This window comes from Castor canadensis, chromosome 1 (genome assembly GCF_047511655.1).
Source record: "Castor canadensis chromosome 1, mCasCan1.hap1v2, whole genome shotgun sequence".
Lineage (NCBI taxonomy): Eukaryota > Metazoa > Chordata > Mammalia > Rodentia > Castoridae > Castor > Castor canadensis.
The window spans coordinates 62,482,511-62,727,403 of NC_133386.1; the positions used below are offsets into that span (position 1 = coordinate 62,482,511).

A 244,893-nucleotide genomic window follows, 5' to 3' on the forward strand; every position below is an offset into this window, starting at 1 on the left:
AATAGTTACATGTATTTTTTTAAACCATAGACATTATTTGCAAAGGCCAAGTCTTAAAGATAAATCTGAGAAACCATAAAATGTTTATTATGTATGTGCTTTTATAAACTTGTTCCTGTAACAAAAAAAAGTCTTCTTTCTTGAAGACATGTTACAGCTGTAGCTTTATCTTAGTGTAAAAATCATATAACTGTGTCAGTGTAAATAAAACCATGCCGTTCATAATTCCACTGAATTGCCTTGTGCAACCATGAGAGCCATCTCGTATGGCTGTGTTAATTGCATCTGGAATAAAGGCATGCAGCCCAGGGGTGCAGAGGTACTTTGAAATCCAGCCCTTCTCTGTTGCAATCCTTCCATCACTGTGAATGGAAAGTGGTGCCTTTTCTAATGGCCCCACTAAATGGGGGAATTTATGTAAATTGTGAGCTCAGAGGGGGAACCTCTTTTTAACAAACACAATGACACTGAATGCTAGAAATGGTCCAAAGGATCTTTCTAAAAATTCAGAATAATCACCCAGAGTAGGAATTAAATATTCAAGTTGTTTTCATTATTTCAATATTCATATACAGAATAGTTCTGACAAATATAGGTAAAAGAGAATATTAATTTTGCTTAAGTAAGTAAGCAATAATTGACTTCATTTGTTAAATGAATTCCACCTTCCACCACTGGATTTCCATGTGATCTATATCATCCAAATAATTAGCTAACAAACAAACGAATACTGCTCTACATACATATAAAAATCATTCCTTCGGGAAAATCAGGTATAATATTTTCCCATCCTCCTTAAGGACAGCTGGATTTTCATTTCTATCTCTGAGCCGTGAAAAACTGATCATTTTGTATATAGAGCAAAGCAATATCTTAATATTGTAGCAAAACAAGGTTGTACAGAGAATTTTCAGTCAATTGTAACTGGCTGTACATTTAGCTTAGGATACCAGATAAAAGTATCATAAATATAACGCCACCACTCTCATCTTGCCTCCAGTAACCATAACAATAACTTCTAAAATCTTTTCTTCCTGATGCATCCATAAACAATTAAAATCTCTTTGTTAAACTCTAATTGCTCTTCCTACACAGCTGTGTCACTGCACAGCTCAAGAAAGAGGGCCCAACTGTTAAGACAGTTATTAATAAAATAATGCCATAACAAACTAAAAGGGCTTGGGGAGTTCAAGAAAAGCAGGTCGCCCCCACATCCTTTCAGAAAACCAAACCATAGACCATATCTTAAATGCATAGTTTCTCTCTGTCCTTTTCTCTTAAATATAAATTCATGGTGGGAGGCATGAGACTGTAGAGGTTAAGAACACAGTTTCTTGAGCTACATTGTATGAACTTGAACTGCAGTTCTTCACTGACAAAACTGTGTGAATGGAGCATATTGCTCAATGCCTCGGTGCCTCAGGATATTCATCTGTAAAACGGGGCTTGTAATGCTTGTAACGTTGTGAGGACTGCATGGCTCCACAGCTATAAAGAGCTTAGAAAAGTGCCTTGCATATATTAAATGCTCAAAATATTTAGACAAATGTATTATTTATTGTTCCACACTTTCCCCTTACCAGTTTTGTTTGTTCTGTTTTTCAACTTTTTAACTCATACCTGTGACCTAATCACAACCTCAGTGACTAGCAATGAAAAGCAGCTCTCATGGCTATACAAACTGCCCATCAGGCCTTCAATGACACCATGGCTAACACAAAGGAAAAGATCATTTCTGGGAAATAGTGCTGGAGATAGTCACTGAACGACTCAAGTCAGTTCCAAACCTTAGAGTTTTTCACCCTTCAAAGTGACACAATATAGGATGACAACATTCCCATTCCTTTCTATCTGAGAAACTCCAAAAGCTGTTTGTCCCAGAAATATCTTGACATGATGGAGGTTTTCAGCTTCAGGAAATGAAATGTTCTACTGTAGAGGATTGAGATAACCACAAATTTGACATGAAATCACTTCACAGAGTATAGAAGAGAAATACTCTTGAAGAAGAAAAGCTAAGATGAAATAAACCTCTATATGTTTTAATACACATGTGGTCTCTATGTATATGCCCACACACACACACAATCATACAACTTATTTTGGGAATCCAGTGAGCAACAATATGGTTTCCACACTGAATCAATTAAGCTACATTAGCTTCTAGTAACTGAATATCTGACCAACAGTGGATTAACAATGAACACATTTTATTTTTTCACAAAAAGGATGTATGTAGAAGGCTTACTCCTTTCTCACCTACTGCCATCCTCAGCAGTTTGGCATTTTCTTCTTCAGAATTGTCAAAAGATGACTACCTCAGCTCCAGATCAAAAATTCACAGAGCATATTCCAAAGAAGAGAAGTGAATGAATGGAGCCACTCCTATCATTTCTCTACCTTTTCCAGAAGCATCCCTACTCCAATCCAGCAGACTTGACCTCATACTTTCTTGGCAAGAACTACCTCACAGACTGGTGTAATGGCTCAAATGATAGTGGCTTGCTTAGCAAGCATGAAGCTCTGAGTTCAAGCCCCAGTGCCACAAAAAAAAAAAAAACTATCTCACATGACCAGTCCTAGTTGCAAGAAAATGAGACAGTATCCAGTATTCCCAGCCTTTATGGTGAAGGAGGAAAAAGAATGGCTACTGAGCAGGCAATAACAGCATCTGCCACACCTGTTTATAAAGTCCCTCCCCTGATTATCCATCTGGAAAACTCTTAATCATCCTTTAAGAAACAATGCATCTGTCACTTCTATGGCAAACCAACCCTGACCCGGCCCTAGGCAGTGTTGAGTGTTCATTCCTTGGTAATTTGACAGCACTGTGTGTGTGTGCATAGATGCACCCATTTCGCATTGATTGTCATTGATATCTGTTTCCTGCTACAGAGTAAACTCTGGAATGGAAGGCATATATCTTAATTACTATATCCCAAATGTCTATTGAAAAATTAGACCAAATTATTTAAACTATGATGATGTAAGCATTCCTAAATGATCACAAATCTTTTGTGTTATACTAGACAGCATATAAAAATCACCAAATAATTCCCTAAAGGAAATTAAATGTAAGGAAAAATGTTTGTGCTGATAATCGCTCAGGTAACCAGAATCACTCTTTTTCATTCATATTTTGTCTGGAATAGCAGACCAAAAAAAAGGAGCACCCAGCTTTCATCCATCCTGGCTCTATGCCAGGATCAGGGATTTTTCAGAACTTCCAAATGTGGACAGCATATTCCTCATTGTGCCTAGGTCCATAATACAAGCTTCTGCTCCTGACTCCTTGAAGGAAACACTTCCAGAGTCCTAAAAATAATGATCAACACAGCAGCACAAAGAGTCCAGGGTTCCTTCCAGGTCTAGGGCTGGTAATATACAAGGTAAGTCTAGAATATCTTGTCCTACCAGATAGCACAGAAGCTCTCAAAGACTGCTAGAGTTGCATTAAAGAACGTAAGATGGTACTCTGAATGACTCACTGGCCAGAGGTGAAATGTATTCGCCACCACCAAGGGCAATACTTGCAATGAATTAAAACATACCAAATGTGTTTAGAATTACCAATCTCTAATGACACTTTAAATTGGTCATCTTTAGATGATCTAGGACATCATTTCATTATATAAATGTGACTGGAAAAGAATGAAGCATTTATCCTATCTTTTTTGCATGTGTGTAGAACCAGGGATCGAACTCAGGACCTTGTCCATGCTCGGCAAGCACTCTACCACTGAGTTACAACCCCCAGCATACCCTATCTTTTTTATACTAACCTTATTATTGATTACCAAATAGTAAATGAGGGGAAGTTTCTCTTTGTAGAAGAATTGCAGTTAGTCAATTTAAATAAGAACTGATAGAATGCTAATATCACCACTCTGAAATTCTAATGAAATAATGACCTAGGCATTATCAGCACCTGTTAACATTACAAAAAGAAAGATAACCACACAGCATATGCACTCTAATAAACAAACATCTCTATGATGTAGTCTTGTGAAAAAAAAAATGAACTTGAATCCAAGCCTCTAGATTCAACTACAAAATTTATAAGAAATACAGAGTGAGAAGGACATGCTAGTTCACACCTTGAAGACATAATCAGCAAAATATAGACTATAGGAAACTCTACAGTACAAACAGCTCAGGTTCTTCAACAAATAAATTTCAGGGATTAAAAAATAGAAAGGGAAACCTGTAGATTATAAATTACTTGACATACATTCACTAATTGCAACCTGTGGAATTAATTTGGGTTCTGATTTCAAAGAAATATTTAAAATTATATGGTATTTTTGAAAAAACCAATAGTTTAGATATTGTCTAGATTTTTTTTTATCATATTAAGGAATTGTTTAAAATGTTAGGTAGTAGGGAGTAGGAGCATGGCTCAAGTGGTAGAGCACCTGCCTAGCAAATACAAGTCCCTGAGTTCAAACACCAGTACTGCCAAAAAATAATAAATAAAATGTTAGGTCTTAATAATGGCATTTTGGGATTTTTTTATAAGTGCTCTTGTCTTTTGGAGAAAGATACTGCTATGTGTGCAGATAAGGAAATAGCATGTTTGGAATTTGCTTTAGGGTGATTTGGGAAGGAAAAGATGCTAGCGTGGATGGAGAAAGTTGGCTGTGGTTTGTGAGCCTTTGGGCTAGAAGATGGGTACAGGGGGATTTATTATAATATTCCACCTACTTTTGTGTGTGCTCGGAATTTTCTGCAATGAAGCAGTTTAAAAATGCTTTCCAAGTTTAAAATGTTAGGAAACTAGGCCAGGCATGGTGGTATACACTTGTAATCCTAAAGCAGGAGGATCAAGAATTTGAGGAAGCTTGGACTACATAGAAAGTTTAAGACCAGAGTGAGCTGCATAGTAAGACCCTGTAAACTAAAAAAACCTCAAAAATAAAAATAACTAGCTGCCCTGGCTCATTAAGATAGTATAAATGAGACAAGATTAGACAAAACCAGGTGTTATATGGAATTTGACCAAGAGTCTGTCAAAAAAGACTGTCAAAAAGTCTATCAGGAAAAGACTACTTTTTAGAGCTGGGTAAAAATGAGCTTAAGGGCTGCCATGACAAAATACCCAGGACTGGATAACTTCACAGAAATTTATTCCCCATAGTTCTGGAGGATAAAAGTCCAAGACCAAAACATCAGTGAGTTTAGCCTCTCAAGGCCTCTCTCTTTGAACACAGTGGTCATACTCTACTCTGTCCTCACGTGGACTTTCTGTATATACAGGCATCCACCCCCAGTGTCTCTCCTTGTACCATTCTCCCTTCTTATGAGGACTTCAGTCAGATTGGATTAGGGTTCATCCCCTCTAGGATTCGTAATGACCTCGTTTTAACTCAATCGCCTATTTACCAGTGTATTTTGAAGTACTTGGGGTTAGGGCTTCAACACAAAAATAGGGAGAGTGGACACAACTCAACCAAAACAGCCGTCATACTTAGCAATCCCACCCCACAACCTACATCCTGGGAATTATCTGACCTTCCGCTACAAACCTAGATTTAATTCAAAAAAACAAGCAAGCAAACAAACAAACAAACAAAAAACCCTCAGGAATTGGGTTAAGGTTCTTGGGGCACTTCATTTCAATTTACTCCCAATAGATTCTAAGCCTCAAAAAAAATTAAACCAGGTCTAAAAGATATTCTGCCTGGAAGACAAGAATTTTATGTGGAAATGAATTGGGGTGTGCACTTTCCCATCCAAACCCAATGAAGCTGTCATAGCATAAATAATCCACGTCTTTCTGAGTTTGCTTGAGGCACCTCATCCCATACAGAGAGTGGATGTGTGCAGAGAAAACATGTCTTTGCCTGCATACAAAACTGTGGAGTCAATACGAACCCCTCCGTGCACCATCTGCACTGACAGGGAGAGACAGAGGACACTTCCTGCCATGCTCAGCAACAGAGCTTACCTTCCAGTGTCCAAGAACTCCTCCAAATGGCCCCCACACATGTACTCTCTACCTGGACGTCCTGCCAACCTCTGTTCAAGGGTTCAATCAGAACAAGCAGGACATTCTGTTCGCAGGTGGTTTGGTTTGTCCCCTTCCAAGTTTTCTAGGCACCTAAACAAATCACAGCACTCTTTCACTCCCTCTCTTATCTATCGGTCTGCCAATGAGACACAAAATTGTGGTTGTTTAATTGCCCATTGTTTTGCTACCTTAAATGAGGCTGTATTTCCAGGGACTCCTCTGTCTCTACCATTTATGAGAACTTACTTTACTCTAGGATCTCTTCTGATCAAATAATTTGCCTAAGCTGGCATCATCGTGGGTTCAAATCCAGACAAGAGAAGCCTGTCAGACCTACATTGTTCTTTACCTTTTCACAGCAGCAACAATTTTGGAAGATTTTTTTTCCTACACTAATTGGTAGATTTCTCCTTATTGACACAAAGGAGTCCTTTGTCCTTGGTTCATCAGGCTGACATAACAAACCAAACTTCCCACAGCCATAATCCCCAATCATTCTGTGTTCCTGAGTTCTCCCAAACCCCTAGACCAAAACAATCCCACCAATTAATACACTCGAAAAGTCAAAATGCACGGCCACTTGAAAGGGGCTACAGCAGAGGGTCTTACAGACAAAGCCATGGGAAGAAGGAGAAGACCTGAAGATTGCAGTATTGCAATCCAGTGGCATTGACAGGAGAAGATGAGGGACTTTGCAAGTGAGGACTGAGGTGGTGAGCCTGGGAACCCTCCGTGGTGATGCCCAGACAGCAGAAGGTATCTATGTCCCCAGCTTTCACAACCATACTCTGCTATAGAGAACTTGTCACCTTGTGCTGTTCAGACTGTGAGCCATGAATCTTGGAAATAAGAAATCTAGACTTTGTAAGGAAGAGCAAAGGAAGCTGTGGGAAACCCTTATCGCCCTTCCTCCTGGATGGATATAGCAGAAGCATGGGAAGAACATGCATTTTGGAAACCTAGCTTCTGATCAAGAGTTTTCTACCTGTTTTCTTCATAGCTTTGGGCAAATTACTCAACTTCCCTGAACATATTCTTATGTGTGAAATAGGGACAATTCCATCAAAAGGTGATTTAGGAGATTAAGTGATATGCTGCTTATAAATGCCTGCCACGTGATATGGCTCAGTAAATGCTTTCCCTTCCAGAAAAACTCCTGATAGCCAAGACAAACAGGGAACTATTGGCTAAAACATTTCTTTCATCATCTAGTAACAAGAAGCATAACAATATCTCAAAAGAAAGTTTTCCTCAGTACCAAAACAATGAAGAAAAGTAATTAGATAAAAATATAGTAAATTGGATCTAAATAAGAAACATTGCATTTAGTTCTCCCTTCTACCATGTACAATGGGAGATTTTCAATAATTATGCCATCAAAATCTCAGTGACTGGGCAGAGTGCAGCCATTTGTCTCTTGCAGATTTCTTTAGGTCTTAAGCATCCACACCATGAGGGTAGTATAACACACAAGAGCTAAGCTATAGCCCAGCTGTCCAATCCCTTGCAGTAAGATCCTAAGTGATTCCTATACCCATTCATATGGTAATTATATAGGATCCCGATAATGATCAGCCATAGTTCTGAATCATAGATGCCCAGCCTCACCCAGATCAAGTAAATTGAAATATCTGGGTACAGGGCCTCAGTCCATTTTAAGAATCTGTAGATAATTCTGATTCGCTGCTTGACTTGAGAACCTGTGGTCTGTAGTACCAGTAGAAAGGTGGTTGTAGAGGTTCCTGGAAGACTCTAACACAGGAGGTGCAAGGAAATGGGCTATAAAAATGGATCCAAGTTCATGGCAGAAGTCTTAGAAGAACTTGAGCAAAAGGAGCAATTTATTGAGAAGTTAATTGATCTACAAAATTACCTTTTTAATTTAATAAGAGTGACATCTCCAGTAAGCCTCTTTTTAGTAATAAAACAAAAAACAATTTAGCTAGTAGAAATATAGAAACAACCTAAATGCCTTTCAACAGAGTAATGGATAAATGTTGATGTTTTCACATAGTGAATATTATATAGCAGATAAAAGTGAATTAATCATATCTGCATATATTAAGGTGGTTAGATCTTAAAGCCATAATGTTGAGTTAAAAAAATACCCCCAGTAAAAAAAAAAAAAGTTTTGTCAGGCACCAAAGGTTCATGCCAGTAGTCTTAGCTCTTGGGAGGCTGATATCAGAAGGATAGAGGTTCGAGGCCAGGCTGGGCAAATAGTTCTCAGGAACATATCTCCAAAATAACCAAAGCAAAATGGACTAGAGGTGTGGCTCAAGAGTTAGAGAGTCTGCTTTGGAAGCATAAAGCCCTGAGTTCAAATGCCACTCCTACCTCCTCCAAAAAAAATTGTTTTGGCATTCTGGGGATCAAAAGTAAAATTTAAATGGAAGGACTAGGAATGTAATTCAGTGGCAGAGCACTCACCTAGCATGCACAAGACTCTGGGTTTGAGTTCCATCACTGCAAAGAAAAATTAAACATAAAACAATATCATGTATTATTTTAGATATATAATATCTATAGCAAAAGTATAAAAATATAGGCCAGACAAGTCTACATTTAAAAAAATCAAGTCTAGAATGGATTAAGAAAATGTGGTATCTATACACAATGGAATTTTATGCAGCCATGAAGAAGAACGAAATGTTATCATTCGCTGGTACATGGATGGAATTGAAGAACATCATTCTGAGTGAGGTTAGCCTGGCCCAAAAGACCAAAAATCGTATGTTCTCCCTCATATGTGGACATTAGATCAAGGGCAAACACAACAATGGGATCGGACTTTGAGCATATGACAAAAGCAAGAGCACACAAAGGAGGGGTGAAGATAGGCAAGACACCTAAAAAATTAGCTAGCATTTGTTGCCCTCAACGCAGAGAAACTAAAGCAGATACCTTAAAGCAACTGAGGCCAATAGGAAAAGGGGACCAGGAACTAGAGAAAAGGTTAGCTCAAAAAGAATTAACCTAGAAGGTAACACACACGCACAGGAAATCAATGTGAGTCAATGCCCTGTATAGCTATCCTTATCTCAGCCAGCAAAACCCCTTGTTCCTTCCTATTATTGCTTATACTCTCTCTACAACAAAATTAGAGATAAGGGCAAAATAGTTTCTGCTGGGTATTGAGAGGGTGGGGGGGGAGGGAGGGGACAGAGTGGGTGGTAAGGGAGGGGGTGGGGGCAGGGGGGAGAAATGACCCAAACCTTGTACGCACATATGAATAATAAAAGAAAAATAAATAAAAAATAAAAAAATCAAGTCTGCATTTTAAAAATAGTTATTTTAGGGGCTCTGAGGTAGAAGGAAAAATATGATAGATTTTAATGCATAAACTTTAACTGGATCCTTGTTCAAGGAAAAATATAGCCATAAAAAGCATTCTTAGAATCATCAATCTGTATGCACCCAATGTCAACGCACCCAATTTCATCAAACATACCCTGAAAGACCTAAAAGCATATATAAACGCCAACACAGTGGTTGTGGGAGACTTTAACACTCCATTAGCATCAATAGATAGGTCATCCAAACAAAAACTCAATAAAGAAATCCAAGATCTAAAATATGCAATAGATCAAGTGGACCTAGTAGATGTCTACAGAACATTTCATCCAACCTCTACACAATATACATTCTTCTCAGCAGCCCATGGAACCTTCTCCAAAATAGATCATATCCTAGGGCACAAAGCAAGCCTCAGCAAATATAAGAAAATAGAAATAATACCATGCATACTATCTGACCACAATGCAGTAAAAGTAGAACTCAACAACAAAAGTAAAGACAAAAAACATGCAAACAGCTGGAAACTAAATAACTCATTACTTAATGAAGAATGGATCATCGATGCAATAAAAGAGGAAATTAAAATGTTCCTGGAAGTCAATGAAAATGAAAACACAACCTACCGGAACCTATGGGACACAGCTAAGGCAGTCTTGAGAGGAAAGTTTATAGCCATGAGTGCATATATTAAAAAGATTGAAAGATCCCAAATCAATGACCTAATGATACATCTCAAACTCCTAGAAAAACAAGAACAAGCAAATCCCAAAACAAATAGAAGGAGAGAAATAATAAAAATAAGAGCTGAAATCAACGAAATAGAAACCAAAAAAACCATACAAAGAATTAATGAAACAAAAAGTTGGTTCTTTGAAAAAATAAACAAGATCGATAGACCCCTGGCAAACCTGACTAAAATGAGGAGAGAAAAAACCCAAATTAGTAGAATCAGGAATGCAAAAGGGGAGATAACAACAATCACCATGGAAGTCCAGGAAATCATCAAAGACTACTTTGAGAACCTATATTCAAATAAATTTGAAAATCTAAAAGAAATGGACAGATTTCTAGATACATATGATCATCCAAAACTGAACCAAGAGGAAATTAATCACCTGAATAGACCTATAACACAGAATGAAATTGAAGTAGCAATCAAGAGTCTCCCCAAAAAGAAAAGTCCAGGACCTGATGGATTCTCTGCTGAATTCTATCAGACCTTTAAAGAAGAACTGATACCAACCCTCCTTAAACTGTTCCATGAAATAGAAAGGGAAGGAAAACTGCCAAACACATTTTATGAAGCCAGTATTACACTTATCCCCAAACCAGGCAAAGACACCTCCAAAAAGGAGAACTATAGGCCAATCTCCCTAATGAACATTGATGCAAAAATCCTCAACAAAATAATGGCAAATCGAATTCAGCAACACATCAAAAAGATTATTCACCACGACCAGGTAGGCTTCATCCCAGGGATGCAGGGGTGGTTCAACATACGAAAATCAATAAACGTAATAAACCACATTAACAGAAGCAAAGACAAAAACCACTTGATTATCTCAATAGATGCATAAAAAGCCTTTGATAAGATCCAACATCATTTCATGATAAAAGCTCTAAGAAAACTAGGAATAGAAGGAAAGTTTCTCAACATTATAAAAGCTATATATGACAAACCTACAGCCAGCATTATACTTAACAGAGAAAAATTAAAACCATTCCCTCTAAAATCAGGAACCAGACAAGGATGCCCACTATCTCCACTCCTATTCAACATAGTACTGGAATTCCTAGCCAGAGCAATTAGGCAAGAAGAAGGAATAAAAGGAATACAAATAGGTAAAGAAACTGTCAAAATATCCCTATTTGCAGACGACATGATCCTATACCTTAAAGACCCAAAAAACTCTACTCAGAAGCTTCTAGACATCATCAATAGCTATAGCAAGGTAGCAGGATATAAAATCAACATAGAAAAATCATTAGCATTTCTATACACTAACAATGAGCAAACGGAAAAAGAATGTATGAAAACAATTCCATTTACAATAGCCTCAAACAAAATCAAATACCTAGGTGTAAACCTAACAAAAGATGTGAAAGACCTCTACAAGGAAAACTATACACTTCTGAAGAAAGAGATTGAGGAAGACTATAGAAAGTGGAGAGATCTCCCATGCTCATGGATTGGTAGAATCAACATAGTAAAAATGTCGATACTCCCCAAAGTAATCTACATGTTTAATGCAATTCCCATCAAAATTCCAATGACATTCATTAAAGAGATTGAAAAATCTACTGTGAAATTTATATGGAAACACAAGAGGCCACGAATAGCCAAGGCAATACTCAGCCAAAAGAACAATGCAGGAGGTATCACAATACCTGACTTCAAACTATATTACAAAGCAATAACAATAAAAACAGCATGGTACTGGCACAAAAACAGACATGAAGACCAGTGGAACAGAATAGAGGATCCAGATATGAAGCCACACAACTATGAGCAACTTATCTTTGACAAAGGAGCTAAAAATATACGATGGAGAAATAGCAGCCTCTTCAACAAAAACTGCTGGGAAAACTGGTTAGCAGTCTGCAAAAAACTGAAACTAGATCCATGTATATCACCCTATACCAAGATTAACTCAAAATGGATCAAGGATCTTAATATCAGACCCCAAACTCTTAAGTTGATACAAGAAAGAGTGGGAAATACTCTGGAGTTAGTAGGTATAGGTAAGAACTTTCTCAATGAAACCCCAGCAGCACAGCAACTAAGAGATAGCATAGATAAATGGGACCTCATAAAACTAAAAAGCTTCTGTTCATCAAAAGAAATGGTCTCTAAACTGAAGAGAACACCCACAGAGTGGGAGAAAATATTTGCCAATTATACATCAGACAAAGGACTGATAACCAGAATATACAGGGAACTTAAAAAACTAAATTCTCCCAAAACTAATGAACCAATAAAGAAATGGGCAAGTGAACTAAACAGAACTTTCTCAAAAGAAGAAATTCAAATGGCCAGAAAACACATGAAAAAATGCTCACCATCTCTAGCAATAAAGAAAATGCAAATTAAAACCACGCTAAGATTCCACCTCACCCCTGTTAGAATAGCCATCATCAGCAACACCGCCAACAACAGGTGTTGGCGAGGATGCGGGGAAAAAGGAACCCTCTTACACTGTTGGTGGGAATGTAAACTAGTACAACCACTCTGGAAAAAAATTTGGAGGCTACTTAAAAAGCTGGACATCGATCTACCATTTGATCCAGTAATACCACTCTTGGGGATATACCCAAAAGACTGTTACTCCAGAGGCACCTGCACATCCATGTTTATTGCGGCACTATTCACAATAGCCAAGTTATGGAAACAGCCAAGATGCCCCAGCACAGACGAATGGATTAAGAAAATGTGGTATCTATACACAATGGAATTCTATGCAGCCATGAAGAAGAACGAAATGTTATCATTCGCTGGTAAATGGATGGAATTGGAGAACATCATTCTGAGTGAGGTTAGCCTGGCCCAAAAGACCAAAAATCGTATGTTCTCCCTCATATGTGGACATTAGATCAAGGGCAAACACAACAAGTGGATTGGACTATGAGCACATGATAAACGTGAGAGCACACAAGGGAGGGGTGAGGATAGGTAAGACACCTAAAAAACTAGCTAGCATTTGTTGCCCTTAATGCAGAGAAACTAAAGCAGATACCTTAAAAGCAACTGAGGCCAATAGGAAAAGGGGAACAGGTACTAGAGAAAAGGTTAGATCAAAAAGAATTAACCTAGAAGGTAACACCCATGCACAGGAAATCAATGTGAGTCAATGCCCTGTATAGCTATCCTTATCTCAACCAGCAAAACCCCTTGTTCCTTCCTATTATTGCTTATACTCTCTCTACAACAAAATTAGAGATAAGGGCAAAATAGTTTCTGCTGGGTATTGAGGGGGGGGAGCGGGAGGGGGTGGAGTGGGAGGTAAGGGAGGGGGTGGGGGCAGGGGGGAGAAATGAACCAAGCCTTGTATGCACATATGAATAATAAAAGAAAAAAAATAATAAATAAATAAATAAACAAAAAAAAAAGCATTCTTAGGACAACTGGAGAAATTTTTTAATGGACTGAATACTTGATAATTTCATCAAAGTTATTCTTAATTTTTAGAGACAATAGTGTTATGATTTGTGTAGGAATAATCCTTATTCTTAGGAGATGTATAATAAAGATAATGATGTTTACACACTCACACACAGACGCCAGGGCTTTGGTTAACTGAAAAGGTAGAGGAGTCCCTAGGCAGCAGCCCCTCCGATAACTACAGCAATGGTTGTTTCTAGTCACGCAGATGAAGGTTGATGCTTCAGGGCCCCAGTAAAGGAGCAAGGGCCAGAGTCCCCAGGCCTGTTTCTCTGGCCTTGGCCCACGCATGGATGATTCCTACTACCTGCAGGACCAATCTGTCCTCTCAGCACACTTTGCTTTCTGCCATTATAGCTCCAATTAACACACAGAGAGAAATTCTCTGTTTATCTCTCTCCCCTCAGCCCATGACCTTTGTAAGGACAGAGATCATGTCTGTCTTTCTGATATGGTCCTGCCAGCACTTAACACAATGCCTGCCACATAGTAAGACCTTAATAAATATGTGTTTAACTAATCTATTATGGCCATCCTCCAAGAGGAAAACTCTCCACCTCTTCTTCTTGGCTATTCAGCCATGTCACAAGACACAACAGACCCCATAAACATTCCCCCTGAGAGTTCTTTTCTGATTAACAGCATTTGCTACACTGCTATGTACAACACAGTCACAGCTGAAGCTGCCACAACTTCTGTGCTTGTCAAAGGTTGCTTTAAAAAGTGTTTATTTGGGGTTGGTGATGTGGTTCCAGTGATAGAGTGCCTGTCTAGAAAGTACAAGGCCTTGAGATCAAACACCAATACCGCCTCCAAAAAAAGTGTTTATTTACACCTATCTGAAGGAGCATAGAGGGGGGAGTGCATTCAAGTACAACATATTTGATACATTTTAAAAACTTCTGTAAATGCCACAGTGTACCCCCACCCAGCACAACAATTTAAAAAAAGAAAAAAATATTTACATGGATTGATTTGATCAACCTGTATATTTTTTATGTTCCCACTCACCCTAAAACATTAATATCTGGATTTACCATCTTCACAGAGATAGTAATGCCATATTAATCACCATCTCCTATTCACTTACAAACGTAAATAAATTAGATTCAGGAATTCTTCACTTTGTTGGTCAGTTACAGACTCAGTAAGGAAAAATCTCTCTTGTGTACAATGCTTGGTGCTGGTTGTCCTTACTGTTAAGTTGTCATAGATGTGGTTATGCTGTACGGGGCCACAAATTAAGTACATGCAGGTTATTCAAAATGTTTCCTAAAATACTCACAGGTGGGTAGTCAAGGGAATTCTCATTCCCTTTCACAGTAGTGGCTAAGAGGATGTCCTGAAAGATCAGCCAGCCTGATAGAGAAGGCATTACCAGAAAAGAAAGGGTGGCATGAGAAGACATCTGTAAGAAGATACAAATGAAATAAGACAAAAATGAAATTTTTCCTAAAATGTGAAAGTGACATTTCATAAGTAAATATTTTCCTATGAAATATAGGATAAAAGACACAGAAAAGAAACAAGAGAAAGAAGCAGTAAAATGTGCAGACAAGAAACACGGGGCAGGGGAAGATAAATCAATAGGTGCAGGAGGTTGACAAGGCAAACCATTTCTGCCTAACTCAAACCTCCCTTCCTCACACAATCAACATTTCAGTAGAATTTCTATTAGCTGAATTACATAACAACCTGTGAGAGAAATTTGCCACATAATGTAGTCCTTCTGTTACTATAATTTCCAATGAAGCATCACTCAGTAATCTATCTTTTGTGTTGACACAAATCTTCATCAATTCACTTTGTTGAAAATATAGAACACCTGCAGTGGAACACTCTTTTCTCTGAATTCATAACTAAAATATCAAAATTATTTTCCCAGAAATCCTGAGATTTCTTAAAAACATAGTTTGGTTATTTGGTATAAAAAAACTAACAGTGTTTAACTCATTTCTTAAATGATTAAATTACAAACAAATTCTTTTAAAGTTAGAAAAATGCAATGCTTTTCATTTAAAAATATAAATACTGTCCAATTAACATAAATACAGGGTCCAACCTATGATTTCAGCAAAGTAGTTTTCCAGTATATTTGCTAGCCCCATGCTCTGAAAAAGGTTTATATTTTTTATTTTAAAATTATGTTCTGCCTTTCTTAGAAAAATAACTTTTAAAGTGTACAAATTACTGTCATCCCTAGAGAATCACAAGAAAACATTTTTTTAATTTTAAAAATTAAAACTACAGCAGCAGTAACCTCCCACTCCCACCCCAAAAAAAAATAATAATCATTGTTCAGGAAGTTTCTTCTATGGCAACCTGTGGCCTACCCACGAACCTTAATTAGTTTGAGAGATCATGATATAGAGCCTCTTCAAACTGGACAGGAGTGGTAGGTCTCTGTGGAAAAATAGAGCAAGCTTTTGTAGCAGGTAATTTAAGGAGCAGCAACAGGCTAATATGTAGACAAGAGATGGTGTAGCATGTGGTGTGGTTCTCAGCGGAGCAGCAGGCCTCTAATGAGGCCCAGTAGTGGATAGCAGCTGGTAAACTTGGGGCTCAAAATAGGAGGCTCTAAGGGCCTTTATTTGTTAACAAAAGACTGCAAATTGCTCAAAGGCCTGAGTAGGCAATGAGAACATGTTCATATGGTGAGCCGGTATATCAATTTTCAAAACAAATATTACAATATATGAATTTACATTGCAATGAGAATTAGAACAGTCCTATGATTGTCGACATTTTGGTAAGAATAGGTACAAAAATTGGCTATTAAATTTTGTATAAGAAAATCACCACCTGCTTTTCTGTCCATTCGGGAACACCCAGACTAAAACGCATGCAGTGTGTGTTATAGCTATTTGTGTAATCATACCACATACTGTCTGTAAACCCAGACCACTGGCAGTTAAAGAGTAGCGTTTTGTAGATGGTACAAAATTAAAAGAATTTATGCATGAAAAATATTACCTTCTCTCTGTCCAAGAGTAAGCTAATAATGTAACAAATCATATTGCGTGTGCTCTTTTACATGAAAGAATAGACCTTCTTGCACCCTTACAGATTCAAAAATAAAGAAAGACCCAGTCTTTTTTTTTTTTATTGTTTTTACATTTACTCACATGTGTATACATTGTTTGGGCCACCTCTCCCCCTTCTTTCCATGTAGAACCTGTTCTGCCCTCTTGTTCTCTGATTTTGTTGAAGAGAAAATATAAAAGATAATAAAAAAGACATAGCATTTTTGCTATGAAACGTTTGCTATAAAGCATTTGAGATAGATAGCTATACAGATAGATTCCTAGCATTGCTTCCATGCACATGTGTTTTGGAACCCACTTTGGTTCATCTCTATCAGACCTCTTCTCTACTTCCTGGTCCCCTTCCCATAGTGGCCTCTGCCAGTTTAAGATTACTTTATTCACTCCTCTAGAGTGAGCACATCAACCACGTTCAAGTTTTAGGTTTCCTTCCCTTTCCCTATTCCTCCTATGTATGGTCTCCTCTTTGTGTGTGACCCATGTCCAATAATATTACTACATTCATTTTAGGGAAAGACCCAGTTTTAAAAAGACTTTGTCCATTCTCTTCTAATAATCTAAGCCACTCATTTAATTTTAGGGAAACCCCTTAGCATTTCCTGACACAGATCATAATTTCAAGGCTTTATTATTTTGTTAACATTTTTGGACCTTCATGATTATAACTCCATGACATATAATTTGAAGATATTTCTGACTCACATTTTTTGCTAACCTCCTCATATATAATTCTTCACCAAGTTTCTCCAGTTCTTCATCTGAAACATGCCTCCATTCTGTAGTCATACTCTAAATCAACCCCCACCATCCCAGCTCTGGGTCAGTGCTCAAATGACAGCTCCAGAAAATCAGGGGCTTGTGGAGTAGCTCAAGTGGTAGAGCATCTGCCTAGCAAGCATGAGGCCCTGAGTTCAAGCCCCAGTGCTGCAAAAAAATAAATAAATAAATAACCCCACCCTTCAGCCCTCAACTGCCTCACAATTTGTGCTCTCTACTATGTCACTCTTTCACCAGTGGTCTGTCTAATGCAGACGCCTTCCACCAACTGTCCTGGAGTTCACACATGTCTAAACTTTCCATCTCAAAGTAGTTGCTATAATTTCGGTTTTGAAATTTCCCCCAAGGCCCATGTGTTAACTAGCACAGCCTGTGGTACCATTGGGTGGTGGTAGAACCTTTGAAGGTGGGGCCTAGTGGAAGGAAGGTAGGTCACTGGGGGCGTGCCCTAGGAAGAGGATTTTATGACCCTGGCCCTTTCTCTCTCTCTGTCTTTTGCTTCACACATACTCCCACCATGAGGTACTATGCTGCCACAGGCCCAAAGCAACAGACCCAAGTAACCATGCACTGAAGCCTCCAAATCTATAAGCCAAATAAACCTTCTTCCTTTTAAGTTGATTATCTTAAGTATTTTGTTACAACAACAGAAAGCTGACAGGCAACATGACCAAGCCACCCTCTGCTTCATTGTGGACCATGTCACCCCTGCTTCTCACATCAGGCCTGATTCAATGGAATATCTCTACTCATGCCATCTCCCACACAACTGTTTTCTAACTATTGCACATGTGCCTTGATACTCAAATTAGGCTATAGTTAGGAAGTTAATTTTCTGCTGACACTCAAGTAATTTGAGAAACATGTATTAAAAGCACTGAGTGCATAAAGTACATTATTAATTCCTGACCATTCAGACATGCACATTTGAAATACAAATTAAAATCCACATCCCAAATTAGATACAATATTTAAGATCTCTTCCTGTTCGGGATGATTCATGCTACAGCCTCTTTCTATTAGAAAAGATAATTACATGAACCCAACAATAACAAATGGTTTTACTTCACCCAGCACATGCATATTTTCTCACCCTTCCTCTCTCTCCTCTCTCTCTCTCTCTCTCTCTCTCTCTCTCTCTGTCCTCTTCAATTCTGTAATTCATTAAACCTTATTTATTGTTCACAATATTGTAAGTAACAGCCTCACTGGAAAGTGTCTCATCATTCATGGATGAATAGGGTAAGAATTTGATCAACAGAAAATGTGAGCGATAATTAGCCTAGGGGAAAAGGGCAAGGACATGTAGCTTCACCTTTTCCTGTTCCCACCATGTACTCCCTATCCAGCCAGAGACTGCCTTCATGCCAGTTAAGTCTGGGTGTCTATGACATACCATGAGGAAGACTCCTGAGGCAAGCACAGCTTATCTGTGTAAACAGTATTTACAGAAAGCTCATCTTCCCAACCAATGATTTTTTTTGTTTGTTTTTAATTCATCGTTGTTACTAAAGACACAAATTTTTGTTTATAATGGTAGTAAACTGACAATCTTGGGCTCTGAAAGTAGATTCTTACTTGATTTGTCTCAGCAAATGCTTGCAAAAGTGAGCAAATGAACCCAGAGCCCATCCCACCACCATTCCCTCTTCCCTTCAAAGCTTCTTCAAATCCTGACGAGCTGAGCCCATCAAAAGTCCCCAGTGTATGATGCTCGTTCAATTACAAAGTCCATTCAACTTAATTATGGATCATAATGAAAATACCTGCCTCAGGCTGGAGGAGTAGTCTGGTCAGAGGTGAGAGAATAGGAGCTCCTAGGCAGGGGCCAAGTGGAGCACCAGGCAGCCAGGGTTGGTGGCCTTAGGGATCAGTCAGTTGTCACAAGCTGCAGTTGGTGAGCTTCTGGCAAAATTACCTAACCTCCAAGCTGCCATACTGCAACTCCCCTACTGACAGATGGAGCCCTTGGCTAAAATATTCCCAGGCTTTTGATGAAAAGAGTTTCATCTTTCACAAAGTTGATTTTTTTGGTTTCTTATTGGCAAATTACTTTAACCTATAAAGTGATCATTTCTTTTTTTTTTTTTTTTTGCAGTTCTGGGGTTTGAACTCAGGGTCTTAACCTTGAGCAACTTCACCATCTCTTTTGTATGATGGGTTTTTTCAAGATAGGGTCTCGAGAACTATTTGCCCAGGCTGGCTTTGAACCGCGATCCTCTTGATCTCTGCCTCCTGAGTAGCTAGGGTTACAGGCGTCAGCCACCAGAGCCCTGCTAAAATGATCGTTTCTAAGATAGGTTCTGCTCAGCAAGGGTCTTTCATTATAGATCCAATTTTACTAGGAAATTCCAACACTAATGAGTACAATTCAGAGTTATTAACTCAGTTATTAGTTATTCCAGTGTAAGAGTCATAGTCTTTGCAGATACCTTCTTTTGCATAAGAGGTGAGAATGCACTTATATTTGAAACAACATTATTAAGCACACTTGTTCTCACATACTAGTCAAAATCTCTTCTTGTACACAACACCATTCCCATTAATCTTTCAATTTCTTCTCTACTGGTTAAGATTTCCTAAGGAGACAAGGGAACAAGACCATCAAGTTATGTTCATCAACATATGCACAGCCTACGTCAATGTCTGCCCATGAAAAGATATCAGCTGACTAAACCATTAACATGAGCAAATGACATCTTACCTTCAGCCCCAATGGCTAATGTTTGAAGATGAGACAGTGTTTTCCAGATGTTTCTCAGCTTAGTGCATAGTAAGAGTAGTCATTACCAAGAATACACTTTATCCAAATATAGAGGGAAAACTAGGAAAATTTTTAAGGGAATAGAGAACCTCACCCATACCCCCTCAGATTCCATATCACATGATATTTTTAGGTAACAGGATCGTTTTCTTCCTTGCTGCTCCTGGGTCCTGACAAAGATGCCATCCTTCAAAAAATCATCCAGTCTGAATTGAGTCTTCCTGCCTTCTTTGCCCTCAGAATCCATCTTTCAACAACATCAAAGTACCTGTAGCATACACTTCCATGCCTATATCATCTTTCCTCTACCTGGAAGATGCAACCTCAATACAATGCCCCTCTTCATCTGGTTATTTTTTACTTGTCCTTCGTGTCTCAGTTCAGGTCATTTACTCTAGGAAGCCTTCCTGACTTCCCTTGACTGGTTCCTGTACCTCCCATAGAGCACTGCACTCTTCACATTCTATTCAAATGATCTGTTTATTCACCTGTCTCCCCTTCGATTATTGGATCTGAAAGGCACTTATCATGTCATCATAATTTCCTCAGCTCTTGACCCAAAAAGAGTAGAGTAATTGCTCACAAATGTGTGATGAGTTGATCAAAACCAATAGTCCTTGCTTGAGAAGGAAGAGAGATGGAAAGACAGGGTCATATCCATGGACATTACACTCATCTGGGAAGCTGCAAGACATGAGCCACAATGACGGTGTGGTGAGCCATAGCAAGGCCAAAAAGGTTCTGACGGTCCCATGTGGGCAGAGGGAAAGGAGGGAGTGAGGGAGGAGGGACAGAGGACAATGGCCCTGACCCTCTGAACTCAATCCATCAGAAATTACCAGACCAAAAATAAAAATGAGTTCAGAGAAATTTGTGAACAACTGAGGTTAACAAGAGATTAGTATAAAACAAAATGGTCACTTAGATCATGTGATTAACTTGTCAAAAAGGACACATCTGGGCAGAGCACAGTAGTTCATGCATATAATCCCAGATACTCTGGAAGCAGAGATCAGGAAGATCATGTTCAAGACCAAAAAAGTTAGTGAGACCACTTCTCACTCAATGAGTCAGGTGCAGTAGTGTACGTAATCCTTGCTATGGGGAAGCATGGTTGAGGATTGTAGTCCCAAAATGACCCTGGGCAAAAATATGAGACACTATCTGAAAAATAAAAAATCAAAAAGGGCTGGGGCGGGGCTCAAGTGGTAGAGCACCTCTTAGCAAGTATAAGGCCCTGAGTTCAAATGCCAGTACAGCAAAAAATAAATAACTAAAAGACACATTGTTGCCAAGAAAGACTCCAGGACTGGACAATCAAATGCTGCGGTCTGAATCCTGGACTGCTTTTTGTTGGTAATAACATTTTTTTGTTTCTAACTGGATGGTTTTCCAACTGAAAACCCTGTCTTATTAAGAGAGGCAGATAGTGTTTCGTTTTTGGCTTTTCCACCACCATATTTAATCACAGCCGTGATCACATCCTTAGCTTTGCATAGAAGGGCGTGGCTCAAGACACAAGTGGTAGCACATTGCACAGTAGGTGCAAGGCCCTGAGTTCAATCCTCAATGCCACACAAGAAAAGAAAAATAAAAAATACGCAATTTATTTCCTTTTAATTTCTCTTAAGTACCCAGTACCTGAAGTTCATCATAACAAGAGAGAACATTTGCTTTATAGAATTCATTTTAAGGCCAGGCATGGTGGATCAAACCTTTAATCCTAGGTACTTGGGAAGTGGAGATCAGGAGGATCAAGGTTCCAGTCAGTCTGGGAAAAAAGTTCTTGAGACCCCCCCCCCCATCCCATTCAAGGACTAGGCACCGTGGCATGTGCCTGTCATCCCAGCTACCCAGGAAGATTAAATAGGATGATTGTGGTCCAGACCAGCCCTGGCATAAAGTGAGACCCTATCTCAAAAATAAGCAGTGGCATAAAGGGCTGACAGCATGGCTCAGGTGGCAAGGTGCCTGCCTAACAAGTGTGAGGCCCATACTCAAAGAAATTTGATTTTAGATTAAGTAATTTTTAAATGTCATAAAAAGAAACAGTGTTAGTCAAAATTCAAAAAAACAAGTATTCTTTTCCATACAAATTCCATACGTTGTTAATAAATAAAGGCAATTCATAGGCTTTAAGTGTCAAATAAATTTTGTAAATGCTGAATTAAATACAGGCTTCTTTGCTGCAGGATTTCTCAGAGCCTGTAATATGTTAATATGCATCATAACTCACTAAGACAATTGCATTTTATGCAGCATGTTAGCAGCATATTTCACTACATATTCTTTTATAAGGCATTACTTTGGGAAGCCTAGACTAAATCCTCTGAATGGTGCCTAGATATTCCTGAACCAGTTGGCCATTTCTAGTGGTCATGGTGTATATACTAACCCTTGAAACCACATGCTGCTGCCCAGCTCTCCATGCCTTTACAGTGCACAGTATGCTCTCAGCTTCCCCAAAACCCACCAAGAAGAGGTAGATGCCAACGTGGATCAGCTGCAATCATTTAACCTACATCCTTGAGCCAGAGGAATGGGAAATTAACTGGTGAAGTCAACATACTGACCTGTCAAAAATCGCCAAGAAATTTAACAAGTGCCCATTTTCTATTCACCTATCTTAGACCAGATTGAAATATCAAAGGAAAGCAAGACTACTCCCGAACTTTAAGTAGTTCATCTAGCTTTATTTCAAACTGAATTAAATAGAAATTATGGATCAAAAGTACCCCCAGGAAAACCTTTCAAAATCATGGCATATAAATTAATTTGGAAGAAAAGAAAAACCAACAGCACAGGGGAAATCACAGCAACTGCAGTGTAGCACGACTGTCAATGTCCACAGAAAGGACCTAGAGGCAAAACTGTGAGCAGCAAATCACAGTCAACTTCCTGATTTTCCAAGTCCTGCCACACACGGGTCCCTTGTAAGAAAAGCAGCCAGGGCACCTGATAATGCAGCTGCCTCACACTGCAGGGCAAGAGATCCCACCTCGCCCACCATAGCCAAATAGACTGGGAATGAAGCTAATCCCAAAAGTGGCCATTTGCGGTCAGAGACAGTAAAGAAAAAGATTGCTTCCCTTTTCTTTATCTTCTTCCTGGTAGCAAATCCTACCTTTTGGGATTTGGAAACCCATTTCCTGTGGAAATAGCTCTGACTTTGAGAGACAGCACATAAACTGAAAGAAGGTAAGTATGGATATAGCAAAAGGGAATTTACCTAGCTAATCTATTTCCCTTCAAGGTCTACAGTTGTCAGTTGCATCTGTTTGTTTCTTCTCTTTTTCCCCATCACTGGGGTTCGAACTTAGGGTCTACACTTTGAGCCACTCCACTAGCCCTTTTTGTGAAGGGTTTTTTTCAAGATGGGGTCTCACAAACTATTTGCCTGGGTTGTCTTTGAACTACAGTCCTCCTGCTTTCAGCCTACAGGTGTGAACCACCAGCACCCAGCATGTTTTTTCTGTTCTTAATATTAGTAAAATTCAGTTAGTGCTATTTTTATAACTAAATTTCCAGTTTTCTTATTCTTCCTAATAACAGGATGGTATCTTAAAAATGGATTTTTGTGGAGATACATTTAACAACTTATCCATGGTGAATGCTTTCTTGTATTACATGGTCTCTTATTTATTCTAACACACACATTTTCAAATTCAGCTTCTTAAAATTTCCAATACAACCATTGATTTTAATCTTCTCTTTTTTATCAAGCTTCAAAACAGAAAGCTGCTCTGACCATCCAACATTTGGGTGAAAAATGGGCAGCAGAAAGAAATAGAAGTCACCGGATGACCCAGAGCCATGTGCATGCTCCATTTTGCCTAAATCTTTCCTTGTCCATGAAGTGGTATTCCAATCTTGATTATTGACATAGGGGGTAAGATGGCTATAAGATCATGTCAAAGGAAGCCAAATTGAGACCACTGTAACTCCAAACATTGAATGAAATTAAATTAACCTTTATTTTCCCACATTCTAAAAAGATGTAAGCTAATGTTTATCTTTTAAGAATCTCCTCCAAATAGATTGGGGCTACTCATCTGTTTTCAAATCACATTACATTCTTATCAGGTCTTTATATAAAATCAGTCATTTCATTATTAATTCATTTCAAAAGATTACATAAAAATAGACATGATCCCCCAAAATTACAAAATATTGCCATTCTCCAGATGAGTAACAGCGCACGCTTGTCATGCCTTCTTGTCTTCTGGCCATGAACCAGTTTCTACTGCTGGATGTTGGCTCCAAGCAGCCTTTTGTTTGTTTGCATCTGCCAGAGGCAAGGCCAGAGGGCCTGGATGTATACAAGTATCTCACACTCAGAAGGAAGCCCTCAGGCCTTTGTGCCAGTAGATATGCAAAGAAGCTCAAGTAAGTGTGGGAAAATAACAACTGCAAATCCAAATTTGCCATAAGGCAAGACCTAACACAGATTTTTTTTCTGGTTTTCCACAGACAGATGGAATAACAGTATAATAGTCTTGGCCAAAGGGTATCCTGAGCTATTCTCTCTATTGTGCACATACAACTGAGAGAGTACAAACACAGAGAGGTGGTGCTTAGGAAGGAAGTGTTTCCTTAAGAGGAAAGTCCCCTAGTCTTCATTATTTCATCAAAAAAAGTGGAGGGGAAGGGATTGATGCAAAATATTCCCATGTGTCCTCCTTAAAGGCCAGTACATTTGTTTTTGAGGGTCAAACTTGCTCTACAGGTACCAGTCTTCACCATCAGTGCAAAGACAGACAGCTGGAGAAATGACAGCCACAGCTTTCCTCAAACTGAGTCTTAGCACCAGCTCAAAGCTCAAATCTTGCTCTTTGGGAAAGCAAGTGGTGTCAGCCATTGGATCTGGCCAGGCAAAAAGCAACTGAAGGAACCAACAAGAACAGTTTCAGCCATACCCCTTCTGCTGCACTGTATCTTTAGGAGACAGACTGGTCTTATCTTCCACAGAAGTGAGAACAGGAAAGGGAGAAAATTTTCCTAAATATTCTCTATTGCTGTCTCATCAGGACACTTTTTTAAAAATACTATTAAATTGTGATCATTGAACAATGGAAGGAAGAATGAATGGATATCAAGAAAGAGATCATGTTTCTTAACATGATTTACAGAGATGAAAAAGACTGGCCATGAATGAGTTCACTGTTGGAGCTAGAAAATGGCTACCATTGGGCTTTTGCCCACTTCTTTTTGCATTTTATTAATTTCCTATAGCAAAGTTTTAGTCACTTTAAGTTTATGTAATTTTTTCAGTTCCTCAAACAAAATGAGGCATCTCTATAAAATAGTACAGATGATACAATCTTCATTTTAAATTTTTTTTCTGACCTTAAGAAAATAACCAGGTGTGGTGGTGCACTCCTGTTATCCCAATACTTGAGAGGCTGAGGCCAGACTAAGCAAGAGCCTGTTTCAAAAAAAAAAAAAAAGCAAGAAACAGGAAATGTAACTGGATTACCCTTGCATACCCTTTCAGAGAGGTTTTTAAAGGAATTCATGGAGTTTTTATAAAATTCTAATTTTTTTAGGAATATGATCTTGAGTCAAATTTTGTGGTATGAAAGAAACTAAAAATCACTCCATTCCTATCCACTGAGAAGATCAGTCCAAAACCAAACATCCCTAAGAAAATCTCCCAGCTCTTGCTCTCTCATGTTACTAATGTGCTGAGATGATGTCTGTTCTCAGCACAGGTTCACTTTCAAATAGGAAAGCCTCCTACCTGCTTTCCTTTTCACCACCCTAACTCTATATGCATGTACACACTGTGAAAGTAACATGTGCATGTTTCCAGTAGTAATACTCAAGTGCAAATGATTCATTTTAAAGCCTTTAAATATTTTTTTCAAACTGGTTCTATTTATGTCAATCAATTGAAAAAAGGTTTCTATAATTTAATGTTGTAATACTTAGTCATTTCTTTGGGCCAAGAACCAAAATAACATGGTTTTGTACAAGATGAGACAAGATTTCCAATTAATCTAAAAGTAATATTTTAGAAAGAGGTACATAATACTTCAGTGAAATGACGTGATTGGTTGCACCTTACATTGAAAGTAATGAAATATTAGGCTGTGACAATTTTAAGTATACCAACTTAATGAAAAAACAACATACTTCAGTCTGTTAAAATGTTTGTTAGGAATCATCAGAAATCCTATCAAAACACATTAAACAAAATGAAAAATGTTACCATTTATAGTCACCAGTACAATAAACATACTGTGCCCTACAGAGTGCTAAGAACCAATTATACAGAAGTGCATAGGACACAATCCCAGCTCTCTGTGTTTAACAGTGACACATAGACAAACTCGCATTAGCAATTGGCACTCTTCATCCAAAACTAAAAGCTGGAAGAAGATTGGAATTTAGTCTCCCTAACAAGTGCCCTATTCATTAATATTCAACTTTATACTTTAAATTTCATATTCCAGAGGTTCTATCATTAATATTTGCATTCTAAGAACTATTAGAATTTTAGTAAATGATAACACTTGTTAGCTATCAGCAATGATTCAAAATTTATAATCCACTTAACTTCTTAATGTACTACCTATATTTTCTCATTAAAAAAATTGAAAAGTATTCATGTTTTCATTACAATTGACTTTCCTTATTCCTATTATACTGAAAGCATCTACACCTGAGTATCATTCTCACCATTTTCTCATATTTTATAAGGAAGAAAGGACTAAGAAGTGGTCAGTCTAGTAGCTCCCTGGCACAACAATAAGTCCTCTTGGACCTGAGGGAAGCTCAGGGGAAACAGTAATAGATTTGCCACTTAGCCACACAGTATCACAAAAGTAGTAATTACCCAGGAACCTGCTGCTTCCTTTCTCTCCTGTTTTCCCTTTCACACTCTCCCTGTAGTATCAGCTACAAAATGGACTAGCCTCACATCAAATCCAGCAGAACTGAAACACGTTATATGTTTAAGAAAAAGAAAAGAGCCTGAGGGGAAGTGGTTCTATTATTGTTATAGTAAATATAAAAATAGAAATAAGTACATATTTTAATTATTCTCTTACAGCATACTATTGTCATACTATTAGTATGTAGTATGTGTTTCCCTATGCTGGCAGTGGACATGTGACTTTTAAAAAATCCAGAATGGTGCTCCCATTGTCACAAACCTGGGAAAGGGGTTTCTGAATAGGGTTCTGGTATCATTCCTCTTTCCAGAAAATGATAGCCCTGATTCTTAACAACGAATACTAATATTTATAGACAGATTTATAGATATGAATGCATAAGCACCTAATCAGATACATACTGTAATTATTCCCATTAACACATGGGACAAGCTAAGTATGGCAGGAGCACCTCCTCCTGGAGGACAAGAGGGTGGGGGAATGAGACCTGAAGATAAATCAGAAGCATAGGATGGGCAAATGGCACCCAGAAAGAGGGACAGCACTGCAAGGACAGACAGGCCTGGCTCTAAGAAGGTATGTATGGCTGAAGCAGACAACAGCGCTGGAAGCAGAGACTAAAGTTGAAAAAAGTCACAAAGAGCTTCATCAACCCGGCTGGCAAGCTTCAGCTTGCTGCTTTAGGTGCCATCTTGCCATTGCAAACAGATGAGATCTGCAGTTCAGAAAGATCATTCTGATGGCAGTATAAGGATAGATTTGAGTGGAAGCAGCTTAAAAACAAATACTTGAGTGTGTGTTTTCATTGTATATATTTAAAGTATCCAACATGTGTTTGTATACATAGTGAAATGATTACTACAGTCCAATTTACATATCCATCCCTAATTACTGTATGTGGGTGTGTGGATGTGGTAAGAGCACCTAAAATCTACTTTCTTAGTAAATTTTCAATATACATTAGTAGAGGAATCATTATAGTCCTCATTCTGGACACTACATCTCTAGTTTTAGTTATTGTCAGTCCAAGACAGAAATTTTGAGGGCTTCATTAAAACAGTGGCTGGGCAGACTAAGAAAAGACACTTAAGGAGATAGAAATTAAAGACATTCTATGTAATTTTTCTACTTCTAATGTAATAGTTATGTTTCAAATATGTTAACAAAGCACTTTTACATATATTATGTCATTCATTCCTTATAATCCAGTGAAATAAGTAGGACAAGTATCATTACATGTGTTCTGTGAGTGAGGAAACTGAGGCTCCAGAGTAAAGTGACTTGCCCAAGGTCTCACACCAGCAGATGGCACAGCTGAGAATGAAATTCCAGCCGTGTTGTTCTAAGGTCCCAAAATGTAAAACGAAACAGCCTAATGAGAAGGAACAAAGGGAAACAGAAAAACACACAGAGTTAGTCACGGAAATTATTTAAAACAAGGAGAAAGTATGTGTTTTTTTTGGAGTGGAATGTAAATAGCCCACTGAAATTCCAGCCCTGAGGAGTGTGGGACAGCACTTTGACCAACTGGCTACTTGCTGAGCTTCAGGAAGCTTCCTTGAGAGTTACTGCTGGGGGCTGGGAAATGGGGGAAGGGGAACCACACAGGACTAGGAACCCTCACTACTAAACTGTCTTATAATTTCCTCAGACCCCTGACTTTACAGTAAATGTGGGGGAAAAAAGTTCAATATATGTTATTGTCTTTGCAAAGTTATTCACCTTACTCAAAGTCTTTAGCATATCTATAAAACAGTTTGCCCACAAATAAACAGGATGGATTAAACACAAAGACTCATTTCACCTTTGAAATACAACATTTAATATACTCAGATAGTCATCCAATTCATATTCCTTTATGCATTATTTTTGTCTTAAATGTCAAATAAAGACACAAAATGTGTATTTTCAATTATAATTAATTGAGGCATTTTGTGTTGATTTTCAGCCTTTATGATTTATTTCCCTCTTTTAATCCTGAAAAGAATTCGTCCCACTTGGTTATAAATTTACTCAACAACTGGAGAGAAAGAATTACTTTACTTGTCCCCATGGATTTTTGTGTCCTACCCAGCAAGCACAGTGTTTGTAAGACACAGGTAATAACTATTTGACTTAACTAAATTTACTCTTCTGAATATTCTTTTCTAACATATTCTTGTCCATAGTAACCATTATTCAGGCAAAACTATGGTCCTGATGGTAAATATCAATCATATGTTTTCATTTTCACATTTATTGTAAAGAGTCACAAAGAAAACAATATATGGTTCCTTTGTCAAGAGAAAAGAAAGAAAAACTTCTAGGATAATAGCAAAATTACCAGAACTCTTAAAGAAGCAGAAGGGGCTGGCATAAAGCAGAGAACTCAAAAAAAAATTGCTAGATGATTGTAAATTAAAAGATTAAGAAGTCAATATTAAGGGCACCAAGATCACTTCTATATGGAAACTCCTCATTAGTTTTAGGACCTTTCCAGAGACATATCTTTAGTATTTGGAATTTTCATTTCTATGTCAGAGGGATAAAAAAAAAAGCTTTTCGTCTTCAAAGCATTAACCTAACCGAGTTTTCTCTTTTTCAAAGCATTAACCTAACCGAGTTTTCTCTTGCATTTTGCTATAAAATTGACTCTTCTCTAGCTTACATATAAATTATTAGAGTACAAGTATGTACATTGTTTAACACAGAGGCTATTTACATATAACTAGCTTTCCCTTCTGCCTGTAAAAATCTAATAAAACTACATAATGTTGTTACCCAAAATGTATTATTCTTTAAAGAAGTAGTCTAAACTGAAATGGGTATTTTAAGAACCATTAGTATTCTTTGAGCCATTAGCAAATGTCCCTGAAAGAAATGGCCTCCAGCTAAAAAAAAAAAAGCAAAAATTGGAAAATGCTGCTACTCTACCCTTCATCTTAGTACGTCATATTTCAGCTAAGAACAGTGGTTAACTCAGCGTTTCCTAAAAGTATTTGACCACTTTTTCCACATAACTTGTCACCTCATCAGTTTGGACTGCTCTAACACAGTGCCTGCCATAGCTGGGTGGCTTATAAACACCAGAAACCTATTCTTTCACAGTTCTGAAGGATGAAGTTTGAAATCAGATTCTGGTGAAGGCCCTTTCCTAGATTGCAGACTGCAGACTTCTCATTGGTAGGAAGAAAATGAGAGAGCTCTCTGAGGTCCCTTTTGAAAGGGTGCAAATCCCATTCATGAGGCCTCCCTCATCATGACATAAAGAGGTTAGAATATGGGGGAAACACAAACATCCAGTCCATTACATCTTTTAACATCCTAAGGAACCTTGGACAATTCAAGCTAAACTAATTTTCTCTCCCTCTAGTAAATGATAAAGGCCATTCAGATCACTCAAATTAAGTTCGCATACACAATTCAAGTCAGTGGCCATGTACAAATGATTTGAGCTACCAAGATCAGGAAAAGGAATATAGAGCCAACTCAAATCCTATGCACCAGGCCTAAGCATTCAGGGAAGTTGATTTAGGTAATAATCAGGCCAATGAAAACACCATGTCTAATTCTGAGAGGTAGAAGGAGATCTACACCTCAGGTGAGACTTGTAAAAAGAGAAATATACACACTTGATACCTCAGTTGACTCTTCCAGCATACAAGACACCATTAATTAGGTCAGGATACAAAGGAAACCTCCAGATATAAAGGACAAGTAGTATCTACAGGACAAGACAAAGAACAACAGGGTTCTTGTCACCAGGTTAAGATTTAGGACTGAATTACAATCATTCTCATCAGAAAACATAATCAAAACTGAGTAGGAGAGAAATTTACCTAAGAGTCAACATTGCTAGTCTAAAGTTGTGATCTCACCAAGTTTCTAGTGAGGTAGCAGAAGTTGACTCTGGAAGTAGCAATGAAAATCAGCAAAATAGTCACTGAACCCCAAATTCCAGAGAGCATCTCCATTCTAAACTGTACAAGATGACAGGGCTGACATTGTTGACATACATTCCTTGTCTCTGAAAGAATTGGCTCAGGTGGTGAAGACACAGTATAAAAGTGAGAGGCATTAATAGTTCCAAATCTGAGCATATTAAAAGGCAGAGTAAGGGAAAATAAAATAGAGACTAACATTTTGATTGCTATCTATTTCATAGAAAAAAATGTAGGGAGAAGGATGCTATAATTCAACAGCAATGTTGAAAGATTGGCAACCATGGCTTCTTTTTTTTTTTTTTTTTTTTTTTTTTGTCTTTTCCCTCTAAACCATTCCTATTCTTCTGTCTCTCTGGTCCCCATTCTGCTCATAAAAGACTATGAAAGTGAGAACTGAAAACAAAACTTTTGCCAAAACTGTTCACACAAGGAAACAGACCATCTCAAAAGCATCCTGGAATGTACTGTTCTAACCGAAAACTCTGTGAAATCACTGTCACATCATGCTTATCAGGTCACCTGGCTCCACTGTCCTTTCATTTAATTTAGGAGTCATCTATTCCCTGCTTACTATATCCCTAACACTGTAAAAGGAACAACAGGAGAACCAAAGTAAATGGATGGCTCCAGAAACCTTAAATGAAGAGGCAAGAAAGTCTGAAAGTCAACATATAGAAACCATAGAAGCTACAGTAGAAGTCCATTTATCTTCTGCTTGTGCATCTAGCTTTGTGAAATCATTGACGTTTTCCTTATGCACTCAGTCAGATGACAACTATGGGAGAAATAAGGAAAGGAAATAACCAGTTTAGGCTGGAACAATAGGAAAGAGCTTCAGGAAAGGTTGGGTTTGAGTAAAGCCTTGAAGGAAAAGGAGAAGACAATCCAGGAGTAGGAAACTGAAGGAGGACTGCATGTGCAAGGGACATTGGAGATACTGGGGAGGGGTTGTTTTCTTGGTGGTACTGGGGCTTGAACTCAGGGCCTTGCACTTAATAGGCAGGCACTCTACCACTAGAACCACTCCACCAGTCCTTTTGTACTGGTTATTTTGTGTTATTTTATGCTAGGCCAGACTGGATCACTATCCTCCTATTTATACTTCTCACATAGCTGGAATGACAGGTATGTGCCACCATACCCAGTTATTGATTGACATGGGGTCTTAGGAACTTTTTGCCAGGCTGACCTTAAACTGTGACCCTCACAATCTCAGTCTGACAACTAGCTAGGATTACAGGCTTGAGCCACCATGCCCAGGCTCTGGTTATGGTTTTTTGTAGGGGGAATTATGGAGATGACAAGGGATAAAACCAAAGCAAGGAGAACTATACATGGAAGAATTGGAAGATGTAAATTGTGATGTTGCAAAAGTCATAAGCTTTTAAGAATAAACTTACGGACCCACTGAATCAGAGGACTTTAGGGTTATAAAGTCTTCAGAAATGATCTAATACAATTTTTGACTCAATGGAATAATGCTTATGCATGGTCATATGGCCTCTGCCAGAAAATTTCCAATGAAAGAACAAAAATCCACCATCTCTCAAGAGAGAATTCTAATTATTAACAATGGCATGTCTTATTTGTAAAAATAGCTTTGTTCTCTTTCTGACCTATGTAGATATTTAAAGATGTTAAAATATGTCACTCTTTCCCACCAGTCAGGCTGTAAGTGCCCAGAATAAACTATTGCTTATGTCATTGCTATTCAAAATATATTAGAAAGGAGGGTGACTATCAGTTCCAAGGTGACCCTCCCTCAGAACTCCAGATCCACCACAGTCCAAAAGGCCCCTAGAAATTCAGTCTATTCAAAGGGCTGACAGAGCAGGTCAAGTGTAAAGCGCCTGCCTAGCAAGCATGAGGCCCTGAGTTCAAACCCCAGTTCCACCAAAAAATATATAAATAAATAAAACAAAAACAGCATTATACTGAAAAGAAGCCAGCTTATTCAAACTCTTTGGTGAAGTAAAAAAAAAATTTCATATCTGACTCTCTCCTGGTTTCGCTAAATGAGACTGGGTTTAGTGTCAAAATTACAACATTAGTGTTTTCCCAAAATGGATCCTAACCTCCAAAAGTGAAAGATGAAAGTAGGTTTTAGCCAAACTATATCCAATTATAGCATTCATGGACCATGTAATCTCTCCCTGCTGGTGAGAGAACACGATTCTCTTAAGGAATTTGCTGGTGCCTCTGAAACATGCCAGTGTTTAGCAGCATATTGTTTCCATTATACTTCATGCCACAGCTAAAAAGAAAAAAAAAGCAAATTTCAATTGTAATGATAAAGATAGGGCTCTTTTATGCTTTATCTCTTATCAAAAACATGGAAAATTCATTCTTCACAGTGTATTTCAAGCTTCCTACTTAACAAATTGTTCCACAAAGAATATAAATTACTGACTGTTGGTGATAGAAATCAAATATTTCTCTCTGCTCCCTTCATATCATCTGAAGCAGGATTTTGCCATCTCAGCACTGTTGATACTTGGGTTCAAATCATTCTTTGTTGTGAAAGATTGTCCTCTATAGTGTAGGATTTATAGCAGCATCCTCAACCCCAACCTATTAGACTCCAGTAGCACCTTCCCTCTCCAGTCATGAAATTGAAACTGTCACCAGATCTGGGGTCTATCACGTCCCTGGAGAGTCCACATAGTCCCTAGTTGGGAACCAAATGTAAAGGACAGGCTCTTAAAGCCTACTCTGGGCTCTGCATTCCAGGCACATTTTTTAAAGTGATGGTGGCTGCCCTTCTGGCTTCCATCCGCATAAAATCTGCTGTTCATTCCAGTCTCTTCAGAGGAAAGTGTGAACACCCTGTTTCTTGACAAATGACTTTGATTATTAGATTGTACCACAATGTGCATCAAAGTACAAGGATAGAGCTTTAGCTCTGCTGTCAAGACAACCGATGCCTCTTCAAGCAAAAGGAAAATCAAAGACTTGTAGGATGCCAGTTGAGTAGGAACCTTAAGCCAAAGGCAAGCGCTGTGGCCACGACTGAGCACCTGGCACTTCCCCATCAGAGCTGAATACTCAAGAAAATTGAGACTTCAAATGAGCTTCCACCTAACAAGCTATAATTTTGTCTCATTGAGGGGAGAGTAGAGGATGAGTTGGGGAAGAAACCAGGGGAGAATTCAACATGACAGTCCTTTTGGTAATTCAGCGAGGAGTTCAAGACAATCTTCAGAATGCTGCAAGACAAAAGCATCATTATCTGTAATTACTGCTTACCAGTAGCACGGATTGATAACAAGCTTCCTCCGCCAATCTTACCCCGCCATTATGAGAAGAGGCGATTAAGCTAATTAACAAATCAACTTTTCTGTGCAACATTGGGTTCAATAGCAGAAAATAATGAGAAAAGGAGAGTTTATTTGAAGGGATGAAATGAAACAGAAATCTGATGCTAACAACAATATGGATAGGGAGCTCAAATAACTGACAAATGTATACATTTTAACATTAGAAAATCTGATTACACATCAGGAAATATGAGGCTATTTGATCAAAGCTACAATTTAAATGAAAAGTGCCTTATTTGATCATGAAAAGCATCTACAATCACAGCAATCATACACAACCTGGTATATGTGACAAAAAGAAATATAAAATCATACCTCACCTATGGAGAAGTTGGATGGTTGGTAACCTCAGTCATCTTGGTCATGTACACGAACTCCAAAGGAATCACAAAAAAAAAAAAAATCTTTTCATCCACAAAGTCACTTCACACTATAGGAAAAGAAAAAAGAACAACACTCACACCACTACTATTTTGTTCTCCTCTCAATTCTGACTCTCTAAGTGGGGACAGGCACTTCCCACTTCAGCTACCCAACTCCAGCCTGATGCACCACAAGTGCTCAGCGGGCATGTGTCGTATAGCAGTGTTGATCAGTGTAGTGGCCATAACTTTATGTGGTGACTGAGCACTTTAAAGGTGGGCACTGAGAATAAAGAACTGAATTTTTAATTAAAATTTCATTAATTTTAATTTAAAAACTAATACTCAATTCACTTACCGAGAAACAAATATGTTTGGAACAACTTGTATATGTGAATCCACTTGTTCAACTATAAGTTTCATAGAATCTAAATAAAGAAAAATCATATAATACAAAATTTGCATTTAAATACAGATGTGCTAACTAAAATAAGATACACATCAGATTTCAATGACTTGGTATGAAAAAAGAATGTAAAATATATCATTCATTTTTGTGTATTGATTACTTATAGAAATGATAGCATTTTGATTTAATGCATCATTAAAGATAATTTACCTTTTTGTTTTTGCTTTGTTTAATATGGCTACTAGAAACTTTTTAATTTTATATTTGGCTATAAGATAGTGCTGGTCTACAGGCTGAAGGAATGATATGCAAAATGCAGCAGCGTATCAGAAGCAACAAGAGAAAACTGACAGTAGTTACAAGTGACATCTTCAAGTGGGAGCCAAAGAAAAAAATCAACACTCAAGCCTGTAATCTCAGCTAGTTAGGAAGCTGAAATAGGATAATCCCATGGTTCAAGACATGCTGGGCAAAAGAATTAATGGAACCCTATCACAAAGTGGTGGGTCATGGTGGTGCACAGCTGCAAACCGAGCTACGAGGCAGATGTGGATAGGTGGATTGTGGGCCAAGGCTGACCTAGAGAAAAAGCACAAGACCCTATCTGAAAAATAACCAAAGAAAAAGACTCAGATGGTAGAGTGCTTGCCTAGCAGACATAAGGCCCTGAGTTCAAAACCCCAGTACTGCCGGGTGCTAATGGCTTACACCTATAATCCTAGCTCCTCAAGAGGCAGAGATCATCAGGAAGATCATGATCCACAGTCAGCCTGGGGAAACAAATAGTTTATGAGACCCTATCTCAAAAAAAAACCTACCACATATATGGTTGATGGACTTCATATACTTGTAATGAAATATGGGGGAAAAAAAAAAACCTCATGTAATTGCGTTAAGTGAGGCAGGAAGGGGGTTGAGGGAGAGAAATGATGGGAGTGATCTAACCAATGTACAATATCAGCCTATTCAGAATTGTCACTATGAATCCATCCCCCGTATAACAAATATATCCTAATAAAATTTTATAATCAAAAAATGGAAAAAATCCCATCATAAAAGCTAATGGAGTGGTTCCAGATGTAGGCCCTGAGTTCAAACCCCAGTACAGCAAAAAAAAAAAAGAAAGAAAAAAAAAAAGTACTGCCTCTTTCCCCACAAAAAATGTCAGCAAAGCACAATGATCTGGACTCACTTAAAGTATGAGTAGATACTCTTACCTATTTCAGAGGTGCCTGAAAGTACCAGTTATTTATGCATTATAACTCTTTAAAGATATTTATACATATGTACATACATATATAGCACAGTATGTTTTGAAGTACCTAAATTGGGCTAACCAACATATACCTTACCTCACACTCTTATCAATTTTTGTGATGAGAACATTTAAAATCCACTCTTGAAGTATTCTTTTTTAGCAATTTTCAAGAACACAATATATTACTATTAACTATAATCACTAATAAGGTTTAAATAGGAAATGTCCCTTAATAAGCTTGTGTGTTGAACACATATTTGGTCCCCACCAGTAACATTATTTTGGGAAATGTTGGAAACTAGAAGGTGAGACCTGGTTGGAGGAAGTTAGGTGTGACTTTCTGAAGGTTATACTTAATCCTGGGTCCCTTCCTCTTTCTCTGCTTCCTGTCCACCATGAGGTAAGCATCCTCTGGAGTGTGCTCCTGCCACTATGATATTCTGCCTCAACTCAGGCCCAGAATCAAAAGGACCAAGGACTATAGACTGAAACTTCTGAAACTGTGAGCCTAAATAAACCCTTCCTCTCCTTAAGTTGTTTCTATTGGTATTTTATCACAGCTATGAAAAAACTCACTGGCGCAGAATTTTGTTACTGGGAGGGCACTGCTGTGACTAAACCTGACCATATGGTTCTTCAGCTTTTGAAACACATTTGCAGAAAGAATTTGAAAAAATTTGGAGAAAGTGTCCATTAAGCTGACCTTAATGGGTGATTCTGATGGAGACTGAGAAGACCAAAATGCCCAGATGAAATGTGGACAGCAAAGACTGTGTTCATGAGGCTTCCAATGGAAACAAGAACTGTATTGGGAATTGAATGAGAGATCATTTGTCTTTCTCTTTCTGACAAAGAACTTATCTATATTTTGTCTGTGTCCTGAGACTTTCTGGGAGGGTCAGTTTAAAAGTGATGGACTAATTAATCTGGTGGGGAAATTTCAAGGCAGTCCAGCATTCAGGCTGTGGCATGGTTATTGCTAGCCACGTTAGCCAGGTTTACAGTGGGAATTGGGAGTAAAATACTTGAAAAACTTGCAGTTTGGTCAGAAAAGTCAATGTAAAGTTGAAACAAAGGAAAGCATGGTTTCTGAAGAGATTAACCTCATTATAAAGTCCAATACTTTGCACCAGAACAGTGGAAAAGATCCTTGAGCACATCTTAGGAACTGGCCATACCCTACCCATCAGAGACTCAAGAGTATAAAGGAGTAAACTCACTTGAAGATATTCCCTTGGGAAGAGAGCACCCCTGGTTTACCCTCTCCAGGTCACTCTGTTTGCACAGGGTCACCTAGGAAGCTGTTTTCCCAGGATTCATTTCACCATGCTCTGAAGCTGAGGCATTCACAGACCAATGGGGCTATGATCCATCAGGGCCCAACTATAGCTCAAACTCCCAGAAGATGGACTTTGGTGACATCCATGTAATGCTGGTTTTACATGTGTGCAAAATGCAATTGTTACAGGGTCATGGGATAGCAGATATCTATTTAAGTTACTTCTTTCATTTCCTTCACATTTACACCCAGTAGTAGGACTGTAGTTGCGGATTATATGATAGCTCTATTTTTTAACTTTTGAGAATCATCTATATTTTTTTTCATAATGGTTGTGCTAATTTGCATTTCCACCAGCAGTGTATGAGAGCTTCTTTTCCTTGAACATCCTTGCTAGCACTTGTTATCTTTCATCTTTTTTTAACAATAGCCATTCTAAAAGATATGATTTTAATTTGCATTTCTCTAATGATTAGTGATTTTTTTTCTTTTTTTTGTATATCTTTTGGCTATTTGTATGTCTTCTTTTGAGATAATATATCTCAAAACATATGTAGCTCAAACATGAAGAAAGACATGGTGGTAGATCTTGTCTTTTTTTTATATTTAACAATAAATTCCATTTATCCAAATATTTCACAAATGTATAACAACATATTTAATTCCCATAAGCCATATGAGATAGATATCATCTCTGCTTTTACTAACTGGTCAGGGTTACACACATGTACTACAGTTTTCTAATATCCCTGTCAAAATTATATGTGATTGACATATATATGTGATTGACTGAAGTGCTTCTTTCTTCTGTCCTTGAATAGTGTTCTCTTCAGCGGAGCCCATAGCCTGAAGTGTTTTAGAGGGATAAAAGTTCTACCAAGCCGGGCATCAGTGGCTCACACCTGAATCTTACCTACTTGGGAAGCTGAGATTGGAAGGATTCAGGTTGGAGGCCAGCCCAGATAAACAGTTCATGAGATCCCATCTCCAAAATAACCACAGTCAAATGGACTAGAGGTGTGGGTCGCACAGTAGAGCACCTGCTTTGCAAGCACAAAGCTGTAGGTTCAGATCCCAGTCCCTTCAAAAAAACTATATGTTCTACCCAATGTCATTGAGCAAACTTCCATCACATTCTCAAACATCAGTCAGTAAAATCTTGCAATTTGGGTAGTCCATGAGAAGACTGGGATATAAAGTCTGTTAATTCCTGACTAAGAGTTGCTCTGATGGACTAGAGGTTTGCCTCAAATGGTAAAGTACCTGCCTAGCAAGTGAGAAGCCCTGAGTTCAAACTCAGGACCACCAAAAAAAAAAAAAAGAGCTGCTATGATTTTTTAAATTCTCCATGATTTCCATGATTCTTCAACATAATAAATAATGCCCTAGTAAAGCCTTAACAATAACACATGAAATCATAAACACAACCAGATGATATACTTAAAAGAAAGACAAATACTGTCTATTTTAAGTAAGAAAAAAGTTACCTTTAAACTCAGTGGCTTCGTTCACTACAATAACTCATTTCACCAATGAAAGGCAAGAATTAAGATGTGATAGGACACCTAAAAAGCTGAGAGGTTGCTTGAGAATGTGAAAGAGTGACAATTAAGAAGAGTAAATAAGTAAGCAAATAATCTGAATGAAGAAAATCAAGGGATTGGAAAGCAAAATGACACACAAATATCAAAAGGTTTACTTACATCCCATGAGAAACACAGGGGATATAAAACTTAGCAGCTTTAGGAGGCATTTGTTTACAGGAGTGGTAGCATGCATTGTAGAAAATGGGGTTCCTTAATAGCACAGAATACTTAGGGCACTTGTGCTGAACTGTTTAGGTTCTCCCTTTTCTATTTATTACCCTATTTTGGGATCTTTGGTGATTATTTGTTTCCTTTTCTAAACAGAAACAAATTAGAAGACTCAAAGCCCAAGCATTATATTTTCAAGACATGGAAAATCAAACAGGTAGCATTATGATTCTTTGATTTTTATTAAAAAATCACCCTATTTGATAATATGAGGGTGAGAAGTAGCTGTTACAAAGGTGGACTGAAGAATAACCAGCATTGCATAGATCGTGAACACTGTTCTGACCTTTTCTTTTTGAGTACCTGGGAAAACATTATCATGTAGACATTTAATTTTCTTCTGATGGCTTCAGAATTACTTCTGGGGAACAGAGTTCTTATCAGGAAGAAGGAGTTAAGTTTCTCTTTAATTTCATTAAGCTTCTACAGTGCAGGCTGACTTTCCCTGAATTTCTTTAGTGACTTTTATTTGCTATATTTTTCCAAACAGAAGTCACAAAGGAAACAAGACTTGGTGGCCTGCCCTTTCTGGATACTCTGACAAAAGGCTTGGCTGTCATCACAAGGATTTATCCAACTCATTTTGCAAGGCACCTTACCTTACAATTTAGTGCAGGGTTCCTGACCAGAGTAACTAAGAAACAATAGCCCGAGACCTACAAACACTGTGTCTGGAGCAAATTCTGGTATGCCCAACAGCACAGTGTCCTGTTACCAGGCCCTTTGATAGAAAAGGCTAGAATCTGGAGGATTTAGGGAAATTTTAATATAAAGGAATTTTAGGCCTTTAACTGAAGTTTTCCTATGTTTATATGGTATCTTTCTCTATGTTCTTTTTCTTATGTAACTTTTTATAGATTTCTTTATGCTTTAATAACTTAGGGAAAAACATATCTCTTTAATACTATATTATTTTTCCAAATCTGTTGTATTTAAGTTCTAAGAACAAGTTATTTAAGAGTCATGATAGACACTACAATTCCAAACAACCCTAACCAAAAATAATCCACATGTAGAGATGTGTTCACATTTGATTTATTTTTTAGTGCTTATAAATATTCTAACTCCTTTTCATCTTTGTTTCTTGTAGATAAGATTTTGAACCTTCAAAAAGAATATACTTTTTTGCATTCATTTGAACATCTTTTCTGGTTTAGAACTTGCCTCAAGGGAAAACCTTGAAAGAAAATTAAAACTTCTTTTTTATAGCCCAAAGCAATTTATTAATATTTTAAAGCTTTTCAATACAGTTGCATTCACAAATTGGATTTCCACTGTTTGATATAAAACAATTGTTTTATTCCCACTTCAAGTGCTCCACTGTTTTCAAGCTTGTTAATTAAATGTTTTATTTTTTAAAATACTGTACAAGTTTCTCAAAACTTCATCTGCACCTGCTCCATTAATGAAAAGATGTCCTTGGAACAACTCCAGTTTATTAAGTGGAAAGCCATTTATTTCACACGAGAATTCAGTCTTTTACCTGTAAGCTTTAACATGACTTAGTGTGTATTGTATTCCTTCACCTTTTATGTGCTGTCAATTAATACAAGCATTTTTAGTGCATACAGAGGAAAAAAGATATGTTGTTTGGAATGTCACTTCCATTGCCTGATGCTCCTATGTGTGTGATGCACTGACATCTCTGTAAAGCTATTTGGTGGTTTTCCCTTTTAGCCTGGCCCTCTTGGTCTTGCCCCAACACCCTTTTTCCCAATGAGATTGTGTAGTGCGATCTGATGAGATACAGGAATGGTGTGGAGTACGTCAAATTAGCAAACTCCATCTACCACAGAAAAGAAATGAAGGACACATGGGATCTTCTCATTCCCCATTGCTTCTTACTTTTTTGCTTTTAGTTATTTTTCAGATAGGATCTCACACTTTTTGCCTAGGCTCAACCTCAGACTATGATCCTCCTATTTCTCCCTCCTGTGTAGCTTGGATTTACAGGTGTGCACCCACACTCCACTTGTTTATTGAGATAGGGTCTCACTGACTTTTTTCTTTTGTCCTGGACTTGAATTGAAGCATGACCCTACCTCCTACATAGTTGGGATTACAGGCATGACGCACCACAGCTGGCCCCTCACTAATTCTTGACAGAAGTCTTTGAAGTTGGTGACGTGATACTCAACTAAAGATAAGCCTTCAGCAAATAAGTTCTGGCCACAGATCAATTTAAGGTTTCTGTCACAATTATAATACCCATTTACTCCTACTCTGCAAAGAAAGCTTCTAGATGTTGCTAAAAGAACTGCTGTCTGTTTTTTTACCAAAAAAAAAAAATGTTCTTCTCTTGTGATTAGAAGAATGAAGGTTTTTTAAAAAATATTGTTTCAAAGACTTGTTGGACTGAATTATATTGAACTCAAGATGTGAATATCAGGGGAAAAAAAATCTCTTTAGTCATCAAGCTGTGAAATAAACCAAGAAAACTCATTTTGGAAGATAAATACATTGTTAAATACTTAACTTTAAAAATATGCTGATATTCATTAGGAAACATAAAAATTGTAAGAGTATGAAAATATCTATGTCCATCACTTCCTTTTATCTTCTTGATGTCATGAGCAACTGGCTTCATTTTACAACTGGCTTATGAGTTTTTGGGTTTGTTTTTGTTTTCTTCTATGATTTTCTAATCCAGATGTCTGGACCCCAAGTGGACTTCTGAATATGTATTCATTTACTCTACCTTCATATAATCTAAAGACAATTGGGTCTTTTTATTCTGTCTCACAGACAGATGAATCTTTTTAGTTAAAAAGAGGGAATCTTAAAATTAATGGAGAAAACTGGATATGGTCTACCTAAGCTATAAATAATAATGTAGAATTCAAGGTAATACAAGGTGGGTCCCTGTATGAAGAACACACTGCCCAAAGACAGAGGTTTTGAGGGGTTTTATACCACCCCCATCTCTACTCTCCCCCAGCTGCCTCTGGAGCCCTCTCCCCTCTCATTAAGGGCAGGAGTAGAGCGGATGTTTTGTGAATTAGTGACTCTTCTCACTTTGTGAAACTAGAATAAAGTGAGGACCCAGGATAATTTATCCTACAGTCTTAATTCCACCACATTGCCCATGGACTGCTACTCCAGAGACAGCATGAGGGGTAGAGATGTATGAAAGGAATTTTTAAAGTTCATTTAAAGAAGTACCCTTTTTCCTTTCAGCGAAGGAAGTGTTTTGGCATGAGCAACCAGCCCTAGTTTGCCTATAATAAATGATATTTGCCTCTCTAATGGCCCAGCATGGCCCACTTGGATTACTTCCAAGATGTAAAATAAGGCATGGTATGGTTATTAAGTTGGTCATGATGGCTGAGTTCCTCAGCTGCTCCTCCCCAGCTTTCCTTATTTCAGTGAGCCCAAAATTCCAAAGTTAACATTCATTCATCTCTTTCCTTTACTTCTAACATGAATCCACTGGCAAGTGTTTAAGATTCTGTCTCCAAAACACAGGCCAGTACCCCAACGCAGGCTACAACCTCCATTACTAACACTAGCATCCAACTCACCGTCATATCCCCTTGAAATGCTACAGACATTGCCCACAGTCTTTCTGATTCCATTCTTGCCTCACAGCAGTGCTTTCTCCACCCAGCAGTCAATACAATCTTTTTCCACCTTCCCTGCCCTGCCTAAAACTTTCTGATGGCTTCCCACCACATTCAGAGCAAAAGTGAGGAGAGGGTGGGGGAGGGGAACAGGAGGGAGAAGCGACCCAAACAATGTATGCACATGTAAATAAATGAATAATAAAATAAAATAAAAAAGTCATTGCCCTTGCTCTGACTTATAGCACCCTAATGTTCCTCATCCCTGCCTACCTCAAGTGCCACAGCTCACCCCACATTCCCCCTCATCATCCTGGTCTTTCTCTGTCTTGGAAGCACCATTGCTGCCATAAAGCATTGGCGCTAGATTTGCCCTTTGCCTCAAAGATCTCCCCTCAATCCCAATGCCTGGCTCCTCTGGTCATTCAGACCAAATGTCTCTCCTTTAAAAATGCCTCTGACAATCTGGTATACAGAAGCTTCCTACCTCTTCTTCCATGTTGTTAAATTCTGCCTGCATAACACTTAGCAGGCAAGAATTTTGCTCATCTACTTATTGTTTCCTGTTTTTCTTTTGCCAGTAGAATGTTGGCTCCATGACGGCACAGAGTTTGTTCACTACCACACCCACCAACTCCTAAAAAGGCACCTGGCACAAAATAGACACTCAAATGTTCATTGAATGAATGCAATACAGGTTGGAAACAAATACAAATTTATGGACTACTAATTTTCTCATCAGTTTTTCTCAAGTAAAGTGGAAAATAATAACATTATCCAACTCACAGGGTTATGGTGATTATGATAAGAATCGAAGTAGTTAATAAAACTAAAGGAGAATGATGGATGGGGCAAATTCAATTATGATATATTGCAAGAACTTCTGTAAATGTCACAGTGTACCTCCAGCACAATATTTTTTTAAAAAGTAGTTAGTATATAAAAGGGGCATAAAGTAGAGCTGGGCATGGTAGTGCACACCTATAATTCCAGCTATGTAGTAGGCAAAAATGGGAGGATCTTGATCCAAAGCTGGCCCAGGCACAAGTTAGTGAGACCCTATCTCCAAAAAAAAGAGGGCTTGGTGATACACATCTGTAATCCCAGCTAGGTGAGAGACAGAGGTAGGAGGATCTCAGTTTGAAGCCAGCCTCAAAAAAATGTGAGACCCTATCCGAAAAATAAATTAAGACTGGTGCAGTAGCTTAAGTGGTAGAGCACCTGCTCAGCAAGCACGAGCCCTGACTTCAAACTGCCAAAATAAATTTTTTAATTAATTAATTAACAAAATAAAACAAAAAGGGCTGGCTCAAGTGGCAGAGCACTTCATTAGCAAGCACAAGGCCCTGAGTTTGATCCCCAGCACCACAAAAATAAATAATAAAAGATATATATTCATTACTTACCATTTTCCTGTTACTATGGATAATACTGAAGATATAGAAAACAGCATATCATTTCAGTCCTAGAGCTGACATTTTAGTAAAGATGACAGATTCAAAACCAAATGTTTAGCGTGTGTTACTAACACTATGTTATAGGTGTGTACAAAATGCACTGAGAACAATTACAATGCAGGAAAAATTTAGAAGTCTTGACCTGGACTTTTCTTCCACACTGAGAAAATAAAAAGAAGAAGCAACAGCCAGGCATCAGCAGTCCATGCCTCAGTCCCTCTATATCCTCTCAGCCCCAGTCATCTTTCTACCTATAAACCCAATTCCACTCCATCTCCAGTGACCAGATGGACGTTTGTGACTCCATGGCAACATGATATATCCAAAGTCTCAACAAACCAAATAGAGCTAAAGTTCCTCCATCTACTACTTTCCTAGTCATTTCGTGCTGGCTTGAGTGCATGCACCCCTATCATGGCTCCCAAAGCAATGTCTGCACAAGCAGGCTAGATTTCTGGGCTCCATCTGTCCTGCCATCCCACATAGTCAGAGCAAATGAAAACTTACTCAGTGAAAACTTCATCGTACTCAACATCATCACCAAATTGAAAACTCACTCCTTCTTCTACAGCACTTGGTATTTCTGAAATCCGTATTTACCTCCCAAACTGTCCTCCTTATCAGCCTCACAGACAGTCTTTCTAATTGCACTCTTGCCTCATTCCATAATACTTTCTCTATCCAGCAGCCAAAGTGACCTCTTGGTCACTTTGTGAGACCCTATGGTCACTTAGTGCCACATATTCATAGCACTAAGGACTGCACAGAATCTGCCATTAACCAGGCACCCAATAAAAGTGTCATGAAGTAGTGAATGAACAAATGAACGAAAGAACCCACACATGAATGAAAGACTTTATAACACGTGCATGTGATTTTCATTATTACAGATAATGCTATACATATGCAAGGATATTGTATTCTCTGTATTATCTCACGTCAATAATATTTCAGGTGAAATATTAGAAAAGATTTCAACTTAATAAAGCTACTATGATATGTGATATCTGAACATACTAAATATGAAAATAAATTGTTAGCTATCTAACTACAGACAGATAATAAATCTATGAAAGGAGACAAAGCTAAAAGTTATTTTTAGTTAAGAGGAGCATTATTATTGTTGCTCTTGCAATGTATAGATGGTAGACATATAACCACCTGATCCCTTCACTAAATGGAAAAGAAAGCCCTGTTTTATTCTGTTCTTTTCAATTTCCTGCCTTTCTTTATACAGGAAGAAATAACCAACAAAGCCAAAGTTAATGGGGAAAAACATGCATGTTTATACATTATGTGTTATTAGCTACCAGTGAGAGGAGTTGCAAGTAATTAGAAATTGTTGGCTTAAAGCAGCTTTTTTTCTTTTTTCTTTTCTTTTTTTTTTTTTAATCTAAAGCCACTTCTCTCTGTATTGGCGGATCTCCACTGGTTTGCCCGAATTCTGTTCGCTTGCATTGGGTCTGACAGGGGAAGAACACTGCCAGCTGGTTTCCAGAGCAATAGGCCTCCTGGTCTGAGGAAGGCCCATGAGATGAGTCATAAAACAGCTGCCTCTATCTCCCCAACCAGCCAGAAATAAGCTGAGCAAAACAAAACCTTGAATTAAAAAACCTCGACTTTTCATGCAAGGACAAAAGGCAGTTATTAGGCATACCAGGAAGGTTCTTTTATAGCTGGCAATTACATATAAATTGGGGACATATAATAAGAAAAAAATCATTTTCCTCTTCATTTACTTAAAAATGTGATTTCTGCAGTCATTATATAATTATTGGTATTTTTCAGTAACATTATTAGGAATAAATGGGCTACTATTTCTGGAATTATCATAAAGATTAAAATACTGAAACTTCCTTATTAGAAGTTGAGTAAGTTGGTTGAGTAAGTGGAAAGAGAAAATGGTCCTTTTTTCTAAAACAGCAATATGAATGGCAAAAGGGGTCAACCTGTCATTTTTCACCTTTGAAAAAGTTATCCCTGCTACTTTCCTCATAATCTTATAAGCCCTCCATCTTGCTTGAATTCATTCTTTGAATTTCTTGTTCTTTATTGCTGCTGATCTGTCTGTAATGAAAACTCTGTTAGGATTTGGAATCCCACCATTTCATGCTTTGAGCTAACATGCTAGTGAAGAAAAAAGTAGAAACTGATTCCTGTATTTCTTTTCTAGCAAGCTGGAGAGCTCCTGTAGAGTCATTGTTTTAGTCATTTTTGCATTATTATAATGAAATACCTAAAGTAATTAGCTTAGAAAGAAAAAATAGCTATTTTGGAGCATCCTTCTGGGGAGGTTTCATTCCAAGAACAGGTGGTCCCATTGCTTTGGGCCTCTGGTGACCAGAGTACATCATAATGGAAGAGATGACAGTACAAAGTGCTTACATCTCACAAACCAGGAAGCAGAAAGAGAGGATGGAACAGGTCCTGCAATTCTTTTTAGAGGCATGTCCCCAGTGACCTAAGGACCTCCCATAAGGCCCCACCTTATAAAGGTTCACAGCACCTCCCAACAGCACCACCCTGGGTACCAAGTCTTTAATACCTGGACCTTGGGGAACATTCATCCAAACCACAGCAGTCATCCTCAACAAATCATAAAGCATGTAGCTTGTTTTCCCACATCTTTTCAACATTTTCTTCCCCTGCCTTCTATTCCCTCAGCAGTCTTCATTCTTGGAGATCCCCACATAAAAACCTAAACCAAGTCCCCATCACACATTATCTTTTCCCTCACCCAAGTGAATACTCCCAAGTTCATTCCCCACTACACATTGCAGCTACACATTCTAGTCTCCACTATACTTGGAAACAAATTGCTGTTGTTGTGTTCATTAATGTATTGGTCTTTGCCCCTCCCATCTGCTCTACCAGATAACACCATGCCTCAATCTGGTTATAATTCACAACTTTCCCCAAAGCCCTAAAAGGAGAATGTCAGTGTTGGGGGTGTCAGACATCACAGTTCAAAAAAAGGAAAATATTTTTGTGGCCAGCTTTTCAGTTCTTCTCAAATCATATCACACAGGCATCAAAACTATGCCAAGGCAAAAAAGTCAATATTTAATTGTCATTACCTCAAAAGTTTAGAGCAGAGGAAGGGAGAAATCTCCCTCTAAAACTCTCAGGCCATTTCTCAAAGCAGAGTAAGAATTAGAGCAGCCAAGTTCCAGACGTGCCAAGAACTTAGCCAGAACCCATTCCTAGGCTGAATATGAGCGAACTGGGTAATGCAACTAGCTATAGAGATGTGAGCTTTAAAAGATAGGATGAAAAATAACAAATACAGAAGGAATAGTAAATTATAGAAAGCCATTATTGTGTACCCCTAATGAAAGAATGAGTCTAAGCAAGTTTCATCAGTAATGCCAAAACCATTCATTGGAGAGTCAATCATCACTAAAATTGGGGAAAGTACACATCACATACCTCCTGAGGTGGTACGTAAGAAGACTGTAGCTCCACCCGTGAAATATTCTTGCCCTTCCACAAAACTAAAACCTTAATCTAATCAATCATGTAGTTGTGACTACCTGTTTACAGGGATATAGGAATGTGCTCAACAACACAGCGGAGAGACAATTAGGCAAAATCAGAATGTGGAAATTCTAAAGGACGGTTACCTAGTTTCTTCAACAAAAAAAAGGAGGGTGGAAAAGAACATTTATAAATGTAAAAAAATTTTAGAAACATGGACCACCACCATGAGTGAACCTTTGTTAGGCCCTGAAAAAATACTCTTTTTTTAAAAAAAGAGTATTTTTAAGATAACTGGGAAATTTTAAAGATGGACTAGGAATGAGATATTAAAAAATAACTGCCAATTTTGTCAGGTTGAAACCATTAGTGGGTAAACTGATACAAGGCTTGAATTTTACTCTAAAATACTTAAGCAAAAGCAAATGAAATAATATTAGTAAAGCATTAATGGGGTCTTTTCTTCTTGGGGAAATTTTTGAAACTCATATCAAATTTTTTTTTGCTTGGTTTCTTTGTTTTGCTTGTGATTTGGTTTGAGTTTTTTTCTTTATTCATTCATTTTTTACAAAGATTACAGGATAGTCTTGATAACTTTATTGGTTAGTTACATCCCTCACTGCAAATTTTTTAAGGCCTGACTTAATACAAAAGATCCAGCTAATTAAAAGAGACAGTTCTGTACACTAACATAGTGAAGGTAAATCAGCAACGCAGTGAGGTGTTTAGGAGCTGGCAGCACCGTGCAGGAGTGGGAGGGTTGTGTGAAATCATGAGACCTTCCACAACTGGCTTGACAAAGACAACGTTCCAAAGTTCTTCACCCTAAGCACAGACCTGCTGGCTGGTTTCCCACTCCTCGCTGCCAGCTGGCTCCAAGGGTCTAAGAGCCTGTGCCCCCGGCTCCCAGGAGCAGAGGGCAGGAAAAAAGAGGCAGCTCCACTTGCAGATGGAGCTGGCTCTCTCTGAGCCAGCTGCCTCCTCCTCCCAGGGCTCCACGCTGAGAGGCCCAGAGGGCTGAAGGATGAACACACCCAGCCCATCAGCCTGGGATCCAGCCACTCTCCACCCCACAGTAAACAAACCCACTGGACTGGGCGGTTTTATCAAGTTATTTCATTTTTGGGGTAAATTGGGAAATTTTGTCTGTGGCATTAGATGCTGTTAGGGAATTGTTCATATTGTTTGATGGTATATTATGAAGCTATGGTTATTGAGAAAAATGTCCTTATACACACTAAAATATGAAGAGGTAATTGGTCATGATAACTGTAATGTACTGTAAAATACTACAGCTAAGGAAGAAAAACGTTGACAATCACTAAATAACGGTAATAGAACTAGACCTGCTAAAGTAAAAAAGAAAAAGGAAAATATCACGTACATGAGAATATGCATGGACCTAAGCACGACTACTGCCAATGTTTTGAATGTTATTTTCCAGTCTTTATTTCCACATATCCTTAAGTAACTACAACCGTAATAGATAATTACTTTTATTTGGTTCTCTTGCTTAAAATTTTCAGTTCCCCACTGTTCTATCTTTGTCATTATTTTTAATATTACTTCACAATATGCCATAATATTGATACTACCTAAAAAAAAAAACCTAGCTTAATTTGGGGTGCTTAAAATGTTTCTCTCCTCCTTGTTTTTTGTTTGTTTGTTTGACTTATGATTTAATACTGTAGTGAAAAATGATGGACATATAGCTTTATGTTTTTGTTGCTGTAGAGTAAATCCTCAGAAATATGAGAACTGAGCATATATCTGTGTCTAAATGTGTGTATAAATATGTGTGTATGTATATACAGTATATGTGTATATACATTCATACATATATGCTGATATATATATAAAAAAATTGACATTGCTGAAAAAATGATATATTGGTATAAGCAAAATGTACTTGCATCAATTTCTGAACATTACTAGCATTTTCTCAAAAACTTTTATTTAATTTTTTTGAGATGGGGGGGTCTCACACTGTTGCCCAAGCTGGTCTCAAACTCTGGGCTCAAGTAATCCTGCTGCCTCAGTCTCTCTATGAGCTGAGAATACAGGTGTATACCACTGTACCTGGCTCTAAATTTTATATGTAAGAAAGTTTTAACATGTGTATCTTTGATTTCTGTGAGGAAAAAAAATGTTTGCACATCTTCATTTACTAGCAACTTAGTTAATTCTTATCATTTTGTATTTATACATTGAAATCAGGAAGCTTTCTCATAAATTTTAATGAGCTACTTGCATATTGCTATTACTGTCTATTACAAATATTTTCCTTAGGTTGTAACCATTATCTTTATTTTAGTTTTTTGTGGGAGAATAACATAAGTTTTTGTTGCTGACATATTCAAATGTATTGGGTTTTTTCTCTTTTTTTAATTTTATATTTCCCCACAAAATAGAACATCTGTAAGATTATCATGACCTAAAGTGTGTCTGTCAACAGCAATCAACACGGTGCAACACTTCCAAAAATGTGACACTGTTCTATCATTTATGTGCTAGGCTCTGTGCTCTTTCTCACATTCTCCCATGCTGTCACAAAATGTTATCAATGTTGCCTCTCATCAATGTTATACTCTAACCTCTCCTCTACATCCCCATTACACTATCCCTCATCCTCTGTCACCTGTGTTACAGAATGAAATTCTCCAAACTGATCTTCCTGCCTTCAAATTAGTCCCCTTACTATGCCAAACTTTCTGTCACTAGGTGCCAGTTTAAACCTCCCAGAAGCCCCTCCTTTTGTGATTCCCTGTGTAACAACCCAGACTCTCAAAAAACAATTCACTAATATGCTTCCAATGCTTACCTTTCCTAAACACTTTGCAAACATTACTTCAATTAATCCTCACAAGAGCTCTCTAAGGCTGAAGGCATGGCTTAAGTGATAGAGCTCCTGCCTAGCAAGTGCAAAGCCCTGAGTTCAAATCTCACTAGCAAAAAAAAACAGACTCATTTAAATACAATGCCATTTTAGAGATGTGTAAACTGAAGTATATAGAGGTTATGTATATAGAAGTTTTCACCATGTTCTCGCAGCCTCGAAGATCAAGAGCCAGAATGCAAACTTGACTCTGCTTAAATCCAAAACCCACATATCCTCTGCATATGCCTCTGCATCATATTTCCTTATAGTTGGTTGCTTATCTCTGAGCAACACTGCCGGCCACTGCCCCCAAACAGCACTGCACTGCCTAGAACTCCTGACAAACATTCTTCTCCAATTAATCACTTTGTCCACGCTGTCTCTTGGAAGTATCCTCCTATTTTCCTTCAACCTTGAACTAGATGATTCTTATTTATCTTTTAATAGTCTGTTCAGGTGTCATGTCCTCTGCGAAGCTTTTCTTTATGTGACTCCTCCCCAACCCTCACCTTCTTCTCTCTCCAACAGGATGGAATGCTTCCTCTGTACATCTCTCTGCCACTATACCCACACCTGGTGTTACCATTTCCACTTCTGTGTTTGGCTCTCCACTAGAGCAGAGCATCTTAAGACAGTCCTATTCATCCTCATATCCCCAGTCAGTGCAGTGCCTGCAGGTTGTAAGCTCTCATTGCTTCATCATGGTTCAGAAAAGTGAAAAATTTTAGCGTATCAATCAATTCTCAAGTATTTGTTGAATACTATGTCTAAAGTACTATAAGTAAATAAGTAGTCCATGCCCAATATGTGAACTTGACAAAAATATGACTGAGTATCACAAATCACCTGCTGTGGAAGCTCATTAGGAGCAAAAGACCACTTTGGACTGGGACATTCAGAGAAAGCTACAGAGAAGAGGGGAAATTTTATATGGATGCTGAAAGATGAATAGTACTCAGAAAGCAAAGCTGCATATCAATCTAAGTCAACTATTTGAGCAAATATTTAGGCTGGAAACTAGAATTAGCAGTAAATGGCCAAAATCTGAAGTTGATCTTCTTCCTCTTGATACTGAACTCTGTCTGATCAGCTGGTTCCTAACCTAGGAACAAGATGCTAAATTAAGTTTTTTCCTGGGAATTTAATCTTTTGGTGATAAGCTCTTCACCTTAACTCTCAGACCATCCCCTAGGACAGAAAATCATGAAAATGTTTCTACATAAATTAAAAACTTAGAGATTGTTAGTTCATGAGATTCTGTATAATGGTAAAATGTCAGAAACATGTGCGGCCCTGTGTAATGTATTCAATAATTGTCTTAAGGTCATAGAGGTCTTCCTGCAAAATACATGCCATTCTGTTTACATCAAACACAGAAAACTCATTTACAACTGAATGTCATTTTCATCTTTGTTCCATGGCCAAGTACATCTCATTTGCATTCGTTTGTTTCCCTACTGGAGTGCTTGTAGCTACTCTAACAGCTGGTGTGAGTTGTGCTCAGTACCTGCTACTTACATAGGCCCACACTCTAGTCGTTCAATTACAGGTCTAAATCATAATCTCAATAATGATTTTACATGTACTTTTAAATGGTACACATCATAGGGAAATCAAATTTTGATGAGAGTGTTCATAAGAAAAAACTTTAAAAGTTCAAATGTATGATGTACATGCAAACATATTTTTTCTTCGTATTAGCCTAATATTAAAACTTCCATGCTGCTTGGCCTGGAGAAGTACAATTCTATAACTAAGCTCTCCCAAACATCTTTTGCCAAATTCTAAAGAAAACAAAAGAATGGAGTAGAGCCCTACTGCAGAGTATGGTCAAAAGCTAAAGTGGTTGAATCTTCCAAGTATGGAGGGAAGGACTGAGTAAAACCATTAGCCAATCATCCATCTGCTAGAGGCCGCTTCGGTTCTGACACTTTCCTAGCCAGCTCAGTGTCCTCCATGGTTTCCTCCCCACTGTAATCAAAGCAATAACACCTTCTTAAACATGTCTGGCCCTTCCTACAAAATCACTTTGTGCAAGTTATTCATTGAAACATTCAGAACAACCTTAATGTCCACCAACAGAATGGGGTAAATAATCTGTGTACATCTACACAATAGGATAGTATTCACCAGTAGAAGGGAAAAAAGAATGAGGAAGATGTCTTTAAATGTTATGGAAAGAACGCCAGGATGCAGTATTTTTTGTAAGCAAGATATTTAACAGGAGATATTAAGTTTTTATCATAAGGAGGAAATAAGAATATATCCATTCTTGCCAGGCACCTGTGGCTTATGCCTGTAATCCTAGCTACTCAGGAGGAGGCAGAGATCAGGAGGATCGTGGTTCAAAGCCAACTTGGGCGAATAGTTCTCGAGACCCTATCTTGAAAAATATCCATCACAAAAAAAGTGGGGGAAGGCTTATGGAGTTGCTCAAGGTGTAGGCCCTGAGTTCAAGCCCCAATACTGCAAAAAAGGAGAAAAGAATATATCCATTCTTGTTTGTTTATACTTCAAAGGGAAAGTTTAGGAGTATATAAGAAATGGTAATAAATAACTACAAAGTACAGATCTAGATTTTGCTGGTTCTGAAACTCATGGAATTTGGAGGGGTCCACTTTAAGAAGTAAAACACAATATAAAGTACAGGTCTTAGAATGGTCTGGAATTTCACAATACAGGTAGCTGAGGTGGTAATCTTGGGTTGACAGGGAAATACAGAGATGTGGGAATAAGACCCCTAAATATGCATTTACTTATTGTTTTGACATTTGAACATGAAGCTGTCACCTATATGAAATGCAAATTTAACTTTTAAGAAAATACCTAACTCCAGGCTCCAGTTGTTTTAGGTCTTACCCTTCTCCCTTTTATCTATTCCCTCCCAATCTTGTTCTATATGGTCCCATTCTGCTGCCTGTATCCATAAGGGTTCTGCCTTAGCCTGGCACCTGCCAGGTGATGGTGTGCCTGGCATCCTATTTTAATGTTGACCCTGGATTTCTGTCTTTGTGACCACCCTCAACACTGTCATCAGCAGAGCAACTTCAAGCCAACCAGTCCCACCTCCACATCTGCCCTTCCCAGACTCCCACAAATCCAGCTTGCTACTTATGAAAAGTTTGAAAGTTAATGGACCCACACCACAAGTGAGCTCCAATCCCACAGGATGCTAGGAGACTTAAGAACTTTTTAAGATCCTAACTTGGGTGATTCTCTTGCAGTGCACAGAAGTCCTGAAAAAAATCTCAACAGAATCAAACCATCATGATTTCTTCCTAGGGTCCCCAATCTTCAGGTAGAACATTCTAGACCCACTCCTATTTACACATTAGTGTCTAAAAAGATCAAGCCAGGTTAGACTGGACTGAACTCTACCATATAGGGGCATGCCAGAATCCAAATGATTTCTAGTATGTAATAAGCCAAAGATGGGTTCTACATTAACTCTGCTTCCAGCTGAAAAAGTCTAGGAACCCACTGATCTTTCAGTTTACCTCATCATCATCCTGAAAAACAACTTATTGGAAATACAAAGTATTCAAACTGAATTTTTGGACACCTCATTCATCAGATAACAGTGTTTTAAAAAACACAAAGTATGTTAAGAGTGAAGCTGTGGAGTCAGTAGGATAAGAATGAATCTTGGGACTATTTCTAGCTAGCTGAGAAACCTAAGCCTCATTTCCCTTATCAGTTAAATTGATTGTTACAACGACTAAATGAGATAGTGAAGATTTAATGAAATAAAGGATATTAAGAAAACCTTAAGTGAGAATATTTTTTCTCATTTTTATAAGAATATTGGCCAACATAAAAATCATGGTGTCCCAAGGGCTGGGAATGTAGCTCAGTGGCTAAGTGTTTGCCTAGCATTCACAAGGCCCTAGGTTTAATCCCCAGAAACACACACACACACACACACACACACACACCAAAAAAAACCCACGATGTCCCAACTATCAATTCAAGACAGCAATACACAAATAGATTTTGGAAACAACTGTAGTTAATGTACAAATACCTAGAAATGGCAAAGCCAGTAACTTGAGATCAAATTTCAACATGTTAACTTTCAATAATTCAGACGCATATACTCCATAATGTATTTTCTTCTCTCCACATTTTCTTGGTTGCTAAGGCATTTCTTTCTCCTGCTTTCTGAAAATCACAAACTAATGAAATGTGACAGCCCACATTGACTCATTTCTAATTGGATTGACTTTTAGCATACCTGAAAGCATTTTATTGCTCACAGATACATTCTACCTATGGTCCAATGCCCTCAAATGAACTTGAATCTGACCTGGTCATGTCCACATTTTCCTTAAGGTGATAATTCAAGAATCAACTGCTCAGTGTCAACTATAGAATTTTATCTCTCTGCCTTTTTTTCAGGGAATTACAAAAAAATTAAAGAAATATTTGACGTTCACTATGTTCTTCTGTAAAGTCATTGGTTATTGCATCTCTTTTCACTGTATTTCCTGCCAGATAAGACATTTACACCTAAGGCTTTCTAGTCAAATCACTGGATTTGAATGTCTCCCATTCAAGTACAGCTTGCATGGAACACTAGATTTTAAATAATTTTCTACTTCAAGTAACTACCAGGAAAATTATTCTAGTGCCAATAGTAAAAATATTTGCAGTATTTGCAGTCGTTTCCTACAATATAAAATTATGCAGAGGCATATGGATAGGAAAAAAGTTGAGAATACTCATTATATTTAGATATCTAACATATTTTATTTTTAATAGGTTTTTCACTCGACATGACAACATATCTCTTAATCTGTTTAACTCAAATCACCCACATTTGTTTTTTATGCTATAGCTTTTACATTCTTTAATGAACTTGTCCTTTAGTTTTCAGCTGCTATTTACACGAGATGTTAACATTTAAATAATTAAAACATATTGTACTTGAAATAAAAATCAGTGTCCTCACCGGGGCTACGCGTACTCATATAGTCTACCCAATCTTGGTCCCTCTTGAAGGACCTTCCGATGGTTTCCAAGTCAAAGGCATTAACAAGTTGTCTGTCTACAACGTTTTCACCTAATTTGAATTAAACTATAGTCGGAGATGACAGAAGCTCTCCTTTCATCTTTTGTAGGAAGGTCACCCAGCCCAGAGCGAGCATCACACTCCTTCTGGAACTAAACACGTTGGCCCTGCCGTCTGTTGGGTCCTCTCCTTCACAGCTCACACCTGGGTGGCCAAGCGTCACGTCTGACCTCTGCAACAGCGCCTCTGCCCTCTTCCCTTTGGGAAGCCGGCAGATGGCGAGGGCTCACGGTGCTGGTGCGCAGCTCCCCGCCACAGCGGGACCAGGAACTGAACAAGGACTAGTTCGGGCTGTCACTCCCGCCTGTGCGGGAGGGGTGGGGATTCCTGAACTGGACTCCTAGACTCCCTGAAACTCCCACACCTTTGCCCCAACCCAAACTGGGAAACCTGTTCCCATGGAGAGCGAAACTGAGCGTCAGGAGCGCAGAAAGCTGCTGGCGCGCTCACAGCGTCCGCCCCGACGCCGCTGCACCTGCTCTATCCGCAGCCACTCGCAGAGCTCCAGCCAGGCAGCGCCTTCCCAACACCTTCGCGCGCTGCAGCCCGCCACCAATAGCGGCCCTGGCTCCGAGGGAGGAGACCATAGGAGCCCCCGGAGTAAAGGGCTGAGACGACCACAGCCCTCTTGGCTTTGGAACGCCCCACCCCCACTTCCACTGCTCTTCTAGCTCTGATGACCTGCGGTCCTAACCACTTGCCTTTCCCGGAGAACAGACAGTAACTTCACTTTCCCCAGAGTAGTAAAGCCTTGCGGGCTTGCGCTTCCTGCTTGGTTCCTGGCTCTCTGCTAGGCTCAGGAAGGGAGGTGCATGTGTCTCACCTCTACTGAATGTTTCTGTTTAAGCTCAACCCTCACTGGCCCAGCCAAGCGTTTCAGAAACCGGTGAAACAAACGAAAAAGCCTTCTTGCTTCCGCGTAATTCACAGCAATAAACCACTGGATCTGGTGTCTGGGCACAAAATGGAAAGATAATCTGATAAGAGGTCTGAAGAAGTTTCTCCTTAAGTTTGGAAGGTCATTAACTTACTGATGTTGCTGGAGCTAGAAGTGAACCGAGAGGAGAGTGTCTCCTGATAAAAAGATGCTTATGCTATAAAAGGGGATCAACCCCCCAACTCCTCAGTTTTGTGGTTTTGGAATGAAAGTGTAAGGGTTGCTAAAGTTACATTGTTTGATAGATGTGATTACTATCAACTCATTTAACGTTCACATCTGCCTTTGCTTTTTTGCATTGTTTTATAAATGAGGAAATTGTGGCAATAGAGAAACTCGGGATATCAAACCAGGAAGTGCAAGAGGCAAGACTAAAACTCAGATGTGTCTGATTTATTTTGGTTAGCAAAACATTTTAATGCCCAAATTAACTAGGTCCAAAGAATCTAGAATCTTTCGCTTCTAAAAGACCTGAATTTTCATATCTTATGTTTTAATCTTTAGATACAAAATTTTCTGTTAGAATCTTGGAAATGTCCTGTGGCTTTAGCATTACCCTCAAAGGTAGTTGTGGTCACTGGGATAAGAGTGATTAGGTGGAAAGAATGGAGAGAAAGGGATAGCAGACAGAAGGAAGTAATTTGAGAAATGTTAATTCAACTGAGCCACTTAGAATAAGTAATATTCTTGTTCCTGATTGTGTACCACTGATTTGACATTGAAATAAATAATTGCATTAACCATCTATGTTAGTATGCACATACATGAGCAAATATAGAAGTTATCTGAGGCAACCTGTGGAGAATAGCAAGCAACCTGTAATGAGGAGCCTTTCAAATCTATGTTCAATTTTCATTTTTATATTAGAACCTATTCTAATAACTTCTAGCAGACATCAAGTTACAAATGGAGAAGGCTGGAGGCATGACTCAAGTAGTAGAGTGCCTGCCTGGCAAGGGTGAAGTCCTGAGTGTTCAAACCCCAGCACCACCAAAAAAAAAGGAGAAACAGAAGGTCAGAATATTGTTTGTTTCATTAAATCTTTATCGATTCTCAATGTATTTCTTTTGACTAAACTATTTTAATTAATTAAATTATTTGTGGGCTATTTTCACACAAAACAAGAGTTACAGGAGTTAATACTGAACTAGAAACTGGGGTTGTAATACCCAAAGTGTGTCTGATTTATTTCGGTGAGCAAAATAGTCCAATGCCCAAATTATATCTTAATGCCCAATATAAAATATTGAACATAGATTTAAAAGGCTCTTGATATTTTACAGCTGATAGAACTTTTCCCGTGCTTCAAATTTGAGCAGGCTTTTTCATTTTCCTGAGAACTTACATGACATAATTTCAAAAGTTTCCCAATACTCTACTACAAGGGTGGAATTGTTTCCAAGCAATAAATTTATAGAGAACAGGACCATGATCCTAAGCAGGTGGTAAGAAGGTCTGAACTCTTGGAACCCAGATTTAGCAAGCAAACACTTGGGTTCACTTCCAGTCCTGTGTGGCAAAACCATCCCTGAACCTGGTGGGTTAAGTCCATACTCCCACAGTATAGAGAGGAAAGAACTGCACGTAGCATAAGGCTTACACAGAGTAAGTCCTCAATAAATGGTAGTATCTTTATCACCACGTTTCTATGTGTAATCCACACATTTTCCCCCTTTAGGCTGTCTCTTATAAAGTAAAACATTTTCTGGCCAGCTAACACTAAAAACCTGTAATTCCAATGATATATCTCATTGCAAAAATCTTTTTGAAGGTCACCATCAAATAGAAATCACAGCCCTCCCCCACCATGCCTCCTGTTGTGATGTGCCAGAAAAAGTTCCTGCCAACCACCTGTGACTGAAGCAGTGTTCGCAACAGAGAGACAGCAGTGGAGATTTCCAAAGCATTCAGGATTCAGAAAATAAAGGGCATATTTAACTGAGTTCAATCATCAGCATCATACCTAGACCTTCTGGTGACCTACCAGAATCTTTGAGCCAACCTCTGAGAAAATTGCTACAGAACTGTGCTCTTAAGAGTACCTACCCTTAGCTAAGGGCCTAATTCTCCACTTCTCCAGAGTGTGTATGGGGAGGAGTAGGGTGTCTTCCTATTTTAACCCAATAATTATACTCTTTATAATGTCCATTTTAGCTTTTTTTTTTTTAACATGGCAGTACTGGGACTTGAACTCCCAGCCTCAGGCTTGCTAGTGTGAGATTGGCACTCTGCGACTTAAGCCACTCCACCAGACCTAGTCATTGCTGTTAACTTTGTTATTCTAATTATGGGCCTCCCAGTAGCCTTGAAATATATGTTTCCTCCTCCGAAAAAATGGGACCAATAATGACAGCACAAGATTGTTGGAAGAAGTACATGGAGGAAAAAAACTGATGCACCTCCAACAAAATAGACGATCTTTTACTGTTTAGTGAATACTAAAATGTATAGATCATAAAAGGCACTGAATGAATTTCCTTTTTTGTCCTCAAGGTAAGTTTTGTCAACATGCAAGGAATAGTGCTTCTACAGTTCCATAATTCTTTTTGACAAGGGAATATATGTGTTTGGGGTTTCCTTGAAGGTTCTTAGCTCATTTCAGTAAACATGAAAACACTTAGTATGATTAACAATGGTTTTAGAAACCAGCTGTTTTTGCCTGCTATCTGGGCACCTGTGAAATGACCATACCAAAAACTGTATATTTTCCTGATGGAATATGATTAACATTAATTCTGTGAATAATCAAAGGATCCAAGTGTCCTGTGACTTATTGTGCAGTCTCCTTGAGAGATGTTTTCAAATCAAACTATTTCTTTAAACAGTCTTCTGAAAATACCAAGTGAACAGACTCTCATTTGTATCTTTATTTTTCTTAAAGATTGCACAAGCTGGAACCAAGACCAAAATACTGTACCCACTGTACATCATTCGTTATAAAACAACATACACACTGGTACTCTACCAAATAGGACATTTTCTTTAAAATTATATATTGCGTGCTCTTAGATTCATGCTTTAGATATTTTACATTTATCATTAGTCTCTCATAAATAATTGCAAAGTGACCAATTTGTACACCAGCTACCACCGTGTATTCAATGCGGCAAGTAGTCGTCTTTGACGTGAAAACAGATGAAATGGAAACAAGTATATTGATGTCACATCTACTGCTGTGACTTTTGCCTATGCAGTGAAATGCTAAGGTAAAATTCACACAAAACGTTTCAAAAGGCACAATTTCCCCCACACAAAAAAAAGAATTTTTAAAAATACGTGGCAGCTACAATCGTGATCTCGAACTCCAAGAGCAGACCGCCTGTGGTATGGCAAAGGGAAGGCAGAGAGGGGAGCTATCCGAGGAGTCTAGAGGCCTGGGGGCAAAGAGTCCCACCACCCGCAGGCTGCTCTGAGCCTTTGCTGAGTTTCAGCACTGGCACTGGGACTTCTCACTGTTCCAAATCCGACACCTTCCCCCAAACAATTTTGTCTACTAGATCCCTTTTCTCAACATTACAATTTCATTCTCGCCCACAACAGAGCCCCACCCCCTCTCGGTCCACGTCCCCGCCCCTTCCCCGGAAGACTCGTTAGGTGTCGTGCTCGCCATTGCCCCCGGCCTCGGGGTCGCTCTGGTCGTCCGTGAAGCAGACGTCCACATCACTGTCGTCGCTTTTGGGATCCCCAGGCTCCAGAGGATAGCCGGGCTCAGCGCCCGGGCCATCGCCCGCCTTGGCGAGCAAGCTCTGGCCAGGGTGACGGGACTTGACGTGGCGCTCCAGGTCCCGGCGGCGCACGAGCACCTTGCCGCAGAACTCACACCGATAGGGCGTGTTGCCCTCGGCGTGCAGTCGGATGTGCTTGTTGAGATTGCTGGGGTCGCCAAAGGGCCGCAGGCACACTTTGCACTTGAGTGGCTTGTAGCCTGTATGCGTCCGCATGTGAATCTTGAGCCCATACTTGCGCGAATACAGCTTGCCGCAGTAGAGGCACAGGTGGCCCGTTTTGGGCTTGCCCGCGCCGCCTCCCCCGCTGCCGCCACCCCCAGCGCCACCCGCAGCCACGACAGCCGACGGCAGCGTCCCTGAATCCAGGCGGCCGCGGCCCTTCCCGGCTGCCATCTCCGACAGCTGCTGCGTGTGCATGGCGATCTCCCGGTCGATGCTGGCCAGGGAGCCCAGCTCTGCTGGGCTTAGGGCAGCCGCAGCTGCCGCCGCTGCAGCCGCGGCCGCTGCGGGCCCACTTAAGTAGGAGATGGACTCCGGATATTTGAGCAGTCCGCCAAAGTGCAGTTTGAGCGGGTAATACGCAGCCGTGGCCGGGGAGCCATAGAGCAGTTCCCCGTTGTACACGGTGAAGGCCGGCATGACTGCGGGCAGGTGGCTGCACTCGCCACCCGGATAGGCCTTGAGCCCGCCCGCGTCGAGGGGCGGCAGAGCGCAGCGCTCGAGTGGCAGCCCGGGCGCAGGGGGCAGCTGCGCGTAACGTGCGCCGGGAAACGCGGTGGCGGCGGCGGCGGCGGGCGGGGTGCGCTCCACGTGCTTGAAGGCGGACACCTCTTCCGGGTGGCCCGGGAGCAGAGGGAAACCGCGCAGGGGTCCGGAGCAAGGCAGGCCAGGCGGAGGCGGCGGTGGCGGCGTGTCTCCCGCGAGCAGGCACTTGGGGTGATGGTGGTGCGCATGGTGGTGATGGTGGTGGCCGGCGCCTCCCGCCACCGGGTTGTCGCTACTCCCGGGTCGCCCGCCTGCCCGACCCCCGCTCAGTAGCCTGCCCAAGGCGAGGCCGGTCCCCTGCTTGCCACCACCCTCTTCCCGGTAAGGGTCGCTATGTGCGGCCACCCTGGCCAAACCAGCGGGTTTGAAAGCTGAGCGCACGCCGGGGTAGAAAGCCAGGCCACCGCTACCCGCTGGGGAGCCGCCCACGATGCTGAGGAAGTGGCCATGCGCTCGTGCTGCCCCGCTCATGTCCAAGGCCCGGTCTGACTGCTCCTTGCCCTTCTTGGGCGGTCCCCACTTGCCCGGGGGTGGCGAGGTGGCCGAGGGAGCAGAGGAGGCCTCGCGCTTGATGCTCTCCCGCGCCCCGCAGGCCTGAGGGAGTTGAGGTGCCTGCGGTTGGGGCCGCAAAGTGCCTGTCTGGGCGGGGGCGGAGAGATCAGGTGCCACGGGTTTTGGGGAGAGGCCAAGGCTATCCGCCGCTGGGGCAGCGCCCGAGCGAGCCGTGTGGTCGTGGTGCAGGAAGGCGCGGCCTCCGCCGCCGCTGAGCACGCAGTGGAAACGCAGGTGTGCCTTAAGGCTGTTGGGGTATCTAAACGTCCTCCAGCAGTACCAGCAAATGTAGCGCTCTTCGCCTAGGGGGAGAAAGTGGAAAAGCGACCCGGTGAGAGAAGAACAAGGAAGACTGAAAGCAACCGCCAGTTTATACAAGGCAAAGCAGGAGTATTCCTGGGGCAGGCAAATAAGTGAGTTCGGTAGTCCCAGTGTATCAAGGACCAGTGGCAATCCCTTGTCACTGCCTCCAATCTCTAGGTCTACTGAAAGAACAGGAGGAGTGACCTGGTCCTTTCCAAGGAAGACTTCCTCTGGACCATCTGAGCAAATCTCCGTTGGAAGGACAGCGCTCAGGCAGGCTGGCCAGGAAAGAGCAGAGAGCAGCTGTTGCTTTAAATCAAGTGTTGAGGCTGTCCTATGCCTGGGCCCATCTGTTGGCGTTTGCAGAATAGGTGGCGTATGTCAAGGAGTTTGGATAAACTGAACAAAGGCCAATCTAATAGTCGTGAGCGCCTCATTACCAGGCGAGACAATATCCTGTATGTATGGGCCATATGTAATCATTCCTTTTCATAGAACAATGTCTTTTGTGTTCACTACCCACTCTCTCTACCCCCTCCCAGTCATAAACACTTTGCCTGAGGTTTTCCTGGAGCGTGACCAACTGAAGGACCACATAGGGATTATGATTTGCTATTCTTCAAAATTATTTGTATCTTTATTTCCTCTTTAACCCCATTTAATTTCATGAGAGGAAAAAAAAAATCCCATCTCCTGAATTCTAGAAAGGAATGGTGATATTCTAAGAAGGATGATGTTACATTGTCTTGTCAGTTGTTCTACCTGTAATTAACTCCTAGATAGTTGCACAAATCCAAGCTTAGCAAAGTACTTGGAGAAGATACTTTAGTGTATGTTTTATTACATAGATCTACATAAGTGAGACAGAAAGACAGAGATAGTCAGCTTTTAATAAGTTCAGGATTCTTTACCAGTACTAGCTTCCTGGTGTCAAATCCTTTTTTTGTGTGTTTTGTATTATTAGCATTCTTAAAATTTTTTGCCAGGATCTGTATGTACAAGACAGATTCTGATTTCTGTTCAAAAAGGTCATATTATTTCCCTATGAAATAATAAAAGCGTAATCTTGCAATGAGAAAGAAGTTTATTGAGCAACTAGGAAGTATCCAAAGTATATACGTCTTAAAACTTAATGGAAAAGTTAAATTCTTCCTCCATATATACAAGCAACTTAAAATTTTAAAACATTACTGCAGAAACAGCAAGGGAAAAAAATTCCATAGCTTCTTCCCTTCTGGTAAACTTTGGCTTTGCTTAAAGAAAGTAGACCCCCTAAATAACAAAGTTCAGATGAGAAGCAGTTTGCAATTTATTCCAGTAGAGGCCAAGGAAAAAAGGAGAGAGGAGTATTTGCTATGAGACCCTATTCTAATTGTTTATGAAAGACATAAACCATGGCAATATTCCTGTTACCTTGTATAGAGCATCTGTGTAAAATAAATCTTGAAAAAACGAGAGAGGGAAGTGATCCTCTGGGTTTTCTTAGTGTGTTGATTTACTAGCTTAACCTTTCTTAAATTCAGAATCTCCCTCTCAGCACCTCTTTTTAGAGAGCTTTGAGTCTGTCCCCAAATGTCTCAGTCAATGCAAAGCCAAATAAACTGTTCTTAAAATGAAGGGGTAGTAATTTCCTTGATCTTACTATGAAGTTGAAATTAGCCAGTATTGGGAAGAAGAGATGACATCCCTACTTATTTCTTCTTCTTTCCAAGATTTAAACAAAATACTGCTGGAGGCATGGCTCAGTGGTAGAGCACCCGCCTAGCAAGCTCAAAGCCCTGACTCCAAACTCCAATGCCAAAAAAAAAAAAAAAAGAGCAAAATATGTGTTTTCTGTCAATGAATTTCTTTTGCAGTTTGTTTTAACTAACACGTTCTGCAGATTCTAAGATCTAACTCATACAAAGTGTATCAAACACATTTCATAAGGGACTTTGCCTCCTTTCCGTTCATGTAACTAAAGTGGTCAAGATTTTAAACATCTCCAAGCTGAGGATGTCAGATTCAAAATAACCCATGCTGTCCGTGAAAGGAAAATGGTGGGGGGTTTTTTATCTGTACAATATGGTGTTTATAAAAATCAGTTGGCTGAAATAAAAACATAAGGGTCACCATTCAAACAAGTTGCTTTTGCACTACTTGGGAGTACCTAACAGTTCTGTACAGAAATGACTGGTCCCTAAAAGCCAATAGCCTTCCAATTTGTTCTACAGTAGCAGTTTTGAGAGTTCTCCACTATGGGGCTGTTACACTTCTCTTTTATTTAAAGAACTTGTCAATGGAATTTTGATGATGTGATTCAAGGAACAAACTACATTAGGATAATTCTTATGCATATCGTATATACAAATCTATTCACAAAATAAAAATAGAATTGATTTACAGAGGACAGTGATACTTTGAAACAAAATAATTCATTGTTCTGAAAAAAACTTCATTCTGTCTTATTCAAAAAGTGTTTCCTAATCTCCACATTTTTATTGATTTCTCTATATCTATTACTAAAAGTAGATAATTGAGCAGCAATTCAGAAGGGGGAGTGTGTTGAAATATTTCACAGCATTTTTTATGTTCTCTAAACAATAAATAGGTCATTAGGAGAAATTACAGACAAACTAATTGGCAAAGGAAAAAAAAGCCATGAATGCTTTATGTATGAAAAGGAATTCTGAAGATCTTAGCTATTTTAGCACCTCCCAGACTATTTCCACAGGAAGGCTTCTTCAGTGTTCTAGGGAAGGTTTGAAAATGTTTTTTCTCTTTAGTTGCTGCAGCTTAATTTGCATAAATCCGCTCTTGGCTTTGGAAGGGATCAAATAAATCTGAGAAGAAACTGGGAGACATCCCAGATTCAATTTAAGTAGATTTAGGAGGGGGAAATGAATACCATTTAAACGGAAAAGCCTTAGTATCTGCCAACTGACTAGCTGTAAGTACCGTAATGCTTCTAAAATTCTGTAGAAATACATTCTCCAAAACCAGTAAAGAAGAGGTGCCTTTCCACCTTGTAAAAGCATTTAAGTTTGAGCTATGCTCTCTAGAACTCATGGTGTAATTACTATAACAATATTTTAAGATTCCTTCATTGATTCTTAATTGAGTAAATAAGTGTCATTTTGGGTATACCATAGGAAAGAACGTTCTCATGAAGTTCATAAAGAGTGTTCTCCCTTGTCATTGTGAACCAAATTATTACTGTTACTGTCTTGTTTTTGAGTTTAAGTAAATGGTGTTAAGGTTTCCTCTCTGCTTATATAGGAAACATGAATTCAGTTTTACACAATTGGAGAAAATAGCCCTTCCGATTTGAAGATGCCTTCCAAGACCCTAAGAGGGCTGGATTCTCGCCCACCCACGCTGTCCTTGAGGCTTGCTCAGAGGCGGTACCTTTCTCATCGTGTGTAGGAGTTGCGGTCGTGGGGATGTCGAACCATTGAGCCAAGGAGTTGGAATACCACACAGTCAGCTCTTCCCCTGGCTGGACATCTCGCAATGCTCGGTAGAAGATCTGAACACAAGAAACAGGAAATTTCTTTGTTATTTCCTGGGCAATGGGTCAAAACGCAAGTTAGAAGAAAGGTACAAGTCCCGATTCTGACGCTGTGTGTCCCTGGGGAAACTCTTGGATCTCTCTGAATCTCATCCTTCATCCAACAGGAAAACAATACAGTAATATCTACCTTACAGGTGATTGGAACGTTTAAATGAGACCTCTAGGTAAAGCACTTTGCTCTTAACATTATTGGCCACCTTAGGGACACTTAGGTAGATAGAATTGGCAAGGGTGGAGGGAGCCCACAGTACCTGTCCTCCGGGTAAGTCTGCAATAGCTTCCAGAGTCTGTTCCTGGGGGTTCCTGGCTGCCCGGATTAACCCTATCCACTCCGGAGGGGAGCCCCCCGACTCGTCCACCAGCTCCCCTCTCACCATGCGTACCTGCAACGTAAGCAGTGGTCGTTCCTCCCGTGCCATGCAAGGCCCACAACCCAGAGGATACTCCTCCCACCCAACTTGGGAAAATAGTTGTATTCGCTTTAGAATGCTGCTAAGGGCTGTGGGGAGGAATATAGTTCCTTAGGGCCCTATCTTAGAGGAAAGTGAAGGAGCAGAGACTGGCTAGAACAACATTTCCCCTACTCCCCCCCCCCATACACACACACCTTGGCAACACAGGGCTGGATGAGGGCATCCTCCCTGAGCGCCTGGGCTCATTTTGTACCAAGACAGTCCGCACCACTGTCCCACCTCTCATACATGCGGTTCTGAGAGTATCTCGAACACCTGGATAAAGACGTTTCCTTTCGAAGTAGGTCTCAGGGGCCAGAGCGACCCTTCTCCCTTCCCCATTTCTCACGCCTCCCAGTTCCAGCTGCACCTGGGTGCAAGCGAGCCCAGCAGTGAAATTCTCCAAACAATAACAAACTGCCTGCAGAAAAATCTTGCCTGCAGCAAGCAGTCTATTTAAAGGCAATTAAATTGCGTTTAAAAAGGAAGGCGTGGCGCACAGCAAACCACTGTTGAAGAGTGGGAAGGGAGACAAGAGGGTTGATGGCACCAAGAAGGAGATGCGGTCTGGCTGGCTGGACACCAGAAATACTTCTTAGGAGAAAGCTCTAGGCAGCTGCTAAATCCAAGGTCCTTCTCCCCTATGCCTACATTTCCTGATCGCTGTTTGCAAGTCCTTGGCAGCCGGGACGCCCCCAGGTTGAGCCTTTAAGTGCCCCCCTGTAGTTAGTGATCTTGACGCCGTTTGGGAGTTACAGTTGACAGGTTTGCCCTTGGAGCCTCTTGGTTGGGACCCTGGACTCTCAAACCCCGACTGCATACTCCTCCAACCAGTGCCCAACGCGGTGGGCGTCCCTAGCTCTCAGAGCCTGCGTCATAGCCACCCTCTCTCCATTTACCCCAAACCCACAAGCAAATCCACGGAGAGAAAAATCTGGGGGTATTTCAGGAACTGAGACCCTCCCAAGAATCATTTTTTCGGAGGAAATGGGGTTAAATTATTAAAGACAAATATAAGCCTCAAATTAGCATGTAGAAAGAAAAAATTCCTCGACGCCCAGTGCCCCCCAGAGAAAGTGTACATTTGCAGAAAGAGCCAAAGAACGAGGCGAGCGGGTGGGGGGGGATGACTCCTGCACCTTCTTAAGGACACCCTAGAACACTGCGGAATCCGCGAATTACCAGAGGTGAGTCCTGTAGAGAGCCCGATGCTCTGCACCCAGCGGCTGTCCCCTCTTAACCTCATTCTTTCCCCTCAGCCCGGCCCACATCCAGCTTCAGTCAATGAGACATGCTAAGAATAATCAGAGTCCCCTTCCGCTCGGCAGAATAAGCAGGTATTATTATAAGAATAATTTAAGTACCCGTTTCTTCACTGCCCCCTCTCGACCCCTTTTTCTGGATCAGGGCAAAGGGAGGCGAATGGCAGGAGCCAGAGGTCGGAATGGCTAATACCTTTTTCTTAGGCCCGGGCTCTCTGCGATCTGACAGGTACTTGCCCAGCTTGAAGGTGCCAGGCACCGGCCCCAGGCGCAAGCCGGCGGGGATGCAGCAGTCCGCATTCACGCTGGTGGCCGGAGTTCGGGCAGTTCCGTGCATTGTTACCCTCGCCGCCAAGGCAGGCGCTCTGGTCCTTCGTAGGGCGCGAGTGACACAGCCCAAGCCGCTTGCGAGCTAGGGAGCCGAGCCCCGACGTGCGTCCTCCGCCCGCGGAGTGACGCTGGCGGGCATGCACTGCGCCTTTTCAATCAGGGCGGGCGCTTTTTGGCACCCCGAGCGCAAGGGCGCGGAGTTTGGTGAGAGAGTTGCGCTGTGAAGCAGCTGCAGAGTCCCACCCGAGAGGGTCACATGGAGTGGTTCCCTCAGCCCCCTGCATAATCGAGGCCTCTGAATGGCTAGCACACAATGGTCCAGGCGACCTTCCCATTCCTAAAAATCCAATTTGTCAAGGGCGAAGAAAAGGCGCTGGTGAATCAAAGGTCCGGCGGGACCATTAATCCTCAGCATGGGGTATTGTCCCTGAGACAGTTACGATATTTTAAGTGACAAATCCACTGTATAATTTCTCCATAAATTTTACTTCCTTTTATTGTTCGCCGACAAACCAGTTTTGGGAAATAAGTGACTACTTTAAGTCTACTTGGCTGATTCCTTTGAGCCTTGGTCTACTTCAAAGATTTTTAATTCTCTCCCCCTGGCTTTATTGTAAAGGAGATTAAACAAAGAGATGGGGACTGTTTGGAGGACTTGTTAACTTCTATTGATTTCTGGCGTGTGCCATACAGAAATTAGGCAGGTACTTGATGGGAAAACACCAGAAAATACCTACACTTTTTAAATAACGACCATATTACCATTTCAGGGGATTGGGTTCAGGCCAGTTGTCTATTTAGAACCGCCCTAATTGTTCCCTCTGCTTCATTTCGCCCCGAAATATGAAACCTCCGAAACAATTTGAGAAGGCGAGGTCAGCTATTCCCTACAGTTCCTGGGCGCACTCTGGGCCAACACTTTTCTCTGGAGAATGGGAAACAGCCACAAGCCACCGGCTTCGTAGGGGATCCCGCTCAGCGAACCAGAGTTAGGGTTGAAGAGGGAGAAGTTCCGCGGGCTGGATTATCAATCACATCTCGTCACATGCCAACCAATCGATGGACTCGACGTTTTGCTTTTAAGTTTGAAACCTGGAGAAAGTCCTTGGCCTAACTTCCCCAGAACCAACAAACTGAATTTTACTTAGTTTAAGAACAAACAAAAAGCATCCAAACCTTCAGAGAAGAGGGCTGAAGAAGGCGTTTGGGTCAACCTCTGCTTATGCCTAGTTCGTGACTAACAGGACAGGTCCTTCAAAGTTAAACCCGAGTGCTCCCCATAGCTTTTTAAGGGAAGGCTTCTATTTGCATGAGGGCATTTATTTTCATAAACTAGCAGCCAAGTAGTCGAGCTCATCCGATACTTGTGAAGTCCTGCTGCCACCCACTGCGCATGAGTGGGGCTGGTTTTCCAGTCTGTTATCAGAAGCCCAATCACTGTATAATGAAAGGGCAGGGGACCTTTTCCCCCGCCTGCTAGCAGCGCCCGCAGTGGCAGTGTCTTCTCCAAGTGGCTTTGCCCAAGTAAGGTGCAATTCTGCAACTGCGAGCAGGAGTGACTGGTTAATAAGGGCGGCAGAACGCAGGGTGGCAACATCTAATGAGGGCCCTCAAAGAAGCTCACTGAGGCTCCCCTCGTTGGAAAGCCGTGTTCACCACACTGGACAGGGTCAAGACACTCAGAATCATTAAGCCCGTGTTCTGTCACTCTAGACTCGGGAAACCTCCAGTGAATTATTTCAGAGCCTCCGTCTCCAATCTGTACAATGGGAATGTTGTGTTAAACATTTGCTTCTCTCCATTTCCGCGGTTCACCCAGTTTGTTGTGTGTGTGGAGGGGCAGAGGAACCTATTCCATCTGGAAGCTCCAAAACTCTTGGTTTGTAATAATGGGAGAATCCAGGTCAAAGGTCAAAGGTCTCAAGTATAAACGTCTCAAGCCAGGACACGCAAAGGGTCTGGATAGCCAGAGCTGCCGGAGCAGATAAGAGCAACTTGATGGGTCTGGGCGGCCACACCTATGGCCCCTCTGACCGTGCAACGCCATGTCCAGGACCCCGTTCTGAGAGAGCTGTCATTGCGCTTTCCTCTTAACCCTCCAACTGTCCCCTCTGTAGCCGAGAAGGCAGAGAGAAGAGAGAGAGAGAGAGAGAGAGAGAGAGAGAGAGAGAGAGAGAGAGAGAGAGAGAGACTTTGATCCAGCGGCCTATGAATGGCAAAAGCCCAGGGAGGGGAGGAGGACAGGAAGCCGCCCCGAAGAGTCGAGGGCAATAAATTTAAGCCATGAACATGTCCCTCTAACCTCTGGCCTGGCGACTCTGGGATGACACCCAGCTTAAATTACCAGCACTGCAAGCGGGAAGGGGCGAGCGCGGGGCCTGGATTCGGGGCTCCTCCCCAGCTCTCCTTAATGAGTGAAAAAGCGTGAACGACACGCGAACAATTTTATCAATAGGACCATGTAAAGGCCGACTGTGAGGAAAGTTATTTATTAATATAGCCAATTGTGGCTGGTTCCCAGCTCCTCAAGAAGAAAGAGACTGCGCCAGAGGCATTCACACCAGCTCGCCGAGTTTTATTCTGTCCTGTGGCTCAGAGTTGAAGTTCCCCAAGTGAAATAAATTGTCCACAAAGGAGGAAAGGAACACATTTTCTTTTATTTTTCCTTCCCTAAAAAGCAAGGGTGAAACCAATCTAATGTGCCCAGTGGAGCAAGATGGGCCGTGAAAGGCTGGGTGTTAAAAGTAAAAGCGGGCTATGCAGCAAATGGGATGGAAAATTAAATGAAATTAAATAGCTTGAACGGCCGTATTGTCCCTTATTAAAAAGACACATTAATTACATGGTCTCAGCCTTATTCAAAGACAATGTTGAGACTCAATCAAAACATTCCACTCGGCTTTTTTTTTTTTATCGACTTAAAATGGGCGTCCAGAGGCCCTGTTAAAGCGAAATCCATCCTACACCGAGGTGCGGGAAGTCGGCTTTGAGGCGGTGCTGCTCCCTGCCCGCTACAAAACCGCGTAAGCACTGCTCCCGCCCTAGTAACAAGTTGTCCCCAACGAGGATGCTGGAGAGCAGTCGCCGGCAGGAAAGGCAGACTCCCGGGAGCTGAGCCTCACCGCCGCCGAGCAGCCTTCAGATCGGTCCCTGCCCTGCGAGTTGTCGCATCCCAGCACCGGTCTAGAAATGCTGCGGGCGCCGAGCGCGTGTGACCTGACTGGGCTCTGCAAAGAAAAAGAGCTGCAAAGGTCTTTGCGGCTGAGCTGAACGGTGCCCTTCAGAGCACACTTCTCTGGGGCTACTGGTCTCCTCTGAGCGAAGGCCTTGGATTTCGGGTCCCCAGAGGGACGAGTTGGCTCCCCCTTGGGCCCTCGACCTGGGACACACCTGTGTTGGGGAGTCGCCAAACAACCTCCCACCACTGGACCACAGAGTCCCAAACCGGAGATGAAGGGCGAGGCCTCTGGGGAGGTCGAAACCTGGAGGCCCCGAATTCAGTAGCAGAGTTTGGGCTGAGGTGGCCTGGGACGCGTCCCCTGAGGGTGTCAGCGACGGCCGGGCGGGCAGGTCAGCGCAGACCAGCTGCGCTGCCCCCGAGGCGCGGGTGGGACATTAAGGCCGCGTCTGAATAGGGCGGCGGCGACGGGCTCTGGGAACGCCACCAGATGACACGCCGGCGACGGGGCCTTTTTCCCTTTAATTGCGTGGCCGGTGGATGCGCGGCGGCCGGGAGGCTCCAAACTCGAAGCCAAGGACGAAACCCAGACACCGCTGGTGGGTTTTGTGGTGGCTTTTTTTTTGTTGTTGTTGTTTTTTAAGTCTTCCATTGGAAACGACTCAATAAAAGTATTCAAAGTCCCTCTCAAGTTGCCTTTTAACCGGAGTTCCCCCAACTTATTTCTTGGTTCTTTCGGTTGACATGGTGCAAAGAAAAGTCAGCGAGCGTGTTGCTGAATTGCAATGTCTCGGGGCACCCGCACATTCACTGCCTCTCTGCCGGCCTCTGCCGAATGAGCCCGCACTCAATTCGATTTTCCTTGCTGTTGGGCACATTTAGGAGTGCCTCTATTTGTGAAGTTCATTTCTAGGCAAATGTATTCAAGAGCTGATGGGAATGAATAGGACCGTGTGTCAGCCGCCCCTAATTGGGATTAAAGCACTTAGGAGCATATGCAGAGAGTGACAGAAATTCTCAGGTTGCATTGTGTTCAGACTTCCACCCGCTTGGACACTCCTCCTCCAAGGGAGATTTATAAAGATTGCAGGGAGAAACTGAGGAAAGAAAGGCGAAAGGGAAATGCTCAGAATGGGGCTGCGGTTCAGCAAGTGGAGGTGACAGCTTCTGAGAAAAGATGCTGGGGGTAACTGAACGCGGGCGGGGAGCAGGTCTGGACTCTTCAATCAGAAAGGCGGAGAGTTAAAAGGCGAAATAAAGATGTTCTTGAGATTCCCAGAGGGGTTCCCCCTCCCCTTCTCTTTTCTTTCCCTTGAAGAGCCTGGCTTTATTTCTCTTTATCTCTGTCCCCACCCCCACCCCAAAGAACATACCCTCTCCTGAAGAAAATAATAAACACAATTTGGTACTCGAAATAGAGGGAGAAGGAAGTTCCAAAGGAACGAAAACTATCTTTTGTATGTTAAAATGCCATACTCAAATAATGAAAATATTTCCTGATGTGTGTGTTATACATGGTACCTTAAGGCACAGACAACGATAAGTATTCATACACGTCCAGATTGCACATGTAGATAAATGTACAATGTGCTTGTAAATCTCCACTTACAAGTGGCTGCTGGGCTTTTGGCTGAGTTGAGGAAGCCTTTTAAAAGCTAAAACTCAGCTTGGAGCTGAGTCTGGGACAATTGTCTAAACAGAGAGCAGTGACAGCCTCCTTCAGTCCCCAAGAAGCAGAGCAATCAAAAAGAACAGGTGAACACTGATCAAAAGATTAAGGAGAGCAGATACTTGTGAAATTACCTGGATTTCCTGGCTGGTTTCCTAGTCTGTTTAAATCCATCTGGAAACCTGGGTCCCTTGAAGGAGTGGGAGACTCTGAGAGTAAGAGGACAGGATAGGAAGGAGATTTCTCACCGTATGCTTGTTGGTATCATTTTGGATTTGGTTCAGTAAGAACATATTTCCAATTACAAGTTATTCCTCAGACTTTAAAAAAAAAAGAGGAAGAGAAGAAAAGGTAGGTGACGTGAGGATCAGGAAGGGATAGTAGCTAGTAGTTTCCATAATAAATCCCTACTCAAAGTTAGGCTCTAAGCTCACTCCAGGGATCCCACTGACCACAAAGAACCTGTAACCTGCCACCCCAGAGAAAGCTGTGGTGGGAAGCTGTGTTCTCCAGCTACAAAAGGGATTCTGCAAAGAGAGAATGACTATGTGACAGAGGAACAAGCTCCCAGTGGAGAGCCATGATGAAACATTTTCCCTCTTTCAACTCCTCAATAGACCTAAAAGCCTCCTTTCCTCCCTGGGTAGCCTGCCTGATAATGAAAGAACTCAGACATTGGTGTTTAGGAGGCACAGGATTATTCTTTAATCCAAAACTCAGTTTTGATTTTGTTTCTTTGTTGTTGTTACTACCTTTTTCTCTTTGTTCTTATTAGCATATATTGTACAAAATAAAGGGTTTAATTGTGACATTTTCATAATACATATAATGTACATAGATAATTTTCACTCTCCTTATTACTCTGTCCTGTTTAACCAGCTTGGAAGAGGGCACAGTGGGAAGAAGCTGGCCACACTGAAACCACTATGACCCCTGGGACAGCTATGTCACCACTAAGAACCAAACTCAACTCCATAACCAACCAAATAACAATTCATAAGTTACCTAGTAGAAATTTATGTACTCTCCTAATGTCCCTGCTAATTATGTGTTTGTCTGATGCAATGATGTCACTCATGCTCATGTTGTTCATGTCTATGAGCAAACGATGATATATTTAATTTCTGAAATCATCTTCGAATTTTATATATTCTTCATTTTTAAGGAGTTACATTCAAATATTCTTCCTTACATAGAAATGGTAGAAAATTTAAGAAAGGTTACAAAAGATGAGGTTTTAGCTACATTTTTTTTCTATATTCATTTATTCATATGTGCGTACATTGTTTGGGTCATTTATCCCCCCTGCCCCTGCCTCCTCTTTCTCCTCCCCCTCACTTTGCTTCCAGGCAGAACCTGTTCTGCCCTTTTCTCCAATTTTGTTGAAGAGTAGACATAAGCAAAAATAAGAAAGACAAAGCATTTTTGCCAGTTGAGATAAGGATAACTATACAGAGATTCCTAGCATTGCTTCCATGCTCATCTCTACCTGACTTCTTTACTACTTCCCAGTCACCTTCCCATATTGACCTCTGTCATTTTAAGGTTACTGTATTAGCTCCTCTGCAGTGGGAACATCAAACACTTTCAAGTTTTGGGTTTCTTACCTATCCCCATTCCCTTAGTGTGTGACCCAATTCCGACAACATTACTGCCTTTGCCCTAGATCTAAAGTCCACATATGAGGGAGAACATACGATTTTTGGTATTCTGAGGTTGGCTAACCTCGCTCAAGATGATGTTCTCCAGTTCCATCCATTTACTTGTGAATGATAAGATTTCATTTTTCTTCGTGGCTGAATAAAATTCCATTGTGTATAAATACCACATTTTCTTAACCCATTCGTCAGTAGTGGGGCATCTTGGCTTTTCCAGAACTTGGGTATTGTGAATAGCATGCAATAAACATGGGTGTGCAGGTGCCTCTTGAATAACCTGAGTCCCATTCCTTTGGGTATATCCCCAGGAGCGGGATTGTTGGATCATATGGCAGATCTACGTTTAGTTTTTTAAGAAGCCTCCATATTGTTTTCCAGAGTGGTTGCACTAGCTTCCATTCCCACCAGCAGTGTATGAGGGTTCCTTTTTCCCACATCCTCACCAACACCTGTTGGTGGTGGTGTTTTTGGTGATAGTTATTCTAACAGGGGTGAGGTGGAACCTTAGTGTGGTTTTGATTTGCATATCTTTTATGGTCAGAGATGGTGAGCATTTTTTCATGTGTTTTTTGGCCATTTGAATTTCTTTTTTTGATAAAGTTCTGTTTAGTTCAGTTGCCCATTTCTGTATTGGTTCATTGATTTTGGGGGAGTTTAGTTTTTGAACTCCCTGTATATTCTGGTTATCAGTCCTTTGTCTGATGTATAGCTGGCAAATATTTTTCTCCCACTCTGTGGGTGGTCTCTTCAGTTTAGAGATCATGTCTTTTGTTGTGCAGAAGTTTTTGAATTTTATGAAGTCCCATTTGTCCATCCTTTCTCTTAGTTGCTGAGCTGCTGGAGTTCTGTTGAAGAAGTCTTTTCCTATACCTATGCTTCCAGAGTATTTCCTGCTCTTTCCTGTACTAACTTCAGAGTTTCAGGTCTGATATTTAGGTCCTTGATCCATTTTGAGTTGATACTAGCACAGGGTGATAACCATGGATCTAGTTTCAGTTTTCTGCAGGCAGATAACCACTTTTCCCAGCAACATTTGTTGGAGAGGCTGTCTTTTCTCCATCATTTGTTTTTGACACCTTTGTCAAAAATAAGGTGAGCATAGCATATCCAGGTCCTCTATTCTGTTCCACTGGTCTTCATGTCTGTTTTTGTGCCAGTACCATGCTGTTTTTGTTGCTATTGCTTTGTAATATAGTTTGAAGTCGGGTATTGTGATACCTCCAGCATTGCTCTTTTTGCTGAGTATTGCCTTGGCTATTCGCAATCTCTTGTGTTTCCAAATGAACTTTAGGGTAGATTTTTCACTCTCTGTGATGAATGTCATTGGGATTTTGATGGGAATTGCATTAAACATGTAAATTGCTTTTGGTAGTATAGCCATTTTTACTATGTATCAACATAATTTTTTTTAAATAGCTTTGTAGAGAGACGGGTTTTTGGTTTTTGTTTGTTTATTTGTTTGTTTGTTTTTGAGGTGCTGAAGCTCAAACCCAGGGCCTTGCACATGCTAGGCAAGCATTTTACCACTAAGCTAACCCTCCAGTCCCTGAGACGTAATTCCCACGTCATACAACTCACCCATTTCAAGTACACAATTCAGTGAGGTTTGTTTTGTTTTGCTTTAGCATCTTCACAGGAATGTGCAACCATTGTCATCATCTATTTTTAGAACATTTTCATCCTGCCCACAAGAGAGCTTATACCCAATAGCAATCTCTGTCCATTTGTCCCCAACTTCCCCAGTTCTAGGCAACCACCAATGTATTTTCTGTCTCCAAAAATTTGCTAATTCTGGACTTTGATGTGTGTGTGTGTGTGTGTGTGTGTGTGTACAGTGTGTGGTATCTTGTGGCTGGATATTTCACTTAGTATAATGTTTTCAGGGTTTGTCTTAGTCTGCTTTCTATTACTATAGCAGAATATCTGAGACTGTGTAACTTACAAAGAAAATAGGTTAATTTTGGTCCCAATTCCAAAGGCTGAAAAGTTTGAGATCAATTGGCTAGTGAGGTCTTTCTTGTTGCTAGGGACTCTGCAGAATCCCAAGGGGGCACAAAGCATCAAATGGCAAGATAGAACAAGTTAGTTAGCCTGGGTCTCACTTTCTCTTCTTATAAAGTCAAGATAGAACAAGTTAGTTAGCCTGGGTCTCACTTTCTCTTCTTATAAAGTCATTAATTGCATCATGAGGGCCCTACCTCATGACTTCATCTAATCTTAAGTACCTCTCAAAGCCCTACTTCTCAAAGTCATCCCTCCAAATACCATTAATATATAACTATAGGGATTATGTTTCTAATATATGACATTTAGGGAACACATTCAAGCCACAGTAGGGTGGAGCATGTATCATCACTCCTTCTTATGGATGAACAATACTCTGCTGTGTAGACAGATCATGTTTTATTTATCCATTCATCAGTTGATGGGCCTTTGAACTGTTTCCACTTCTTGCTATTATGAAAAATACTGCTTTGAACACTTGTGTACAAGATTTTCTGTGAAATATGTTTTATTTCTTTTAAAATTTTTTATTATCATCTATTATCTTTCTTATTTTTTAAGTTTTTTACTATCATATTATTGTTGTACTGGGGGTACATTGTGACATTTACAAAAGTACTTACAATATATTGTAGTTGAATTCGCCTCCTCCATCATTCTCTTTTATCCTCCCTCCTCCTCATTCTTAGACTGGTTTCAACAAGTCTCATTTTTCCATTTTTATACATGAGTACATAATATTTCCACCACATTCACCATCCTGCATCCTTTCCTTCTATTCCCCCACCAACTTGTACCAACCCTGACAGGACCCAATTTACATTCCTATCCTCCGTTTTTGCTAGGCAGGCAGACTTATCATCTGAGCCACTCTATCAGCTCTATCCTCCATTTTTGAAAAGAAAAAAGAAAGACATTGTTGTTTAAGATATCTATACAGAAAGTTTCACTGTGACATTTCCATATATAAAAGTATTATATCCTGAATTGGGTTTTATTTATTTTGACTGTATACCTAGGAGTAGAATTGCTGGGCCATATAACAGCAATATATTTTAAGTTTGTGAAGAACTGTCAAACTGTCTTCCAAAGTGACGCTACCATTTTATATTCTCACCAGCAGTGTATGAGGGTTCCAGTTTCTCTACATCTTTACTAACACTTCTGATTATCTTTTTTTAAAATTATTATAGCCATCTTACAGAGATGAAGTGGTATTTCATTGTAGCTTTTAATTTGCATTTCTGTAATGATTAAATGACTAATGCTCAAGCATCCTTTCATCCTTGTCACTGACTTTCTTTGGAGAAATATGTATTAAGTCCTCTGTCAATGTGTTAAATGGGATACTTGGCTTTTAATTATTGAGCACACATACATTTTTATAACTTTTTAAATGCTTAACACAAGACAGGCTATTAGATTTAACAACACTATGGGGTAGATGTTATTATCTATCTTTAACAATGGAAAAAATTTCAAAGAGGTTAAGAAGCTTGCATATGGCTAAGCATTTACACCTGACCACACTGCATTCCAGAGGTTTAATTTATGTACCATATCTGCTCTTCTCTATGGAGCTCATTCCTATCACAGGATGGGTCAGAGGTTGGGAGAGTGGACTGTAGAATCAGACTACCTGAATCAAACTCTTCCTCTGAATGAGGCAGGATTAACTATATGAACTTAAGAAAGAGTAGCCTTTCAAGTCTCCAGTTTCTTCATCTATTTGTCTAAAAGATATAAGTAATAAAAAGTGCTTAGTGTGGCACTCAGGACATAGGATATACTCTGAAATGTTAATTATTAATATTTTATGATGATACTTGTGCTTACCACATACTGAAATCTATGGTAAGGAACTATATTGTAGGCTGGGAACTATACATGATAAATTGAATAGAACCACTCAGCAGTCACACAAGTCACAGACATGCATGTTAGAGCAAAAAAGAATGAGAGGAAGACTCTCTTTATTGACATATTCCATCTGGTAAATAAAGAAAAAAACTTTAGAACTCAAATGTTGTTTTGCGACCCTTAGTGAAATAATAGATCCAGACAATGATCATTGATGATGGCTACTACCACAAAAAGCAAGTCAACTATGTGCTATATGCATCTGAGTGGTGGTATAAAATATTGCCTACAAAATACTCTTGCCTAAACAAGCAGACAAGCAAACAAACAAAACTAAATCAAACCTGAATCTGATTGTTCTGATAATAGGAAAAATGACAGACGTACTTGGTAAACCAATCCAGGGGTTCAATCGTCAACAAAACAAAATTTAAAAGCAGATTGTGGGACCATCTACTGGACAAATGTCCTGCTTATTTTTAACAAATAGGTTGCAGAGGGTGGGAGAAGGAAAAGGAGAAAGAACCAAAGAGTTTAGAGAGATTTAAAGAATGTGGTGGTTTTAAAACACGTCCATGGATTCTTTAACAATTCTTGAGTATTGCCATGACTGAACAAAGATAATATGACAGAAATGAAGACAGCATATGATTTTCAAGACAAGGCCACCACAGATTCCTCCTTGATCTCTCTAGAGCACTGACTAGATATATAATGAATTAGTATCAATTTTTAAGTGGAGTAATTGTAATGTGGTTATGTCCTTATTTTTCAGAGATACACGCTGAAGTATTTACAGTTGAAATGTGATGTCTGGGATTTGACCCAAATAATTCTAAGGTGGGAAGGCAATGCAAATAGGGCTTTTATAAGGGCAAACAAGTTAAAGGAAGTTATTAGAGTAGGCCCTAATGCAATTAGACTGGTATCCTTGTAAGAAGAAGAAATGGGACACAGGCATGCTATAGGGACAATGTGGTGTGAATATGAGGATAGACATCAACAAGCTAAGGAGAGCAGCCTGGAACAGATTCTTCCCTTGCGGACCTCAGAAAAAAACAACTTTGCCAACAATTTGATTTTTTAAATTTGTTTGTTTGCTTGCTTACTTGCTTGCTTTACAGTGCTGGGGATGGAACTCAGGGCTTTAAGCATGGTAAGAAAACCCATGGTAACAAGCAGTCCATTTTGGACTTCTGACCTGCAGAATTGTGAGACAATATTTCTACTGTTTAAGCCACCCAGATTATGGTACTTTGTTACAGCAGTCCTAGCAAAGTAATATAGGGACAAACATTAGAAACTCTATAAATGGTTGAAGCAGAAAGGGATATCAGTTGGTTCTAATTCTATACAAATGCCAGAAACTGGCTTAAAGGCTACTCCACTCAGGAAAACTGACCAAATTAAACCACAGGATGGCACACTGGATACACACCAGACCCTGCATAGGACATTTACATCACAAATTGTACTGCCCACTCTAACCATGGCTCAGGAAGTTTGGTATCTTCTCTTTTGATCCCACAAAAATGGACCCAAACAGGCATTTTTCTTTTTCACATCACTTCCAAAGTCCTATATGCAAAAAGAAGCCTGGGAAAGAATGGAGTCTGAAGGTAGGACATTCCTACTTATAACTGAAAGGTCTTCATAGACTCTGGTGTCAAGAAGTGGTAAGAAAAGGAGGAGGAGGAAAAGGAGGTGTAGGAAAATCATGATATAATTTGACTACATTGCCTTAGCACTAAAGAGTCTTCTGTTAGCCTCCCCAGTACTCATTATCCCCATCTTCTAACATAACTCAGATTATGTCACGTTACTGCCAGCTACTGCTTTGTTTTCTAGAACAAAGACTGTCCCAACTTCTTTGTAGCTAGACGTGGCTGTATAAGTTCTGGTTAAGGTGATAAAAGCAGAAATGCTATGTGAGACTAAGGAGACAATTCAGCTCCATTTAGCTTTTCTTCGTGTCTGGAACGCAGACATGATGATTAGGCAGCAAAGCCAACTTGGTTTATGAAATGATGCTATACATGGAAGCCCTGGGCTAAGGATGGCTGGACAGAAAGATAGAAAGAAGTAGGCTCTCTGACAACTTAATGGAACACTACACAACAACCCTGGATTGCCCTTCTTTCAACTGACAATAAATCACGGTGTCTTTAAATCATTAACTTGGTGATGGAAGGTGAGTGGGTCTTCCAACTCATAGCTGACAGCAATTTCTATTTTTTTTTTCATTTTTCTTTTATTATTCATATGTGCATACCAGGCTTGGTTCATTTCTCCCCCCTGCCCCCACCCCCTCCCTTACCACCCACTCCACCCCCTCCCGCTCACCCCCCTCAATACCCAGCAGAAACTATTTTGCCCTTATCTATAATTTTGTTGTAGAGAGAGTATAAGCAATAATAGGAAGGAACAAGGGGTTTTGCTGGTTGAGATAAGGATAGCTATACAGGGCATTGACTCACATTGATTTCCTGTGAGTGTGTGTTACCTTCTAGGTTAATTCTTTTTGATCTAACCTTTTCTCTAGTACCTGGTACCCTTTTCCTATTGGCCTCAGTTGCTTTTAAGGTATCTGCTTTAGTTTCTCTGCGTTAAGGGCAACAAATGCTAGCTAGTTTTTTAGGTGTCTTACCTATCCTCACCCCTCCCTTGTGTGCTCTCACTTTTATCATGTGCTCAAAGTCCAAACCCCTTGTTGTGTTTGCCCTTGATCTAATGTCCACATATGAGGGAGAACATACGATTTTTGGTCTTTTGGGCCAGGCTAACCTCACTCAGAATGATGTTCTCCAATTCCATCCATTTACCAGCGAATGATAACATTTCGTTCTTCTTCATGGCTGCATAAAATTCCATTGTGTATAGATACCACATTTTCTTAATCCATTCGTCAGTGCTGGGGCATCTTGGCTGTTTCCATAACTTGGCTATTGTGAATAGTGCCGCAATAAACATGGATGTGCAGGTGCCTCTGGAGTAACAGTCTTTTGGGTATATCCCCAAGAGTGGTATTGCTGGATCAAATGGTAGATCGATGTCCAGCTTTTTAAGTAGCCTCCAAATTTTTTTCCAGAGTGGTTGTACTAGTCTACATTCCCACCAACAGTGTAAGAGGGTTCCTTTTTCCCCGCATCCTCACCAACACCTGTTGTTGGTGGTGTTGCTGATGATGGCTATTCTAACAGGGGTGAGGTGGAATCTTAGTGTGGTTTTAATTTGCATTTCCTTTATTGCTAGAGATGGTGAGCATTTTTTCATGTGTTTTCTGGCCATTTGAATTTCTTCTTTTGAGAAAGTTCTGTTTAGTTCACATGCCCATTTCTTTATTGGTTCATTAGTTTTGGGAGAATTTAGTTTTTTAAGTTTCCTGTATATTCTGGTTATCAGTCCTTTGTCTGATGTATAATTGGCAAATATTTTCTCCCACTCTGTGGGTGTTCTCTTCAGTTTAGAGACCATTTCTTTTGATGAACAGAAGCTTTTTAGTTTTATGAGGTCCCATTTATCTATGCTATCTCTTAGTTGCTGTGCTGCTGGGATTTCATTGAGAAAGTCTTACCTATACCTACTAACTCCAGAGTATTTCCTACTCTTTCTTGTATCAACTTAAGAGTTTGGGGTCTGATATTAAGATCCTTGATCCATTTTGAGTTAATCTTGGTATAGGGTGATATACATGGATCTAGTTTCAGTTTTTTGCAGACTGCTAACCAGTTTTCCCAGCAGTTTTTGTTGAAGAGGCTGCTATTTCTCCATCGTATATTTTTAGCTCCTTTGTCAAAGATAAGCTGCTCATAGTTGTGTGGCTTCATATCTGGATCCTCTATTCTGTTCCACTGGTCTTCATGTCTGTTTTTGTGCCAGTACCATGCTGTTTTTATTGTTATTGCTTTGTAATATAGTTTGAAGTCAGGTATTGTGATACCTCCTGCATTGTTCTTTTGACTGAGTATTGCCTTGGCTATTCGTGGCCTCTTGTGTTTCCATATAAATTTCACAGTAGATTTTTCAATCTCTTTAATGAATGTCATTGGAATTTTGATGGGAATTGCATTAAACATGTAGATTACTTTTGGGAGTATAGACATTTTTACTATGTTGATTCTACCAATCCATGAGCATGGGAGATCTCTCCGCTTTCTATAGTCTTCCTCAATCTCTTTCTTCAGAAGTGTATAGTTTTCCTTGTAGAGGTCTTTCACATCTTTTGTTAGGTTTACACCTAGGTATTTGATTTTTTTTGAGGCTATTGTAAATGGAATTGTTTTCATACATTCTTTTTCTGTTTGCTCATTGTTAGTGTATAGAAATGCTAATGATTTTTCTATGTTGATTTTATATCCTGCTACCTTGCTATAGCTATTGATGATGTCTAGAAGCTTCTGAGTAGAGTTTTTTGGGTCTTTAAGGTATAGGATCATGTCGTCTGCAAATAGGGATATTTTGACAGTTTCTTTACCTATTTGTATTCCTTTTATTCCTTCTTCTTGCCTAATTGCTCTGGCTAGGAATTCCAGTACTATGTTGAATAGGAGTGGAGATAGTGGGCATCCTTGTCTGGTTCCTGATTTTAGAGGGAATGGTTTTAATTTTTCTCCGTTAAGTATAATGCTGGCTGTAGGTTTGTCATATATAGCTTTTATAATGTTGAGGAACTTTCCTTCTATTCCTAGTTTTCTTAGAGCTTTTATCATGAAATGATGTTGGATCTTATCAAAGGCTTTTTCTGCATCTATTGAGATGATCAAGTGGTTTTTGTCTTTGCTTCTGTTAATGTGGTTTATTACGTTTATTGATTTTCGTATGTTGAACCACCCCTGCATCCCTGGGATGAAGCCTACCTGGTCGTGGTGAACAATCTTTTTGATGTGTTGCTGAATTCGATTTGCCATTATTTTGTTGAGGATTTTTGCATCAATGTTCATTAAGGAGATTGGCCTATAGTTCTCCTTTTTGGAGGTGTCTTTGCCTGGTTTTGGGATAAGTGTAATACTGGCTTCATAAAATGTGTTTGGCAGTTTTCCTTCCCTTTCTATTTCATGGAACAGTTTAAGGAGGGTTGGTATCAGTTCTTCTTTAAAGGTCTGATAGAATTCAGCAGAGAATCCATCAGGTCCTGGACTTTTCTTTTTGGGGAGACTCTTGATTGCTGCTTCAATTTCATTTTGTGTTATAGGTCTATTCAGGTGATTAATTTCCTCTTGGTTCAGTTTTGGATGATCATATGTATCTAGAAATCTGTCCATTTCTTTAAGATTTTCAAATTTATTTGAATATAGGTTCTCAAAGTAGTCTCTGATGATTTCCTGGACTTCCATGGTGTTTGTTGTTATCTCCCCTTTTGCATTCCTAATTCTACTAATTTGGGTTTTTTCTCTCCTCATTTTAGTCAGGTTTGCCAGGGGTCTATCGATCTTGTTTATTTTTTCAAAGAACCAACTTTTTGTTTCATTAATTCTTTGTATGGTTTTTTTGGTTTCTATTTCGTTGATTTCAGCTCTTATTTTTATTATTTCTCTCCTTCTATTTGTTTTGGGATTTGCTTGTTCTTGTTTTTCTAGGAGTTTGAGATGTATCATTAGGTCATTGATTTGGGATCTTTCAATCTTTTTAATATATGCACTCATGGCTATAAACTTTCCTCTCAAGACTGCCTTAGCTGTGTCCCATAGGTTCCGGTAGGTTGTGTTTTCATTTTCATTGACTTCCAGGAACATTTTAATTTCCTCTTTTATTGCATCGATGACCCATTCTTCATTAAGTAATGAGTTATTTAGTTTCCAGCTGTTTGCATGTTTTTTGTCTTTACTTTTGTTGTTGAGTTCTACTTTTACTGCATTGTGGTCAGATAGTATGCACGGTATTATTTCTATTTTCTTATATTTGCTGAGGCTTGCTTTGTGCCCTAGGATATGATCTATTTTGGAGAAGGTACCATGGGCTGCTGAGAAGAATGTATATTGTGTAGAGGTTGGATGAAATGTTCTGTAGACATCTACTAGGTCCACTTGATCTATTGCATATTTTAGATCTTGGATTTCTTTATTGAGTTTTTGTTTGGATGACCTATCTATTGATGATAATGGAGTGTTAAAGTCTCCCACAACCACTGTGTTGGCGTTTATATATGCTTTTAGGTCTTTCAGGGTATGTTTGATGAAATTGGGTACGTTGACATTGGGTGCGTACAGATTGATGATTATTATTTCCTTTTGGTCTATTTCCCCTTTTATTAGTATGAAATGTCCTTCTTTATCTCGTTTGATCACTGTAGGTTTGAAGTCTACTTTGTCAGAGATAAGTATTGCTACTCCTGCTTGTTTTCGGGGGCCATTGGCTTGGTAAATCTTCTTCCAGCCTTTCATCCTAAGCATATGCTTATTTCTGTCGGTGAGATGAGTCTCCTGTAAGCAACAAATTGTTGGATCTTCTTTTTTAATCCATTTTGTCAAACGGTGTCTTTTGATGGGTGAATTAAGTCCATTAACATTAAGTGTTAGTACTGATAGGTATGTGGTGATTCCTGACATTTAGTTATCTTAGTTGTTTGAAGGTTTGATTGTGTGTACCTAACTTGATGTTACTCTCTACTGTCTTGCTTTTTCTTATCCTGTGGTTTGGTGCTGCCTGCCTTTTCATGGTTAAGTTGAGTGTCACTTTCTGTGTGCAGGATCCCTTGCAGAATCTTTTGTAATGGTGGCTTTGTGGTCACATATTGTTTTAGTTTCTGCTTATCATGGAAGACTTTTATTGCTCCATCTATTTTGAATGATAGCTTTGCTAGGTAGAGTATCCTGGGGTTGAAGTTATTTTCATTCAGTGCCCGGAAGATCTCACCCCACGCTCTTCTTGCTTTTAATGTTTCAGTTGAGAAGTCTGCTGTTATTTTGATGGGTTTACCTTTGTATGCTACTTGTTTTTTCTCTCTTACAGCCTTCAATATTCTTTCCTTAGTTTCTGAACTTGTTGTTTTAATGATGATATGTCGTGGAGTAGTTCTATTTTGATCTGGTCTGTTTGGTGTCCTGGAGGGCTCTTGCATTTGTATGGGAATATCTTTCTCTAGATTTTGGAAATTTTCCGTTATTATTTTGTTGACTATATTACGCATTCCCTTCGCTTGCACCTCTTCTCCTTCTTCGATGCCCATGATTCTCAAGTTTGGTCTTTTGATGGAGTCAGTGAGTTCTTGCATTTTCTTTTCACAGGTCTTGAGTTGTTTAATTAATAGTTCTTCAGTTTTTCCTTTAATTACCATTTCATCTTCAAGTTCTGAGATTCTGTCTTCTGTTTGTTCTATTCTGCTGGATTGGCCTTCCGTTTTGTTTTGCAGTTCTGTTTCGTTCTTTTTTCTGAGGTTTTCCATATCCTGGCTGGTTTCTTCTTTATTGTTGTCTATTTTTGTCCTGAGTTCATTTATCCATTTATTCATCGTGTTCTCTCTTTCACTTTGGTGTTTATACAGTGCTTCTATGGTTTCCTTTATTTCTTCTTTTGCTTTTTCAAATTCTCTATTTTTATTGTCTTGGAATTTCTTGAGTGTCTCCTGTACATTTTGGTTGACCCTATCCAGTATCATCTCTATAAAATTCTCATTGAGTACTTGTAGTATGTCTTCTTTTAAATTATTCTTGGCTTCATTGGGTCCTTTGGCATAGTTTATCTTCATTTTGTTGGAGTCTGGATCTGAGTTTCTGTTCTCTTCATTCCCCTCTGGTTCCTGTACTAATTTTTTGTGACAGCAATTTCTAAATGGTACTATTAACAAATGGAAGATGTTGGTTTATTTTTGGGGGGTTATTGATTTTGTGTGTATATTATCAATGAAAAAATGTTTCAGATTTTCTTGTAATTTTTGTTGATTTTATCTTCAAAAGTTTTATTGGTAAATAAAACTTTTAGATTGAGATACCACTGATTTTTATTTTACCCAAATATTTGGAGATTAATACAAAATTTTACGTTGTTTATTAAAATAGAAACCATTCTCCTAGCTAGGCACTCATAGCTCACACCTGTAATCCTAGCTAATCCTAGCAACTGGGGAGGCAGAGATCAGGAGGATCACGGTTTGAAGCCAGCCCAGGCAAATAATTCTAGAGACCCCATCTCAAAAATATGAACACAAACAAGGGCTGGTGGAGTGGCTCAAATTGTAGAGCACCTGCCTAGGAAGTGTGAGGCCTTGAGTTCAAATTTCATAGCACACCCCCAAAGCCCCCACATTCTCCTGAAAACTGCCATTTTAAATTTTTTTAAATGAAGGTATTCTTTGAGTCCAATCAACACTGCTATGCCTTTAGATCTGTGGTCTAAATTCTCATCGTTGTTAATTGACCTTAAGGTTTAATTGCATTTCATTATCCTTGGTTAATAGTAGATCTTAAACTAGTCATATAGTATATTTCGTATTCATAACTGATGAGTTTTTCATTCCCAATCTTAAGTAGTGTGTGAAATTTTTAAGTTTCTCAGGAAAAGCAACAAATGCAAAACTGTGTTAGATGCAGAGGGAAAAAAAGTAGGTTCCCATCATTGAATACAAGGAAATACCTTTCTACTTCTTCCAAGATCAAACCAAAGGCTATAATCATATGCTTCATAGTTTAGAGATGGTGGAGACAACAGAGGCCTGCTTTCTGTTTTTCACTGCTTTCTGTTGAGTCATGTGAAGAGCTAAGTTAATTTGAGGGAGAAAAGTAATGAAACAAGAAAAGTAGGGGAGAGAAGTACATGACAAGGTGGCAGGAGAAGGAAAAGGAAAGAGAAAGGAGGGAAAGAGAGAACCTATTAGAAAGAATCCTTTACATTTGAACAGAGAAAGATGGAATTATTTGTGGATTATGATTGCAAACATGGGCAGAGATCAATTTAATCAAGACAACATCTTGATTAAAAACTTCATAAGAGAAATCTAATCCAGCAAAATACCCTCTCTTCTGTGGGTAACTAAACAGATAATTCAGTGCCTTTGAGCCATAAGAAGAGGGATTTGACAAAAGAACAGCAATCAGAAGCTACTTACTCCCTGTCATTAGACCAAAGAGGAAAGTGTATGTCTTTTGAGGATATGTGGCCAAGTAATTAATGACACTGATAAGTTGAAGACAATTTTCTGGTTCTTGTTTGACTAATAATGTATCTGTGTTTTTACAAACCAACAATATTGGGTAAAATAAAGCCAATGAACAGAGAATAAATCAGGAAAGTGGTTGCTTTCATGCATGAAAAATATCTAGGATGTCTCTGATACTAACTGTTGCCTTCATGCCATACTTGAATTCAGTTTTAGATTACTTACGTGTTACTAATTTTTTAAAAATATAAAAAATTATGCATGCCAAAAATTTCATTCTACTGAATTAATTCTCTCAGCATACTAACACTACATGCTTAGCATGTGCAAAGCCCTGGGTTCAATCCCCAACATGAAAAAAAGAAGGAAGGAAGGAAGGAAAGAAAAAGAAAACACCTCATTTTTCTTTAAAAAATGACATGAATGTAAAACAGGACATGGTTTGGAGGTGGTAAAGGGGGAAGGTGAAAGAAGAGGGTAAAGGGCGGTCAATATGATTGAAGCACTTCATATGCATGTATGAAAATAGAATAATAAAGCCCATTAAAATTGTTTTTAAATGGAAGGAGGCAGATAAGAAGGAGTAATGAGTGGTGAATTTGACCAAAGTACATATTATACATTACGGAAACATCACAAAGAAGACCCTTTGTACAATTAATATATGCTAATAAAAACTCTCATTTTTGCATTTCACTCAGGTACAGCTTAGAGTAATTGTATATTAATAAGAATGGTTCCTTCAATTTTTCAATTTTTCCAGTGATTTTTTCCCCTCTCTTCAATGGTTAATCTCCTGTGGTAAACTGTTCCATAACCATGCACAGTAAATCAGACCTGGTGTTCATGCCATGTAGCTCCCTCTTGCAATGACTCTGGATTTTACCATATTGACTTGCTCTGATCAAGGGAACATCAGCAAATGTGACAAGCAGAAACTTAAGTCCTTGCACATTTGGGGATTGCCATTTTGGTATGCTATTGATTGTCATGTGAAGAAGCATAACTTCACCTCCTTAAAAGACCACATGGGACAGAAGCCACCCCCTAGCTATCTACCAAGTGATTGTAACCACTTGAGTGTGCCTGGGTAAGAACAGCTAAGATCCAGCTAGATAAGAACAGCTCAATGTGCAGAACCGTGGGCAAATAGATTGCTATGTTATGTCACTACATGTCAGGGTGCTTAGCTATTCAGGAACAGAAAATAGAACCTCTTATAAATGAATATAATTAAACACAACAGAGATGAATGAATGGCAGAGTGGGATGAGTGAACCTGCCTTGATTAAAATGATCAGCTGCCTGAGAAGGTGAAATTTGCCATCCACATGTTTGTCTATTTAGACAAGAGATGGTCAATAAAATGGAGTTGTGATTAATTACATGCAATTGATCACACTTTTAATCCAAGCATTTTGTTTGTTTTTAGTGCTGAGGGTCCAACCCAGGGCCTTTACCATGTTAAGCAATCACTCTATAACTAAGCTACATCTCCAACCCTGGAAGACAAAGACACTTTTAAGATGGCCACACAACAGCCACTGTCTCTACTTTCTTGCTAACAGAACCCTGATTTTGTTTGTTTATAACATACAAAGAGCTTTAGGAAATGTTAAATCCCTCCAAACACCAAGTGGTGAGTCTTGATTAATTTAAGTCTGTAAAAGAAGTTTCTTTCCTCTTGTTTATAATTGATTTAGCAATGAGCATGTGCAACAATTCTAGCCAAAAATATATAAGATCAAGTTTTTGGGAAGTACAAAGGAAAGGTTTTCCTTTATCCTAAAAAGATGTGTCCAAAAGGAAGCAGTTTCCATTATTCTTGTACTTAGATGTCATATGAAAATGAGATTCCTAGAGTAGCATCAATCAGCCATAAAAGAATAAACCCAAGGGCAGAATTCAACATATTACAGTAAGCAGAGACCTGTCCGTGGGCCATTCTGAGCCACTGCCTTACCAATCCTCAGAGCAGCTATACTTTAGAAAAATAACACTTCAGGTGATAAATGTTATGAAGAATAAAGCAAGGTAAATGCTCAGAAAGTTGCTATTTTGTGTGGAATGGCTAAAAATTATCTCTCCAGTATGTTATGTTTGACTCAAAGGAAGTGAAGAAGAAAATAATATCCTGTGAGATTTGAATGCCCTAAGGTGGAAGTGTGCCTAGAAATTTCAAAGTTTAGCAAGAAGGGCAGCATGACTACAATAGAGTATATGATGGGGAAAAAGGGTAGAAAATGAGATCAGATTGGAGATAATGGGACATATTTATATTGGGCCTTTTAAATTATGTTAAAGACTGTGGGTTTTACACTAATGACATGGAGGATCATTATCTGCTTTGAACAGGGTGTGACATGATTGTAATTTTACTTTAGAAGGATCACACCAACTGCAGCACGAATAATAGGCTAAAAAGGGGCCAAGGGTGGAAGAACAAGACTACCTAGAAGACTATAATAATATCCAGGTGATAGATGATGATTTGGCCCAGGATGGTGATGGTGGTAATGAGAAGAGGAAAACTTCTAGAGGTGGAAAACTTCTAAGATAGAGCCTCTAAAACTTCTAATGAATTGGATTAGAGTATGAAAGAGAAAAGAATCAACGACCACTACTTGGTTTTTAGACTTTGGGGTTTTTGTTTTGTTATCTTCTTTCTTTCTTTCTTTCTTTCTTCTTTCTTTCTTTCTTTCTTTCTTTCTTTCTTTCTTTCTTTCTTCCTTTTGTACTAGGGTTTGAACTCAAGGCCTCTTGCTTGTTAGGCAGGTGCTCTACCTCTTGAGCCACTCCTCCATCACTTTTTGTTTTGGTTATTTTTCAAATAGGATATTACATTTTTGCCTAGGATGAGACATTATAGAAATGAGTGTATACAGAGATGGACATTCCAGGAACCAACCATTGGTGCATTTTGACTTTTGGAAGCCAGAGAGAGAGACTTTTGGAAGTCAGAAGAAATCAGCAAAAAAAATTGAAGGAGCGACCAATAATGCTGAAGAACTAAGGGAGTTGTATCCTGAAGTCACGTGAAGTTTCTAGAAAGAGGGAATGAGGATTTCTGAAATGCTGCTGAAAGGTCATGTGTGATGAGAGGGTCTAAGTGTGTGCCATTAGATATGGCAACAAGGGCCAATGGCTTCATTAGCAAGAGAAATTTCCATAGGAGTGATGGGTCTGAGAATCTGATAGAGGCACATTCAGAAAAGAAAGTAGGCACAGTGACTATAAGTTACTTTTTAAAGTGAAACTTTGGAGGCGGGGGGCAGGGGGAAGAAGTGGCCCAAACAATGTATGCACATATGAATAAATAAATAAAATTTAAAAAAAGGAAAAATAAATAAATAAATTTTTGTAATAAAAAGTAAAGTGAAACTTTATATAAAGAGAACAAAAGATATAGGGTAGTAACTTAAGGAGGATTAAGATTGAGGAGTTTGGTAGATATCACAGCAGGTTTGTAGGTGATGACCGTGATTCACAAAAGAAGAAAAATACTGATGCTGCAAGAGAGAAGAGGAAGCAACTACTGAGTTAACTGAGAGTTAAGTCAGGATAGACGATAATAATATATCCCTGAAAACTTCTGCAATATTGGGAGTTTCAACAATCCAAACCTTTTATTACCTCTCATCACAATTCTCAGAAGGCCTTAAGATCATTTATCCAACTTGCTCCTCTTCGTTTTCTATTTTTATTTTTTTGAGGGTTTGAACTCAGGGCCTCACACTTGCTAGGCAAGCGCTCTACCACTTGAGCCACTCCTCTTCATTTTGTAAGACAAAACTGAAGCTCAGAAAGCAGCTGCACTTGCCCAAACCCATATAACCAGTGAGAGGTTCAGCCTGTTCCTTGTACTTCATCATATTTTTCTAGTGTAGTTAAAAAGAGAGGTGAGAGAAGAAGCAATGTCTTCTTTTCATCTTGGTCCTCTCATGCCTCTTCTTGGAAGTCAAGTGAATTGACGCTATCCTTACCACTATTGCAAGCAAGAAGGCTGTTCTATAACCAGCATGCCCAGCATGGCTGCCGGCTCTCCTATATAAACAGTACTGATTCTGAGTCAATTTGAGTGAATTCTTTACATGCATGTGTATGAAAAAACTTTGATTCTGGTGTCAGAAACAAAGATAGCACAGTCTAGTTTAAATTGATCATCTCCTTTGGGCAATCATTTTTTTTTCCCCAAGCTTAGCTGACCTCTCATCTTTAACACTGTCATAGCAGCCTAGTGGTTAGGCAATACCTACAGGTTATTCATGCTGCAACTCATGAAGCCAAATATCTCAGAACAAAAGGTACTGGTGACTAGAATCTTAACTACTCAGAAGTCAGAGATCAAGAGGATGGAGGCTCAAAGCCAACCCTAAGTTCAAACCCCAGTGCCAAACAAAAGGGACATCTGAGGGCTCCAGGTCTGAACTTTCACCCGTTATTTAAAATTCAAATAGCCCAGAAGGTGGTATTCACCTATAACCTCAGCTACTCAGGAGGCAGAGGCAGAAGAATTGCTTGAGGCAGCTTGGGAAACTCGGTGAGACTCTGTCTTAAAAAAAAAATCCAAATAGATATAAGAAAGATAAATAATCCCAGAAGACATCTTAATCGCTACTGACACCTTTTTTTTTTTTGCAGTACTGGGATTTGAACTCAAGGCCTCACACTTACTAGGCAGGTGCTCTACCACTTGAGCCACTCCACCAGACCTGTTTTTGTATTGGGTATGCTGTGGGCTGATTTTAAACCTTTATCCTCCTGATCTCTGACTCCTGGGTATCTAGGATTACAGGCATGAGCCACTGGTGCCTGACTACTTTCTTGCTTTTGTTCCCCTTTATATTTGTCTAGTCACATTTGAGCTTCTTTTTTTCCAATATTTTAGGTCCCAACAAAAGAAAGCTACTTTCTCTGTCATTAGAACAAATAAATTATATCAAAACTGGGAGGCAACAAGTCACTTTAATGTTATTAAAGAACAAGAAATTCAGGGCAGGTGTTGTTTCCAATAATATCCCTCTGTAGAAATGGGTCATGGGCAAACTCCAAGATCTTGATATGTTTCTCTTGAAAGCAACAGAAATATTTCCAAGATTATAAAGAGTGACAAAATGTTTATTTACTGCTGAGAAGATTAAAAATTTTTCTTGCACTTTGTTCCATTTTAAGCAACCATAGCTATTCAGCCAAGGACAAATCAGTCATCTATGTATCCAATGATGCAATTTTGGAAATCATTGTTTAAATTCTGGATAGCATTTTTGGTCCTCAAAATTCTAATTTTCACTATTTTGCAGGATGACACTGGAGAATTAACTCCATAGGATATTTACAAGGAAAATGTAGTAAATACACTATGTGTTGACCACTGAAACCATTCCAACTTCTTTTCATGTTCTCTATATACTGGGGAACAAGTTGCCAAAACTTTCTGTTATTAAAATTGAAGGCCGAGAAGATAACATGGAAAACTAACTCTTGTTTTGACCTCAGAAAGAAAATTACTCTCTCTTCCAAAAAAAAGAATTTGTGATCTAAGGATATTTATGATTTATTCAGAGCCCTAACTTATAAGTATTCATTTTTGGCACACAAGGCAATAAAATGAAGGTTAAATGAAGACTATGCCCACTAAGAATGTTTTGATCTGACAAACTGATTCATTTTAAAGTAAAATATTAGTATAAAAATGGTGCTAAGTCTGAGAAGGAAAGAAGGCCTGTTACTCTCAGCATCATAAACTTATTCTTTCCTAATCACTTGCTAAATTAGGCAATATTTTCTACCTTGCTTAGTAGAATTATTCTATCAAAAGGATGCCAAGGAAGGTTTAGCTTGACTACATGAAATTTTTCAGTCCATACTTCAGTTATTGAACTGAGTCACGGAACGTTTCTGTCCAACTCCTTAAGCCTAGGCAGTTAATCTCCGCAAAGAATAAAGATATGCTGAGTGTTTATTTGAATGATTTAACCTAAATGGGACGTATGGGTATTTTGCTTTGATTCTTCCTCTTGCTTATTGGGAATTAAGATAGGCCAGGGGAATGAAAAGGAGTTTTCAATATATTTTGACTAATTTTTCTAACTAATATTTTGCAACTAACTTTTAGCATTGTTTGCTTGTAACTCTAACTTCCTTCAAGGAAATAAATGCTAACAGTCGAATCTATATTCTGGAGATACTAAATGTTACAATGAATGCTGCTATCGCTAAGATATTTAATGGGTCATCTCTAAAAGGAAATGGTTGTTCAGGGCACCGCTAAAGTGATGATCAATATCAGAAAATTGGACACAAAGCGCCTTTTGGCGAACACAAGTGGCAAGAAAGGAATGAAGTGTCAGGTCTCCCATTTGGTTCCTCAGTCCCCTTGAGAAATTGTCTGACCTTAGGCGTGGACGCAAGGGCAGATTGAGAGGAATGCTGAGAATTTCTGAGGGCCCTGCCAAGGCCTGTCTCCTGCTTTTAAGGGTGATGTCCCAATACCTGACCTGAGGCACCAGGCTCTGTGGGAAGACTGTGCTTAGATGCACAAATTCTGGTCCCTATGCCCGGCGCCCCGGGAGGGAGGAGAGGCTCCTACCAGGCCTGGAAAGGGCACAGCACCAGGGTTCCTCTCCTTTCTGTTGGTCGGCCAGTCTGGTTGTTTTTCTACCGACCCCCTCGCCATCCCGTCCTTGGCCTCCGCGGAGCCCCCACTCTGCACCGGAACTTTTCTTCTTCCCTGTAGCAGTGTCCCCAGACGCTTTACGGCGCTCGTTGTCTTTCTTAGGTACCGTCTTTGGTCGCGGTGGGGCCACGCGCTAAGGGAAACCGAACTGCAGCCCCAGCACGGCGCGTTCAGGGCTGCGGGAGCTGCCTCACCCCCCTCTAAGCCCGACGGCAGGCAGAGCGGGCTCGGGGAGAATCCCATCTCTGGCATTCTCATCTGGCTCCCAGCCAGGCTCTGTGGCACCCCCGCCGTGCCTCGCACCCCGCGGGGAGCGCCACTTAGGCGCTAGGAGCCGTGTGAGGTGACAGCGGAACCAAGGAGGGGAAGGCGTGCGAAAATGCCAGCCGCGCAGGTACAGCTGTCACTATACCAGGCTGGCATAGGACTTCCAAGGCGAGAAACCTTTCAAAATAATTTCATTAAAATGCTTTTTATCGGTGGTAAAGACATAAATGACAATAAAAGAAGCAGGAGTTCCCATTCATCTGCGTAGTGATGGACTCTTGGTGTGTGCATGCTTCCCTTCATTAATTCACACGTCACTCATGCTTTTCATTAACATGGAATGAGCACTTCTTTTGTGGCTCCTCTGGTAGTGTTTGATAAGCATCATCCTATCCCTCCCAGGGATGATCTTCCACGTTTTCAGGAGTAGTACAAGGTGACTGTTACATAGTCCTCAAAAAGGTCTAGAGAGCCTGTTGACCATAACAAAGAAAGGAGAGGCGCAATCGCCAAAAGTTTGACTATTTCACTCGACTTGTCCCAGGCTCAAAGCAATCAAGCCCAGGTTTTGATGCTGTTGGAGAGAACAGATCAATGTGAGAGCTCGGTCATGTCAGTCACTGCCTTGAGAAAGACATGGAAGACTCACAAGACGAACTTTATCATGATTACTTCTTTAAAAAAAAATAATTTGAATATGTAAAATGAATTCTACTTAGTCAAAGAGTTAAAGTTTCAATAGAACTAAACCTATAGTCAAAGGAAACATCCTATTGAAAAGTGCAGAAAGTTGATGACTAGTTATAAAAGGTAGCGATTGGTTTCTGAGTTCTCAGAAACACGAACAAGAAAGTATGCTATAATCCCTGCTACACCGGAGGCATAGGTAGGAGGATTCCAGTGAGCGGTCAGCCCAGGCCAAAAACGTGAGACCCTATGAGAAAAGTAAGTAGCAAAAAAAGGGCTAGGAGCGTGGTTCAAGCATCTGCTTAGCAAGAGGAGACCCTGATTTCAAATCCCAGTACCTCCAATAATAACAATAAGGAAGAGGAAGCGAGAGAATGCTTATCAAAAATGAAAACATTTTCTTTTAGAAAGATTTGTAGGTGAAAATGTGGAATTGTCAGTGGAAATATTTGGTGAAGTCTAATATTAGCCTTTAAAATAAAGTACAAGTGACAGGAGGGGAGGATGCAATGTTCCTCTTGGGGTTTTAACTCTTCTCTCCTAGTCCTTCTGCCACCTGCACCCTCGAATTGGTCACACAACAAGGCAGGGATGGCAGAGTTTTGGGGTGCCAGAACGGGGCTTCAGAGCTCTTTGCTTAAGTGAAAGGTGGCAAGAACTCCCTCTGAACTGGAGGCCGGGCTGGCAGGGGCCATGGCTCAGCTCAACTGCCGCTGCTGCTCCGGGGCCTGGCGCGTCCAGCTCCCCCGCGACAGTCGCGCTCTTCCCTCCAGGGCTCTCCAAGCTGATTCGGGATTAAAGTGCATGAGGAATTTCAAGCTCTCCCTGGAACTGCGCCCATGAGACCCACTGCTGGTCATCGCAGGCTATTCTAGCTCCAGATCATCCCGAGGCTTGAAGAAGCAGCTGTCCGCGCTTGCCCCAATCTGCCAGGCACCTTGCGGGGGATCCGCCCTGGCCTTTCCTGCGCCCCAACCGCAGAACCGAGAGGACTAAGTCATGGGGAAGCAGCGACCCCGCCCGAGGGGAAGAATTTGGTTTCTTTCTGAGGCCCTGCTGCAGTTCCGGTTCGCAGCCTGGGGCGGAGGGGGCGAGGGACGCCTCACTGCGAGTCCCACAAGCCGGAGCCGCAGCTGGACTGATGCGGTCGACAGGTGTGTGCGGCCGGACCCCGGGGCACCCGGCGGCGTTTGGGAGCCCGGACGCAGCGGGAAATCAGGTGTCGTCGGAGCGGCTCCGCTTTGCAAATCCACCCACGTTGCCCTAACCGAGCCGGAGGAGCAGCATCCAGCCGCGCCAGACTTCGTAGACAGGCACGCCACCCAGCGCTCGCCTTCGGTTTGGGAGCTCTATTGTCTATCTCCAAAGGGAGGGCAAGGGAGTGTCACCATCTTATTCTCCGCTCCTAGGGCGATACCTGGCACACAGAGACGCACAGTAAAATATTGGTTCCTTCATTTAACAGGTGTTTGTTGAGCTCCCACAATGTGCAAGGCCCTGATACAACCATGAACAGAGACAAGGTGTCTGGCTTCAGAAAGATTACTTTTCCAGTTGGTTGGAAAAAAATGAAAAAAGAAGAGGGTGTCAAGAACAGCTGTAGAAGAGGTATCATGGGCCACCTCAAAGAGGACAAGAGGGAAAAACAGAGCCAGAGAGACCCATCCCTTCCTTCTTCTGTGTGTGTGTGTGTGTGTGTGTGTGTGTGTGTGTGTGTCTCATTGCTAATGGGTCTGTTTGAATTTAGAATTTGAGACTCTGAAGTCTTTTACTTGTTCAATAAGCCACAATTTCCAAAGAATTTCTCCATTCATGGTCCCAGCATCAGGGATCAGGCCCAGCAGGTACTGTTTTCTGATTTAAAATAATATCAAATATGTGATTTGTACAGGTCACATGGTTAGTAAAATAGAAGAGCCCTTGTTCACATCTGGGTCTGATACTTAGCTCTCTGTTCTGCCCACCATTCCTAAACAGTATACTGTTATTACATTTTAGCAATGAAAAATTAACCATGCCGGGGACCTATTAGTAACTCAGTACTGTAGAAGAACCTGTGGCCCTGTGATATTTGCTTGTCCTTAATATTTTCCACATTGATACTTACCTGGAGTGTGCCTTCTTATTATGCTGTTAGTATAATACAGAAGTCATACACACTCCCTATACATAGACTAGTATTGCTTCCTGCCTCCAGCATACTACTTGTGTGGACTTGGATATGTTTTTTTAACCTCCAATCCATAAAAAGAGTGTAATAATTATACCTACTTAATAGACTTGGTAATAGGACTAAATAAAATTTGTACATGAACTATTAGCTGTAATAACATTTCAGGTAGTTGAATTAGATTACATACAGATAGAAGACCCAGAACTTACTACTTAGTGAGTGAATATGAATTTCTGTATTCGATGTGTATTAAAATGATTCTAATTGTTATTAGATTTACAAATTTTAAGGAAAGATTGTGTTAAATAAAATAAAATTGTAGGGCTTTTACGTTTAAAATGCTCAATGCTCTGGATTCAATCTCAGCACCAGTGAATGAATGAAGGAAATACTAGATGCAAGGCTTACCAAAATATTAGCTTACCAATTTTGAGCATCTTATATCACAATTTGTCTGAACCATGGCTTTCAAATCAGGGAAATATTTTAAAGCAGTTGAAAAGTTCCACAGTCTGCTATCTGTAAGTCAGAGACTCAGGAAAACCATTGGGGGGTGTTCTACTCCAAGCCCAAAGTCCCAGATTGGGAGAGGATAGATGTTCTGCCACCAGAAGAAAGAGTGAATTTACCCTTCCTTAGCCTTTTGCTCTGTACGAGCCCCCAACGTTTGGAGGATGTCCATTCACATTGGTAAGGGTAATTTTCTTTATTCAGTCTAATGACTGCCCACAACCTGCGTGAGAATGCCGCGTGAACCTGACTAAAAGCGGCGGGGAATGAGAAATAATACACACACAGACACATAGACAAAGCTGGTATCAGGAGGGGTGCATGCTCCTGATGGGAAACGTGAGCGCCTATCTGAGCCAGAGTGTTTATTTTAATAGTTCAGTACAAGGAAAAGACTCAGATAGAAATCAAGCTTTAACAATTCTTGATTAAAGTAAAAGGAATGAGGTTTGGTGGGCTAATTTTCCTAAGGCTAATGAAGCTTAATTACAACACATCAGTTCTGGAATTATCAAGGCACGCGGGACACCTTGTCTAAGGTAGTGATTAATCTGGCATCAGTGAGCCTCCTAACAGTTCTGGTACTTTATCTAGTTTTGCATCAAGGGGCTGGTATGTAGACACAGCAGGTTGTATTCTTCAAGATGTGAGAACAAAGGTCAAGAAACCAGGTATGAGGAAAAATATGGTAGGAGAGGCTTAGCAAACTTCTACCGTAGAGAGGCTGTGCAAACTCTATTATATCCCAGTCCAGGGTTCATGCCTGGTCCCCAACAAATGACTCAAATGCTTCCAGAAGGATCCTCAAAGACACACCAGAAACAATGTTTTATCAGCTATCTAGGCATCCAATTAGCTCACTTGTCCATGCCTAAACCAAGCATGTACAAGATGAATGGGAACCAGTACTTCCTTAGACCCAGCCAAGTGAAATGCTGTTCTTGCCCACACCATCTTCAGAGTATATTTTAAGTTAATTAAAAAAAAAAACAATTAAATTTACAGGAAATTTGTAAAGCTAGCACAGAGAGTTTCTATATATCCAGTGCCTCCAAGTATTATCATCTTGTATAACTGTGGTACATTTGTCAAAACTAAAAGACAATTATTAGTATATAACTACTAAGTTATACACATTATTCAGATTCCACCAGTTTCTCCTGCAATGTCCTTTTTTCCTTGTCAAAACCCCACCCAGGGAAAGCATGTTACCTTTAGTCATTAAGTCTACTAACTCCCCTCTGGTCTGTTCATTTTCTCCGTCTTTCCTTTTTGTGATGACCTTGATAGTTTTGAAGAGTACCAATCAGATCTTCTGTGGGTTAATTCATTATTGTGAACTTGTCCATTTTTCTTCCTCACGACTAGTTATGGGGTTTTGGGCCTTTAAGAGGAAGACCAAAAAGGTAGAATGATATTTTCATTACATTATGGCAGGAACACACACCATCAACATGGCTTTTCACTTTTGAGCTCTCAGGTAGTATTTGCCCAGTGTTTCCACTATGAAGTTACTAGTTTTCTCTTTCCATAGTCTATTCTTTGGGAGCAAGACACTAAATTCAGCCCATGTCACAGAGGGAAGAGTACAACACTTACACAACCCCTCCCTTATTCACAGAGATGTTCCAAGACCTCCAAGGGACACCTGAAACTACAAATATACCAAACTCTCTATATATGATGCTTTTCCTATACATCTATATCAGTGATAAAATTTAATTTACAAATTTTAGTCACAGTTAGATATTAACAACAGTAACAATTCACTCCAATAAAAGTCATATGAGTGTGGTCTCTCTTGTGCATTCTTGAAAAAGTCAAGAAAAATGTTAGTATTTTGGACTATGATTGACTGAAGGTAAATGAAACCATAGAAAGTAAAACTGTGGACAAGAAGGGACTACTGTACATAAATTATTTGGAATTTTTTGTGGGTCACCATGCTGGATATGTTTACATTTTAAACTTTTTTTTCTTTGCGGTGCTGGGGATTGAACCTAGTGATTTCCACATGCTAAGCATATACTCCACCACTGGCCACCACTGAGTCCCAGCCCTGGAATTCTTTAATAAGAAATATCTCTTTTTTTTACCCAATTATTTATTTATTTACGGAAAATGTGTGTGTGTGTGTGTGTGTGTGTGTGTGAATTCAGATGTATTTAATTATTTGGATTATAATGTTGCATAATAGTTGTATTATGATGATTAATTTTATGAGTAAACTTGACAGTGTTAATGGATGCCCAGACAGCTGGTAAAACATTATTTCTGATGCATCTGTGAGGATGCTTCTGGAAGAGATTATCATCTCAACCATTAGACTGAGTAAAGAAAATCACCCTTACCAATGTGGTTGGGCATCCTCCAATCTGTTGGGAGCTTAAACAGAACAAAAAAAACAAAGGAAGGGTAAACTCACTCTTTCCTGTGGAGCTAGAACACCTATCTTCTCCTGATCTGTGCTTGTGGTTCTCAGGTTCTCAGGACTTCAGGCTTGGACTAAAACAACCTCCACTGGCTTTCCTGAGTCTTTGAGTTACAGAGAGTAGATTGTGAGACTTTTCAGCCCCCATAATCCAGTATGTCCTGTTGGTTCTGTTTCTCGAGAATCCTGACTAATGCAGTTTTTATTGCTCAAACTGTCCCAGTTTCAGGCCATTGGATCTGTTCTGGAATGATTCCAGTGTTCTTTTGACATATAGTCCCATTCTTTTTTTTTTTTTTTTTTTTGAGCACTTCCTTCCTTGTCTGTGGATAGCATTAGATGTACCAAACTCATCTTGCATTTTTCTCTGCCCAGCCCTGGAATTAAACATTTCTTCAAAAATCCCTGTTTCATTTTTTATTGATGAATATTATTTAGAAACCAAGATTTAGATGTAAGTGTGCTTATTGCTGGTGGGGTGTCACGATTTCTAAACCCTCTCAGTAGATAGAATTTAAAAATATATCATGTGTACACTAGCGCATGTTTATGAAAATACCTAAAATTATTTCTATACCTGTGCCTAGTCTATGGTCCAAATGTTTGTGTCTCTCTAAAATTCACATTACAAAATAAGACTCAGAGATCCTGTTCACCTCTTCTACCATGTGAGGACATGACTAGCAGACAGTGAGTTTTCACTACACACTGAAACTGCTGCCACCTTGATGGTGAACTTCCCAGCCTTCCAGATCTGTAAACAATAGATTTCTGTTGTTTATAAAGTACCAATTTTAAGGAATTTTGTTTTAGTAGCCAAAAATAAGTATATGTCAAGTAAAAATAAGTTTATTATTGTAAATTCTCTGACTCTAATAGAGTTTATTCTAGCCTTTGTACCTTGTTATTTGTAACTTCTTTTTGTGATAGTAGGAAATCTGGTTTCCATATCTACTATTATTTGTTCAAACTCTGAATACATACAAAGCAGGTTAAGAATTATTGATCCATACTCCTGTGAGAAACTTCTAGAGTACAGCATTTATATACTGTCTTTTTTGTCTTTAGTGTTATAATTTCCCATGGAGTACATTTTTAAATCAAAATACTTATATGGAAAGGAATCCTACAAAAATTTTTGTCAAGACAACACACCACAGCAATGGTCTTGTTCTCCTTGCCCCATTAATCCCATTATCCCATTTAATGTCTTAACACATGTCCTTCACATATTTATCCTAGCTTAAATGCCATAAAGACAAAGGCATATAAATGTGTATGTGTGTTTGTATGTATATCTCTTGTACAGAAGGCATTTGGTCTGGGGATAGAATCTAAGAAATAAAATGTTTTAGAAGCACCCAAACAACTCTGAAGTACAGTCCAGACTAAAGATCACTGATCATTCAAGGCCAAGCATAACCATTCTCATCACAGTGGTCCTATATGATGGGATGCCAGAGGCATTTTTGTGTGTGTGTTTTGAGGCATCTATCCGTCCATCTATCATCTATCATCTGCCTATCAAACAGGCAAACAAAAGAAATAAGGAGAAAATGAGGTAGAATGGAAGTGCAATTGGAAGGTCATGATGTAGAGAATAGCTGAAGAACATATGAACTACAGTTACAATGAGCAGAGTCTTAAGTAGACAAAAATACACAAAATGAGGAGCTAATATAGGTAATATAAAATTGGATCAATGGAATTTGGAATTAATACAATATATCTACTTCCATCATAAGAACATATGTGCCGGACAGCATAGATACTTAAAGTCTGTGGCAGAGCTATTGAACAATCTGGACACTGCAGTGATCAAAATAATGGTCCTCAAAGGTGCCCACATCCTAATCTTCAGAGTTTATAAATATTTATATTTACACAGAAAGAAGGAATTAAGGTTGTTGATCTTTAAAATAAGATTATCCTGGATTACTCAGGTGGGCCCAATGTAATAATCATAAAGGTATTTTAAATGTGGGAGAGAGAGAGAGAGAGAGAGAGAGAGAGAGAGAACAATGTCAGTAATGCAATATGAGAAAGACACAACTGGCAATTGCTGGCTTTGAAGATGAAAGGATCATATGAGCCATGGAATGTGGGAACCTCTAGAACCTGGAAAAGGTAAGAAAACAGATTCTTCCCTGAAATCCTGTGAAAGGAATGCTTTACTGACACCATGATTATGGCCCAGTAAGACCCACTTAGAATTTGTGATCTCCATTAATGCAATTCCCATCAAAATTCCAATGACATTCATTAAAGAGATTGAAAAAATCTGTTAAATTTATATGGAAACACAAGAGGCCACGAATAGCCAAGGCAATACTCAGTCAAAAGAACAATGCAGGAGGTATCACAATACCTGACTTCAAACTATATTACAAAGCAATAACAATAAAAACAGCATGGTACTGGCACAAAAACAGACATGAAGACCAGTGGAACAGAATAGAGGATCCAGATATGAAGCCACACAACTATAAGCAACTTATCTTTGACAAAGGAGCTAAAAATATACGATGGAGAAATAGCAGCCTCTTCAACAAAAACTGGTGGGAAAACTGGTTAGCAGTCTGCAAAAAACTGAAACTAGATCCATGTATATCACCCTATACCAAGATTAACTCAAAATGGATCAAGGATCTTAATATCAGACCCCAAACTCTTAAGTTGATACAAGAAAGAGTAGGAAATACTCTGGAGTTAGTAGGTATAGGTAAGAACTTTCTCAATGAAACCCCAGCAGCACAGCAACTAAGAGATAGCATAGATAAATGGGACCTCATAAAACTAAAAAGCTTCTGTTCATCAAAAGAAATGGTCTCTAAACTGAAGAGAACACCCACAGAGTGGGAGAAAATATTTGCCAACTATACATCAGACAAAGGACTGATAACCAGAATATACAGGGAACTTAAAAAACTAAATTCTCCCAAAACTAATGAACCAATAAAGAAATGGGCATGTGAACTAAACAGAACTTTCTCAAAAGAAGAAATTCAAATGGCCAGAAAACACATGAAAAAATGCTCACCATCTCTAGCAATAAAGGAAATGCAAATTAAAACCACACTAAGATTCCACCTCACCCCTGTTAGAATAGCCATCATCAGCAACACCACCAACAACAGGTGTTGGCGAGGATGCGGGGGAAAAAGGAACCCTCTTACACTGTTGGTGGGAATGTAGACTAGTACAACCACTCTGGAAAAAAATTTGGAGGCTACTTAAAAAGCTGGACATCCATCTACCATTTGATCCAGCAATACCACTCTTGGGGATATACCCAAAAGACTGTTACTCCAGAGGCACCTGCACATCCATGTTTATTGCGGCACTATTCACAATAGCCAAGTTATGGAAACAGCCAAGATGCCCCAGCACTGACGAATGGATTAAGAAAATGTGGTATTTATACACAATGGAATTTTATGCAGCCATGAAGAAGAACGAAATGTTATCATTCGCTGGTAAATGGATGGAATTGGAGAACATCATTCTGAGTGAGGTTAGCCTGGCCCAAAAGACCAAAAATCGTATGTTCTCCCTCATATGTGGACATTAGATCAAGGGCAAACACAACAAGGGGATTGGACTATGAGCACATGATAAAAGCTTTAGCACTCAAGGGAGGGGTGAGGATAGGTAAGACACCTAAAAAACTAGCTAGCATTTTTGCCCTTAATGCAGAGAAACTAAAGCAGATACCTTAAAGCAACTGAGGCCAATAGGAAAAGGGGACCAGGAACTAGAGAAAAGGTTAGATCAAAAAGAATTAACCTAGAAGGTAACACCCACGCACAGGAAATCAATGTGAGTCAATGCCCTGTATAGCTATCCTTATCTCAACCAGCAAAACCCCTTGTTCCTTCCTATTATTGCTTATACTCTCTCTACAACAAAATTAGAGATAAGGGCAAAATAGTTTCTGCTGGGTATTGAGGGGGGGAGCGGGAGGGGGTGGAGTGGGTGGTAAGGGAGGGGGTGGGGCAGGGGGAGAAATGAACCAAGCCTTGTATGCACATATGAATAATAAAAGAAAAATGAAAAAAAAAAAAAGAAGAGTGTAGACTTAGGCATAAGATAGAATTAAGTGTTAGGGCAATAATAGAAATAAAGTGTTAACAGAAGCACATAGAATAAATACAAAACTGATGGTTCTGTGGCACTAAAACCCTGCGGCTCTAACAGTCTGGGTTTGCCACTCTAAACTCCATTAAGAAAGCCTTTGGCTTGGTGCCAGTAGGAACTCCAAAATCATCTTGATTTGGAGGACGCTTGATCTGTGAGGCCAAAATCTTCATTGATTTCTCTTTTAATCGCAGGAAAAAGAAATAAAGTTACAAAATCCTGTGCTTTTTTACAATCCAGAATACTGTTTCTGGAAGCCTAGACGATGGAATGACAAGATCCTAAACTGGGAGGCTTTCTTCCAGGTCATCTCCAATTAGCGAATCAGCGATGGGTACAGAATAGCTGCTTCAGCTCTAAAACGGAATCAGGGTGAAATATCGCGAGAGTCTTCGCATCGCCGCGAGCCCTCGCGAACAGCAGTTCCGGTTTCCTAGTTAAGCACACCTACTGGCAGTCTTCTCCTCCATTGCTTCCCTAGCTGCTGAAAGGCGGGCCGGAACTTTTGTTCGTAGGAACGGGTTTACACAGTTGAGTGTTTCCGGCCGGCGTCAAAGGGAATGGGGTGCCGTCCTCTTCCTCTTTCGGTCGCCGTTGCGGAGCAGAGTCTAGCAGATCTGATCCGGGATCGCGGGTACACGACGGGCTGGGTCTATGGTCGCTCCGCGGGCCGCTCCGCCGGCTGGTGCTTTTTTATCGGGGCGAGCTGTGTTCCATGGCAGGGAACTTCTGGCAGAGCTCCCATTAGTAAGTGACTTTCCACTTTCTCGCTCGGGGCGGTTTTGGGGGGGGCTATGCGGCCGGGGCCTGCGATTCTTCTGAGCCGGGATCCCAGCCCCTGTTCCAAGCGCGGGAGGGGGCTCTCCCGGGAGGCCGCAGAACCAGAAACCAAATGCGACTGGAGTCTCCTCCTTTGTGGGGTTTCTGGAGGAAGGATAGGGAAAGGGCTTGGTCTCTGTGAAGCAAGATTTTAGGAGTTTAATCCCGGCTTCTTGGGTTAGCTAGGCCGGACGGGAGGATGAGGTAGACACAGGTATGGGAAGCGCGACTAAATTTAGGGCTGCGACGATGTCTCTTTAGAACACTTGAGGCTGCTGTTGCCTGGTATTTGATCAGAGAAGCGGCATCCTGATCTTTTGTCATTCATCTCCTATGTTAAATAGGTTTAATATTCCGAGGAGAGAGAGAACCGGGTTTGTTTTTACCTGCTAACCAATTTGTTGTCCCTGCCTTATGCCCAGGTAGAGTTTTATGTTGATAAAACAGGTCACGTGCTCTCCAGATTTATCCATTTCATTAGCCTGTGCCTGATATTTTGTTTTAAGAGTGAAAATTTTCCAGGGGTTGGTGGAGTGTGGCTCAAGTGGTAGAGTACCAGCCTAGCAAGAGTGAGGCCCTGAGTTCAAATACCAGTACCGCCCCCGCCAAAAGTGCATTTTTCATATTTTGTTTGTTCCTTTAACCTTTTTTCATGAATAAGTTTTTGTTTCTGTCAGTGACCATGGGAGAGCTGGAATATTAAGACATTTATCTCTAAATACATTTGTTAAAGCAGGCAGGAAGTTGCATGATGGGGCTAATTAAACATTGACTAGGCTTTCCTCTGTACAGTTGAAAGATGAAGAGAACTTGATAGAAGATGTCTTAGTGTAGGTAATTTAGAGGATTAATTGCAATTTAAAGTTTTATTCTGAGAATAGGATTTGTTCCTATTTTTCATTTGTTTTTTAGCCCATTGCATGAGAAAAAAAGAAAGTGGACTTGGAAATCTATGTTCTGAAAGGCATATTTTTTCCTGCTATGAAGCGATCCTGGGAAGTGCTATAGAAGCTTCAGTATTGATTATATTGTTTTTATTTTGCATTACTTTCACTCACTGAAATATTGGCTTGAATAACATTGAAATAGCTTAAGTGATAGAGAAGAAATATTTGATAAACTTTGAAAGAAGCTAAGAGAATTGACAGCTGTTGGTTGTGAGAAGTTTTACAACTTAAAAAAATTCTGCCTTCCTTTTGATAAGCATTTTCATTTACTTTTTGCAATATAAAAATGTATTTTCACTTTTCAAAAACAAAGTTTCGAAGTTAAATGTGCTTTAAAGAAACTCCTTGCCTCCCAATTCAAATGGTCCTGGAGAAGGAGGCCAGTTGACCAACTCAAATCCTTTGACAGTCGTGGAGCTCCTCAATTTACAAAAGGTAGTAAGGGTGAAAAAGCAAGACAATTCTTTCAAAACAAAGGGGCAAAAAGATTATGAAAGGCCATTTTTAGGTGAGTTTTGGGAAAGACGAAATTGACATGAAATATGTTGTGTTCCATTCCGCTAAGATGCACCATTCTCTTTAGCATCTCAGAAATCAATACAGTGATTTTTTTTTCCCCGAACCCACACATGGAAATAATGGTGAATCCTACATATAATCTTAAATTTGATGAAATGCAGTACTTATAAGTCTTGGTTTGTCTTCCATACAAAGTACTGTGAAGAAACTTTAAATAGTTGTAAAATTTACTTTCTTAAAAAACATAAAATGAGGGGCTAGAGGTGTGGCCTAAGTGGTAGGGTGCCTGCTTTGCAATCTTGAAGTCCTCAGTTCAAACTCCAGTCTCACCAAAAACAAAAACATAAAATGACTGTGAAGATGAAATTAGTGAGTGAATCACACATATTTCAGAAAGTTGAACAAAACACATTCCCTGATCCAACGGCAGTAAAACTAGAAGGACAATAGCTGTTTGCTAGTTTATTGGATAAATTAATGAACAGGTAACAAGTAAAAATTACAAAGCCAATTGTAGATTCCTTATTGTAAAGAGGAAACTGAAGAAACAATTACATAATATCTAGAAAATAACATGAAATTAATATATATGGAATATAGTCCCAACTTAGTAGGAAAAAATCAACATTTCTGGCCTGGAGGCACAGCTGAAGTGTAGAACATATGACATGTGTGAGGCCCTGGGTTTTATTTGCCAACACTGCCAAAAAAAACCATTTCTTAGAAATGGTTTAAGAAAACCATTTCTTAGTCCTGCATAACTGAGAAAAAGTAACAATAAACTATTTAAGAATATTGTAAAGGAAACTGAAGTAAGCCTAAGGATGCAGAAAGACAGGCTTCATGTATCCTTCATTAAAAGGTAACATATTAATGTATTAAAAGGAAAATATTAGGCTGGCATGTACCTCAGTGGTAGAGAGTTTGCCCAGTATGTGAAGACCCTGGGTTTAATTCCCAGCACTGCAATAAATAAATAAATAAGTAATGTATAAAGATTAAATCCACATGAAATATATGTAGAATGTGTAAAATGAAAAGTAAAAAGGAAAAATATTGTAAGAGCTGATTCTTTGGAAGAGAAAACTGAAACAGAAGATTAAATTACTGGAAATCAAGGGGGAAAAGGACAATACAAAATTATAAATGAAAATATACATAAATCCAGAAGTAGTTTTGGGTTATCGCTGCAGTGACAAATTTATTTGTTTGTTTTTGTTTTTTTGGCACTGGGGTTTGAACTCAGGGTTTCTTCCAAAGCAAGTGTTCTACCATTTTGCTCTGATTATTTTGGAGATGGAGTCTCACCATCTGTTGGCCCGGGCTGGCCTTCAACCATGATCTTCCTGATCTCAGCCTCCCAAGTAGGTAGGATTAGAGGCTACAGTGATAAATTTAAAAGCCAAACAAATTAAGAAAATGACCAGAGAGCTATTCCTTAGAAGAAAACAAAATAGAACAAAACAGTATTTAATGACTGAATTCAACATTCAAGAGCATCTGCTATTGAAATTACTCCAGCTCATACATACAGGAAGAAGGAAGACTTTCCAGTTCTCTTTATGAAGCCATGATGATGCTGATAGAAAAATCTAGCAAAGGTAGCACTTAAAAGCAGTTTCATTTTTTAATATTGAAGCATTACTGAATGGCATTATTAAAAGCATAAAACATGATAAAGTAGATTTTGTAGAAATGGGTAGTATTAAGAACAGTAGAGACATTGAAAAAGAAACCAAAAACTAATAGAGTTGGGAATGTAGTTCAGTGGCAGAGCCAGTTTAGTTTTTGTTTTTTTGTTTTGTTTTGGTGTTGGGGATTTAACCCAGGTGAAAGCTGCTGAGCTGCATTCCAACCCTCAGTATCTTGACCAAGGCCCTTACTGACATGAGGATCAGATGCTTTCCTAAAATGAAAACCATGTCAAAATGTCAGCAAGAGATATTGAATGTTAAATATTAAAAAATTTAGGGTGCCTTTTAAGCATTTCCTGACTATGCCAATAAGAATGATAAAATTATCAGTATGTAGAGGTAGAATTATTAGGAAAAAAGTTTTATAAGGTGATTGGTTACAAAATGCAACAATAAACTTTCTTTAAAATGAATAATAGAAAAGTATAATTTACAATAGCAACAGAAAATATCAAATATTCAAGAAAAAATGAAATGAACAGGACCTATAGAAAGAAAATTGTGGTGGAACATAGGGGTTTTAATAAATGGAGTTTAGTTTTAGCATTGTAAGATGCCATTTCTCCTTCTCTTGACCTTTAAATATAATGTAGTCTTGGTCAGATTTTTTTTTTGGTATGATGATTCTAAAGTCGAAGTCTTAGAATGATTGTGATATAATGGTCAGAAATTTTTTGAAGAATAGTATCATGACTGTATTTTCCATAGCAAATTTAAATTTTATGTGTTTTTAAATTATATGGGCATAGAATTAGGAAAAGTTAATTGAAAATTAGAAGTGAAAAAGATCCAAATATAATAATAAAATTATAAATGGTTAAATAGTGATTTTTGGGTGACCATTTGAAAAACTATTTAGCTAAATCTTATCTTCACACTCTTTACCAAAATTAATTCTAGATGGATCAGAAATTAAAAGAAAATAGCCTTTAAGGGTATTGGAAATTTTGGGAGAAATTTTAAAAATCATTTAAAATGATTTGAAGAGATGGCCATTCAGTGTATAACAAGGTTAAAAAAAATGGGTAGGTTTAAATAAATTATTCCAATTTCTGTATTACAAATAGTAAGTATCTGATACATGCCAGTCATCCCAACTACAATGGGAAGCATAAATAGTAGGATCATGATCTAGGCCGCCCTGACAAAAAGTGAGACCCTATCTCCAAAATAGCCAGAGCAAAAAGGGATGGAGGTGGGGCTCAAGCAGTATTGTGCCTGCCTAGCAAGTGCAAAGCCCTGAGTTCAATCCCCAGTACTACCAAAAAGAGAGAGAGAGAGAGAGACAATCTCATTTAAAATAAATAGTCATATGAGAATTAACAATGTACAAAAGAACTGTATTTGGCCCATAAAGGTGTGGAGAGATGTTCTCTTACTTGTGGGGTAGGGAAGGGAGTCAATGATAGGCTACTTTGCCTTACCTTTAAGTTGTTTTGTTGGTAGTACTGGAGGATCAAACTAGGGGCCTTGTGCATGCTAGGCAAGTGCTCTACCACTGAGCTGCATCCTCTTCCCTTTTTTTACTTTTGTGTGTGTTTTTTTTTTTTTTTTTTTTTGGTAGTACTGGGGTTTGAACTCAGGGCCTCAGGATCTCTAGGCAGGTGTGCTTACTGCTTGAGCCACTCACCAGCTCTATTTTGTGATAGGTTTTTCGAGATAGAGACTCTCCAATTTATTTGCCTGGGGATGCCTTAGATCCATGATCCTCCTGACCTCTGCCTCTTGAGTAGGTAGGATTACAGGTGTGAGCCACTGGTGCTCGGCTGTTTTTTTACTTTTATGTTGAGACAGGATCTCATGATGTTACCCAGGTTGGCCTTGAACTCAAGATTCTCCCGCCTCAGTCCCCTGAATAACTGGGATAATAAGCATGCACCACCATTCCTGGCTTGCCTTTAAGTTTTAAAGTATTTAAAATATTAACAATAATGCGTGAAGTTAAATATTTTAAGACACCCATGAATTGTTAATTGAAATGGAAACAGGTGTGGGTTATATTTTTTTGGAGAGCAAGGCTGAACCCCCGAATTCTATGTCTAGGAAATTACTTCCAGTGTATTAATAGTCAAATATGCAAAGATGGATTATAAAGATAACTAATCTAAACATTATTCATAATAGTGAAAAACTGGTAATGTATGTCTTTCAATAGGGATTGAATAAGTGATCCATCCTTAATGTTATGCAGTTGTTTAAAAGGATGTTAAAAAAATGCAGTAATATTATTGAACATGGGTCACACACTAAGGGGAGAATATGCATGTGGGAAATGGGGAAAGGGAAGGAAACCTAAAACTTGAATGTGGTTGATGTGCTCACTCTAGAGGAGTGAATAAAGTAATCTTAAACTGGCAGAGGCCATATGGGAAGGGGACCAGGAAGTAGTGAAGAGGTCTGGCAGAGATGAACCAGTGTGGGTTTCAGTACACAAGTGCGTGGAAGCAATGCTAGGAATCTCTCTGCATAGCTTTCTTTATCCCAAACTAGCAAAAATGCTATGTCCTTCTTCTTATCTTCTATGTTTTCTCTTCAACAAAATCAGAGAAGAGGGCAGAACAGGTTCTGCCCGGATGTGGGAGGGGAGGCTTGTAAGGAGGGGGGAAGTGTCCCAAACAATGTATACACATGTAAGTAAATGTAAAGATGATAAAGTAAAAGAAAGAAAAAAATAAATAAAAGGATGTTAAATAACAAGTTCACTGTTAAAAAGACTTCCTATACATACTGAATGACAAAATCAGATTGCAGTAAGCTTCTTTTGAGTCATCTCAATTTCATTTTATATCTTTTAAAAAATAATTCACTTGACTAGGCAGGAGGAGGCTATGAGTGTAAAAAGTTCTAAAGTAGCTTTTAACATGATTGGAATTTGTGAAGAAAGAAAATTAAATATTCTCTTTACTTATGAACATCTGAGAAAAGATGTGTTTTATCAAATGTAGGGTACCATCAGTGATGCCATATAATTCCATCATTATTTTATGTATCATAAGAAATGAAAAACATGCAGTGCTATGACATCACTCATTCTAAGATACATCTTGATATCAGAATATTAGAATGAATGAAATATAGTATAAGCTAGTAACAGACTGAGAAGGAGAAGAAAGAGATTAGAGCAGAACTTTTTCTGTCAGGGCATACTTGTTTTTATTAGTGAGACTATTATTACTAATTGTGAGAAATGGGTCTTTCAGTCTTTTTTTTTTTTTTGGTGCTAGGATCTAACTCAGGGTCTTGCACATGTGAGGCAAGTGCTTTGTCATTCTGCTATATACGCAGTCCTATATTGTCTTTTAAGGTTACATCTTGTACTTTATACTTCGCAAAACATGAACAGTTTGTTCAGTCTTAGTGGGTTTTCTGTGACTTTGCTTACTGATTTTCTATAGTATGTCCTAACATCTTTACTTCTTTTAGTTTACAATGGATTTTGGATAAACAAGATCTGTTGAAGGAGCGCCAAAAGGATTTAAAGTTTCTCTCAGAAGAAGAGTATTGGAAGTTACAAATTTTTTTTACAAATGGTAAACATTTTTTGTTGTTGGTTGAAGTGATATAGTTGGATGCCTTTGAGAATGTTTTTGTATGATAATTTTTGATGAACTGTTACATGTATACATAACATTTTTAAACATTTTCATTAATTTTACAGTATTTGAAGTATTGTGACATTCCATATAGATGTATATTATACCCTGGTTTGGTCTATTCCCTCCATTATTCTCCCTTCTACCCCATTCCCTGTCTTAAAACAACTCCAGCAGGCTTCAGTGTTCCATGTTCATATGTATATACATATGAACATCAACTGTATTCAACCTCCTTTATCCTCTTTGTTTACCCTCCCCCTTCTGGTAGTGCATTCACCTTAACATGATCTGTTTTACATTCCTGTCCTTCATTGTTTAAGTATTTTATTCATTGTTCATTGGGGATTTGTCTTGGTATTTTACCTATAAATATATCGTGCTTAAATCAGTCTAATCCTCCCCGCTACTCTTTGTTACCCTTTGCCCCACCCTGTGTTGTTCAGCAGTTTTCAGTGTGTTTTGTTGTGTCCTGTTTCTACACAGATGTGATGTATTTTATTATTACTCATTCCCTATCATCCTTTTCCTCCACCCTTAGACTCCCTTAACAGTCCCACTTTTGGAAACATGTTCTGTGTATTTATATGTATACATGTTAATGCTTGTAGTTGTATTGGATCTATCTTCCACATGAGAGAAAGATGCAACCTTTGTCTTTCTGAACCTGGCTAACTTCACTTAAGACATGTTCTCCATCCAGTTCCATCCTTTTACCTGCAAACAGAAACATTTTCTTTCTTCTTTATGACTGGATAAAATTCCACTGTGTGTGTGTGTGTGTGTGTGTGTGTGTGTGTGTGTGTGTGTGTGTGTGTGGTGTTGATGTCGCATTTTCTTAATCCATCAGTTGTAGGGCACTGGGCTGTTTCCATAGCTTAGCTATTGTGAATAATGTTGCATTAACATAGGTGTGCAAGTGTCTTTATTGTGTTCTGACGTACATTCCTTTGGACATATGCCTAGGAGTGGTATTGCTGGATCATGTGGTAGTTCTATTTTTAGTTTGTTGAGGAGCTTCCCTACTGCTTTCCATAGTGGTTGTACTAATTTACATTCCTACTAGCCATATATGAGGGTTCCTTTTTCCCCCCATCCTCACCAGCATTTTTTGTTGTTTGTGTCCACTCTAACAGGAGTGAGGTGGAATCTTAACATGGTTTTGATTTGCATTTCTTTTATTGCCAGGAATGTTGAGCATTTCTTCATGTATTTTTTGGTTATTTGGAAATTTTCATTTGAAAAAGCTCTGTTCAGTTCATTTGCCCATTTCTTCATTGGGTCATTGATTCTTTGGGAGTTTAGTTTTTTGAGTTCTGTGAATTCTGGTTATTAATTCCTTGTCAGATGTATAGCTGGCAAAGATTTACTTCCTTTTTGTGGGCTGCCCCTTCTGTCTGGTGACTGTTTCCTTTGGTGTGCACATAGTCCCATTTGTCGATCCTTTCTTTTAGTTGCTGAGCCATTGTAGTTCTATTTAGGAAGTTATTGTCTATGTGTGTATGTTCCAGTGTACTCCCTACTCTTTCCTGCACTGGTTTCAAAGTTTCATGTCTTTGGTCTACTTTGATATTTTTACAGTGTGAAAGACATGGTTCTAGTTTCAGTCTTCTACATGCATGTCTAGTTTTCCCAGGAACATTTGTTGAAGAAGCTGTCTTTTCTCCATCATATTTTTTGGGTGCTTTTGTCAAAAATCAGGTAGCTGGCTGTAGCTGTGGAATTTATTTCTGTCCTGTTGGTCTTTGTGTCTGTTTTTGTGGCAGTACCATTCTGTTTTTATTGCTGTGACTCTAGTATAGTTTGAAGCCAAGAATTGTGATAACTCCAGCATTGCTTTCTGCTCAGTATTGCCTTAGTTATTTGTGCTCTTTTGTGCCTGAACTTTAGGGTTGATTTTTCAGTCTCCATGAGGAATGTCATTGGAATTTTGATGGGAATTGCATTGAACATAAAGATTGTTTTTGATAGTCTAGCCATTTTTTATGATTAATTTTGCTGCTCCATGAGCATGGGATATCTTTCCATCTTGTGTAGTCTTCAGTTCCTTCAGTGGTTTATAGTTTTCATTATAGGGGTCTTTCACTTCTTATTTCCTAGGGGTTTTTTTTTTTTGAGGCTGTTGTAAATGGAATTGTTTTCCTATATTCTTTCTCAGTCTGTTCATTACTGGCTTATAGAAGAACTACTGGTTTTGTATATTGATTTTTGTATGCTGCTACTTATTTATAATGTCTAGGGTTTTTTTTTTTAATGGAGTTTTTCAGGTCTTTTAAGTCTAAGATCATGTCCTCTGTAAATAGGGATAATTTAACTTCTTTCCTATTTGAATTCCTTTTATTTCTATTATTGCTATGACTAGGAATTCCAAAACTATGTTGAATAAGAGTGGAGAGTGGACATCCTTGTCTCATTCTTGACTTTAGAGGAAATGGTTTCAGTTTTTCCTCATTATGTATGATGTTGGCTGTAAGTTTGTCATAGATAGCCTTAATTATGTTGAGGTACAATCTTTCTATTCCTATTTTCATCAGAGCTTTTATCAAGAAAGATGTAAAGGCTTTTTCTGTATCTTTTGAGATGGTCTTGTGTTTTTTGTCTTTGCTTCTGTTCATAAGCTGTATTACATTTGTTGATGGGCTTGTTGAACCATCTTTGCTTCTGTTCATAACCTGTATTACATTGATTTGCTGTGTTGAACCATCCCTGCATCCCTGGGATGAAACCAACTTGATCATGGTATATGATCTTTTTGATAGATTGTTGAATTTATACGTGACATTTTTTTAATATACGTAACATTTTTATTTATACATGTATTCTTTTTAAAACTTACTCTTTTTATCTTTTTAGTAATGTGAATAGAGTTTTGTGGATCTTACAGGTCAGGCACACTCGACAATTTGACAGTGTTAACTAATTTAAGTTTTTGGTTTTTTTTTTTTTTTCTTTTTTGGTGGGCTGGGGTTTGAATTCAGGGCTTTGCCCTTGCAAAATAGGTGCTCTACTGCATAAGCCACACCTTTAGTCAATTTCTGGGACTGGCCTTGAACCAGGATCATCCTGATCTCAGCTTCCCAAATAGCTAGGATTATAGGCATGAGCCACCAACACCTGGCCTTCTGAGTCTTTGTAATAAAACCCAGTTTAAGGTTGACTAAAACAAAGTACTTTAAGGATAAATGATTCTTTGAATTGACATCTAAGGTAAAAACCTTAGAACTTCGCTTTGAAGGAAAGGGTATTAGTCAAAAGACCTTTGCTTGCCCATGGGATAGCTTTGTCACATGATTTTTCTAACCCTCAGACACTCTTCTGTAAACCTGCCTCTCTGTTTTGAGGATTCATTATGGATTTTTTGTGAGTTGTATGTAATGGTAGTTATAATCAGTTTGATAGGTATCTAATACTTTCCTTTTTACATATAAGATAATATGAAAAACATTAAATTAGTTAGAAGGGGGATAGCTATCATTCAACCTCCTTAGTATAAGAATGACTTTTGCTATGAGTCACTTTCTCTTTGTAATAGGTACTTCTGCTATATTTATAAATCCTAGTTCTAGACCACTGTGATTGAATTAGAGCTTTATAGCATGTGTAGGTTTTTCCCTTTATTAAAAATGAGCATAGTCATTTAAATGCAGGGAAGTTATTGTTTATGGTTAATATTATTAAAGTGATACCAAATGGTACATTTTAAACTTAATTATTTTCCTTTTAGTTATTCAAGCATTAGGTGAACATCTTAAATTAAGACAACAAGTTATTGCCACTGCTACAGTTTATTTCAAGAGATTCTATGCCAGGTAGGCCTGCTTTATTTTGGGACTATGTTATGCCTATTTGAATGCTTGTCTAATGTTGATGAACCTTATTATAAATGAATCATGTGTTTGTCATAGTTACTGTGATTTTTTTTTTTCCCCAGTGTATTTTCTAAATGGGTGATGTTTAACTTTGTTTTATTATATTTTAGGTATTCTCTGAAAAGTATAGATCCTGTATTAATGGCTCCTACATGTGTATTTTTGGCATCCAAAGTAGAGGTATAAAATAATTTTCTGTTCTTCATAAAAGTATAGTCAATGTATGTTTGTTATCTACTCGTTTTTACATTGGCTATGTAAGTATAATGATAGATAGTAATTTATGCAAAATATTGAAATTTTAAAAATCAAAATATGTACTTATACATATTTATTTCATATATTTACTTAATAAACACTTATATGGCACTGACTATATATCATGTGCTTTTGTAAGGCTTTTTACAAATGCTAACTTAATCCCTATAACAAACCGTGGAAGCTATAGTAGTAGTATCTCCCATTTTATAAATGAAGAAACTGAGGCACAGAGAGATTTAATAGCTTGCCTAAGATCACACACCTGGTAAGTGGCAGAGCCAGTATATGAACCTTGGGAGTCTAGTTCCTAATCTTGTGTTAACTGTTTTCTCTGCTGCCTTTAAGACATTGTTTGGCATTAAGTAGTATTCAGTAAGTGCCACTGCTTGTCTACTTTAATCTGAGGATGTCCCTCCTCATTCATATGCTTATTTTGTACTGTTTTCTTTCCCTTCTTTCTGATGCCTAACAAGCCATAAGGAAAGCAAGAAGAAATTTGAGGATTGGGAGATGCTGTAGCTGTGTAGATTCTTAACAAGTTTGGATAGTAAGGGTAGAAAAAAATAGGTGAGGGACGGAAGAAAGATGAGAACTTGGAGCTAAGACTGAATTTCTGCTTAACTTTTAAGTATTTTTGAGAGCTCAGCTCTCAGCTGAAACCCAGAAAAGAGCAGATTTTATGAAAACTGACTTTTACACAACTAGTCCATGTACTGTTTAGTATTATAATGCATTTGCATTGTGTTTCTACTTCTGGTTGGTGTCTTTAGAATAGTAATTGTATTCTTGAATATTGAATATGATTTTAAGATGAGAATTTTACATTGCTTTTATACCCATTTTTTATTTAGTTTTGTTGTAAACATTATTTAACAGTATCCATTACATCTAAATTATTACCTATATAATGAGAATTGACTGTATTAGGAATAATATTAAGAAAAGCTTCCTAGAGGTTTATGGTTTTCTAGTTATGATAGGATAGTTTAAGGAGGCAGACAACCAGTATGGAATACCAAGACAATAATCTTTGTAAAGCTCCATTATTGTAGATTAACTTGGGGATTTTAGTTTTATCTTCTTTTCTAAATATCTTTTGTTATTTGGGAAGTACCTCAGTGGTAGAGTGAATGCTTAGTAAGTGTATGTAAGACATTGGGTTTAATCCACAGTACTAAACAAAAATAAAAACTTTCATTACTTAATTTACCGAGTAGAACTTCATTAATGGTTTTCTGAGTGAAAGTTTTCAGTTTAAAAAATTTGGAATAGGTCTGGGGACGTAGCTCAGGCAAAGCACTTAGCTAGAATGTGTGAGACCCTGGGTTCAATCCCTAGCATCACAAAACAAAACAGAAAAATTTTGATAAAGAATTATGGGGGAGGGGAGCAATGTATCCTTTCAGATTTAATTGTAGCATTTTTTTAATCTCTATGACCAAATATTTCTGTGTTTTGTCCACTTGTCTGAAAACTGTATACAAATGGTGGTTAAGAATGTATCCCAGGCTTTAGTTTTTATTTTGACTCATTATGGTTGGAAGTTTCTCTGTATATATACATATATACACATACATTGTGTATGAGTATATATGTATATATACACATATATATGTGTATATATACACACATACATTCTCCCAGCACGGGATAAGAATATAGGTTGCAGGTATTTGAATAGGTATTTTTTAATTTAGTTTCTTTTGTTGGAAAGGCACTAATTCTGGTGTTTTTTTTGTTTGTGTTGGGTTTTTTTTTGGTGGTACTGGGGCTTGAACTCATGGCCTTATGCTTGCTATGTTTGCCAGGCAGGTACTCTACCACTTGAGCCACTCAGCCAGCCCTGTTTTGTGACGGGTTTTTTCTAGTTAGGGTCTCACAAACTGTTTGCCTCAGGCTGGCTTTGAACTGTGGTCCTCCTGATCTCTACCTCCTGAGCAACTAGGATTACTCCCAGTAATCCAGTCTAACTGGCTCCCAGTTAGACTAATTCTTAATTTTCCTGTTTGAAAATAAAGTGAGGCTTTAGAAGTCTTACGAGGTTTATCTGAAATTAAATGAGATAACATAAGTGAAGTGAATCACCTGATGCATTTTAGTATTCTACAGTAGTGGTATACTAGTTGAAAGAGGAAATAGCAACTAACCTTAAAAGTCTTATGTCATATTCTTGTTTTTTCCCTGTTTCAGAAAGAATCATAGGGGTTATTATTCTTCTGAGTGATACTAAAGTTTTATCTTTTTCAGAGAATTGACAGTTTCTTATTAAATGGAATGAATTGTCTGGCAGGTTCAGTTGAATAGAAAGTATACTTTATTTTTTCTTGCAGTTAAGGATAGAATTCAATAGTATTCTTAGAAGCTAATTTATTTGCAAAAAAACTGGTATTGTCACTTCAGGGCTTGGTTTCTAACTTGGTACCTTTTATTGAGTTTAAATTATAAAATTACTTAAAAATTATCTTAAATTGTGACAGTTTTAAGGAAAGGTAGTACATTTAGAAATTTAAGTACTTCATACCTCAGTAGGTAGAAGCTAAGCAGACTGTAAACTTGAGAATTGTTTTGAGTAGACCTCAGTTATCCTAATGTTTATTAGGTTAATGTGTACTTGATCTCATCTACTTCTCTTTGTCTAGGAATTTGGAGTAGTCTCAAATACAAGATTGATTTCTGCTGCTACATCTGTATGTAAGTACAAAAACTATATTTCGTTTTAAAGGTATAAAATAAAGCAAGCTCCGTAGTACATTAATACCTTTTAGTTTATGAGACATGTGTAGTTGGGTTTATTGCATCTCCTGAGAATAACTTTATGACTAGCATATCTGGCAAAAAAATAAAGCTAAAAAAGGAGTTGTCTTTAACCACTTACATTATTATATATAAGACATTACTTTGTTGTTGTGGTGCTGGGGATCGAGCCCAGGCCCTCACACATTCTTGGCAAGTGCTCTACCAATGAGCTACATCCCTAGCCCAGGAACTATTTTTAAAATGCTTTATGGAGCTGGTGGAGTAGCTCAAGAGGTAAGAGTGCCTGCCTAGTAGGCATGAAGTCCAGAGTTAAAGCCTCAGCGCCACTAAAAAAACCCCAAAAATCTAAAATGTTTTATGGAAGGGGGAGTTTCTGCAGTCATATAATATTCTGTCATCATATTATCATAATATGATACTTCGTTTCATATTTCACTTCATTTTCTTTTTCTAGTAAGAGAAAATTTAGTGTTTCTCTTAAAGTGAGGGTCCATGGATACTTTTGTCATTATTGTTATTAAATCAAGATAAATGAACTTTATACAGGTTGTAGTACCTAGGCTCTTCCTTTAAAAACTAACAGGAACTAGTTCCTCAAGGTGCTTGCTTTTGGAACTTGAAGACTTTTTTTGGTGCATGCTAGGCAAGTACTGTATCACTCGCATACCTCAGCCCACTTATAAGGACTTTTCCTAAAAGATTTTCTACTTTACCATAAAAAGAAAGACCATTGGGGATCTATTTCAATCTGTAGCACTGCAAAATCCATAATTATTACAGGATGCTTTAGGTCCAAGCCCAAACTCCTGGGTTTCATAGGTCAGGTCTGGCCACTTGCTCTAATGGCAGGGGCAGCTTGTGGGAAGAGGAAACATAGCATTTCAACACATCTTCGACTGTCTTCCTGTAAGACATTACTTTCAATGTTAAAAATGAGTAATAACCAGTCCAAAAGATGTGACTCACTGGCTCTTAATTTTATAAGGGTAAAGAAAAGAAATTAATTTCCTAATTTTATTGTTTCCTAGTGACCAGCATTATTACATTCTTAGGAATAGAAACTATTTCTATAGTGATTGCAGTGTATATTTTTGATGAGAATTTTCATACCTCCAAATTGAGAAATGGGTACAGAAAAAAAAATTCTGTATTGTCAGTTGAACTAACATTTAGCTGCAGTTGTGTCCCTAAGCAACTGAATAACCTTGAGCAAGTTGCTTGGTCTTAGGTCTTTATCTAAAAAGATGAGGTTTAATTAAAAGATAAATAGACCCAAGCTCACCTCAGTACCCAGATCTTAGTGTCTTATATCATTCTCCAATAAAAGGGACTAAGGCTCCTTGGAGAAATGGCTCATTCTAAGATTGGGGTAGGAAATACATAAATTTGAGCTAGAGCCTCTCATAGTGCCAGTGGCTAAGGAAGTATTCAAAACCAAAAGCAAAGACCTGCATTGCTGGGGGTATGTCAGAAGAAGCTATGACTACAGAGCTCCTGTTGACCAAAACTAGAATTTGAACAACAGAAAAAATAAGGTATGGATTATAACCTAAACTATAAAAAATGGTTTGTGGCCCATATAAAGTATATGTCCCTGAGTCCATACTGATATAAATAGATGAATAAATAAGTGAGGGAGAAGAGATAAATCTCTCATGCAGAAGAATTCCAAATGATTTCTGTAGCTCTTTTTTCAAGTAGGGAAAGCATTAAAAAAAAAAAAAATCCCTACTTTTAAGGCATTGGCGCTATATACTAACTTCCATCTAAGGTGTGTGTTATGCAAAGGAAGTAAACAAGTAACTTTATAGTAGAGAAATCTGAAAAAAAAAAAAACACTACCTCAGCTAGGTGATCAAGGTCAATAGCAATGGTGATCAAGTACATTACTAGTACTATCCCTTGATGTGTTATGATGAAAGGGGTACTTCTGTGATCTTCCTCTCAAAAACCCATGAATCTAGTCTAATCATGGGAAAAAGTCGGACCCATTTCAGTAATGGGGCATCTTCAAAATATTTTACTAGTACTCCTAAAAATCCAAGTCATCAAAAACAAGGAAAGTCTGGAAAACTCTCAAAACTCAATGTTAGGAGACATGAGTAAACATAATGTAGAATCTTTGATGAATTGCTGGAACAGAAAAAGAATATTAGGTGAAAACTAAGGAGAGCTGAATGAACTATGGACTTTGGTTAGTAATAATGTATTGAGTCATTAATTATAATAAATGTACATACTAATAATAAGGGAAACTGGATGAAGGGAATACCTTAGTCTGCTTGGCTGTTATAATAAAATGCCATAGAGTAGGTGGCTTTTCTCACACATTTCTCATAGTTCTGGAATCTGGTGGGGGACGGTGGTGGCAGGGGTCAAACATGACCAAGAACGGCCATGACTTTATGTCATGTCCCAGAGAGAGAGAGATGATCTTTCTTTTTAAGACCTATCATCCTATCATGGGGCCCACATTGAAACCTAATTACATCCCAAAGGACATATTTTGAAATGCCACCAACATATTAATCGGGAGAGGTGGGGAGAAACAAATACATACGCAGTAACAGGGTATGTGGGAAAGCAGTACTGTCTAATAAGTTTCTCTGACATGTAAAATCATTTCCAAAAAATACTGTGTCTACTTAAAAACCAAAACCTAGGAATTTAATTATGTAGATTTTTAAGGGAAATTTGAACATATTAAGTGATGACAGATTTACTGAAGGAAAAGTTAAATGGGAAAAAAATCATAGGGACTATCAGTTGAACAGATGAAAACAAGTTCACAAATGGCAGGTATAATAATACACAGGAGGGATGCTTTTTCCTCCAAGCTGGAAGAAAAGGATTAGAAGTTAGAAAATCTCACCTAGGGATGTAGCTCAGCCGTAGAGCGCTTTCCTAACATGCACAAAGCCTGGAGTTCAGTCCTTAGCACCTTGGAAAAAAAAAAAGAAAGTCAAACTACAGAGCATTGTAGCATGAAGTAGGAGAGAAGTTGACATTTTCTAATGTCAAGTTTAAATGGTTCTGGGTTTCAAATCTTGGCATATGTTACCTATCTAAATTAGCTATAGGGTACTTAATTTATAAAGCAAATCTTTTTGGAAATATAGTACATAAAATAAATAGTTCCTTTTAGGCTTTTTTTTTTTTTTTTTTTTTTTTTTTTTGTGGTACTGGGGTTTGAACTCAGGAACGCAAGCTTGCTAGGCAGGCACTCTACTACTTGAGTCACTCCACCAGCCCAGTAGTTCCTTTTAATCTTAGTAAGTCACTTGTATAAATAGAAGGGATAACAAACCAGATCCTTTATAGCTTGTCAATAGTTATCTTGGTTTAATTAAATTTTGTATCAATGATTTGAGTCCAGTTTTCTCAAGTTGTACTTACATAGGTACATCTCATACCATTTCAAGGAGATGGTTAACACTGAGTTTTCATTTGTACTTCATTTGTTTTGTTTCGTTTTTTTATTTTCAAAAGATTCTTTTTATTTTCAGCTGTTTGTCTCCATACCCCACTAGGATGTTGTTTTCCTTTTTCTTTTCTTTTTTTATATTTAGTTTTTTAATTGTTTTAAATTATTTTTGTACTGGGAGTACATTGTGACATTTACAGAAGTGCTTACAATATATCATAGTTAAATTCACTCCATGTATTGTTTCTCTTTTATCCCCGCTTCCCCCATTCTGTAACAGTTTCAACAGGTCTCATTTTTATACATGAGTACATAATATTTCTTCCATATTCATCCTCCTACACGCTTTCCTTATATCCTGCCCTTCCCACTGGTGCCAGCCCCCAGACAGGACCTGTTTTACCTTCCTGTTCTCCGTTTTTGAAAAAATACATTTTTGTTTGTTCCCTTCTCCTCGATCTCCCCCGGCCCACCCCCGACACGCGGACGCGCGCGACCGCGAGGGCCCGGCTCCGGCGAGCAAGGGTTTTTGCTAGTTGAGATAAGGATACAGTGGCTATGTACAGACACTGTGGATCATCATGAAAACCAGCCCAGTGACAGACACCAGATCAGGCAGCCCAGGGTGCTCCGAGGGGGATTGCGTGGTTGTAAATGATTCTGTGTGGGAGTTAAGGTGAGGAAAATGAGAGGCCCAGAGGTGGAGCACACCATACCTATTCCTAAATTGCTGGCCCTGTGTTATAGCATTGTCTATTGAGTTGAACTGGCGTTAATAACAGTACATAAGTCCCGTCTAATGTTCGTCATAAGGATGGAAGCAAAGAATTTAAAGAGGAAAACACTTATTAAGACTGCAGGAGAGGGAGGGGGTGGACTGTTGATGACCTTCCTGGTCACTGCCTCACTAAATAACTGCTAGATAGGTCCTCAGCATAACTTTGAACATAAGATATAGCTATACAGTAAGTTTCATTGTGACATTTCCGTGCATATATGTATTATAACACAAATTGGTTCATTCTCCTCTTATTTTTCTCCTTTCTACCTTACTTCCCTTCTTATGGTTATTTTAACAGGTTTAAAAAATTGTAGATTAATTCTTGTATAGAAAGTACACCAACTATATTCACTTTCTTAACTTCCTACTTTTACCCACCCTCTTCCTCATTTGTATGTTATTAGCAACTAACAAGTGGTAATTGTATATATGTGTGGTGTGAAAGAAGTCCTGGAGACTTTGCACATGTATTGATACTTTTTTTTGGAGGTGGGCAGTATTGGGGCTTGAACTCAGGACCTGCACGTTGAGCCACTCCACCATCCCTTTTTTCGTGATGGGTTTGGTGAGATACGGTTTTGTGAACTATTTGCCCCAACTTCATCTTTGATCCTCCTTATCTCTGCCTCCTGAATAGCTAGGGTTACAGGCATGATGCTTTTATTAAAGTATATCTTTTAGCAAAGAAATACTTTGTCACCATAAAAAGTTTAGAAATACAACTTGTTAAAACAATCCTTAAATGTCAGAGCTAGTCATTGCTAACTTTTTTTTGCCCTTCCCCCTTCCTTCTTCATTACGATTTTTTATAAATATGTAGCATTTATATATAGCATTTGTAAACACATATACAACTTCTATGGTCCTTCTAAGCTAAATTACTAGAGAACAGAATAATACCGTTCTAGAATTAGAAAGACTTTACAGACAATAAAAGCCAGTTATTTTTTTTTCTTTTAATTTTTTTTTTAAGCAGCAGAACCCTTTCTTGATGTATAAATAGAAAATTGAAGCTCTCTAGGCAGACTCTCTACCACTTTAGCTATGCTTTCAGCCCCGAAGCTCTAGAATTGTAGTTTGTAGTACCTGTGAGGGTGTAGGGCTGCTTGCTACCCAGTCTTTCTCCTTCCTGGAAACAAAAAGCCAGCATTGCCAGGAGCATCTACTGAGATGATGTAGCTATACCTTCTAATACTCTGTTCTTATGTATGGAGAGCGGATTATGAGAAGCCTTCGAGAACTGGATGCAGCTCAACTGTTTTTCCTAAGATGTTTATCTGTAGGCCGAGATTGGCACAGCCTGGGCCACAGAAGAGGAAAATGCAGAACAGCTGCTTCTCCTAAGTTGTTTACATTCAGAGAAGCAGGAACTCAAGTTTTTCCTGTTACAGTGTCATGCCTCTCCCCAAGAATTGCTGCTCCACCCTGCTTAGCACTGGATATAAAAGACTCACTGAAGGAGGACAGGCTTTTGCTTTGGGCTTTTGCTTTTTGCTTTTTGGTGTGGAAGGCTTTTGGAAGGGAAGAGAATTGCTGAAGGAGAATTGCTAAAGGGGAATTGCTAGCAAGCCCGAGGGCAGAGACTTTAAGAAAGCTAAAGAGAACATGGGACAGTGCAAGTCTGAACCGAGAACTTTATACGTAGGCTTTAGAAAAGCTAAAGAGAACATGGGACAGTGCAAGTCTGAGCACCAAGGCTTTAAGAAAGCTAAAGAGAAAACATGGGACAGTGCAAGTCTGGGGGCAAAGAGAGATTATGCTAAAGAACAGCTAAGAGAAGACATGGGACAGAGTGAGTCTAAGGAAAGAGACTTTAAAGAACATAAAGGAAGACTTTAAAAGTAAGGTTTTAAGGAAAGACTTTAGAAACAAGGTTATAAAGAATTGTAAAGGAGCAAGGCCTTAAAGAATAAAGATAGAGAAGCAGAGTAAATGAAGAAAATAGAGAAAAGAAGCAATGAGGGTTGTGTGTCTCCATCCGAGCACCCAACACACCTGGCCCCAACTTTCTGTTTGTCTATCCTGTGCCTTTTCTGCATCTCCCGTCACCCCCTAGTTAGGCCCAGTTAGGTTCAGTAATAACCAAGAGTGAGAGAACAGAATAATACCATTCTAGAATTAGAAAGACTTTACAGACAATAAAAGCCAGTGATTTTTTTCTTTTAACTGGGCCCCAGTTAGGCCCAGTTAGGTTCAGTAATAACCAAGAGTGAGAGAAAGCTTGCTCCAACAAAGGAGCGAGAGAAAAAGCTCACTCCATGAATATGTGTTAAAGGAATTTTGACTTAATTCACTTTGACATTTTCTCAGTTTAATTTTTTTTTCCTTGCAGTAAAAACTAGATTTTCATATGCCTTTCCAAAGGAATTTCCTTATAGGATGAATCATGTGAGTATATTATAGTCAAAACTGTATATAAACTAACGCTATTTCATATTAATGTAAACTTCATAGTCTCCTAGAAGTGGCAGTTTCAAAAACTATATAAGAGTATAGGCAGTAAACAGAAACTTCTAATTTTTCTGTTTAATGCTTCATAATAGTGGTTATCAATCCTGACTGCCCATTAAATTAGAAATTTCTCCTTACTAAAATAGTTTTCAGGCTTGGAGTCCTTGGTGTTAATATTTTCTAAAAGCTTCCAGATGGTGCTAATGTTCATCTGGGGTTGAGAACTACTATAATGAAGCAGTATGAAATCCACATTTGAAAAGTTACAAGACTCATTTCTATTGACATTTTAATAGGTATGTCCTTTTTCCATTTTGCAAAGAATTTGTTCCTTCTATTTAAGTTGTACTTTTTTAAAAATTAAGTAGAGATAAACGCACTTTGCATTTGTTGACTAGAAAGTACATTGAAAAATCTAAAGTTTTTATGGGATGTTGTAAATAAAAATAGTAAGATTGGGGCTACACCACTGGTGTAGCTCAGTGGTAGAGCATGTGCTTGGAATGCAAAAAACAAAAAAGAGACTGGCTTTTCCTTAGAATTTAAATACTTTATAAAAGTAATTTTTGTTGTATATGTTCTCTCTGCTACTATGGTTTTTTTTTTAAATACCAAAAATTAGTAAGCATATGTGATGAATTACTATAATGTCTGTAAATTGTACTTTAAGCAGACTCATGTAATTATGCTTTTTGTTAACAACGAATAATTTTTTTAACAGATACTAGAATGTGAATTTTATCTCTTAGAACTAATGGTAAGTATGTTTCTTTTCTGTAATTAATAAGGTAAAATTTAATTTCAAATTTAATAGTCAGCAATTATTTAATGAAGTGATCTGTAGGGAGGTACATTTTTAAACCACTCAAGTGATGGTGAAATTATAGCAACCTAGTTAACATCATCATCTGTTTCCTATCTCAAGCCTGTGAAATAGTTTGTATCATTCTATTCAGGATGGGAAAATTGTTCTATTTTCTAGTAATTATAATAAAAGAATTACAAGCAAACAAGACATTAAACCACTGAAAATTATATGCCCAGTTTGTGTATGTGTGCAGTGTTATTTAAAGGTAGATTATGTCTTTGGCAGAATTCTGCTCCTCCTTTTGGGAATTATGGATTTATAGGCTAATGAGAGGTTTCAGTGTGTTGCAGATGTGACATTTTGAGTCTCTAAGGGAATGAATGGATGCTGACTGACTGCCAACCGATTTACCAAGGTATATTCCAGAGAGAGCACTGCCTTAACTATTATAGTAGAGTTAGGGCTCTGTTGCTTGCTTAAGATAGTAAAAGGGAAGCAAGCATGAGTTGGAGAAGTTCATTTTGAAATACAATTATAAATCAGTTGGATAGTGGTATCTTTTTTTGTTGTAATAAATCTGTTTTTATACATACACATCTTTTAAACTGTTTCTAGGATTGTTGCTTGATAGTGTATCATCCTTATAGACCTTTGCTCCAGTATGTGCAGGACATGGGCCAAGAAGACATGTTGCTTCCCCTTGCATGGTAATTAGAACAGAAGTTATTAATAGTATAACGTGTTGTTAGACAGAAAGGTTGACAAATACAAAGTTTGGTATTTTAAAAGTCATTAAGACTAGTGCCCCAAGATATTTTATGTTGAGCAAAATATCTCCTTGGTAAATTTTAATAACTATAGAGGTGTAAATGCTAAAGGGATATACATCTTAAATGATGTGCTTTATTAATACACCTGTTAACATTTTATTTTGCATGAAAAACATTAAAATTAAGCATAAATTTATCTTTAAGATACTAACTTTTGGTAGTATTCAACATATATATAAATTCATTGTATTTTTTATTTTCTAATTTTTCAAAAATCAGACAAATGTTATAATTTATTGTGAGGTTTTGAAATTTTAAGATATATTCACTGATATATGATTATTATATGGTATATTACATGTATTTATTTATTGCCACATTCATGCATCCATCCTTTTGGCCTTGATGTTTTCATCTTTATTACTGTGCTGTGTAATAGGAAAGGGAAATAACTATATACAAGGGTGGGAAATCTGGCCCTCTCTGAGAGAAAATGTGCAATCAAATGATGTAATTCTACTTTCATTAATAACATGATTTACATTTCTATAGGAGGATAGTGAATGATACCTACCGAACGGATCTTTGCCTACTGTATCCTCCTTTCATGATAGCTTTAGGTATGTAAGCATGGTGTGCCTTTATTAGTTAAATTGTTATAATCCTATTTAGGTCATCCTAAAATAAATTTCACCCTATTGTACTTTATGTTTTTGTGTTCCATGAAGTAAGACTAATCCTTGCATGTGAACTTTCAATAATATGAACTGCAACTGTCACAAATCAGGATTATTGTCCCCCCACCCCCCTTTTTTGGTAAGTTTTTTTTCTTATATCATTAAAATAATTTTAATCAGCATCTAAATAGAACATTTTTGTTTGTTAGGGGGAAAAATTCAGAATTAAGCCTGCTAATATTGTCTTATAAAATAACTGAGCCTGTTTTCCATTTCCAGGGCCCAATTAAGTACTAGAGATTGAGTAAAGAAGCATCTGTGGTTCTGACTGTCTTGCTAGGGGGAGAAGTTAAGCAACCATTCCATCACTTGTAGAAGGCAGTGTAGTAATGGGTTAGAACAGTCTTTGCAGTCAGATATCCTAGGTTTAAACTTTACTTCCAGGTTGGGGCATGGCTCAAGTGGTAGAGCACCTGCCTAGCAAGCACAAAGCCCAAACCCTATTCAAACCCCATTGCTGCTATTAAAAAAAAAAAAAACATATACTTTACTTTCAAGAGTAAATGAAAGGATATAGAGCACCAATGTTGTCTAAGATATCCTAGGTATTTGATAGTTCTGTTCCTTTTTCTTTCTTCTATTGATTTCCATGACTTCATCCACTCCGTGCTATTTTTTTACCATACCAGACTTATTTTTAATTGGTTTCCCTCTCTCTTTTTTTTTAATTTTTTTTTTTTTGTTATTTCTTAAATGTTCAAGTCTTTCAGCCTTCTTACATCAGGGGTGACAGACAGGCATGTGCTTCTGTAGCACTAGGGACTCTTCTATAGTACCAGATTTGGAAGGATTTTGAAGGGCCATCTTGGGAAGAAGCGCTGGGATCTGCACAAATAGGAAGGAGGAGATAACAGGACATGTACCATGTCTTGGCTGCCCATTCCATCCATGTGATCTTATTGAGGCTTATGCTTCTATAGTCTCTTCTGTGCTGAAGCATTTAAATTGATTGATTTAGCCAACATCTTGTTCCTAAGAAGTTCTTTGTATAGTTTTTTTATATTGCTCTACTTGGCATCTCACTAGTACCTTAGACTCAGGATCAGGACTGAACTGAGCTCATTAACTTGACTCCTAAATATGCTCTTCCTTTTAATGTCTTTGTTAGATTTATGAATAGCACTAGGTAGTTACCTTGGTTAAAAACCCAGCAGTTAGGTTCTTATGTCTCTGAATAGCTACGTTTAGTTGGTTACCAGTACCTTTTGTGCCTTCCTCTCAATATTCTGTCCCTTCTCTAATCTTATAGCCATCTTCTCAGATCCATGCAGTTTACCACAGCAGTCTCCCTGTCCTCAGAGGCGCAATTTGTCTTCCACAGTAGCTCAGAGAGTGTCAGTGGGAGATAATTTTGCCCTCCCCAGGAAACATTCAGCATTGTCTGGAGATGGTTTTAGGTGTAACACTGGAGTGGTATGGTACTGGCATCTACTGGATAGAAGCCAGGGATGCTTCTAAGCATCCTATAGTGCATAAGACAGCCTCAAAGAACACTACAAGCAAAAATAACAATAGTGTCTGCTTGAGAAACCCTGAGCTAGAATGAGCTTTTTAAATGCAAAATTTGTCTCCCAATTAAATCTTTTCGTGCTCCTCCTGATAAAATCTGGAACCTCTTTTTATCATTTTGTATGTTCCATTCTTGCCTCCTACTCTCGCCTTTTTAAAAATATGGTTCAGGCATTTCTACTGTATTTTAAAAGTACGTATTTTTTATTGTTTCAATTCTTTGGCCTCTCAGTCCCTTCTCTACCTAAGCCCTATTCTTGATTTTTTGTTTTGTTTTGTTTTGGCAGTAGAGGGCCTTGAACTTAGGGCCTTGCATGTGCTCTACCACTTGAGCCACATTTTCCAACACTTTTTGTTTTTAATTATTTTTTCAGATAGTGTCTGGTGTTTTTGCCCAGGAGGGGCCTCAGACTGTGATCCTTATACTTATGCTTTCCAGTAGCTGGGACCACAGGCATGAACTACCACGCCTGGCTTTAGATGGATTTTTGCTAACTTTTTCTCAGGCTGGCCTCCAACTGCCATCCTCCTAATCTCCTCCTAAGTAGCAGAGATGCAACCATGTAGCTTCTTTTGACTTGGGGCAACCAGTATACCAGTTATATTTGAGTGGCTGTTTGTTTCTTTTTTTTCTTTTCTTGTTTTTTGAGACAGGTCTCACCACATAGCTCAGGGTAGCCTTGAAACTCCAAATCCAATACCCAGCTTTTCTTGGTTTTGTTTTGTCTAGTTGTTGATTTTATTTGCAATGCTGAGGAGGAAACACAGGGCTCACACATACTAGGCAAGTACACTACCACTGAGCCACAAACCCAGCCCCTTGGGTGGTTGTTTGCCTATAATGTTATCCTTAGCAGAGTCATGGATAACCAGACCAGAGAATATAAATTTTAACAAGGTAGGGTGGTGTCAGGATAGCCATGCTGTAGTACTGTAGGAACAGGCAACTATCTTTGTTAGTGTAGATTGTATATAATATGTATAATTATATTGTATACAATGTATTGTATTTTTTTTCTAATCTCTATTTGATTAGGACCCTGAATTCTATACCAGTGTACTCAGTTGACTCATAATTTGATCATGTACTGAAAACTTAGAAAACCTGAAAAAAGTTGAGGCAACATTTCTTTTAATTGAAATATCAAAATATAGCCAATATTGTTAAAATTTATGAGTGTATTGATTATTTGTTTTTTTTTTTTTTTTGTCACACTGACTTCTGGGTACAGCTTGACTACTTTGTACTGCTGTTCAGAGATGTCATTGGATTTGTTCCTCTCTAATACCCTCTCTCAGGCTCTGCATTATGATTAACACATAGTGAGGAACAGATACTAAGAACCTTAATGTAGTCTGGCAATTTTATTTTGACGCTATCAGATTAAACTAATGATATAGTCAATGGTAGTTCCATTTACTATGTAGCTATATAATTTTCAAAACTAGTATTGGAAGATCTACACAAAGTTTATGAGAATCTTATTTCTAAGACTCTGTCTACAGTTAAATTTGAGCAACTATCTCTCGTTTTCTTTTCAGCTTGCCTACACGTAGCCTGTGTTGTACAGCAGAAAGATGCCAGACAGTGGTTTGCTGAGCTTTCTGTGGATATGGAGAAGGTATTCTTTAAAATTCTATAACCTTGGACATTTAAAAAATTCATGTCATATTTGCTTATCTTGAGCCTACATGTCTACCACACTAAGAAAATTGTTGGTTAATTATGTTCAGTGAGACGAGTTGATGTTCATATTTAAGTTATTTTTGTTTTAGAATTAAACAGAATGGTAAACTTTTGACTTGATTGGTTGCAGAGTAGCCTCTAACTTCCAGCATTGTCCCAGCTAATTAGCAGACAGAGATCAGGAGGCCATCTCAGTTTTCAAGAGCCCATTGCAACCAGTGGTTGGACATGGTGGCTTGTGCTTGTCATCCCAGCTAGGCGGGGAAGCATAAATAGGACGATTGCAGTCCAGGTTAGTCTCAGCATAAAGCGAGACCCTATTTCAAAACTAACTAATGTAAAAAGGGCAGGAAGTGGCTCAAGAGGTAGAGCACCTGTCTAGCCAGCACAAGGTCCTGAGTTTAAATTTTAGTACCACCAAAAAAAAAAAAAAGCTCTATTTAGTGGCCACTGAGTGCTGCTGTGAGCTTCTGTTACAGACTATGGAAAAGTGGTATCTGCCCCCTTTTCTGCTCAGATGTTTAAAACATTAAAATTAACTCAAGGTTGGATCCACTTGGGTGGGGAAAAAAGGACTAATTTGAAAACTGGACATAGGTGTTTGGTTTGTTTTGTTTTGGTTTGGTTTTTTGATAGGGTTTCTCTATAGCCCAGGCTGGCCGTAAACTTGAGATCTCCCTGTTCTCATGTATTAGTCATTCAAATGCTGGGATTATGGAAGTTTGCTGCCATGCCCAGCTCTACCTGCCAATTTTTGATCACTTTAAGTGTAGAGTATAACAGAATTAAAACAAAGTTTTGTATGCCCTACCTCCCCTTAAGTTGTTTCAAACAACAAGAGTTGTTAGAGAGTGCTCTATAGTAGTATATTCCTTAATGATTAGAACCTTTATTCTTAGATACTACCTTACTTTTGTTAGACTTTAAGATATCAACAGATAAGAGGAATCTGACTGGTAAGAGATAAGGACAGGTAGGGAATACAAGGTAAAAGATAAGGGGCTAGGAAGAAAAGCCTAAATAGCAGTGTGTTGAAAACTAACTGCTTTCAAACAAGTTAGATTGTCTAATCCAACCTGATACTCAAGGGCAGTAACTTGTATCTTTTTACTGTTTTCTGAAGGACAGTGTGTACGCAATGTGTGGCTCTTTTTGTTGTTTTGGTTTTTGAGACAGGATCCTGCCATGAAGCCCAGGCTGGCCTTCTACTCCCCATCCTCTTGCTTCAGCTCCCAAGTGCTGGGGTAAAGCGCACTGTGAGGACCACACTCATGATAGGTGTTTTTTTAATACTAATGTGTTGCTTGTTTATGCCACTGAGAACTTTTCAAATGTTTTCTTTCAGATTTTGGAAATTATCAGGGTTATTTTAAAACTATATGAGCAGTGGAAGAATTTTGATGAGAGAAAAGAGATGGCAACTATTCTTAGTAAGATGCCAAAACCAAAACCACCTCCAAACAGGTACTTTGTAGGCTTAATTATTGATTTTATTATACTCAGTTAGCATATTCTTTCTTAGATTATGTTGTTTCATATCTTTTCCTTAAAAGTTCTACAAAAGCTTTATGATTCATGTTTAATTTGTGACTTGACTGATTGAGAATATCTCACTTCAAATAAATTAATCTCATTATTTGATAATTTTTCCTAATGCAGTGGAGGTTTATTACAGGTATCCCTCAACATACAGCCACATACAGTATGTATACTTAAGTAAAACTGAATTAGGCAAGTTCATATGAAATTCAGGAATAAAGAGCTCTGTAGTAGTTCAGTGCTAGTTGTATGCTTCCACACACACTCCCAGCTATTCTATGTCATAAATTTCACAGTTTTCAAAAAATTCAATGAATTGCCTAATAAGTAAAGATAAAGAATGTTGATGCACAACAGCCAATAACATGAATTTGCCAGGTAAGAATCTCTTGTGTTAAGAGGTTTTTGTTTTAAACAGGATCTGTTCATTTATTTCAGTGATTCACAGCCCTCATTGTATATCAGATTATTTGTGATAGTGAATGAAGGCGAGAAGGAAAATAAATGCTACCCATTTAATCATTTATTTAGAAAGATAGATTTATAGATTGCTACTGATTAAGTTAATGTTACAGTTTGGAAGAAAATGATACTTGACTTATACAAGGAGCTGTTTAAGGCAGTCATTCAAACAGCTACCTTTGGATGCATTTTTTACAGAAATTCCCTGAGTGATTCTCCACTAGTGGCAGGGCCTGAAGCTACAAGATGATGGTGGACAAGATAAGGCAATAATCCTATTGCCACAGTTACTGGTATTTTCAGCTTTAGTTATTTTTAGTTTAAGTATTTAGTGTTTTCCAGAAAATTACTGTATTTTTTTTTCTGACTTACAAAAGTTTGTTGTACTTACATAGAATTTTGTTATACCATTGGACAAGAGGTATTTTTTGTTGTTGTTGTTTTAGAAGAACACTTTTGATATTCCTAAATAGTAGAAATAGAATTTTATATGTAAGATTTAATTTTGTAGGTCATTTGTTCAGAAAAAGCTGTAATCTCTATGTTGAGTGATACCTGTAATAATAATAAAATCCCATATCCTAATTTAAATTTTTTGAGTGTATATGGACACTAACTTCCAGACTGCTTGTTATATGTGAAGGCACAAAGTTGCAAACAATAAAAATTTAAAAACCAAATTTTAATTTTCTGGATTTTAATTTTTCCACATCTGTGTCTTAAAGTCAGGAGTATATTAGTTTATGCCATAGAATAATGAACTTCAGAAATAAGTAAGCTTATCAGGGTGTTGAAATGAATCTTTTAATTGGTATAAAATCTCTTTCTTCCCCATTTAAACAGTGAAGGAGAGCAGGGTCCAAATGGAAATCAGAACTCTAGCTACAGCCAATCTTAAAACATTCCGAAGAAGTTTATAGTGGACCACTTGGAAATAAACCATTGGACAGATTTCAGTAATGTCTTCAGTGGAACACAAATGACAATGAATAGCTTGTTTCTGTCAAGCATATTGGGATTTTATTTTTGCAAAATAACTTTTTCTTTACCTAAAATGATTCTAGTACATAATTGATTAAAATTTCTTGATTATAAAAGCTTGGAAGGGTTCTAAGGAGACCTACAGACAGACAGACATAGACATTCCAAAGTTAATAGTTTCTAATTATTGTATTTATTGATTTGGATAATGAAAATTTTTAGTTTTTTATTAAGTCAGGAAACATGAAACATAATTTGTTTAAAATTCTCTTTCGTCATTGAGGGACCAAAAAAGGACATAAACAGTCATTAAATGAGGGTTTTGTTTTTTTATTCCCTCCGTAAGTAATTTTAAGAACTATGTAAGTAATCAAATCTTACAAAATCCTGGAAGATTTTGGTAATGATTCTGATAATTTCAGGGAAATTAATCTAAAGTACCTATTGATTTTAAAATGTATTTTATTCTGTAGTTTTGGTATCTTGCCACAGAAGATTCTAGCCCAGTCCTAGTAGAAAAGTGCAATATGTATAGCATACTTTGACATTTTAAAACTTGTATTAATGCCACAATCATTTTGAAATGCTGGGCAAACTTTAAAAAATAAATTCTATATAAGGTTATTTGTAACTAATTCAAAGTTACTGGCATTTTGAAAGTTTCATTGGATAAAACACCATAAAACAGTTGAAATTTCGGAAAGTTTTTAATCTACTGTGAAAAGTTTTTTTCTGAGATACATACACCCTACTTTAATTTTGTGTCTTAGTGTGGACTCACAGACTTACTGCAGGTATCCTGCGCCAGAAACACAATCAGGTTTCAAGCCAGTTTGAGACTGGCTATTCTTAATTCTCATATGAGTGTAGAACTTCACACTAAATGTTGTGTCAGTGGGACTGTGCTGTCTGTGGAACTTAGTAAATTTATCATTTTCTTCAGACTTGAAGGAGAGTGATAATACAACTTGGAATCATAGGATGTTAATGTACAATTTAAGGATTCAATTTTTTATAAATCAATTGTGAAAGTGGATTATTAAATGATTTTCTAGTATAAAACTGCAAGAATAAAAGTAAGTTCTCCAGCTATATTGACTAGTGTCTTCAATTCATCCTTTTGACTTTACCTTATGTTGTTTTCTGAGGATCTTTCTTTAGTTAAGTATTATGTTAAACCTTTCTATACTTTGTCAAGGGATAATTTCAAATGGTTTATAAATAGATGTTAAAGAAAGTCCTTCCTATGAGAGTATCAGAGAGCTGGAAAGAAGACATTATAAAGTCAGTACCAAAAATAGTTCTCTTAAGCTTTCAGAAGGGTAAGAAATAAGAAAACAAAACTCCTCAGGTCTGAGGGAATTAATGTTAGGCTTGAGTTGGATGGGCAGAGTGGTTGTCACAATCAATTATGTATTTTTTTCTTTAAGCTTATCTATATTTTTAAGTTAATTTTTAAAATTCATGTGTTATGTCTCCTAGTTTTGTCTGCAACCTTTTGTGGAAAATTTAAAACAACATACAAGAGCAGAGAAAACTGTGGTGAAGTTCCATGTACCTATCATTCAGCATCCACAGTTATCAGTTCATAGCCAGTTTGATTTCTAAACTTCCACCTACTGTCTCCAGCTTGCAAGTTATTTTGAAGCAAACCTCAGACATTGTATCATTTCATCTACAAATAGATGAAAAGTATCTCTTTTAAAAAATTATAAAAGTGTTGTGCCTAAAATTAATAAAATTATCAAGTAGTTCAAGTTTTCAGTTATCTGGTAAATATGAAAAAAATTTAACTAGCTCTAGTCAAGATTTAAATAAGGACTACCATTTCCATCCATTGATAAATCCTTCAATTTTTGTTTTGTTTTTAACTCATGGATTCTTCCTCCATCTTGTTTAAAAAATTCCCCTTTTTGGGCTGGCAGAGTGGCTCAGTGCTAGAGTGCCTGCCTAACAAGTGCAAGGCCATAAGTTCAAACTCCAGTACTGTCCCCCTGTCCCATTCCCCCAAAACATTCCCCTTGTCTTCTAAGTTTCCCATGATCTGAATTTTGCTGATTGCATCCTTGACATGCCGTTTAACATGTTCTTTTTCTCCTCTGTATTTTCTGTAAGTTGATAATTAAATCTAAAAGCTTGACACATTCAAGTTAGTTTTTTGGGGGTAGACTACTGTATAAAGTGGTAGTCTTTCATTAGGAGGCAGATAGTGGATGTTTGTTTCTTCCTGTGATTTGTCAGCTATTACTGATATATATTGTTTTTTTTAAGTGATCAGTTAATACAGTCTACACTGTCCACTGTGGATTAGCCACTACCATTTGTGGCTAGTCTGAATTGAGGTAAGCTCTAAATGTAAAAGTACTCATTTGGTACAAAAGAATGTAAATCTGAATATATGTTTATAAAAATTACATGTTTTAAATAATATTTTTGGGTACATAGGATTAAATAAAACATTCAAATTAATTTTCCTGTTTCTTTTTTTTTAATTTAAAAACATAGCTTGCATTGGACAGTGCTACTATATCATAAGGAAACTATTAGACACCTGTCCCATTCCACCTACCTCATTCCATTCCCCACTCATTCTTTTAACTTAGTCATTTCTCCGACATTTGTTTCCACATTTCCAAACTTTTAACCTCAGCATTTATTTAAGCATTTGCTCTGTGCTAAGTATGTTTGTTGTATGCTCTCTGCATTTATTACGTCAGTTCTCAGAGCATTCTTATTTTAGAGATGAAGAAATTCAGAAACAGAAAGGTTAAGCACAACTTATTCAATCACAGATGAAGTAAGTGACAGAACCTAGATTAAATTCTAATTCTTAAAACCTGGGCATCTGAGCTCCAAATACTTTTTACCATGTTGCCTCCTCTGCTTACCTTCTCCCTTTCTGATTTTTTTCAGTTGTAATACTACCTACAATGGAAGATGATGATTTTGCTTTCTCATGCGTTTTCCCCTATTCTTCCCCTTCTTCACCCTGGCCCTACACTGGGACTTCTATCATTTAATTATACAACTTTTTAAAATTTGTATTCGGTGTACATTATACATAGATAATATTAGATAATGGGTGTACTCTGATTGCATTTCCCTTTAAAATATTTTTGTCTTTCTGGAATTAGTAATTACCTTGGTTACAATTTGTTTTATTTGCTTTGTATTTCCTGTTAATTTATGTCCCAGAATCATCTGTCATTTGTTCATTCAAAATCACTCACAGGAAGACATTTTCCTGAGTCCTTCAGACTGGACTGATTGTTTTTTCCAAGTAGCACTGTTGTCATTGTAAAATGGATCATATTGGAACTTCTGTGTTTTATGTGGGGAATTCAAGTCTTGTTTGAGAGTTCAATGTATTATTGTAAAGATACTAATTTAGGTTTTTTGGTTGTTTTAAATTTTTCTTTGTTATCTCTATGAACACATTTCCTTTAGGTTCCTTCCCCTTCCCTGCTTTGGTTTGTTCATAATCTTTCAAGTTAGAATCTTGCCTTGTCTCAGAGTCCTTTAGATCTGAGAGGCATAGAGAATCATTGGAAGGTCTTTGTGCATAGGTAGGACATTTCAGTGGTGGCCTTCATTGTAGGGCAAGGGAACAACCAAAAACTTTCAATGGACACCTCACCCCTAACATCATTTTCTGAAGTGTTTTTGGTTCTCTGTTTTTTTGTTGTTGTTTTCTGTGGGGGAGATGGGTCAATTTTCCAGAGAGGAATCTTGGAACTTTCTATCTCAGTTGGTATGAGCTGAGCTTTTAGAGATCTTGGAGACAAGTGAGGACAGGGAGCTATGTACTTCACTGTTCAATTCAGAATTTCACTTTATCTTCCTGTTTTCTGGAAGGGGTCTCATGCCATTCCTGCCTCATGTTTAGCTGGAAGTTTTTTTTTTAACCTGCGTTTTGTTTTTGTTTTTTTTTTATGGTACTCGGGTTTGAACTCGGGGCCTACAGTTCTTTTCTGTGATTTTTTTTTTTTTTTTTCGAGATAGGATCTCACAACCTGTTTGTCCAGGCTGGTTTTGAACTGCAATCCTGATCTCTGCCTCCTGAGTAGCCAGGATTAACAGGTGTAAGCCACTGCTGCCTGGCTTACCTGCCTTCTTTATTAATTTTAAATGGATGCAAACAGCAACGCAAAAGATCAACTGCCTTAAACAAGTACCAAATTGTACAGATTTACACAGTGATAATAGAGATAATCGTAGCATTGTGGTGTTAATTTCTCTCCTTTTCCCTCATCCTTGTCCTTCCTCTTGGAGAAATGTGTAGCACTGAAAAGTGGTGACCCAATTTTTTTTTCTATTAATAAATTGCTAACCTTTCAAATTAGGAACAGTATATTTTACTACGTGGTGGGAGAATCACTCACTTTTTCAATTGTACTCACTTACGTGTTTGTATTTTGAGATATGGTCTCTTAAGGCTTTATAATCCTGCCTCAGCCTCCCAACTGCTGGGATTACAGTGTGGCACTATGTGTGGCTTATTTGTCTTTAAGAATACAAAATTTCTCAGTTCTTGTCGCACAGACATACACATACATACTAGATAGCAAAAGGGTACATTATCTTAGAACCAAAAGATCACACTGAGATTACAAATCTAGCTTTTCTACATTTCTAACTTTGGGGGATGGTGATGGTACTGGGATTTTGAGTCCAAGGCCTTGTGCTTGCAAGGCAGATGCTCTACCATTTGAACCACAACCCCAGCCCCATTTCCAAAACTTGATCTACCCTTGTATTAAAGTAAAAGTGATACTCTTCCATGATTGGAATAAAACAGCTACTTGTTAACTGATGTATTGAAATGTATGCTATATTTTTATGTTTTGAGGCCTTTGACACTACAGACCTTAATACTAGAGTTTTGTTGTACAAATCAATATAGTTTAAAAAATAACTTAAATTTTTACTTCAGAATAATCAACTAAAATAGTCTTTGTAAATTTGATCTAAGAAAATATTTTATCCTTTTGCTTCAAAAAGACATATAAGTACAGTTATACTTAGGTTAATAGAATATATTGTTTATCATGCTTTCTTTAAACAAAAGTATCAAATCAGGCATGGTGGCAGGTACCTATAATTCCAGCATTCCAGAGACTGAGGCAGGAGGATTGCAAGTTTTAAGGCCATCCAAGGCTACATAGGGAGACCCTGTATCCAACAAATAAGAAAGGTATCGGGGATCTAAAGGTATTGTATAATCTTAAGCATGTCCAAGTGGGGATAAAATTCCCTATCCCATGAAAACAAATAACAAGTACTTGTTTACCCACCAGGCATATTACAATGTTAGCAATATTGTTTAACTTCTATGTGTTCCTTTCTCTTCTCCTAATGGAGCCATTCTGAATTTGGTATTTATTATTTTCATTATTTATATACACTATATAGTCCATATGCCTAAGAAATATTTTATAATTTGCTTTTTCTCTCAACACTGAGTCATCCATATTAATATGTGTACCTCTAATTTTTCCCATTTTCACTAGTGCTATCATTAGGTGTGTCTGATCTGTTAAACCCATTTACTGTCTGTGGTATTTAATTTTTTTCCCCTGGTACTGAGGATTGAACCCAGGGCCTACTTCATGCTTGGTAAGCACGCTTTAACACTAAGATATATTACTAGTCTTTTTTTTCTTTTTGAGGTACTGGGGCTTGAACTCAGGGCCTACACCTTGAGCCACTCCACCAGCTATTTTTTGTGATGGGTTTTTTCGAGATAGTCTTTTTAAATTTTTAATTTGAAACCAGATCAATCTCAATTGCCTATGCTGACCTTAAACTTTCAGTCCTCCTTCCCCAGCCCCCTGAGCTTATATAATTACAGGCATGAGCAATTGAGCTTAGCTCAGTTGCTATATTTTTACATTCTAGAGTTTCTATTTGATTTTTTTGTGTTTTTATTGTTTTGATAAATTTTTCCTTTTGTCACCTAAGTTACAGAATATATTAATCATAGTTATATTAACGTTGGTTCTGAAATGCATATAGATAGATCTATGAATGTTTCTGTTGTCTCTTTTTTCCTTATTTCTCAGTCATGATATAGTACTTACTGCTCCACCTGTAAAGTTTCAATAGAATTCTTAACATTTGTATGAAAAATTATAGGGATAGTTTGTGGCTGTGGCTGAATTAACCATAAACAATGCCCTATAGGTCATGTCTGGCCTACCACCTGGTTTTGCCTGGCCTTGAACCAAGAATGGTGTACTTTTTTGTTTGTTTGTTTTATTTGGGGGGAGGGGACTTACTGATTTATCATACATTAATGAGATTTCACTGCAATAATTCCATACATGCATACAGTATACCTTGAACAAGTTTATCCCCTCCATTATATTCCCATTCTACCCTTTTTCCCCTTTCAAATCAAGTTTGGTGGGTTTCATCATGCTCCTCGCTTACGTATACGTGCAGAGTACTTCCTTCCTCTTCATACTTCCACCTTGCTGATCCCTCCCAAACAGTCCCCCACATGCATTAATGTCCCATTGTTGAGATCACCATTTTAGGGATAGGTTTCACAAATGAGGTGGAATGTGATATTTGGCCTTTTGAACTTGGCTTATTTCACTCAGCATGATGATCTCCAGTTCCATCCATTTTCCTGCAAGTGACATAATTTCATTTTTCTCTGTGGCTGAGTAATAGTCCATTTTGTATACACACACACACACACACACATCTTCGTTGTTAGGCACCTTGGCTGATCCCAAGGTGAACAGAGGTGCAATAAACATGTGTATGCAGATAATCTTTTTTGTACATTAACACTTCTTCAGATAACATGCCCAAAGTAGTATGGTGGGGTCATACGGTAGGTCTGTTTTTACTCTTTTGAGGTATCTCTACACTAATTTCCATAGTGGTTGCACTAGTGTACATTCCCACCAACAGTGTATGAGGATGTCTTTCCCACCCATGCCCTATCTCCGCCATCCTCTCCAGCATTTGTTTTCTTAATGGCCAATCTAACCTGGGGTGAGATGAAATCTCATTGTAACTTTGATTTGTGCTTCATTTATGGCTAAGGATTTTGAACATTTCTTCACGCATTATTAGCTATTTGTATTTCTTCTGAGAACTATTTAACCCATTGCCCATTTATTAACTGGATTCTTTACTCTTCTGCCACTTAGTTTGAGCTGTTTGTATATTCTGAATATCCCTTATATATTAAACAGTTGGCAGATTTTTCTCCCATTTTGTGGTTTGTCTCTTGATTCTAGTAACTACCTTTTGATGTGTAGAAATATTTTAATTTGATACAGCCCCAATTGTCAATTCTTGTTCTTGTTACGTGGGCAATTGAAGTCCTATTCAGAAAATAATTACCTAGGCCTGATTATTTGTTATATTTTTAAATGGATGAAAAATAATCTGTAGAAGAATATTTGGTAACACTTGAAACTTAACATAAAATCCAAACTGTATTATCCTTGGCTACTTTGTTGTGGTTTACTTCTGGTAGGCCCTTAGGGTGTTAGGATGATCACCTTCATTCATTCAGTTGATTTAGTTGATTCAAAATTCATCTTAAGTTTTTATGAGGGCTGGTGAATTTTCCAGGTTTACCTTTTACAACTTTATTTCTCCCTGAGAGCATAGCTTTCCAAATCCTGCTGCCTCAGTAATTATAAGACCTTTAAACCGTGTGTGTGTTTGTGTTCAATCTTTTCTAGTTCTTGTAGGTAGCTTGGTCTGCAAGAAAGCAGACTGACATTGTCAGAACTTGTGATAACATCTCCCAATTCTCCGATGGCTTTCCATCTCATTTAGATAAAGTCAAGTGAGTCCTTAGAGTTAGTTATTTGGTCCTACATGATCTAAATGACTACATGAATGAAAGTAAAAACAGATGGGTCAGAAGAAGCAGATAAGAAAATACAGCTTATTTTGCCACCAGTGCACTAGCACACTAACAAATGTAGGACTTAATATTCCAAAGAAATAAATAAATGCATGTTACGGGGAGTCGCATTTAAATACTTTTTCTATTTTTCTTTTATTTATTTATTTATTTATTTGCAGTACTGGGGCTTGAACTCAGGACCTTCACCTTGAGTTACTCCACCAGACCAATTTTTTGTGATAGGGTTTTTTTGAGATAGGGTCTTGAGAACTATTTGCCCGGGCTGGCTTCAAACTGTGATCCTCCTGATTTCTGCCTCCTGAGTAGCTAAGATTACAGGCATGACCCACTGGCACCGATTCTATTTTCCTTTTTAAATTGAGGCGTAGTTACTTATAGAAAAACATACATTTTTGAGTTTGCTTCAGTGAATTTTGATATATGTACCTGTGTATGTCATAAGAGAACATGTGCACCACCCTAGAAAATTCTTTTTGTGTTTTCCAGTTAATTTTCTACCTGAGAGATAACCCCTGTTCTGATTTCTGTCATCATTAAATTAATCATTTTAATTTTTTAAATTTTAAATTATGTCACTACCATGCTAGTCATAGTCTTTGGATCATAGTCCTAATGCCAGGACTAGATTTTTCTTCTGCTCATTCCACTGTCCTAGGCTGTATGTACACAAGGAGAGTCAACTTGTATTCCAAAATTCAATTTCCTTGTTTCTTCTCTGAAAATTCATAGGTTCCCCATTCCTTCCATCCTCCAGCATAGTGTTGAGCACTGAAAACAAACATCAAAAACCTAAAGTTATATATATTTTATCATGATTTGTTTCTTTTGGGGTACTGGCAGTTGAACTCAGTGCTGCATTTTCTAGGCAGACACTCTACCATTTGAGCCACTCTGCAGCCCCTTTCTCCTATTTTAAAACAGAATGTTGGTAGTAACTGTAGAGATGAATAATGCAACAGCTACTCACCATATTATTTAGACTCTTGAGCCTTTTTAAAAGATTGTATTGCTTTTTCTTAAGATGGAAAGATTTAGGCTATTCTCCTGCCTTTCTTAATAGTAATTATAAGAAGTTTTTTTCCTTTGTGGTGCTGGGGATTAAACCCAGGACCTTGTGAATGCTAAGCACACAGTCTATCACTGATATACACCCCCTGCCCCAAATTGTCTATTGGAATGTATTGAAACATTGTAATATATACACATTCTTAGGCAATTGCTGGGGAGGGGGGTGTTGGAGCATTGGTGTTTGAACTCAGGGCTTCATTCTTACAAAATACACATTCTTGAATTCAGTTTTTCTTTTATCTACATACCTCTTAAAGCCTAGAGATATTGCTGTGTCCATAGCCTTCTTGCTTCTCACTCCAGCTAAGCAAGAAAACACTAGATTGTCAGCTTTGGATGGCTTTACTTCATGATACTTCTCTTTGAAGTCTCTTGGGTTCATCTGTAGAGCTTCACCTACCTCATCCACTGAAAGAAAATGTTAAGGACTTCAGTTAGATTTTGGATACAATAAATTATTGACTATAAATACTTTAACACATGTCACTTACATGGTATATTGATAGACCCAGGGATTTTTCCATGTTCAAGAGTTTCCCATGTCTCTCTAACATCAATTAACATAATGTTTTTGTAATTCAACAGCTTTTTCAGTTCCTTATAAGTGACATCCTTAGAAACAGCAGTGCAGAAATTGTGGTAACTTTGTATTGACTTCAAGCCTGGAAAAAAATAAAACAATTTAGTCAAGTTTAAAGTAACACTGCTGTTAACAGCTAGAAAGAATGGGTTTATACAATTTTCCCTCTGCTTCTAGTCATCTTTCTAAAAAGGTTCATTTTAATTTAATAAACTATGCATACATTTTGCTTTGTGGCATAATCAGAAATAATGTATTCACTCTGCTTCTGATTCCTGACATCCTTAGAATTTCCTGAGTAATGGGTTCTAGGATCATCTTTTGCTCTAGTACTTTCTCTTTCACCCTGGTTCCTGACTCCTAAATCCCTTGAAGTTTCCAAGATGATAGATGATTCTTTTGTTTTAAGGAGGTGAATTTTGATGGACTTCTAGATAGCTTCAGGATGGGGATGGTCACCAGAAAAACCAAGCCATGATTAGAATGTGGAAATTTCAGCCCCATTCTCTGAGAAGCGGAAACTGGTTGGAGATTGACTTAATAATCAACCATGCCTACTTGAAGAAGCCTCCATTAAAATCCCTCAATGATGGAGTTCAGAGAGCTTCTGGGTTGGTTAACAACCATGTGCTATGTGGATGACACATCCCAACTCCAGGAGGACAGAAGCTCCTGGGCTCAGCATCCTTCTAGACTTCATACCATGTACCTCTTCATCTGGCTATCCACCTGTATCCTTTAAAATGAAGACGGTGTTTCCCTGAGTTCTAGGAGCCATTCTAGAAATTACTGAACCTGAAGAGGGGGTCATAAGCAACCTTGACTTACAGTTACTTAGCTAGAAATATGGAGGCCTGAACTTAAAACTGGTACTGAAGTGGGGACAGTCTTGTGGACAGCCCCTAACCTGCGTTGTTTTCAATAACTGGGTAGTTAGTCCAGAGTTAAATTGTAGGACAGCAAGCTAGTGTCCACAGAGAACTGGATAATTGTTTAGTATAGAAAGTCACACATTTGGTGTGAGTAAAGCTGGAGTGTAGCTCAGCAGTAGAGTGCTTGCCTAACATACATGAGGCCCTGGATTCAATTTTCAGCAGCACCACCATCACCACAGTACACACACACACACACACACACACACACACACACACACAGTGAATATAGTACAGAAAGAATTTTTCCACTTATGCACACATATGCCCTTTAAAGCAGGAGCTTGTGAATATATATTCAGCATTTACTAATAGAATTATGGACACAGTTTATAAATCTTACTCTAATGCAAGTATAATACTAAGAAAAATTTAATTTCATTTCCCCTTGTTAGTAAAGATAGTAAGTCATATATTTGTTAAATATGCTGACTTTACATTTTAAATTACACTTATAAGTATTAATGGCACTGCTTCTGTATCTATTAAATAACCATAATAGTACAGTATTGGATGGTAACTCATAAGGTAAATCCACAGGTCTATCCTGTTATGATACAAGAATATAACTGAGCTGGGCACTGGTGGCTCATGCCTGTAATCCTAGCTACTCAGGAGGCAGAGATCAGGAGAAGGTTCAAAACCAGTCTGGGCAAATAATTTGCTAGACTCATTCTCAAAAAAATATCCAATTCAAGAAAGGGCTGGTGTTCCCAGCCAAAAAGAAAATTGCAAATCAAAACCACACTAAGATTCAACCTCACCCCTGTTAGAATAGGTATCATCAACAACACCATCAACAACAAATGTTGGAGAGGATGCAGGGAAAAAGGAGCCCTCATACACTTCTGGTGGGAATGCAAACTAGTGCAACCACTTTGGAAAACAATATGGAGGCTTCTTAAAAAACTAAACACAGATCTGCCATATGATCCAGCAATACCACTCCTAGAGTACCAAAAGACTATGACTCAGGTTACACATATCCAAAGGGATGTGACTCAGGTTATTCCAAAGGCACCTGCACACCCATGTTTATTGCAGCACTATTCACAATAGCCAAGCTATAGAAACAGACAAGATGCCCCACTACCAACAAATGGATTAAGAAAATGTGGTATTTATACACAATAGAATTTTATTCAGTCACAAAGAAAAATGAAATTTTGTCATTCACAAGCACATGGATGGAACTAGAGAACATCATTGTAAGTATAGTCAGGCTCAGAAGGCCCAAAAGTCACATATTCTCCCTCATGTGGATTATAGACCTGAAACAAATACAGTATATTGTTGGACATGAGTCACACACTTAGTGGAGAACTTGCATGGAAGGAATAGGGAAAGGGAAGGAAACCTAAAACGAATGTGGTTGATGGGCTCACTGTAGAGGAACAAATACAGTAATCTTAAACTGGCAGTGGCCACTATGGGAAGGTGACTAGGAAGTAATGAAGAGGTCTGGTAGAGATGAACCAATGTGGGTTGTAATACACGTGCATGGAGACAACACTAAGAATGTCTCTATAGCTATTTTTATCTCAAACATCAAAACCACTATGTTTTTCTTATTATCTCATGTTTTCTCTTCAACAAAATTAGAGAACAAGAGAATGGAACAGATTACAACTCAAAGAATAAAAAAAAAAAAGGAAGAAAGAATGATTTTCTTTATATTGGAATCCCACTGACAAATGTAGAAAGGATGCTCAAAACAGAAAATTGTTGGCAGACACTCCAGTCATAATTGTTGCAGGTAAAAACAACTGATGGATATTAGATTTTGTGGGTGAAACTACGATAAGAAATGAGTTATTTTCCCATGAGACACTAATTACAAAGGGAGAAAACTGAAAGATACTACTTCAGCCAGTTCTTTATTCAAAGATAACTGCACTAATAATGAGGAAGGTTAAACATGTACTTCCTGGATCTCCTGATACCATGCACTGAGAAGAGCATGTATTTCCTCATTATTCATGTCAAAAAAAGCATCTAATCAGAAGAAAATCTCAGAACAAAATCTGTAAAATAGCCAGTACTCCTAAGAAGTGTCAAAATCATGAAGAATAAAGACAAACTGCCACAGACTGAAGAAGACCAAGGAGACATGATGACTTAATGCAGTGTAGGATCCTGGATTGGGTCTGGGAGTAATAAAAAGGATTGTTAATGGGAAAGCTGGTGAAATTTAAGTAGTCTGTGGATCAGTTAGTAGTGGTATGTAAATACTACCTTCCTGACCTCAGTGATCATACTATGTAAGATAGTTACACTAGGGAGGTTTGGTAACAGTAAGTAGAACTGTCTTGAAATTTTTCTATAAGTCTAAAATTATTTTTAAAAGGAAAATGGGCTGGATGCTGGTGGCTCACACCTATGATCCTAGTTACTGAGGAGGCAGAGGTCAGGAGCATCGCGGTTCAAAGCCAGCCCAGGCAAATAGTTCGCGAGATCCTATCTCAAAAAAATCCATCACAAAAAAAGGCTGGTGGAGTGGCTCAAGGTGTAGGCCTTGAGTTCAAAGCGAGTACCACAAAATAAATTTAAAAATAAATTAAAATTTTTAAAAGAAAATGCAAGAGATTTTTAAAAAGGAAGAAAGTTGTTAGTATTCCTATTACACAACAAAATGACTCAGGCAAGTATTTCAAGAGAGTGGGAATGGGAAATGTTTTAAAAATGTTTTAAATTTTGTTTAAAATGCTAAATACACATGAAATTTAAGTATTATAAAATGGCAAAGGAAAGGCTTAAAGGTCTGAGTCCAGGAAGTTTGATGCCCTGGCAGAAAAAAGAAAAGAGAGACTCACAATATACCTTAAATGAGGATTCTGTATCTACCGACAGTGATCTTACCTTAACAGGGAAATGATATTTGATTGAATAAATATTTCTACTGATTAGTAGAAAACTTTAAGTAGGCTACTACCTCATTCCTTATGCTTAAATAAATTACAAATGTAAATCTAGAAGCTAACAAAAGTAATTAATAGAAAATGGTTGTATAGTTTAAATCTTGGGAGAGGATGACTATTCTAAACATGACATAGAAATCAAAAGTTGTAAAGGTTTGTCCTTATACAAGTGCTAAATTTAAATATGGAAAAAGTACGATGAACAATTTGAAGACAAGTGGCAGGAGGAAAAATACATTTGTAACATAGAAAAGATAGATTAATATTGATGCAGTAGAAAGAGCCCATACAAGTAACTAGGAAAAGGACAAAATCTCAATTGAAAATACATGAACTGACATGAGAAATACAAATGACCAATAAAATAAGGAAAGTTGCCCAGGTCCACTACTAATTAAGGAGACACAAGCATTAAACAAAACTTTGTATCAGACTTTTAAAAATGAAAAGGATTGATTTTGTGAAATAAATCTTTGTAAGTATGAACAAACAGAGATGGAGATAGAGGTTCATTGACTTCACAATATGTTTTAAAAAACTAGAAATAAGCTAGGAATCCCATTAATAAAGCAATGGTTATATTACAAGTGGTACATTTATATAGTGGTACATTTAATAAGTTATTCAAAATATAGAAGTGTATGGAAAAAACTAGTTGGAAAACTGAATCGAAGACCCAAACTTTCTCAGTTCACAGTGTCCTCAATGTCTTGTGCCATGGTCCACAAGAAATGCTTAGCAGTTCCGTTTATTAGATACAGCAGTTGAGAAACGCCAAAGGAAGTTGCAAAAAAGTTACCTGTATAAACCAGACATTTCTATTTTCGTGTGCAATTCTCGTGGATAGCAAAGTGAATAGCACCCGTAATAGTTTTAAAAATATAATTTGCCCAGCAGTCCCACTGAAAAGAACTGAACAGGGCTCAAAACAGATCCTTGTCCACTGATGCTTATCGCATTAGATGCAACAGCCAGAGGTGGAACAACCCAGTGTTCATCAACAAATGGTGAACAAATAAAATGTGGCATACACATGTAATGGAATATTCAGTCATTTAAAAGGAATGAAGTTCCAACACATGCTACCATACGAGTGAGCCTTGAGAGCATTACGCCAAGTGAAATAAGCCAGACACAGAAGGGCAAATATATTGCATAATTTCACTCATATGATCCACCTAGAATAGGCAAATCAGAGTTAGGCTAGAGGTTACTAGGAGTTGGAGGGAGGAGAGATGGGGAGTTATTGCTGAATGGGTAGAATTTCTGTTTGTGGTGACGAAAAAATTTGGAAATAAAGAGTGGTGGTTACATAACATTGAGAATATAATTAATGCCACTAAATTGTACACTAAATGGTTAAAATTGCAAATTGTATAAACTGTAAATTTAAAAAATACATGTCTTTCCATCTTCAAGTTTTGAAAATTTGGTTCATTTTTGTTGCAAGATTAGATCTAAAACACCTGGAATCAAACAATTTCAGTTAAAGAGTCAGTAGCTGAATTCACTTTTTCTGTTTCTCACTGTTAGGAACTGATAAACTGGTAATTTTATAAGTTACATTAAATTCGATTCTGGCCATTTGTAGACATAATCACAGCAAAAAGCTTGTGAAAGTGGATCAATGGTAGGTATGTTTTTCTTCATCAAAGTGACATTTAACTTTCTATAATTTAGCTACACCCAGTTGAAAGGTGGAGGAAGGGAAAAATCATGAAGAGTGGAGTTCTTGCCTTTCCACTCAGTGAAATCCTGAAGCCTTGCAGCTTGAAAATCCCGTGTCCTTGAAGAATCCCAGCGCCCCGCCCCTGTATGTGTCCCTAACTCCATACTACTTAATGTTTTCTTTTTTTAATTCTTTGTTTTGTACAACATATACTCTGCTTGTAAATCAATCACTTGATCTGTTATTCAACCAAAGAAACATTGATCTGTTCTGACACTGAAAAAAATTGGTTATTTGGGATTTTTTAAGAGATGATATCTGGTTCTCTTAAAGGATTTTAAAGAGTAATACTGACTATACCTGATTTTTACCTTTTGGGCCTAACTTGAATAATCATTAATTTTGCTCTTTCTACACTGGTAATTAATAATCAATTAATAAATATCTAGTTCTGCTTTCTCTTTATGACTTACATCATTCCTTCTGAAGGAAATATGTTCTTTCAGACCCAGTTAAACATCACTTGTTAAACTCCCTCCCCTTTACCAATTCTGCTTCTAGGTATCTATTCTAGTAAAGGACTTGCTCATATACACAAAGTGTATATGATTTATACTAGCAAAAATTGGAAACCAAAACGGTTATCAATAAGTGACTGCTTAAATAAGTGGTAGTAAATCCATATTTTGGGATATGTGTAACCCTAAAAAGCTTGTGAATACCTAAGTGAGACAAAGTACAGAGAATCGTGTGCAGAACACACAGTATCTTATATGTACTTTTATTTATGTATACTCGTGGAAAAATGTTCAAAATGGTTTGTACCAAACTACGTCTATGAAGGAGAGTGGGTTGGAGAAGATGTAAAGGGGTACTTGTGCTGTGCGTTTTGGGTTTGGTTTAGTAATAATAATAATAATTATTATTATTTTGAAAGTACTGGGCTTTGAACTCACACTTACTAGGCAGGAGCTCTACCACCTGAACTACTCCACCAGCCCTTGGGTTTGTTTTAATGAGAACATAACTAATATCTGCAATACTTTTTAAATGAAACAGGCACCTGTCTCTAATATTTTCTCCAACTCAGGTGGAATCAGTTGTTCTTTTCTGTTGCAGCCTTCCTCCACTCACTGGGCTGACTTGTGTATTTCCCCCAGCAAAGGTGAAGTTAAGTGCAGAGGCTGCATCCCCAGCAGAAGACCGGGCAAATTAGGTTATTCTCCCCACCCCTCCGCAAACGCTTACGGGATAAAGGTAAAAGGAAACAATTTGCACGGAAAGTCCATCTTAAACTACAGAGTACATTAAGAAAGAATGGTGGAGGGTCCTGTATTATACTAGGCCCTTGTAGCTGTGTCCACAGATAAAAGTTGAGGCATGTAAAACAAATAAACGTGAGTTACAAGTAACTCACAACTCTGAGCCTGTCATTACACTTCTCCCCAGCAGGGACTGGTCATCTTGCTGGCTCTTTTGAGTCGCGATTTGACCTTAATTGCTCAAACAAGCACGCTACCATAATGCCCTTACATTCCACAACATGAACGCCCGGCTGCCGCGCTTATTCCTCTCGCTGCGGTCCCCAGGCGCGGATGGACCGGGACCCGAAGGAACAAACACTGAAAGAAGGGCCTACATAACTAGGTGCCAAGCATGATGGCTTCACTTTTAGCTGGAAGACTAAAGAAGCGAGCACCCCAACAATGTCATCCCCTCCCTGGGATCCGAGATTAGGCGCGTCCCCATTTCCCGGGGATCAAGCTCACCGTAGGGCGCAGTCTCCCGGGGTCGGAGAGCCGAGAGGTGCGCAGATCTGAGCACCAGCCGGGACAGCATCTCCCCGCGCTCCCGCGGGCCGCGGGCAGCCCACCGCCTGCTCCTCCTGCTCCGCCCAGCGCCCCGGCGCTGCTCTTGAGCGCCCTCCAGCCCGTCACCGGCGGGACGCGGTAGTGCCTCAAGGCGCAATTGCAGGCAGAAGCGCAGCCTGTTTTAAAACTTGAACTCATTCAAAAAGAAAACTAAGGGTGTACTTCCCTTTTGTCTTTGATTGCTTTAAGAAGGGGTTTAAAAGTATAAAGGTGAAAACGTGACAATGATCATATTTCTTAAAGCAAAAATATTTCAATGTACAGCATGATTTTCATTCATTGGATTTGTTTAAAGCAGACTACATAGGTATTTTTCTAAGAATTGTTTTTAACTTTAATACCTGGCTCAACATATCTTTTCCCTACAAGATTTGGTGATATAATCTGTCCATATTTGACCTTGCTTTGTCAGTGTTAAGTTTGACTGGTTTATAAAGTGTGTTAGCGTTCCATTGCTATAGTAACAAATTATTATAAATTTACTGACTTATAACAACACCAATTTATTATCTTCGATTCTGAAGATCAGCAGTCTCACTTAGCTAAAAATCAATGTGTCTGCAATCATGCATATCTTTTGAAGGCTCCAGGGAAGATTTTCTTTACCTGCCTTTCATGTCTTCCAGAGGTTGCCTCATTCCTTGACTCCTGGTCCTTCATCTAGAAAGCCAGCATCTTGGCATCTTCAAGTCTCTCTGACTCTGACTCTGCTTTCTATCATAACATCTTTTCTTCTCACCCTCCCATCTCCCTGATCTAAGAGTCTTTACATTCAGACCACTGAAATAATCCAAGATAATCTCTCAGTTTCAGGACACTTAATTTAATAACATCTGAAAAGTCCCTTGTGCCAAGTAAAGAAACACATTCACAAATTCCATGTTTTAGAACTTGGACGGTTTTAAAGTGGGTTGGGCATTATTCAGCCTACCACGAAAGTTTGCCATTACTTTAAGTTTTTTCTCAAATTGGTTCCCAAGCATAATGAAGGCTGTATTTAATTTAAAATTAATTTACAGTTAGAAGTTATTTATGATTCACAGTTAAAAGTAAGATATTTATTTAAAATGGCATTATTAAAACATTATTAAAATGTATGTGCAAGGAATAATTCAACTTCATTAAGCATGGCTTTTTAAATTACTTAGTTTTCGATAATTCAACAATTAATAAAATACTTCATATTTCTATGACAATGAGATTATTCTTTTCCCAATCATTAGTTTAATCATAGTCTCTGTGTAATTTATTTTGGGGATTAACTTTGAACTAAGATGTGCTCATACAATGTGGATTCATGTATTCTTTGGAAAATCCCCAATCTGATTTGTGTATCATAAACCACAAGTACCTGGCCTCAATGAATCACTTTAAATCTGATTTATTTATGCTTTTGAAAGAAATATTACTAAATAATTCTCTTTCCAGAGTTCATAACTAATTATTATTTGAGAAATACTTTTCTGTAGCATTTTTCCTGAAAGGATGAATATGTGCTCCCATATCTAGCATAGTGCCAAACTTGGTTTATTTAAGAGTTATGAAAGAAAAATATCTTGCCAAAAGTGAATCTTGATCATTGTTCAAGACAAACAATGAGAGACAACAAGGCTTGAAGTGGGGCCAATGAAGGGAGAAATAGTTTAAGTCTTCTGGGAAAGGTCTATTAGTATTGAGTTGATGTGAATCATTAATTCTCAAACAATTCATTTTGTGTTTTGTCATAACTCATGTGCAAATGAAAGACTGTAGAAATGGAAGGGATTTTTTTAAAAGAAACTTGGCAATTTTCCTATCTTTTCTTCCAAATTCACTTCAAGCCCCCGTATAACAGATAAATAAAAGGAAGAATCAGGAAACATATGACCTTTCATGGGACTTTTTTTTCCAAAAGGATTTCTATTGAAACTTAACATGAACATTTATTGACTTAGCATTTCCATTGCTAGCAGCAAATCCCCTGAAAACATTTGCATGAGTAGGCAAAGATAAATGAACACTAACAAGGGACTGATTAAAAAAATATCATCCATTCACTAGTCCTAAGCAGCTAGTCAAGACAATGAGGCTGATTTGGGACTCAGTCCAATGGAAAAAGGTCAACTTGTAAAGAAGAATGTAGACTGCACTCTAGATGCATTCATTTTTTAATAAAAGGTAGTCGTATAAAAATTTGGTACAAATGTATATTGTATATAAAAGACAATTCCTGAAACTATACATAAGAGATATCAAGTAGAAGTGATGAAATATTATCTTTGAGGAGAGGAAATTGGACAGTGGAAAGAAGATACAGAACTTTATTCTTGGTTAAAATAGCATGTTACTTTTATAATAAAATATATTTTAATAAATACATTGGATAGAGCTGGACATGGTGGTATATGTGTGTAATCCCAATTTACAAAGAAGGTTTAGGTAGGAGGATCAAGGTCTAAGGCCTGTCCAGACTGAAACAAGAGAGTTGGAGGTGTTGGAGGTATGGCTTAAGTGGTAGAGTGCTTGCCTTGCAAGTGTAAGGCTCTGAGTTCATATCCCAGTACTGCCAATCAATCAATCAATCAATAAGCAAATAAATAAATAAATACGCATGACAGAAATTTAAGAGATATATAGGGATAGGGTTGGGATGTAGCTCAGTAATTTTTTGGAATGGGGAGGAAGGCTATAGCTTAGAAAGTATTCCACACATTTCCAGATAGAACAATGATAGAAAATAAGATGTTTAGCATTCAAATACACAGATGATTTTAAGTGAATATGTGTTTTTATTTTCTCAGAATTTCTTTGTAAAAGCAATAAAAATGTATGTGCTGTGTAACATTTCAAATGATCTTTTCTTTGAAGAATTCACCAAATAGTGGATTTTACTTCAATGAAGTGAGAAGATAATTTGAAGAACATCAGAAAAATAAGCTTAATGCTAATTAATTTTCCTTAATGTATGCCAAGGTTTGAAATGGAGGTTGTAATTTCTGGAGATTTTGTTCATGTTCAGGGAAATCAAGATAGCTTTGGAATTTTGTCATTTCTAAAAAAATTTTAAATATTGTAAAATGGTTTGCATTGTTCTAAATTTCATTTTATTGGGAAGAGAAACTAAGTTTCCATATTCAATCTAGTTCCCTCTTTTTTTCTATAAATTGGGCTCTAATAATATATGATACATTTAAAAACCTCTTTTAATGAAACATGATTTCAAACCATCTAGATTTGCTGAGGTTTGCACATCTTTTTCCTCCACATTCTATTGCAAATCCACATTAAAATACATGAAAACTTTTTATTATGAATTAGTCAACTTTGACTTCAAATACACTACAAAACAAGCTATTCTTAATTGGTCAACATTTTCTTTTCCCTGGGTAAACACAATCCCCTACCATAAAAGATTGTTAGGTACCCCATACTTAGCACAATGACCAGCATTTTTGTACTCAATCGTATTTGTCAAATGAATGGTTCCTGTAAATACAATACAAACAAGTATAACCTCCTTTGCCAAGTTTCTCCATGGAAATAAGACAAATGAATTAGAATTTTAAGGTAAAAGTCGGAGTTTTGGGGTTTAACTCCGGTATCTTTTAATTTCTAATCCAATGCTCTGCCCATTAAGCCACAACCTGTCCCTTGTGAAAGACTAGGAGGCTTCTAGAGCCTTTCAACTGGCATTGACGTTATCTATCATTCAGTCAGAATATTTTCAAATCAACTGCTGTTACTCAGCATGCACGGTGCAGATCACTTTAATAGATAACGCAACTTAGTGTAGGTGTGGGTCAAAACAATGTACTGTCTAGTTAGGGAGCGAAGACGGTAATGACAAAAAGCAAAAATAATATCTAATGCATGTTGGATGTGACGTTAGAGCTCAGAGGAGGGTGACAGAGGGACGTCGGAGAAGGCTCCCAGGTGGTACTTGGGCCAGAATCACTACAAACAAGTATCTCCGTCCAGTCGGGAGTCTCTGGCTGGTAGGCTATGTTGTGAGCGCAGGCGCGGCGCGAGCAGGCCCCGCCCCTCCCACTGGCCCCGCCCCTCCTTTCCTCCTGACGAGCGCCGCCAGCAGGGCTTCCCGAACTGGTCCGGGACCCAGGCCCCGCCTCCGCCGGCTCGTGGGCGGCTGCGCACGCGCAGTCGCTGCTGACTGTAGAAGCGGCGTCCCGGCCGGGCGGGGTGAGTTGGGGCTGTTGTTGCGGGGTTGCCCTGACCCTTCCGTCCTCGCTTCGGCGACCTAGGCCTCCTTTTGAAGGGCTTGGAAGAGAGGCTCCTATCGTCCTCGCTTTGCTGATTCGTGCGGGCGCCGGGCGGTCACCGCTGCGTGAGTGACGCCTGGCCCGCGCGGTGTCTGGGCGGCGACGAGAGGAGCCGGGGACCAAGGCGTGCGGCCGAGTGCCGGCCGCGCGGTGACCGACGCCCTTCCGTGCTCGCGCGATGTCACCTCGGTGTGTTTTGTCTTTACTCACTTGGAGTGCGTTTGTTAGTGACCGGAGTGACGCGGTTTGCTGGCAGCTGGGTGGGCTGGAGTCCGCGTCCCCATCCAGCACTTACTGGCCGCGGGACTAATGCGAGTCTAAGTTTCGAGTATCAAATGCGGGAAGTGATAGTAACCTATCTTATAAAGTAGTTGGGAGAATTGAGCGGGTTCGTACCTTTGAAGGGCTTAGAATTGAGGGTGATGCATAGCAAAACTGTGAAGTGCTGTCCTGCGTTTTGAGCCTGGGCACCTGAAAGGAGATTGTATCCCTTTCCGCTGTTGAAAAACGGCAGCCCAAGAATTAAAAAAAAAACGGGGGAAGAAAGAAAATTAAATACGGGCTTTCGTTTGCACAGTCTACTGAAAAACACAACTTTTAAAACAACTTAGTTGCACATCCTGTATTAGAGAAGGCAGGGGTTAGGTCATACTTAAATCGAAAGCCTTAAAAGCCCTTGTTTGGCGTCTGCGAACTTGGATTATGAGAATGTTCCCATTTAAGAATTTATGCCGAACACAATGTTTTATGCTGAAATTACCAGCTTCCATAAAAGTCCTGGGCTCCCAGGGCACAAGCGATAGATACATGCTTACTGCTTCAGATTCCTAGTTGGGGAAGAGTGTATTCTGTTTGAACCCTTCTGGGAGGGAGAGAGCGTAAGGAAACCTACACGATTCGTCTAGACTTTACCTGTGTCTTTTCCCATTATGCTCAGGTTGTATATTCATAAGACATTGCTGTAAAAAATATCATCTATGAGTACAGCTCTATGCTGAGTCCTATGAATCCTATTCACTATCCAGAATGTTGGGGATCCCAGACACAAATTTGATGATAGAAAGTTTTGAAGCTCTAATAATCGGAATTTTAATTTTTTTTCCCTTAAATGGAAATTGGAAGAACATCTCTATAAAACTGTATATTGTGAGTTACTGTAGCAAATGAATCTGTCTGTTTAATACATGTCAGGAAAATGATTGGAAATTGCCTTTCCATTGCCAAGGTAAGCTTGTGTCAGTTTTTTTTTTTTTTTTCACAGATTCTAGGTCAGATTCCTGGTTCGGTGTATTTTGCCAGCATTATCCATATGTTAGTCCTCATATTTATCAGGGGTTAATCGTTAATGGAAAAAAGTAATGAGCATTTTTCATGGGTCATTTTCCCTAGATTCTGTTAGTAATGCTTATTTCTTCTGGACATGAAATTAAAATGGAGATAGCTTTGTAAATTTGGGGGTGGAAAGATTTGCCTTCTAACTATGCCTTTTTTTTCATCAATAAAGTAGAAGACTAGATAAGTGAGTGTGGAGTTGGAAGAGTTGGAGGTTTAAGGAAGTTGAAAAAGGTTTGAAATGGCTGTGTGAAGGATACCTAAGTTGACCAGAAGGTGTTGTAGATAAGGTAAACACAGTCTGCTTTCTTATAAGAGTTTGTTGACATGGAGAAAATGATTAGTTGGGTTCATGCCAAAAGGTTAATGTCCTGATTAATTTAAGCCTGTGCAAGGCTTAATAACGTGATTAATGTGATTAATTAACCTGTGCTGGTTCACCTCTTTCTCTGTACATGGTAAGGTTACATTCTTTGTACAGCCTGCTTCCCCCTGTCTACTTGAAGATAAATGTGGCCATGTGATTTGCTTTTGCCAGTAAAATATGAGCAGATGTTACACAAGCTTTAAGTACCAGCTCGGTGTTTGCAGTTTGCCCCTTCTCCCTGTCCTGCTATAGGACTTATGGAAGCATTTGCTTAGATGTAGCCTCTTGTCAGCCTGGTCACAAGAGAATAGGAGGGACTAATCAAGCAAGTTGGGAAGTTGTGATCAGAGAAGGGAAAATTATACTTGAATTAGAGACTTTGTAAGGTGGCACTGAAGAGGTAAATAGATGAAGTTTAGAGGGAGAGGGAAAAGGTACTTAGAGATGAGGTGGTCAGGTTCAGACCTTATACATTTGTGTAACCCTCAGTAAAGCCCCTAATTTATTGCCAATCAATTCAACAGTGATGATTTTTAGATTTAAAGAAGTGCTCTTTAGCTGGGCACTGGTGGCTCACTCTTGTATTCCTAGCTACTTGGGAGGCTGATACCAGGAGGATCATGGGTCAAAGCCAGCTGGAGTAAATAGTTGAAAGACCTCACCTCCAAAATAACCAGAGCAAAATGGACTGAGGAATGGCTCAAGTAGTAGAATGCCTGCTTTGCAAGCATGAAGCCCCGAATTCAACGTCAGTCCCACCAAAAAAAAAAAAAAAAAAAAAAGTGACCCTTAGGTGGGGATTTTGCTTAGTGATAGAGCATGTGCTTAGCATGCAGGAGGCCCTGGGTTCTAGCATTACCACCAAAAAAAAAAAAAATCCCTTAAAATGATTAACTTGAAATTTTCCTTGAAATATAGAATGACTGAATCAAGATTCAGGATTTAATATTGAATTTTAATCATTTAATTTTACCTTGATTATTAAAAAATAAACAACCATGAAAATTGTAATGTGACTTCACCACCAACCAGGACAGCATTCAGTAGGATTCAGACTAAGCTATTTTATAAAACACTCAAAAATACAGTGGTTAAAAAAATGTGTAGCTTAGTAACACCACTCTTGGTGATATACCCAAAATACTGTTACTCCAGAGGCACCTGCACACCCATGTTTATTGCGGCACTATTCACAATAGCCAAGTTATGGAAACTGCCAAGATGCCCCAGCACTGACGAATGGATTAAGAAAATGTGGTATCTATACGCAATGGAATTTTATGCAGTCATGAAGAAGAACGAAATGTTATCATTCGCTGGTAAATGGATGGAATTGGAGAACATCATTCTGAGTGAGGTTAGCCTGGCCCAAAAGACCAAAAATCGTATGTTCTCCCTCATATGTGGACATTAGATCAAGGGTAAACACAACAAGGGAATTGGACTATGAGCACATGATAAAAGCGAGAGCACACAAGGGAGGGGTGAGGATAGGTAAGACACCTAAAAAATTAGCATTTGTTGCTCTCAACGCAGAGAAACTAAAGCAGATACCTTAAAAGCAACTGAGGCCAATAGGAAAAGGGGAACAGGTACTAGAGAAAAGGTTAGCTCAAGAAGAATTAACCTAGAAGGTAACACCCACGCACAGGAAATCAATGTGAGTCAATGCCCTGTATAGCTATCCTTATCTCAACCAGCAAAAACCCTTGTTCCTTCCTATTATTGCTTATACTCTCTCTACAACAAAATTAGAAATAAGGGCAAAATAGTTTCTGCTGGGTATTGGGGGGGGAGAGGGAGGGGCGGAGTGGGTGGTAAGGGAGGGGGTGGGGGCAGTGGGGAGAAATGAACCAAGCCTTGTATGCACATATGAATAATAAAAGAAAAAGGAAAAAAAAATAAAAAATTGAGAGTTATTAAAAAAATGTGTAGCTTGTATCTAAAATCTGTAGAGTTTAACTGAATTTTTAAGAAACATAAAAGATGGAGGTAAATAACACCATGAAGAAAAATCTTCAGTGTGGGACATTATGCAACTTTGCTACTGAAGGAGTCTGTGGACCCCCACTAATGACTTCAATCAGGAACTTGTTACGCAGGATCTTAGGTCTTGTGGCCGACTTGTTTTTTTTTTTTTTTTTTCTTTTATTATTCATATGTGCATACAAGGCTTGGTTCATTTCTCCCCCCTGCCCCCACCCCCTCCCTTACCACCCACTCCGCCCTCTCCCTTTCCCCCCACTTCAATACCCAGCAGAAACTATTTTGTGTGGCAGACTTGTTAAATCAGGATTCCCAAAGTGACTCACATACTGGCGTGATGTCTTAAAAAAGCCTTCGGTAGGTTAAAGGTTGGAAGAACTGTCCTAGATTATAAGATTCTCACAAAAAAAGGATAATACAGATGATAAAGAGATATGACTAAAAATATAAAGTACAAATCTTTATTGACTCCTTATTTGAAAAACCAATTATAGACACTTTTGAATTAACTAGGAAAATTAGAGTCTGTTAGGATAAGAGATGATATTAGGGCTGGACATTGTTGTACATGCCTGTAACCCATCATTTGAGATTGAGGCAGGAGAATTACAAGTTTTAGACTCACCTGGGCTACTTATTGACACCCTATCTCAAAAAAAAAAAAAAAGCACCCCTCCCCCGAAAAAAAACACCAGTTAATGTTATAGGAATTGTTAATTTTTTTTACACGTGCTGATGATTTTATATATGATGACTTTATTCCTTTTTTTTCTTTAACCTATTTTATGTATTGAATTTTTGGCAGCACTGGAGTTTGAACTTAGTGTCTCATGCTTGCTAGGCAGGTGCTCTACTGCTACAGTCACTCCGCCAGCCCTAGAATGTCTTTATTCTTAAGTGTTATAGGCTCGAGCGTTTGGGGTAAACTCTCTCTACAACTTAGTTTCAAATAGTTCATCAAAAAAAACATACTCACATGTATGTCTATATTGACATTTAGATAAAATAAACATTGCAAAACATTAAGAGGTGTGGAATCTATATAATAGTATATGGGTATTCATTATACTATTCTTTTAACTTTTGTAGATGTTTAAAATTTTTCATAATGAAAAGTTCAAGGAAAAAAATATGGTAGCTTAAAAAGATAGAAATCAGCTTTTCTCTCAATAGTCCAGCCCTAAGTGGCATAGCACAGGTAGGGGGCTTCACTCTGCTTGGCTCACAGCTTCTATCCATGGTCCAGTGTGGTTCTTCCAGCTTTGCTATCACCTAGCCATAAGCTTAGGAGAAAGAGAAAGGAGGGAGTACATTATCACAAGCAGCACTTATTTTGTTGAGTAAAACTTTTCATTCACTGAGACATCATATATATATAGGAGGTATGTCTTAGGTCAGGCCTGTATAAGAAATTACCAGACTGAGTGACTTAAACAATAAACATTTTTTAGTACCGAAGGCTGGAAAGTCCAAGGTCAAGATGCTGGCAGATACGTTGTGTTAGTGAGAGTAATCCAGATTTGTCTTTGCCATCTTCTTGTTATCCTCACATAGCTACGAATGAGGTTAGCTCTTTGGCCTCTTACCAGGTCATCAATGTCAGTGATGAGGGCTCCACTCTCATGTGGCCACGTCCCAAAGGTTTCATCTCCAACTACTATCACAGTAGGAGTTAGACTTCAATATGTAAATTTGGGGTTGGGGAAAGAGGTGGACACAAACATTTAGGATAGTTGGTTAAAGTCAAATGGAATGTACCATTTGTATATTAATATTTTTTGGCAGTGCTGGGGATGGAACTCGGGGCTTTGTACATGTGAGGCAAGTGCTGTACCACTGAACTACACCCCCAGCCCGTGTATTGATTTTTAATAAAGACCTTTTATTTCAGCTGTTGTTCTACTCTTTTCCTCTTTTGATTTAAACAATATATATAAATTTTAATTTTGAAGATTAAAGTGTATTCATTGTTTTCCTTTTTTTTTTTTTTAAACTGAAAAGTAAATAACAGATGCGGGTTAAAGATCCATCCAAAGATTTACCTGAGAAAGGCAAAAGAAATAAAAAACCTTTGATACCTCATGATGAAGATTCTTCAGATGATATTGCTGGTAAGTTGTGATTTCTGGCATCCCAAATGGTGTTGGGGAAAGTAAGTCATAATATGTTTTAAAATTAATACATTCATTACTCTGTTTTCACCGTTTTCTGCATAAACTTGAGAATTAGTTTGTCTCGTTCCAAAAATAAGCTTATTGATGTTTTCAATAAGATTTGTTTAATTTAGAGGTAAAGTAACATTGGCTCTTTTTCTTTTTTCCATTTGGTTCAGATCTCTAAGCCACCAGAGGCTCTGCTGGCTGCAGGACTTGGTTTTCTCCTTAATGGTTTCATGCCTTAGGTGCTGGCCTCTGAGAGTTTTCCTCATTTCCTTGCAGTTCATCTTACCATTTAAAAAGAGGTTGTGCTATTTTTAAGTGCTTTTCTTTAACTTGGATAGTGTTTCAGGATAGTTAATTTGCTGTATAGAAGGAATTTTGAATTGTATCTCTAAATATTCTGTTAATACGGTTTTCTTCAGGGGTCCTGATTATTCTTTTTGTTCATTTTTTTGTGGGGTGGGGGTTGAACCCTGGGCCTCATGCATGTTAGGCAAGTGCTCTACCATTGAACTATACCCTCAGTCCCTGATTATTCTTGTGTAAGTGCTCCTTTGCCTGTTTTCCACAGTTTACACATTTTCTCAAATTCTTTGAAACTGTTTATTTCCTTTTTATTCTGCTTGTTTTCATTTTTGTCCTTTACTGTGTCTGAAATAGTGTCTGTTTTACCTTATATTCTTTTTAACTTAGTCTTTATGTGTTTTTTTTTAATTATTCTTTTTTGAACTCTGCCAGTCCCTTCCTATTGTTTCTCATCTTGTTCTAGAGTGATTACTTCTGTTTTGTTTGTATTTCATACCAACAATTGCTCTGACATTTGTTTTCTTTTTTCCTTCCTTCCTTATTATTATTTTAGCATAGAATTTGTGGCTTTGATCCCTCTTTGATTACTCATTTGATTAAGGTTGCTTTTTAAGCAATTTTTAGAATACTTTTATAAAAAGAAGGTGCTATGGTTTGGATGTGTGTCCCCCAAAAGGTCATGTGTTAAATGTGTAGTCCCAGGGTAGCACTATTGGAAAGTGCTATGGACCTTTAGGAGGTAGGGCATAGAGGGAGGTTTGTATGTGACTGGGATTATGTTCTGGAGGGTATCGTAGGCCCCTGTTCCTTCCTCTGCCTCTTGCGTCCTGGCTTGTGAGGTGAGTGGTTTGCTCTGCCACATGTTTCCACTATATCATGCCACCCTCGCCAGAGGCCAGAGTGGTAGAGCCATTCAATCTTGGACTGGCCTGATTAAATCTTTTCTCATTATAAGCTAATCATCTCACGTATTTCATGTAGTAATGGGGAACTGACTAATACAAGGAGCTAGAACCTTGTTGAAGCCTACTCAGTTGATTCAGCCTTTACTTTTTTCAGACCAATAGCATTATGCAACCCTGGATTTTTTCAGAATCCAAAATGTCTTGTCTTCCCAACTGTTATAGAGATAAGACTGCTTCCTGCAAATATGGCTTGCTTTTTTATTTCTTAGTGAATGAGAAATTCCCTTCTTTTGCTTCTTCTTAAAATAAAACTGAGGACTAGAGGTATGGCTCAAGTGCTACAGCAGTTGTCTATCAAGCATGAGGCCCTGATTTAGAGCCCCAGTACTGCAAAAGAAAAAAAGTTGAACACAGGGAGCCCCTGTCACTGTTGTTGTAGCTCAGTTATTTAGCTTTTGCTGTATATCTGGGAAGCATACGTTCTTACTGAAATCTATACCTGCAGTATTTTCTCTACTTCTGCACAACCCTTTTCAATATCTGCTGTTTTGAGATGGGAGCCTTTCTACTTAATTTGAATCTTTTGTTTTCTGTTCTTATTGCTCTTTTTTTTTTTTTTTTGGTGGGACTGGGGTTTGAACTCAGGGCTTCATGCTTGAAAATCAGGTGCTCTATCACTTGAGGCACACCTCCAACCCTCTTACTGCCTTTTAAAAATTTCTGGGAGAAGGAGGAACTGTTAACTAAATATTTCCATTTGCAAATTGCAAAGACCTCTTTACAAAATTTTTATTAATGCTTACATGAAAATTTCCATTATTGTTTTTCATTTGTTTAATTTAAAAATCCTATAGACTTTAATACAGTTTTATATTCAGGAATTCATCATTTGAGAATATTCATTAAAGAGATTTCTTGGAATTCTGGTTCCTATCAATTATGCAACTGTTTTGTCCTTCTTTCTCCAATAATGATGAAAGTAGCTTTATAGTAAGGCTAGTATTATAGCAGGGAGGTGGCTCAGAAAAGAAACAGACAAGTTTGTGTTTTGATAATATAGCAGGGAGAAGGGATGGCATAGCAGAGATAAAACTTAAAGAACTGAAATATGAAGAAGATCACATAACACTGGGGAATGAAATAGCCAGTAAAGTCACATGCAACCAAATATAGGTTAAGCTTTGCTTTTTGCTTCTGTAACCTGCTTACAAGGGTATATAAGGTGAGACCCCTTTGTTCTCGGGGCTTAGGCTTGGACATGAGTCTTCTGAGTCTGTGCCTGCACAATAAAATGTTGCTTCCTGCTAAACTGCCTCAGTGACTCCTATCTGAACTTGAAATTCCTGCAACATTTCTTGGGGGCTCGTCTGGGATTGTGGAGCCAGTGATTTGTCACCTTCCTTGTCGCCAGGGTGCAGCCCCTGGACCACCAGGAGAGGTGATCCCAGCAGGCACCAACAGACAGTTTGATCCAGAGAAGGGACTCATCCTCCAGTGGGTTGGGTGAAGGCCTTGGATGTCTAGAGGAACCTGGTGAGGCGCTGGAGAGTACCACTTGTCAGACTTACAGGAACCCAGGTTCAAATAACAGGCCTGCCTTTGGAGGCAGAAGGGGAGACTGATCACCTCCTAGACACCACTGTGTAACCCAGTCTGAGGTGAAACTGGGTCTCTCAGGTTTAGGGAGTAGGACAAAAGTGTAAAACACCTCTGGGAATTAGGGAGGTTGAGCACCTACTGGGTTTTCTCACCAGCAGGATGAGAAACAACACAAGTAAAAAGAAAGCACTTTGAGTAAAATACAAGAAAACCTCTAGTACTAGGGTAGGGGAGAGGGGATGGGTTGAGCTCTTGCCTGAAAATAGCCACAACTGAGGTTAAGGGATAGGTAACAAAATTCAGTTCCAAAGAGGGAGACTCAAAAGAGAACAGATGCATCATTCACTGTTCCACTGGATAGCCAGCCCTCTGGTTAGGGTTTAAGAAGGTTTTTCTGAGAGTATGCTCTAATTTTGTGTGTGTCAATTTGTTTACAACATTGGGCAAAATTTAATTTGCTCCTGGGGTTCCAGCTCATCTTACGCACACTTAAGTTGACATTTTTTTCTGGCATGCTTAATTTATAAAAGTGTGTGTGTGTGTGTGTGTGTGTGTATGTAAGCATCTTCAAAATGATTCTTAAACTGCTGTTATAAGGTTAATGTGATATTCAGAGTAATAAAAAACCAGGGTGTTTATTTTAAAGATCTCTGTTAAAAACTGCTTAAGCTTTTTACATATGAATATATAAACATCTTGAGGATGGATATTATAGGATGTAAAAAAATTTGTAACTCTGTTCTACTGCTACTTTTAAGAAAACCAGTTTTCAAACTTATTTCAATCAGGTCTCTCAGGTCTCATGAGGATGCATGCATTCAGGGTTAACACTCTGGCTCAGACCAGAGAAGGAAAATTAAAAAAAAAAAGAAAGAAAAAAAGAAAAAGGGAGGTCCACAGCCTAGCAGGAACCTTAAAATTTGGGTACTTAAAAAAATGACCTTAGCTGGTTTCATTCTGTTGTAAATAAAATGTGGGATTTAATTCTCTCTTGTAATACATGGGTCTGTTAACAAATGGGCTTTCTATAATTTTTTTTATTCAAAAAATAATTTTAAGGTTGCTTTCTTTCTGTTTTTTTTCATACAAATATAAGGCTTTAAGTTAAAAGGGTTTATGAGTTATTTTCAGTAAGTAACAAAAATACATATAAGGTATTAAGGATATGGTTTTTAAAAAATAAAAGGTAAAAAAATACTTTAAAAGAAAAGATAAAAACAAGCTCCCCCGAAGGGTACAAAATAAGTTGTCATAAAGGTACAGAGTAAGTTGTCATAAAAAGAGCTTATAAGTGCTTATATAAATGATTAAGTTGACTAAAATCCAGTTATAGTAAAGGTTTTGTAAGGTCAAAATTTAATGTACTGATATTAAACTAAAAATTCTCTAAGCTCATAACAACCAGGCTATCTTAAAAATACTGTATTGTCCTTGATAACATTTACAAAAAACTCTTAAAAATGGTTTTTGCTTTGTTAAGATAACTCTCAGGAACTTTTGTTGCTGCAGGTTAACCTACAAATTTATCAAGACAACAAGAGTTTATTAAAACACAGAAAGGCAAGAGGCAGCTGAGCACAGTGAGTGCTACTACACTGATATGAGGGTTGAGACAGATTTACTTATGTAAAGCAAAGTTAAAAAAAAAATCCAAAGTGCACCCTCCACGTAGAATAAAGAAAAAAAAAAAAAACTCAGAATAAGAGCCAACGGAGTGGAAATGTTGTACTATTCCTTCCACATGTCAGGTGAAGGGAATTTTTGGCCTGGGATGGCCAGATTGAGCCTATAATTTTAGGGGGGCTCCATTGATTGTCTACAGGTTGGTGGGATCCTGCTGTATGTTTTGAGCCATCTGTTAATGTCAATAATCTGGAATGTGATCCCTTATCAACATCTAAGCCATGATTCTTGGCCATTAGGTTTCCTAACTCCACACTTGGTCCCTATAAACACTTACCTGTGTTACCTGAAAACCTGTGTTTTCAGGGTTTTTACTACTGAGGTAACTGAGTCAAAAATAAATAAAAGTTCATTTAAGAGTTTGTTTATGTAAAATTTTCTAAATGACCTCATGGTTAAACAACTGTTGTCTTGGGTGATTCTAATGCAGTTGGTACCCTATATGTGTCTGTTATTGAACTGTTTGGGATCACTGACACTGTCTCCTCTCCCCCCAACTGATGGGAAAATGTAAGGTTTTACTTCAAGAGCACAACTAAACTAATATGTATATATAACCTTTGTAGAGCTGTGATGCTATTGCTGGTTCCTGTATACTAAATATATTCATGATTTTCAAGTATATCAAGTCTTTTAAAATATAAAATTTAGATAAACATGGTAACAAAAAGTTAATGGTACTGATATACTGTTCTTTTCGTTGCTAAATTGTCCATCAGAATTTTAACCATGGCTCTTTTAAGTTTTTGTCATTACAGTTCTGATCCTTCTGGGGCATTTACAATCAAGTTCATAAAAAATGATTCTAATAAGTACTTATGTGTCAACCAGGTTATCTTTTTGGATGTCTGCTTTTGTTGGATTTTGTTACGTATTGTCCTTGTCTTGAAGCCCACTGCCAAAGAGCCACTCCTTCTAAGCCTTTTTGTTGCTTAAATTTGGCCAAAATGGTCTAGTTGGCACTGACTCCCACCTTATCTGCTTGTTACTTCCCCTCTCCCCCGCCATGGGTCCAAAACCAACCAACCAAACAAAATCCAGAAAAAAACAAATCTTCACCATAAAGAGAAAAAAATGACCAATGGAAAAAGATCTTCAGTCTACAGCCATACCACCCTGAACACACCCCATCTCATCTGGTACCATGAAGCTAAACAGGGTCGGGCATGGTTAGTACTTGGATGGGAAAAAGATCTTCATAGGAGATTGCTCAGAGACAAGCAGTTTGGAGACAAGAGGGGAATGCTGTGAAAAGTTCAAATGGAGTCATTTGTTCCGGACCTCTTAAAAATAACCAAGGCTGAGAGGATTGAGGAAATGGTTCTTATACATGTGTGGCTATGTGGCATTAAAGCCCTTCTAGACACAAACTCATTTTTTTTTTTTAGACAGGGTCTTCTACTTAAATAGAGACAAAGTGACTATTTTTAGTGTGTCTAAACATGTCCTTTGATACTTAAAGGTGGTGGTTTTAACTTTTTTAAAACCACATTTTCTTGGACATATATACTGATAATACATTGTTGTCATGGTAATTCTACTGAGTTTAAAAAAAAAAGACACTTTCCGGGTAAAAGAATAAAATGTCCAACTATTAAAACCCTATTGAAGGGGCCCTTTTATTATCTTGTCTATCCCCACTGCAGTGGGACAACAGTCCTGCTTTAGTTACTCTGGAAGCTGACTAGACTACCCACAGTGAAAGGGGACACACCCATGCTCTCCTCTGCACACTTGGACTCTTACCTGTTGGGTTGGCTGTTGCAAGGTTTCCCCCATGTGCTGAATGTTACAAAAGAGATGTTGGGACCTCCACATAGCCATCCATACCATGTACCCTGCAACCAGGTGCTACATTGGCTCATATACTCCCCAGGTTTGTGAGGTTGCCGGTAAACGATACTAAACGTCCCAGAGTAAAATAAAACAACACAGGTTACATTTGTCATGGAAAGTGGGACAATGGGTCTTGTCTTGGGAGCATGTTTGATGTTACCCTGCCTGGTTCCCTTGGTATTGTGGTCCATCAGGACCATTATAGAGGCCACTATAGAAAGGAAAACAGCTGCCCATGTAATGATGCTATGAAAATAAAAACCCCTAAATCAAGATGATGCTCTTTGACCCTTCGTGGGGCCAAGCATCAACGTGGGGAATAATGTAGCAGGGTGGAGGACCAGAAAATAAACAGTTTGTATTCTGATAATGTAGCAGGGAGAAGGTATGACACAGCAGAGAAATAAAACTTAAAAGAATTGAAACATGAAGAAGGTCATATAGCACTAGAGGAATGAAATAGCCGGTAAAGTCACATGCAACCAAATATGGGTTAAACTTTGCTTTTTCTTCTGTAACCTGCTTGCAAGGGTATATAAGGTGAGACCCCTTTATTCTTGGGGGTCAGCCTTGAGACCCCTTTATTCTTGGGGGTCAGCCTTTAGACATGAGTCTGCTGAGTCTGCCTGCACAATAAAATGCTGCTTTCTGCTAAACTGCCTCAGTGTCCCATATCTCAGTTTGAGATTCCTGTAACAGTTTATACATGTATTATTTTTTGGTGCTAAGAATTGAGTCCAGGTCCTTGTACATACTATGCACCAACTGTACTACTGTGCTACACCCTTCATCCTATAGATGTATTTTTCTTTTTTTTTATTTTGTAGTACTAGGATTTGAACTCAGGGCTTTCACCTTGAGCCACTCTGCCAGCCCTTTTATTTTATTTATGATGGGTATTTTTGAGATAGGGTTTTGAGAACTATTTGCCCAGGCTGGCTTCGAACCACGATCCTCCTGAGTAGCTAAGATTACAGGTGTAAGCCATTGGCACGCGGCTGTATGTGTATCTTAGTGGACAGAAAATGCATTCAAAATGCTTGATACATACTAGGAGCTCAATAGACATTTAATCTCCTTAATTTTCTTTATTTTTAAAATAATTTTATATTCACAAGAAGGTACAAAGAAATATGAAAGCAGATCCCATTTGTCCTTCCCCTACCTTTCCCTGTTCTTTTGCTATAGTACAACATCGAAATCAATGGTACAGTTCTTAGCTTATTCAGATTTCACCAGATTTACATATGCCTGTCTGTGTCTGTGCAAGTTTATTACATGTGTGTCTTCGTATACTTTTGGGGAACTTGACTGTACCATTACTACCTTGCATTTATATTCACACTGCCTGTCTCTCATCCATGCCCCTTAATCTGTTCTTCAACTCTAATTATTTTATTTCATAAATGTCTTACAAATGAATTAATATAGCATGTATCCTTTTGTGTTATTTTGATTTTGAATTTCTGTGCTTTTTAGTTTATAGTATTTCAATGCTGTGGTCTTTTGCTTACCAATGGTAGCACTTTTCTTTAGCAAAGAATGCTTTCATTTTGTTTTATCTTTATTCAGTAGGTTTAACTTGCCAACATGTCAGTCACGCTGTCAGCGTGAATCATGTGAAGAAAGCAATAATTGAGAATCTATGGTCAGTTTGCTCAGAATGTATAAAAGAAAGAAGATTCTATGATGGACAGCCAGTACTTCCTTCTGATATTTGCTTGTGCCTCAAGTGTGGTTTTCAGGTAAGAAAGGTGTTATTTATGTGTGAGTATATCTTACATCTTCCTTAAATGCTTTCTGTGAGTTGGACTCTTGGTCATACACAGGACTTAGGATAGATTTATTCCATATTTAGATTAAAACTCTTCCAAGAGTAAAATTAGAAATAAAATATATTCTGTGTTCAGAAAGTAGTCATGTAGGTCATAAATATTTTGCAAGGAAATCTAATTCATTTGTAGTTCTCATATGTGGATATCTTTACTGTTTATATATTTACTTTGGAAATAGGTCCAACTTTTCAGATTCAATTTTTTTAAATTTTTGCAAAATAATTTTCCTTAATATTTAGAGATTACTTTATCAATAATAAAGGAACCCTAATGAAATTAAAAATATATACTTTAAAAAAAGAGGAATCTTTATTATCTTACACAGAAAGTCCAGAAGTAGGGCCACTTCAGAGATAGTTAATTCAAGAGAAAGAACATTAAAAGACTGAGGTTGCTTCTGTTTTTCTGCTGTGAAACCCCCAACTTTGTAGTTTGAGGATGACTGAAGATGCTTCAGGCATTATGTATCATCATTGGTAGTTTCCAAAGCCAATGAAGAAGTGGAAAGAGTACATCCCCTTCTTTTTAAAAATACGTGAAACTTCCATGGAAATATCCATTAGACATGGTTTCTTCCTTTCATGTCATGTTCAGCAGAATGTGCTGTTTCATTTTCTTACCTACTGAGTGAACTTAGTATGATTGGTTTGTCTTTCATTAGTTCTTAGTGGGGTTGTGGTTGAGGTATGTACAGGCTTGGGAGATGCATGTTTGGGGAAGTGGTACCCCTAGCCTGCTCAGTGTCTCACAGTGTGCAAGGCAGGTAGTGTAGTCGTTTGTAAATGATAATGACATTAACTTTGCTTAGGACTGTTTTAGGTGAATACTATATAATGAAAAGTAAGCCTCTTTGCAAAAAAATTAAAACCGAAACCCTTTCAGTATGTTTGAGTACAATTTAAGTTTTTTTTTTTTTTGCGGGACTGGGTTTTGAATTCAGGGCCTCACACTTGCTAGGCTGGCGCTGTACCACTTGAGCCACTCTGCCAGCCCTTTTTTGTGTTGAGTATTTTTGAGATAGGGTCTCACAACTTGTTTGCCTAGGGTGGCTTTGACCTGGGATCCTTCTGATCTCTGTCTCTGGAGTGGCTAGGATAGGCATGAGCCACCAGGAGTTTAAGTTTTGATTAATTTGAAGCATACTTATTTGTAACTCATTCAAGTATCATTGTGTTCATCTTCAGGGATGTGGTAAAAACTCAGAAAGCCAGCATTCACTGAAGCACTTCAGGAGTTTTGGAACAGAGTCCCATTGTATCATAATTAGTTTGAGTACATGGGTTATATGGTAAGTTAAATTTGTAAGTGCTCATATTCACTTAAAAAAAAGTCTTTTTCTTGGAGCTTTACAAGGTAAAATAAAGATACTATACCAGTTTATGCTTTATTTTTTTTTAGCCTGAACACAATCTGTGGGGTAATTTAAGAAAATTGCTCATGAATATGAAGTTTAAATTAGAAAGACTTTAGTTTTCCCTCTACTTTTCTCTAAAATTTTCTTTGTACCATAAAGAAAAATTCTTATCAGGCTGATTTTTCATAATGGTCTTGGTAATCCAAAATTCCAGAGTTCTAACAGGAAATCTTCAAACAGTCAAGTAGTTTGGTGACTCTGTTGGGAGAAGGGAAAGACTGGGTATGTAGTTTATAAAAATTCAGGTGATTTTAATCATTTAGTTTATAATCACTTAGTTTATAATCACTCAGGTGATTTGCTACTAAACTGTGGTTGAGAACCTAGCCAGTTCCTTTATTTTATGTGTAAGGAAGCTTAGTATACCATTTACTTTTCTGTGGTTACAAATTAAAAATCTAGATACTAAAATAAGCTTTATTTTTTATTTTTTTGTAGTGCTGGGTTCAAGCCCAGGCCTTAAAACATGTTAAGTTAGTACTGTACCATTGAGCTATACCTTTCGCCTTAAAACAAGTATTACTTTTCCCTAATTTCTTTCTTTTTTATTTTTCCTTTTTGCTTTGCTAGATAGGCACTCTGCCAGGTGAACCATACCTCCAGTCTCCAGTGTATTCCCTAGTGTCTTGCCAGCATATATCACATTGTTCAGGAGTATAAGTGGGTGCCTACTTGAAATGCTTTCTCTGTATTTTACAGTAATAATTTTATAACTGGAATCTGTAAATTCTGAGAGGTTCTTGACTGAATTTTCAGAAGTCTTCAAGTTTTCTTGAAGAGAAACACATATTTTAACTTTGTGTTTCATTCCAGGATTCTAAAATGAATACCAAAGAATTTTAGAATCATCATCTATAAGTTAATGTAGTCATGGGGTTTGAAATGTTTGCTATGTTCATTTTTTGTTGTTGCTATGTTGTGAAGTCTGGATAGAACAAAGAGAACTTAATATATAATTACAATGGTGCTAAGGGAGAAGTGGATGATGTCATAGTGTGGTAGCTTAATAAAGATTTTACAGTAAAGGTCTCAGACTTTGGGGTGCATCAGGATTACCAGGAAGGTTGGATCCCAGGCCTAAAGACTGATTTAGTAGTTCTGGGTTGGAGTCCGAGAGTTCTGCATGTTCCTAAATTTTGCTAGTATTGTTGTTCTGGGGATCACGGTTTGAGAACGACTGGAACAAAAAAAGAAAAAAATCGGCAGAATTAAGTAGCACTTGGTAGAATGGGCTCATCCCACTGAATCCGTGCCAGAATCTCTTTTGTAGGTCTTAGGCTTCGTGGTAGAAATAGTGATTTAATTTTCAGCAAAAGAGTCTTACCCATAATAAGACATAATAAATTAGTTTTGTTTTAAATTAATTGGTTTTGTGATTTTTGTTTCTATACTTAATTGTATAATTTATTTGGCTTTTGTGGTTATGTAGAGTTAGGGGGCTGGTGAATTAATTTTTTTATTAGGTTTTTTTGTGGGGGGGGCACTTTTTTTGAACTAAGGGCTACAAGCTTACAAAGCAGGTGCTCTACTGCTTAGCAAATGGACTTCCAGTCCATTTGCTCCAGTTATTTTGGAGAGGGGGGTTTCATGAATTATTTGCCCAGGCTGGGCTCAAACTGAGATCCTCCTGATCTCATCTTCCCAAGTAGCTTGGATTATAGGCCTGAGCCACCAGTGTCTGGCTTTTATTTAGGTTTTTGAATCTGTATTTGATTTATATTATAATGAAAATAATTAAAATCACATTTGGGGATCTGTAGAATTATTTTCTTATAAAAGATGAATTCTCAGGTTTGAGTTTATAGGAATTTTTTTTTTTTCATTTTTCTTTTATTATTCATATGTGCATACAAGGCTTGGTTTGTTTCTCCCCCCTGCCCCCGAGTTTATAGGAATTTAATTCAAATTCATTTATAGGAATTTGTGCTGTTTTTTCCTCCTAATTCTGAAATAATAAAAACATTTCATTATAAAACTTCACTAATTTGAATTAAAGGGAAAATCAGTCTGAATTAAAACAAAAACCTGAATTGTATAAAAAAAAGAAATCACAGATTTGATAATTCAGTTATGGCTAACAGTGTTTCTAGATAGTGGATGTAATATTGCTTTAATTAAGTAGAGTGGTTCTTACATCAGACTTCACATCAAAATCACACAGGGGGAGTTTGAAAAACCCATAGGTGCCAGCAGTCTGCCCTTACATCAAACCTGTTGAATCAAGTATTTTGTCCTATATTTTTTACTTCTGTGGTGATTCTGAAGCCTAAACAGAGTTAAGAAGTAATGATATAAACTTAAAGTTAGCATATCAGTGTGTACTTTCAAATTACTTGAAAGCTTTTTGAAGGAAGATTGATTTTTCCCTGTATTTCTGAGACAAAACATTTCTGGTTTGTCTTATTTTCTCATCTATAGAAAGAAAATATACTCTATGAAGGTTTTGTCTTAAAAACAGAATTACTGCCAGGTGGCTGGTGGCTCACTCCTGTAATCCTAGCTATTCAGGAGGTAGCATCAGGAGGATTGAGGTTCAAAGCCAGCCTAGGCAAATAGTTGGTGAGACCCTATTTCAAAAAAAAAAAAATCACAAAAAAAGAGCTGGTAGAATGGCTCAAGGTGTAGACTCTGAGTTCAAGCCCCAGTACCAAAAAAGAAAAAGTAGAAATAATTTTAATGTTTTCTTTTTAAATGAGGAGTTAAAACACATACTGCATGTAAAGCACTTAGATCAGTGCTGTATAGCATATAATAAATGCTAAATTTTTTTCTGGTTATTTTTAGTGGACAATAGAGTTAAATTATCTTGAATTGTCCTCTTTTCTGCAAATTCACTGCAGTCATGGCTAGTATTTAGTCACTTGCTTTTTCTTTTTTATTCTCAAAGTTACAACAACATATTCTATTTTTTTAATTTTATGAACAATAGGAATTTATTTCTCATGGTTCTGAAGGCTGGGAAGTTCACTTTTAAGATGAGGGCATTCTTGCTCCATCATCCCATGGTGAAAAGCAGAAAGGCAAGTGATGGTGAAAGAAAGAGAGAACTAAACTGATGAAACAGCATATTCTATAATAAGTAAAAACATCAGTAAAATTTTCTTGATACTTCAATATTTTGCAAATGAATAATTTTATAATTTTACTATTTTTGATAATAGTTAAATAAGTAAATATTGAACACTATTATTAGGCTTACATAGCCTAACAGCTATAATTGTTTAAATCCATCATGGCCTATGGGGAAAAATGTTTTTGGAACTGTTTTTTGTCACTTGTCTCTCTTCCTCTGGGCAAGTAAAAGAGTAGGCACTCAGTAAATATTTAATTGAATTCTGAATGCCATTTTGAAAATGAACCCAAACCTAGTTTACAGCTAGGATTACAGGTATGAGCCATCAGTGCCTGGCTCAAACACATATTCTTATATGGTCATTGGATCTCATGATGATAAAGGATACAAATAAGGGTAATATAGAGAAGAAACATCTTGCTACTGTAAGCATTAATGAATACACTTAATTGAGAGTAGTATTCTCACCTAATTCCTTATTTTCAGTCAATCTCCAAGTAAAATAAAAAAGGTTTGTCTTTTCCAACTCTGTCAGAGGCAGCTTCATCACTTAGTAATTAAGCTAGAAGCCTGGTAGTTATTTTTGTCTGATTTTTTAAAATCTTTTATTTTAAACCTTTTAATAAAAGTAGACAAAATGGTATTTTGAATTCCTCTGTACCTGTTGACTATATGTAAACATCATCAACTCACAGCAAGTCTATTTTATTCAGACCAGGATTTCTTCATCTCAGTACTATTGACATTCAGACTGATAATTCATTGCTGTGATTAATTTCTTGTTGAGCGGTTCACCATATTATAGGATGTTTAGCGACATCCTTCACCACAACCAAGAGATAAGTTGAAATGTCTTCTGGGGATAAAATTAATCCAGGTTGAGAATCACTGACCCTTACCCTCTTCTTTTTTCCCATGGCAGTTATTTTGATACTTCCTTATCCCTCATCTTTTATATCTAATTCGGTCTGAACTCTGATCTGTTTCTGTTCCTAATGTCCTCCAATCTAGTTTATCACATTAACTGGAGTGATGTTTTTTAAATGTAATTTGGGCCATATCACTGCCCTGCTTAGAAACCCCTCATGGCATTCCATTACATGTAAGTTAAGTTGTAAAACTTTATCTGAATTATGAGGCTCTGTATGAACTCTCCCCTGCTTAGTTCTCTAGATTTACCTAGTGCCTTCCTCTTTGTATTCCCTTCATATTTAAAGGCAGAAGTGATTGAATACCAACTTACCTGATGTGCAAAATTACTGAAGGTACTTTCATAATATTTACTTAAAATTTATATTTTTCCAGGTGTTATGAATGTGATGAAAAATTATCAACATATTGTAATAAGAAGGTTTTGGCTCAGATAGTTGATTTTCTCCAGAAACATGTTTCTAAAACACAAACAAGTAAGTTAAGCAGCTAATAAAGGAATTTGTATTAAAATATGATATTTTATACTTAATGTAAAGAGTTCATAAATTCATAGAGTTACCATAGATTTTGCTGTAATATCTCAGTTTATAATTTGAATAAAGATGTCATGTCATACGTTCTTAGGTGGCATTTTCTTAATGTTATCTTGTCATGCATTTACATAACCAATATGAGAAGCTGAAGTGTTTAGTGACTTGGTTCATGGACTTTTAAACCAAACAGTCCTGAATATGAATTTAAGTTCCCACATTTATTGGCTATGGGACTTTTAGTCCTTAATTTCCTTATTATAAGATGATAATTCTGCCTTGTTTAGAGGTAATGTTTTGAGAAGATTTGAAAACGTATATAAAAACACGTTCTTAGTGCTTGACACATATTTATGGAAATGGTGTCTGTTATTGTTTGTTACATAAATGCAGTGCAGTTCTGATACCAACTACCTGGAGTTAGGCTGGACTTCTTCACTGTTAAAGGGCTCAAGTTGCTGGCAAGACTGCTCAGGTGCTGACCAAAGAGGGGGCCAGTGCATTTCTGACTGACTACAAATTTGGGAGGGTCCTACTACTTCTTCTGATTTGATAGTTTATTAGAATAATTTATATAACTCAGGAAAGTGCTGTAGTTGTAATTACAGTTGTATTATTAAAAAAAGGATACTATTCAGGTTCAGCCAAAAAAGAGTCACATAGAGCAAGATCTGTGAAGGTTCCAAATATGAAGTTCTGTGTCCACATGAGAGGGAGTGAGAACATCACCACCCCCCATACACATGCGCACACTCAGAATGTATAACAAGATACCTAGGGTATTGTTGATAGGGGAAGCTCATTGGAGTTTTGGTGTTGAGAATTTTTACTGAGGTTCCATTATTGCAGGCATGATTGAAGCATTGTCTACTTTGATTTAATTCATTCTCCATTACCCCAAATGTCTGTCTAATTCCATGCTTTGTCTTTCTTGCAGGGCCAGCCCCCATCCTGACTTCTCTCTTTCTCTTCTCCATCCTCTATTTTGTCAATACTGGGGTTGAACTTAGGACCTCAGCCTTGCTAGACATGTGCTCTACCACTTGAGCCATGCCCCCCAGCCCTTTTTTGCTTTAGTTATTTTTTCAGATAGGGTCTGAATTTTTGCCTGGGCTGGCCTTGAACTGAGTTCTTCCAGTCTCCATCTGTGCCTCCCAAGTAGCTGATATTACAGGCCTGAGCCACCCTGCTTGCTCTGAGACATTTCATTAGCATAAACTGTCCAGAAGACCTCAGTGAATTGAACATAAACCACTGTGTTCTGAGGGGCCTACCATGAATAACAAACATTTCTGTCACTCTGTCAGTTCCAAGGATTTAGAGAGAGTACTTGCCAGGAAACTGGGTCAAAGGCTAGTCAAACCCTTTATTACATGAGAGTAATAAATTACATATTATATAGTCTGTTATTTATGTACTGTTAACATGTAGCTAATATACAATGTATGTTAATATAAATTAAGAGTCTGAGTATATAGGGTACCAGTTTCTTCATTCAAAAATAGTGCCTTCCACATGCAAGGTATGCATTCAATCTGCATGTAGAAGTGAAATAGAATTAGTTTTTTCTCATTAAAAAATATATACATAGGTGTAGGTGCTACAATGCAAAGATTGCAGTGATAGGTAATAATCTACTGGTCATAGTGATCAAGTGAGGCCAATATGGCTGAAGTATGGTTTGTTAGGAGAGAGTAAAATGAAGATGAAGTTATGAGGCATGTGGGCAGGTCATAAAGGATACTGTAAGGAATTCCATGGTAAAGAATGTTTATTTGGGCAGGGTGAATGGAGGCGATGAAGGTGAGGGAATATGATTGATGGGCTCCATATACATATGTGAAATAGAACCATGAAACCTCTTATAGTTGCTTTAAGTTAGGTGGGGATGTGTTTTGTTGGGGGAAGATATGGGGGGCAATCTAACCAATGTACAATGTAAGGCTATTCAGAATTGGTGCAATGAATCCCCCCTGTACAACGAATATGTGCTAATAAAAATGAAAAAAATGTTTATTTAATTAGAACGGTAATGGAAGTTATGGTGTTTCACAGTCATTTCATTTTTTAAACCATAAAATAACATTATTATATGGAGAGTGGACTTAGAGGGTTGGTTAGGAGTGGGGGGGATGTGTTGGGGGGATCATTAAAAAGGTTAAAGTAAGACTGGAGGCATAGCTCAAGTGGTAGAGGGTTTCCCTAGCAAGTGTGAAACCCTGATTTTAAACTGTAAAAAAGAAAAAAGAAAAGGGAGGTTATTGTGGTAGGCATGCTGAGAGACTTGCAGAAGCTTTGTTGGAAAGTGGGTGGGTTAGATGCAGTGAGTGAGGGACTGTAGGAGGAATTAAGTAAAAACCAAAGGATTTTGATGGAGCATCTAGGTGAGTGGGAGCAAATAGACATGATAAGTTTGAGGTGCTTTTGAAGCAGAAATGAACTGCTTAAAATAAAACATAAGAAACTGAAAAGTTATATAAGAATGTAGTTGCCATAAAAGAAAACCAGTTGCCAGTTGTATTTTCTATAGCCCAATATATGATTGTTCTTGTTATCTTTTACTCTAATAAGATGGTAATGATGAAGATACTAGAGGAAGAGAGAAGATAAGCCCAGGTTCCTGGAGAGCAAAAGAAATGATTAGTTTTATTATGTACTCTTTTATTTATTTAACAAACATATGTGGAATTCTTGCTTTGTCTCAGGCATGCTAGTCATGGCTCCAGTTCTGCTCTAATGGAGAACCAGGAAAATAATGGTGTGAAAGACATAATACTTTAGTGATTGAATGCTATCTCCTGAAAACTGCACATTACATTTGCTTTGGTGGCCATAATAAGAAAATATGCAGGCATATAATTCCAATGCCAATGAAAGTATAGTTGTAGAAATTATTTTTTCTGGATTTTTAAATCCTTGAGTTTAAAAACAAAGCCAGTCTGATTTTCGTTCAGTTTTGCTTATTGCTTGAATTTTTATTATAGGAAAGATACTAGGAAGAAAGTGTGTGTTAGCCAGTTTTTCATCAGTGTAATAGAAACCTGAGAGAAACAACTGACAGGGAGGAAAGACTTATTTTGGCTCACAGTTTCTGAGGCTTGAGTCCAGGGTCATCTTGGTCCATTGCTGTGGTCCTGAGGTGAATCAAAACATCAAGACAGCAAGCGTTGGAGCAAAGTTGCTTACTTCATGGTGGTCAGGAAGCAGAAAAAGGGAATCAGGAAGAGGGCAGGGCAAGAGCCTGTCCCCAAGAACACACCTTCTATGACCTACTTCCTCAAGATAGGCCCCACCAACTAAAGTTTCCAGCACCTTCCCCAAGTAGCACCACAATCTGGAGACCAAGTCTTCAACTCATGAGCTGTGAGGGACATTGCTTAGTCAAACCATAACAGAGCATGGAATAATACAAAAGCATGGACTTTGAGTCAAGGTGACTAGCATTCACACTTAAATCTTTCAAACTCTAGCTGTGTGACCTCTGATAAATAGATGTTTATTGGAGCCTCATTTTTCCTCAGCACTTTCTCATCTTTCCTATGGCACTTTAGAGACTAGATGTTGGTAAGACCCTACCCTTAAAATTTGAAAGATGGTGTGACATAAAAAAGTACTGAAAATACAAGCACAGTAAGATTTTTATTTTAATTGATGTTTGAAGCCCTTCAGCTATGAGACATGGTAATATTCAATAGAAAAGGAAAGGAATCATGGATGAGCTGGCTTTCAAAGCTGACCTTCAAAGGGTGAATTTTGGGCAGATGGAGATGAAAGAAGAAACCTCTTCAGGTGGTGGGAAACACTAATGTAAGCCTTAATTGTGTTTGTAGAGTTGTGAGGAGCACCTGGGAAATGGGCTCTTGAGGTAGTTTGAAAGTAAGTAGTGAATTCAAAGTTAAAGTGATAGATACTTTCCAGTTCATGGTTTCCACACGTTCCCGGGCAAAATGTCAATACCTTTGTGGGTCAAGGTACAGAATTTCTTAGGCAAGTTTGATTTAAAATAAGATCCTGTGGTATTTTAGAAGGATTTTGGGTTAGTAATTGGATATACTCTAGTATAAAGTATATTTTTAGAAAATACTTTGAAAATCAAATATTACAGTTCATAGTTACTGTTGAGGTAAGGATGCTGGATGTGATTTTTTGCTTATTTTAAACAATAATTGTTAAGACTTTAGATATATAAAAATGTCTAGATGATAATTCAAAAAGAATATGAAACTGTATATATTGTGTTTGAGTAAAAAGGTAAGAATGATTTTTAAGAGTATGTTTTTGTAGTGAGTGAAAATAACTACTGAGAAGAAACCTGTACCTGTATCTTAAGCATATTTTTAAGTTCTGTATTGTCTGTGCTAATTACTAGTACACCTAATATGGCTTATCTGTAGAGAGAATCTAGGCTAGTGCCCCATCCACCTCTAAAAACAAGTAGCTCATTGAATCCCAAACTTTTGGTCTCGATACCTTGTCAAAGAGTGTTGGTTATGTAGGCTATATCTATTAACATTTATCATGTTAGAAATTAAAATAAAAACTTTGACTAGTTACTGAAAAATAATTCTATGACATATCAGCACAAATGCCATATTTTTAGGAAAGATTGCTGTTTCCTAAAATAGAAGTTTATTGAGTAGTAGTGTTTTCAAAACAGAAAAGTTTATTAAGTAGTATTGTTTTATATTTTTACAAATCTCTTTAATGTCTGCTTTAGTAAAAAATGTCTGAATTCTCGTATTTGCTTGTGCATTCAGTGTGTTGTGATATCTTATGCCTGTAAACCTCTGGAAATCTGCACTTTATAATTGAGACTGAATGGAAGTTAAAAAAGTAAGTCATATCTTAGACTTATTATGAAAATACTTTTAAGCTTAAGGACCTCTGAAAGGAGAAGGTTATTTTCAGATCCACTGGAGAGCTGCTGAACTAACAATTCTGTATATATATTTTGATAGTGTGGAGTTTGAATTAATGTCTTATTTTTGCTAGGCAGTGCCCTACCACTTTGCCCCCAGCCGTTTTTGCTTTAGTTATTTTGGGAATCGGGTCTTGCGTTTTGCCCAGGCTGGCCTGGACTGTGGTCCTTCTGTTTGTGCTTTTGTGTAGCTGAGATGATAGGCTTGTGTACCACCGTGCTCACCTGTTGGTGAGATAATGGAGGGGTCTTTCTAACTATTTGCCTGACTGGCTTCCATAGTAGCTAGGATTAAAGGTGTGAGCCACCATGCCCAGCTGTCTATATCTTTTGTCTTTAGCCTATCCATTATGCTCAGTGTAAGTCCTACTTCTAAGATACTTTCTCATTCCTTATCTCTTCTTTGGGACACAAAAAGAGCACACTTCAGAATTTAGTAACATGCCATTTCATGGTGTTTAGCTTTCATGTGTCTTATTTTCTCTCTTAAAACTGTATGTTCTTTGAGGATTTGATTCTGCCTTATAATTCTTTTTGGTTCTCATTAATAGTCAGTAAATATTTGCTGAATTAAACTGATCTGAAATGTGAATGGTTTTTACTGAGGGAGTAGTTAGGTGAACTTTGTTATTTTCACCCTCCCAAAACCCTGAATATTAATACCAAAATTATTTTACTTATTCACTAAGTCTTTTAATGTATTTGAGTTTCCATCTTGTGCTAGATGCTGAATACTGGACTAGATGTTGGAGATCCATCGGTGAATGAAACAGAATTACGTCCCAGTTCCTGTCCTTGCCAATCATTCAGTCTTGTGAGGGATGTAAAGAAATCATATGTAGTGATTGCTTGTTTAAATAGTGCCAAGATGGAGCAAATACAGGGAATTAATGAGGACCCTCTGGAATGGTATGTAACCTAGACTAAAGGAGCCAGGAAATTTTTATTTTAAAAATTAGCTTCCTGGACTGTGGTATGGCTCAAGTGGTAGATGCCTACCTAAGAAACACAAAAGTCCTGAGTTCATATGTCAGTGCTGTCCAAAAAAAAAAGAAGAAAAGAAAGAGCCATGAACTGAAGGCTATTTAGGCAAAAAGGGAAAGGAAATAAGCTTATTGATGAGGCAGCCTTATAGCTTCAGAGAACCTGTTAAGCAGAAAGGTTGTGTTTTGTGGTGTTGGGGGGTGGTGAGAAGTGCGACTCTGAGTGGGAAATGATGTTTACGGGCCTTGTAAATTTAGAATTTGTCCTGAAGGCAGTGAGGAACCACTGTTAGATTTTAAACAGAGAAATGGATGGTCAGTTTTTTTAAAAATAAATATATATATTCATATATATACATATATATGTGTGCCTGTTTGTTACACTAATATCAGTTTATCATAAGACTAAATATTTCTAAGGCTAATGGTTAACTGCTAGTTAGATTTTGAGAATAAACTGGTGAGCTAATTGTTATGTAGTTCGAAGGTAAGGGAATTGTGGGGAAGCAAGTTTTCTTTTTAAAGATTAAACTTCTTTTCAGCTGTAGAAATGGGCAAATTACATTACTACTACATGACTGGTTTAGGTAATTGCATTAAGCAGTAGAGATGAATCCCAGTGCAGGTTCCCAGAAGAATGTTTACAGCTGTGTAGATTTCACATCTGATGTTAGAATTTGCTTAGAAAAAAACCCAAACTTTCACTCCCCCTGCCTCATATACATAATGAAACGGTCATATATAACACAAGATTGAAAAAGGGAAAATTAACATTCTCATGAACCCAACCAGAAACACATATTATTAAAAAGTAGACCACAAAACCTGAGATGGTAAAAAGATCAGTTGCCAGGGGTCGGAGGGAGAGAGGAATGAATAGGCAAAGCAGAGAGGATTTTTAGGGTAGTAAAACTGCTCTGTATACATAGTATGGATGGATATATATCATTATATGTTTGTCCAAATACATAAAATGTACACCACTAAGAGTGAACCTAACGAAAACTGGACTTTTGGACACATCGTAATGATGTGTCAATGTCGGTTCATCATTTGTAACAAATGAACTGTGGGTTGTTGTTAATGGATAGGCTTTGTGGGGACAGAGGCATATGGCTCAATTTTGCTGTGAACCTAAAAACTGCTCTATTGTTTTTTTTTTTGAAGTGAGCGGTGTTCTCTGAAAGGCTCATGAGATGTATTGAGTCAGTAGTCTTGTAAATGTCATTGAAGTATTCCACAAACATTTAAAGAGTGCAGCAATTCCTGATGAAATGTCATTTCATACTGGTTTGCTTCTGTAAACTAGACAGATGATTGACAATCTCACATTCTGGTGTAGATCAGGAAATTTGACTAACGGTTTCAGTGCTTGAGGAATGCCATTTTTAACAAGACTAAAGAGAATAAAGTGTATTCTGTTAAAATCATTAAGCCAGTATTTCTGGTATATAAAAAAAAAACGTGAATTATATTCTTTTGGTTTTAGAAGATGCAATTTTCTTGTATCTTTTTTTGAAAAATAGAACAGTAAACCGTATGGTTGGGATCTGAAGCTATATTTGAGGATAAATAATACTATGACCTTTTATACTAACAATTGGAATGATTTAATAGTTTTTTTTAAAGATAATACAGTTTGTTCCGCTGTAAAGTGAAAGTTGTCCTAAGAAATTTGCAAAAATAAGTATTAAAAATAGTTATTTCTGTGCATTCAAGGAGTTGGGAAAAAAAAGATACTGTATATTTAAAAAAACAACTTATTTTTACCAGAAGGGATTTAAAACCAGGATACCTCATCTGAATTACATAACACCTAAAATTGTTTGAGTGACTATTTTTTCAGTTCTCCTGATGATGGAAAAAACTGGTACCCTTCCAAATATGTGGTAGAAGTTAATTCCATACAGTGGTGCCTAGGGTTTTAGGGCTTAATTCTTTTAAGGAACCATTTGAACAGGACTGCCATAAACTAATCAAACCATAAATCCAAAAACCAAAGATATCTAGCAGTTGATTACCTCAACCTTTTGCTGAAGACTAATAGCCTTGCCTTTTATATGACCACTAGTATTTTGTTTATGTCTTAAACTGTTGGTACCACATTTATAAACCATCTGTCCTTTATTATAGCAGAGAGGAGATCATAATTTTGTTTGGAAATTCTGAGGCCTCACTTTCTGGGTTTGAATTTTCTAACACTAGCCAGCTGTATAAGACTTAAAAAAAAAAATCCCTGTTTTTATTGCTTTTCTCTTCTCTTTTTTTCTGGATTTTGTATTTGTAGCATCTTTTTTCATTTTTATTAGGATATATTCATTGTACAGGGGATTCATTGTGACAATTCCGAATAGGCTTACATTGTACATTGGTAAGTCAGTTTTATCATCTCTAAAAATAAGGATAGTTATCAGAGACGGTGTTACCTTGAGCTCTTACATTAAATAAGTAAACTGCAAAATAAACTTAATTCCCCTGAGCCTGTAAGAGAAAAGAAAAGAACCAGCATTAATATTCTGGTTTAATTAAGGTATTTCGCAAAAACACTTTTTTGAGAGAGAGAAATACTGGATTAATTTTACTTGGCAACAAACCCACTATTGGTTATTTTCAGTTTTCTCCCACAGTAAACAAAGCTGTAGCATTGTGTACTTGTTCTTCTGTTTTGGAGGTTAAATCTTTTTTGGATTTTTTTTGTGTGTGTGTGGTACTGGGGCTTGAACTCAGAGCCTTCTGCTTGCTTGCCATGCTCTCTGCCACTTGAGCCATACCTCCAGCCCCTGTTTTGGAATTTCTTGGCCAAGTTATAAACACATGTTAAATTTTTATTACTGTTGTTAAATTGCTTTTCAAAAAGATTACACAAAGGGTATGGTATCAATAGTACCTGTTTTCCCTGTTTAATTTTGTTCATAGTTTAGTTTTACTGTAATGAAGTTTTTAATTTTGCTGTTGCCAGATCCAGCAACCTTTTCTGTACTGTTTTTTAGCTGTTGGGGTTGTGCAATGAAAGTTGTTTTGCTCTCCAAAATTATAAAAATATTCACCTATCTTACGAATAATTTTCTGGTACCTAGTGATTTCTTTTTTGTTTGCTTGATTGTTTGCTTTGTTTTTTTCCTGTGTTTTGTGGTGCTGGGGGATCTAACTCAGGGCCTCACTCATGCTAGGAAGTGTTCTATTACTGAGCTATACTCCTTGGCCAAGGGCTTCTTTATATTATGATTTAGTATCCTTAAACTTGGTTTCTAAAAAAACCCAACTATCTGATATTTAAGTATTGAAATCATTTTTATGGCAGAAAAACTTGAATTAATACTTAAGATTACTTGTTTCTTTTTTTCTTTTCTTTTTTTTTTTTTTTTCTTTGTTGGCTCTTTAGCCAGTTTTCTGTCTTTCATGACCTGAGGTCTGTACAAAAGCTATCAGGCTGACTCACAAGGCTATTCTTTGAGTTCTCAGATTGTAGGCCTCAAGGTAAACTACTATAGAGATGTAAAAGAGGTTTAAGAAATTTAGAGGTCTGGAGGTATAGCAAGTGCTTGTCTAGGCTTTGAGTCTGATACTGTAACACTGAAAAAGAAAAGAAAAGAAAAATTAGCTATACTGCCTAAAGTTCTCTCCCAGCGTTCTTTGCATTTTAGGTCTATATTATTCTACTATGCAAAGGAATATCTAATGATAGTGTTGGTGGAGTAAATTAAATTCTTTTGCATAAAATAAGCATGAAATTCTGTGCTTATGCTTTCTAGTTATGGATACCACTATTTTTATAGGTACTTATAAAACTTGAGATGAACAAGTGAATGATAATTAAAATTTCATATGTCTTTTTTTTTTTGTGGTACTGGGATTTGAACTCAGGGGCTACACTTTGGAGTCATTCCACCAGCCGTTTTTTGTACTGGGGTTTTTTGAGATCGGGTTTCTTGAACTGTTTGCCTGGGCTGGCTTTGAACTGTGATTCTCCTGATCTCTGTCTCCTGAGTAGCTAGGATTACAGGCATGAGTCATCGGTGCCTGACTTTAGTTTGTCTTTTGTTGTTGTTGTGGCTTAATCCTTGCAATTATATCGTACTTCAAACATCATGAAGTCCTTAGAGGATTCGTTTCTGTGTTTATGAAAGAAGAGGAAGAGGAAAATTATTAAAGTGATTATGATTTAAAATATTTGCACTGCCAAATTGAGAAAAATTTGTTGTCTCTATAAACAAAATGACCAGACTAACTCTTCTTATAAGTTATAAATTGCTTCTTATTAAAACACACACAGCTTCATGTGTCAAATAATTGAAACACTGACTCAGATACCCATTTTAAAGTAGAATCTTAACTCTTAGGAGTTTCTTTCTTTTTCTTTTTCTTTTTAACGTGTTGTGTTTTGAGGCAGAATTTTGCTATTGTAGTCCAGGCTGGCCTTGAACTTCCTCTGTTGCACAGGGTGGCTTGGAAGTTTGTGCAATCATACCTGCTTCAGCAGATAATTTCTTAGTGGACAAATATGCAACATATATACTTAGTGTACAAAAGTTTTACTGAGGTAAACTGTTGGCATAAACATAACTTAAAACACAATTCAATATAAATACAGATAGTGGTTAATCATAACTTAAAAAACAATTCAGTATAAATAACTACAGATAGTGGTTTATATAGTACCTGGCACACCATGGACATTTGACATATCAATTAAGTTGAAATCACATATTATCAAACTTGTGTTTTTCATTTTTTTGTTTTTTTGATTTTTGAAACTTCAGCTTTCTAAATAAACTAGTTAGCTCTTAGAAAATGTTATTCTGTTTTCTAGTTAAATTATCTGATCTGCTTAATACTCAAGTTGAAAAACGTTGCTAAGTTTGAATATTTTCTCATAGACTTACATGTAAAAGTCAACAACAGACCCTTGCCACTTGTGTGAAGTGGTTATTTAACCATGAAATAAACTGTTTTTATTGCCATTGCCCTGTAGACATGTTCTTTCTGGCAGTGCTGTCCATATTTGGTGGCTGTGCATGGAGAGCCAGGTGGTGCTGAAAAGCATCGCACAGTGAAGCGTGGATATATCTAGGTTTGACATTTGTCATCCCTCACTGCTGAAGGGAAGGAGAAAATCTGTTTTTCCATATGTTTAAGCTTTTTTTTTTTTTTTTTTGCCTGCAGTTTTGTCCAGATGGTCTTACGAACATTGTTTACTTTGGGATGTTATCCCAGATGTTTTGAAAATTGATGGATGAATGTGGTACATGGATACATAAATTATTTGCATATTATAGTTTTTAAAATGTTATTTATGCAAAATTAAAATATAATTTACTTCTGGAAGTATTTTTTCAAGTGAATGTGTATAGTATATATTTCCATATAGTAATATTCTGTAATTTTTCCCAACCACTCTGTTCATATTAAAAGCTTAAAAACAATAGGGAAACATTTATTAAGAAAGTTAAGTAAAGGAAATAACTTTTGAGGAGTCATTTTTTCACTGTTGCACATACCCAAATCTATGACTCTACCCCACTATCTTTTATAGTTATTCCCATGTACACAAAAAATCTTTGATAAGAATTTAGTTAACAAAATGACAATGCACTTAATAATATTATTGTGACCTTGAGAAAAATCACTTAACCTGTTTGAGATTGAGTTTTGTAAATGTGAAAAGAAAAAGAAGGGAAAACTGAGAAATTATGAAAACCACAAGTTAATATGACAGAGCACATAGGAAAAAATATCTAACATAAACAGAAAATAGAGAGGAGAAAAAATACAAGATAAGACAAATAATGGTCATGAAGGATGGCTCATAGAGATAGGGATTTTGGCACAAATGACAATTTTTAGGCGATTATCAGGACTTTTTCAGACACTTGCCTAGTGCTTGCCACATCATGTTCTCTGCAATATTAGCTCATTTATGTAAATTTGAGAAAGTATATTAACCCTACTTGATAGATAATGGGGCCTTGTGTGTATGTGCTTGCTTATTTATTTTTTGTCAAATCCACGAGTGCCAAGTCAAGCCTATTTGAACCAACAAGATTTATATGACATCAGTCTGCCTCTACAAAAGACAAAGTTTCTCTTTATGTTTTGCTGTCTTTTCATGAGAAAAAGATCACCTCTATCCTAGTCCATCTCCTTTAATGCTGCTTCCAGAAGTGGGGGAGGTGTCTTAATTTATTTCCTCTTAAGAACTCATCAGATGCATAAGAGAACTAAACGTCTACTGGATCTGCTGTCTAGTCCTATAGATTTTTATTTATGTTGTACATTTATAATGTATGTACTCCCCAACACCATATGCCTGAGGAGGACACTAGTTTTAAGAGGCACTTCCTGATCTCTATCAGCGAATATTTTAAATTTAATTGTTAATGCGAAGCATCGTGTTGGTATTAGAAAATAACACATATAATTGTAAATAACTATAAATTCTGGAAGGTTGAAAGGAATTTAAAAGAATATCCAGTTAAAACCAAAACATTTGAGAACTTGGAAATTTCCTGTCAAACAGGTTATAATTGGCCTTCCAGTACAGCATCCACAGAGTTAACCAAAGCAGATCAAACTATCTGGGAAAAAAAGTTGTGTCTGTACTGAACACAAACACTTTTCTCCCTGTCATTATCCCCTAAGCAGTATAGCAAGCATTTATATAGCATTTACCCTGCATTAGTTACTGACAGTAATCTGGACAGGATTTAAAGTAGACAGGAGGATGTGTGCATTGTGTGTAAGTACTGTACCATTTTATGAGGGGCTTGAGCATCCACAGATTTGGGAATCCTAAGTCCAGACCCCTGGTGAGATTTAGGACTAATTACAATAATGATTTTGATTCAGAGAGTAATCTGCTGTCAAATAGATGTGATCAACTGTGCCAATTCATAAATGTTAGGAAATGTTCTTCATTTTTATATTGTTATTAAACATGAACTGATAATGTAATTTTTAGATCTATGTTATTATATAAATTGATATCGTACCAATATATTGTAAGTTTAGATATTTTCTTTTAATTTTGACAATTTGAAGCTCACTGGAAAATTGCAAAGAATAATGCAAAAAAAATCACCAGTGTAAGAACAGTTTTCCTGATCGTCATTTCTTTTTTTTTGTTAGTTGTTCCCCTCCCCTTTTTCCTTATTAGAAAAGTCTTATTATCTGGAGAAGGTAACCTTGTTCAATGTACACATGTATGGAATTACTATAATGAAACCCCCTGATATTATTAATGTATGCTAATTCAAAAATAAAATAAAAATTTTTAAAATTTATTTTCAGTTCAGATTCATTCTGAGAGTAATAATCTACTGTACTACCCTTATTTAGTTTGGTGGTCAAGTTGTACCACATTGCACAATGGAAGCCTATTCAGTGTGGTGCCTGTGTGTATTTTGACTTAACTTCCATTGCTGTTTTTCAGCACTTATTTTATTGTGTAAGAAAAATGTCACAGGCTCACTAATCAGGCTTTTCTCCATTTTAGTGGGGGGATGCTGTTTAGAAGCTAGATATTTTCTACTTGTGTTTTGACTATTTTTCCTCTACATTTAATTTTTTGAGTCATCCAGGATTTACTATTTAATGTGATGTGAGGCCTATGCCTACATAGTTCAGTTGTGATAGTAATATGATAAAATAAAACCAAAGACATTTGTGTTTGTATTCTTGTCTTTCAGGAGCATTCATTCAAGGAGACAATCGTATTTAATTTCAAATAACATATTGAAATTGTCAAACAACATTTAATTTTACATCTCATTACAGTTTTGTTTTCTGTAACTTGTAGGTGCTTTTTCTAGAATCGTAAAACTTTGCGAAGACAAACGTGAAACAGGTGAAATAAAGAAGGGAACGAAAGATAGCAGTGTGCACTCTGTGAAAGGAATTACAAATTTAGGAAATACTTGCTTTTTTAATGCAGTCATTCAGGTAAGAATCATCAGAAAGATTTGGAAAATATAAGAATTATTTTAATTGTGTAGACATTGGCATACATGTAGACCATCAGATGACTGCTAAATGTTTGTCTAGAAGTCTCTATTTTCTGTTTGTTTGTTTTACCCTTTTTGGCCATCATCATACACATACATACCCTTTCTCCCCCACCCCCCACAGTGCTTCTAAAAGCTCTTCTATTTTTACTGAGGCTTCATCAGAATAGTGATATTTAATAAATATATTCAGTTAAATTAAAGTTATTCAAATAGTCATTTTTGTTGTACTAATGAAATTTGAAATGTTGATTCACAGATTTAGAGGCACAATGTAAGTTAATCAGAAGACTTTACTTTTACTTTTGTTTAGAACTTGGCACAGACTTACATTCTTATTGAACTGATGAATGAGATAAAAGAAGATGGTACAAAATTAAAGATTTCTCTTTCTCCAGAGTCTCAGATGGTGAGTAAGAAGTAAAACTATCTGGATAATTAATATTTGTTAAATAAATCTTTTCTATTTCTCAGACCTATCCACTGGTTTGGTAGTCAGAGGGCTTTTAAAAATAATTCAAAAGCATTTTGTGGAAATACATAATCAGATCTGTACTTTTTTTTTTTAAACTACTGAGGATTGAACTCAGGGCCTTGTGCTTGGTAGGCAAGCCCTCTACCACTTGAAGCATGCTCCCAATAACTAGATTTAATGTTTCTAAAATCATAACTTTAAAATATAGTTCAAACATTGAGGCCTAGTCTGGTACGGATTTTTAAGAGTGAGAAAGAAAGGAAACAAAACAAAAAGAGCAGCCCTTGGCTTCAGAAGCTGGCCTTACACCCACTAGTTATGCCATACTGTTCAAATAATTCCATAGGAAAGCAACCTGAGTGTAGGTCTCTCTGAGACTGTGATAAAGTAAGACAAAGCAAGGCCATTTCATAATTTTGTCTAAATACAGACAAAAACTAGGTCTCTCGGCCATTTAGAAAATCTAGCACCCTCTCTGGGCCAAAATGAGAAATGAATGATAGCTTTTTTTTTTTTTTTTTACCAGGTGTAGCTTATCTTCTTTGTCTCTCTTCCCACATCATAGGTAAGACTTATTGAGATACCCAGTCATAGAATTGCCTGTGTTTGCTGCTGGCATCCAATCTAGAGTAACTCTCCACTCCCTTAGATACCTCCCCAAATAACCAAACCAGAGTCCAAATCTTGTAACACCCTCTTACTAAGACATCCCATGGTGTGTGTTCTTCCCCACTACAACAAGTAATCAATTTACTTTATTTAACATATGTGTGTTCGTGATGACTTTGGCAAAAGGGTACTGACACAACCAATAATGATTTTAATTAGAAATTGAGAAGTGGTGCAGTGATCTGTGCCAGTAGTCCCAGCTACCAAGGAGGGAATCTCAGGCAAGAGGATCCCTTGAGCTTAGGAGTTAAAAGCAGCCTGGGCAGCATAGTGAGACCCCATCTAAAAAAATAAATAAGTAAAATAAATTTGCTCTGTGGTTGTGAGTTTGTGTGCTTTCATCCTAAAGGAAGAGAGAATATGAATATAGTTAATGACCTGGCTTTTAAAGCAACAACAACAACAAAACAGTTTTAAAAATATTTAGCCCGGTGCAGTAATGTGCCAGGAGGCAGCTTTGAAAGACAAAGGGGATAACATTTTTTAGAAAACAAAACTTGGTGGGGGGAAAAATCCAAAAGGGGTTAATCCTTCTTACAATTTTAGCTATTCTTGCTGAGCTTTATGTTTCTCCCCTTTGAAAGAGGAAAATAGTGTACCGATTTTGTCACATAATTTCCCTTTCCTTATTTTATTTATTTACTTATTTTTGTGGTACTAGGTTTTGAACTCGGGCTTGTGCTGGCTGGGCAAGTGCTCCATTTCTTATTTTATTGGTAAAATATTTGTGGAAAAGAAAGTTGTAGAATTTTATTAATACATATAATTTATGATTATTTGTGAAGATGTACAAAAATAATTTTACTTGCAGGGGAGCACATTAAGGACAATTACAAGCATCAAGGAGTGGTTTTTTTACTCAAGGTAGTAATTTTATTAAGTAAAGGGCAGAGGATATGAAAATACTTGTGTTTCTCAATGCAAGGCATTTAATGCTGTTCTTTATTTTTAGATACTCATTTTATATTTGAATGAATAAAGTTTCTTAATACATTTGAGGCAATTTAGTTCATATCATATAAACAAAACATAACTCTTAGATTCTTAATAATGTTTTTCTTTGAAATTGTGTATTTCTGACATAGAGTTGATCATGTTTTTAAAGGGCCCATTAGTGGTGGAACTTTCAAGCCCAGGACCACTGACCTCAGCCTTGTTCCTGTTTCTTCACAGCATGAAGGAGACTGAAAAAGGACCACTTTCACCTAAAGTTCTTTTTAACCAGCTTTGTCAGAAGTAGGTGCATCTGTATTTTTAATATAAATAATCATGTTGCAAAAGACTAATGCATTCATCACTTAACATTAGAGGTTTCAGTCCTATTGTAACATTTCTGTTACTGTCCATACTTCAAAAAAAGAACCAACATTTGTTTAGTTGCATCTATGTGCTTTATGTAAGTTATATCTCATAATCTTCTGAAGATGTGATTATCCCCATTTTATCTATAAGGAATTGGAGACCCTCAGAAATCTAGTAGCTCACATAGTATTAGAATCAAATAAGCTGAGAATTAAATAGCTATGAGGTAATACTATAATGTAAGAAAATCATAGATAGAATTGGTAAATCTAGAAAGTAGTAAAGAAATAACCTACCTTCTGTGTTTTTTATTTTTTAATTAATTTTTGTATATTGACCTTATTTCTTACTATCTTGCCCAACTCACTAAGTAAATTCTTGGGGATAGCTTATGTAGATTAATATTAGTGGCAAACAAAGATCATTTTATTTCTTCTTTTCCAATCTTTTTTTTTTCTTCAGGTACTGGGGATTGAACCCAGGGCCCTTCTTCATGCTAGTCAAACTCTCTAGTACTTACTATAACTCCCTCCTACCCCCATCTTTTTTGTTTTTATTTTGTTTTTGAGACAGGGTCTAATTACCTTTGCTCCAGCTGGTCTGAAACTCCCAATCCTCCTTCTCCTCCTGAGTTGCCAGTATTACAGATGCAAGCCACCACTCTCAGCTTCCAGTTTGTATTCGTTAATATATTTTTCTTGCCTTGTATCACTGGCAAGATTTCCAGTACAATGTTAGAGTGGTAAAATGGATATCCTTGCTCTAGTTTTGATACTAGAAGAGGAACATACAGTCTCATGTCTAAGACTTGTAACTATAGTTTTTATAGTTATCTTTTTCTGAGTTTTTACCAAGAATAGTGTTAATTTTATTCAAATGCCTTTTCTGTATCTACTGAAATAATACATGGCTTTTTGTATATTGAAATAGTGAATTGTATTGATAAATGTTCTAAATAGTATTACCAAAGTATATTTTAAATTCAGGAAACTGTTTTAAAGTATACTGTTGTATAAATTTTCGCATAGGTATACACATTACCACAATCAATTTAAAGACTACATCACCCCCAAAAGTTTCCTTGAACCCTTTTTTAATCTCTTTCTCTGGACCTTCTCCCCTAAACTCTATCTCTGGGCTACTGCTTATCTGTTTTTGTGATTTCAGGTTAGTTCGCATTTTTAAGAATTATGTATAAATTTATAGTGTACACTCTTTTTATCTGGCTACTTTTGTCTTGGCATAATTATTTTGTAATTCATCTATGTCATGTATATGTATTAATTTTGAAAGCTGGTCTATCTCTTGAAGTTTCTGATGTAGTGGTGACACTTGGACCATTTGTGATAAGGGTTACTTAGGAGCAAGTTCTTTAACTTTCTTGTCTTTTTCTTTTTTTTTTTTTCTTGTTGTTCATTTCTTTTTTCTTGTCTTTTTCTTAAATAACTTTTTTATTTTGAAATTGTTTTAAGACTCACAAGAAGTCTTAAAATAGTACAGAGTTCCTGTGTACACTCTCCATTTTCTCTAGGACAATATCTTATTTAATAATACATTGATAAAACTAGAAAATTGGCATTAACGCTACTGTCCACCCTGATACATATTTGATTTCACTAGGTTTTATGTGCCTGCTTCCTTTAAAAAGTTCAGAGATGTGATAGAGCAATTCTGTTTCTCCATCCTCCTTTGGGCTTATCTTTTGCTTCCATTACTCCTTCATTTAGCTAACTAGTATTGAAGTACTGAAATTTTGATGCTGTGCCTGAAAGAATGAATTTGTCCATGAGGAAATGTAATCAACTGGACAAAATGTGTGCTGAAGAATGTTATTCCAAGACATACAATCCTGCTGGGCACTGGTGGCTCATGCCTGTAATCCTAGCTACTTAGGAGGCAGAGATTGGGAGGATTGCAGTTCAAAGCCAGCCTAGGCAAATAGTTCATGAGACCCTATCTTGAAATACCCATCACAAAAGGGCTGGTGGAGTGGCTCAAGGTGTAGGCCCTGAGTTCAAACCTCAATACCACACACACACACACACAAAAAGACATGTAATCCTAACTTTATGATATTCTGTGTGCCAGCAAAACTCAAGATAGAGTGAAAGTGTAGTACTGTATACTCTAGTAGAATTCTAGATATGTTTCTCAGTTGTGTTCTGTTGTTTTGTGGTTGTGATGGTGGGCATTGGACCCAGGACCTTATACATGGTAGACAAGCACTTTACCACTGAACCACACCTTTAGTGACCTCAGTATTATTTTCCAGTTTACTAATTCACTTTGTTTGGGTTGAGTTTAGATGTATTCTATATTTTTGTATTTTTATTTTTTATTTTTACTTTTGGTGGTACTGAGGCTATGTATTTATGGCTGTGGTTTTATTTTATTGTTTCTAGCATTTTTTAATAGACTATCTTATCAATGCCTATGTGTTCCTATTTAGTTTTTCCCTGTTTTTCTTTTTTTCCCCTATTTTTCTTAATGTCTAGCTTTTTATTGGTATTTATGCCTTTATTTTGGGTTTTTTTGGACATTCTTGATATACTATAAAGTTTTTAGATGGTTTTCTGAAACTAAAATTTGAAATGAAACAAATTCATTCTTGTTAAATTCTTGCATTAGAATTCTTCATGTGTTTTATCATATTCGTTTAGGCTCATTTAGAGAAGATTTTTTGCTTGTTCATCTTTCCTAATCTTTGGCCCCTCTGCTTTCTCATTTCCTTCACCTACCCTTGCCTCTTCTTGCCATTCTCATCACCTCCCTTTTCTCCCATTGCCTTCTTTCCTCATACTTTCTTCTTTCTCTGCCTAATAATTTTATTATTATTATTCTTTTTGGCAGCACTGGAGTTTGAACTCAGGCCCTCACACTTGCTAGCCAGGTGCTCTACCACTTGAGCCACTCTACCAGCCCTTTTTTGTGATGGGCTTTTTGAGATAAGGTCTCTTATTTGCTCACTGCTGGCTTCAAACTGCAATCCTCCTATCTCTATCTTCTGAGTAGCTGGGCGTGAGCCACTGGCACCCAGCTCTGCCAAAAAATTTTAAATGTGAAGTAGGTCTCACCTTAGCCTTTCAGGATGGACTTTGAAATTGAGTCTTACAGATTCACAGTTACTGTGCTGTCAGATTTGGGGACATGATAGAGTCTATGGAAGACTTGGCTCAGCTTTAGGTCCTTAGTCTGTGTCTATGTACTGTGACAGCCTCAAGCAAAACTTGCCTAAGGGCTTTCTTTCAGGTTCAAGGGAAAGTCAGTCATCCTTAAACCATAAGCCTGGCTCTGGTCCTTGTCTGTCATGCAGCACTTTTAACTCTATTTGTCCCTTTCACGCCCAACCCATCTGTGCTTTTCTTTGACTGTTTTACATTTGTGTTCCATTTTTGTTCTGTGGAATTCATTTTGTATTAAATCCCACTTATGTTTTTGTTATTGTTGTTTTGTTTTCTCTTTATATTTGTCAGTATGTTTGCAGTAGAAGTTTTTGGATTATAAACTGTTTCACCCTTACCCAGAAGACATCTCCATAAATCTTGTTCTAAAATTGTTTTTTCTTGTCTTATTTTGATCTTTTTAAAAGTCTTCCCTCTAGAGGGAGTGAATTCAAATAGGATGTTATTGATACATTGTAAGAACCTCTGTAAATGCCACAATGTACCCTCACCCAGCACAACAAAAGGAAAAATAAATAAATAAATAAGTATCCTCTTTCTCACAGTAGCACAAAATCTCATTTCCTTTGAATCTGTATTGTTTCCCTTACTTTGAATAAGCTGAATATTTTCATACATTTGGTGGTTCTCTTTTTAGACTTAAGTTTGAAGGTCTCTTTCTTTTTCTCTCTCTCTCTTTTATGAGTTTTGAAATCAGGGCTTCATGCTTGCTAAACAAGTGCTCTCCCACTTGAGCCATGCCTCCAGCAGAAGGTCTCTCAATGTTGGTAGCTCAGATAGGTGATATCAGAGATCCTGTATTTTGTATTTTTTTTTTTCAGTCCTAGGCAAAAGAAAAGAGAAAAACCTAGGTTTATTAAATGTTCTTCAGCAGTTTATTTAGAAGGCAATTAGTTTTTGCATGGTTGAGATAGAGCTATAGGCAGAGACATGGTAGAAGAAATGATTTCATTGTTCAGAAATGATTTCTGTCCTATGTATCTGCTTCAGAAGCCTTAAACTTCCTCCTTGTTCTATTTGCCACATGGCTAGTGAAGATCGTTGAAGAATTCCTCTGTTTGCCCTCCTAGTTGTCTCCTCCTAGGAAGAGAGGTTATCTTCCTTGATAGGTATAACACAAGTGTAGTATCCTGTAATTTCTGCATTTCATGATGCCAGCTGTGGAGGCCCAAATAGAGTTGGATTTATGTTTGTCTTGTTTCCATCCTTGTCTCTGATATATAAGGTAGACGCTATCTACCACATGCACAAAGGGAAGCATGCCAGGGAGCAGATGAAAGTGTGTTCCACGTGATGATGTTATTTGCTACTACCTAGCAAGAATAACTGAAATGGTGTTGCTTCTTACAGGCTAGATTCACTCCTGGTTTTGGAAGTCAGAGACTACATAAGTGCGTTAGAGGATGGATGCTTATCATGAGAATGAAAAATAATGCTAAAGTACTGGACTCATGGTCAAAAGATCTGGATTGAGGGGCTGGGGACATGGCTTAAGTGGTAGAGTTCCTGCCTGGCAAGTGCACGACCCTGAGTTCTAACCCCAGTATCACAACAACAACAACAACAAAGAGGATCTGGATTTGTATCAGTGACTCCTAGTATATTCTTCTTCAGTTTTCTCAAGTATAAAATGCAGTTCATATTTATTATAAATTCCTTAATGTTGTGGTATATCAAATAAGATGTTTTATATGTCAAATTAAATAATTATAAATTGTATTTACTAACATAAGTTATTCTTATTATTTTGGCAGAATTCTCTTAGATCAGAATACTTTCTAGATTTAGTACCTGTTTGCATTTAAGGCAAAATACCCATTTTGGCATTGGAATTCATTGCAGACAATTTTTTAAAGTTATTGAAATCAACTAAATGTTGATATCTCCATGAATAACACTTGACCTTTTTATTTAGTTACACATGAAATCTAATTGTCAAACCATTAAAAGAAATGTATTCACAGAGATACCAATTTATAGTCCTGTATTTTGATATTAAGGTAGAAAGAGAAATCACAGTAACTTGGGTTCAAATGCTTTTTTTTTTTCTAGCTGTATGACTTTTAAATGACTTAAATAATCCTTCTGAGCTCTTATGTATAAAGTGGAGAAGAGTGCTTCCCAATAAGAATGTGGATTATATGATTTAAAATACATAAAATTACTGGTACTGTGCTTGACATAAAGTAGCTGCTTAATAAATGATAGCTGTTTTGTTCTCAGTGCACACATAGGAACTCATCCTAATTGGAATAGGAATCCCAATGTCTTTCTATTTAGTTGAAAAAAGTAATAAATGAAATCATTGACTTATTTCAAAGTCATTTTTAAATAAGAATAACACATTGTTGATGAACCATGGAGTGATTATTCTTTTTTTCTTTCCTGTCTTGTTTTTAAATCATAGGGCACCTCGATTTAAAGGCTTCCAACAACAGGATAGTCAGGAGCTTCTTCATTATTTACTGGATGCAGTAAGGACAGAAGAAACAAAGGTTAGGTTTCTTAATGTTTTTCAGATATTCTCTTTAAGAAAAGCACACCTGCTGGGCGCCAGTGGCTCATGCTTGTAATCCTAGCTACTCAGGAGGCAGAGATCAGGAGGATCGCGGTTCAAAGCCAGCTGGGGCAAATAGCTTGCAAGGCCCTATCTCAAAAAAGGGCTGGTGGAGTGGCTCAAAGTGTAGGCCCTGAGTTCAAACCCCAGTACTGCAAAAAAAAAAAAAAAAAAAAAAAAAGGCCTTAGTATCCTTTACTAGTTAATACCCTTTGGCTATTAAAAAAATCATTTCAAAGTAGCTTAAATAAAGAGAAGAGAATCATAGCTGAGCACTGTGGTGCATGCCTGTGGTCCCAGCTACTCAGGAGACTGAGGCAGGAGGATCAATTGAGGCCAGAATTGAAGGCAGGTAGACAGCACAGAAAGACCCTTCAAAAAAGAAAAAAAGTCATAAAAAACTGAGGCTAAGGGAGGTATAGCTGAGGGATATAGAGACAGTGCAGTTATCAAGAATCTGAAAGTATTCATTCACCGTATTTTCCTAGTTTCTTTTGGCTCTGTAGATTTTTTTTTTTTTTCATTTCTCTCACCATAGCCTGGGTAGCTTTATGCTTCTCTGTCTGAATGATAGGATGTGATCACCATAACTTGCATGCTGTAGTTCCACATGCATAAAAGCTAAACTGGCTCTTTGTGATTCCCAATTTTAAATTCCTAGTAGACTAAAACCTCATTATCTCATGTTGATTAGATTTTATTGAGGGATCTCAGTCACTTAGGGTTAGGAGAATAGAGTCTTAGCCTTGTGGATCAGGGAACTTTTTTTTGAAAAATGAAAGAATAGCTGATGAATGAGTTGTCCGGTAGTGTTTATTGCAGTGCTATCCCTTAACTGGGTGGTTGTTTATTAACTTTAATATTAAATTAATAAAATTCAGTTTCTTTTCTTGAGGGAGTGGGTCCTATGTAGATAAAGTTATAATTTACCAGAGAAAGTACAGGTATGAAAGACGTCAAACATATCGTACATATTCTGCATTGCTGTGGTGTAAATGTGTCCCACAAAGTTTGTCTACTGGAAGTTTAATCACTAATGTCATATGTCAGTGATATTTGAAAGTAGCGCCTTTGGAAAGCAGTTAGGACTAGATGAGGCCATGAAGGCAAAGCCCCATTAATGCATTAGTGGTTTTATAAGAAGAGGAGGGCCCCAAGCTAGCACACTTGCTCTGTATTGTCATGTGATGCACAGTGGCGATGTAATGCACCAAGAAGGCCCTCACTAGATGCTGAGCAGAATGAAGCTGATGCCATGCTCTGGGAAGTTTAGAGCATATAAAGAAACTCTTGTTTATATAGGTTGTCTGGTCTTGTGTATTTTGTTATAGCAACAGAAAGTAGACTAAGACATCCTTGTTCACAGCAGACATTGCTAAGCATTTCTTATAGTCCTGCTGAGTCTTTGTTTCACCATCAGAGTTATTTTCTGAACATAGCACCATGAGCCACCCTGTCATTTATAATTGGTGTAATAGGTGAAAACCTGTTTTCCATTCAGGCAAATGCACTTCTTAATCTACATGGCTATGTGTAATAAGTCAAGTATAAATGAAGTGTTCATATGCTTATGATAGGTGTTGTTAGACAAGATAGATCCCTTCTTTGCTTCTTTTTTTTTGGCAGTTCCAGGGATGAGAACCAGGGCCTTACATGTGCTAGGCAAACCCTCTACCAGGGAGCTGCACCATCATTCATCCTGTGTATTTGTCCATCCTGTCCCTGTCCCACTCTAAAAGCCTGCTTTGTTTAAATTGTAACATTGTACCTCCTAATGGCTAGTTCTTAGTGAAGAGAGTTAGGGTTCTAATATTTTCTTACAAATATCTTAAAAATTAAAGAATGAGTGAATCTTTCACTTCTTCTACAAAATACTATATGTTAAAATGTCATCCTTTAATTGGCTGTTTTTTTGACTTTTTTTTTTCTTTCTTTTGGGTTGAACTCGGGGCTGGGTGCTTATAAGCATTCTACCCTTGAGCCACACCTCCATCCTCTTACTGACTTTCATATTAAATTTGTTGAATTCTGATTATACAATCATGAGGCTATGAGTTCGAGCCCCAGTATGGCCAAAAAAAAAAAAAAAAGGACAAGATTCATTCCAATTATAGAAGTGTCACTCCCTTTCTGCTACCTCTCTTCTTTGATGTGTCTTAATTATGAACTTACCACCTTCTATTAAGAAGGTGTCATTATCTTTCACCTGTTTTGGATTATGATCTTCTTAAAGAATGATACTGTGTTTTGTCTTCATCCCATGTGCCTGGCATTGTGTTTTGTGATTGTTGAATAGTTTCTATGCTTACACTTGATTACAACTTCTTTTGAGAATTTGAATTGGGATGAAAGTAAAATTAATAATCTCCTAAATAAGTTATTTCTAGCTAATTTCTGGGAATTTGCAGTTATTTTGAATATGTTTTAATTAAAATGAACTGATAAATTGACAGGATAATAATTGCATTGTTTTACCTATATTTTGTTTTAAGAAGTCAGTTAAGCTGGAGGAGTGGCTCAAGTGGTAGAGTGCCTGCCTACAAGCATAAGACCCTGAGTTCAAACCTCAATACCAGAAAAAAAAAAGTGTACAAAAAGTCAATTAAGAGACTTATAATTAGTTAAGTTTTAGGGACATTAGCACAATCCTTAGCTAATTAATATTTGATCACATTTTCTTAAAGCTAGAAAATTATACTTAGAATAGAGATTCAAGCTTAAGTCTTTCTGACTTCAAACAAATGATCTTTCTAACTTCATATAATATGGCTTATTAAAGTTTAATAATAAATGACTGGTCATCCATTATCAGTATAAATAACATTTTTAAGCCTCCTGTTTAAATTTAATCATAATTATTTGGAAAAGTGTTAACTCTGATTTAGTAATTATAGTATATTAATATTCTTGTTAAGGAGGGTAGATACATAGTGGCAAGATGGGGAGAAATCTTTATAATATGAATGGTAGATGAAATTGTTATTTATAGTGTGAATGGCAGGTGCAATATGACATTTGTGGGCCTACAGATGATAAAAAATAGTTACTGTTGTTTTTCCTTTGGTGGTACAGGGGTTCCAACTCAGGGCCTCATATTTGCTAAGCAGGTGAAAAATAGTTACTTTTCGTTTAACTCATATTGTCAGTTGCCAGAGTAATTTTTTTTTTTCAGAAACGTTTTTTCTTTTTTTGCAGAAATTGTTTATTACATTGTAGTCATGTTCATTGGGAATGGATTGAAAATTACCTGTTTGCATTTTTTTTCTGTTGCACAGTATCTTAAAAACTGAGGCACATTGGTTTTGAAAACTCTTATCTTTCCTTTGGTATTTGAGGGCTTTAGATGGTGTGACAAAGTTAAAATATCAAGTCTGTGGAATCTATTCAATCTCGTAAGCAAGAACAGTTGTGGCAGTGAGTACCCAGGCAGGAGATGTGTTGTCTAGCCTGGGAACACCACAGCTGTTAATCATGCTGTGGTTGGAGTGTTGTCACTGCCATGTGGTTTTGATTGAAGAAAGACTCCAGTGTTAGGTCTGCCGCCAGAATCTGTAGAAATGACTGAAAACCACTGACCTCTTTTCATGTTGTTTCATTAAAGTCTTTCCTTATGACTATAAAGTTGAGGAATATACTATTGCTGAATTGAATAGAGCACTAAAAGGATGCTCTGTGCAGAACTTAATGATTTTATGTATAAAAATATATAATCATATTTAGTAAAAGCAGTTCTTTTATAGGCAGCTGTTTTAGCTTACAAATTTGTGCTTTTTGCTTTTTTATCCCTTCTAATTTGAGCTGTCATTAATATACCATTTTTATTGTCGTCTTAAAGATGTATCATTTTAACACATTGTTGGGTAGGATTATTTTAAAGGCGAAATATCTCAGCTAACTTAAACTGCACTTTGTTTGCATTTGTCTTTTTGAAAGAAGTTTTTTGAAATGGTTGAGCCTTGACATTGCTGACTGATACATGTACTGCAGTTGTAGCAGCTCCCTGACCAAACTCTCTTATCTTTTTCTTTTAACCTAAATGGTTAAAAGCCCAGGAACTAACAATGGGGGGTTATGTATGAACCTGAAACCATATATTTTTATCAACTTGATGAATTACCTATTTATTAACTCTTAGTTTATGGCAGAAAATATAGATAGGTTGTTAGGATGCAATAAAAAAGCAAAAGCTTAATATTTAAAAGTTAACAAGCAATTCACTATTTTTTAGAGTGATGTCACAGCTTTTTAGATTTCATGTATGATTTTGCATTTCAGAATGTAGTGAAGGCATATTAAATCATTATAAGTCATTTATTTTTTGCTTGCCAGTTTTATTTTATTTTTATTTTTTGAGGACTTTATTATTATTATATTATTGTTGTACTTGAGTATATGGTGACATTTACAAATGTTCTTGTGATATATCATAGTCGAATTTACCACTTCCTTCAGTCTACTTTATCCTCTCCCCCTATTCCTGGAATAGTTTTAAGCAGGCCTTATTTTTCCATTTTCATACATGAGTATATAGGAATCATGTTTAAATTAATAACATGTTTAAAATGTGGAATAAATTTACTCTAAGTTGAGCTAAGGTCTTTGTTTTTAGTTGTTTGAAAGACTATTGTAGTTATATTAAATATTTACAAGCATTTTTTGGTATTTTGGGAAAGTTTTTATTGAAGTCCATTAAATATTTTTCCTGCATGGATTCTATACCATTATAATTTGCTTATTTGTTTATTTGTTCAGTAAATTATTTTAAAGCATAAACGCTAACTTTAGCTGGATTCTATTTTTCCAATTTTTTTTTTATTGTACTGGGAGTACAATGTGACATTGACAAAAGTTCTTATAATATATCATAGTTGAATTCACCCCCTCCATCATTCTCCTTTATCCCTCCTCTCCCCATCCATGGAATAGTTTCAACATGTCTCATTTTTCCATTTACATACATGTGTACAGAATATTGCTACCATGTCATATACAAGAGAGGCAGGATAATAGAAGGAAGTTCAGAAGGTGAATATGGTTGATGTACTTCCTCTATAAGAGTGAATACAGGATTTTTAAACCAGTTGAAATCACCATAGGAAGGGGACTGAGGTAGAAAGGAGAAATATAGGGAGGATGAACCTACTTGGATTATAATACATATATACACGGAAATGTCACAGTTTAATACCCTGTATAGCTATCTTTTCAAATTTAGAGAGTCTGAATTGGAAACATTCTGGGAGACATTTATTGTTTATCATTTTGATTTCCTTAGCATAAGAGTATTTCAGGATAGCGTGATGTGATAGGGATAGCTTCATGTTTACTTTTTATACCCTACCTTGTAAATATTTGAGTGTTTTGAATCTTACATTCACTTTCAAAATACACTTAACAAAAATAGTGAATAGTTATAGGAAATATGTTAAGCACAGGCCAGCTAATAAATGCAACTTGGTTTCAAAATTATTGGTGGTAAGGGTATTAAAAATTTATTAACTATGTATCATCCACAGAAGAATGTATATAAATATGCATTTAAACCATAATAAGAAACCTAATTTGCCATTACTACTCCTTTCCACCAGTACGACCCCCTGAGTTAAAAAGTAGTATATTAATCAGGTGTAGTGGCGTGTGCCTGCAGTCTTAGCACTTGGGAGGCTGAGACAGAAGGATCAAGAGTTCAAGACCATCCTGGAACTATGTAGTTATATAGTGAGACCCTGCCTCAAGAAAAGAAAAGGGAAAAAAAAAAAAGAATATCATTATCACCTTAGAAGCTTCTTATTTCTTTTTAACACTTCTTTCCTCATCAGATGTAGTCAGTATTTTGAATTGTTTGTGTTGTTTTGTTTTGACAGTACTGGGTTGACTTTTACAGAAATCATTCCTTTGCTTTTTCTCATACTTTTGAAAGCTACCTGTGTGTCCTTAAACAATATAAATTGTTTAGTTTTGCAAACAAAACTATTGCCATTATTGAGTGAAGGCTCATAAAAGAAGATAAGCTGAGGGCGTCTGGAACATAGTCTGGTTTTGGCTTCCCAGATTTTACAAGAGCTTCTTCTGGGAAACATTGGTGGGCAAGATCACAAATATGTCCTCATTTGCTTGCTTAAGTCTGTGAATCTGGCAGATATATGGAAGTCATCAGGTACTTGCTCTCTGGTCCAAAAGGCAAGAAGCTGGCTGTTCTGTATTTTCTGCTTTGAGTCCATCATGGTCTTTTCCATAGCTCTCACCAGTAGGTCAAAGCAGAACAATTCCAGGGGAGTATTGTGTGTCCTTTGCTGATCCTAGGCAGCAGGGCACAGAGGGTTGAATAAAGACATTAGCAACTCATTCTCCATATATGCTGATCTTAGATTAAAAATGTGGTACAGTGGCAGTGGTGTTGGCAATATGTGTGACTTACAAGTCTCACTGCTCCAATCCAGATCAGTTTCCTCGCACATCTGAAGTGCAAATGTCATGTTAGATTTCTTCCTCATATGTTACTGGGAGTTGCCTTTGCCTTTCTGTGTCTTGGTCCTACTGTTGCTTGCATACTAGTGATAGGTTGAACATCCCTAATCCAAAATCTGAAATACTTGTGGCCCCAAGAATTCTGTATAAAAGACACTCAGCATGGCCCCAAGAATTCTGAATAAGAGATACTCAGCACTTTGTCATTTTTCACTTAACTTATCAAAAGATAGGAAGCTTCCTTATTTGCTTTTTTTTTAGATTATTCAACCAGAACTTTATTGGTGGATATGTGTTGTTTTCAATGTTTTTGCATCATAAACAGTGCTATGTGGTAGATAATGTTACACATGTTATCTGCTTATATGTAAGTATATCTGTATAAATTCAGAAGACAGATTGGAGGATCAACTGATACAGACATTTGTTATTTGGGTGGCTGTTATCAAATTTCCCTGTACAGATAATAGTTGTAGAATTTCCGTATCTGTCAGTGACATACTATATAAGAGAAACTATTTCTGCATAGCCTTACCAGAAGAGTTTTTCTCAAATTTTTGAATTTTTCAGCATAATAGTTGGGAAAATGGCATCTCCGTAGTTTCAGCATGAATTTCTCTTTTTGAATGAAGTTCATCTGTCATTTCCCCCAATCCCCAGTTTTTTTTTTTAGTGGCTTTCTGTCTTTTGCTGATTTCTAAGATTTTTTTTTTTTTGGTGTTGTAGTAAATTTTCACTGATAAAAGGATTAGAAACCAAATGTTCAAAGACATACAAAAGGGCTAAAGGCACACATGTGTTCAGAGAAAGGTTACTAAATGTGTAATGACTAAGGAAGACGATAAATTTAGGGCAGGGACAAAAGTAACTGGGCATATTGAAAAGTTGATCATTGAAGTCTAAGAGATTTTTATATACTAGAGAGAGAATATGTTTCCAAGTTTGTTGTTTGTGTTTTGATTTTGTTATAACACGGTGGTGGTATTTTTTGAGCAAATGAAGTTATAAAAAATCTTATGGTGTAAAATTTTTAAGATCTATTTTATAGCTTCTGAATATTGAGTTAGTTGAAAGTATATTCCCGTTCCAAGGTTATAAAGGAATTTCTGTATTTTTTCTAGTACTTTCATGATTCATTTTTAGATTTAAACCTTTGATTCATCTAAAATTTTTCCTGTTCTCTACATATTTCCTTTTTCTTCATATAGCTGCCATAGAAATATCTGAACTATAGGGTATGCTTTTTCCATACCCTAATTACATTGTTTTTTCATATATTTTGGTCTTTTCTGAAATTGTCTGATTATCTGAGCACTGGCATCACCATTTAAATTTCTAAGGTCTTAATGCATTCTAGTAAGTTTAATAGTAAGTTTCCTCACTATACTCCTTCCCAACCATAGTTTACATTCCATATTTAGTTAAGAATTGGTGTCTTCCTTTAACATTCCCCTTAAAAAAAAAAGTCAGAGAGAAACACCAAACTATTGGTGTTCTTTATTGGAATTATGTTAGATGTGTAAATGGAGAGGGGGCATATCGAAATATTTTTAAATGTTTGTGATGTTTGGACCTATCCATTTGATGAAGTTTATTTTGTGTCTTTGAGTCATGTTTTGAAGTTTTCCTCATTTAAATCCCTAACATTTCTTAAATTTATTCTTAGATATTTTAATATTTTAGTTACTATTATAAGGGTATTTTCTTTAATATCTTCTAGCTAGTGTTTGTTCATACATGTGAAGGATAATGACTTCATATTTGTATACCCCACTGTTAAATTCTCTTATTGCTTACTTTTTCATTGCAGTTGATCCTTTTGGGTTTCCCAGGAAAACAATTACATCACCTGCAAATAATTTTATCTATCATTTTTATTAATGCGGTACTGGGGTTTGAACTCAGGACCTATACCTTGAGCCTCTCTACTGGCCCATTTTTGTGAAGGGTTTTTTTGAGATAGGGTCTCACAAACTATTTGCCTAGGCTCACTTTGAACTTCGATCTTCCTGATCTTTGCCTCCTGAGTAGCTAGGATTACAGGCATGAGCCACCAGCTCCTCTATCATTTTATATGTCTGAGATTTAGTTTTCTATCCAAATACATCAACTAGAACTCTACCACAATGGTAGATAATAGTAAGGGATAATAGGTTTGGTCTTATATTTTTTTCTCCATAAGCCTATTAATATGATGACTTTTATTAATATATTTCCTAATAGACCTGCGTTCCTATACAAAAAGCCTCTGGATCATCATGTTTTTATTTTTTTTAATTTTTTTAAAGGTACTGGGGATTGAGCCCAGGACCTTGTGCTTGCTAAACAAGTGCTGCACCACTTAAGCTAAGCTCCCAGCACTGCGATTTTTAGTTTGTGTTTTTGAGATAGGGTTTTGCTAACTTTGCCTGGGTTAGCGTTGAAGTTGCCATTATCCTGCCTCTGCCTCCCAAATTGCTGGGATTACGGGTGTTTGTTCTATTGTATTTGTTCTGTTGCTGATAATTTTAAAGTTTCTTCACAAAGTTCATAAGTAGATTAGTTTGTCGTATGTACTGTTTGTCCTTTTTTTTTTTTTTTTTACAAAAAAGCTGTTACCATTCTTGTTCTCTCTCTAAAGGTGACTTTTTCAGTCTATTGATAGTGTATTCCTTTGTAATAAACTTTACTATTACTTTACCACAAACACAAATAAAACTATATTATGCTTCGTATAAATAATTTGGAAGTTTCCCTTTTTTTTTTAATGCCCTGGAATACAGTCTGGTGATATTCTTCTATAAAGTTGTTAAAGCTTAGAAATTTTTATATTTTCATTTTATTTGTTTATTTATTCAAAACTTTTTTTGGTGGTATGGGGGTTAGAACTCAAGGCCTTGTGCTTGCTAGGCAGACCCTCTACTACTTGAGCCATGCCCTCAGGCCTTTATTGCTTCAGTTATTTTTTAATAGGGTCTTTCCCTCGTCTTTCCAACCCTCTTGGGATCAACCTCAGACCAGGATCCTCGTACCTATGCCTCCTGAGTAGCTGGGATTATAGCTATGTACCATCATGCGTAGCCAGAGTCTGGGACTTTTTTTTTTTTTTGTGGAGTTTAAATGCATGACTTTGCACTTGCAAAGCAGGTGCTTTACCATTTGAGCCACACCTCCAACCCATTTTGCTCTGGTTATTTTAGAGATGGGGTTACATGAACTATCTACTGGCCTCAAACTACTATCCTCCTGATATGAGCCTTCCAAGTAGCTAGAATTACAGGTGTGAGTCACTGACTCCTGGTGGGTCTAGGACTTTTTAACATATAGTACTATTAGTAATGTTCTTCCTTTTCTTCCCCCATTGTAGTTAGAAGATTTTCTTGGGTTAATTTTAATTACTTGTATTTTCCTGGAAAATTATCTACTGTATTTTTTTCCTAAGTTTTTAGATAAAATTATGTGAAAATTGAACAAAATGGCCTCTATGGTTATTTAAATTTTGTTAGTGGTTTCTCTTAAGTATGATATTATACTTTTCACTTTTATCTTAAGAATATCTAGTAGGTTTATTTATCCCCTATCCACATAATCAGCTTTTCATTCATATATTAATTCTCTTCAATGTCTATTTTATTTTCTTTAAGCTGTTTCCTTCTACAGTTATTTAGTTTTAATGTTTTTTTGCTAAATTTGTAAGTTGATTGTTTATTATTTTCAATTTATTTAAATATTTAAGGGTGTGAAATTACCTCTGAACACTGGGAAATAGCTTTGATTTTGATATGTAGTATTTTTATTCTCTGGGAAGTCTGCAATTTGAGTTTAATTTCTCCTTGATACAGTTTTTCAACAGCAGAATTATGTATCATTTTCACACCATAAAGTCCATTTCAGATTATGTTTTAATACATTAAAACTTATGATCAAGACTTGGAAAAATGTCTTTTGAAAGAGAATTAACAAACTTCTCCTTTACCCCACCACAACAGTGTAAGTTACAGAAGACAGAACTCATAATTCATTCACTAATTAGGAGCATAGCTAGTGTGAAATGTAATCATTTAGCTTAAATAAGTCTTTATTCTTGGATTATCTAGTTTTATTTCATTTTAAGTTTTCGTTGAGATCTAATCTCTCCTAAAATATGTACAAAAGATGTAAAAATAAGGGTTGCAGATGTATCTCAGTGGTAGAGTGCTTGCCTAGTGGATGTGAAGCTCTGGATTCAATCCTCAGTAACACACACACACACACACACACACACAAACACAGAAATATAAGTCTTGTCTTTTACTAAGAGCTGTGGAAGACATGATTATTACTGATAACTAAATTCAAATAAAACCATAATGAAGATTAGGGGCAAGGGGGACAGAGGTGTGGCTCAAGCAGTAGAGTATCTGTCTAGTAAGCATGAAGCCCTGAGTTCAAATTCCAGTACCACCAAAAAAAAGATTTGAGGAATTCTTGCTATGGATGTTAGTTGATATTCTGGACTTTAGTTGTGTGTGTGTGTGCTCTATATGGAGACCATAGTAACAAGCTTGATAACTTTTCTTCATAGACAAGGTCTGTTACCTTTTTTTTTTTTGTCTTGATTAAGGAATGTCATTTTAGATAGATGGAGAGAAAGGAAGAAAGAGAGGGAATAAACTTACTCTAATCCTCTAAGAAAAATGAAACTAGGCTGCTTGCTTCTATAGACTGCTAAAATATATTTTAAATTCGAGAGGGCCTAAATATAAAAATTTTGACTCTAGTGAAAATTTGGCATTAAAGGATTCTTCTTTTTTTTTGGAGACAGGGTCTTGCTATGTAGACCACTTATGGAATTGCAATGTACCTCTATGTCTGACTTGTTTTTCTTGGAAGTTTAGAAGTGAAAGAAACAACATATTTTATATTTTTAAATTCAGAGTTAGATATTTTATTTTCAGGTTAGAAACCTGAGATCCACAATGTACCTTACTATTTGGAAGTCCTTTTATTGAGAGAATGAAACCTGAGTTAATTATTACTGTATTAGATTCTATTATCTTTGTTTTACAGAGAATACAAGCTAGCATTCTAAAAGCGTTCAACAACCCAACTACTAAGACTGCTGATGATGAAACTAGAAAAAAAGTCAAAGGTATGTTGGCTCTAATTGTTAAAAGTTTTTTTCTAGGAGAAAATATTAAAAGCTTTTTTATAGCTGAAAAAGAATTGAGCATTCTAGTAATTATTTTTCTAAAGTAGAGACCTTAAAAGGCAGTTGTACCTAACAACAATGGCTACAAGATGTTTTAATGGGACATGGAAAGAAAATGGTAAAATTCATTATGTGACTATTTAAAAAATAAAACTAATACAAATTGATACTGATGCCCTTATGTTCTAAAGGAGATGTCAAAGATTGTTCAAAATAGCATCTTCTCTTGGAAGCTGTTTCATTGTAACCTTTTGGTGTTTAGATAAGTAGGTTTGTGGGTATTATCTAGTTTTATCTAATTATATTTAAGTGCTCCAGAGACTCTTGTAAGAAAACCATTTATTGAAGAGACTACTAGTAATCAAGCATTAGTAGAGCTTGCCTACTGTATTGTTTGCTCTTTATCTCTCAAAATGTGGGCAAGAATAATGATTAATCAAAGCTGATGGCTTACTTTTATTGATATTGCAGTGTTAGTTTATATCCTTTGATATGAGCAATTTACCTACTCCCAAGTTTATATACCTCTGTTTTGAGTTATTAACTAATGTTACTGTAAAGTCATCATTTTAGGAAATATTTAAAAACATTACTAGTGTTTTACTTATTTCTAACTTTGAGTTAGAAACATTTTTTTACTTTTATAATGTTCATACTAAATGTGTATAATTTATAGACAAATATACATACATTGCTATTATACCTTCCAAAACCCTATTACAGGTAAGGGTTAAGATTTTTATAGGTTCTCAAGAATGCTTCTTGTTCTTTTATGTTGAGATAGTGCCATCTAGTGCACGTTTAGAATAATAGCCCCATTTTTCTTTCCAGTTCTGTAATCCTTTTCTATTTTTACAGTATTTCTTAATAGTTATTGTAAAATGTTTATTGATATGTGAAAATACAAGTCTGCTCTGTTATTCAGTGCTTCAGATAATGTTGTCAATGATATTAAATACATTTCTATGAAATTTGAAGGTAGAAGCCCCAGAAGAACAGCAGCTTGAAAGTAGGGAAGTAACAGTTGTTAATATAATTTCTCTTTCATGGTTTATTAAATAAACTTTCAAATTCCTGTTGGAAGTACAGAGAATGGTATACTGTTGCCTCTTGTACTGGTCACCTAACTTTAAACTACGTTCATGGCATATTTTGTTTAATTTGTTTTCTCCCAATCCCCGATTATTTAAAGCAAACCACAGGCATAATTTCCTTTGATTTAGAAGTACTTCCTAGGCAAAATAATTTTAACTTAAAAATATTATCAAGCATGTGTGTATGTGTACTATTAATTATGTTAATTCTTTACACTATGCTGTGCTTATTTGTCTTTTATAACTTTTTCATAGCAGTGGGTCTGGCATCTGTGGCCTTGAAAACAATCTTCTTCTTTGTTCTGCTCTCTAGCTAGGTTAGACACAGGCTTTGAAAGGCTTGATGGGAGCAGTTGAGGCGTAGTATGAATACTGGTTATTGCTCTATTTATTTTACCTCTTAAGAATAGTTTATTATTTATTGGAGGTTATGGTAGTTGATAGTCATATTGCCTCTTAAAAAGGCATTGTATATTATATAACAAAATATGTATATTACATAGAAAATGTAACATATATAGTAAAATATATTAAATATGATATAGGAAATCTCCTTTTTTCAGATTACTTTTGAATAAACAGATTATAACTGTACCACTTTGGATGGTTGGTTTTTTTTGTGTTAAAAGTATGATTTTTACAGCATATGGAAAAGAAGGCGTAAAAATGAACTTCATAGATCGGATCTTTATTGGTGAATTAACTAGCACTGTCATGTGTGAAGAATGTGCAAACGTAGGTACTCTGGAATTCACTTCATGGAATAGATTATAATCACATTGTTCTTTATTATGTTTTCCTTTTGTTTCAAGTATCACAATGTTTATTAATAGATACAAGTAGATAAAATCAAGGCATGAATGTGATTTGATAAATTAAGTAAACTTTAAGTAAACTTAATTTCACTACTATAATAAGAGGAGCACTTTAGATTCTCACACCCTCAATAAACCTCTTCAAGGACATTAATGATCTCTCAAAGCCATCAGTTTTATGTAAATAAACAATGTTTGGTTTACTTACATGTTTTGCAGTTGCCAAGCTCAACGATATTAAAGACTAGTACATAAAACCCATTACTAGAGGTAGAAACACAGGTGATACACTATTGTAGCAACAACCATAAGTTACAGTTAAGAAATTTTCTGTAATAGCCAAATGGATCAAATATTGCAGCAATGCAACTATTACTGAGCAAAGTAAAGTTTCACACTATTCAGTTTTCTAACTTAAATAGCCTATGATAACTGGCAGCAAAGAAGGTTTTCTTTCAATATAATCAATATAATATTAAAAAATTTATAACAGGTGACTACATAAAAATTCTCTTAAAGATATACCCTAAACTTCTTGAAAGTAAACATAAATTTTAATTGTGTTTATATGTGTGGTTTTATTTTTTTCCTATTGATATATTCATGAGGTACTGTTAGACCCTTTTTTTTGAGACGGAGTCTCACTATATAGCCAGGCTGGTCTCAAAACTGGTGGTTCTCGCACCTCATCCTCCTAAGTGCTGGAATTCTACAGGTGTGTCTCACCATGCTGAGCAAGCCTATCTTAATATGCTAAACTCTGCTAGCTACCTGTTTAGATTGAAGTAAGACAGAAGCTTCTGTGAAGAGAGTAACTATGTTACATTACAATGTCCTAAAATGTAATTGCAGTAGAAGTAATGTAGTAATATAACCTAGGGTGATTCACACTTGACTTAAATTTCGCATTTATGTAACTGGATAAAGTTTTTTTGTGTAGTCTTGACTCATCTTTGAATTTAGTATTAATTTTTATTTTAAATGCCATCATTAACAATTTACAACATGTATTCTTACAGATTTTTCAGTTGCGTTGCTCAAAGTGTATGGCTTTGAGTATGATAGATTTAAGCTTTTGTCAGATTTTGATAGTAAAAGAATCTGTATGTCTATTTTTCTGGCTCCAGACTGTAAAGTATTTTTTTCCCTCTCTAGTCTTGTAACACCAGGATTACAAATTATATCTCCTTCTACCCTGACACATTAAAACACAGAATGTACAACATGGTATCTACTTACATTTCTAGAACATTCAACATAGAAGTTGATATCTCTCTTACAAAGGTAGAGATTATCTTTTAAAACAGAATTATACTAAGGGGTCTATAAAACACTGTCAGGCTCTTGATTTTTCTCTGGCTTTTTCTTAACACTTCATATACTTTGTTTTAACTTAAAATTTAAGTTAAGTTAAGCATGGGATGTTTGATTTCTTTGAATCTTTTCAAAACTATATGTCTGTACTAGAATTCTAACTGATGTTCTCAATCTGTTTTCTCTTTAAGATTTCCACAGTGAAAGATCCTTTCATTGATATTTCACTTCCTATAATAGAAGAAAGGGTAAGGAGACAAAAGTAATCATGAGACATGTGAAGAATATTTGTTTAATCATTTCTGTAGATAGTTGAGTGTATTATCTGATATCTGAGTCATTATATTTTACATATAATTGAATTTGTATAGTACATTTGATATTGGGGTTTGTGCATGTGTGCATAAAATATGATAAAATTCATATATTCCAGGAATTTAAACCTTATGCTTTCTATATTGAGAGTTAATGTTAAGAAAATTTTTTTTATATTTGAAGTAAAATAGAAAGTTTTTTTTAAAGATATGATATCCAGAATTTATTTGCTAAAGAAGTCTTGTGTTAGGTACATGGTATGTAAATAGGTATCAAAACCTGTACTTTTGGGAAAAATTCGTAGCTAAAGAAGTCGACAGGAGGCAGGTTGTAATCAGTACAGTGGCATTTTTTACTATAGAAAATACTCAAGCATATACAAAAGTAGAGAACATAGTATGATAAAGTTCCACGCTCTCAATTCTCAGCTTGGTGATTATCAACTTGCAGCTAATCGTGCTTTCACTGTATGTATTCCACAACATCGCCTCGCTCCATCTCAGATTATTTTGAAATAAATTCCAACTGTATACTTCAAGGTATATCTCTAAAAGATACTCTTTAGGAGCTGGGGGTATAGCTACTTTCCTAGCTTGCTCAAAGCCCTGACTTCAACACCCAATACTAGAAAAAAAAAAGATACTTTATAAAAACATACCCATAGTAATGCCTTTTTTTTTTTTTCTTTTGGCAGTATGGGGTATTGAACTCAGGGCCTCATGCTTGCTAGACAAGCACTATACCACTTGAGCCATGCCTCAGTTCTTTTGCTTTTAGTTTGTTTTTCAGATAGGGTTCCATGTTTTTTGCCCAGGACAGCCTTGAACCATGATCCTTGTGCCTACACCCCTGTCATTGCTGGGATTATAGGCATATGCCACCACATCCAACCCTATGCTTAAAAACTTTAATAACTTCTTACTAACACCAAGCATTTAGTCATTATTTAAATTCTGCAGTTGTCTCTCATAAGTTTTCAGTGTTTGATTTTGCTTTTGTAAACTGCTTGAATTTAGGATTGTTAAAAAAGGTCTACAGATTGCAACTGATTGTTGTGTCTTTTAATCTTTTTTTTTGGTGGTACTAGGGTCTGAACTAAGGGTTTTGCTAGGTAGGTGCTCTATAGCTTGAGCCATGCCTCCAGCCCTTAAATCTATAATCTACAGATTTTCTTCTCTCTCACTTATTTATCTTTTTATTTATTACACTTTATTACTGAAAAACTTGGATCAGTTTTTCAGCAGTTTCCCACATTTAGTAATTTAGCTATTGCATTCTCATGGTATTAGCAGGTTCTTCTGTCTTCCTTATTTCCTCTCTAAAGCGGTCAAATTAGGTTCAGATGTGATTGTTCATTTACTTTTTGCTAAGAAAACTTCTTGCTGGCAGTCATGGTGAATACCTGTAATCCCAACAGTTGGGAGTAGAGGCAGTAGGATCATGAATTGAAGGCCCCCCTGGGCTACCTAGCAAGTTCCATGCCAGCCTGGGATACATAGTGAAACTTCATCTCAAATACAGCAAAACCAAATGAGAGAAAATTTATATGATGGTGTATAATCCCATCAAGTAGGTGCACATTCTTAGTGTCACTTTCCAAGATATTATTTGTCGTTAATAAATATTTTCTGCATCCATTGTTAACTACAGACATGCCTGGTTGTTAAATGATTCCATAAAATGGAAATAAATTAATCTGAATTTATACTTCATTAAGAAAGTTTTTGCATGAAATGGTTTGTACTAATTTGGCAGATTGACATATATCACATATAAGTTACTCTGTTAGGATGCTTGTAAGTAGCAGAAGTACAGAATGGCCAAAAGTTTTCTTTAAATAAACACTATCTTATTTCTGCTTCATAAGATACATATGGCAGGTAAATACAATTTGAGCATGAACTTTATTCTAATGATACAAAAACAAAAGTAACTTTATTGGAACCTCTTACAGAATTTGAAACGATTAAGACATTTTATTTGATGTGTTTCTCTAAAGCACTGGCTAGTAAAATATGAATATGTAATGATTTTTTTCTTTATTTTTGTTCAGTTTAAAAGGATTAATAGAAGATTCTGTGGTCCTAGCCAAAATAGTTTCAATAGGTCTGTTTTGCAAATGTATGTGAGAAGAGCTGCCCACAGAGTACTTGTCAGGAACTGAGAATATGCTTCTGCCATATATAGATACTGTCTATAACTCAAACATGGATACCACATGGCTATAATTTGGGCTTGTGATGAACAAATTGACCTGATCTTCATTGAAATTGGTTTTCATACAATGACATAATTCAAAGTTACTTTTTGTTGTCTTTTTAGTTCATGAGAACACAAAAAAGTTTGCATATGTTTCTATAATTACAATGGTACAGTTCTAATAACAACTGTATTCAAAAAACCCAAAAGTTAAATGATACAAATATGTTTCAGTCATTAGACAGTCTATGTTTAGAAGTCACTTTCCACTAATTCATTAGTTACTGAATCATTTTGGTTATGGAACCAGAATGATTCATTGGTTTCCATTTTAATACTAATAGGTTAATAAAGTCTTATTTAGCTTGATATTAAAGCTTGTAATAAGAGTATAAAAGTATTTTATTTTAGGAAGGTGCTGGTGGCTCATGCTGTCATCCTAAGCTGTGCAGGAGGCTTACATTGGGAGGGTCACAGTTCAAGGCCAGCACGGGCAAAAAAACATTTGCAGTAACCCATCTCAACCAATAACTTGCCAAGGGGTCATTCTGGCAATGTTGGGAAGCGTAAAATAGGAGGATGAGTATCCAGGCTGGTCTGGGCAAAAAGTGAGACCCTATCTTCAAAATAACCAGAGCAAAAGGGCCTGGAGGTGTGGCTCAAGTGGTAGAACTCCTGCTTAGCAAGTGCAAAATTTTGTTCAAACCTTTGTATTGCCAAAGAAGTATTTTATTTTAACAAACTTTTCTTTATAGTGGTCTAGGCTCTGATCTAGTAAGTGTGTCTGTATCAAAAGCAGAAGCTTGCTTTTTTTTTTTTTTTGTGGGACTAGGATTTGTACTCAGGACTTTATGCTAGCAAAGCATGTGCTTTACTGCTAGAGCTGTATCTCCAGTCCATTTTGCTCTGGTTATTTTTGGAAATGGGTTCTCTCAAACTATTTGCCCAGACTGGCCTTGTACTGCAGTCCTTCTGATCTCAGCCTCCCAAGTAGCTAGGATTACAGATGTGAGTCACTGGCACCTGGTGCTCTTTGCATTTTTAAAAATTAATAATAGAGATATAAGTATTGATTGTCAGTTGTGGAAATTTTCATTTTACTAAGTTATACTACAGTTATCTCATTAAAACCTTACATTTAATGTGCAGAATGATAAAAAGTAATATGTTATGACAGTTAGCTGAGAATTTCTTGCCCTCACATTAGAAGATGTTATAACTGATTACCTTGGAAAAGATGAATTTTCTTTTGCTTAGTAATAACAGAGGCAAGTAATAAAACCTTGTGAAATAAAGCAGTATAAAACTAATGTGTGCAATTTCTGGTTTCAGTACAGAAAAAATATTAGTTAAAAAAAGGCAGGTGTAAACAGGAATATCTATGGGCACATGAGATACTTTAAAGACTATACAAGAGTCTGTTCCGTAGGCTATTCTCCATTTCTTCTTGCTCTTTCCTGCAACATTTTTTAAAAGTTGTCCTTATTGAATAAATGTAGAAACCAGAAAGTTTCAAATTGATACCTCTATTTAATAGTTTTCCTTAGTTCATTATGTCAGAAAGAAATCCAGAGGTTTAATTTTGCTGGGCTGCTCCAATATATAAGTGTGTTAGTTTCATGAGAAAAGTTGTTATTATGAAATCACTGAAACCTGTGTTGTACCATTCATCATTGAGCTTACATTCAGAAGGTCACGGTCCTCTTATCTACATGGAAGAAGTTAGGAATGTTTTTACTTTTCCCTTTCTTTTACCAATGAGACCAGTCTGTACCAAAGTCTAATGATAACTGCATGTATCAGCATACTTAAAGATAGATTTGAAGGCTGAGGATATAGCTCAGTGGAAGAGTGTGTTCTTTGTATGCATGAGGTTCTGTGTTCAATTCCCATACCAATCAGTCATTCAATAAATAAATAAAAACTTGAACTGGATGTGCTGGTGTGTACTCAGCCCCAGCTACTTGGGAAGTTGAGGCCAGAGAGGATCATTCACGCTTAAAAGTTTGAGGTTAGCATGGACAATGTAGTTGAGACCCCCCCCCATCTCTAAAATTAAAAAAATAAATAAAAATCAAGCAACTCTGTATTCAGATGTATTTTTACCATTTTTTTCCAGAGGCTTAATTTCTCATATTTATGCAGAATTTACGAAAATGGCAACTTACATGTTTTAAGGTATTAAATTCAACAGATACTTAGAGTTTGTAAGTTTTCAAGTCCAAGTAAAATAATTGCAAGGATATTTTTGTTTATCATGTAATGTTAGCTCATAATTTACTATTAGACGAGGTTTTTGTTTTTGTTTTTGTTTTTTGCTATAAATGAACCAGGAACCCTGCACATGCTAGCCAAGTGCTCTACCACTGTGCTACATCTTTAGCCATGGTTCTTTGAGACACGGACTCACTGTGTAACTCAGGCTGGCTATGAATTTGCTCTGTAGCCCCAGCTGGCCTCAGACTTGTGATCCTCCTGTCTTAGCTTCTGAGTCCTAGAATCACAGACATGAGGCATGATGCTCAGTTCTCATTGGGAACTTTGAGAACACTCAAAAAAAAAAAAAAAGAGAGATATTTCGTCTTTGAGCATTTTTATTTGTCTTATATTTTTAAAGTTTAAAATAGACCCCCCCCCCCACTTCCAGTGTGTGTAACAAAAACAGAAGCTTCTTTTTTTTTGTTGTTCATTTATTCACACGTGCATACATTGTTTGGGTCACTTCTCCACCCTGCCCCCCTCCCCCATCCTTCCTCCCTCCCCTCCTCAGTTTCAGGCAGGTCCTGTTCTGCCTTTGTGACTGATTTTGTTGAAGAAAAGACATAAGCATAATAAATACAAAGCATTTTTGCTAGTTGAGTTAAGGATAGCTATACAGAAAGATTCCTACTATTGCTTTCATGTACCTATGTGTTACAGACCATGTTGATTCAACTCTAACTGATCTTTACACTGGTTCCTGATCCCCTGCTAGTGATAACATGTTGTTTTAAGGTTTCTGTATTAGTTCCTCTGGCGTAGGGACATGAAATGCTTTCATGTTTGGGTTTTCTACCTATTCCTATATCTCCCATATGTGCTCTCCTCTTTTCTTGTGATTCAAGTCCAACCACATTGCTGCATTTGCCCTAGATCTAAAGTCCGCATATGAGGGAGAACATATGATTTTTGGTCTTCTGAGCCTGGCTGACCTCGCTCAGAATGATGTTTTTCCAGTTCCATCCATTTGCCTGCAAATGATAAGATTTCATTTTTCAGAAGCTTCTTGCATCTTTTAAAATCAAAAAGTGAGTTTTATATACTGATCTGATAACGAACTTTTGAGGTTTTTTTACCTCTTGTTTTTTTCTGTTACACTATAGTTATCTCATTAAAACCTTACAAAGTTAATATGAAGATTGATGATGAAGCATTGTATTTCTTAGTTTATAAGACAGGGAAGGAGAATAAAAAGCATTGGGTTAAAAGAAATAAAACCAAGATAGTACTATGAATAACAATGGACAGAGTTAGCACTGGTGGAAAGGGAGAAGATCAGGCCTTATTTAGAGTATTTTAAAAAATAAACAGTGAATAGAATTTTTTTAATTGGAAAATTGCATGAGGCAAAAAAAGCATTACCAAAATAGTCTAAGAGAAAAGATAGGGAAATACAATGTGGCCTTCTGACTGGTCTTTTTCCTAGTTCTAACTCCTCTCCCTGTTCCCCAACACTAATGGGTGCTCCTGCTTGCTGTATATCTAAAATACAAAATTCGTCATCTTACTCCCCACCTGACTTCTCTTTGTCCTCAGAATCAAGGCTGTAACTTATAAAACAGAAACATGAAGAACTACATTTTATCTGCTTTCTCCTCTCCACATTTGTCCTGTTCACAACTTGTATACTTTCTGTGGGCTCTTGTGTATATTGTCTCATTTAACCACCAAGACAACCCATTGTGGTTGGTACTTTTGTCTTATAGGTGAGGAAATTGGAATATTGAGATGTGTACTCTTCCCCAACATCAGCCAGCTAGTAAGTGACAGAACCTGAATTTGAACCCAGGCAGTATAACTGCAGAATCACACTCTTGACTTCTATCTTGTACTCACTCTTTAATAATATAAAGCTTTCTTCCATGCAGGTGTTTTTTTGTTGGTGGGTGTTTTTTTTCATGGTGGGGGAGGGTCTCACTGTATACCCCAGGCTAGTCTTGAACTCACATGATCCTCCTGCCTCAGCCTCCTGAGTGTTAGAACTAAAGGCATGCTCCACCACAGCTGGCTCTTCCATTAAATTTTGATTATCCTTTCAGAATAATCTTATTAATGTTTGGTCCTAATTTATATTATAAACTTAAAGAGAATATATTTAGCAAATTAAATCTATCATATATACACCTAGCAGAAAACAGGGATGGGAATGAGTACTTTAATATTTCATTGGGAACAGGAGGGTAGAAGGGATAGATAGAACAGTTCAGTTTAAAAGTTGCTAAGACTGGGGCTGAAAGTAAAGCTCAGTGGTAGAATGCTTATCTGATATGAGCAAGCCCTGGGTTCTGTCCCCAGTACCATAGAACAAGCAAAAAAAGCAAAACAGAAGTTGTTAGGCTTAATCACCTCTAGTTCCGTGTCACACAGCATTTCCTAGGTTGGATATGTATTTTTTAAAATAGTAGTAGACCCTCTTAGGTGGGTCTGATGATTCATCTGGGTTCAGAAACTATTCAGTTAGCAGTTAGATGAATTGATTTCATCTTGGACATGTTATGAAAAACCTGTTTGGGTATGTAATTTCCCATTGACCATTAATATTATGTACATAATAGGAAAAAATGCTATATAATTTCAACATAGGGGAACTCTTTGGGTGTTACCATAAACTTCATTATTTATCATGTGCCTCTAATAGACCAAATACATATGATGAAATAAATCTTCAATTCAAGTAGTTTAAAATACTTGGTAAACATGAGAGCTAATGTTATTTCCCTGATCGTTTGTTTGTTTATGTATTTGTTTTTGGCATTACTGGGGATTGAACTCAGGGCCTCAAGTTTGCATAGGCAAGTACTCTTATCACTTAAGTCATGTCCCCAGTCCTTTTGTTTTCAGATTGGCACTTGACCTTTGCCTAGGTCAGCTTTGGACCATGATCCTCCTCCCTCTACCTCTGTAATATCTGAGATTGCAGATGTGAACCACCATGTCTGGCTTCTTTTTGATACAGGATCTCACTAACTTTTTTCCCTATGCTGGCCTGGAACCAAGATCTTCCTCTATCTGCCTCTATTTGTAGCTAGGATTATAGTCATATACCACCACGCAGGGCCCTATTTTCCTGATTTTGAATGAAAAAAAAATTGAGGCATAGGCACCTTTTATAATTGATTCTTCTTTTTCTCGTGAATAACTAAAAGTGAAAATACTATCCACATGCAATTTGTGACACTTTATTTTCGTGCTTACTTATTTGTCTTGACTCTTGAGGCAAGCTACAGGAAAAGAACAGTATAGCTCAAATGTTCAACAATGTGGAACCCTTAGTGAAACATTTCTGATAGCTTAAAATCTTTAATTAAATTAGTGGTTAATTCGCCTCACTGCCAAACTTGGGTTGCTCTACCTCTGTTTCACACTATCACAAGAAACAAGGTTGATTGACACCACAGTCTGATCAAAAAGTAGCAATTAATAAGCAAAGTAAAAATTAGATACAAATAAAATAAAATATTTTCTTTCAGGTCTATGGCAGCCAGGCATAAGAGAGCTTTTAACTTGTTACTTTTTAATTTACTTAAAAATACATGTTACATTTTCAAATTTGAACAATCAGCAATTATGCAAAAGTTTAAGTCTCCCTGATAGCCCTCTTTTATAAAAGTCCTGTTGTTCCCTTCTTCACAGACAGTAACCACTTTTGTCAGTTTTCCAAGTAAAGGTTTACGTTCAAATTAAAACTGTTTATTTGTTAAAATATCTTCTATTGATTTAGTTTAGGTAGATTTTAGAAATGACTCTCTGAGAAGTAGTAGTTATTTAATAATTGTGGAACCATTAAATAGAACTTATTGACATATATTTTCAATAAGGTCACAAGATTCTTTTTTCTGAAAACACTGTCAACTTACAGAATCAACGAATTCATGACAGAAAACATGTAAGAAAATTGTCACCTGGAGGAAAGAAGACTGTTGTTATATATCAGAAAAATGAAAATCTTGAAATAAGTGGGGACTCTTCAGTGTTTGCAAGCATCATGGGTACTGAGTCATCTCTGAATGAAAGCCCTACGGATGGCAGTGATAAAGAAGCCAGCCATTGTGAAAGTAGTGCTGATGCTGACAGTGAGGCTTCCCAGTCAGAAAGCACTTCAAAGCAGACCATGCTGTTTAGATCCAGTGGGGAAGCCTGTGTGCACACAGATAGGCACCTTCAATTCACATTGGCAAATAAACTGCCACACACCAAGGAGACTGACAGTAGTGATGAGGGAATGGCTGAAGCAATTTCTGAACTTTGTCTGAGCAGCAGTGAAATTGGAGATCAAGATTTTGACAGAGAAAATCAGCCACTGCATGTTCCAAACAACTTATATTTTTCAGATGGAAAGCATATGAGGTCTCACAGCCCCCAAAATGCTTTTCAGACTCTTTCTCAGAGCTATGTAACTACTTCTAAAGAATGTTCAGTTCAGTCCTGTCTCTACCAGTTTACATCTATGGAATTGCTAATGGGGAATAATAAGCTTCGTTGTGAGCACTGTACGGAGAAGAAGCGGAAGCACCAAAGGGAAACCAGTTCTGCAGGTAAGTAGTTAACCTAATTTATTTTGTATTGATGATGGGTCATAGGCAACTAATGGGTTATTGATCCTAAATGGAGGAACCTGGGAACCTGGTCTGCATGTGAGCTGCTTGGCAAAGGGATTGTCTTATTCATACTTGAGCCTCAGCACTTAAGATACTGGCTGTGCAAAATAGATTTTGAATAGATTTTTGTTCAAATAAATTGATGAGCAAGAAGCACACATCTGTTCCTTGAAAATGCCAATCCATATAGACTTATTTGAGAGAACTAGCTATCTAAAATCTTTCTGAAAGAAATATCCCTAAAATTTACAGTTATATCACTAGTGAGATTAATGATGAAATTACTGTGTCTTATGAATACCATCAATTTGTCATCAACTCAAGATTTATGTTGTGAATAAACAAAGTGGGAAAAAGGGGAACTGTCAAGTAATTTTTCGGTGTGTCTCTAGCCTTAATTAAAGGGAAAGAATACTCTTAGTGCCTAGTTGCTTTAAATGCTGGTTTTGTTATTCAGGTATGGTGAAACCAAGAGATTATGTGATGATTGCCATTGAAAAAACAGTTATAGTTACCAAGAAGTGGGAGCATGCCATGCTATGCAAGGCCACATGGGGAAGTATAAGGGTCATTTGGGGCAGAGACATAAGAGGAGGAAACAGAGCAAGAGCCTTTGTTGTGACCCCAGGGGAAGGAACAGGTGAGGCAGGGTAAAGGAGACTAAGAACTGGCTAGTTTGAGTAACTTTAGCAGGGCTCTGGGGCACAGGTACTGTCCCTAATATCAGGTACCTGACTAGAGTAATTAGGGCACATAGACAGTGGCCTAGGTGTAAGAGCCCAGTAAAGGAGATTGTTGGGGTATGGGCTCTGGATTAAATGGTTTATATATGAAAGACATACTTTAATTGTTTACTACTATTTCTAGAAATTAGCTAACCCAGAGAAGGGCTGTCCCTCCAATATCAATAAGGCCCCAGATGTCAAAGTATCAGAATAAAGACATGTTTAACTAAAGGCACCGATGGCTAATGCTTGTAATCTTAGCTACCCAGGAGGCAGAGATCAGGAGAATCCTGGTTTGAAGCTAGCCCCAGGCAAATAGTTTTCAAGATCATATCTTGAAAAAAAAATCCATCACAAAAAAAGGTTGGCAGAGTGACCCAAGTACTAGGAGTGCCTGCCTGCAAGTGTGAGTTCAAATCCCAGTGCTCCTCCCTACCAGCTCCCCCCCCCAAAAAAAAAAGTTAGATGGAAGCATGAAGAAATACCAATTTACAGTTGTCCATACTGAAACTCTATCATAAATCCTTTCTAACATTTTTATTGAAATGGTCCACGAGTGCCTGTGATGTGGGTTCTTCCTTTGCTGCAATGAGTAATAGGCCTAACTTTTTAAGCTATTAAGTGAGCTTCTGATGGTATTTGGGTAGAAGGCATTAGTTCCTACTAATGCATCTACTTTTTAGCTTCCAAAATTTTGTTGCAAGTATCATCTGTCTACTCTTTGTCATTATTGTTTGCCTTTTTTGAAATTACCCTACTTTAATTTTAGTGGAGTAGAGGCAACCTATAATCATATATCCAATTTCTTTAACAATTTAAAAATGTGGTGTGATGCTTCTATATAAATGTTTATTGTATTATCCTGTAAATACCATATAAGATGGAATGTTTATTTTATTTCATACAGAAAAGAAAGCAGAAGGGGTTTACACTAATGCCAGGAAGCAATTGCTCATTTCTTCGGTGCCAGCTATTCTGATTCTCCATCTTAAAAGATTTCATCAGGTAAAAGTCTCTTTAGTAGTACTATAATCAATTTCATCATGTATTTGCACAAACCTAATTTCTGTGGAATATTGTCAAGGATTAGAAAGTAATTTATGAAATTCAAAATTTTATCATGTGAGGTTTCTTACATTTCTACCTATAATAGTTTATAAGGCTTTCCTGATTAACATTGTTTAAGTAATTGTTGGAGGTGTTGTTCTGTGTGTTAGAAATAAGATCGGGGTCACAATTGAAGACACAGAAACAGAATTGTCTCAGCAAGGCAAAAACTTCTGCAGAAGGGTGCACAGGCACAAAGGGGTAGGTCTGCATTTTTATCCCTGCCCTGCCTCCTTTACTTGGATTGATCAAGTTTGGGTACACAGTCTGCTTGCAATTGGCTAACTCTACACTTGGAATTTGGGGGTGGGGTAGTTAGTAATTTCAGTGAAAATGGAGCGTAGTGAACAAGAACCTGGCACTGCAAGCAGCTAAGATGGCGACACACTTTGATAGAAAAGATTGTTTTCCTCACAAGTATTAGGGTGCTTGCGTAGCACACGGGAAGCCCTGGGTTCAATTCTCTAGTACTGCCAAAAACAAACAAAAGAAAATTCACAGTATTTGAAGATTGAGGAAGTAGGAAGTTGAGTGATGTCCCTAAGTGGTGTTTGTTTGTATGTGTGCTGATTGAAAATAAATTTTGTTAAGAACACTTATAAGGAGCTAGGTAGTAAAGAACACACACCTTTTTGATCATACTGAAAGGGTTCTAGGGCTGGGCAGTGTCACTAGAACTAAACATACAAAGGTTCCAAGGCAGACTTTGTACCTGTAGGACTTCATAATGGGAGGTAACCTAAATATTAATGATGCGTCAGATTTCTCTCCCAATTTTTTGTACTTTCAGTGTAATGCCTTTGTATTTTTAAAAATTATTTTTAAATTTCTCTGGAGGAATGAGTAAGTGAAAATACTGAAACATTTTTGAAGATGGAAGCTGGTTTTTTCACCAGGCGCCGGTGGCTCATGCTTGTAATCCTAGCTACTCAGGAGGCAGACATCAGGAGGATCGTGGTTTGAAGCCAACCACGGGCAAATGGTTTGTGAGACCCTATCTCAAAAAAACTTCACAAAAAAGGTCTGATGGCGTGGCTCAAGGTGAAGGCCCTGAGTTCAAACCACAGTGCCACAAAAAAAAAAAAAATGCTGGTTTTGATACTTCTGTTTTAACATAAAACTGTAGTAAGTGAATTTGGACGTGACTGTAATTTAAAGCTATTTTTTTATGATAAAGGAAGAGTCTCAAATCAGTTGGGAAGGGGTCTGGATTTATTCAGTAAAGGACTTAGGAAAAATACCACTTGAAAAAATAAAAATTTAGAGCTTTGCACTAGATATCTGTATTATTTTCAGACACATTTTAATGCATGAAACAAATTATCAGAAAGGTTAGAATGAAATTTAAGGAATATTTGATCTGACCTCTGTGTGAAGGACTTACTAAGTATAAAACCCATGAAAGAAATCTTAAGGAAAAAGATCAAGGGGTGTGTGTGTGTGTGTGTATGTGTGTATGCATGTTAGGATTTGAACCCAAGACCTCATGCATGCTAAACATGTATTCTGCCACTGTGTTGTACCCCCCCCACCCCTGACTGATAGTTTTGAGTACATATTGCAGCATTTCAGGGTGCTGCAGATGATCAGCAAAAAGATTTTTCTCTGTACCTCACCCTTATCCACAGAAAGATTTTAAGTTCTTAGTTTTCTATACCTACTGCTGTAAAAAAAAATGTCAGTGGAAGTGAAATGGCTTTGGAGAGCAGAAGCTGATATACTGTGTCTCATCACATTACAATGCCTTGCGTCTGCAGGCCTCTGTGAACAAGGGGGAATTGTGAACATCACAGAAGCCAACTTCAAAATTGTACTACAGTTGTTTATGTTTTTATTTGCATTGCTTTTTAGGAAGAGCTTAAAAAAGTATTGATGAATACCTCATTCCCCTCTTGTTTTCAAGCTAAATGTTATGTCTCAAAGCCACATTAACATTCCCAAGGGAATTGTTGGGAGAAAAATGCCTAAGTAATAGCGCTGCTTTTAGTTTATTAGTATCTCTAAAAGGCTTGCTTCTCTATGGTAACTTTAGAGCTGTATAACGGAACCATGCACAAACTGAGTAGAGATCTTAGTTATGAATATGCCAAATAATTAATATTGTATGAAAAGAGCTCTTAAAAATCAATAAGAAAAATGTCAAGACCCTAATATTAAACGAGTGAAGAATATCAAAGAATATCAATTGGCAGTTCTAGAAGAGGGAGTACAAATTCCAATAAAGTATGAAAATAAGTCCAACCTTCCCCGCAAAAGAATTGCAAATCAAAGGAACAGATTCCTTTTGTAACGTCTCCAAGTTTACAAAGATACAGTTAGTGCTGATAACGATGAAAGGGAATATAGATATTCTCATTTGTCCGCAGTGGGAGTGTCAATTGACAACACTTTCTAGAAAGTAATGAGTAATGAATATGAAGACCATCAAGTTGAAAAAGAAAAAGAACATCAAGTAATGTTTTGAATTAATCAGTTTTTGAACTAAGTAATTTCACTTCTAAGAACCATCACAAGGAAATAAGAGATGTACACAAAAAAGGAAATATCCTTCTTATAGATCAAGCCAGATGTAAGGCCTAGTCTAGTGTTGCAGAATAGCAGATATTTATTTTAATGACTGGAATATAGTTATTAAAATATAGTGTATTTCTCTGTGAAAAGAAAAAAAGGCAAGAGACTGCACTTATAATTCACTCTTTCAAAAAATTATCCTCTAGAAAAAATTCATCTGATTTTATAGAATTTTTACAAAGTTTCTTCTATTATAGGATAATTTGTCAACAGTGGAGTACTCACTGGGGAGGACATAATTTCAGTGTTCATATTGAGTGCCTAAGGAGGTCACCTGGTGAAAAGGAAGGCAAAGAAATTGAATGCAGATTAAATAATTATTCCTGGATATGATCTTATAATTTCATGTGAGATACCATGTTAATCCTTACAAAGATCATTTGAAAAACAAATCACTGCAAATATTTTGCCCCCCCCCAAAGTTGTCTTTTTTGTTGTTGTGTTAAAGAATAGTAAGAAATTTGCTGGAGGTGTGGCTCAAATGGCAGAGTGCCTAGCAAAAAGAAGAAAATTACGTGATTAGTATGCAATGAAATGACTAGTCAGTGAAGTCACAATAAGTTGCATGTTAGTTTTTTGTCTAACCATACAATTCAGATTTAACTTATCTTCTCATTCTAAGAATCATCTTAATATTTATAGATCTCCTTCTCACTGTCTTTAATAGTCTGTCAAATAGGTTTTATTACCATTATGTAATGCAAAGCATATATTTTTCAAGATTTGTTTTTGGAAATTAAAAATAGAAAAGGAGATAGAGCTTACTCAATGAAGGTTCATCTATATAACATAACATTTACTTTTATTGATAAAATGTTTTGAGTGTTCACTTTCTGCTTTTTAGTGAATGAATATAATTGAATTTTAGAAATTAAAAAGACCTAATAGAATCCAGTTGTTTCTGTTTTCTGGGTTGACCTAGATGAGGTTGCCTAGAGTCAGGTTCATTGTTTACAAGTCACTGAGTCCTAGAACGCCATGGTCTTGACTTTTTAGTTGGATACATTTTCATGATAGCATAAATGTCAGTAGCTAATCTTTTAACATACTAGATTAATATTTCTGTAAGTGTTGAAAAACCAGTGGAAATAATTATTTTCTTTATTATGCATGGTAAAAGTCCCCAAGTAAAAGAATAATCTTTGCACTAGTAATTTATGAAACCTAACTTTTTTTGATCTATTCATTAGTCATGTTTATATCTATGAAAAACTAACTTCTAAAATTCCTCTTTTGGTTTTAATTAACACAGTGCTTTAGACCTAATTAAGTTTGTGGCATTAAATTTTTTTTTGATCCTTTTAGGCTGGCTTGAGTCTTCGTAAAGTAAACAGACATGTAGATTTTCCACTTACGCTTGACTTAGCACCATTCTGTTCTGCTACTTGTAAGGTACTGTATTTTAAGATATTTAATTAACTTGCAAATAGTACGTTCAGAAACATCTGTGTGTTATTAGGCTGTGCTTTCATGATATTTTAAAAATAAGTTTGTCTTCTGAAAGGGATTTAGTAGTAAAGTTAAATCAGTATCTTGTGCCACATACACTAAATGTGACTAGTTCTTTGGGAGAAAGGTGAGTAAGGACTGCTTATAAATGCTAATGGATGATGATGATAGCTGAGAAAAGTGAGCAGGCTTTGTGCTTTCCTTGATCCTTTGAGTGATCTGCTTAATGAGTAGTAATTTTGGCATTTCTGTAGATCTGTATCTTTTGCAGATCAAACTCTAGTGCATTGTTTTTTATGTTCTTTCCTGTATACTACTGAGAGTAGCATACTACTCTGTTGAGTACAATACTTCAGAATTGCTAATGTCTTAACAGTTATAGAAAGCAGACCTAGTTATAATTGCTTGTACTTACATGTGAGAATTATATGGATAAAATTGATGACTTTTTCTTGAGGAAACCAGTTCTAGGGTAATATAGTCTCCTGTTCATGATTATTGGCTAGAAGTCTAGGTTTTGTGGAATGTAGTAGAATGCTTTCTCTCTTTCTCTTTCTTTTTCTGTATACGAGCTTGAGCTCAGGGCCAAGCACTCTACACTTGAGCCTCACTTCCAGCCCTTTTTTGCTTTTGATTATTTTTCAGATAGGGTCTTGCATTTTTTGCCTTGACCGGCCTCAGACCATGATCTTCCTTTCTAGGCTGCTTGAGTACCTGGGATTACAGGTGTGCCCCACCATGCTCATCTTGTTTGTCTGGCCTGGCCTGGAAATATGGTGCTCTTGATATCCACCTTCTGAGTAGCTGGGATTATGTGCATGAGCCACATATCTAGCCTAATAGAATGCTTACTGAACTTAATATTTTCAGTACATTGATTAAAACAAAAATATCTTCTATGTAATTTTCCAGTGTATCGAATCTTATCTACTGTGGAATACCAACTCTGTCAGTATTCCTAGAATTTGACAATGTGGTAAATAACAGTGAAATTTAATGAGCTCCATATTAAGTTCATGAGGACATTATATTTTTATAAGTACCTATTATGGAAAATTTCTAACATACACAAAAGTAGACAGACCAGTAAAACAAATCTTTAGGGCAGGAGTGCCCTAAAACCTGAGATCCATGGACAGTCCTGTCCCATTCACACATTCTTCCACTTTGTTCTGTACTATTATTTTTAATAGTACTATGATTTTAATAGTACTATGATTTTTAAGCATCATTTCATTCTTCCTTTTTTTTTTTTTGAAATAGCGTCTTCCTCTATAGCCCAGGCTAGCCATCCCTACCCTCTTGTAGTAGAGAAAACCCCTTTGTTGTGTGGCTTATTATTACAAGCATTCAGAAATGATGCTGGCTAGGTCTTCTTTTTTGTGTTATTGGGGATTGAACGCAAGGCCTCACACTTGCTATGCATATTCTCTACCACTTAAGCCATGCTCTCAATCCTTTTGGTTTTTAGTTTTTCAGATAGGGTGTTGTGCTCTTTGCCTGGGCTGGCCCTGGCAATCCTTTTACCTCTGCCACCCCCTGTAGCTGGGATTACAGGTTTATGCCGCCATACCTGGCTTCAAATAATTTCTTAATAACTGTTCCTAAATGTGATAATAAATGTGATTTTAAAGTGAATAAGGGTCACATGTTAAAATTGGATGATGTCTTTTAAGCCTACTTTAATGTGTAGTAGGTCTCTCCTCTCGTCATTTATTTGTTGAAGAAAGCAGACCATCTTTCTTGTGGTTTTTCATAATTTAGATTTTGATGATCATCCCTCTGTCTTCTTTATTGCCTGCTATGAGATTTGAATAGATTGCCTCTGGAAAGGTTTGAATGGATTCAAGTTTGATAGTCAAACCCCTCTCTTTATTTTTCATAAGGCTATTTCATAGGAAGTTTTCTGTTCTTTCATTGGGGAGCACATTGTACCACTTATCTTTTTGCAGTATTAGCAGCAATAGTGCTTAATACTAGATCCATGAGTTAAGAATTACAGAATGGTGATATTCTAATTATGACATTTCTTTGTAATTTATTAGCTAGAATACTTTTGTATAAAGAGAAATTCCTTCATCTGTTTAGGTACCTCATGGTATAGTTCTTATACATGAGATATTTGACTCTTGCTAACCCAGTGTTCAAAATAATGAATTACTTCACTAGTGTCCTCAAGCTGTTATCAGTTTGTCATTATAAATTCATTGATTTAAATATATTAGATCTGTTCCAATTCATTATACTATTCTTTTTGTTCATCCTCTAATTTATTACTCTATTGGTAGTTGATCGCTGAAAACCACTTCAAGCCACCTCTTGGGTAGAACAGGTTCTGCCTCAAGGTGGAGTGGGGGTGGGGGAAGGAAGGTGGCTCAAATAATGTATACACATGTAAGTAAATGTAAAAATGATAAAATAAAAATTTTCCCAAATAGAAGTATAATACTCTCAGAATAAGAAAAATGCATTGTGAAGTAAACACACACACATACACATACACACACATAAACACACACACACAGAGTCACCTCTTGGAACCTTTTTTTGGTATGGTACTGGAGTTTGAACTCAGGGCCTTATACTTGCTGGGCTACACCTCCAGCCCTCCAGAGTACTTTTGACATTTTGACATGACCGTAGCAGTTCCTTTGTAAGGGTTATGCCACCAAGTGGCTATATTGTTCATTTGCATAGTTTTTAAATTTTTCTGCATAAGGGTTGCTTTTCAAATTTAATTTTAATAGTTATGTAAAATATTTACATAGTTCCATAGCAAAATATCAGATGTACTGGAGAAGATAAATTCAAGAAGTTTGTTTTTGATCCATGTCCATTTTCCCTGTTCCTTTCTTTTATACATAACCATTTAAAAACTTACGGGTTTTTTTTTAATATAAGCAGATATGTGTGTATTTGCATCTCCCCTCTTAAATAATAGCTTGCACTATGAACTCCCTTTTTTTCTACCTTATTTTCTTTTTTGAAGGGGGAGTGGTACTGGGGCTTGAAATCAGGGTCTTGTACTTGTTTTCTACCACTGGAACCACACTTCCAGCCCTCTGTAGTCTATCCTATAGAAATGTTACAGTTTATTCAATCTGTCCTTAATTTATGGACATTTGAGTTTATTCCAGTCTTTTGATGTTCTGAATAGTCCTGCAGTTAATACTCTGATGTGTGTCTTTTTACATTTTGCTCATGTTCCTGTGGGATAAAATCCTAGAAATAGGATTGATGAATACAAGGGAAATACATATGTAATTTAGCTAGGCAACATGAAATATCCCTACATAGGTGTTGAACTCCTTTGCATTCCCACATACAGTCTCAGCAATTAGTACTTTACTGCGCAACCCTGTATCAGAGAATATTGTCCAGAGTTTGCATTTTTGCTAGCCTAATATCTCAGTGCAGTTTTAATAATGCATTTAATATTTTAACCAGGATATATATTTACTTACATTTTCTTATAACTATTCACTAAATGTTGCTAATTTGGTGGGTTTTTTCCCTCTGTTTAATAGAATGTAGGTGTGGGAGATAAAGTTCTCTATGGTCTTTACGGCATAGTGGAACATAGTGGCTCGATGAGAGGAGGCCATTACACTGCTTATGTGAAAGTGAGAGTGCCCTCCAGGAAATTATCGGAACAGATCAATGGAAGGAAATATGTACCTGGTATGTCATCCTTAGTATACTTTATTCTTAAAAATAAATGAGTTAATTTTTCCTTTTTAGAAGACGTAAGTTGTTATTTCATAGGCAACTTTAAATGGATTCACTTTACTGATGTTAAGTGAGAATTACCTCTAAGAGTGTTTAAATAATGTTAGTTATGATAAAACTGTATACCCTTTTAGGTGGTAGGAAGTAAAGGAAGTAACACATAATTTTTCAAAGTATTGAATCATAGTCACATTGCAGTGGGGTAGTATTTTATTTAATAATACTCAAAATTTTTAAAGACATGCCAGGTCCTTAGAATAGAGTTGGAGTTAGAAATTTGCTGGCTTTGCTTGTGGATCATTAAAATAACTGCTTCTCTCCCTCTCTTTCCAATCCCCCCCCACTCTTTTAGTGAAAATGATTCTTTTCTGTGTGTAATTAAGTATTTGCAAAGCTAATATTTTACTAGGCACTTAAAGTGTTACTAACTAGAGATAATTATGAATTATCCTCATAATATTGGGTACTTTGAATTCATTTTGGAACTACTTAACCCAAGAAAAAACAGACTCCTATAGTAATATCTAACATTAAATAAATAGTTTGTAATTAATATGTTATTATGTATAATTTAGAGAATATACAAGATACTTATTGTAAAATTGTGCTTCTTTTTGTTTTGTTAGGTTTGAAAGAACCTGATAGCGAATCAGGAGGCCAGTGGGTTCATGTTAGTGACACTTATGTGCAGGTGGTTCCAGAATCAAGAGCACTTAGTGCACAAGCTTACCTTCTTTTTTATGAAAGAATACTGTAGTTAGTTGTTAATTGTTAATGGTATTGATTATTTAGCTCACTTTTATTTGACTGCTGCAGTGGTAACTATAATATGTAAAATGTGCCTTTGTAGTCTTCTCTCTTCTGTAGGAATAGCATGTCCTTCAGATGCTTAACTTTTTCACCACTTTGGTGAATCCTTTTAAAGTAACTTAAATTTACTCAGTGCTTTCAAATTTATATTCCTAATCGTAAAAACATTTTTTTTCATGTCATGGAGGACAAAAAAAATCAAAATTTATAGTAGTAGAGGAAACCCCTTTAGGATATGACTCATTATTTCAAGCATTCACAATGATGCTAGCTAAATCAAATCATCCTAATATACTGTTTCCTAAGTGTGATACTACTTTTCTGATCTCATGTAATATATTCTGTGCCATTATTTACTTATTGTTTTTTAATGTTTTATCGTTTTGTAGCCTTAGCCTTATTTTTAGCAATCATATTTCACCTTTTTGTGCATGTTATTTTTATAATAAATATTAACATAAATTTATAAGTATTAGAAAGAAATTATTCATCCATATACAACTCCACTTAAAATTATCTCGGGGCTATCTAGTAGTATATATATATTATTGTTTAGAACAAATTTCTGTAACTATATGAAGTAATACCCAATATAACATAGTTACTTCATCATATTTTATATGATTCAGCCATATAAAAAGGTATCACTATAATTTTGATAGTGTGGGTTTACAAATAATGTATGGAGTAACTTATTGCTTTGAGGTTTTAGCAATATTGAAATATTCTTAAATATATCATTTGCAGCCCACTTATAATAGAGTTAAAGATAATTTCCAAGTGGTTGGCCAAGGTCAAAATATAATTACAGATAATTATAACATGCAGAATTGGTAAATAGAAGTTGATAATTCATATGGAACCATAGGATACCCTAGAAATATAAATTACCAAATTATACTTATAAATGATAGAGAATTATAAAGTAAATGTACATTTCTGTTTCTGTATTTCAATAAATAATAAATATGCTTTTGGGGTAGAGAGATTACTTTTTTATCTTCAGCAAGCATCATTTAAAAGTTCAGTTAGATTTAGCTTTTACTTTAATGGAGCACAGAACTAGTACTTCTGTTTTTTAAATAATTAGCTGCAAAAATAAGATAATTTTCTACTTCTAGAATACAAATTACAAATTTGTCAAAAGTTGGAATGAGAAATATTACTATTACTTAGATTTCAGTTTCAAAAAATCATGGCTACTTCAGTGTCATAGTATTGAATTAAAACATAATTTAAGCACTGATCATTAGTGCCAATGAATGATAATACAGTCAGGGGTCATATGAGTGCCTAAAAAGGGAAAAAAGGATGAGAATAGTGTCTGTAGATAATGTATGGAAATGTTTAACCACGACTGATCCTTTTTAACACATAAGTGTATATAACATTATCGAGGTTACTGGTATATGGATGAATAGAATTGTGATTAGTGTTAAAGATGGTAACAGCATATAAAATGCACTTTCAAAATGACATGACATACATTCTATTATTAACCTGTTGACATTTCAAAACTAGTGTTTCTCCTTAACAGTGAAGATACAGTAGACATCATTGTTCATCTGCAAGTCTGGTTGTATCCTGGAAAGGGACATTTTCAGTATTTTCTATTTAATTGTAATCCATTAACATTGTAAATTTCAGTACCAGAACAAGAGCAATGAATTTTTTTAAAAAGTACTAGATTTCTTTATTCAAGTTAGTTGTCTTGATAGTAGCAATTGCCACCCTCCCCCTCAAAAAAACTCTTCATTTTTCTTTTAGAAATCTAAGATATTACTAAGAGGTATACACTTTTCATTGGATGGGCACCTGTTTCAGGTATCTGTAACAGATAATCTGTCAGTATCTTTTACAGATACTGTTACCACAGATACTGTGGTGACAGTATTTTATCATCTTTTAAAATGGAAAGACCCAAAATGTATGATTTTAGACATTATTCTAGTAGTAACATACAAATATGATACTTATTTTCATTTCCTTAGTATTAAGTGAGCTAATTTTGAATTCTATTTTTATGGTTGACTTTAATGAATGCTTTTTTCTTTTTCTCTGAAAACAAAAAAAAAAATTGATTTTGATACCCAGGAATTTCCTAAATGCAGCTTTTGTTGTATAGAAAGCACATTAAATTACATGTGAGTCTACATTTAAATTTTTGTTTTAATTTTGAATTTTTCCAAATCACATTTGCAGGGATATTACATTATGAGGCTACTGTAATAACAATAGTTTCCAGATTACCTCAGGAAACAAATAAATGAGAACGTTTACAGATCATTAACACAACTGCATAATATTTGACTGAATGAGTTTAAGAAATAAAACCGAGAAGTTTCACTAGCTCTGTTTAGAAACTGGTTTACGGGGTATGTCTAGCCCCCTGTTCTTAGCTTTCCGATATTTAAAATGATAAATTTTTGATTATGTGCCAGTTATAAATAATATAATAATTATATTATTTGTGAATATTTTTGACATAACCAAATATACACCTATACTTCAGATTTTGTCATTTAATGCTTTTAAAAATTATATGAAGACCATCTTTTTCTTAGGTGGCCAACAAGAGTGATTGTTGTTATCGATTTAGCATACTTGATTTACCAGCAGACCTCTTTTAATACATCTGATAGCTCTTAGCTTGCATGTGTGATGACTTAACTCAGTGATTTTATGCAATAGTTGAATGACATTTCTTGAAGATTAAGCTGTGAAATGTATCATCCCTCATCTAATTTTTGTAGTACAAAATAACATCTTGCCCACTTTTCTTATCGTTATATTCATAATTAATTTTTCTGCATGATAACTGATCAAATAAGCCTATGCCAAAGATGTGCAATAAAATTTAGCCCTTAGATAGCATCTAGTGCACTAAGAAAAACTATTTCTATATTTACAATGTTTTCGTTCATGTAGAAATCATCAATTCAAATCTACTTAAAAGATATTTTCAATTTTGAATAATAAATTCACATCATTCCTACTGTTTAATCCTTTTCTGTAGTATTTTTAGAAAATAGCTATGTAACTTATTGAGCATTATTTTGATGTTACTGTATAAACATCATAATAAATATTAAATCCTTATTTATTTTACAAGATTTGTCCATGCAATGCATGTTATTGACAAAATATTTTGTCTGTCAACATTGTATTTCCTTCTGTTTTAGTCCCCTTGGGCTGCTATAAAAAATCCTAAATTGGGTGGCTTATTAACAACAGAATTTACTTCCTATAGTTCTAGAGGCTGGAAGGTCTGAGATCAAGGCATCTGTAGACTTGGTGTTGGGTGAGGATATGACTCTGGTTCTGAAACCAGAATCAGTTTCTTCACGTGGCTACAGAGGTGCAGGGGAGCTCTTTGGGATGGACTTCTTTTGTGAAGACACTAACCCCCTTCATGAGGGCTACACTCTCATGACTTAATTACTTCCCAAAGGCCCCACTCCTGAATACTCTCAAATTCATTCCTATTCTCTCCCTCCCCATTTCCTCCCACCCTCCCTCCCTACCTCACCCTACCCCCCACTTCTCTGTGCTCCTTTTTCAATGAGCTACAACCCCATCCAGAACAAGTTATTTTAATGGGCCACTTTCAGTCAGATTTTAGTATCTATCATGGGTAAGTTTAAATACTTTCAGATAGTTCTTTTTGAGTTGTAGGGATAGAGCATGGCTCAAGTGGTACAGCGCCTGCTTAGCAAGCACAAGGTCCTGAGTTTAAAACCACAGTACCAGCAGACTCCATCCTCTGGAAGGAGTTTTTTTTAAAGCTCACCTGTTTGGTTACACCTAAATGGCTGTTTAAGAAGTGGGGGGTAGGGGAAGCTGGTGGCCCAAATACTATATACACATGTAGGTAAATGTAAAAACAGTGAAATAAATAAAAAACAGAAAAAAAGCATTGTTCAATTATAGAGGGAATGAGTATATTTAAAGAACACCTTATACATGTATAGAAATACCACAATGAAACTCTTCACTTTGTACCATTAGTATATTGCTAGTAAAAATAATTTATAAAAAAGAATCATTCAGATTAACTATAAGAGCCTCCAGAAGCCCGAATAAAGTTTTGATGTTGCTGTTGCATCAAAAAAAAAAAAAGCCATACTTGAAAGTTGCCCAGCTTTTTATTCCCCACCTTTAAAAGATTGTTTCTGATAGAACAATAATGTCGCCATTTGTAAGTCGGTGGCCATTTTATCCTCGGGCCTCACTTGAGAAATGGAGCCATTCCCAATAACAGCCCTGCCCTTAAACAGAAATTCCCACGCTCCAAGACAAGTTCCACCCCTACAGGAGATTCCTGTGCATGTGCTAACTTCCTTAACCTCTCCCTTCTACAAAAGGCATGCCTGGCCCAGAGTCTGTGCTGTGCCATCTTTCCAGGCCAGCCTGGCAGTCCGGGCCTGCCATTAAACTTTGCTCTTGGACATGAGACTTCTCTCAAACTTTCTTTGTGAGTGGCGTTTTTCATAACATTTTGGTACCGTGACTCGGATTGGGGTGCACTTCTGGCGCTGACCTTGCTTTCCTGGCCCCCTCCCATCCTGCCTCCCCCGCCCCCCCCCCCCCCCGCCCTCCCCCTCCAAACTCCCAAACTCCCATTCCCTTCCTCCAGGATCTGAGCTGCTTTGCTGGAACCCCCGATCCTACAGGGAATTTCCTCCACTGCAGCACGCCTCCAATTGCCATCTACCACCGGCCAATCCTCCCCCAAGGTCCTCTCTTGGTGAATCCTTGCACGCAGAGCCGTGATCTCTCTCATTTTCTTGAAATTTAGCGCTAGGTCTTGGCTTGCTCCCATCCTTGGGAACCGGGTTCCCTAGGATTGTGGGCCCCCATGATGAAGATGTTACTCCCAGGTGTTCCACATCTACTCTCTCCTGAAGAGCCGATATTTCGGGGATACCTGTTATATCCTTTCCTCAGTTCAGGCCTCACCATGGAGATTGGACTGTCCCAAAGTCCTTCAGACTCCCCATTGGGATGTCTCCTGGCCAACCTTGGGCCCCTTTGCCTAATGCCTGATCTTAAGCCACGAAAGCTCATTTTTCTCTGTAATTAGGCATGGCCCTGATAGCCATTAGACAATGCCTCCAAATGGCCACTTAATGGCACTTTCAATCCCAATATTTTAAGGGCGTTATACAATTTCTGTGAGTGTGCTAGTAAGTGGAAGGAAATACTCTACACCCAATCCTTTTCCCATCTCTGCACCAAATCCTTCCTCTGTACTTCCTGTTCCCCTGCGCAGGTTCTATTAGCCTCTAAACCAGCTTCTAAATGAACCAAATCCTCTCCTGAACAACCTCCATCCCCATGTAAGCAGACTTCTTGTGCTGCTCACACTGCCTGTCTCTTCCTGTCTTCCTCAGCGACTTTCCTGTCATGGTGTCAAGCCACTCCTTGCCAACTCTGGCCTCAAGGTGATTCCAGCTCTGGGGGAGTTCATGCTCCCTCCCTGTTGGCCAAGACCAAGCCTGGGGTTTATTCAGGTACACCTCATGTGCTACATTGGGGGAGTCCTGATTGATTATGGCATCTGACAACTGCTTCTCTTCACCCCCCCCCAATGCCCCTTTTTCCTGAGACAGTGACTAGAGAGTGGAGATTTCATGTTGCTGAAAGTGTTCCAGTACCAGTCAAGAGGCACAGGTGATGGCTAATCCCTCAGGCATGTGTCATGCCTCCAGGCTCTGCCTTCCCCTCCCTTACCTAAGATGTCAGGACGCCTTTTCTGCTTCCTCCATGGTCTCAGTGCATGTCCTTTGTCTGCCTTCCCCTCCCTGGGCTTATTGGGACCCTGCCTCCCATGAAAAACTTTAGCATGATACCTTATGACTTAAGTTATTCCAACTAGTTTGCCAGGCCTCTCAGTCTAAAGTAACTAAATCAGCTGCCAGGCACCCGGTGAGGCAAAAGCACTTACAAAAAACTGCAGCTGCCATGCTAACGCCCTAACCCCGCCCCTGCAAGGGGAGGCGGAAAAGCAAATAGGCGCACTCATGCACAGGCAATGCAGGTTCCTGGGCACAGTGGGATCGCCTGCCATACCTAAGAGAATCCATAGGCCAACCCAACACACATCCTAGGCCACCAGCCGCACATGGCGGTGGCTGCAGCCCGCCACCACTTCTCCTAGAATAAACACGTGCAGAGTACACAGGAAAGGGGTAGGGGCACCAGGCTGCAGGATCAGGTCTAGGCAAACGGTCACTTGTCCTGGGTGTGTGTGGAGGGGGTCGGTGCCTAGCACACGCCCTTCTAGCCCCATCTCACACTTCGGGGCACTGGACCCAGTCCTTGTAAGCCAATTGTTAGCTCAAGGTTATAGTCCCAGAAATAGCAAAATGAACATTACTGTGGTCTCTAAACTTCTCATTTAAAATTTTCTATACTTTCAGCCTCAGCATAAATTTTTCCCTCCAAATATTAACACTAGTTGTCCCATATGGTACTGTTATTGGCCCGGGATGTCCTCTGAATGCCCTTCTCTAACTTTACAGATGATTTATTCCTTTGTTAAAAAGATAGCCTTTATTAAAGAGTCTGCCTGCGGTTAGCTAAAAGACAGGATCCTAGTGTCTTGTTATTTCTAGATGGAACCTGCACCTTCCAGTCTTCTGGCTTGTAGATGTTGGAAGCTTTGTACTGAGGCCTGGCCTCAGTATGCCTTGGGTGACCAAGAGACGTGGCCTTCATAGGATTCTTTAAATTATAATACCATACTCCAATTAGACCTTTTCTATAAAAGGGAAAAAAGTGAACTGAGGTCCCCTATACAAATTTGCTTTCATCTCTGAGACCTCTCAGATTGGCTCCATAATTGCTATTTAGATACTCAAATGCTGGCCATTCTTTGTAAGCCACAGTATAAATACCCTCTGCCCTACCTTCTAAGCCACCCCAATATTCAGAACCTCCTAATGGGTGCTTCCCTCTTCAATAGAAAGGAAGAGGGTGAGTCTATGTCCCCTTCCAGCTATCAGATCTAAGGGAAATTAAAAAACATCTGGACAGCTATACTGATGCCTAGACGAATACATTCAAGCCTTTATCTCTGTGATCCAAACCTTTCAGTTGACATGAAAGGATATTATGCTTCTATTAGACCAGACTCTTGTCTCACTAGAAAAGCAATGATTTCTGGCCCAGGCCACTCAGGTTGGAAATGATTACCACTTACAATGAGCCCCAATACTAGTGGCACCTGGAAATGAGGGAATAAATATGCCTATACTTACAGGGGCACAGGCAGTCCCCTTGACAGATTCACACCAAAAAGGGCTGGTAATATGGCTGAAACAGTAGAGTGCCACTTTGCAGTCATAAAGTCCTGAGTTCAAGCACCAGTACAACCAAAGGAGGGGAAAATATATATGTATATTGGGATAAGGACATAGCTCAGTAGGAGAGTGTCTGCCCAGCGTGTGCAAGGCCCTAGGTTTAATTCCCCAGCATTGCTAAATCAAAAAAAATGGTAAGAAAGATAAGTGGTGTTAATGTCACTTCAGCCATCTCATAGTGGAAGAAAGCAGTTTAACCTAGACCAGATCCCTCATTCTTCAAGGAGGAAACTGAGGCCCAGAATGGTTCAGAGACCTGCTCTCCAGAATGTCAGGTGTTAGTGTGAAATAACAACTTTGCTTTACAGCAACGCCCTGAAGAAAATCCCCTTACCTTTCTGTAGCATCTTGAAGACGCTACCAGAAAGCATACCACGGTGGACCCAGAGTCACAGGTGAGAGAGGTTCTCCTCAAAGATAAATTTCTGTCATCCCCAGATATTTGTAGAAAACTCAGTCTGTGGCTGAAGGAGAAAAGTCATTGGATCAAACTACTACAACTAGCCATGTCTATATACTATAATGGGGACATTACTAACAGAGAGATAAGAGACATCATGACCTCATTGCTGCCCCCACCCGACTGGGGCCTATATCCTGAACTTGCTACCATGGTGGACAGGAGGGGCATTTCTGCAGAGAATGCTCAAGGGGGACAGCCCAGGAGACAGCCCTGCCCCCAACAGGGACCCTGCCCTCTTTGCAAAGGTAACCACTGGAAGTCTAAGTGCCACCGTCCCCAAATGGAAGAAGAGGTGATGGCTCCTATGGATTGATGGGTCCTGGCCCCCTGTCCATGCTCCACTTCTTGGCATCGATGTTGAGGAGCTTCGTGGTAGCCATTATGGCAGAAAAACAAAAGATCATTTTCCGACTAGACAGTGGAGCTCATTTCTCTGTTGCCGGCAAGGTCAGGGGTTCGAAAGGAACTGACTGACCGTCCGGCCCAGTGAGTGGTGAGGAGGCTGATGGTGTGGAGAGAAAAACACTCTGGAGACTGCTTCAGAGAGCCAAGTCTGATTTTATTTCTGCAAAGCAAGCATATAGATGTGTTGTTTGGGCTAATCAGGGATCAGCTACATGGACCATTCAAGGGAGGCCCCCTTGCCCAGTGATCCGGGTAAACCAGAAGAGACAGGCACCCAGCGCCATCTTGTCATCAGTGACCACACCCTGCAAGCTGCAAGCAGGGCTATATGATCTAGGTTTGCCCAGATCACTAGTGGTCTCACACATGAGCCAGATACACGGGGGGCCATTTCTCCTCTATACTCTGTTTTACCTTTCTCTTGTCATTGGGTCCCTGGTCCAATGACAAGGTTATCATTAAGGGCAAATCTGGCCAGCCCCTAGAACGCTACTTTACCCAGCCTCTGGCCTACTCTTTGGGAGACCGCCTCTTCTGTCACTCTTTTCTCATAGTTCCTGAAACTCCAGTGCCTCTGCTGGGATGGGATTTGCTAACTCAACTAAAAGCTCAAATTCTCCCCTCAAGCAGCTATTTGTGCTGCCCCCTCCTTCAGGAACAAATAGATTCCACAGTGTGGACTGATTGGTGAGTATAGGGTGAGCCAGGATGGCCCTCCCTATTCAAATAAAACTCAAAACCCCTCACAGTTTCCACACCCAAAACAATATCCCCTCAAACCTGAGGGACAATGAGGCCTTAGGCCTATCATAAATTCCTTAAAACAACAAGGGCTACTAATTAGTTGCTCCAGCTCCTATAATAAATTTAAAATTCTTATAAAAGTTAATTTTAAAATACAAGTTACAAAGTAAACAACTGGAAAGGATATAGATAGGCAGTGAATGTATTTTTTGAGAAGTTGAAAAAGGAATGTTTTTTCTTTTTTGTATGAGAAAGGATTTTGTAGAGAAGGGTTTGTCCTAAAGATTGTTTCAAATATGAGAGATAAGGAGAAGCCATCAAAGGATTTATTTAGTATGTTATATAAAGGTCTGAGTAAGTTTTAAAAGTGTATAATAAAAAGCTTTGGTGTGTAATAAAGTTAAAATTGACTATAAGAGTTGCCTAAAAGATTTTTAGGGTCATGTCAAACTAAAACCAAATTCTCTTGTCTGTAAAATAACAAGGTTATCTTAATATTGTTCTGCTTTGAGTAACATCTACAAAAAACTGTTATAGGGAAAGACTTTATCAAAGAAATTATTTGTGTTTTCTGCTGATCTTGTCAAGCTTTAAGTATACCAACTCAGAGTTCATTTACATATTTGCTCATGAGTCTTAAATGACCACTTTGTAACAGTGTTGTGTCTATATTTTATCTAAATATGCTACAAACATTTACAAAGTTATATAAAAAATGAGCCAGAGCTCTCTTTTATCCAAGAGTGTTAAATTTAAATCCTGATCGCCCCTGCCTCCCACAGGTCACCTACTTAGATGTGGCCTTAAAGGGACAGACTCACTCCCTGAGTCATGAGTGAATCAACACAATCTTCCGTTTCCCTCTCCCCCATACCATAAAGCAGCTTAGAGCTTTCTTGGGAGTTACAGAATTTTGCAGAATCTGTATCCCTAGATATGCAGTCCTTTAGCAGACTCCTTTTATGCACCTAATAAACTTGCCTCCAACAGACCATGCTCCTCTGGCTGACTATCTACTTTATCTTAACCTCTCAGGGAACTTCTTAGCATGCAGATCAGATCCTGCCCTACTCTATAACAATTTCTGTTAAACCAGGGGATCTTGTTCTCCTAAAGGAACTTCTGTCCTCTCCATTGGGACTTCGGTGGGCCAGCCCTCATCTGGTCATTCTCACAACACCCACTGCTGTCAAGCTCAATGGGATCCCCTAGTGGCAGCACCTCTCAAGGAACAGATAGAAAAATGGAGAAGGGAGTTGGAGGACACTTGGAATCCTCCAGAGAACAATATTTCACAGTGGTTCTCCCGGCCAATGCCCATCCTAATGCCTATGTTTCTTGCTCTCCTATTCTTAGGCTTCCTCCCTTGTATCATACTATGTCTGCTGTTGCTAATCAAAAGTTTAACCAGTTGTACCTCCAGGGATACCAACCTCTCCAAAACTGTCCAGAAAACTGCTATGAGGGCCCCTACCAGGACTCAGGAGTCTGAGGCTCTCACCCCACACAGTGCCCCCTGCCAGCAGGAAGCAGCTAACAGGCCGATGCTTTGCCCCAATTTCCGATCCTCAGCCCCTACTCTCATCATTGTTAAAGAAAAAATGGGGGAATGATAAAACAATAATGTCATTTGTAAATCAGCGGCCATTTTATCCTCAGGCCTCACTTGAGAAATGGAGCCATTCCCAATAACAGCCCTGCCCTTAAGCAGAAATTCCCATGCTCCACAATAAGCTCCACCCTTACCAGAGACTCCCGCGCATGTGCTTCTGTAACCTCCCCCTTCTATAAAAGCCACACCTGGCCCAGAGTCTGTGCTGTGCCATCTTTCCCTGGCCAGCCTGGCAGTTCAAGCCTGCCATTAAACTTTGCTCTTGGACTTAAGACTTTTCTCATGAGCTTTCTTTGTGAGTGGTGTTTTTGCTAACAGTTTCCTCAATGATAGGGGGCTGAAGTTGTTTTTTCTTTTTTGTTTGTAGTAGTCACACGTTCTTTCAGCCAAGTTTTTTGTTTTCTTTTTCAGGATTTTTTCTTAAAAACTTGGTAGTTCTCTCATTTGTTTCTAGTTAGATTCACACCTCAGGAACCATACTACAGTTGTTTGAAACACAATAGTTCTTGGGTTGAGTACACTTCACTCCCTCTGGATCTATGGGGGATTAGTTTCAGCCCCCCTCTCAATTCCCGCCCCCCGAAAAAAAAATCTGAGGCTGCTCAGATCCCTTATTTAAAATACACTGTATTTGCATATGCCCTATACACATCCTCCCATATACTTTAAATTATCTTCAGGTTACTTAGAATCCCTAAAACAAGGTAAATGCAAATGCTATGCAAGCAGTTGTACCATATTGTTTAATGTCAACAAAAGTTTGTATGTGTTCAGTATGGACACATTTTTTTCTGAATATTTTTAATCTGTGGTTGGGTTTGTTGAATGCATAAATACAGGACTTGATTTAGAATCTTCTGAAAGTGGCCAACTGCATTTGTTTTCTTGCCTTTACACTTCTTTTTATATGCTTTAATGTGAGACACATACTTTCAGCCACATTTTTGTCAGGCATTTTTTTCTCCAAGAGAAGAAAAAGTTCGACACCCCTAATCAGTTGAAAAAATTTTCAAAATAGATTATGAAGTCTACACCCTTAATTATGAAGGCTGAGTTTTAGTGATCTTTAATCACTTTAAAACTTTTTCAAGTTTATCTTCTATTCCATGGAATTGAAAAACCCAACCCAGTGAGGTTGGAAATTTTTGGTTGCCTCTATTGCCATGTTCCCATGGGCTCAAATGATTTTCCTGCCTCTACCTGCCTAACACCTCAGACAACAGGTGTGCACCATGACATCCAGTTTATTTTTTCTCATGACACCTTGCCAAATGCATCCAATACCATCCACTACACTCTAGTGTCTTATTTTTCAACCTCTTCCCCTAGCTCAGAAGTCATTATATGTATTATGCTTCCAAGCATGGGAGCTATATCCAGTTGTATCCCGTGTTTATAGCTGCATAATGTAAAATGCCATGTTTCTAGGCTCCAATATTAGTTTTCTATGTTTGTCAACCAATTTCTGAGCTAATGCTTTTTTTAAGCTAATGTTTTTGTATTCTAGGTTTTTAATTTGAGCAAAACCCAACCCTGCTACCAATACCTGTATTTACCTCAAGATAGTTAGTTTTATGCTGTATTAACAAATGACTTCAAAATCTCAGCTGCTAATTGCAAAGTCTTTTGCAAATTTGGGATCTTCCTGGCAAATATATTTATATGAAGCAAGTCAAAGATCCAGGATGACAGAGGATTTACTAATCCTCTAAATCATGCATTATTTGAAACATACAACTTGGTGACAGCATGCAAGGTCTTGTAAGTATAGGCCCAGAAATTACTTCATGATTTAACCTATGATGCAATGGCCAAAACTAATTCACAAAGTCCTCTCTAACTTTAAGGGAGCTTAAAAATCCAGTCTTCTATGTACCTCAAGTAGTGGAGAATCAGATATCATGAGCTAAATACAGAAACAGTCACTTGAGTCATAAGATTTTTAGATAAGAATTTGTAGTCTTTGAGCAAAGGTAAGTTTACCTTACTTCCTCCCGTCTGGCCTAACTGGCCAATATCTGCATATACATGTTCTATATGGTCCATCATTAAGTAAAATACTATTTTAGTATTTGAAGGGGGGGATTGGGGATTGAACCCAGGGCTAGGCAAGTACTCTTCTCACTGAGCTCTTACCCCAGCCTATTTATTTTATATCTGCATACTTCATTATGCCAGAAACTCTTACTGCTTTCTGAAAGATAATTAAGCAATCATATTAACAATTAAAAAGTTGTAATTATAACTTGATTAGCTTTAAATAATTTTAATCCTCCATTGTATTGTTATAAAATATAGAAAGAATGCAAAATTTACAATTTTAACCATTTTAGGTGTATAATTCGGTGGCACTAAGTATATTCATACAGTTGTGCAAACCTCTCCATCATTCATTTCCAAACAGAAACTACACACTAAACAATAATTCCCATTGCTGCTTTTCCTCAATTCCTGGCAACCTCAATTCATTTTCTGACTCTTGAATTTGCCTACTTTAGGAACATCATAAAAATGGAATTAGGTCTGGCTAATTACAGAGGTACGGTTTAAGAAGTAGAACACCTGCTTTGCAAGTGCAAAACCCTGAGTTCAAACCGCAGTACCACCACAACAACACAAAAAAAGTGGAATTAGATAATATTTGTGTATTGGAATTATTCTCCCTTTTAAGGCCAAATAATATTCTAATATATATGTGTGTGTGTATATATATATATATATATATATAAATGTACGTATACCACACCTTTAAGTTTTTCTTGATTTTTAAGATGGAAACCTAATGAACACTATACAGACAAAATCTTTTACTTTAAGGAGAATTTCTTTCATAATAGTTCAAGGTACAAAGTTAGATATAT

At 37.6% G+C, this 244,893-nt stretch overlaps 4 protein-coding genes across 20 annotated transcripts; 2 read left to right on the forward strand and 2 right to left on the reverse strand.

Annotated features, from left to right (window-relative positions):
• Window positions 1-60,279: 60,279 nt before the first annotated feature.
• On the reverse strand, window positions 60,280-67,773 carry Prdm13 (PR/SET domain 13). Its single transcript, XM_074065485.1, is given in 4 exon segments — window positions 60,280-62,036; window positions 65,425-65,545; window positions 65,842-65,973; window positions 67,498-67,773. Coding segments are annotated over 4 exon segments (2,286 nt in total).
• A 36,646-nt stretch (window positions 67,774-104,419) lies between these two features.
• Window positions 104,420-134,677, forward strand: Ccnc (cyclin C). Of its 5 annotated transcripts, XM_074077861.1 has the most exons (13): window positions 104,525-104,722; window positions 111,378-111,484; window positions 115,272-115,356; window positions 115,527-115,596; window positions 118,317-118,368; window positions 124,972-125,027; window positions 125,812-125,847; window positions 126,514-126,605; window positions 127,221-127,288; window positions 130,457-130,536; window positions 131,947-132,065; window positions 132,801-132,895; window positions 133,446-134,677. In XM_074077861.1, the coding sequence occupies exons 1-12, from the start codon at window positions 104,691-104,693 to the stop codon at window positions 132,850-132,852; spliced, it is 849 nt and encodes a 282-aa protein (XP_073933962.1). In that variant the 5' UTR covers window positions 104,525-104,690; the 3' UTR covers window positions 132,853-132,895; window positions 133,446-134,677. The 5 variants fall into 5 exon arrangements, 4 of the variants coding, with proteins under 4 accessions (XP_073933957.1, XP_020032972.1, XP_073933962.1 ...); XM_074077856.1 differs by lacking the exon at window positions 111,378-111,484 and having other exon boundaries at window positions 104,432-104,722; XM_020177386.2 differs by lacking the exon at window positions 132,801-132,895.
• Window positions 134,678-141,590: 6,913 nt separating this feature from the next.
• Window positions 141,591-151,159, reverse strand: LOC109695055 (thiosulfate sulfurtransferase like domain containing 3). Its single transcript, XM_020177365.2, has 5 exons — window positions 151,128-151,159; window positions 150,420-150,637; window positions 143,043-143,213; window positions 142,800-142,959; window positions 141,591-142,251 (listed from the first exon to the last, which is right to left on the reverse strand). The coding sequence occupies exons 1-5, from the start codon at window positions 151,157-151,159 to the stop codon at window positions 142,179-142,181; spliced, it is 654 nt and encodes a 217-aa protein (XP_020032954.2). The 3' UTR covers window positions 141,591-142,178.
• Window positions 151,160-154,574: 3,415 nt separating this feature from the next.
• Usp45 (ubiquitin specific peptidase 45) lies at window positions 154,575-242,299 on the forward strand. Of its 13 annotated transcripts, none has more exons than XM_074077867.1 (18): window positions 154,704-154,966; window positions 156,282-156,399; window positions 160,464-160,573; window positions 168,523-168,695; window positions 169,970-170,073; window positions 174,578-174,678; window positions 188,432-188,574; window positions 188,950-189,045; window positions 190,886-191,016; window positions 196,672-196,759; window positions 208,318-208,399; window positions 210,197-210,288; window positions 211,874-211,930; window positions 220,315-220,990; window positions 222,686-222,783; window positions 226,762-226,848; window positions 230,433-230,586; window positions 239,247-242,289. In XM_074077867.1, exons 3-18 carry the CDS (start codon window positions 160,474-160,476, stop codon window positions 239,582-239,584), a joined length of 2,520 nt encoding a protein of 839 aa, XP_073933968.1. In that variant the 5' UTR covers window positions 154,704-154,966; window positions 156,282-156,399; window positions 160,464-160,473; the 3' UTR covers window positions 239,585-242,289. The 13 variants fall into 13 exon arrangements, 10 of the variants coding, with proteins under 10 accessions (XP_073933978.1, XP_073933964.1, XP_073933968.1 ...); XM_074077870.1 differs by having other exon boundaries at window positions 156,285-156,399; XM_074077877.1 differs by lacking the exons at window positions 154,704-154,966; window positions 156,282-156,399 and adding an exon at window positions 154,575-154,697 and having other exon boundaries at window positions 168,526-168,695; window positions 239,247-242,291.
• The last annotated feature ends 2,594 nt before the right edge of the window (window positions 242,300-244,893 follow it).

Bases quoted from the DNA above. Each gene is read 5' to 3' on its own strand.
- Usp45 (XM_074077863.1), top strand. From the start codon at position 160,474: ATGCGGGTTAAAGATCCATCCAAAGATTTACCTGAGAAAGGCAAAAGA. The intron at 208,400-210,196 runs GTATGTTGGCTC...TGATTTTTACAG, and splicing joins AACTAGAAAAAAAGTCAAAG to CATATGGAAAAGAAGGCGTA. The intron at 220,991-222,685 runs GTAAGTAGTTAA...TATTTCATACAG, and splicing joins AAGGGAAACCAGTTCTGCAG to AAAAGAAAGCAGAAGGGGTT.
- LOC109695055 (XM_020177365.2), bottom strand. From the start codon at position 151,159: ATGAGGCAACCTCTGGAAGACATGAAAGGCAG. The intron at 143,214-150,419 runs GTGAGCTTGATC...ATTTTTTTCCAG, and splicing joins CCGGGAGACTGCGCCCTACG to GCTTGAAGTCAATACAAAGT. The intron at 142,960-143,042 runs GTAAGTGACATG...ATTTTCTTTCAG, and splicing joins TGGGTCTATCAATATACCAT to TGGATGAGGTAGGTGAAGCT.
- Ccnc (XM_020177383.2), top strand. From the start codon at position 104,536: ATGGGGTGCCGTCCTCTTCCTCTTTCGGTCGCCGTTGCGGAGCAGAGT. The intron at 118,369-124,971 runs GTAAGTACAAAA...TTTTCCTTGCAG, and splicing joins TTCTGCTGCTACATCTGTAT to TAAAAACTAGATTTTCATAT. The intron at 126,606-127,220 runs GTAATTAGAACA...ACATTTCTATAG, and splicing joins ATGTTGCTTCCCCTTGCATG to GAGGATAGTGAATGATACCT.